Source organism: Argiope bruennichi, chromosome 5 (genome assembly GCF_947563725.1).
Source record: "Argiope bruennichi chromosome 5, qqArgBrue1.1, whole genome shotgun sequence".
NCBI classification, from domain to species: domain Eukaryota; kingdom Metazoa; phylum Arthropoda; class Arachnida; order Araneae; family Araneidae; genus Argiope; species Argiope bruennichi.
The window spans coordinates 33,159,379-33,447,736 of NC_079155.1; the positions used below are offsets into that span (position 1 = coordinate 33,159,379).

Sequence of the window (288,358 nt, forward strand, 5' to 3'; positions counted from 1 at the left end):
TCGAAATAATAAAATACTTTCGACTATTCATCTTTTTCGTTTGATGTAGAAACTCATTTTAAAACTAAGATATAATATAAACTTTTTTAAATACTAAATTCTTAATGCTAAAATTATAATTATAGCTAAAGTCAACATAACCGCTATACGATTGCCTTCTGGCCAGGATTGCCTGGTTGGCAGGGCGTTGGATTCGCATGCCTTGGGTTGTGAGTTTGAACCTGCCTGCCGAAGACTCACCATGTGTGGAGGTGGTGGTGGCTGGCTCACGTATAAGTCTGTCGTGATCACAAAGTCCTCAATGTCGAGAGTAATACCACTGGATGTACTGGATCAGAGGTGATCGTTCTCTGGTTCAGGTCTAAATTAAGATCTGTTGTTGAATGAAAGAAATGCATGCATGAAATCCGCCCCGTAAAAAGGGTTGTGACGCGTGAGTAGCTAAATCGTACTCTTGGCCCTAGATGGCGCTACTGAAAAACAAGAGACGTAAAAATTTCGGCTTAATTTCACTAACTTTGTCAGTAGGCTTGTCTTTGAAAATTGCCATCAGAAACAACAATAACGGATTGACTTCAATAATATGAATATTTTTCTCCTATTACTCACAAAGGTAGGGAGGAGGTGGGAACGACTCGTATATTCTTTAGTAGTAAAGATAGTAGTCTCAAGAACTCATTTTTTCTCATTTGAATCCAAGAACAATTTTCTTACAGATTTTTAATGAACACTATGCGCCTTCTTTTTTGGTTAGTTTCCATTCTTCTTTAATCAAAAATCCATTCTTGGTAATTCTGTAAAAAAAGTCTTCCTATGAAATTTTAGTTAATAATGGTATCTGATAAGATGACTAGTTATTATGTCCTTGTCGCCTCATCCGACCAGCTCGCTCGCCAAGAATATTAACAATATTTAATTACAGTTAAATCATTTGGACGTAATTTCATGTTCATGCTTTCGTCAAATTCTCAGATATTGCTTCAATTGTTCAGATGTTTAGAAGATGTTTCCGTCATCCTGTTTTAATAACCTTACTTATTTTTTGTTCATTGTGTATATGAACTTTCCCAATAGTAACCAAAAACTAAATTTATTACCGATAGATGGCACCCTGTCAAGATACTAGCTCATCGAGAAATTAATTTAAAATCAACTGTAATTTCACACATGCAAGACTAAATAGTAAAAAACAATTATTAAAATAAAATTTTACTAATTATTTTCTAAAATATCAAAATTTAGCAAATCATTTACTTTACTTTCACTTTTTTAGTAAATTTACAATAAATTATTTTTTACTTTTTAAAAATTTATTTTAGTCCAAGTTTTTAAAAAGGACTAAAAAGTATAAAATAATTTATCCTATGCCCATACAGATTTATAACCCAATATAGATTGTTCTGAAAATTTGTGATTGTGAATTTTTAACATAGTATTAATTAACATGGCATATATTAATTTTTTTTATTTATGATGTTACTGGCTGAAAACATATTTTTATGATGACCCTTCATCATAACAATTCAAAATAAATTCCTTACTATTATTTTTAAGAAAAAGCAAAATCTATCTTTAAAATATTATTTCATTAGATTTGCAATAGATAAGAACACGCATTTATAGACAATAGAATAAAAGGGAAAAATTTGTTAAATATGTGCTTTGAAGAATATGTTTTTTGAAAATGTGGGAAAGTATATCGACATTTTACTTGTGTCGAAAATAGTATTCTTTCAAAAACTGTTTAAATATCGAATAGATAAGAAAGCTATGAGAAGTCTAATCATTGCATATCTTCGATCTCCTGTAAAAGGAATAACATTTCAGATAAGCATGTTAAAATACCAATTATCAGTAAAATCAATATGTTTCTTAGAAATTTTAGAAAATAAGTAACAGTAATCCAACAAAACCCATCTTTTCTTGGTTTCCAACGTTTCACTCTTAATAGACAATTCCGATTGGTGAATGAATTCAAACTGTTAATATGACAGTTCCAACTGAAGTAAATTCATCAACTTTCTATGGGATATAAGGCTTTTAACTTGAAAATCGATGCTGGTAAATACTTTAATATAAATTAATTTGAGCAAAAATAACCATTTTTATGTACTGCTAATTAATAGGCGCAGGTGAAAAACTATACCCAATATTGAAATTTGAAAACCACTTGATAAAAGACAGAAAAAAAATAATGTAAATAATAATGATAAAAATTAAATACGACTCAGAAACAGTATAAAAGAAAAATATTTAATGAGTTTTATAAATGTCTCTTATTCCTATTTCCACATGTGATAATAATTTGCAAGTGAAAAATATGAATTATGAGATTGACAAAATTATCCATCTTTGAATGAAAATTCAATTAAAATGCATAATTACAAACAAGATGTAAGTCATTATAATGTGAAACTAATTAGAAGATGTTTAATTAATTGTGTTTAGCAATTAATGTACTTTACTCAAATTATGTTCTCATTATGATCAGAATTCTAAGATTAATCTTAATAGAATCACAATGAAGAAAAAAATTATTATACTAAGCTTATTTTACAAAACTGTGAAAATAGTGTTGCAAACCTGTAGTTTTGACTTCCCAGCACGAATAGTGCCATCGTAAGAAAGACCGTAATACGATCTGTCCTGTACATGCTGAGCGAGGGCCGCGTCTATGACCACAGAGCTTAGCGACAAACTTGGCGACGATTTTAAAGAAATTTCGTCGAGGAAAGAGTTGAGCCATTGAAGAGACGATAGAGCGAAGCTCCCAGGATCACCTCTCCTGCTGGATTCTGTCTATCCGCTTCGTGTGCTGTGGACGATAACTACTTGTGTGCTGTCCTGTGTTCGTCTCTGCTGTAAATATTTGTCGTCTGTGTATTCGTCTTCTTTGTGTTTGTCTCTTCGTGTAAATAAACGTCGTTATTTTTCTGCTGTCGCCTGCTGATTGTGTTCCCCACACCATATCACTACCACAATTAAAAGAACCCGACGGCAGAAGAGAAATCCGTAACAATTTCTACACAACACATGCAACGCTGTCTCCTTGCTTCCCTCTTCAAACACTGGCGTCTCGGCAATCCCACTTCTAAATTGTTACGGATTTCTCTTCTGCCACCGGGTTCTTTTAATTGTGGTAGTGATATGGTGTGGGGAACACAATCAGCAGGCGACAGCAGAAAAATAACGACGTTTATTTACACGAAGAGACAAACACAAAGAAGACGAATATACAGACGACAAATATTTACAGCAGAGACGAACACAGGACAGCACACAGAAGCCAAAACTACAGATTTGCAACAATAGTCATCACAAATTTCTCAAGCATGATATACTACATAAATGAAAAAAAGATTTAAATGCATTTCAAGCAATTCTTTCTCCTGATAAAGCTGAAGGTTTTTGCATCTTTTTACTAAATGCTGCATTTAGCAACTGATAAAATAACTTCTTCATATAATATCTAGGGATAGAATATTTTTAAAACTATTTAATGATCATTGTCAGCTTCCCATGCTAGAAACACGTAATCTCTGATTAATAGCTATTTTAAGAATATGAAAATCGTGAAATGATATGTTTTATTTGATGTCTGTTAATACAAGCAATACATGGCAATTACCAAGCCATTTTTAACTGACCATGGTGACCAGGTGGTAAGATCTCGGCTTCGGAAACGGTAGGTTTCAGGTTCGAGAACCGATTGCACCGAAGAACCGTCGTGCAAGCGGATCTGGTGCTTGTTAAATTCGTCGTGGTCAAGCGTCCTTCAGCTGGTGTGGAAGTTTGGAGAAGGAGTGCCAGCTCAGGTGTCATCCTCGTCATCTGACCGTGGTTTAAAATTACGAGATCTATCCCAAAATAACTCTAGTATTTCTTTAAAACGGGATGTTAAAATAAACCTAGCGATTTTAAAAGCCAGATAATAGCAGCTTGTGTAAATTATTATAAATCAATCGTTTAAATAATGGAAAATAACTGTTTTATTAAAAACTATTTTTAATTTTATCTCTTATAGAAGTCTATTAAATTATGAATGGCATTTCTGGAAACTTTTAGAATACTGTTGCTGAATATTTTACAATTTGAGTGCTATTAGACGACTGTAATATATTTTATTTCCTTAAAAATAAAAGAAAAAATTATAAACAATTTACTAGGTTCTTTTTCGTCTAAATCTCACAAACAAGGAACACTTTTACTTTCCAGATAAATTTACTTGAAAGTAAAAAAAAAAATGTGCTTTATTGAACTGAATGTAGAATCAGTATATATTAAATATAAGCCGGAATATGTTATAATTTCATAATAATCAGCATGCTGGTCTGGTTTTAAATCTTGCCCATATTATTTTCAGAATATATATATATAATTTTAAGGCAACATTTGTTTTTCCCTCTAAAATGGTAAAGTTGCATGTTAAAGTTGAATGTCAGGGCAATTTTATTTTTTCAACCATAGCTGGAATCCCAATAAAAAAAGAAATGATTTTTTTAATTTTTAATAATTTTAGTAAAATGATCCGTTCCATTATTATTTCCTCCCTTCAATGTTTGATTTATTGGTTGCTTTTCAATTTCGAACTAAGTTGGCTTTTTTTTTTTTTGAGTAATGAACTTTTACGCTTAATTTAGACCCCATCTTTAGATAAGAATCTTAGATCTTAAAACTCATCTGTAAATAACATAAAAGTTACAACAAGCAATCAAATTTCCTTCTCTTCAGTTCATATATTTATTTTTACTAAATAGCCACTGAGTTCAACTGCAGTGAAATGGCAATTTCCAAGGTGATTGGATCAGAATAGCCTTGTGGGAGAGGGTGAGTTCAAAAGAAGAGAAAAAATAAATGAATATACAATACGAAAACAGCTTATGGCCAAAATTAATCATCTAGTTGGTACATAATAATGCCATAAGTCAGCACTGCGTTTGCCATTGTCAGAAATATCGTTCTTTTGATCACAAACAAGCCTCCTCCAGTTACTCTTAGGGATACATTTCTTGTATTTCCCAGCAGCATAAAAAGTTCCATCAATGATCTGCTCTTATGGTCTGAAAAAAGAAGCGATTGCTGAGAGATTTCATTGCAGCATTCTGTACCAACCTTTTTCAGTTGTTCACCTTCTTCATAAACAGTAGACCCTGCCACGGTAATCATATAAAACAAACCAAGTGCCAGAACAAAATTCCAGCTAATGAAGACAGTCATCCAAGTTGTGCGAAATTGTACTTGATGAGTAACGGCTATGCTGATGGTTATAAAAATAAAAGAGCTGAATTCACAATATTGTAATAAAGCACATGAACTGAAAGCATTATCCACTGTATCGACCAATGAAGCGATGGCTTTTAAGGAGCCAATGTCATTATATATAAAAATCGATAGTTTTTGGATTCTCAGCTTTTTCTTCAATTCAGTACGGTAGAACCTAATAAGATCTCCAATCATCATATAAACCTGTTTGCACAATATTGCACTTATACCACATGTTGCACCGCCAATCGATACAGAGAATACAATGGATGTCATGATAAAAACTAGGCATATTTCACGTAGCTTAGGAGGTACATAGATTAGAAAATCTGTGTCGTTTTTGTAGGATACCCATTCTTGGCAAAAGAAAAAATAACTCATTCCAGATGCAATTATAATTTCTGATCCTGAAAAGATTAATAACATCAAGTTCACATACTTGCTGTCTGCAACTTTTTCTGCATTGAAAGTATGATATAGATTGCACAACTGGTTAAGTGCGTCGTTAATTTCATATCGCTTAAAATACAAAACAACTTGCATTGTCAATCCACATATATCTATGAGATATAAAATCATTGCTGTTGAAATCAAAGGTATCATTCGATATATAAAGAACATGCTGATTATAAATGTTATTAAAATCACCATGCGAGCACATGTTTTCATAACTTTAAAAATACCCTTTTTCTTCGCTCTTTGAATTTCTGATGTAGCAATAATAGGAACCGTTGTAACCAGAGATAGTGCCAAACAAAATTTATACAAACCATTATGTTTCATTAGCTTAAATTTTAATTCTGATAAGTTTTCTTCATTTTTTATATCAGCTTTTGGTAGAATTTCTATCATAATTGCAGCTAAATTCGCTTACGTACAAAATATATCCATGTCTTCGAGATTCATATTGAGGATTGAACCGAAATCAAATACAAAATGAAACTTGAATATTATCCGAGAATCCAATATCTATTTACAGTAAAAGAGCTTGATTTTATAGCTAACAAAGGAAGTGAAAAAGCTTTTGATTTTTCTATGCAAATTGTATAATAATTGTTTATCAGGATCTTTTTATATACATTGTACTAATGGTTTATTTTTCCTTGCTTAATGATAAAGCCTTAAAAAATATTGACGAAGTCATCTGTCTTTTTATAAGCTCCATTTAAATTCGACATGTTTTGAAAGAAACTCTCTGTATAAAATGAAGATCTTTTTATAAGCTGTTAAGAAAAGAAGTAATGCACAAACACAAGAGGGAACTTAAATAATAATTTTGAGGAAATAATGAAAAGCTATCAAGTCAGAATATTTTTTAATGGAATCGATAAATTTTATTTGTATAAGGATTGTAAGGTAATTTATTTCAGGTTAACAAAAATAAATATGATGGTTTTTTTTTTTTAATTTTTTTCTTCCTAATAAATAATAATGAAAAAATAAAGCAGCTTTTTTCAGATTGATATTTAGGGAAATTAAATCTTTATTATGCGTGTGATTCTTTTCTAATTGGAGGGGAAATAATTTTAGAATTTGGACGCTATAACAGTTCATCGTCTTACTGCTTGTACAAGTCTAAACTGATTTTTGTAAATGTATTCTTGTAAATTTCTTTAAATGTAGTATAGAGGAAATATAATAATCATCAAGAAATTCGAACTCGAGAGTTTGACGAATCTCCACATTGTAGACCTTCCAGAGTTTGAAAAACATTATTTTGGGAAAATGGCCGTCTGTCTGGGACAAAGATAACTAAAAATTGCTTTGAGTTAGACGGTGGAAATTTGGTATACAGTCTTTACACCAAATTTGGAAATTTCTATCAAATTTTGTGCAAAATGTATTCATAGGGAGTCCAGCTGTTCCAATATAGGTTAACACGATAATTACAAAACGAAGAGAGCTAGATAGATAAAATTCGGTACACAGATTTGAGATCTATAGTGTAGACACTTGTCAAACTTTGAGCTAAATCCAACTACGGGTTGACTATCTGTCTGTCTGTACTTTCAGAAACATGTTCTCAATAATTCAAAAATGCAATGACAAATATATAAAATTTGCTATGGGATTTTGGGACAACAAGTGCAGTTTTGTGTCAAATTTTTGCTTCAAACGGTTGAGAAAAATGTGTCTAAAACCCAAATTCGAATTTTCGATATGTGAAGTTTGAGATTCGAACTCGCAACGTTAGGGTTCATAGCCGAGTAACAAAGCCACTAGACAAAAGTGTGCACGCTTTTCCGGAAGTTGTTATCTGGCTTATGATGTTACCACCACAATAGTCCCCCACCAGTGAGTCGGTAGAATTTATCGCGCCAGTTATGGCGAGCGACGAACGTGATTATCGCGCCAAGCGTTATGGCGAGCGACGGCGAGCGTGTGTGAGTGGTTGCTGCCGGTAGATGAAGCCACGACAGCTGAATGAAGGATGCGGTTGTTCAGAACCATGGTCACCAATGTGCAAGTTTGAGATTCGAACTCGCAACGTTAGGGTTCATAGCCGAGTAACAAAGCCACTAGACAAAAGTGTACATTCTTCTCCGGAAGTTGTTATCTGGCTTATGATGTTACCACCACAGATACAATTAAAAACATGCTAAGGATTAATCACCAAGGATGACACGGATATTTAGTAAAATTGCTGAATTCACTTCAAAGGTTAATATTTTGTAACTATTGTACGCCACTACCATGTAAGGAGTTCTCTGGTATGACAAGTTTTTTAGAGCGTATGCCAGAAAGTTCTGGGGTGAACACTTTGTTTTTCAATTTGGATATTTGCTTTGGAATGCCTGCGATAATGATTCAATTGCAGCCGATGAAACATCAAATTTACTTTGAAATATTCAAATCTTATTTTTTAAAAATATTATTGCATTAATAAATATATTGACAATTAAATTATTAGTTTTTTTCGAGAAGATTCCAGTTATTTTAAATAAACAGTATGTACAAGTCTAGCCTATGGAGGTGCGGGGCCCTATTGGGAACAATGTTTGATAAAGTCTGGTTCCTACGCAACTGGAGTATTTAATAAATTTAATAAAAAATATTTTAAAAAGCACGTTTATAAGTAAATTAAGAAACATAAAATTTTTATTTTAAACATTTTAACATTTTAATCATTAAACATTATGACATATTATAAAATCTTAAAAAGGATTTTTTTAAAAAAATTTACCATTATAAAATTTACATGCAATAAACATTGCTCAGAACATTATAGATTTTCTCCGCTCACTGACATCATCTTTGCTTTAGCAATGTGAAGCCCCCCCCCCAATGCATAACATAATTTTTTTTGTTTAACGTGGTATTTAACTTCAACGCTCTAATATTTTATCACCGAGGCGACTTCTGAGGCTGGTGCCTTAGGAGCCAACTTCCTCTCCTGTCGTTACGCCGCTGTTTAATTATAATTAAAATTAAAATTTTTTGATAGATAAATTCTGAAAAAATAAAATTGGTAATTCTGTGTAGTCATAAGAAATGCACACGTACACGTCAAATCTCGAAGGCATGATTTATAAAAAATAAATAATTTCTAAATTTAAATAAAAAAATTATTATCATTATAAAAATGACTGTAGAGAAGAGTTAAATCATCTTATTTCTGATTATTGAAATTGCTTAAAAGGACAAAAAATAATTATCGTGATGTTTAAGAAAAACTGCTCTGAAATTCAACTCAAATTTTTGTGTATCATTATTATCTCTATGGTATACAAACAAATAAAAAAAAATATATTATTTCACTTTCAAATACTTAAAACTTTTTCTCTCCTTATTTCTGCTCAGTTAATTTTATCAAGAGTATCCAATAGTAGTTTATATCGGCATACATTTGCAGAACTATCTTAGATCTACTAAAATAAATCATATTCTATATGTAAATAATGCAAAAAAAACAGTGCAAAATAATTAAAATTAAGGAACTTGACTAATTTGGAGCTGTTACGAAAATTCAGTTCATTCAAAAACTTTTAGAAAAATTTCTAAAGATGCTGTTGAAGAAGACGAGGCATTTTAAACTAAAATTGGAAAAGACAAAATCATTTATAATATTTAACAATTTTAGTAAACAGTACATAATGAAGAAATAAACTATGAAATTTAAAAATATAATAAAATAATACTTATTGATAAAAATGTTAATACTTTTAAAAAGACTCATAAAAAATTTGTATTAGAATTAAAACATTCTTATTATTTAAGGTGCAAAATAAAAGTAATGGTTTAACGCACATTTTTTAAAAGTCTGATTGCAGAAGTCGCTGTATACGTATGTCGAAGAACTCTTTTTCAGCTTCAAAGCACTTACTATATTGAAACTTAAATGCTTTTTTTTTAAATCGGCTGTCCTAATATTAATAACAGTTCGAAATATTTGTCCAATAAGGAATTAGATGTTTCTTAATTGCATTCCTTAGGTGAAAAATCTGTTAGGGTCTGTCGACTTCAAACCTTTTTTCACAAATGTTGCAAATTGAAGGCATCCCCAAATTAACCGGCGTCATGGCCTAGGGGTAGTGCGTCTTCACCGTGATCTGGTTGTCCCGGGTTCGAGCATGGTTGTTCCTTACCGTGTGCTCTACCTGTGAGGTGTGTGAAAGCGCCCCCCTCTTCTTATACAAAGGGGTCGTGCAAGCGACTGTGTGAGTGTCATCTTCATCTGAGTTTGAAGTCAGCCCTCTGCCTTCGGGTGGGGCAGAGGGGGCTTTTACCCTCACAAGCTACTGCGCTACCTCGGCATAAAATCGCTGACTTAGCGGGCTTGTCAGTGACACATGCCATAAGAAACATCGGCATCGACCACAGAACCAAAATTCTCTGTCGACACTTACTAAAATTGTATGTACCAATGTATGTACCAATTCAAAATTTAATACTTTCTCACCATTTCTTTTTGTCTCCTTCTACCTTAATAATCGGTATGTCGTAATGTGTTCGTCGTGACTTTTAACAAAGAAATCTTAATAAAAACTTCTTATTATTTAAATCATGAGAAATAAAAATTGATAAAGAATTCCAAACCTGTTTCGTCAAACAATGTTTTACATATATATAATTTTGAAGCATATATGTAACATAAAAGCATATAGTACATACCATATTCCCAGAATGACCAAAATATTTGAATATCTCAAATATTGATTCGTCTCTACTACACATGCATTTTCATTACAAACCAAATTCAATGTTCAAATCTGTTCAATCAGCCAGACCAATGGAAAACTCCCTCATGTATCATTTTTGGGTTGACATCTTAAATATAAGGCGTCTTCGGCGATCAGCTAATTTCTCAGGGATATTATTTATGCTTATTTTCTATAAAATCTCTCATGTAATTCATCTGTACATAGTAGGAGGAAGGGGAGGCATTTGAATGGCATGTCATGCTGGTGTCTCCATGGATTAGAGAGGAAAGATGAGAGGATTAGGTGTTAATAGGGTGAACTAAGATTATTCTTGAGATTAGAAGGTTTAAAGGCGTTCATATTTCTACGTATCATCCCTTAGAAAAATACATTCGGAAAGTGCTAGTCCTGATCTTGAAACGAAGAATAACAGCTCATTAATGTCTCACGGTATCATGGATATTTCACATAATTTCACGGTATCATAGATATGAAATTATATCTAAGTGATTTAATTGAAATTAAAGATAACCAATATCTCCTGCAAACTGGCGACTAGTTTTTTAATTAAAATATTTAAGGTGACCGTCTACATTCGGAACAAAATGTTTGAAAAATTTAATTTTTAAAAATTATTTTTAGATGGATTGTCAATTACAAACACAAGTATGCTGAAAATGTTCTTTTTATTTAATGTAATATTTTTTGAGGTACAGGATAATTTGTAATAAATTTTAATAAAATTTGATCAAGACGGCTACCACTCTGGCTAAATTGTTATGTCCGTATTGTCACTCAATGAATTAAAGATTCACGATACGATATTTTTGTAGAATGTCTGATCTATAGGACGATATTTTAATAATAATGTCAAGCAGCTAAAGAAAATTTCGCTCTAAAAGTGCTCGAATAGCCTAATTCCACAAATGTATGCAGAATTCCAGAAACTATTTCCTATAATTATTGGATGGTTACGATTTTCTATCTTAAATCAGCGTGAAATAGTAAGATTTTCAAAAGTTTTGTAGCAAGATTTTATATTTTAATCAAGGAGTTTTTTTTTCATGATTTGAAGTCACAGAATCAGTTTAAGGAATATTTCTATATTCAATAATAAGTATTCAAAAGAAGTTTTCGATTCGAAAATTTATCTACTCAAATCTGTGCTAAAAATAGTGAAATATTGGAAAAATATGTTGGAAAAAATTTTGTTTTTCACAAAGAACAGGTGAAATTCGGCTAGTTTAGAATTTCTTGATAGAAAATTGTCGATAATTTTAAATTTGCCTAGCGTTTTTTATTTATTTATTTATTTTGAATATGAAGTTAAAAGATTTCCTATAGTTTGAATCAATTTACGCTGGTTCTCAGTTCAAAAAAATAAAAATGGTAATCTTTTATTTTTTATTGTTTTTGCTAGGCGTTAGGTTTTATTTTAAGTAACAATGTGTTTAGGAAAAAAAAAAAAAATTAATGTTTCGAATTTTTATGCTTTAAAAAAGAACTTTAAATTCGTTAAACGAAACTTGCTTTGTTTATTGTGAAATTTTATTTTACGAATGCTATATTCATAAAATTATATACCTCGATTGCTTAATTATGATAATTATTTGCTTATCTATTAAAAAAGCTATTTTTAAATTATTAAAATTTTAATCATAACTATCATCTTTTTGCCTTTTTATATTTATTTAATGTTTTTTTTTCAGATTGTTAAATATTAAAAATAAAATTTTAAAGGTATTTTCAACTTCTAATTTTTTTCTAATTCCTGTTTAGGCATATTTTTTCTTAACTTGAGTCTTAATTGAGATGCCGGAATAGGTTTCGATTTCATCAAGTTCAACTGCATCATACAGACACATATCCACACTCCATACTTTTAATTAATTTTATTTCCTTATAAATTACTACTTTCAAAAATCAGTATGGTACACAAGTGTTTTTTTCCCAACGAAATTATTGAATGAATATATCTGTAAATTTTTTCATATGGTAATCTGTTTTTGTTTTAGAATGCCTGTCGGTTTTTTTTTATTGATATGTCTAAATTATCTACTTAATTATTTTAATGCCTTATCAATTTTTTTATAATAAGGCCTAAAAATTCAGTATATCTGTAAGCTTTTAAATTCTATAATCAATTTTTTTTGTAGGTGAGCTTTATTTATTTTTCGGATGTACCTTTTTCAAGTAAGAGAATGTAATCAAATTAGGTATTGAATGGTTTTTATCTGTTCTGTTATTAGCTATGAATAATCAAAGTAATAAAATGATAATAATAAATGACGTTATTTACCTGATAGATTCTTAATAAATTCTGTATTACGATAAATTATTTCCTCTCATTCCCAACAAATAAAAATTATGTCTCAAAAATTGGTGCTAATTTGTAGAAATTATACATTTTTATGAATTTCTTAGTGACGTTAAATAGAAAATAACGTATCAAATCAGTATTTATATTTCATTTTCACCAAGTTATGAATTTTTGAAATTTTTCTCAATGTTTCCTGGCAAATTTCGAAGATTCGAATTGGAACTACAGATAGGATTTGACAATCATGCAAGTAGGACGTCACGCCTCCAGCGCATGCGCTCTTCCGTTGTTTGGAGGTCGAGAACTTTCTCTCGTGTCAATGTTTATGTTGTTGTAATCATCATTACTGTAATGCTAGCGAGTGTGTGAATTGTACAGGTCAACGTGCTAAACAGTTTGTTTTTAAATTTTAAATATTTTAAAGAGGATTTTTTGTGTACAATCATGGTAAATAATTCGGTTGACGAACAGGTTTCACATTTGATTGCTTTATTAAACCAGAATGATACTTCACTGAATGCCTTCGTAAGCAATTTACAGAAACTAACAGCCTTAATGCGATCTCCTGAAACAAGGTTTGAATTATTTATTTTTATTACCTGTTCTATAATTTTTGCTCTCAAGGCTCGTCTAAAATTTCTAGCTTTCAGTATTATTTTTCTAATTTCCTGTATTATAATTATTCGAAGAGGATAAATATGTATTACAACAACTTAAAATTCAAAAATTTATTTGCAACTTTTTTGCTGTTTTCAATTAATTTTCCACAATTTGCATTATTAATCATTAAAATTTCTGTATAATGGCCAAAATATGCAAAGTAAATTAATATAGCTATCGAATGTTAACAAATATGCAATTATTAGTACGCATGTCTGTAATTAAAACTTCTCAATACCATCTTGTTTACGCGTAATAAAAGTTTATAAAGAAACTTTGGAAAATAAAATTTTCTACTTTCTATTTGTTGAAAATAGAAAGAAATAATTCGTTGAAATAATGTGAAAGTATTAAAATATTGCATGATACAGTGGTTTTAACTTATTAAATTGTAACGTTAAAAATACTTATTTTCTCAATTTACAATGATCAGAATCAGAACAAAAGTAGATCCTCATGCCAAATTGTATTACAGGACCTTAAGAATTTAAAGAAACAGGATTTATTTCTTACAGGATTAAAGAAATTTTGTATTAGAAAGTAATAATTTATTGTATTTTCTATTTACTTCATTACACAAATTTGTGTCATAAAATATGCCTTAATAATTATTTTAATAAAATTAACATTACAGTCACACAATCTATACTAATAATAAAGATCAATATGTGTGTGTTGAAGCTCTGTAGATCAGATCGTTTGCCTATAACTACCAAATTTTGCACATATGAAGTTGAAATTTTGCAATTATTGTTATCTACAGATGTTGCAAACAAATGGATTTTATGTCATTTTAAAACTTACAGCATAGTCTTTCGAATGAAAGCAATTTAATGACATGAATTTTTACTGATTTTTGGTAGTTTTTAAAAATGTTTTTTAACTTGATTTCCTTTAGTAGATTACTTTGTTTTTCTGAAATTCAAGCTGTTTTCGTTGTTTCATCATCTTTCTGATCACTTGATTTTCTTCCATTTTTAAAATTTAAGAAAGATTTTGTTTTATATCTGTTGTTTTCAAGAGAGAGAGAGAGAAAATGAAGTTACAATTTTACAAAATTTTAAAGATTGATGAACTGGATATTCGCTTTTAATGGTACTATGATATTATCGAACTGTCTCCATTAGGAAAGTTAATGTACATAATAAACAGAACTTAACCAAGACAATTAAAATAACACAGCTTTAATGTTCAGACAATTTGACACAGTTATAAAAAACAATTTATCTTAAATCAATAACCAATATTCTCGATGAACCAACTAGTCACCTGAAATAATGAGTCATAAATAGCATAACCAAAATTGTTTCATACACTTATCAATTAAATTAGTTATGTAATTTACTATTAGTTATTAAATTACAAATTAGTCATGAAATACAGTCTTCACTAATAATAAAAAATATGTGTGTTGTCATTCTACATGACGAACTGTGTAATCTACAGCTACTGAATTTGGTACATATGCAGCTTGGAAGTCAAAAATGTACACCTCAGAATACAGTTTTTAAAAAAATTGTAATTAGAATTTTTTATTAAAAACTATGCAGAATTTCTGAAATAGCTTCATAAAATATTATTGCATAAAAATTAATTTTATACCATTTCAAAATTTAAAAGAAGCTGTCTTTTTAATGATACCAATTTAACAATTTTAAGAAATTTTCCTGAATTTTGACAATTTTATTAAAAAATATTTAATTTTTAACAGTAGATTAAATTGTTGCCCTGAAACTCGAACCATTTTTATTTTTTCATCAAATATTTAATCAAATTATCTTTTTCAGGTGATAAGTTAAAGTAAAAAGATTCTATTTAATATCTGTGTAGTTTACTGGAGAAAAAAAAAAAAAGTTATAATATTGCGAAATTTAGAAGATAGTTGAACCATATATTTGTTTTTAACATCACTGTGTTGTTACAGGATGGTGGTCTCCATTAGAAAAAGTTATATACAGAATAAATAGTACTTAAATAAGACAATTAAAGTAACAATGTTGGACAATATGACAGAATCATGGATGTGAAGTTATATCTAAATGATTTATTTGAAATCAAATATTACCAATATTCTATCCAAACTAGCCGATTGCCTGAGCCAAGTCATAAATTAAATAGCCTAAATTGATTCAAACATTTATAAAATAAATAAATTTTACATCTTAATCTAATAAAATTTTAATATGTGTTTTTTGTTTCATTTTGTTGTACATTTTATAGCAAATATGTTGATAATATAAATATTGGTGAATTGTTTTTATCTCATGCTAAATTTGCCTATTGCAAATTAGTTTTTTTTTTTTTTTTTTTACTTAGAGAAAGATTTTTTTCCTCATATGCTGTGGTTATATAATTTTCAAAACTATAGAAAAATAAGAAAGAATTGAAATATCATTTATTGTTTTGATCATGGGAGACAAAATTCGATTGTAAATTTTGATTTTGATAAATAAATCAGTGCAATGAATCTTGTAAAATTGCATTTAAATTTTCATTTTTGTGAGAAATAATTTTGATAATTCTTAAAAAAACTTGAACAGTCTGAAGATTATGCACCTACAATTTATTTAGATTTTCTTTAAATCTTCTCTGTCTTATTTAGGTGAATTTTGAGTAAGAATGTATGAAAACTGAATTCAAATTTCTCAAAAAATTTGAGAAATATTAAAATTTTTTTCCATATTATTATTTTGTTACTAACATTTCATAATTTTTTGTAGTATTTTTTACTAGAAATGTTATAATATTTAACTATTTTAAATATTAACAAATGAGCAAAAATTAGATCAGGTAAAGTTGGAATAACAGTTTATTATCTAAAATGTACGTCTTTCTTTAATTCGCTGATTTAAAATTTTATTTTCTGAATTATAAAGGGAAAAGAAGCATTGTTTTCTTTTTAAAAGTATATACAAACGTTTTCTGAATGAGGTTTTCTTTTTATAACATTTAAAAAAAAATTTTGAACATTTTTTCTTGTCCTATTATTTGAAAAATTATGTGTTACATTTTTTTTTTTTTAATATGTTGATAGTACATAGATTATTTGGTAAATTAGTTATATCTTATTCAAATTGTAGATCTGATCTAAGAACTGAATATTGGAGTCCCATTGAAATTCTCGCAAAAGAAGGGAGACAGATTTTAGTCAAGACTGATATATCTGAAGATGAATTAGATTTTATAACAGAGCTTTTGCGATTTCTTAGAAATAGTTGTGGAGGATTATGTGAAAATCTGAATTTTGTGCTCAAGTAAGTACTTACATTTCTATATATAAATTATTCATCTGTTAAATAAACTTCATTTGTAGGTAGGGAGGGATATTATTTACTTTAAGTTTTTTTTTAATTGATAACTCATCTTTAAATTATTATTATTATTTTTGTTTGTCATGCATTTATTTGTTTGAAAAAGTTATCTATTCTAAAATTGAAAAGAAATTCAAAATTAAGTACTTATTAATCACAAATATGAATAAATTCAATTAAAAATCATTATTTAACACAAATATTTTAAATCTACACAATTTCTTGACATTTTATATTACAAAAATTCAAAAGTCTGAAAAAGAGCACTATGAAATTGCTTTATGTATGACCCTACTGTGGCAAAACAATGCAAATTATTGTTGTGTATCAAAACAGTCTTTACCAATTGTTAGTTTATTTACATTATTTTTTGAAGTTAAATATAATCAAAGGTGCAAAGGAATTATACCATGCACTTGATGCTATTTAACTTTGTTAAATCGTTGAATGATGCTTAAATTACATGCATTTATTATTCAAGATTTATCTATTTATAATAGATTTAGATTTATGATTGGCAATATCCAAAAAAATGGAGTTTGCTATTAAGAAATTATTTGTAAGCTTTCAAAAGCTTAGAGTAGAAAACTTGGCCTTTTAATTTGCGTCTAAAGTAACTTAACTATATTTATAATTTTTTTTTTATTGTTTCCTTTAGAATTTCCTTTGAAGAAATTTTGAAATTCTTTCAATAATATACTTCTATTTGTCGGTTATGTTAATAAAAAACAGCTTATGTGTGAAAGATATGAAGACATTATAACGCATTAAGAACGATACAAAAATATAGAAGATAATTAGATCTATCAAATATGGTGATATTAGAATTTTTGTGTTAAATTTTTTTTATTTGATTTTAAAAACTTCTTGTGCTTCTTTAATAAGAGGAATGCTTAATTTATTTGAATGAGAAATAATCAATGAGAGAAATAATAAATTTAAATATTTTGTAATTTTGGATCAGTTCTAAATGCTGTATGATTGATGATAAAGTAGATAGTATAAAAATGGTTATTTTTATAGAATGATATAAAAATAACCATTCTATAAAAATGGTTATTTTTATAGAATGGTATAGAATAGGGAAATAAAATTTTAATACAACAAGTGTGTGATCAAGATAAATTGTTGTTTAAAAATACTTTTTAGGCAGATTATAATTTTTATTCTTATGTTTATTTCAGCAACAATGAATTAATTAGCTTTTCTAAGGAATCATTGAAATGTTTTATACCAAAAGAACAACAGAAAGGTTTGTATTGAGTAATTTCTTTGTGAATTATTTTATATTTTGAATGCCTCAATTTCTTTTATTGCCTTAAACTTAAGCAATACTCTACAAAAATTATTTTTGTGGTTGACATTAAGATTCTTTCACTTAACATAATTATCAAGCAGTTCAACTAATCTTCCTTTTAATTATAAATTAGCGCTATATCAGAAGTAGCTTTCAATCATTTAATGTTATAACACTCTTTGTTTTCAAGTATATTTAATGCATTTTTCACTTTTTTTGTGTATATAATACTATGTGACATTAAGATCCTGTTATAGTAATAGCCAAAACTGTGAAATGGAAAAAATAAACAAACCAAAACTGCATTTTGAAAAGTTGAAGACTCATAACTGCATTTACCGTAATAATATAAAGTAATGCATCATTTTAAAGATAATTGAACCAAGAATATTATGCATCAAATTATGTAGTTATTATTTAAAAAAAGTTTTTTTAACTAACTAAAAGTTTTAATTTTTAAAACTAATTAACCAGTGGAAAGGAGCACTCCATGATTTCATTAATAAAACATAGTTTTTCTTCATTTGAATTTAGCCAGTTTGCATGAGTGCTTAGATTGCCTATGAAGTGATATCTTGTTATCAGTAGAATACAGCAAATGTGTGATTTGGAGCTGAAAGAAGGTCGTGTTTCCATAATTTTTATAATTGTATCATGTTGGTAACTTTTTTAATTCTTCTAGTTTGTGAATTGTCAAAATGTAAAAAATGAAATTCACAAAAAGTTGGCTGATCACACAAAAGGTTTTGTAAAATTAGACAAAGCTTTCATCATAATGAAATTATCTTTAAAAAAGAAGTGAAAATCTACTCAGGTTGGCATTTCTAAATTTTTGAAGAATTTTAAAGAAACTTGGTCGCTAGAAAATTGAATTGGTGAAGGTAAAAAAAAGGTGTATAACACTAAATGATGACAGAATAATTAAAAGACTGTGTTTGTGTGATCGATCAAAATCATATAGCAGCATACAAAGTAAAATGAAGCATTGCAGTGTGAAACTGACTGAGAGGATCATAATCCAGATTTATGGAATCTTATCTAAATGTAAGGGGAAAAAAGCCATTTTAATCCAAAATGAATTTTGAAAAAATGAAACAGGGCAAAACCCAATTTAACAAACAGCAGTACAATAAGATATTGTGGAATGATGAGATCACAATCTCAGTATTTTGTAGTAAGGCATTAAATACTTAAGGAGAAGTATAAGAAAAGGACCCCCCCTCTTAATTTTATTATACCTTCTGTTAAATACCAGTTAAGGATATGATCAAATTTAATAACAGTAAAAAATATAGACTGAAATTTTGCAATTAATGGTAATTTAAATACTCAAAAATACATGAATGAAATATATATTCTTAAACTGTTGTTTCCTGCTTGTAATGTTTTCGCTGATAATGGAAGAATTTATTAAAACATATTTTATTATTGGAGTGGCTTGAGAATAATCAAGATCTTAATTTAATTGAAAATCTATAAAACCATTTAAAGGAACTTGCTACATAGAAAAATCCTGATTAATTAAGGCAATAATTCATTCATGATGGAATATATCACAAAACAGTTGAGGAATTAAAGGATTGGTGAACTCCATTGGATTTTGTTGCAAGACTAACCAATACTAAATCTAGCTGCTAATTGCTATAAACAAAGCCTGACTAAGGCAGGGGCATATGGGGCACTTGCCCTGGCCTCCAACTCAGAGCCTACCTCCAAAAAAATGAAATAGAAAGTTTATTTTATGTTTCCTTCTTTAATGAACTTTCGTAAAACAAAATATCAATACAGTGGAAAATCCGTCAGTTTTATGTTAGCTTCTTCATTAATTAAGTAAAATGAAATATGCAATATAATATAAAGTGAAAATTAAGTATTTACACAACTGACACTTCTTAGTCTCATTTTTCATACAGTCTTTTGTAAAAGTAAAGAATATTTTATTCCGATGTATCTATGAAGTAAGATGCAAAAATGTTTCAGGTGTTTTTAAAAAAATAATTTTTATTGTACTTTACTGAAGGCTCCGATATTAGCATTATTTTTTTAAATATTAAAAGAAAATTATTTTCTTACCCATTGTTGACCACTTTATGCATCTATGCTATATCCTTTTAATGATGGACATAGATTGTCAGAAAATCAATAAAATGGACAGAATATTTCATCTGACCATTGCAGGGAGAGGGGACTTTATAACTATTTTACGTTCTAGTTGATTTTCTTGTTATATATCTGTAATGAGGTGAAAAATTTAAATACCTCCATAAAGTTCGGTTCTTCATTACTAAAGTAGTGAAATAGAGGGGAGCCCCCGAAGAAGTTTTTTGCCCTGGGCCACAATTAGGCTAAGTCGGAGTCTGGCCATAAGACTTTTTCTTATGTCATTATTTCATGTTTCTTTTTCTTTTTTATAATTACTGTTCCAATACAATTATCTATCATAAAGATTATTTAATAAAACTATTAAATTATCTTGCAAGTGATATAAAACTTTAAGGGTTTTTTTTTTCTTTTTTCCCCACAGCTTTTCTTACTACTCTGTATACAGTATTGTGTTTAAGGCAAAAATAAGAATTTAATGTATTATAAATTCAGATGACTGTTAATGAATAGTTAAGATCCATCTACTCTATCTTTGATTCTAGCACTTTTTAAAGAATTTTGTTTAACATGTTAACTATTGTTCTGTATGTGGTGATTTCTGAACTTAGTTTGCTGTAGCTACAAGGACTAACATACTGAATGAATAATGCTAAAGTTCTGTCTTCATAAATGGATACCACACATTTTTTAGGTTTAAAAGAAAGAAGAAAGCATTATACATACAATGTACAATTTTGAATTATTCTCAAAATGTACATAATTTCTAATATTTTGTTGCAGAAATAATTTCTCTGAAGATTAGTATTCAGTTGTTTGGAAATGCTCTTCTTAGCAGTGAACACTCTAAGCCTTTAGTATGGAGTTATTTCTTCAGAGAAAATATTTTTGGGTGAGATTTTTAATTTATTTAGCAATTTTGATGCTTTCAATGAGAAATAAACTTTTTATGCAGTGAACAAATATTTTGCATACTATTTCATTACAAACCAGCATTTTCTTTATGAATTCTACAATTTCCTGAATCTAAAATTAATTCCTTTTTAAATTTTTTCAACACCTTAGTAATGCTACCTCATGTCACTTTTTTTATAACTTACTTTATTTATAGGAGTTATTTCTTAAAAGTTTTAGCTATATAGATACTTCATACTTTTTTCACTCATAGATTCATAATATAAAAATCAAAGAAATTGAGAACAACATTTTTTTTTTATTCACACTTTATTAATTCTTTTTATTTCTTTAATATACATTGTCCTGTGTTTATATATATATATATATAATACATACATTATGCCAATGCCATTAATAAATAATAACTTTGAAAATCTTGTCATTTTTTTTATCCTTTAATTGAGTTGTAAATCATATTATTCTCATATAGTCGTATTGTTTCCATTTTAGCCATTTGCTGCAGCATAAAGATATGACAATCAGAGAGTGTACTTTAATGGTTTTATTCAACAGCTTGACAGATGAAAATATTGAATGCATTTTTAGCACTGTAGAAGGCCATAAAATACTTCTTTCTGTTACTGATACATTGCTTAGCAGTCCAATAGATTGGGGGTAAGAATAAATAAATTATAAATTTAATTATCATCTCTTTTAAATGAAAAAGTTAATTTAATTGGATGAAATTGTTTAACACATTTTTTCCTTTCCTGTTTGTTGCATTCTTGTGGTAAATTAATTTATTATCAAGAACTTCATTTAGGGATTGCAATATTGGACCGAAAGTTCAATACCGGTATTCGGTATTTTTTAGATCTTGATACCGGTTTTAATACCAGTATTAGAAATTTTAGAAAAGAAAGAAAACAGAGGAGTTTTTTTGTTTTATTTGCCAGTTTTATTAGATAGTGTAAATATCACAAAAAATAATTTGTAAGTTATAAATTATAACAGTATACTGTTATAATTTAGAAAGAATCACAAAAAAGTAAGGGAACATCTTAATTATTTAAATCACAAAAAAGTGTAAATATCACTATTCAATCTGTGGTACTATTACAAATTTTTGAAATGTGATCTTAAAAAACATAATGCATCAATTATACTGTCATTAAGCCTACAATGTAATTTTGTGTAAAAATTACCAGCTGTCGAAAACGCTCTTTCGGCATCTACGCTAGTTGGTGGTACTGTTAGCAATGCACGATATACTTATTCCAAGTATTTACCACTAAATCCCTCATCTTCAAATAAATCGATTTCTCGTTGAATGGTTTTGGATATAGCTGATTTCTATATTGTATTTTGGTTTGTTGAATTTTTTTTAGTTATCACTAATTATAATTTTTGTTCAAGAGACAATTCTTTTTCACTATCGACATTAGTATCATCATAAACTTTGATAACTGTACCGAATTTTTCTGAATGTGGATAGTATTGTGGGTAAAAAATTTTAAGAAAATTTACTATGAACTTGATCAGATTTGAATTGGTTAGTCTCTTTTCGTCTTTTTCATTTTCATTTTTAAAATAATTATAATTATGTGAATACTGTAAAACATTTTCTATTTCGGTATGGATTCTTCTGTTCTATTTTTCAATGTAATATATAATTCTTTAGATAGTGATGTGTGCTGTTCTTTCACTGACTGCAACATGAAATGTATTGTTGCATTAGCTGTTAATAAATTAGAATCTCTCCAACATAATGAGTCAATAGTCAGTATTATTGGAAGTAGAGCTGATATAGTTCTGGATATTAAGTAGAATTCACTATCTGAAAAATTAATTTACATGTTTAAGTTGATTATTGCTTTTTGGATTGGATTTCTCAGTTTCAAAAATCGTTCCATCATTAGGAGTAAACTCCTCCAACGTGTTTTAGAATCTAATATTAACATATATTCTGTTTTATTTTCATTTAGTATATATTTTAGTAATATATCCTTTTTATAGGGGAACGTTTCAATATCTTAACAATTTTTCGAACTATATAAATTATAGGAAGCATTTCTTGATAGGTTAATATTTCATCCTCATTAGCAATATCTTCTTCAACAATTACATTGTCATTATCTTCATTGTCAATATCACTCTCACTCTTACTCTTTTCGAAGTTGGAATCCAAAGTTTCTATATCCACAGTATTTGGATTCTTCTGTTCTTTATTTTTTTGGTATAATACATCGATTACTTCGATTACTTATCCTCCTTACTTACTATTTTTTTGTATTAAAAGTCCATTACTTATTATTATTCAGGAATGGTACGAAAATTTTTTTACATAATATCATTAAATATTGTGACCAAGAAGCAGAAAACGAGGAATTAAAATATTCCAGAAAAAATTTAATAGCATATAGAAAAGAAACATTTTAATATAAAAAAGATCATTATTATTTTGTAAAAAAATAATTACCAAATTTTAAGAACAGAAATTTTTTATTTATTCTTCATAATTTAATGTTTATGTTCCTTATATTAAATAAAAATTGCTCTGAAATATTTTATTGTGCATTAGCACCTTTTTCCTTCTGTATTACTAATGATCTGTAATGCTTACGTCTCATAAAACCGCGAGTCCTCGTTAAATGTAAATATCTCCTCCTTTTATCTTTCCTCTCACCCCTATTTTGTTGAATTAAACACATCCTAATGCAAGCGCAAAAGCGCGAAGGGCTTTACAATCCGTTGTCAAACAATATTTTATCACTTCTCTTAATTGTACGATGCAACTTTGTATTCAGTCTAATTAATTTTGCCCATTTGGTAGACATAAAAAAAATAACGTGTACTATTTTGCTATGTTGGCAATCCCTGAACATATAATGGAGACAATTTTAAAAATTTCTAGTAAATACCAAAAAAATCGGTATTTAAACTTGTGAATACCGGTATTACAAAATTGTACAAATGGCTCAAAATACCGGTATTGCAATCCCTAACTTCATTGCATGAAAAATGGATATGATGAAATTCATCTGAAAAATAATTTTGAAACACATTTTTGATAAATATGGTAATTATATTCTACTTCTTTGTGCATGTATTATTTTATAGTTTTAAGTAATAAAATTTGAATATTTTATTATCTATTGAATATCATTTCAAGGCTTTAACTCTTTTGATTACTGTTTTTTTTATAGTGTACTTTTTATTGAACACTTATTGAATCGAGAGGACTTCATAGATCGCTGTTATGCTACTTTGCCTTTAAAAAATCGGTAAGAATCATCACTAAAATGATATTTTTGTCTGTATTTTGTAAAATACTGGCTACAGTATGAAATTTCAGATGTTTAAAATCTCTGGCTTTCTTTAAAATTAAGTCATTTAGTTTATTTTTATTGATTATGATTGATTATTTTATTCTGAATTTAGTTTATTTTAAATCAATGAAAATTTTTGAAACTACAGTTTCAAAAAACTCTATCACTTTTTTTCAACTACAAGATATTTAACAAAGTATTAAGAAACATATTTCAGTTTTTATATTAATAATGATATGAATTTGTAAAAATAAAATTTTTGAGTATTTTATTCAAGGCTGTTGTTTTCTTAACTTTAAAGGAATTTAAAAACATAATCTTGATGAGAGTACAAGTAAGTTTTAAGGACTAGTTTAATATCTTTAAAAATAAACTAATATAAAGGGTATGTTTTTATTTTTTTATAGTCTACTTATGCATTGCTGGTTAGATAAAAAGGATTTTTTTTATGGAATATATTGAATTCATTTTGCAAATTAGCTTGCATAGATAAACTTAATTATTTTTACTCTGCAAATTGCAAATCTGTCTAATAAAAAAATTCAATCAAAATTTACTAATCAAGAAAATACTTTAAAACAAATGTCATGTTAAAACTAAATGTAAATATTCCTGATTTTAAGTGATTTTTCTTTTAAATTTGTCCTTTTGTCATATTTTTGCATCCAGAGAGTGAATGTTCTGTAGCTTCTTGATTCAATGATAATAATTAACATTTTTTTTCTTTCTATATTAGGCTTCTTATTTTAGACATAATGGAAGAAAGACTGAAAAATATACAAGATGACCATTCTTTTTCTATTCCTGGTGGATTAATAGGGTCGCTGAAAAATCTTTTCTTGCAAAATATCACTCAGATATGTAATATGAAAGATTCTGATATAGTAAGTTGATACTCAATATTTATTTAATTTGTTACAAATAGGCTAATATATACATTATTTTTATATACATATTTTGTTTTACTGCAAGATTTATGTTAAAAAGTATAAGATTTTATATAATTTTGTTGAGAAATGGAGACTGATTTAAATGTGGTATATCTTTTATTAAATGATTGTAATACTTTTTTCATAATCAGTGCAACATTATCTGTCATTAATTATAGGTAAAAAGAATGGAAATTCTGTTTTACTGTTTGTATGTTTTTATATTAACATTTTGCAGGTGGAAGCTTTTGGTCATTAAAATTTTTCCACTAATAATTCTGTGCTGATTTTAAAATTTGATTATATGTGTTACATCAATATTTTCATAAAATTTCAGGGCTAAAATTTTCTTAAGATTTCAAATTTTTAAATACAAAAAAAAAAAAAATCATTTTATAAGTAAATTTTTTAGATAAAATAAAAATAATTGAGTGCTTAACACATTGACTGCCGCAAACGCGCCTGTGCGTTACAGATAATATACAATTGTACCAAACCATCTATGTTATTAGATGGCACTTTCTCTACTACAGTTAAAAGATAACAAAGAAGGGGTCATCTAATTAGATAGATGGTCCGATTATCAATCGTGAGTAGAGGCAGTGAATATGTTAAAGGTTAAAAACTAATCGTGATCTCGGTCCAGAAGTTGCAGTCATGTTCAATATATGGAATTATCTGTTATACATTAAAAAATGTTGAAAAACACACCCACCTGCAAAGTGGTAAATATCTTTTAAAGAATATTTTATTTATAGTGTGTTATTAGAGTATGAAATGCAAAGTATCTCTTTATTTACAGATATGTATGGTTTTTGAAATTCTTAATGTTGTGCAATAGATTTATCTTAGAGGACCTTCATTACAAATACTACTTTTTGGGTTTAATTTTTCTTCATTGTCTATTGGGCTTTTGCAATACTGATAAAAATAATGCCATGAAATGTTACTAACCTTGTGAGTTGGCCATTAGCTCATGTGTCATGGCTGTTTGAGCTAATGTTATAAGTTGTGAATGGTAAGTAGTTGGTTAGTTCTATGTGACTTAATTTAATTGTGTGATTTTGCAGAAGCTTATAAAAATAATTTAATAATTTTTATTTTGGAAGGATGTTGAAATAGTTTAAATGTGGATTTGATTTTACTTCTTAATATTGAATGGCTGAGAGGAAAAACTATAAAATATTTGTGACACTATATGTCAAAATGCAGAATTTAGAAAATTTAATATATTATTAAGTAATTGTAAATAAAAATAAAGTAAAATTTTGATTTAAATATGAAATAATGTTGCTCATTATGATAAAATTGAAAAATTCATGAAATATTTTCATTCAGTTAATTGCACCCTAAAAATTAAATCTAGAGTGACTGAAATAAAATGAATAATTAATATTACCTTTTAGGATTCAGTTTTAGCAAAAATTGTGTTTATAGCTCACATTAATGATTTAAATTTTTCCTACTTTATCCCTGAATGATGCTTTACTACTTTTAGCATTTGTAACAAGTAATTTCTCTTATTTTATATCATAATAAAATTTTAAATATTATATATTTTAGATGTGTTTAAAAATTTCATGTTCACAGTTTTCATGTAGAAGCCTGCATGGGGTTGTTAAATTTAGTTTTTTTTTTTTTTATAGTTACATTTTGATATGACTAATAGTAAATGAATGTAAATTTTTAAAATGTGGAATTTAATATTTGAAAAGTTTTATTCTAATGCATGCATGTGTGTTTTATTATGCAATTATAAATTTAGAAAAAAAAAATCTTGAATTCTTGATTATATGTAACAGGCCTAGTTCACAATTTGAGTATACTGCCTAGCTCTAAAAATGATTGCCAAAAAAAAAAAAAGTAGGCTAATTTTTTTTGCCTGTTATACTTATTATTTAATCGTATTTATCATACATTGATGCCAGGTACTTTGTTTTAATACCACAATATTTAGTAAAATATCTCATGAATATCTCACCTTTTTAACTGATAGTTACTTTATTATTTTCATATCCAAAATGTTCAATTGTAGTCTACATTCAATCAATTTATTCTTTATATTTTATGTCTTGAATAACTATTAATACAGTTGATTTGTTTGAATATTTGTTAATCCATCATCAAAGGAACTTTTGCATTTTTTTGCTCTCAATAGATTCAGCAGTTTACTTTGGCATTTCTTATTATTACATTGACTAATTAGAATAATATTTAACTAATTCTCATTTTTTTAAAAAGTTTTGTGACAATAGATAGTTCCTTCCTTCCTATCTCAAAAATAATGGGAAATACCCCAGACTTTTTTTCTTATTAATCTTTTAATAAGAATTTACTATTTTATAAGAATTGCTATATATATATAATTTTGTATTAAGTGGACTACAATATATATCAGTGAAATGTTATAATGAAGAAGTATTTCATTTTCACTTATTCTTTTAATTCAGAAAATTTGTTTAATTTCTTATTTTAATTTGATATTGAAAAAAGATTCATATATTTTATATTGTTTCAAAGACAATTGATGAATAATGTTATTTTTATAGTCTTATTTTCGTTATGTTGATTAATAATTCTCGGGATAAAAATAAAATTAAGAAGTGACAGAAGCACAAATTATAATTAAAAGGTATTTTATATTGAAGCTTTTTTTAGAAAGGTTTAATATAAAGTTTTCAGCATTTAGAATATCCCTCATTATGTAGTTTTAGTTCAACATCATAAATGATGCACTAGTTCATGCTAATAATGTAAGGTTCATAAATTTTTCTGTTTTCTTCTAATTATTTTTTGAAGCAAATAATATAGTTAGCAAGGAAGGTTGTATTTGTACCTGAGATTATACTCAACTACAGGAAATGGAGTACTTATTTCCTTATTAAATAAATTTCTAAAATATTTCTTTAAATTTCATAATCTGCATATCTTTTAATACATTGTTGGAAAAAGAAAAAGAAATTGTATATATAGCAGTTGTTTTTTTCTTAAAGCTGGTAATATCTACTGTAACAATAAATATATTTTAGAAAGAAATAAATGTAAATAATATATTTTTTCATTATCATTGAAGAATTGACTTTCATTTTTACAAATCATAATAGAAACCACTGAAAATTTTATGCTGAAGTTTTATGATTCTATGTTAACATTTTGGAAGCGGAGTACAGTGTAGCTATTTTTGTTGAAGGAAAATTTTGGCATTTTCCCATGATGAAAGGAGATATTTATGATAAGGAATTCAATTAATTATACCTCATTATAGGTAGAAAGTTATTGAAATTAATTTGTTAATGTTCTCTGTGTTATTTCATGCAACATGCCCCCCCCCCCCATATTAAGAGAAGCATTTATTTCCGATTAGGAGGAAGCATTAATTTCCATTTACTTGTTTAACATTTTTGAGGATTTTTATTGTTTAATATCACATGGAATTAAATAATCGAGTAAAATTAAAGACATAATAAATTTGTATTCATTGTCTAAATTCCATTTTGTTAAGGATGGAACTGAGAATGTTTTGTTTAAATTGAATCAATTTGGTTTGTGATGTATTTCTTAAAAAAAGAAATTCAAATACCCTAGATGAAGAAATAGGAGAGGATGGCTATAATCTTTAGTGGGATTTAAGTAAAATTTTCTTTAGATTTTCTTCAATGATCTAATATTAATTCAAGATTAAATTTTGACTTAAAAATATTATTATTAATAAACTGCACATTATTTTATTCATGAAATATAATGCTAAAAAACTTCTTCTGGACTTCTTGCAGTGGTTTTGGAAAAATGCCAATGAAGAATAAATCTTTGCATGTTGCAAAATCATACTATAATTTTCTTTCGTGAAATATATTTAAGAAAAAAGATAATGTAACATTATACATGATTGTTTAGCATGTTTTAGAGAACACAATGCAGCATACTCTATGACTGGCCATGTTTAGAGAATTTTTTCTGATTTGGATAAATTTTCTTGAGACTGTTTTAAAAAGTTAATGATAAAGCTATGAGTGAAAATGGCATTCATTTTGACATTTTTCAAATATCAAATATTTATTGTGGATTTGAGAATCAATTTAAAAATATTTTGTATTAGTAATTTTTGTGTAGTTCTTGAAATTTAATGACTGATTTCTTCATACATATGAATCAGCCTCATTGAAATTATGGGTTCAGCTATGTTCTGTAATGATTTTTACAAAAAACGAGCATTTATGATTGTTATTGGCATAAATGCATTTTATAATTTTTATAAAAGAAAGATCTTTATGAAGAATATATTGAATTACTCTCTTCATTTCAAGCAATTAAAACATTTTTATAGGATTTTATTTTAGAAGTTCCATTTATAATATCTGCTAGAGAATAATATTTTATATTCCAAGAAGAATTATGATACTTTGGATAATTGCTTATATAATGTAAAAGTTTGTGCGTTGGTTATTGGAAAATAAATTAAATATGGATTGAGTTGTTTTTTCCTACAGAGAAAATTTTGAATAATTTATGCATATTGAATTTTTATGTTATCAAGGAGGCAAATGAAATGATCTCAAAATTCGTTTGCATAAAGACTTTTTGGAATTTGAATTTGTTACCATGTTTTATTAAGGATTGATAGAAGTGCTGATTTGCTTTTCTGGGATTATATTTCTTGTGAGCCACCTTTGAAGATATTTACATTTTAAATGTGTTATGAAATTTACTATATAATTTGTAAAGTTTACAATGAAGCACTCTCTAGCTTCACATCACATTGAAAAGAATTATCTCTTTGAAATAATTTTTCATCAGCATTGATTGGCTTTACTAATTCAAGCTTTGATTTTAACAAATTTTATTCAAGTATTTTATCAGCTGTGTCATGATTCTGCAAAATATGCCTAACATTTGGGGCCAAGTGGATTCTGGGGAAACATTCTCAGTGTGGTTTATTCATCAGCATTTTTTTTTTTTTTTTTTGCTGATATATTGTTTTTGGGGGAAACAACTGGATGCCTCTTATTATGAAGCTTTATTTGGGTTAAGTATATTGTTATTTTTGTTTTATAATTTTAAACATTTTTTTTTGAATATATATGCTAAGGAATATCATTTGAAATAACACTTCTGTATTTTCAAGATTTTTTTTTTTTTTTTTTTTTTTTCATTCAAGCCTTTGAATGTGAAACATTGTAAAAGAATTAAAATTGTTTGAATAATAAATAAGACAGAACAGAATAATTAATAAAACAGAACTTTATCATTTCTGATGTAGTGATAACCGTATAATGTTGATTATCTTTTATAATTCATTGATGATGAATTATAAAAGATTGATGATTTGTGAGGGATTTTAATTATTTAAAGGGTTTGATATAAACATGAATTAAAATTGTGTTATATGCTTTAACAGTTTCTTATTCACAATAGATATATTCATGTTGTAATATATTATTTATTAATTGTGAATTAATGACAATTATAAGTTCAAGTAATCATATATATATATATATATATATATATATTTCTTTTATCATTTTATATTTTAATTAATCCTATTATTTGAAAATAATAGATGCTTTTATAATAATTCACACTATTTAAAAACTTAATAATGTGGCATAACATCTATTTTGCTGACTATGGATTATTTTTGTAATTTATATGAAGTATATATGGTCAGTGAACATTAGATTTGTATTCTTTAGTTCCCTTTCAAATTATTCAGAGTGTATATTATTCTCTTGTAACATATGCTTTATTGAGATGTTATTATCAATGTTATATTAAGAAAGCTCCCAAACTTGCTTTTTACTGCATTGAAAAAAAAAATCCTGTTGATATTAAAAATATTTCAGGACTAGGCTATGGTCCTTTTTCAAATTTTTAATATTTCCCCAGGCCTGTGCAGGTCTCTACATGCATTAAAATTTTATGACAATTTTCTAGATTTGGAATAATAAAAATGCAGTCTCATTATAAAGGCATCTTTAACTGATATTTAAAGACTTAAATATCATATTATATATTAATAACGTAGTGATATATCAACGATCAGACATGACACATTTTTTCAGTAATGCGGAATTCAGTGCTTTAGTGATCAAATTTTAATTTTCCGATGTGAAATAATTCTATTATATTTTCAATATTTCTAGCACCTTTTGCATACATTTATTCATTGTGTTATTCAATTAATCGTATTTATTTTACTTCTTAGAGTTTATGTTTGGAACAATTATATATTTTGAGAGGTGCATCTTTTTTTATTATTTTTTTTTCAATTATGTGTCGTGTCTGCACTGATGCATGAATAATTTTGTTTTGTATCATGCATTTACTTTCTACCTTGCACATTTTTCTGGTTTAGAACTTGGTTTTTTAAAAAAATGTTTCAGCTATTTTTTTTTTCCTGTATAGAGTTTGTTATCTTCTTTTCCTGTTTAGTTGTTAAATCTTCAAGTTCCAAAATTTTCAAATGATTTAAATACATTTTTAAATCAGCATATTTTTATTTGTTGGGTATCATTAAAAATAGAGTATTCTTATTAGAAGAAATAAACTTTTTTTCAAATAACTTCACTTATTAATTTTATTAAATACATTTTTAATATGTTTCAAATAGCCTGTTTGTTTACTTCAGGAACCAGCAGAAACAGTAAGCATGCTTGCCATCTTGTGTTCGGCTTCTATTTGTGATGCCTATGTGTCAATATTGCAAAACAGCAAGGATTTATTACAAACAACTGTAGGTAAGTTAAAGCAACTTTAAATGTCTTCAATCAATATGATGAATTCAAAATGTTTTATTGATTGAAGAAAGGAAACTGAATTGTACATTTTTATTAGCTGTTTTCTAATTTGCTAAATATATGCCAACATATATGTTTTATTAGCTAATTATTTTATCTCTATTTTAAATTTAAGAAGTAAATTGTAAATTGTTTTGCATTTTGAATTTTTAATTTAATTAAAATTTTAATTTGATTATAAGTTTTAAAATTTGCTTATAATTCGAAATTTTTATATATTTTGTTAAGAAAGTTTTCAATTACCTTCTGTCATAAATTAACAAGCTAATTTATTTTATTGTGATGTATTTCTTATTAACTTTGTATTCAAAGTTTTATAAACAATTTGATTCACATATTTATATCAGTACACTATTATATATCTGTAAAAATTCTAATTTCTGAGAATTATTTCAATTTGAAGAAGCATTTTGACTTTTCAAATTCCAGTAAACCAGATCGCTTTTCTGTGTGTATTTGTGTGAAGAAACATGGAATTAAATTTATTGCAAATAAAAAGCAATGCTTGTAAAACTGATATATTCAAGCAGCAATATTTTAATAATAATATAAATGTATAACATATAAGCAATATAGTTTTTATTATTGAACTTGTGCATTACAAAGAAATTATGTTTTTTCTTGTACAGAAATAAGTTTTTTACATTCATCCTGATATTCAGTTAATTTGATGACATATCCCAATTAATATGTATATATGTAAAACACTGATGTACATGCACAGAAAGTGTCCTTATGTACACTTCAGATAGCAGCAATCAAATAGAAACAAACCCATCATACAAATTTCAGGCTGCTTCATTGAATGTATGTATAATTGTATCGATTCTAATGCTTTGCTTAGCTAATCAATGGAACTGTAAAATATTTTTTAAATGTTCCGACGATGATTTGCCATATCATCAGAAAGTATATTCAGTCAGAGGAAATAAGACATAGGACATCAAGAAATGGGCTATAAAAAAAAGTTAAATCTAGTGCAAAAATAGGATTAATTATCACCATATAAGTAATTACTATGATTTGCCTACAGAAATTGATGTTCATAGCTTAGGAAAAATTATCTTTGTGTTATTCTTCGACTGAAAAATGATCTTTTTAATGATATCAATTTCATTTCTTTACAAAATTTTCCTTAATAATATTTTTAATTTAATTTGATAGACTATTTAAAAATATTTATAAATGCTGTAATGGAATTCAAACTTATCCATCAAAACATTAATTAGTGTTTTTACCTATCATTAGCTATATTGTAGGGTTTTCATTTCTGTTTTTTTATTCATAAAATATATATTTTTTAATTAGTAATAAACTGATTCTGTTAAATTCATGTCTTTCAGTTTTTTCAAATAATAACGCAAAATATTTTTTAAACCCATTTCATAGCAATAATTTAGCAGTCTAAAAAGTCAACAATCTGGATGAATAAACAAGTCGCAAAAGGCGACTAGTATATAATTGAAATTCCACTGTGTAATATTTATATATGTTGTGTTACTTTAATATACATATATTTATAGACTTCTATATTTTAATTACTTGAGTTTAGTATATTTTAGAAGAAAGAGAATAAACTGATTTTCCAAATTCTGATATTTGTTAATTTCTTTTTTAGAAACTCTAAAATGTATTCACCTATTGGGCAAAGAAGGTGTGAATGTTTTCTCATCTATGCAAGAGCTGAAGCACCAGGTTGATCCTCAATTGAGTAAAGACATTGCTTGCCATCCTTTGTATGGATTCAAGAAAAACTTAATCAGATTGATAGGAAATGTCTGCTGTGGTTGCAAAGAAAATCAGGATTTGGTGAGCAATAAAACTAAAAAAAAATTTTTTTACTGAGAAATAGAATCTATATTTTTAGCATATATACTTCAAAATCCTTGGAGTATATCTTCAATTTATTTTTTTCTCTATGCAAGATGAATAAAATTACAAAAGAATTATAATGAAATTTGACATTTTTCCATTGACTACAATTAAAATATCCTCCAAATATATCATTTTTTTATTAGCAGAATTTCCCTTTGTGCAACAAGTATAGCACTTTCTTGAGCAAAATGTACAATCAAGATTATTGTTAACTTAATCATATTTTGACAAATATTTTACTTGTGGCAGGGAGACATTTTTTTTTTTTTTTGTAGCAATACTTGCTGTTAAGATAGAGATGAAAAGCCAGAAATTTTTTTGAATCCGCTTTTTAATCATTTGTAACTTTATATTGCTCTCTCAGTCAAAGCTTAATTTTCAGGAAATTCTTTAGGTAATAAACAAAGAACATTTTAAAATTTATGTATGCATTTTCTAGCACATTTCCTTTTTCACTCACAATGATCTTTTATGTCTTCAGTGTGCAAATTGTGAAAAATAAGTCTAAGTGCTAAATATTGGGTTCAGGAAATATATTCATTTACATTTACTTTCTATTTAGGTGAGAAGGTTAGATGGCATTCCATTGATTCTCGATTGCTGCAAATTTGATGCGAAAAATCCATGTATCCTTTTTTCAATTCTTTTTTATGTAAGTAAATTGGTGTGTGTAAAGAAATTTTTTGTTTTACAAAGATATAGAGAATCTTATCGAATCTGCACCCTGTCATTGAGTTATTTTGAATTTTCTGTAGATTTATCTGATTTATTAATTTTTTTTGTTTCATTAATATTTCTTTTTTTGGTATTCAAAAAGTACAGTTAATAGTTTTAGAAAATTCTTTAGAATTGGAAAGTTGTTGTTTGAGATTGAATTCTACCACAGATCTGCTGTATGTTATAAATGTAATATCAATTAAGTTCATATGTTCTACTGCTAATCTTCTGGAAAAGTTTGGAGAGGAATTGTTGGTTGTGATACCATCCTTGTCATCTGACTCAAATTCAAATAATTTGAGTCAGATGACAAGGATGTCATATAATGTCATATAATTCAAAATTATAGCTTGCCCATCGGTTCTAAATTAGTCCATATGAATTTTTTAAATGGGATCACTTAACTAAATTGAATATTTCTAATCCTCCCCTTCTCCTACAATAATTTGAAAAAATTTTGTATTTTGTTCTTTATAATCTTTAGGTTCAATATTCTTAAGATGCTTGAAGTTTTAAATTTCAATTTGCCTGATATTCGATCATAAAGTACTTAATTAATTGCTTTCATAAATCATTTGTATGGATGTTTGTTTATTTGTATACAATTTACTAATTGGAATTTTTTTATTTACTATTTATTTAAGTTTCCTTAATAACTTTAAGATATTACACAATGGTGTATACTTGCTATCAGAAATCTTTTAGAGAATAACCTAGAAAATCAAGCAGTTATCGCTGGCATATCAGCAACTGGCGAAATTGCTGACACTAAACTTTTGAATGAAATGGGTATTCAAATCCATAGTGAAAATGGGAAGATCCACTTGAATTCATGGCCTTTTGCTTCCAGAAATTGAATGTTATTTCTGCTCATGTAGTCTTTCCTTTTCATGACTGTTATAAATTTGAAAATATGGATGTGGATATGTTTCTAGTGGAATATCATTTTTTAAAACAATAAGAGAATAATGCAATTTTTATGGTTCCATTTCTCATTTTTTCATTTTAAAACCAATAAAAGTGTAAATATATTAAAAATAGTGAGATTGTAAATTTTTGTATACTTTTAAAGTTTTGTAATAGTAATGTCTATATAGTTTTGTATAGTAATGCTTTTGTAATGATATTTATCTTGTGAGAAATTCTATTAATTTAAAGATCAATATGAGATAAATAGGCTGAGTCATGTATCTGTTTTTTATGGAAAAATCTAAATACTGTTTTCTAAATATATTTAACTGAGGTGTTTATTTAAAAAAAAATGGGCAATATAGAGTAGACATGACATATTTCTACAGAAACATGGATTTCAGAATTTTTGGACTGGAATTTCATTTTTCACGAAATCAATGAATTTTCTTTTATGTAATAATTCTACATTGTTTTTAATATCCAGGCTTTTTATATACTTTATTTATTTTATTGTTCAAATAATCATACCTATTTTATTTCTCTTTATTAATGCTCGACATGATTCATTATTTAAAATGTTCAACATTTTTTTTTTCTTTTCAAACCTGCGTCATGACTGATTGAAGCAATCATATTCTTTTAGAAAATTAAATTTTTCATTTCATTGACTTTCTGGAAGAGTAATTCTCATTTCTGCATTGTTGAGTTTTATTTCAGTTTTTAAAAAAAGGTTTGGCAATTGTTTTCAATAGCTTTTTGAAATTAAACTTTATAAAGATACACTTCTTAAAAAATTGCAGCTGTTTTTGTAGTAAGATTTTAACAATCTTACACCATGCTTTTTTCCCCCCGTCACTTACTTTTTTATAAAACATATTTCTATGGGGTAAATATTCAAACAAAAAAAATTTAAAAAATTAATCTTTAAATTTTCAAAATTATTTGTTTTTTTTAATCCATTTTAGTTTATTTCCATGCTGTTTTCTGGAGACTGGTGCTTGAACTTGAATTGTACCTGCTTCTAGACTAGTTTTTTGAAAGATCAAATACTGATTACTAGAAAGTGGCATGGCAAAATATTATTGATTTTTAATATTTATCGTATATGTATCAATAGTTTGAGTAAAGATTTATATTGATTGAATTTATGTATTTATTGAATATTTTCAAAATTCATAATCAGAGAAAATACTTTGTATACCTATATTATTTAAATCATACTATACAAAGATCTGTGTAAATATTCATTTATCATAACACCTCAGGATTATGGCCTTGAAGTTTAGAGTAAATAAATAAGAATAGAATATTTGAGTCCATATTTAAATGAGATTTAATGCTGTAGTTAAATTGTAGTTCAAAATCTATTTAAATGATTATTTATGGAGATAATGTCCATATTTTGTAATATGCCAAAAAATATTTTTATTTGTAATCTAATTTCATCTTTTTGTTTTGCAATTTTTTTCAGTTAGTATATGGATATTTTAAAAAATATTTCTAAATATACTTTGACAGTTTAAGCTTCTAAGGTCTTTTAATTTAATGCAGCATTGAGTTGTTTGTATTTTTTCCTTTTTTTTTATTTCGATGAATGATGAGTTTTTATCTGCAATGAAAATAGAAGTATTTCATATGCATTTTATTTAACTTTAATTAAGTTGTGAATGAATTCTTTATTTGAAGTCATTGTATGGTCTCCTTATCTGTTGAAGAAAAAAAGGGTGTTTATATGTATATATTAAGTTTTAAAATGTGTATGGATGTTATTTGTATAAATAAAATGTTTGAAATTTGATTTTCTTTTTTATTTCTTATTATTTATTCAAAAATGTTTCAATGTATTATTTATTCTTGGAGTAATTGCTTCTTGTATTTTCATTAACAAAACATAGGGTATTAATTTATTGGTAATGATGATGATGCCATAAATCTTAATTATTACCAAAGTTAATTCAAATTACTTATTGATGACATAACTAAAATTTCTAGATATTAAATGATCTAAATCTAAGAAATGTTAGTGTTGTTTAAATGAATTTGCATAACTAAATGTATTTTTAGCAAAATTAGATATATTAATAACTTTAACGTTAATTTGATTTTTTTTAATAATTATTGCTTATCGAAAACACATTTCGCTGGTTGTCGTGAAGCTATATTAAAAAAAAACCCAATTGCATAACTATATGAAGATTGCTAATAATTATAAAATCAAGAACATTATTTACTGTAGATAATAAGTTTGTGAAAGAATTGCTGATTATTGCAGTAGAAATTATTTATTTAAGCCATTTTTGGCATCCTGTTAATATTTAACCTATTTTAGTAGTATGTTATCCTATACTTATATATTTGATTCATTTATTTGAAATTTTTAATTTTTTTACTGTATTACGAAGTATTGCGTATTTTCGTTTAGTATGACGAAGAAAATGCATTTTGTTTTTTTCTATACTGTTATATTATCATTTTGTTCTCGGCATCAGATATTGGAACATATTTGAAAAGATTTATTTCAGTGAATTTCTTTAAAAATAAATAAATTATTGTAACCTGCAATATCTATAGTCATTAATTTTTGCTTTCTAATGAACAAATTAATGTTTTCTGGCAATTGTGGTGTTCTAGTGGCAGAATCAATTATCGTGACATATTTTGACGGGATACTGGGAGCAGTAAGGTAAAAAGTGCTCGGGGAATGATATATTTTTTCACCTCTAAATACCACCACAGCCTTATTAAATTTAAATGTTGCTTAGGGCATGGTTATTTGGTCCACGGTACATTATTGCCCTCACCCCCCCCTTTTTTTTTTGCCTTCTCATTACATTTTGTTTTAAAAAAGTATAAACACCTGTGTTTTGCTTGTATGGTGTCTCTTGGAAAGGTTCTCAGGGTATCTATACTGTTCTTGTCTCCTATTTCTGAAGCCACTGATGAAGATATTTCCAATGTATCATTTTGAACACAAGTAACTTTTTCTAATTACCAATTGTGACATATATTACTTTCATTATGTAAATTATAAACTATCATTAAAGATAAAAAATTTAATAACCTTAGCAAATTAAAATACTTTAAATATTATTGAATCCATTGTTGATATTACCTTCATCAGAGAAAATCTTTTTTTAACTTAATTAAAGATACGTATGGTGATAAAAAGTCGAATGATACTGATGATAAATTATGTGATGCAAGGTGAAGCTTTCTTTTGATCTAAAGTTATACTTCTATTAAAATACTGAAAGTTTGCAGATATTTTTACATAATATAAGTTCACATTTTTTAAAAATCAGCTGTTAAATTTTAAAGTGAGGAAAGAATATAAATCATACTTGTGCAAATATTTAATGATTTAGAATCTATTTGTTCAAAGTTCAATGTCGTTCACTAGATGGCAGCATAAGCGCAAAATCTAAAAGTTGTGATTTCTCAACACAAATGTTAGTAAAAATGTTTTTTTAAATTTAATTTTAAATGAGCAGTTTCATCTTGCAATCTCATGATAGTACAGAAATAGGTACATCATACCACCATGCAATCCATAATGAAATTTAAAGAAAACGTATAGTTCATGTGTAGATTTCATTTTAGTTCACTAGATGGCAGCATGAAAGCTACATTTTTTTAAAAATGACTTTTTCTTATGTGTAAATGGCTAATCATTGTGTTCCATTATATATTTATAAAATTAATTTTCTTCATTGAAAAAAAGAAATTAGTTCTTACTAATAACTGTGTGTGTGTGTAAATGAATGGGACAAGTTTTGAAAATGATTTTCATTAATAATGTGATAAAAGTGTGGAGAATTTTTAAAATTTCTTTGTAAAGAATATTTTGCTGACCTACAAGATCGGTGATAGTATAAAAATTAAGACTAAGTTTTTCAGCAGTACATTATTGAACCAAACAATATATATTATAATTATTTACATTTAGAATATTTTCCAATTGGAAGTATAGATCTATCTCTAATGGATTAAAAGTTAATGAGAAGAGTGAACACTTTTATAATGCATGCAACTTCAAAAAGGACATGCCTTCTTAAAGTAAATACAAATTATAACAAAAGAAAACTGTACATATTTTTATTAAAATCTATTCAGTTTTTGTCGTTTTATCAAACTACAATATTTTTATGAAGTAGTTGAAATATAATATGACATTATACATTTTCTTCTTACTTAAGAATTATATGAATACATGGAATCTATGAGCTTAGTATGGCATTAAACACAAAAGAAAAAAAAATCGACATATTTAATGTTTTTGTTCGTCTTTTTTATGTGTTTAACATTTGCGAAATGTTTCTTTCAATGTTTACAAAATATCTGATATAGCACCGTTAGGGACTTAATCAAATTTTGTTTTCATAAATGCTAATGTTGAAGAATATATGTAAAATGTATTAATTTGAGAATTCGATTTTTTTCCCCAGTTATTCACTTATTCGCCGAGACATCCATTTCTACCGAATTTTCTGCAATTCAAGTATTGCAATAATGAATTTTTTTATTATAAAAATATTAAAATTTTTGTAGGATTGCTTATAACTAAAAAAATTGGAAAAAGAAAGATGCAACCCTTTTCCTTCTCATTCTCGTATTCCTTCTCTCATTCACGGTGTTGTGGTAACCATTACCACAAAGTAAACTATCGTATCGTGTTGTTATATACTTGCTAAAAAATGTCTGGAACTACGTAAGTAAATATGTATTTCCAGACATTTGCTAAGATATATTTTATGAAAGTTATTGAACACTTATTGAAAATTTTAGACTGATTATTGTTTTATCCGTCGTGTATTCTGCAAACTTTAGATCATATCTGGGTAGAAAGAAATTACCAGATCTATATCAAAAGGGGATTAAATATCTCCTCGTATAGAGCTTATATAAGCTTCTTAATAAAATGCTTATTATGCATTTACAGAATGCATTCTTGTTTCATTAAATGTACTGAAGTTTTTAATTTTCATTCATGGTTATTTCTTGTATAAAACTAGTGATTTATTCAATATTATGATTTAGTCAGTTGACTATTTCTAGCTCAATACATACGTATTATGTGTAGCTTCTCATACATTATTTTGTTGCATTGATGTCTCATAAGTTATTGAAATGCATCGAGATTAATTAGCATTTTGCAACTCTTTAAAAAACATTAGCACAGATTTGAAAAATTTAATGTTAAAGTTTTTAAATATTTTGGTACATTTTAGCTAACCTACGATATTTGTTATAAGTCATATCACTGACTCTCCGACCCGCCCAAACACATGGATAAAAAAAAAAAAAAAAAAAAAAAAAATGAATGACCGAACCGCCGCAACAGAACATTGACGGGAACTGTGGTTGAGTCCTAAGGGCCATCACCGGCCACGGTACAACCCTTCCAGAAGGAAGTACGTCCCGTCATCGATGGGAGGAGCCAGATCCCGCACCTTTTTGTGTACCCACCAGGGTGGCCGATATTTGTTATAAAATTAATTTATTGTGAATATTATTATAAAAAAAAGAATAATAAATTGCATTCCCAGATTATAAACGATTATAATTACAACTTCTACAATCAGTATAAGTATTTATTTCCTTGAAAATAAAGAGAATACTGTATTCATCAAAGAATTTGTTCTCAAAATTTGCATGAGTTTCCACAATTTAGATCATATTGAAAAATAAAGTTTTGGAATTATATTTATATGTCTGGAAAATTATATGTTTTATTTGGAATTATATTTATAACACGATAACTAAAAAATAATAAGATTTACAAAAATGAAATTTTACATACGGTATTTACATCAAAATCGTTGATCCCTATCAATTTGGGATGAAATCTATCAAAGACAAATCTGATCTCTATAGCTCAAAAAACGCAAAAGATTGGCAGTTGAAATCTGTCATATGATCCTCTCAAAAGAATCGTTGATCCAAACAAATTTGCGAAATTTTTAGTGTCCACTGTCTTTTGATTCGTGAGAAAGTGAATTGCTGTTATTTAAGAACGCAGTTAGCAAGAAAAGTGAAATCTGATATGTAGACTTGAACCAAATTCGCAATTCTCTATCAAATTTTGAACTCAATCAGTCAATAGGGAGACGTTCAAAATGTATCTATTCGATTTTCTTCGCTGAAGTGAAACTATTCATTACGCGTAAGTATATCAAACAAATTGAAGGGGAAACACTTCCACTGATTTGTAATTTTTTGTAATTTATTTTCAGATATATTTTTAAGAATTGAATCTGAATCAAACATAATTTTTGAATCAATTCTGTATGATGGTGTATGACTACAAAGTTGCAAAGTCAGAAGACAAGCATTTCATTAAATTATTCACACATTAACAGTAATTACTTTTCAAATATACACATGAACAGCCTTAAGGCTTTTTACACTTCCGGCTTCTTTCTGTTCCAAGCCTGATGACTCCCACATTTTTATGTCCATTTCTCTCCTAACTCAGGAAGCACCACAAGAAATGTCCGCAAATCACTTGCAGGAGTATATCTCTGTCCTTTCTGTACACAGTTGGCAATCGACGTAACAACACCAGTGGAATTTGCAGTTGCACTGAGCAGTCCTCTCGTACTGGTGTGTGTTATAACCTCTGCCGCAGCACATAAGATCACAACCGTCCGTGCCTTTGGAAGTTCTGTTGCAGTGCCTGCCCGCGGTGCCGGGCGATCCTTTCAGAGGATCCGCCTCGCAGTAATTGGGAGACTTATCCAGGTACACCAGGTCCCTCGGCCTGGGCTTCCTGTGCGGCCTCTTTGTGTTTCGAGTCCTTAAGTACAAGGGCCTGTTCCGCCGCAGTTGGGCGAGGGTGTATTTGGTGTTTGTTCCCCAGCGGGCGAACACTCTTTTGGCTTCGTGGTACCTGCGCATTAAATAGTCTCCGGTTTTGCCGAAAGGGGGCAGTGTGTTCCAACATGTCTTCATGGTGCAAGAGCCTGAAACTCCGTGGCACTTGCACTCTGTCTGCACTGTATTGAGGACTGCCTGCAAGAAGGAGGGAGAAGAAATGTAATTTTATACAAATTATTCAGTTTATTGAAATAAATATTATATACACTCCCGAGTATCCGATTCGCGACCACCCGGTTTCCGTATCCTCCGGCCAATTTTTTTTTCTCTCGTAATTAAATGTGGAAAGCAAGGCGCTGCATTGGCAATATTGTAAAGGCATTGGAAGCGGGCGTCTGCGACGATCCTCCTACGTGTCGTGTGCAAAACACAAGTTGTGAGAAGAAAAGAGCAGCGTTCTGTGTGTTGTTCGTTGTTTTGTCAGTGTTAGCGTTATATAGAGACTAGACTCTTGTGTAACAGCAAAAAATATAACTTCGGAGTTAGGAGTTGGGAAAAGAAATAAGAGGGACTGGAAAAAAATAATCGAACAGAAATTGAAAAGTATAAAACTTTTCACAAGTACACCACTTTTCAAGTGTAACCTCACACTGCAATTGGAATAAAAACAAGAAAAACCATGCTGAAAGGTAAGCATAAAGAAGTTGATGCTTTATTTTTGTGGTATGAACACTTAAGAGGATAATAAAATTAAAAAGAGAAATTAATTTCTTGAAACGTGCAGTGCAGTATATAAACGTATTAACTACCAGTACAGAGAATTCTATTTTAACTCAGCACGTTACCGACAACTGCTTCTATGATTCATCGGGACGCGGACGTGTTTCACATTCTAAGGGACTTGAGATAAATGGAAGGCTTAGTACTCAATAAGAAGTGAGATAGTACTTATTATATCATTGAGTTTTGGTTTAAAAACTTCGTCTTCTGGTATTAGGGAGCAAAGAAATGAGTTTATAGAACTTTGGCCTATCCGGCTTTTTCATTATCCGACCTGCCCTTCCGCCACATTAGGTCGTGTACTCGGGAGGGGGGGGGGTGTATTGTAGTTAATTTAGATGAGAATATTTATCACGAAATCCAGCAGAATTAAAAAAAAAAAATACCCCATCTGAATTTTAAGCAGATGTTCAGAGGTATCTGAACTGAAACTGAAGTGAAGGTAAGTATAACATGAACTTTTCTTAAGTATTAGACCCATTTTTCAGAGTTAAATTTTTTAGATTTACCCTTATATGAAGGTTATTTTGAGGTGGACCTCGTAGATATGAATCGTGGTCAAATGATGAGGATGCCATCTGGGCATAAATACTCTTTACCGAATTTCCTTATTGTATCAGCTGGAGAAAATTTGACAAATGGAATTTTTGATACAAGATGGAGTTTAGATACGGACGGACTTGGAATATGCGATTTTTCTTATCTAAACAGAGATTTTACCACCTGTTACAGATTTCTGCTTTACCAGCTGGTGCTGTTGAGCGTTTCCTGAACGGATGTAAACGCGGTGTTAATTGCATTGTATGACAGGTTATGAAAACGAAGGATAGAAGGCCCTGAGTTCTCATAAATTACACCTATAAAAATTCTCTTACTGTAGATAATATATATTCGTTTATTGTAGATAAACTTACTTTAATTGGAATAAATAGTTCAAAATGAGATTTATGCACCATTGAGTGACATTTGCAACATTACTAAGCCACCGTGGCTCGCTCTCAACTCATCAACAATCACTGAATTAATTTAGATGTGCATTTGTTGCCAATTAAAAGTCAATATACTTTGTTTATTATTTTTATATGCTAAAACGATTGAAACTTATTACAGATTGTATGAATCTATCCATTCGACAAATAAAAAAAAATGAAAATATTTTTGAAATCTGGTACAGAATTTGCATCGAATTCATTGAAAATTTTCTCCTTTAAATGACTTTTTATAAAAATATTATATTTTATTCATACGCGATCTCTAATACAAATTTTACTGATTCAAAACTCTTTATATATTTAGAACTTATCGATTCTTTCAATTTTTCTACCATTTCATTGCATTGTTCTTAGGAAAGAAGATGATAAGAGTTGATTCATTTTATGAAGTAATTAAATTACTGTCTTGATATTTGATTTCATATGTATATATTTCAAAGCTGTTATAATCAGCTTTGTTTAGAATTTAAACATTTTCATGTATAATATTTTTAACGTAAAAAATATTTTTGAATAAAATATCATAATATGCAATATTCTTTCATTGTCTAATATTTTTATCGTCTGCATTTAACTAAAATTACAATATCAACAAGACGATTTTTGAAAATCCCAGACAGCTGATTTTTAAAAATCGTCGTTTGTTGTATAACTATGCAAATTTTATTTACGAATGTTATAGTATAAGAAAGACTGACTTCATTTGAGGAATTGGCTTATATTAAGCATTATTGAATTATAAAATGCATTATATTAAGAAAAATAAAAGCATCATTAAAAATGTATTAAAGTAAAAAAAATAAATAAAAAAAAAAAAAATAAAAAAATAGTGGTTGAGTAGTTTAAAGTTTAAAGAAGATAACATTTCCGTTGGTTTCTAATTAATTGAATATTTAGTCAATTTTTGAGCTTTGAAAAGTTGAAAATATTCGAATTGAACCAAATTTTGCACACTTATTATATAAAACACACACAAAAAATGTACAAAATTTGATTAAATTCAACTCAGTTGATTAGGAAAGGAGGGGACATACATACACAGCCAAAATGGTTTTTTTAAATATTAAGATAAGTTTGTCTCTATGCATAGAATGGTTTATACCTTGTTTTTTTTCTCTTGAGTGTCTTTTTTTTTCTTCATTTTCCTACTAATTTATTTAACTGTGCGTAACTTCCCGTTATTAACATGTAAAGAACGTCCCTCGCCCGTGTTTTTGTATTTCTTCCTTTTTTTGTAACTAGTTAATCCCAATACTAAATTCTGAGAGCGTAGCTCTTGGACAACTTAACGACATTTTTAATGATTTAATCAAGACTCGAAATATATTATCTTATGCTATTTTTCTTCCTAACACTGTTGGTGTTAACACACAGTTTTCCTCAGTTTATATTAGTAAACGCTTGGGTATGAAAACTATTATTATGTAAGGAATATAGTTTGATTAATGTATTTTACTTAGTTTTATTTGTTTTGGCATCATATTTAAAATATATTTTGCGATAGGGTTAAAATGAAGCCTTGGGAATTTTTTTATTCTCTTTTCAAGGAATCGATCGCAACTCGTTTCAAGGATAGCTTTGCCACATTTTTTTTTTTTTTTTCAAATTAGAAAATTTTTGATCTTTAAGAAATGAAAATCCCAATTAGTACCAACATTTTTCAGAAACAAATTCCAGAAAGATGTTAGGGATCTTTTTAATTAGGTATCAGAATTTGACGAATCGCGAACAATTTCATGCTTAATAATCGTACTGACATCTTTATATATATATATATTCCTTTGCACAACAGGGAAGTTATTGTTTTAAATAAAAAGACTTTATAAAACATTTTATATAGGTAGTAGATTTTTTGAGCTAAATTTATAACTTCATCTCTATTTATAATAAAGATAAATATGTTTTCTACTTTGTATTTGCGTGTGCTTTGGCGGTCTACAGGACAAACATTTGATCTACAGCTATCAAATTTGGCACATGTATATCTTGAATAATGAAAATGCGTACTTCGGAGCGATTTTTTTAAAAGTTTTAATAATTTTAATTAATTAAATGTTAATAGATTTTTGGCATTTTTGAGCAATAACCTCCAAAAATATTATTTCACAAAAACGAATTTTACACCGTTGCTAAATTTTAAATTGTTGTCGTTTTAATGATATCAATTTAATTATCGTGTGAGCTTTTACTGAATTTTGGCAATTAAATTTTTTTTTGTTTAATTTCCGACAATATCTTACATTGTTGCCCTATTCAGACTGTTTTCGTTATTTTATCATATATTGAATCGTGTGATTCTTGTTTCGTCACAGTATCATAAAAGTTATAACATAAATAAAAAGGGCATTTACATTTTTAATATCGTTATGTTACTATCTCAATTACGAAGTTTCATGTATACGATGAACAGAAGTAAAACAGTTAAAATAACTCAGCTTTAATGCCTGACAATTTGGAGAAACCATAGGCATGTAGTTATTTCTGAAGAATTTGATAGAAATGAAATACAACCATGAATTCCGGTGAACCAGTTGATCGCCAAAGCCTACTGGTATTGAGTGCCTGGTTTTTAGGTGAAACTTCCCGAATAAAGACGGCAGGTGGTAAATAAGAAACATGATATTTGGTTATTTATTTTCTAATGTCGTTTATATTATTTATATCATTTAACTGAGAGTGTTTAGTTAATTACGGTTTGTTTCACTTGCTGTCATTTAAATTTTAAAATCGCAAATTTGTAAATTGGGTTACATTTTTAAAACATTTTTTTTCGACGTTTTGAATCGAAATTTGAAATGAATTCGAATTTGAGTTTTCACAAAACTTAAATATATGGACAGTAATTGAAATAGTTCATTTGCACGAGCATAAAAAAATGTTGTTGGCCAGTAGCATGTGATTAAAAATACGAAAGTACGTTTACTAGAGAGAACGCGAGCAACTGTTGGGGAGATATTTTTCTCTAAATTAATAGCTGCAGTCAAATAAAAAAAAATCTGTGTTTATGAAAAAAAAAAAAATGCCATTGAATACAGATTTATTTATTATTACACTTTTTTTAAAACTTGTTTCGATGATTTACTACATCAATGTATGTTCGGTGATGGCACAAAAACGAAACGTTAATACATTTATATCAGTTTTTAAAGTCCAATAATATGATTATGGTGGAAAAAAAATATTATAATGGCTTGGTTGCCATCTACATTTGTCAAGCCACTGATGACCGCTTGAGGTGAAAGAATCCAATTATATCCTTACCCTAGTTTTGCTATGAGTCGGTATGAATCTAAATTTGAAATTTCTTTCGGCTATTTGCTAAAAGTTAAAATAGAAAAAGAGAGATGTATCAGAAGAATATTAAAAATCTACAAGTTTCGGTTTATACATAAAAAGTAACAAGTATATATCAAGTATACATCATGAAGTAACAAGTTATAGTTTTTATAGAAATGTCACTTAGATTAGATTGATATGAATCACCATATACAGGAGCAATAATTTAGTTATACACAGAATATAAAATTATACACGTTGTTATATTTGCATTTGCAAAAAAAAAAAAAAAATGTATGTAAAAGTCAATATGCATGTTGTATCAATCAACCTATTACCTGAAAAAGAAAATTTATCGGGAATTAAACTCAGTGAACTGCTGATTTCTTTGATTTAAATATTGTTAGTTCATCGATTTTTAAATTTTTGATTTTTGATTTATTGTAGCTCATGGCATGAAAGAATGCGTAACGACATACACACATAATTCAGAAACGAACAGCGACACAAGTCATAACAGATTGCCGAAACTGGTACAAAATAGAGCCAATAATACAATTTCGATTAAACTTTAAGCACATGTGACAGCTAACGTTCCGCTGAACTCCCTATTTATTCTTCAGGCAGGGATTATTGAAGACGAACAAATCCGTCTTTTCAATGGACAACCTTCTAAACCGAAGTTGTCAGAGCTTGTCAGTCAACTGCGTCTTTATGTTTGACCGAATACGAAAACAGACCTACACAATTTCCACGAGTCGAATTTCGGTAGGTTCTTTTGCGGATGTAAGTCAATTCAAAAGACTTAATCCCCGACTCAATAAAAATATGAAGGAAAACCTTGTTCCCCCCGGAGTTTTCAAAGACGCTAAGTAGGGACAATGTATCAACTGGCATATATTTTCCTTTGCTATGAAATAGTTTGGTGAAGGGAAGGGCGATGTTACTACAAAGGATGGAGTTTGCACAAAAAGGGGCCTTGGGGGGGGAGGGAGGGGGTTGAAAGGTCAAAAGGTTGTCCATCATTACCTTCCTCGTTTCAGGTAATAGCGGGACGCCATAGGGGTTAAGAGGAGCTATTCTGCAGCAATCTAATTTAGTTTCGTTCCCTTTTTTTTAATGCTTTTTGTGAAGAAAAATGGAATTCTCTCATGTCAAAATCTGTCGAAAATGCAAGAAAAATTGATTTTTGGTGGCTTATGTAAAATGAATGAAATATTTTTGAGGAAAAAGTCTTAATATATTGGATTTCAACTTGTGGAATGCACTCTCTAAGATGTCAAGAAATGACAAGAAGGAAGATGTGAGGAAATGGAGAAAATGTCCAAAAAACTAATTATTGAAAAACCGGAATGCAGGAAAAGTATATTCTGTGAATACAAAAAATAAATAGTTGTCCTTTAATCCTCGTTAATGCAACGCAGTAACATAAAAGGTTATTTGATATTGTTTTAAAATGCAGTAAACGCTTAATGCACTGCAGTTGTTAGTTCGTAAACACGCACGCACGCACGCACGCACGCACACACACACACACACACACACACACACACACACACACACACACACACACACACACACACACACACACACACACACACACACACACACACACACACACACACAAAGATAAACGAATAAATATGTGCACAAATTAATACAAAAATCTGTTATTTCTCAAGTCATTATAGTATTTTAAGTTCCAAAATTTAAATAGGGTCCGTTTATTAAATAAGCAAAATCAGCAATTGTCAAGAGCCCTCATAAATTTAGGGAGCGCATTGCCCTCGAGATTTTTTTGCGGTATTTTGAAAGCTGTTGAATTCAGTGTTTTTATTTAAATATAAGAATCGAAATCATTCAAACAGTACTGTTTAAATCTGCTTTGGAACGTTGTTTTAATAATGTTCTTATTTAATTACTAATTACAAGTTTTATTTGTTATTTTATATTTCTAAAACGTGTTTGTTCTTATTATTTAGATAGTATTAAGAAAATTTTTGGCATTTTAAAAAAAGTATTTCATTAAAATTACTTTTAAATTTCAATAATGTATTTTTTATACGCGATATGTTGAAACGAGCGTTTTAGAAAGTGATTTGTAATTTTGCTTTTTATTATTTCAGCTTGCTAAAAATGACTACTTAAAACTGCTTTTATGAAAATTAAATTAAGATCGATAAACAAAATATTCAAATTTGAAATTTGCATATTTGCTGGATAAAAGGAACCCCAAGGTTTGAATTGCCTAATGGCCCCTAGAAGGCTTAATTTTGTTTAGACAGCAAATAACAATTGTTCAAAAACCTTTTCGTGTTGTTTTGCGTCCTTGTTTGGCCATTTTAAAAATGACCTAAACTGTTTCCGTGTCACCCAATTCTGCGAATAATCGGGAATTCACAACACCAAAATTCACTTGAAGAGAGGTTGCCTATAAATATTTAATATGAATGACAAAAAGTTAGAAATCATTCTAAAATTTCAAAAGACAAATTCAGTATAAGTTCACAAAAAATGTTTTAGAACCCAAATCTTAATTTATTATTATTTATTTTACACAACGTTTGGTTAATTATTTGACGATAAATTAAAATGTATTTACCTTACTTTGATTCGTATTTGAATAAAGATTGTTTTAAATGGTATACTCTTTTTTGAATTGCAATTTGTCGCTAACTTTTCCATGATTTCCTCATTCTGTACTGGAGGTTTGATTATTTTCTTAAACAAAGAAACTGATTTCACTTCATTATTAATATTTTATATGTTATCTATAGAAAAATTTAAAATTGTGAATTTATTGTATTTTATTTTATTTTTCTGAAATAAATTCTAAATTATTAAAATTAAAATTGTTATTTTAGTTTTTTTCGCAACTGATTTGCGTTGAGTTCTAGGACTATTTCTTAAATGTCGATTTAAAAGTTAGAATATATAGAATTAATAAAAACAAAAAGCCGTAAGTTAGAATACAAAATGAATAAAAGAATGTGAAATTTATTCACATTATTATTTTTCTAATTTTTAATTCATGTAAATAAGTTAGTTACAATTTTCAAACTGAAAAAAAAAATTATTTTATTCAATTCACACACCAGATTCATTGTATACAAGTGAAAGTAGATTAGGCATGATTCAAACTGCAAAATTTCATAATATGAATGTTAAAATCGTAAAATATATTTCCGTCATAAAATTTAAACCATAAAAGATTTCACTTTCAGTCATAAAATGTTCTTTCAGATATTAAAAGTTTTAAATCAAAAGAAAAGAAAAAAAATTGCTAATACAGATGTCATTAAAAAAAAAAAAAAAAGAAGCTAAATGAGAGATAAAATAAATCTAGATGAGAGAAAAAGAGATAATATTTTTAGTGAAGTCTCGTTCTCATCTAATAACTACTGTTCTTATTTTTTTCTATATTGACGATATTAATTAATACATTCTGACTGTTGCATAAAATTTACGAATATCATTGTGTTTTAAAATTTTTTTTATAAAAAAAATGAAAACGATTTTGATAAAAAACAAAAACAGTTTCAGTATTTTATTTCTATTAATCTACAAGTTCCTAAATATTATTATAAAAATGAGGATTTTTATATTTAAAAAAATAACATTTCATTTACGATTTTTTATTCTAGATCACGTATCATTTTATCCATTTAAATGATTCTGTAGGGAATGTAATACAATAGGTTGGTTACGGAATTACAATACGGAAGGTTTTAAGTTGGGTTACTGTAGTGTCAACCATTTTCAATAAAGCTTCTGCAATATGATGTATGTTTTGAAAGTAACAAATGATTTGGTAATTTTTAAGGAATGGGATTCTATAATGATTTAAGATAATAGGTCACAAACTTTGGAATTAGTATTCTGATGCACTGCTAGCAATAGACGTTTGATATAATCGATTGATTTAGCTGCATTCATCTGATAATATCATGTATATTACATAAAACACAAACATTAACTTCTTTAGATGTATATTTTTAGAGCATTCATTCAGATGACTATTTTTTTGCAGAAGACTATAATGTGCTTTTCTATACTTTCTCGTTTTATGCAGTACTGAGAAAGTATAGAAATCGTCAAAAAAATTCGAACTCGAGATTTTGAGGAATTTTCATATTTTAAACCTCCCTGAGATCGAAAAATACATTTTTGGAAAATGTCCCTCTGTCTGTCTGTCAGTGAAAAACATAACTCAAAAACATTTTGAGCTAGACGGATTAAATTTAGTATATGGTCTTTACACCTAATTTGCAGATTTCTAACACATTTTATGTAAAATCTGTTCAGAGAAAGTGCATTTATCCGCCTGTTCAAATATACGTTAACATGATAATTGCAAAACGAAGAGAGTTAGATAGAAAAAATTCGGTGCACAGATTTAAAATCTAAAGTTTAGACTCCTATTAAATTTTGAATCAAATCTGACAACGGATGGATTGTCTGTCGGTCTGTACTTTCTGAAATAAGGAAACGCTACAATTCAAAAACGCAATGACTTAAATATATGAAATTTGGTAGGAGAATTCGCGATTAAAAGTACAGTTGTATGTCAAATCTTTATTCCAATTGAGTGAGAAAAAATGTATCTAAAACACAAATTCGATTTTCGGGTGTTATTAACACGGTGCCAGGGTTTAATCACCAAATGACTAGCCAAGGATGATATGATAGATTCAGTAAAAATGGTAATTTCATGTTAAAGGTTAATATTTTGTAACTATTGTACGCCAATGCCAGATAAGGCGTTCACTGGCATGACACGTTTATTATGGAGTTCGCGAAAAAAGCTTTGGATTGACTACTCCCCTGGTTATCTGGATCACACATTATCATGTAATAATAATAATAATAATAAACAGAGAGTGGTCATGCAATTTCGAAAACGCTAGTTTAGATATGGATTCTATCAATTATTTTTTAGTTGTGAGGACATAATTTATGAAGTATCCAGGTTTAATCATCATTTCAAAACTTATCTCCAGCCGCAGTCGATGCTACATATTTCGAATTTCTAGGCAATGCTCTCTTTCTGCCAATGCATAAATATGCTATATATTAAATCTAAAATATGTTATATATTTTTTAACTTGCCATATCCATTTTTTTTCATACGTAGATCGTTTCAATATTGTCTGCACATCACTCTGTACTTGAAGTTTCAACATCACCACAGTTTTAATTGAGTTTGGAGAATACCATTTAAGTAGACCTACAAACTCAAGCAAAATCACCTGGCTTAAAATTTTAATTAATAATGAGAGTAATCGGAAAGAAAGTTTTAGGATTTTCAATAATATCTACGAAGAGATCTCTGAGTGAGAGAGGTTTCTCGAAGGATTGTAGCTTTAATATCTTTGATATTTATGGGATTTTTGTTTTCTTTTTAACACTTTAAAATTAGACATTTTGATTCATAATCTATGCTTTAATGTATTGGATTTTTTTTTAATGATTTTTAGTATTTTCTTATTTTAATCTGATAATGTTGCAAACTTGATCATCTGTTCTTTGACACTGGATTTGTTTTCTAAATTTGTTCTAAGATCTTTGCCCCTTATCTTTGTTCATTTTGTGGAATTTAGTACAGTTATAACGTTTCTTTCTTTCTTTTTTTGCATTGTAATTTTGTTTCCGCATCCATATTCTCCACAGCTCGTTTCAGGGAGGCCTTACAATCTTGCTGTATCAGTGTAAGTATTTCAGTTATATTAACATACCATTTTAAAGTAACACTAAGCCTATTTAGGGACGTAACCGCGGTCAGATGATGAGGTAGACATGAACTAATACCTTCTTTTTCAAATTTCTGCACCACACCTGCGGAAGGGCGCTTAGCCCAAACAAATTTAACGTGCACCACACCTGCTCAAACCATGGTTCTTCGGTGGAATTGGCTCTCGAACCTTAAGCCCTTCGGTTCCGAAACCAAGACCTCACCCCCAGGCCACCACGGCCCCAGTGCGAGATCGGAATGGATTTTTTTAAAAAATAATCTCCCGGTATGTTGCTTCAATGAGAATTAGCAGAAAAGAGGAACACAAGCAAAATACCTCTAAACGATTCATTTAATCCTAACTAATAGACTTTTGAGCTTTGAGCAGGGGAGCAGTGATCCAGCATTTAAACAGTTAAACATGGAAGTTATTGCTATCATAAAACATCAATACTACCTTTACCTGGAAAACTAATATAGCATATCCTTGCCTGCTGCATTCACTTCTTTTCAAAGATATACAAAATGTTACAGCTTAAATCAGAAAGAACTTATGCAGCAATCCATTAAGAATTAAGAAAAGCAGCAATTTATTCCTAATTGTAAAACATGAAAACAGAAAATTATTCACAGATATTTGGAATCATTTATCTCATCAACGATTTTAAATATTTTTTACTGTAGTGTATCTAATTACTTTTGACTCAAATCTTTTACTATCAAACCATGATGATAAGTTTGTGCTATTTGTGTATCCGAGAAACATCATTAAAGGAATCGTAAAATTTTAAGCAGGAATTTATTCACATCAATGTTTACGGAGAAGATTAATAACCATAATCATGTCAGAATTCATCAGTGGAAAATTGAAGCCTAACTGGCAATAAATATTTATGAAAAAATATATCAATGCTTTTAAATGTAAATGACTACATACTGATTAAGTAAAATCCATTATATGCAAAATACAGTAATATTTAATGGAGTAACTGTTGAAAAGAAGTTATTTTTTTTCACTTAATATAAAAAAACGGAAAGTATTCAAGAGAAGTGCAGTTTTTTTTCTATTAAAACCATCAATTATAACTTTATTGCAAAAATGCCCCTCGTTAGTAAAGAACGCAAATAACTTTTGTAAGTGGGAAAAAAACTAACTTTTGGCATAATTATTATTCTTATGGCAACGGCAGCTCATCAATTTCTTTCATAATCAATTGTATTTATTAGTTTGATTAATAGCTTATATAAAACATTGTATGAATATTTCTCTGTGTATATCAGAGATAATAGTTCCGTAACCACGATAATAGCAATGGAATTATGTCACAGAACTATAATTGATCACTTTGGGAGCCCTGAGTAAGACATTTTGGTTTCCAGCCAGTGGAATTTATACATTTCACATGAGGCTTTTTTTTATATAGGAAGAAATTCGATTGGCAAAATATTATTGAGCTATGTTTCTATTTTTTAATACTTACTATTTCAGTTTTGTTTATAATAAATTAAATTAAAGTAAATATATAAGAATATGAATACAATTAGTGTCCAATAAATATTTAGGGATTTTATGCACCTCTGAGAAAAAAAAATTGTTATCTTTATGTAGATATTATATCATTCAAATTATTAAATGTATTATTATTAAATTATTAATTAATTAAATTATTATTAATTATTAAGTTATTAATTTTTAAATTATTAATTAGTTAAATTATTATTAATTATTAAATTATTAATTAATTAAATTATTATTAATTATTAAAATGTACATTAATTTTTCCAATTTTTCAGTATTACCTTTCATACATACTATTTCAGTTTTAGTCAATTTATAATAAATTATACTGAAGAAAATATGTAAGGATCTAAATATAATTGTGCTTGCATTGTAAAAGATTAATGGAAAAAATGGGTGATAATTTATAAATAAGCGGACATAATTTTTTTTTTTTTTTTTTTTTTTTTTTGCTAACGAAAACATAAGTTTAATCGAATTTGAGGACATTTTTTGATTATTTATGACTTTCCAACAATTTTTTTAAACTTAAAGCAAAAATAGAAAGATTAATAAAAGCTTAGAATTAAACAACAAAAAAAAAATAATAATAAAAAAAAACCGTATCAACTTAAATATTTCTGAAATTTGTAATTTAAAGTATTGGAATTTAAATTCCTGAAAAATTTAATCTTCTTTTTTTAAACTTTTAAAATTAAAATTTTATAAAATAAATTATTTATAAGAAGCTTTTTTTTCCTTTATAGGATGTCTAGAAAGTCTCTTCATAATTTTAAAGAATTACTATAACATGAATTAATGATGTTCGTAAATCAAATTACTCAATTGTTTATAAAAATTTATAGTTTATACTCAATCATTAATCAAAATTTGTTATCACAGTGTTTTATGTATTCTGTTGAGAAAAGAAAGACTATTGTCTAAATCCATATAAAATAATTACTCTCGAACTTCCCATCTCAGCAAATTATTAATTTTATCAACATGTTAGTGATTTATTTTAGGTTAATTCTTTGTTTTACTTTTCGTGATATTTGTGTATGTTATTATTTATTTAGTATCCACAACTGCATTTGTGCACAAAGATGAAAGCGTTTGGCGTTCTACTGTTCAAAATGTGCAACACGGCGCAATGTTTTAAAAAATTTTAATTAATTAAAAACTAAGTCGCAAAATAATTTAGATCTGCTAACCAAAAACTAACGTCGCCGAAAAAAAATAAAATTGCAGCGCTAGATTTATATGCAAGTTGGCACAAGTCTTGGTGGTGATTTTTTGACGCAGGTCTAAATTATATGACTACCTTTCGCTTGCGCCCGGAATGCCGAAAATTACTTGAATTAATGCATGGGTACTTTTATTTTTTTGACCAATTAAAACCAAAATTAGGCACAATATCATATTGGACAAATATAGAAATTTTCTTTTAAGTTATTAGCATTTTATGTAAAGAAATTGTTTTTTAAATGAAAATTGCGTGACTGTTTGGAATAGTTTCTATAATTACGAAACGCTTAGAAGTACATTCATTTATAAATTTTAAGTTTAATTCCACTATAATACTCAATAAATATAAATAACAGTTTACTGTCTCGAATATTGCCAAATTATGTCATTAACGTTGATGAAATAAAGCTTTGAATAAAAAGCATTTCACGTTATTGTTAATTTTTAATAAATCTAACTTAACCCCTAACCTAGACACCCCAATCACTTTCTTACAGAAACACCACCAACTGAATAAAAATCTTTACGAACCCACAGAGGTATTTTATTCCACCTTTTGTGGAGATCGGGCGGCTCAGTGAAAGCCTCAGTTGTGTTTGAAAAGAGGAAAAGTCTCCGGGTTCTTTTTCACGTCTCACCTTTGAGCTTTAAAACGTCATAAATTCAACCAGAGCACGAATGCTCCTTTCGAGCTTAATGAAGGGTGTCGAATGTCATTTTGACTTGAGAAAGTTTAAAGGGAATTGATGATAGAGATTACGAATCCGGGACTGCATAGCTTCGATGTTATTAATTTTATTTATGATACGTTACAAAAAGGCCAGAGCAACGTTTAAAGATTTCTTTGAGAGGTGGTTTTCGGCCCTGGCATATTTTAAAGCTTTGCCTGAAATGCCTTTTCTTCTATTTGAGATATTTATTTTTGGATGCTTAGTGGTTGAAGTTGTAGTTTATGGAAAAGGTGAGCATTTTTCTGAGACTTTATGTAGACAAGCAGATTTTAGAATTGTGTAAGGATCTAAGGTTTGCGCTATAAAGCAAGCTTTATAGCGCAAACCTTAGTGAGAAAAAAAAATAAATCACCTTCTTTCGTTATATGTTCAATTTTTAGAAAATATAGTTTTTTTCTTTGAAATTTAAGATAAAATGATATTTATGAAGTGCTACTTATACTAATAATAAAAATAAATGTGTATGTCTATGTGTTGGCGTTCAACAGGCCAGACCGTTCGACCAACAGTTACTAAATTTTGCACATATATATTTTGTAGAATGGAAATATGCACCTAGGAGCGATTTTTTAAAAATTTTAAATGAAATCTTAATTAATTAAAATTAAATGAGTTTTTAGCGTTTTCTGCTAGAATTTCCGAAAATATTATTGCACAAAATTGAATTTTATACCGTTTTAAAATTAAAAATATTGTATTTTAAATGATACTAATTTAATAATTTTTTTTCCATTTTGGAAATTAAAAAAATATATATTTATTTATGTTTTATTTCCAATAATAGACTATTGTTACCCTGATATCCAAACGGTTTTCCTTATCTCATCAAATATTTAATTGCTTCCTTTTAAAGAAAAAGTTAAAGAAGTTATTGTACATTGTTAAAGAAGGATTCTGTTTAAACTTATGCAGTTTTCAAGATGGAAAAAAAAAGTTAAATTATAATATCGCAAAATTTAGATGTATGAACTGCACATTTACTTTTTTAATAGAGCTATAATGTCACGGAACTGGTGAACGAGGTGGATGCCTTTATTTCCATTTCATTTTATACACATAGTAGACTAATCCACTCATTCTTACAGTCCGATCTAACGCCGTTCTATAAGAGAGCTTGAAGGGAGAAAAGTGAAATGGAGGAAAGAAATGTCGCAAAATGCAGATTTCAGTGTCTTTTACGCGTCGTAAAAGTTTGAATCCTGAATTTTTATTTTGTACTATTTTTTTATAGTTTATCATTTTTTGAAAAATTTGGTATCATAATATTTTGTGTCATTAACATAGGATTCATTGCAAAAATGACTTTTTTAAAAGTTAGCTTCTATTAAACATTCACGTTTTTCAACCCAACTGTCCTTTGATATAATGTTTGCCAGATTACTAAGCGTTTTGTTTTATTTGATTTTCATTATATTTGTTCTAGTTTTTCTATATTTTACTTTCCAATTTTGTTTAACATTATGAGTATAGTCCTAAAATATGCAAAATACAGTATGTTTTAATGCTAATTGATTACTTGAAGTTCTTTGATAGATATTTTCATTTGCAGTGCATAAAAAGTGTTGACTGAAATGACGGACGATATTAAAATTTTTCTTATAAATGGGTTTATTATATCTCGGCTATAATATAAGCAAAATTCAGAGGTAACTTATTTTTGTTATTGCCTTATCTGTTACGCTACTATGTTATTACTAAAATGCAAATCTGCTAACTAATAAGAAAATCCATTAATCAATCGGTATAACTAGTTACACAAAATAAATATAATCATGTACATAGCTAAAAAGATTACAATGCTCAAAGTAGCATTCCATTTTTCTTTCTTTAAAACTTTAAATTCTTAAAGCAAGGCAAGATAGATTATTTCTTAAATTTTTACTTCGTGTTACATATTTATAATCCACTTGTCACGCTATTTTATTCTTAACCTTGCCATGTCTGGAGGTTAAGAACTGTCGAGTTCAAAAAATCCATCCATTCTCGGGCAATCTAGCTTGTTCAAAGATTATAAAGCGGACATGATAATTTTTATTTGTAAAATTTGAAAACTAATTATTTTAGATTTGATTTATGAAGCCATCTCAAATTAATGTCACTTTAATATGACAAATCCAATTGCACTTGTCTTCTTATGTTTAACTTCTTGTTGTTTCTGTACTGTGATATCAAATCTCTCTCCTCCCCCTCCCCCCACTTGAAGATGTGCAGTGGATTTCAAAATAAAAGTGGTGTGGCCCGTCTGATGTGCGTCTCAAGGGAATGAAATGACTCTTTTGTAATTAGTGACAAATAAAATAAGAAGTGTGCAAATATGTTGAAGTGGGCATTCCATATTCGACAGATTGCGTTTAAGTAAATTTCACCTAATAGGATTTTTTTTTCTTTTTATTGTGATTCGGTTATTTATTTTGATCCTGTTTGTTTCAGAATGTTTCCGTTGTAATATGGTAGATGCATGTTAGCTCGGAATATTTTCCTTACTGATCATTTAATCAGAATCAGTCAATAATAAAAATTCAAGAGTACTTCTAGCGTCTGTATAATTGAATGAGGTAATGGAATACAGAATAAGAGATATGGATAGTTAAAAATAAATGCTGTATTAAAGTTTCAATTTTAATCACAATACGATTGTGTATGCGATTAAAGGCAATAATGTGTCATGTCTAGTAAAATTCAAATATTCAGGTTTTACGCCAATTTGGGCCCTTGTAGAATCCTGTATTTTTTTCAAGAGAGTTAGTGGAGAACATAAAAGGATAAACAAGTCATTGACATGGCGTGATGCAAACATTGGAATTTTGAAATACTATATATATATAATTTTTTGTGTAATTCGATATATTTTATGCAGTAAACATAGAATTTACATGAAAATTCTTTTTAAAAAAATGAAGCTATATTAATCAGTGATTTTTGTTAATCTTCTTTTATACTCTAATCCAATATCTGCTGGATTACTGCTATCGTTATGTGGTTTCCACTGTGCTGTTAAAATGACTTCTCTAACAAAATACAGACACATACATTTTTTCTGCATTATGTAGTTCATTTAAAATCTGACATACAGATAAATATTTTCTTCATTATGTAGTTCCTTTAACATCTGGCATACAGATAATTTTTTTTTCCTGTTTTATATAGTTCATTTAGCATCTGACATAAGATAAGGGAAAACTTGAAATCTGTGAATTTCTTGTGTACTGCGTTTAATCATTTTCACCCTGAGAGGAAATATAACTGTTTTAATCTCACCTTCCGGCCTGCCCTGTTGTTGTGCAGGTTCATGAGGGACCTCTCGTCCCCTTCGATCTCACGGGCGTCCATGAACTGCCTGCTCATCTTCATGCCGTGGCGGACGTCGGCACTGCATCCGCCCCACTTCCAGCCGCCCTTGGGGTCCACCAGGCCGTCTCGGCTCGTGTCGCACCCGCACTGCCACAGGCTGCCCCGGCTGCACGACTGCGTGATGGCGTATGTCACGCCCGCAGACGTCACGGCGTACGTGTACGACGCCTCCCGGCTACCTGGGGGAAAAGGAGTTGAGTAACGGGGATGAAGCAGGGTGCAAATTAAATATTAATTAATTTAATTAAGTGCGCTTACATGCGCGCTGGAATGATTTTAGAATTGTTATCAGAAATATAAATTTTATCAACGAGGCAGAAAACTAACGAAAGTAAAAATAATTTCTGTTTATTATAGGAAAAATCGCGAACTCAAATCAACCATACATAAAAAAAGAATTAAATTATGTATAATAAATAATTATTTATAATTACTTAAGTAATATTATTACTATATAAGCATTATGCAATGTTATTATTATACAGGTATTATGAATGTTATTATTATATAATGTAATTGTTATTATTATACAAATAAACATTATAAATATTAAACGAAAAATATCTAGTTGTTATCTAGATAATGAACTGAAGAAGTTTTTGGTATTTTCTATCAAGCATATTTTTATTTAATCGCTGCTTTTTTTTCTTTTAGTGTAGCTATAGTTTCAAATTTATATTTTCACATTGTAAATCCAGATGAAAAGCACAGAAAACCTTTAGTATAAGATGAAAAAAATTCATTCGACAGTTTATGTCTGTTACGACGTACGATAGTTACGTCACATTCAATATCTATTTAGGCATTGCATGTGACGTAATTGTCAAAGGGTTTGTAAAAAGTCGACTTCACTATGAATATACGTCCGTTGCATATCATTCCATGGTACTATGATTTTATCTTATCTAAAAATTATTGCTAGAGTAAGAATTTTTAATAATTAGGCAAATGCCTTTCCCAACTAGATTTAGAAATCATTTCCTTTTTCTTCGTTTTCCTATAGCTTGCTGTATTTTTAGGTTTCAGAATTCTCATATTGTGCCTGGAAAACTCTGTAAGATCGGTTTTATTACAAAAAATTCTTTCATTACAATAAGAAAGATCACTTAATTATCAAGTGAGTTCATTAACAAAAACGTTTTCATTAGATCACTTACTAATACAAAAAATTACAGAAATGTTCACAGATCGAAATTCTTGGAATCGTCAAATAATTAGAAATTTGTCTAAATAGATACTTATATCACTAATTCGATTTGACAGAGGTTATTCGGCCAGTTAAGAATGTATGTATAGAATAATAGAACAAGCTGAATATTAAAGTAGTCAAAATATTAATAATATTTTAATAATGAGAATAAAAGTCGAAAAGAATTTATATTTTACAGCTGTTCAATAAATAATAAAATATATATATTTTTATCTTACTGGCAACCTAAAATTTGAGCTTTCATCGGAACCACTGGGGAAAACCCCTCCCCCAGTGAGGGTGGTGTCCTTAAAACTTTTTCGCATATTCTCTAATAATGGTGTTATTTATCTCACTCGACATAACCGAAGAGTCGCTATTACCTTGCATTACATTGGTAAAAAATAGTTACGGAATATAGATCTTTGACATAAAATTAGCATTTTTTACTGAATCTATCGATTAATCTTTAACATTTAGCATCAGTACCCGGTTATTTGTGTGAATACCTCTCGCGGACCAACAGGCAGAAGTCCAACTTTTTCGGAGGCAATGGCACCCCTCTTCTGTGAATAGTGCAATGAATTGTGACCCAATCGAAATCCTCCATAGCCATCGGGCTCCAGAATTTGCAGATCTTGTCACCAAGGCTTTTGGAGGACTCTAATCTTTTGCACTGGCACTGTATGCATAGACACGACAACAACAACACAACAACAATCAAATTTGTGTGTTAGATGCGTTTTTTTCCAGCCGATTGAAATCAAAATTTTACAGAGAGCTTCAATTGCAGTTACAAAATCGCATACTAAATTTCATATGTCTAAATCACTCTGTTTTTAAATTATCACGTTATAAAAATAACAGCATTATGAAATTACATACCGACTGACGATTAACCTCTTCATTCATCTGATCTCAATTTAATTAGATATCTTTACCTTAGATATTGAAAGTGGGTACCAAATTTTATCTTTATAGATTTTTTTTTTCAGTTTGAAGTGATCTTGTAAACTTATATTCGTTCAGACTTCCTTTGAATGTATTTCGTTCAAAATTTGATAAAAATCTACAAAATTGGTGTAAAAACCATATCTTAAATTTTATCCGTTTAGCTCAAAGCGTTCGTAAGCATTCAAACAGATGTAATGTCATAAATGTGCTTTTCGAACTCAGGAAGACCTGGAACGTGGAGATCCGTCGATATCTCGTTTGAATCTCTTGACGATTACAATATTTTCGCTATATTTCATATACGAGAAAATAATAACACTTTACTGGAAATATGCGGAGTTATGAATTAGAGATATGATTTATCTTGCAATAATTTTCTCAATAATGCACGTCCCGTATATTCATTATCAAAAGAATTTGTATGACCCCCCCCCCACTTTACGAGAAGTACCACCCATACTGTAAGAGAATGTGCACTGCATAAGAAGTTTGAAAAATACTCTTGATAGCACTTCTGCATTATTAAAATTGAATTCGATAAAAGAAATAACAGCTATCGAAGAACTTTTTAAATAGAACAGCTTTTAAATTATGTTGAATGCTAAAGATAACAAAGACGCTGAATAATTCCGCATATTTAAACAGAACATGAACACTTATCTATAGATGCTTGCACATTTTACTAAGAACCATGGGAATATAAAAAAAAACTATCATGTCTAGCTATGAAAACAGGATAAAAATATGAATACCGACATAATGTTTTAGATAATTCCACACTTCAAAGTTTGGTTAGACATTTAGATGAATGTTTAAATTCAGCAATGCTCATTCGTATCGCTAATTCAATTTCACTTGAATCACTTATGCATTCGATTGTTAACAAGATAAAGCGGGAAAATGATTTGTGAAGTGTTTTTCTTCGCACATTTGTTTTTAATGTGCACTCCCCCCCCCCCCCCCAGAGATTCAAGGCTAGATAATTTGATATTTGTATGTGACTTGAAATCGTAAAAAATGATTTATGAAAATAAGCGAGTCATTTTAAGTTATTATGTAAAAATAATTTTTTTAAACCTATACATCTATAAAATTGCTTTTATTATGATTACTGATATATGACTAATCGAGAGAATTGAAAATTAACTACATTTTGTTTATAAAATAGAAAAAAAAAGACTTCAGTAGTGAACTATTTCGTCGAATGGAAGCTGTTATGTATAATAATAAGATAATTGCCTTTGCTTGTTCTGAACATGGTAGCTAGTTTTTTTTATTTATAATGAATAAAAGTAGTTGTTTAGTATAACCGTTCAAATGTGGCAATCAAAGAAGCATGGACAAAGACAATAAATGCACTTAAATATGTTAAATAATGGCCATTAGCATTTCTTTCTCCAATTTAAAGGTGTTAAACGTATTAAATATGATTTTAATACGTTTATTACTACTATGGGATTCAATTGAACATTACTACTATGTTACATTACTACTATGGGATTCAATTGAATAAGAGCAAATATTCGGAAAATTCGCTGAAATGAAAGAGTCAAAAATATAAACTTATTTCGAGAAGGTACTTTAAAATGGATTTAAATGAATGCATTTGAAATTTGTCTCTCATTTGTTTTGTATATATTAAATTTTTTGACTGCTACTTTAAACGGGACATTGTTTTTGAGAATTAAACCGAGTGTTTGAATTCAAGTAGCCTGTTTAGAAAGTCATTTAAATTAATTTATAAAAGTACTTTAAACAGAGACGACGGACATATTCAATTTAATAAGTTAAATAAATCTCAAAAATTTTTCTTATATTTTATTATTATTTATTCTTAACTGTGATTGTATCTTTAAAAAGAAGAATAATTATATTTTAAACACGCCTCATTAAATTTGTTGCTCACGTTTTCTGTGCTAAACTTATTAGCTGTCATTTTAATCAGCGAATCGTTGCTGTAGAGTTGAAAACTGTCCGCTTGTGTTCAAGTGTGAAATGCAGACTTATCATTGAGCCACGACACGCCGATCTACTACCGTATGATTTGGTATAATTTTGATGTAATCTTTTAATTTAAATGACACTGAAAGCTCGTGCTCCCGAATTATTATCGTGCTGCTAGTATACTAGTCCGTGACGAGGTGATAAACAGCATCGAATACTGATTGAATAATACTGATAAAAATAATGATTAGATTAGTTTTAAAACATGAAGCAATCTTTCGGTCTTCTTTAACCCCACATTTTATAGCTTTAAACGAGCAATTCTTGTATATCTATATATAAATTTATTTATTTTGTGCATCTCGGAAACGGTTTTAACGATTTGGATCAAATTTTATATTTAGATAAGGTTTTGCTTTTTATCTATATAGGTGACTTTCCTGAAAAAACGAGATTTTACACACGCACACACAAACAACCCCCCCGCCCCCAATTTTTTATAACTACCTCTAATAGTTAGTTATAAAACTGCTGCTTATTTCTATTTGCTTTCATGCTGACAATATCATATAGCGTCATTTCCTAAATTTTTGTGGCATTTGTATTGTTACCATAGGATGATAATCTACTGGTACCTCAAAATTTCGTGAGATAGCGCGATGGATGAAAGATGAGATAAGATTGAAAAATAATCATTTGTAAAAGGTGTGTAATTTGTATCTAAATATTTTCTGTTAAAAACACGATTTTTTCGAAATAATAATAATAAATAATTATAAATAATAAATAAATAAAATCCTACCAAACAAAGCTCGATGTTCCAGATATTATTGAGATTATATGAATAATCAATAGCTAGATCGATTTGATAGTTTCTTTTTTATTTAAAAAAGGAGCAAATGTACTGCATGAATTTTTGCAACAATTTCATTTGATTTCAGTGCATTCTTTATAGACCATGCATTTGTTTTAAATAATTCCATTTTCTCTTAAATTTTTATGACTCAGATCTTCGCATTTTTACAGTTTCTTCTTAAAGATGCACTCTTATTTCTGTATCATTAAGAGATTTCTGATAGAAACTTTCCATCTGAACATACAATGTGAAAATAATTCATTTTTTAATAGCAGCATTCATTATAAAACTAAATTATCATCCTGAACAAGACAAATGAAAACTTGTAAAGATATGGAGACAGTTTACCAACCTGGTTGCAAATATATATATATATATATATATATATTAATAAAGATGAATGAGTCTGTACGTGTTGACACTCTCTACAAGTTTATTATCTATCTTTTTAGTAAACTGATGTTATATATGACAAAGTTTCTTTTATATAATTACTGACCAAGACAGTAAAACTATTCTCGACAAATGGACTTAAATTTCAAAACCCTTCGGGTATGACTCAGATCTATAATCATTGATTTAACTTAAGATGTTTTTGTTGATTTCCTATCTTAGTACAACAGACGCATTACCTTATTTGGTATCTTTGCATCTGTAAATAATTGAATTGAATTAGTCATGTTAAGATATATAGTATGTCAACTCGTTAACTACTTTCGTCGCATTTATAATTTTGGCATCCTTCCAAAGACAAGTAATTTAGAGAAAGCTGAAGCTCATTTCATAATATTTACTTTATTCTGCCCCATGGAAGTCCATTTTAAATGCTAATTCTTATGCAAATAAGGTCAGCCTTCGCCAAAATTCTTAATTAACGATTGCATAATTTAGATTGCATGAAATTCATGTATAACTTCATATTCGTTAGTCTGTGGTATGATAAATTATTGTCAAATATTTTCAACAATTTATATATTTATGTTTCTTTTATTTTTTTTCTGTATTAAGAATAAAATCTTAGAAAATAAAAAAAAGTATTATTTCCAAATGAACCCAGTTTCTAATACGTGTTAATCTACAATTTTCAATATAGTTGAAAAAAGATATTTGGCACAGAAAAATATCTTTTGAGCATATAAAATAATATATATTCGTTTTATATATATATAGTTAAAATTTGCACATTTTGGTAAAATTGTATGAAAAGAAATTGAAAAAATAGTTTTTTTTTTGTCAATCAGTTTTATGCTTAAAAGCACGGTTTTAATTCTTTCATTCTGCTCTATTTTTCTGCAGTGACGTTTTGCAAGCTGAACCGTTTGATTTACAGCTGCTGAATTTGGCGCATATATATCTTGGAGCATGGAAATATGCTTCTTGAAGTGATTTTGTTGGCATTTAATTAATTAAAATTAAGCTGAGCTGAATGTCAGTATTTTTCCTAGGTAATTTTCCAAAATATTATTACAGAAAAATGAATTTTATACTAATAAAATTATTTATAAAAAATTGTCTTTTCAATTCACATTTAATAGTCAAGTGAATCTTGCTTTGAATTTTGGAAATTTTTAAAAATATTCTGTTTGCTTAGTTTCCAATAACAAATTACATTGCTTCTCTGCAATTCAAACCACCATTTCCATTGTTTCATCAAATATTTAATCGTTTGGTTTCTTTCCATTATTAAAAGCAAAAAAAAAAAGATTCTGTGTAATTTATAAGACGAATAAAAAAGTGAAGTAAGAATATCGTGAAATTTAGAAGATGGATGAGCCACAAATTTACGTTTTTAATTGAGCTGTGATGTCATGGGACTGGTCTCCATATCGAAGATCCATCCACACAATGGACAGAAATATGAAAAACAATTAAAAAACGCGATTTTCATTTCTAATAATTTGAGGGAATCAGGGACATAAAGTTATAATTAAATGATTTTAAATATAACCAATAACCCCGGCGGAACAAGTAGTCTTCAAAGGTAATTAATTGAACAATATGTTTACAAACAGAATTCACTTCAAAATAAGAATGTGAGTCAGAAACTTAGAAGATTTTTATTGTGATCAATATTGCTAATTCAAAAGTAGTAAAAATGTGTAAACACACACACACACACACACACACACACACACACACACACACACACACACACACACACACACACACACACACACACACACACACACACACACACATACACACACACACACACACACACACACACACACACACACACACGCACACACACACGCACGCACGCACACACACACGCACACACTTTTATTATTAGTCGAGATAGCGATGTTCAAGATGTTTAGTGCAATATGAATGGTAACTTGTTTCCTTCCTCGAGGGATAAAAAATTTTTCATTCATTTATCTCTATTTGATCATTTAAATCCCATAAATATTTAAACTTACACGTCTCTCTTCCCCTAAAAAATATTTTCATTCATCTACTAGCTTTAATGATAATTTTCTCTCTACTCTTACTTGTTCCATTAATTTTAATCGTTTTTTTTAATCTCTACATGAGTGTAATTTAACCCTTTAGACTTCCAAAACTACATCAGCCATCCTTGCTTTTTTTCTTTTCTTTTTAAAAACATTTTTTTATATTTAAATATCTAAAGAAATATTATTTTTTTCCGTGCACAATTGAAGATGGATGATCTGACATCAAGTATTATCTCTAAATCCACACGTTAGACATCCTTAAAGGGGAGATAAAGAAAAGAAAAGAGGAAAATCTTCACACTCTTCAGAGAACATGTCAAAAGATCAAGATCTTACACCTCCTCAATCCCAGATCGTCGACGACAAGCCTAACGAGCGTGTGTGCTCTATGCAATACCAGCACAACTTGCCCCCAAAAGACTTGATAAACCAACACGCCCTTACTCAATGAATGGAACTGCCTTCAGTATCTATCAATTGACAGATCGCTGACGATCCATTAATCATTGGGAGGGTTATCAGCATCCATCATCTGAACAAACCGTCTTTTGGTTTTGATATTTCTCTTAGCACGTTTCCTGATGCAGAGAAGAAGACATTATCATCAAGTGAACATCATTATCTTCTATTATGTGATATATATGAGGCCATTATGTGATAGTAATGAAATTAGGATCGTACGTCTTCAAGGGGAAAAAGACACCGGATGGACTGCCAAATGATATTTGGAAGAAAGAAATTAGATCCTAAATCAATGCCATTCGGAGAAATTAAAAAAATAATCGCAGCGATACGTTAGTTAGGGTTATCTGACGAAAAGCGTGAATGGATATGAGATGCAGATCCATTTAATAAATTTTACTTTGTTGAAATATTAATATTCGAAATTGCAAATACGGCAGTCCATGATTTACTATAATGACTTTCGAACTTTTTTTTCCGTGCATGTCATTAATATCAGGAAGCAACGGCTAAAAAAAGGTACATAATTTATAAATCGGCAAGGCTTTGTCTTATGACAGCAATGGTTACAATAATTTTTTTCGGAATAATAGTTTTATTAATTTTTTTTCTATTAGTTGAATGATTTAAAGACCAGATCGAACATATCTTAATTATTATATAGTCATAAATTGCCATTATGTATGGTAATAATGAAACTGAAATCCATTACCTTTTGCTAGGAGAACTTTTTATTTCTTTCTTGATTTAATGTTAATTTGCCTTCATAAATCAATTTGATTCATAAATAAATTAATTCATAATTAATAATAAATTAAATCATAATTAATTTGTCTTCATAGAAAAGATATAGAAAACCAAAGAAACAATTGTAAAATTTCTTGAAAGAATGGACTTTACCAGAATCAAGATCCTTAATGATTTACAGTTTCATCTTTTTATTTACTCTTACAAAGTTTAACATTATTTAAACTTTAAAAAGGCTAATTAGAAAAAATTAGAAAAAAAGAGTGAAATGAGATAAATATGATCTTATTAATGATTTCAAACATTAAAATGGTTCATAAACTTCTTTCTGATTCATAGTTAGATTTTCAAAACTTGGAATAAAAGAAATCGAGTTTTATGAAACCAAAATCATTTACATTAAAAGGACTTGATGAAACTATCACTTTATTAAGCAATTATTTAATTATCGAAAAAAAAATTAAAAAATAGATGTATATATTTGCTAAGATTTCATTAATCAAATAGTTTATTTCAATATATAAAGTACTTCATTAATTATTCAGCAATAAAATATTAATGAATAGAAAAAAAACCCACAATAAACTTCAAAAATTCTCAAGCAACTAAATTGGAATTCACAACCGTAGATTTATGCCATTAAATTCCTTCTAATGAAAGAAGGTTTCTTCCACCATTTTCCGACAAAAAAGAAAGATACAAAATAGTAAAAAGGATTTAGTTAACCAATTGCTGCCATAAAATTTCCAGAATCAGATTGTTAACATTTTAAAAATCCCTTTTCATTAATGGGTTGTATTTTCTATTTTAATTGTATTATAATTCACAGACTTGAATACTTTATCAAGTTTAAGTAACTGGCCGAGGTCCAATATTTAAATTTTTAAATTTTATCTAGATAGAAGGCTTTGGGATGAAATAAATACTTTTGAAATAAAATTAATTTATGAATAAAGATATAACAATATTTTATGATACAATGCTATAATAATATAATGCAATGAGAATTTGTAAAAAACAAAACTTAGAACTTATATCATTTTATTTCATGATAGAATAAATAAAGACAGAGATTGTATAAAACGGATATAGAGTAGTATTAAGATGATAATACGTGAACCTAACTTTGGAATAACAATTAACAGATAAAATTTTCTTATCATGTTAGACGCTTAGTATGCAAAAGGAACACTAGGTGGAAATCATAATCGACACATAAAGTTTAGGAACAGCAAATCCCATTCTTAAATACTTGTAAACTCATAGATAGAATAATAATAGTCTTATTTGATTTTAGCTGTTGATAAAAGTATCAGCGTAAATTCAGACGCCAAAATCATAACGCACAAGAACTAGAAATTTATTTTAAATCATAAAATAATTAAAGATAATGAAATTTTTATAGATGGAAATTTTTTTAGGTAATCTTCATACACAAGCATTATAGATAGACTAAATAGATAAAAAAAACAACGCATGAAATCTTTAACATATTTATTGTGTTGTTAAAGAATGATATTAGTCGAACTCTCAAATTTTAGATAGAGTAATATAAAAAATATTTTATAACTTTCCATTTGTGATATAAATTTTCTTCAGATAATGGTTAGAGGTTAGAACAGTATCTGAGAGTGTGAAGGATTTTTTCTTTAGCTCATAGGGTTGTTTAAATCGTAAACATGTTTTTACTCATCTTATTCAGCTTTTTTGGCCTATTCAATATCTTTCATCTACTCGAATAAAAGCACAAAATTTAATGATAAAAAAATACCCGTGTAATGGATGTAATTTACTCTAAAAATAACTTAGTACTTTTAGTGTACAAACTTTATTGTTCAAAAAAGAAATATAAGAGGATCATGATGTTGTGGTCTGCATGCTGTGGATGTGTGTTATAGATGCATTTTATGATCTATTATATTTTTTTACTGAATGACATCATTTAACTTGCCCAATTCTTGATGGTGTACAGCCACAATAATAGTTTGATTTCTCGAATAACATACAATATAAGCAAAGTTTTTGATATTTTACTGATAGCTAACACAACTTTCCGTTGAGGAATATCTACTTTTCAAATGCAGTAAATTCCCGATTATCAACGGTTTAATCTTTTCAAAAAAATTTCGACGTCAGATAAAATATTATGGAAGAAGCAAAGGTTATTATCATAAAAAAACCTTTGTTTATAAATCTTTTTCTATGAAAAACAAAGGCTATATCATAGGATTTAATAAAAAAAAAAACGTGTCTTTAATTCAAGTAATTAATTTTAATTTTAATTTTTAGAATAGAAAATTAAGAAGAATAAAAGAGCCGTGGACAAAATATTCTTATGCTGTAATTTTAGTTCAATTCCAATTAATTTATAATCTCAAAAAGAATAATAATAAGAAAAATAAGATTGAAAATAGAGGTAGCTTCATAATAAAGTTAACAGGCTGTATTTATAATTTCACATGAATTTTTGCAAAGAAATGGCTTATAATTGTTTTGTATTTGTATTTCGATGTATGGCTAAAAATTCTTCAAAATATCTGAATATTTAAAATAATTAGATCAGTGATACAAGAAAGTTTCAGAAGAAAGTAATTGGAAATAGTTTTTTTGAATTATGTGAAAATAATTTTTTCCCCTTAGATTAAAATTTTTTTAAAATTTAGAAATACTTGAAAATTTGAAGTATATATTAAAAAAATAATATAATACTATTTGATCAATAGAAACAATTAAAACTATACCCCACTCAATCTGAAATAAATAAAAATTATAATAATTATGTCACATTAGAAGGATGCCATCTAATTCTTACTAATTTTATTTGCATCAAATTATGACCTTCTAGAATATAGAATTCTACACCAGAACTCATGCACCGGTTCATGATTGGAGAGAATCGGGTCTCGAATGTATCAAAGTTCCACAAATGTTTGGTGGATCTGCCATTAAGCCATTGTTCCTATTCAATGAGGATGAAAGAGCTCGCCTGTTGAGAAATTTGTGGACTTGAGTATCAGAATGAAATAAAGATAGATTTATTTGCTTTTTTTTTGTAGGAATAATGTACAGTAGGGGGGAACGAAAATGGCCTTAATTTTTCTTAGATTTTACTTTGGTAATAGTATGGAAAAGTTGCCTTTTAGGTTCAAAAACAATATTTAAAAATTTGATTACAATATTACATTATCTGTAGGTGCCGCAAAGAGCTTGGAATTTGTAAAGAAATTGAAAAAATGGAAATTTTTAAAAGACTTAAAAAGTTTTCTTAGATTTTAGTTTTGGAATAGTGGTGGAAAATTAGCTTTTAGTTTCAAAAACAATTAAAAAAAAATATTGGTTACAATGCAGCAATATTTCAAGTTGCCGAAAAAGAGCTTAAAGTTTGTGAAAAAATTATAAACTTTGATAAAATATTTGTATGAATTTTTCGTTCATATAAGGTTACAAAAGATGATCTTAAATACATATATAGGCATTACAATTGGGAAAAATTATTAATTACAAAGTACAATAATAATAATAAAAAATATTTTTATGTCCAATTTTGCGTTTCTTATTTCTGTATCTTTAATAATGATTATAAATGTTACAGCTGCAAAATGTTTGTTTTTACTTCATTGATACATTAAACAGTTTTTTTAAATTAAGTTTTGGCATATTCACTCGTGAATCAATTTTTGCTCTTATGTATCCTTCTCTTGCGATTGAACCACCGACATTTTGAGCCGACTCGTCCACCAGTCTCGCAGCTCTTTCCACTACTTGTATGTGACAAGGAAGCCAGGGAAAGTCGATAACCAAGTCCTCTATACTATTTGGTTCAGCTTCAGATGCCTCATGTATAAAGTTTTAACTTAATATTAAACCGCACAGACACTTGGTAGTTTTATTGCTTCTTGTCTATTTGATGGATCTGGTTGGCTTGCCTCTTTTTGTAAAGAACACTGTTATTCTTCAGCTTTGTCATTGTCGCCAGTAATCGTTTCTAATGCACTAGTATTTTATGCCCGTTCTTGATTAAACTTAACTATTCTCTGTTGTTCTTTACTCTTTCTTGCTTCTTTCTTCCTCAAACCGCTTGTGGTAGCAATAGCAATATTACATATAACCATTTTCCTGTTAGAGCATTGATCGTTTAGAAACTTTTATTCCATAACTGTCACTTCTTTTATATAAGTCAGCAGTATCAAATAAACGTCTAGTTTTTTCTCTAAATTCTGTGAGGTTGAAATTAAACTTATACGAACATTTTCTGTTTTTAGACTTTAATAAATTCTTGTATTTAGCATGATAAGCTTTTATCATTTGTAAAATTCTTTTGCTAGAAGCAATGGGAATAGAAGCTTTTGACCATATTTGTTCTATTATGGGAACTAAAGTGTCATATATTTCACTTACAGAAGGATCCTTCTCTGAAGCAATTTTGAGGTTATGTCTAATACAACAGTAGCACTAGATTCGTCAGTAGTGTATTCAACTTCAAGCAAATCACTATATTTCCCAAAAATAAAACATTTCCGATATTTGTCTTGTCTTCACTAATTTAGACCGAGCCCTTTTTACTCATAGCAAAGCACACAAGCACAAACTAACAAATAAGTTACACAATAAACGGAGGGGAGATGCCAATTCAATTGAACTCGGTAAAGCTACTGATTTAAAACTTGCTCTGTCCTTGTCACCGGAAGCAGACAAATCTCCGCCTTACCTCAATAAGAACCGCTCCGGTGAAGACTCAGTGCCATGCCAGTGCAATAGTAAAACTGTTTTTATACTTTTATTCATATGGCAATGCTTAATGAAAGCTTTTTATTTCATAATTGAGGCACACAAAAATCCTTGAAGAGATAGAAAAAGTGCGTTTTTATGAAACTTTAACGTCCTTGCGGCACCTCACGATATACTCTAATATTTTTTATAATTTTTATTTATCTTATCTGCACCAAAAGGCAACTTTTCCGCGCTATTACAAATTAAAAATCGAAAGTTGATTATTTCGTAAAATAACTTTAAAATGTAGCAAAAATATCAATTTTATGAAACTTTAACGTCTTTACGGCAACTCAAGACCTACTCCAATATTTTTCATTTTTATAATTTATTTTATCTACACCAAAAGGTAACTTTTCCGCGCTATTACAAACTAAAAATCAAAAATCGATTTTTTCGTTCCACCCTAATGTATAGTACGCATCCAAATCAAATATATAACAATGGGTGGTTTCAAATTGGAAGGCTCCAAATTCGAAATCCAATTCAATCAGAAATGTAGAGGGTCAAAAAGTGATACAAACGATGGCAAGAGAATATATCGTCTCAGTTATTATAGTCGTAGTTACATACGTTTCAAGTTGTGTCGCGGTGGCCTGGTGGTAAGGTCTCGACTCGTCAGCCGTAGGGTTTCAGGTTCGGGGCCCGATTCCACCGAAGAATCGTCGTGTAAACGGGTCTTTTGCACGTTAAATCTATCGGGGCCAAACGTCCTCCTGCTGGTGTGGTGTGGTATGGAGAGAGGGTGCCTGCTGACGTGTCGTCCTCGTCATCTCACCGCGGTTCAAAATTACGAGGCATGTTCCAAAATAGCCCTAGTGTTGCTTTAAAACTAGCCATTAATACACCTGAACGAAACTAAACTAAACACGCTTCAAAGTTGCGAGATGCTTCCCAAATAACGTTTTTCAGATTCAAAATGGAAGTTAATCCCTTAACTATGCTTGAAATAATCATATTTTTGAAGTAATAAACTAGAATTAAATCGCTCATAGACATTACTTTTCGATACATAATTTGCGTGTAATACGTATGGTTCGTAAATTATGTGTTCATATATATATATACATTTAATTAAAATAGCAGAGTAAAGCTATACAATTTAGTATTTAATATAACTAAACTGAATTCAATATATGCAATAAAAGCAATAATTTTATTTTGCATAACATGTTCTAAATTTAGTGAGTATATATTCCCAGAGTTTTTCTGAGCTCTCAAATATATGCCTGGGCTTTAATATCACAAGGAATGCTAGTCTTTTCTTTAGCATAAATGCCGCAGCAACATATTGCAGACATAATTTCTTTGTGGTCGCCAATAAGAGTTCAAACCAATTTCGGAGTCAATTATTTAAGTATGAGGCGATGAAAATGTCACATTGATCATTATAAAAAAATAAAAAAATAAATAAGAATGCAACAGGTAGGTACAATTCGGAACAGTATTAATGCATATCTTCTTTTATTTAGTTGCTGTACCTGCTAGTTGAGAAGGCTATTTACATATGATAACTGATACGCATTCTGCATTTAATAGGGCAGCATTATTTGCTGGCTCCGGTCGCCATTTCTTTATCAGCACACCAAAGCAATATCAGTTGATGGGGAATAAGATTACATGCAGGTACAGAGATTAAAATTACCCACTAATTCGATGCAAATAGTAATATTAATGATGAAATCACGTGTACGGAGACAACCACAGGAATATGTAATCAGAACCGTCGCCCAAGTGGTTCTCTTTTCAATTTCTTACTAGCGAAACCTGTGTTTATGTGAAAGATGCGTAAACAATATGGTGCTTTAAAACCAAAAGCAATGAATTAAAAATAAATATATCTATTATTACGGATATGTTTTCGGCATTATAGTTTTAAGACAAATGTCTGGTCTTCCGATAATTACAGTGTCGAATGTCACTAAAGAGAAAGAAAGGCTCTCATTATTTTCAGCGTAATGACACTTTTATGGGAGTGACACGTGGTTTTTTCCTCTGTTTTCATACGAAATTAATGGTTATTTAAATGTGTGAGACAATGACATGGACATTTGTATCTTGTAGGAAACATAGAAAGCTAGGAGATGCATTTCATTTGCACAGGCTTAACAATGAAAAGTGTTTTAATTGTTTTTTCCATTCTTAAATATCTGTAAAGGATTAGAAAGTTCGTTTTCTATAATATAGAGAGTCCCCTGAATATGCATGTTTAAGCATTCGAAATGACGATTGCAAATAATAATATACTTCTACCGAAATAAGGAATCAAGATGAAATGTGGCGTTGCTTCTAGCATTTTTGAATTCTAAATATTTATTTGCTTAGCTATATAGATACAAAATGAATTTTGTAGCATGAAATATTTTATAAAACTAGCCGCCGCTGCCGCTTGTTCGTCGAGATGATTGACTTTTTAAACGGTTAATGTGGCATAATTAAACCAAAGCGAATACTCATCTGTTGACGGTTAATCATATTTTAGGGCTTGTTAAAGTTTATGTTTGGCAGTTGTTTATTTCCCCTTTCTTCTTGTTTTCTATAACTTAATGGAATTCCAGCTCTCTTCAAAATATTTCTAATAATATTTCGAAGCTCTTTTAATTAACCAACATTGAATCAAGTGCAACTATAAAAGCATTCAATGAAGCAGCCCGAAACGTTCGTATAGTTATTTGTCTACATTTTACTGTTGCCATTTAGCAATAAGATAGATTTGAGTTCTAAGAGTTAAGAGCGGTTTCTTATAAGAGCGATTTCTGTGTCACATACGTTAAAGTTTTATATTTACAAATATTTTACTTATTTTGCTGCAGATTTCGTTTTTGATTCTTTTTGCCTTTGTAATTTAGTAAGTCAAAATTATCTACTCTTTCGCTATAACTCTTCTGACATTGTGTACACTAACTTTTATCTTCTCTTATCTTTTTATTATACTGTTGTTATAACGCTATGAAAGTTTGGTCGGAATTCCTTCATTTTCGTCTCTCTGTTCCATATAAATCATCGCCGCTCCATTAGAAGTTTGCATCAAAGAAAAGCAACCAGCTGGAATTCGATTTCTCTAATTGGAAGGTATCGAAGGTGCAGAAATTCATAGTAGATTAACATTGCAATATGAAGAAAATACATTACCACGTAAAATTTTATTTTACGTGGTAACAGTAAGAAGAAAAATGGGAGGGGGATTGGGATCAAATTTATAGTATTATCACAACAGAATAACAATTAAAACAAGCAAAGACAAAAATCAGTGTGTGCAATCTGAAAAGAATTATATCAAAAGTGTAGATAAGTTTTGACTTTCTCTTGTATAAATAACAGAAAAGATGCAGAAATACAATTAATAGTAGGAATATTATATGTTATTTGTTACTTACTAATCTTACTTGATTTAATATATAAAGTCCAAATGTCGAGGACTGATTGCAAACAGGAAATGTAGCACATTCTGTTCGTTAAAGCGACTCATTAGGTTCTTAAGATGCAGAAAATCTGAGTTAATTATAGCATATGGTAAGAATATCTTGTCTTTCTGTGGATTTTTAAAAGGAAATCGATCTATATTTGTGCTATTTTATTTTGGGAGGAAACATTATTAACAAAGGAAACTTCCAATAATTAAAAAAAAATTATTGCTGACTATTATGCACCACTGGTGGCTAGCAAGGACGAATAGAATATTGATTGTGTTTAATTTCAATGAAGTGAAACTCAACTAGATTATCGTGGCTTTCTCAACATAGTACTTTTAAAAGACAAATTGTGGTACACACCTCAGTAGCGTTATTTTGTTGACCTTACATCTGTTTATTGTGAACATGAACTTACATAATGAAATTATATTAACTTAAAGGACATTTCCATGTAAAAACTGACTGTGTTAACTTCGCTTATTTCTCATAAAAAAGGGCAATTTATTACAACATTCAAATTAAATGATACATTTGATTCAAATAAAATGCATACATTTTATTTGTATTATATAAGCACTTACAAAAGCATGTTAGATGTAATGAAACATTGTAATAAGGAAATTGAAGAAATAAGGAATTTTTTTCGATATATATTAAATATATAAATATCTTAGATGGCTTTAATATTATTTCTACAAAATAGTCAATAAAATGAAATAACATATTAAAAATCGTTACAGCAAGAGGAACACTTTTAAAAAATTAATTCTTTATATTTAACAACAACAACGACTCCCTCCCACCACACACAATTAAATATTTTTTAGAAACGATCAAAGTTGTTTATATTTCTTTACAGCTATAAAAAGTATTGTTACAAATATTACATAAAAGTATATTAAAAATGATCATGATTCAGAAAAAAATATGTGCAACAACTAAACAGATAACGTTAAAAAAATCTTTTCTTTTTCATTTTAGGAGGATGTGAAAGTTATTTAATGTAATAATATTTTTAAAAGCTTTTACCGGAAAAAACCCCCCTAAAAATGTTATAAAATTCTTATTTAAAAATTTTTTCAAAAAATCCTATTAACAGTAACTTTTGTCCTCCCATTTATATTTCTCGAAATTCGATTTACGCTGCAGAGCGTTGACACTAAAACGAGAAGCATAAAAAGATTTTCACTTGCTTTTACTATTAATAAAGAAGCGTACTTCGAAAAATTCATCGACCAAAATTATTCTATATTATTATTCTATATTCCAAAATTATTCTATATTATTATTCTATATTCCAAAATTATTCTATATTATTATTCTATATTCCAAAATTATTCTATATTATTATTCTATATTCCAAAATTATTCTATATTATTATTCTATATAAAAAAAGTCTATATAATTATGGTTACTACAGAAGACAGACAGAGACCCATTTTCTCAACTTATAATATAATATTTTCCTTCGGATTCCAGCTGATCAGCTTAACCTAATAAAACCGTAGGTGGGTAATTTATGCATGTTATAGTTTATTATTCCATCCCTTCTAAAGAAAACGAAATTTTAAAAAAATTAGTTCTCCATGTAGTGTTTGTAGCATTCCAGAAATATTTTATGATGATTGTAATCGGCTGAAGACCTGCGAGTTTGATATTTTTAGTGCATACAAGCAATAATATTGAAGGAACCAGAAGTCAGAAATGAGTTAGATTTTAACCCTTAAATCATTAATTTTTGTTTTGCAAGCCATTTCTTAACCTTTTTTTCCAATAAAAATTTGTTAGATAAGTTCTATCGAAGTTAGTTATATTTGATCATAATCATATTATGGAAGAGGGTGAAGTTTAAAGCATTGGGGCATTTGCGTCCCATTAGTATTTTAGATAAAAGAAAAAACAACAATAAATATCTTACAATCATCTATTTTTTAATTATTTGTACTAAATACCTATAAATTTATATCGTGTATGCATGTATTAAGGTACAAAATATAGTTTTTAAAGTGCAATTTGACGCATGGTGTATAGTGAGTGCTATTTCTTTTTCCATAGCTGCTACTGAACTCCGAATCAGTGGGACAATATTCAGAGTTTTTTAGAATTGGTAAAATACCCTTGATATTCTATTTTGTGGAACTCGTTGGTAGTTTAAGGGTTAAGTGTCAGTGAAGACATGTGAAATAAGAGCTTGCAGAGAAGGAAGAAACTAATTTGCGGAAAGAGAGAAGAGCTGATCATTCATTTTCAAATAAGACTATGATCCACGAAATCAAAAAGTATCTAAAGAAGATCCACTGTAAATAGATTAAGAATCGCAAAGTAATAGTAATCAGTTTTGAATAAAATTTAATATAATGATACAAGGCTCGGAGACTTGAGTCTGAGTGTCAAATCAAAGAACAGTATGTTTTTGCTATTAAAATGTTTCCTAATAGGATCAATGGAGTTATTAAGAACGATAACTACAGTAAGCATAGTTTAAACCTTAGCGGGTTGAGAAATAGCTTCGATTTTTAAGGCACTCTAGAATAAGGCAATAAACACTTTCCCGCTTTTTTCAATGAAATTTTCTAAAGCTTGGTTACTTTAGTTGCAGTCACAGTATGAAAAAGTGAAACCAAAACTTTTCTAAATGACAATATTCATTGCCTACAGTAGTTATTTGCAAGAAAAGCTAGTGAGTTATGCAACTTTTGGATTTATAAAATATAATGGTTATGAAAAAGATTTAATTTTCCTTTTTAGATTATCTTCTGAGTAACAGAATAAGATTCTCAATGAATCCAGACAATTTTTATCGTGGGGTAATTAGGAACAAGCTTATAATGTAATAAAAATTATATTTGTCGTGCACTTTGAATAACTTTTTATTTGATAAAATTTATTATATAATTTGGCTACAAACTAACTTTCATGGCATCAAATGGAATGAAACGCATAATAAATTAACAGTCACACTTTATGGTTTTGCACACACACACACACACGCGCGCGCATAAATATGCATACTTTAAGGTTTTGCGGTTTTGCAGATATTTTGGTAAAAGATAATTAGAAAGTATAATTTTGATTTATATTAAACTCATGAATGAAATGATTTCAAACTTAGAAATGGCTATATTCAGATTAAATTAAATTGAATTAAAAAAAAGCTTAGTATTTCGTTGTTTAGCTGCTCATAGTTTTTTAGTTATATTCCTGAAATTTATTTTGCAGTTCACAACGAAATTTCTGTATTTTCTTTCCTTTATAATATATTACTTGTTAAAGAAAAATATGCGTGTAAAAACTGTACCTTCTTATAAAAAAAAATCTTTTCATTTTTCATAGGGCAGCTGAACAACTTTTTACAAAAATGATATGGAAATAAATAAACTAACTTGAAAAAAAAATGGAAATTCTTATAACGAACTTAATTAACCGTCCCTCACAGAGCTATCAATTAAACTTAATATAAGTTATTACACAACTGTCATTAATTTGGTTATACAGGAGAAACGGTGATTAAAAATTAGTAATTATTGACATAATCTTGTTACGTTGTAATTATCGGACGTTTTACCATTTTATGATGGTCCTATGAAGTATGATCTTACCATTTTATGATATGGCGAGCTCAATTAAATGGCATAATTGGTTGGGAAAGAAATTATTCATATTCAAAAAGCTGTCAAAATTGAATTCAAACACAATTACTTTATGAAGTTGAATTTATTTATAGTTCTAAATGGATCTGTGGGATTTTTTTCCCACCTGAGAAAAACGTCTAGCTTACCTGTTCCATGTTTGTATGTAAATTACCTTAACTCATGTGAAATGAGATTTATCTGTGGATTTAATAATATTTGTATGCAGGGCTCATTGTGTTGTTCTCGGCTCAGCCATATTCTGTCCTTTAAATCATTTATATTGATTAGATACTTAATTCTAAATGTTTTATCATAGATCATGAATTTTTTTTCCTTTTTCATTCTTAATTTTCCTAACTACCTACTCAATTTTACTAAAAAAAATAAATAATAAATAAAAAATTATCAGAAAAAAAATTGACTTCAATATTTTAGATCCTTTCTGCCATTACAGATGTTTGTTTTTAATTCCATCTCTGAATTAATAGAAGTGGCCTCCTCGAAAATTTCTCTTACGTTCTTTAATAAAGGTGTTAACCCTTTTCCCACTACCATATAAAATTATAGATATTCGGCAAGGCCGTGAAGATCACGAGTGCTCAGAATTTTATTTTCAAATTTCCATATATAAGAGTTGTGCGCTTCGACGTTTAGTAAATAAACTACTACTCGAGGTTTAGTAAGTACTTACTTGTTTGTTATTAAACATATACCACTGGAAACGTCAAGCTTTTTTCGAATCTGATTCAAATTCTAATAAAAACATATACTTTAGAGTATAAAACTCTGAGCCAAATTTCATTTGCTTAATTTGGTGCATCTTTGAGCCATCGTGTTTATACATAAGCAAAAATGCCGACCAATAGACGATAAAATCTATGACATATTTGGTACCAAATTGGATTACAGATGTTAATTTGTGTACCAAATGTTATCTATCTAGCTCATAATGTTTTATATCTATTAATTTGTACAAGGACAAAAAAACAGACAGAGTTTTAACGAACGAAATCAGCCCAAAAGTTTATAAAAATCTAAAAATCTGAAGTTAAGACCGCATACCACATTTCATTCATCTATCTAAAAGCGTTTTTCAGTTATCCTGTTCATAGACAGGCAGAACGACAAATAAATATAATTCCAAAAATGTGTTTTGCGAATTCAAGGAGGTCTGGAATTTGAAAATTCTTCAAAATTTGGAACTCGAATGTTTTTTTGTCTGCTTCGTATACGAGAAAATAAATAAAAACAGAAAGAGCTAGGAGATTACACGATGTGTGCGCCAAATTGAAAATTACAATTAAATTTTGGATGGAATTTATCGACGCCCATTTAGCTCATCTGTTCATTCATGTGAAATCAAAAGCACAACGAGCTATATTTATAAAATGCAGCATATTGTTTTTATCATGAAGACTGATTGCGGCTATGTATCAAATTTTGAACCAAATTCATCTTTAAGTTTACTTTCCTCGATTTATCAATACATGCATATGCGAAAGGGACAACTCAAATATGCATAGATATATGAATACCTAATAATATACAGACATCTTAACAATTTATTAGATGTCTGAGTTGTAATCTTTTTTAATAATAATAAAGAAGTATGTGAGTGTGTATTTTTCCGATTTATATGATAGACTGTTTTATTTAGAGCTACCGATTTGTCAGATCAATAATTTGGAAGGTAGAAACGTTCATTTTGATGCGATGTTTCCGAAATTTATTTTAAAATCTAAACAAAATTCCACAAAATTTAAAATTTAAACTTTTCCAATAAATAAACGTTTTCCGAAAAAATGTTCTAAAATAGAATTGTAGCAGAAACGTCATCTTATTATTTAAAAATTATTTTTGAAACGATATAAACTATTATACCATATATAAATATTTAAAATTTGTAATTCATTTTTAAAAATATTTTAAGCGTATGTTACAATAATATATTTCACAGTTGAAATGAAATTCAAATTTTTTCATTGTTGCTGTTAATATTTCATTCAGACTTTCTTTTCCATTCTTGATGATGAAGCTATGAAGATTCTGCTTTTTGTTTCCTTATTGAGTAAGTTTCAGCATTTTTGTTGTGTTAACAAATAAGTCTTAACGTGATACAACAGTGAAAAGTTTCAATGGTTTTTCATTTTTAAATATTGCTGCTGTTTCCTATGGCATAACTGGATGTATAGATAGAAAATGAAAGAAATGCATAGTGTAATGAACAAAATGGTCAAGGTTTTTAAAAAGTAAGAGTTAAATGTCTACCAAAATGTTAGGATTAAAAATATTTTGCTGAAGAATCTATTACGACCAAGATATACAAAATATTTATTAAAATTCTTGGCAACCATTAATTCTAGCATGACCAATTGACAAAAAGGCAATTGGAACATAATATCAAATAATAATAAAAACTAGAATATAATAATAATCAAAACTGAAGACCAATGTCAAATTTTGATCCCAATAAGTCGAAAGAAGGAAGTACTGTATATAGTACTGCATAGGTAAGCTTGCATCTAATTGTTACAGGGATAACTACAGTGGTTTACAAAATTTTTAATCAAGATTTTCGCTAAACAGGATTTTTATGTCCGGTCTTGTTACATCAGCAGAATCAGTGGCCAGCCGTAACAGGGAGTGAGAAGTTGTAAATACTTGTTCCGATTTAGCTAAGGATTGGATAAAAAATATTTCTTATATTTGAATTTAAAATGAATAAACTGCTTGAAAAATGTCTTTATATATTTACTCTGTTTATGTATTATATTTTTAAAAGATTCTTCAATATTTGTAACTATTACAATTTTTTTTTATAAATCAACAAAAAATATTCAAAACAATGCGATGAGGCAAGTTATAACACATTGCAACCTACGAGCCGGAGTCCTGGCATAGGGGTAGGGTTACTGGGTTCGAGTCCTGGTTCAGGCATTGATCTACTGTGTTCTATTTGTGAGGTGTGTGAATGTGCCCTCCCTATAAAAAGGGGTTGTGCAAGCGAATGTGATGCTTGAAGTAGTAAAGTTTTACTCTTGGCCCTAGTTAGTGCTACTGAAAAAACAAGAGACGCTCGCTCGATTTAAATCGCTGACAGATCTGTCAGCGGGCTTGTAAAGAGTCATAAGTAACAACAACAACCTGCGAGATTTATCTTCATTTGTGCTTGATTTATGTAGTTAAATTTTTTTTAAAGTATTAATATACGCAATCAGAGTCAGATCTCACCTTCTAAAAAATTTAACAGAAGCTCGCTTAATAAAAATAAATAAATAAAAATAAAAAATTCGTAACTCACCCACCTGATAAAGAAGAAATGGAAAAAAATGATAACATAATTAATGAGACATGAAGACAAGAAAAAAGAATAAAAGAAAAGGAAAGGGTTTTTAAAAAATGGGAGGAAAGCGAAGAAGAGGATTTCGAATTAACATACAAATTCTAAAAAAGGAAATTCTTAAAATTCTGAAAAAGTTTTCTGAATATTCTGAAAGAGAGTCAGCTTCCAAGACCATTTTTCAGTGACTTCGCATTTTAAACTAAAAACAGTCAGGCCCCGAAGCCAAGGCATCTCAAACAAGCCACTACAGTTCATAAAGCTAATGGAGAACGAGTTTGCTGTTTAACTTGCAAAATGTGAGTACAAAATGTGTGCGGCAGGAAATATTCTAAAATTCATATAATTTAACTACAATTATGATGTATTCTGATTTTTATGCTGTTTGATTAGGCATTTTCATCATTATTTTATTGTAAATGGCTTGATATTATTTATTACCATTATGCTATGATAATAATTAATAATTTCTTTATGTATTTTAATTGATAAAATAATGGTAAAGAGAACATCATTTTCAATATTTTTGTTTTTATTGTTTCTTATGGCACTTGCCATGGACAAGCCCGCTGTTACGAAGACAGCGATTTTAAGACGGTGGGGGAGCGTCTTTCGTTTTTATAGTAGCGCCATCTTGGGCTAAGAGTACGACTTAGCTACACACACGTTACAACCCTTTTGAAGGGGTGGACTTCATTCACTCATCCACAGACCGTAATTTAGACCTGAATCAGAGGACGATCACCCATGATCTAGTACCCCCAGTGGTATTACTCTCGACATGGAGGACTTTGTGACCACGACAGATTTATACGCACGTCAGCCACCAAGCACGCGGGGAATCTCCGGCCAGCGGGGTTCGAACTCGTAACCTAAGTGACGCGAATCCAACGCTCTATCAACCAGGTAATCCCGGCCCTTTTTATTGTTAAAATTTGTCTCATTCCGAGACAAGCTATATTTCGACAATTCTTAAAAATTGTATATGGTCCTGAAATCAACAAAATTGTCGAATATTATTTTGTTGCATATTGTGAATGTGAGCCATAAAAAGTAATTATAATCGAGGAATAGTAAATACATTAAAAATATAAAGCTTTTCCCGAAAATTGCTATAAATAGCCACAGTCTTTTCTACTCGATTCGTTTTACTATACAGCCATGTTAAACCCCTCATTATAGAATAAAACGAAATATTCTTGGAAAGAGGACACCCACTTATTTTGTTATGACAGATGCACTCACTGAACAAGAATTCCAGTAAAATGTTGGATAATAAATAAAAGGACGTAGTTAAAACTAATCCTCTAATTATCTGCTAATTAAAAACTGTATCTAAATCTAATACATCAATTTATTCGATTTTTTTATTCGTAATACAAAAGAGACAAAATATCGTTTTCTGTGATTATCTACCTTAAGGTGGACGAATAAAATAATGCACTGACTGCGAAATTATTTACTTTTTCATATATAGAGAGAAAGAGAAAGCATTGTAATGGTCGAAACATGTCAGTTCCAGATTTTGTAGCTCTGCGTTTCAGATCTCCCTGAATTTGAAAAACACACTTTTGACGTAATGCCCGTTTATCTGTGAACACAATAACTCAAAGACGCTATAACTCAAGATGAAATTTGATATTTCTTTTAGACCAAAACTGTCGATTGCTTCGAAATCTTGAATGAAATCCATTATGGGGAATTTTCTCAATCTGGCTGCCAGAGTGCAAATGAACTGGGTGACTACAAAATGTAAAGAGATAGATAGATAAAATTTGGTAAACAGTTTAACACTTAAAATGAAGACACTTATTCATTTTGAACCAAAAAGGTTAACCATCTGCTCCAGCTGGTTAACAACTGATTTTGCTCCTTAAGGTTGTTAAAAACATCCCATCAATTTATTATATATATAACCAATTCTATGGAAGATCACGTACTATTGAGGTCCTATGCAACTATGTTATTAATAATTCACAAATACGTTTATCATAGAGGATACAGTAAAGTTTTCGGGGGACCATTTGTGCTGGTTTAAAGTGATTTCAAGTCACTATGATTCCATTTTCTGTATACATAATGAATCGAACTGTGAGTTATCACATATTTGACAAACAAAATTTCAGTTGTTGGTTTCACTCTATGCTTAAAAAATATAAGATAAAGTTAAATATATGAATTATATTAAAGTGAAATATATGAGTATATATTAAATTTTTTGAAATATATTTTTCTGATTTTTTTTCGTTTTAAATACGTTGTAAAAGAAAGTTCAAACGTATTTTAAGATATACGATTAGATTCGGAGGTTTAAATAATAAGACGAATTTTTTTTCCATTTCGGATGACATTTGTGCAAAAACTTAATAAGTCAATTTTTTTTTAATTTAAACACTTTTTTTCAAATATTTGAGAAATAGTCGAGTTTTTTGCATTAAATTAGATTTTTTTACGAATATTGTCGATCAAAAACAAATGACCAGATTAGTATAACCTTCGGTATATATTCATGGATGTATTGGATACTGAAATATAAATTTAAAAATAATACAATTTTCTTGAAAATTGAGACTTAGTGTAAAATTTGAATTGAGAGTGTGAATTGAAAAGTTTGAGCCTGCCTTCAAAGCTTAAAAGCTATATAACATTACAACGCTACTTAATGGCTCTTATATTTGAGTTAAAATTTTTAAATAGTAACATAAATAAAATGTACGCTAAATGTGTTTGAAAAATGAAAATTTACGAGAAAACCCATTTTGAGGGGGAAAAAACCCAAGCTTAAAGTTACTTTTTAATTTTCAATGAGAGGAAAAATAATGTTTTCAAAATCTCTTAGATTTTTTAGGCTATTCTTTCTTTTAATGGAATATTTAGCATTTTTTTTAAAATTCAATAAAAAATTTCTTTACTGTTTTTTTTTTTACTCTGATAAATATTTATAGTGATCAATTATGCAACTGGTACCAGAAATTCCGATATTTCTTCTATTATTTAAATCATGCATATAAACTAAACTGATTTTTTTTATTATTATTATAAACTAACCTGAAGATACGGTTATAAATTAATATTTGTCGTAAGTATGATTCAAATGCTTTCTTTGCCAAAAATTACAATGAAAAATCATGATATTTCAGAAATTTTAGAATTGTTTGAATTTACATCACTTTGATCAAAAACAAAGTATGTTGAAAATATTTCAAATAATATTTAATATACGATAAAGGAAATGAAAGAGAAAAAATAATTTTTAAATAACTTAAATAAAAATAGTGAAAATGCTGATTTATAGTATAGCTTGTAGTTCCAATTTAGCTGTTAAGTACTACCAAAAATGTCTTTAATTTCATTTCTAATTATCATAAAAATAAAATAAAAGCGGTTTTGAGAAAATAAAGATGTAGGTTTCATATTAAATATTAAATATTTGTGATTATCGTTCAGAAAAGTGTTTTTAATGTAAGCGGATGGTTATTGCTTCTTATCATTAATAGAAGCAACGAATTGTCCAAAGAAGGAAGATTCAGACCAGTGCTTATCGATTGATCTGAGATGGGACATCGGAAGTAAAAAAAAAGTTGAAAACTACTTGTTGGATTCGAATTAAATGGCTTATGATGATACAGGAGGTTATTGCCAGTAAGATTAGGCATATCTATTAAGATCTGAAGAATTCAAATTTTTCGAGACAGAGAGATCTTCTATTTGATAATAATCCTAGACAAGCATTTCACAATCAGATTAATGAGAAATGCACTAATGGAGTTAAGGAGTTTCTGTATTTGATTCAAGAAATTAATAGAAAGAACAAATCAAAGAAACTCAAAGATATCAATCAATACCAACTCTTGATTTATAAGACATGCAGCTCTTTTTAGTTACATCATCTCAGCATAGACCACTCCTGTAGAATGTAATGCCTTAATTATCTGACATGTGATAAACTGTTACAGGAATGCTATATTACCAGTGCTAAGAAAAAATATCAAAATGTAAAAGAATCTAAAGCGTTTTATGTTCAGAGAATAATAATAATAAAATATGAAACGAAAAGACGTTAGACGAATAAATAAAACCAAGCGTCGTATTCTTAATTAAAAATGAATAAAAACAAGGCCAAAGCGTCATTAAATGCTACAAGAATATTATACAATCAAGTTGGGAAGATACATTGACAGATATATGTTTTAAAATTATTTATAATAGACATTATTTAAAACATAATAAATGTTTTAAAATTATTTGTGCTGGAATTATTAATTGGTAAGTACACAATAAAGCGAATTGTTATTAGATGAATAAGAAACATTCTTCGTATATCTAGATAAAAAAAATAAATGATGATAATATGAAATTCTTTTTTTCCTATATATTCATTTCATATACTAAAATTTCTTTTATTTTATATATGACAAAAATGGAATAATATTTTTTCATTTTATAATTCATTTTCATTATTCATTCATTTCATTCATTCATTTTATTTTTCATTTTCATTATTCATTCATTTCATTCATTCATTTTATTTTTCATTTTATAATTCATTTTCATTATTCATTCATTCATTTTATTTTTCATTTTATAATTCATTTTCATTATTCATTCATTCATTTTATTTTTCATTTTATAATTCATTTTATTTTTATTTTTCATTATAAGAATAAAATAATTAATGTAAAAAAGGAAAAAAGTTGAAGTTATCGGCAGCTTATTCCTTTTATTCCTAATATTTTTTGAGTTGGTTAATTTCAGAAGCAATTACTAAGGATCAGTGCGAATTGAAAGAAAAATGAAATGAAAGGGAGTTAAAATAAAGATTTCCCCTTTTATGAACTTAGAATTATGCTAAAACATAACATTTTAATTAAAAAATATTTTTCCACTATCCCTGTCAGATCTGACCATTAAGAAACTTAATATTTATAAAACTTGAAGCCTCATACTGCGGAAGTAATAAGATAAGTTTTTGAAACAAAGCAAAAACAAGCATTGTAAATAAATTACACCAACAGGTGTTTTTCATTGACTTATAGTTAAATTGCGTATCTTTGTCTCTCAAATCTACTCTTATGCTCAGTTTCCTTACATCACTTTAAGAAGTTATTTGTTTAGAATTAACCACCTGTTTATGGGCACGCCCATCCTGTTTGCTTACAGGGCCCGAGCTCAGGTGCCTTTAACCCTGTTGCTCGAACCTTCTCTTTGTTGGACAACGGAGGATTCAAAAGACCACCCATTGGCAGTCGGTAAGTTTCGCCAATTAGGCGAAAGATTGATAGAATGATATAGGTGCTTGCGCATCCCCTGCGATTACGATTCCGATAATCATCGTTAAGGGCTTTAATTAATCTCGCCCAATCAAAGGGGAGGCGATCGGCAGTGACAGAGTTTGAGTCGTGCATCAAATGTGTTGACGTATATGTAGAGCAGAAGAGTGCCATTAACGTCACCGCTCGTTGTATGAGTTATGGACTGGCCACTTCGGAGTGCTTGCCTCGCATTGCTGGGGGATTAAAGAATAACTTACATTACTGTCAAAAGTGCTTTCCATTACGCTTAAAGCTACAACCACGAATGCACGGATCATTTGGTTAGCAAGTATATGAAGACTCTACAAATCGTTTTTTTAAGAGATTCAATAGGATAAATACTGCAATTATAGACTATTAGCATATTGAAATGTATTGGGTTGCATGAACTGGCTTAAAAGATTAAAGACTTTATTGACATTTTATAGTTATAAAATGTTCATATATATGAAAATGATCTTGTTCATTTGCAGCCATTTTTGAAGTCAAAGACTTATAATGGATATTATTAAACATTTTTCTTGCATATTATACACATAGGCAATTTTGAAGTCAAGGACTGTATAATGGATGCCATTGAACATTTTTCTTGCACATTACTTAGACACATTACTTTTTTTTTATTTAAATGCCAAGTAATGTGTTTAACAATAAAAAATAACTTATACTGGCTTTCAATAGATAGACTGTCCAACCCATAATTATAAAATATGGCACATCTAAATTTTGTAGAATAGAACTGAGTACTTATAACTAATTTTTTTTTGAAATTTTAATTAATTAAAATTATGCGACATTTTAGCGTTTTTCTGTGACAGCATCCAAACATTTTACGGTATAAAATGGACCATAACCATTTTACACCATTTTGAAATTTAAAATAACTTTTTAATGATACCAATTTAATAGTCGTACAATTTTGTCCTCAAACTTTTGGCAATTTCTTTAAAAATGTGCTTTATTTTCAAAAATAAAATTCATTTTCGAATTGTAACTCAAATCGCTTTCGTTCTTATATCAAATATTTAAGCGAGCGAGTTTCATCCATTACTGAAAGCTAAGGAAGAAGGATTCTGTTTAATATCTGTGTGGTTTACATGAAGAAAGAGAAAGTAAAATTACAATATCGAAAAAGTAAGATGTAGATTAAGCAGACAGCTACATTTTAACAGCATTATGATGCCATGGGACTAGCCCTATTAGCAGTGTCCATATACGCAATGAATAGAACAAGTGTAAGATTTTTGAGGTAACACAGCTTTGTCAAAATTTCATTATTAAAATCATAATAATCCATAATTTGAATTTAATCATAAATACCAATTCTATGGAATTTTTTTTTAATTGACAGTTAACTACAACGAATATTCTCGGTGTGCCAGCTGATCGGTGAAAGATGGCTAATCACAAACACAACCAGAAGTAGGGAGCAACGCTTTCTCGTTTACTCTAAAATCGTGAATGCTCAGATTTTTATTTTCAGAGTCAAATACATGATAGTTATATCTTTGTAGTATAGTAAAGAAAAAAATATATATTAGTGTACTATTAATTGCATGCCATTGGTGGCAACGATTATCAGAGTGCTTATTAGCATACAATCTTTGTCGATTATAAAAATGTAAGATATTCAATTGACATTAAACATGACGAATAATATTGATTAACAAGCTGTCCCAAAAGGCTGCTAGTATAAAATAAGGCATTACATGTAGTGGAAGCAGAAACTGATTTAATTTTCAGAGTAACACAATTTAGTGAGAAAAAAAAATCAGTATAATCATTATTCTCGACAATATTTTCTAGTTCTCTTAAAAAAGTGAGATCATCATTTTATTTATTTATTTTTCTTTTCAGATTTCTTTAATATTTAAAAGAACGATAGAAAACATGCTAGTATTAAAACAATATATAAATTTCAATTCGTAATAATTTATTTTTACGTAAAATAATTTTTATAGTTTTTATAAAATTTTTATAATTTATTTTTATAATTTTTATAGTAAAAAGCTAAAAAAAAAAGTTTCTTTTACAATATGCTGATTTGAAAACCAATAAACCCACGTGCCAAAAATTTACCACAGTTCAAGGTTATATTTTTGAAATTTCTCTAGTTAGCAAAATAATTAATATCTGGCAACAGATGGATATAAACATAAATTATAAACTAATATTTTAATTAATTAATTAATATATTAATACGTAATGAAATTTTTATTTTAACCATCTATTAATTTTCCTGACATAATTTTCTCGTCAAAATTCCAAACCTTCGTTTAATTTGTAAACAAATTTATTTTCTGAATACAAACACCGCTTCTCTAATTACCTTTTAAACTTTTAATGGTGTACTAAGATATAATATTTTAACTTTAAACAATATTTTCTTCAACATCTTAAGGTATCCGAACACGTTGAAAAGGTCGATTTTCGCCAAAAATTCTATTTTTATTTTCTAGGGAATGAACTAAAAGAATTTACATTGAGTAAATATTTTATAATTTACAGCCTATTATTTGAACAATAACGTCATAAATTTACTAAAAATTTCATGATAAATTCTTCGACTGATTCTAAAATTTTTATTTATTATTATAACCATACGATTGTAGTTCATTCCCTAGAGAAATCTATGTAGTTTATTTTGGTATAAGTTTTGCTTGGAAGAGAGAAATAGTTTTTGGCGTAGCCATTTTGAAGTTTTTAAAGAATTTGCTTAAATTTATGCTATTAAATGCCAATTTTCAAAAAGTTTTAATGTTTATTTCAAATATTGACATCCTCTTACTAATTTTGAATAGTCTTAAACATAAAAATATGGTTAAAGTATGCCTACAGCACGTTTTTCTAAAAAAGTGCTCCGAACATGTTCGGATACCTTAATTAAAATAATGTCGCTTTTGAAAATATGTAAAGAATTTTGAAAATATTCTTTTAACCTAAGAGCAATCTTATCTGTATAAAATATATAGTCTCTTTATAACTAGAATTAAAAAGAGCATTTAAGTAATTTTTTTTTTTTACTTTCAGCAAAAATATTTGATTATCTAATTTATATGAATTCATTCTGTTATCTGTATGTTAAAATTTCCAGTTTTAAGTTGAGCACGTGTCTGAATCTAAAGACAAAAATTAAAAGGAAAAAATACAAAAAAAAAAAATAATCGTTTTTTTTAATTAATAATTTTTTTTGTCTATTCAAATATGCTGATAAAAGATGTGTTAAAAGTACTGGGTGGTATCTACAACCATTGAAACATCTATTTATAGATTTAAAAAAAAATCACATCTTGTTATCTAGATAAAACAAATGAAAAAACAAAAACAATTTATATTCATAACACGCTTACTTAAACATGATTTCTGCATTGGCCTATTTAAATTTCTTTATGTATGAATCTTATTAATATTAATAATAAAAATGATTACACTGGTTGATAAATCATTATTTTTTTGCTTGTTATGAAGTGTAATTTGAACATGAAGAGAATATGCTTAAAATTCTCTTTATTTTAATCGTTCGTGCAAAGACATCAGAATTTTGTCGAAAAATAATAAATACCAGAAAACAAAGTAATAAAAAATTTAAAAACCTTCAAACACTGCAAAATATTCTAGAATTAAATGAATTGAAAACTTCTGTGCGTTATCTGTATAAATAAAACTGAAATTTCTAAATTTTGGTGCACAATAAAAATTAAAAGAACGCAATAGATTTTCTTGAAATTTTGTACACAAATGTTATGTAGCATAATAAAATTTTTAATAAAGTTGTCGTGATAACGAATTAAATAATCAACTTTATATTAATTAAATTTATTTATAAGCCTCACATATGCAATGTTGTTCAATTAGCTAGATTTGCTTAGGGAAATGAATTTAAAATAATAGACAGAGCATGGGATAGAGAGATAATTAAAAAAAGTTTATTTCACCATATTAAAATTTAAAAAATGGGGCGTTTAAATTGAAAATTTCGAAATGTTTCTAATACTTAAAAATTCCTCCAAAACATGACAATTTATTTTTTAAATTTGAATAACGACTGAAATTCGCTGTTTGGCGATGGCTTTCTTCTTATTTCAAATTTTAAACATATATTTTATTTGCATCCAATGCTCAGTTAAATTTTTCATTATTTTTAAAGCACACGTATTAGTTAATTTAACTGATATACAAGTTTTCTTGGCGCTTTCAAAAGCGTTTGCCACAATCAGCAGTTCCTCGAGAAATTTTACATTATTTAAATTCTTTGTTGTTACAGATAACCTCATTTTAATAAAAAGAAAGGTGCAAACGATAGAAAAATTTGCGTTTCCTGCTATTTTATATGAAATAATATTTTACTTTAAAAATATCGTATATATATATAATAAGTCAAATTTAGTCGAATTCTTTAAACTAATTATTTTCTAATCACGTAAATTGAAACGTAAAAAAATATTAACTTTAAAGATGCGCGGATGTTTGATTTTTCCCATTTTTCTCCAAGCCTAATTTCGGTTACCATAACTGCTTAATATTAATCTGCAGTATGACGTGGAAATGATATAACTAATGAAAACGTTGGCTCCATTATTTATCGGAAAATTGCATTCTTGAACTATATATATTCTAAATTCTTTTCCATACTTCCATTACTGCCTTCTTCCTGTACTTCTTGTCTTACCTATATCCCGTCTGTACTTCCTTTATTTCCTCTATTTCCTTAAATTTTAAAATCCTATAAAAAAGATAATGAAAAAAAATAACACAATTAATTGAAATTTGATGCTATCCTGCTTATTTGGAAAAAAAAATCCCTTTTACATAGCAGTCCAGTCGAAAATATCAAAATGCGAAAAAATACCTTACAACTTTTTTTATTATTCTATGTTGTTGAGTTGACCATCCAAAACACTTCTCTTAAGTTTGCTCCCGGATATGTTACCGGATAAGAGGTGGATGGGTAGTGGTTAACCTCAGTTTTCAAGTTTTTTTTTAAAACCTATTACTCTGTGGGGAAAATGTTAAATTAAGGACTTGTAGGTAATATGATCTATAAAAAAAGCTGTAAAATGTTATAATAGCATAATTATGTTAGGAATAGATTTAAAAAAAGTGCATATTCGAAAAAATATTTTTTCTTCATTAAAAATTTTACCTGAATTCCGCCTAAGTACGTGTTGCATAGAAGGAAGTAATTGTTAAAAATGGCAGGTCGATATCTGAATTACTTTTTGAAAAATTAAATTTTTTTAAAATAAGTAGAGATTTTGAAATATGTCTAAAGTGATTTTCTATTAGTTTGAATTCGTCGATGGGGGAAAAAGTTCTATTTTCTAAGAACATCTAATCTAAGAACATTATGTTCTTGCTATTAAAATGTTTCCTAATATGATCAATGGAATTATTAAGAACGATAACTACAGTAAGCATAGTTGAATCCTTATGGGGTTGAGAAATATTTTCGATTTTTAAGGCATTCTAGAATAAGGCAATAGACACTTTCCCGCTTTTTTCAATGAAATTTTCTAACGCTTGTTTACTTTAGTTGCAGCCACAGTAAGAAAATTCATTGCCTACAGTAGTTATTTGCAAGAAAAGCTAGTGAGTTATGCATCTTTTGGATTTATAAAACATAATGGTTATGAAAAAGATTTCATTTTCATTTTTAGATTCTCTCCTGAGTAACAGAATAATATTCTCAATTAATCCAGACAATTTTCATCGTGGGGTAATTAGGAACAAGCTTGTAATGTAATAAAAATTATATTTGTCGTGCACTTTGAATAACTTATTATTTGATGAAATTTATTATATAATTTGGCTACAAATTGACTTCTATGGCATCAAATGGAATAAAACACATAATAAATGAACAGTCACACTTTATGGTTTTGAAGATATCTTACACACACACACACATACACACACACACACACACACACACACACACACACACACACACACACACACACACGCACGCACACACACTACAACAACAATGATTACCCTGAGACGTTCTCTTGTATTCCCTAATAAAAAGTGTTAACTCTCAACACCACAGGAAATTGTAGAGGTGCTGGGCAAGGCAGCTAACGCAACAAGTGCATACATTTAATTTTCATGCACTTATAAGTTGTGTGCTTCTTAGATATATTAAAGAAAACCTGTATATCAACTTCATGCCAAGCAATAGTTACTAAAGATCGATATTTGGTTTGAATCTAATGTTTTCACTCAATATAGGTTGCGATTTTTAGCGAGTTTTCTTTTATTAATCTCTCATATGTGGTTAATATGTAAGAGTCTGAATCTACTATGTAAAATCTTCTATGCATTTTCGACGCCTTTACTCTGATGGATTAAAGGTAAAATCCGACAGAAAATTATATCTATTGTCACACGATCTCGTAATAACTTTCACTGCTTTAAGTCCCTGCATTTTTGAATTATCGTATTTATATGCTGAGGAAGTACAGATATATTTGATTAAAAATTTGATTCGGATGGGCGTTAAAGATGCTAAGCATATATATCAATTTTAACTGTCTTGCTCTTTACATTTTAGCTACCGTATTCATTTGTACTTGGACAGCTGAAAAAATCAATTTTCTCTAAAAGGATTTCGTTTTAAATTTTCATAGAAATCTTTGAATTTGGTATTTAGTCCTTACAACAAATCTCATTCGAGTTGTTCATCTTCACAGACAAATAGACATAATCCCAGTAACAGTCCAAAGTCAATGTTTTGTATTCTTTTTAGTTCTTGATGTGTGAAATTTATAAGGAAGACACAATAAAAAAAGCAATTGCTTTATTATCAGTCTATTTCAGGAATATTTCTTATTTTTAATTTTTTTTGAAATAATTTCCTCTATTTAATTATGCGAATTCTTGAATAAAACTGGGAAATATTTCTTATAAATATCGAGTGCCAAATTTATTTTCTTAAAAGATGAAAAAAAATCTCTGTTAAAAATTATAAATCTAAAATTATATATATATTTCTGCTTTTTTTTTTTTGTTCTCCAAGATAGGGTTTTAGTTACAAGTTTATAGCAATGGCATAAAACTTCGAAATAGATATTGAATTTTGCGAGTTATTTTATTAATACACTAGCCGCCTTTGGCGACCAGCCGGTTCGCCAATCTTAATGTTCGTTAAAATTTTAATAATTAAATATTTTATGCAATTTCTACTTTAATAGCTTCTTCATCAAAATATTTTAAAGCTTCAAATTTTGATTATCATATAATTCATTAATAATATTATAAAGGCCTTCAGTCATAACGTAATATGTATCTCTCTCATTTTCTGTTAGCACCCGTAGAATTTATGCTTTAAATTAAAGTGGAAAGAATTTATCTTCAATTAATATAATAATATTTTTTACTGAAACAAAGCATTTTTTTTTTATAATCTGATTACTGAAAATAGAGTCACTGAGCGTTTAAATTTTATGGGCACTAAAGAATATCTTTTTTAATTTATGTAATATCTCAAGAGTTGGTCAACAAAATTTTCTTAGATTCATTATGAGCAGATCGATTAATTAACAATGTTTAAATTTAAATGCATCAAACACTAAGAAAATAAAACGAATCGTTTAAAATAAACGGTTGAAAACAGGTTTTAAAAAAACTACTTAAAAAACGATGTACTTAAAACTATAAGCATATACAAAAAATATATAACTAACATAAATACAATTTACTTACAAAAGCATGCAACTAACCCAAAAATAATTTAAATCATCCATTGATAACGTTGTCATGGCAACGATCAGAACAGAATGCGCATGCGTGAATTTTCTTCGCCGGTTACGTAACGCAAATACGTGATTTTTTCTACGCCAGTTGGGGTAACGCTATGCGGATTAGAAATTTTTAATTTCCTTTATTCTGTTTTATTTTAATTCAAAAGTACTTCAGAATGAATCTGAAAGATTGATTCATTAACAATGTTTAATTTTAAATGCATCAAACATTAAGAAAATAAACAGAACCGATTGAAAGAATCCGCCGAAAAATTTTAACCCTAGCCTCATTACTGTTGGGAGAAAAAAACAACAGAAGCCTTTCTGGTTTGGCGCTGGGGATAATGGAAGATTTTTTTGGCGGAAAAATTGGCGGTGGGGAAAATGGAAGATTTTTTTGGCGGAAAAATTGGCGGTGGGGAAAATGGAAGATTTTTTTGGCGGGAAAGTTAGTTTTTAATTAATAATTAAAATTCTAATTAAAAATTCGAAAAAAGAAACCCCAGGTGCACATTCCCAACCTCCAAGGTATACATGTACCAAATTTGGTAGCTGTATGTCAAACGGTCTGGCCTGTAGAGCGCCAACACACACACACACACACACACACATTGAGCTTTATTATAAGTATAGATATAGATGGTTATTAGGTGTTTAGCTCTTTCAATTAATCTTTTGCGCGTAAGATGCATGAATTTATTTCTAACCATATATATTAATATATGGTTAACCATAAGTATTAATCTAACCCAGATTAATACTTATAGATCTATTGGACAATTCCAAAACTCTTAAATTTTGCAATTTTAAATAGTCCAAAACCTTTAAATTGCTTTTACATTTGATTTGATATTAAATTTGACATCTCTGCTATCGATATCTGTTTTTTCTAATTTCTAACAATCCTTAAAAGTATTTGATGTATTCTAGCCACCTTTAATGACCAGCTTGTTTTCCCAGATTGATAACTGTTTACATGATTAATATGTAGTAGTTAAGTCATAACGATTACTGATCTAGAGTCAGTTAAGTCTTTTTGGTGCTTATATCTTAATTTCTTTTACAAATTGTTCCTTATGATTGAATGGAATGACAGCCTTCTCCAGAGAATTTCTAATATTGTTTTGAGCTCCAGTAATTAGCAAAACATTGAATTAAATGTAGCAGCAAAACAATTTAGTGAAGCAGCTGAAACGTTCAAAGAGTGATTCGTTTACATTTGACTGTTGCCATTCAGAAATAAGTAATTTCTGGGCATACACGTTAGTATTTTATAAATACAGATTTTAAGCAGAATTTTTCATTACATTAGTATTAGTTTTTATACTCTACAACTTTTGAATATTTTAAAGGCTGTTTTTTTTGTGTTTGCATTTTACCGCAGTCAGTTATTTAAGAGTGTATTTTAAAAATAAAATAGATGTAAACGAATAAAACCTGAAGTATTATCATGGTATGATGTTAAATCACCTTTAATGTTCCAAAAATTTTAAATAAATTTGGAGAAACAGACGGAAGCCTTTTTAAAAATCAGTTATTACAAATATCTTTGTAAGGGTTAAGCATTTCTCAGATTAATGAGGTAAAAGATAAAATTCATCTAAGGAATTAATGTTCAGGAATACATTAAATAATCCTATCTCGTATTCAAATTACTGAATGAATCTGTAATCATGTTGTCAAATATATTTAAGTAAAATTATAGTAACAAAACGCAAATTATATTTATTTTGATTTGATTAATATAATAAAAGTAATTCTCTTGATTTTTTTGTGAAGGGAAGATTGTATCTTGTTTGATTGAAGTTAATGAATTTTTTAACTTTTAAATTACATCCAGCAAGGGTGCCTTAGATTATAATTAAAGTGAAAGGACGATTCGAATTCCAGATTAAAACCACATGCATGGGGTTTTAATGGCGATAGCTCAAATCTTTTTTTTTTTAACAATCAGTACTAAAGGCTAACACGATTCATTAAAAAGTTGCAATTAAAAAGAGATTCATATTCATCATTGCGCTTCTTAAGATCATTAACTTCAGAATGAAGACAGATTGGATTATTGTTCAAACCGATGAAAAATAACCTCTGAAGGTACTTCTTCAAGTGGACCCACTAAATGAGGGATTTTAAAGTAAAAAAGCTTGCAAAAAGAGACACCGAAATATTAATGGATCGTTAATGCTATAGATTAGCGTCGAAAACAGGAGACGGAATCGATCATAATCGATTATACAAATGAATTAGAGGCCACTAAATGATTGAGTCTAAAACGCTACTGAATGCAGGGATGAAGCGAAATATGCTAAAAATTTATCTCTATTCTTTTTGCCCTATCTATTATCTATTTTTTTTTTGTTTATCTTGAAGAGAACAAAGACGATTTGTTAAATTGAAGAATAATTCTCATGTTTTTGGTAATAGAGAATTAATTTGAGCTTCATCGTAGGGTATATAATTGAGAATAATGGCGCAATACATGAGACTGAGATTCATGCATTTCACTCTTGAAGGTCAGGGTGATTATAAATGAATATCCCAGTTTTGTAGGTGTGTTAAAAGAAAACAAAACCAAGTATTGCCTTGTTGTTTATCGGAAATAAAAAATAACAGTTGAAGGTTAAAATACGAGATAGTTATGAGTATTCACTATGATTAGTTCAGTTATTTTAACGTTCCTTTGTAAAGCAACACTAGGGCTATTTTGGGACGGACCTCGTAATTTTGAACCACGGTCAGATGATGAGGACGACATCTGTGCTGGCACCTCCCTCTCCACGTCACGCCACACCAGCGGGAGGACTTTCGGCATGACGGATTTAACGTGCAACAGACCCATTTACACGACGGTTCTTCGGCGAAATCGGGTCTCGAACCTGAAACCTTACGCCTCACAAGCCGGGACCTTACCACAAGGCTACCGCGGCCCCGTATTTGCTATGATAGTTATGAGTATTCACTATGAGCCAGAAATACGAAGAATATCGAAGCAGTACGGTAACTCATCCTATACTCTTTTAGCATCTCTGATGTGATACTTTGAAATCTTGCGGATACTTATTTTTAAGTTTTTCTTCGTTATTGATAGTGGGAGAACAAACATTTGCTGATTGATATGGCCCAAGAAGAAAAAAAATCAAGTATCGCCATATACACATATCTGCATCTTTTCAAAGTTTCATATTAGACATGCAGAAAAAATTGTGGGATAAATTATAATACTGGCTTGATATCCTTTGCATGACTTTAGTCTTTTTCGTAATTATTATTCATCGATGCCATGCAGTTAATAAATACACAAGTGCATTTATATGAGAGTTAGTGATAGTTACCGATTTAGTTTATTCCTTAATGAATGAATATTAAATTTGAAACTTTAAATCTACAACTACTTCGTTTAACATATAGTATCAGTAATAAATTAAAACATTTATAAAACGAATTTTTTCGAAGTATTTTATTGCCTAACCATCAACTATGCTGACTATTTGACCGAAGGTAAGACACAAGTCTGTGCAATCCTACGAAGGTCATTGTGAGATTTTCTTGAGTGACCTTTGTACAGTCCATAAGTCATCTGTGAAAGATATTTCTCCTAACAACCTTTGGCAGGAATGTGTCTACAAATATTAGCTACGTGGGAGTTCTTGTTGCGGGATTGGGACTGGGTAAAAGGTTAATTGATTGCAAGTCTAAACCAATTTTTTAGATTCTTTTTTTTTGAGGATGATAATTAACCTTAAAACAACAGTCCCGTTCTTTTGTTTGTATTTTTCTTCTGACAATTCGACGTATAATATATAGAGATGACAACATCATTGAATGTACGGAAAAATATATTTATATTCAGTTACAAGAAAAATTAGAATTGAGTTATAAATTACCTAGTTAATAGAAGAAAATGTTTTTTGAAACAATTTCATGGGCTTATTAAAATTCAAGTTATCCTTATTAAAAAATAGAGAATAAAGAAGCAGTCATGAAAGCTCCAGAAATTGAAAGCCGACATTTTAGAATATGGGCAAATGAATGATTGAAACAAATTCCAAAAAAGCCCGATAGGGGAAAATATACTTTTATAATATTCGCTAATAACACTTAAAATCAAATATAGATGAATTTTATGTCTTTCAATATACATTGGATGTTTTTATAGAATTGAGAGCGCGGAAAATAAGAATGTGTTTATAAACATTTTCTAAAGCCTTCCACTTTTGAGGGATTTTATTTACACGTTTTAAATTATATAGATTGTCTTGTAGCAGGTATGTGCTGCATATGTCTTTTACATGCATTTGATCCATAGATATATTTGCTTCCTCATTACTTGAAAAATCATTTTTAATTACTGCGGAAGAAATAAATGATCTCGTAAGAGATTTAAATTTATCAAAAACAACGACATTCAGAATAATTTGGATTAAGATTGCTTGGTTGGAATACTTTCTAAAAAAAACTCTAGTATATCTATTTTCCGAAAACGACATAAGAAATATTTAGATTTTTCTTTTCATAAAAAGCGATTGATGCTATTGTATTGATAAAATCGGTTTAATGTCGATTTTAAATCATCACTGAAAAAGGACGATTGTCCATCACAGGAACCAGCTTAAAGACTATTCTATTTCACAATGGAAATGACCTACCTTTTGTTTCAATAGCCTATTTTTGGACAAAGAAAAAAAAACTAATGAAAATACAAATATGTTTTATGAAATCGATTGATCATTCACGTCAAATTTGTAATACATGCTCAGATTTTAAAATAATTTCTATTCTCACTAGGTTATACAAATACTGCTGTTTCCTGTAAGAGTGGGATAGTACTTCGAAACATCAATATTATTAAAAAAAATTAAGAGCCCAGAGCGCAAACAATATATGTAGATAAAAAAATCCTCCAAAAGAGCCTCTAATAATAGGCAAAAATGAAGTTATTATCCTAAGCAATCATACCTTTAAGTTTATAATATATTTTGCTATTTAAAATCCTCTGAAATTTTATATAATAGCAACAATTGATGCATTTTGGAGTTCTTTTTTACCTGATTTGATTATCATAATAATGATGTTATAAAATTCTTTTCAATTTTTCGTATACGAAGTACAGACAATATAGTAATCGTCAAAAAATCCGAGCTCAAGATTTTTACAAATCTTCACCCGGTGTCCTGGCATAGGGGTAGCGCGTCTTACTTATGACCTAGGCGTCCTGAGTTCGTGTCCCGGTTCGGGCATGGTTGTTCTTCATCTGTTCTATCTGTGAGATGTGTGAATGGGGTCTCCTGTAAAAAGTTGTTGTGCAAGCGAATGTGATGTGTGAGTAGCTAAGACATGCTCTTGGCCCTAGGTGGCGCTACTAAAACAAGAGACGCTCACTTTGCTTAAAATCGTTGACTTCGTCAGCGAGCTTGTCCAGGGCACATGCCATTATAAATAAGAACAACAAATCTCCATTTTTTAGACCTTCCGAAAAACACATTTTTTGGAAATGGTATGTCTCTGACAAAAATAACACAAAAAGGTTTTGAGCTAGACGGACGAAATTTGGTATGCAGTCTTTACAGCAAATTTATAGATTTCTATCAAATTTTAGGTTATTTGGAGAAAACTGTTTGGAGCAAATCAGTTTGTCCGGTTGTTTGAATATAAGTTAACACAATAACTATAAAATGAGGAGAACTAGATAGAATCAATTGGATACACAGAATCAACATCTATACTGTAAGACCTATCAACTTTTGAGGGAAATCCAACAAGAGGTTCACCATCTGTACTTCAAGAAGTTTGCAAATGTGATAACTAAAAAAAATCAATAGCTTAGGTGCAGGAAATTTGGAATGGCATTTTATGACTACAAGGGTGGCTGTGTATCAAATTTTTGTTTCAATCGGTTCGGGAAAACTTGTCCAAAACACAAATTCGATTTTCGATTACTGTTTACCGCATGCCAGAGAATAATCTCAAAAAAAAAAAAAAAAAAAAAAAAAAACTCGTCAAGGATCATACGATAGATTCTGAAAAAATGCTAAATTTATATCGAAGATAAATATTTCATAATTATTGTACGTCAATGCCATGCAAGGCGTTCTCTAGGATAGAATTTTTATTAGAATATATGCGAGAAAGTTTTAGGAAGGTAATTTCCGTTGGTTTTCAAAAGCGTTTTATACTGTACTTTCATTTTGGAACATTAATCTTCATATACATCTAACCTTCAATATGCTGTAAAATAAAATTAGATGCTGTCAGCACCAGTTAAAATATCAATTAATTTTTGTTTAAGAAAATTATATTTTAATTATCAATCGACTGCACAAACAGTTAATATTTCCATCCACATTTGATTATTCAGATATTAGTTACCTAGATAAATGGAAATAGCATAGTTGTTGAAAGGAGTTGAAAGAAAAACGAATTTCCAAATTAACTGAACCACACACGCCACTCACTAACCAAATAAACATGCCTTCACTGTTTTTCTTTCGAATGCTAATTAGATATCCCCGCTCTCGAAACCAGCCGGCATAGAGTTACAATTTGTTCTCAGTTGTCAACGTCCCTTCCTATCGATGGGTTGGTTAGGAGCAATCAGAGCTACTATGGTGCAAACAACTCTCCATTTTGCCTTTTTTAGTTGTGATCGGCCTTTCAATCACGGGAGCAGTCAGTCGACTAGAATTGAGATCGGCAGGGCGCCTGGTGTTTGGTTAATCACAGGCTCTTTAAGCTCTCATTATCTGTGACGGACGATGCTCGGAGTTTCGGAGAATAAATCACCTGTCTATCGACCCACAGGTGATCAGCGCGATCTTTTCTTTGGGTATCAGAACGTGCTGCGTATGCTGTTGGGATTAAGAGAGTGGGAGTAAAAAATTGTTACGTCTTTGCTTCTTTTATCAGAGGTTAAATGTTTATTATATAATTATATACATTATTTTTCTTAATTAATGCGAAGTGCACTGTGGTGAAGGGGTGCCACTGGATGGGATATTTTTTTAAAACTATGATAGAGTTTCTGCTCTTTGTTAAATACATTATCCGTTAAAAAAAATGAAACATTGTAGCCATAATAGCGAATTGTCAATATAGCGATAAACAAGACTAATGATATTAGCGTATGTCGTTAAGGTATGCATTCTTAATGCTGTTTAGTCTCGCGTTTTCAGATCAATAACAGCTAACATGTTCGTGAGATAAACTTGACATTTATACATTTTGAAAGAGAATATTGGTAATAAAATTTGTGAAGCTCAATGAAAAGAATTCACCATGTCATTTTTGTAAATACACACTTATTTCCCATTTTTTTTTAACATTCACAAAGCTAGCCTATATGAATTACATAAGTTAGGTAGCTGTTTCAAAAGTCACTAAATATAACAATATTTATTTATTAATTCTAAAATATGACAAACAAAAATTTCAAATTAATTGAACTTTGATATTAAATATTGTATACAGAAAAGCATTGAAAATTGTAAATAAGTTCATATCTATAAACTGTTTTTGCTATTCTACGTATATACTAAACTGAGTATTTGAATACAACATCTAACAAAACATTGAATAATTTTTTAGAATAAGAAGAAAGATTCATAAGAGGTTATTGTCTTTAAATATTTTTCTCAATATAAAGTTAAACAAAAATTGTTTCCCCGAAACTTAAAAAAATTACGATGCGAAATTATGATTTCATTTACCATTTTTCTTTATTCAACAGAAACTACTTAAATTTTTTATCCTTTAGTCTTTTAAAAGTCCATCACCTGTTGGTGCATCATTAGCAATTAGATGTTAATCAACAAAATGATATTCAATTTAAAGATATTTAAATGGTAAAGGATGAAATGTCTTAAAATTTATTCCTTTATCATCTAAATTAATTGTGGGTACATTAATAATTAACTTAATCAGAAATTCAAATTAAATTGAACGCAATTTTCTAGTGGTAACATAGAAGCTGACTTAAAGGAGCAAAACATAATCCCGCACAAAATAAAGAAAAATTATATGCATTTTTTTAAATAATGCTTACAAAATATTAGTTAGCAGATTAAAAACACGTGAAGAAACATAGTAGCAGTAATAAAAATATTTTGACTATCACACTTAATTAGCTTTCATTATCAAATGCCAGTAAAAAAATACTAACAAAATGTTTGCCTTTTTTTCAGGATATCGTCAGTTGTGGAAGTCGTAATACTTACAAAAAGAAATTTGAAAGAAAAATCGAAAAAAATTGTTATATTTCCTTTGTAAAACACCATGATATTGAAATTTCAAGACCTTTGAGGAACTGCGGACTATCAAATTTTTCCACATTCATCATCAAGCAATCGCCAATTCGCCTTCTTTTGTTCTTAGCATTATGCCATGCATATTAAAGTATCTTTAAAGATATACACTTAAATATCGTTAAAGAGAGTGGGAAAACGAGGAACTGGAAAGCGAGATAATCGAATAAAAACGGTGATAATCTGGAAGAAATAAAAATGCAAGTTGAGAGAAAAAAGAAAAAAAAAAAAAAAAGAAGAGAAAAATGTAATCTTTGGTTAGATAGTAATATTGGGTCTAATTTGTTAATTGATTTTGCTAATTGCTTTTTTAGAGAGTTCGAGATGGAGACTGATCGGGTCGCAAGTATGAAAGGAATTTGCAGCGAAAAGCCTATTTTTTAGCCTCTCTTAAAATTTGGTTTGAAAACAGAAATGAAAGCAAAAATATCTTGCCTCTGAACGTAAAATAACTTGCCTCCCGCCCACATATATGCAACTGGTGCTCATGACATTTGCAGTCCCGTTGCCTTCTAGTCATTTTCATTTAGCTATGTAACGCACATAAAACAATAACAATGAAATAAACCGAATGAAATTCAATTTAAAAGCTTATGAATTTGGCGAGAGAAAAAAAAGTCTTCTTACATATTATGCACATCAAAACAATGATTACTAATTTTACGAGTTCAAATTGGTGAGAAAAACAAGCAGCCAACCAAGGATATTACATTTTAACCTTCCGCAAATATTTAGTGGAGGAAACCAAGAGAGTTAAAAGCTCTTCTCTTTAAATCAAACATCAGTAAAAGGGTTACCACTTGACAGTCCTTAAAAACAGGTGCTTCAAGTAACTTTCTCCAGGAGTACCTACTATTTGCTCTACAAGTAACATGTTTAAATACAATGAGTCAATATTTCAAGCATCTACGCACTTGTTGTGATGTTCTATTCTTAAACATTGTATCATGAAGGGTAAGGTTAATTTAAAATAATAAGGTAATAAAATGCTGCAATTTTTATAGAACTAGGCGTTATGTTTTTTTACATAATAAATAATTTATAAAGACAATTAATTCTATTTTTAATTGTTTAAAAATAAAATCTAGAGTTGAAATCTGTATAAATTGTACAAAAGAGAATTAAAAATTGTTATTAAGTATTATTTCGTGATTTATAAACAATTAAGTAAATAAGACATATCAGCTCTCTAGAAAATATTTTTCGAAAAATTGTTGTAGAACTTCACACCTATTTCTTCTTAAGATCAAAATATTACTTCACACGCGCACAGAAACGCGCACGCATTTACACATACACACATACACGCGCGCGCGCGCACACACACAGACACACACGTTACATATGCCATATGATATATGACTCACTTTGCTTAGGCCGAACTGATTTTTTTAAGCAGGTATATACAGAAATCTAATATATAAAATTCTCGTGTCACAGTTTTCGTTGCCATACTCCTCCGTAACGGCTTGACCGATTTTGATGAAATTTTTTGTGCTTATCCGGTATCTATGAGAATCGGCCAACATCTATTTTTCATCCCCCTAAATGTTAGGGGTAGTCCATTATTAATTAAAAACTAACTTTCCCGCCAAAAAAATCTTTCATTTTTCCCAACGCCAACTTTTCCGCCAAAAAAATCTTCCATTTTCCCCATCGCCAAATAAGTAAGGAATCAGTTGTTTTTTTCTCCCAACAGTAATTAGGCTAGGGTTAACATTTTTCGACGGATTATTTCAAACGATTCTGTTTATTTTCTTAATGTTTTATGCATTTAAAATTAAACATTGTTAATTAATCCATGTTTCACATTCATTCTGAAGTACTTTTGAATTAAAATAACACAGAATAAAGGAAATTAAAAATGTCTAATCTGCATAGCGTTACCCCAACTGGCGTAGAAAAATTTACGCATTTGCGTTGACGTAACTGGCGAAGAAAATCCACGCATGCGCATTGTTCTGATTGTTGGCATGACAACCAACGGACGATTTAAATTATTTTTAGGTTAGTTGCATGCTTTTGTAAGTAAAATGTATTTATGTTAGTTATATATTTTTGTATATGCTTATAGTTTTAAGTACATCGTTTTTTAAGTAGATTTTTTTAAACCTGTTTTCGACCGATTATTTTAAACGATTCATTTTATTTTCTTAGTGTTTGATGCATTTAAAATTAAACATTGTTAATGAATCGATCTGTTCATGATGAATCTGAGAAATTTTTGTTGACAAATTCTTGAGATATTACATAAATTAAGAAAGATATTCTTTAGTGACCATAAAGTTTAAACGCGCAGTGACTCTATTATCAGTAATCATATTATTAAAAAAAATGCTTTGTTTCAGTAAAAAATATTATATTAATTGCAGATTAATCATTTACACTGTAATTTAAAGCATAATTTCTACGAGGGGTAACAGAAAATTAGAGAGATATATATCACGCAATAACTGAAGGCCTTTATAATATTATGAGTGAATTATATGACTATCAAAATTTGAAGTTTTAAAATATTTTGCTGAAGAATCTATTAAAGTTGGAATTGCGTAAAATGTTTAATGGTACGACCGAAGTTTTATCCCCTGCTTGGCGAAATTTTTAAAAATCGCAAACAACGGCCTTGCGAAATGTTCAAAAGCAAAGAAGCAGATGTTCAATTATAGTGCATAATAAAGATTGCCAGCTTTGGTGCGTTATCGCAACTTGGCGAAGAAGGGGGTTAAACTCCGGTTAAACCTATTTAATTATTAAAATTTAAACGAACATTAAGATTGGCGAACCGGCTGGTCGCCAAAGGCGGCTAGTATTTTTATAATATTAAGCATATTCGTTAAAAATATCTAATGTAAGAAAAAAAACAATGAAAGGAAATTCTCTGTTTGCTTTTCAAATGTTATTGTTTTGTACACTGTACAATAAAAACGCAATCGTTATTGTTTCTCAAGTTTTCAATGCGTTTCTAAATTTATGCCTGAAAATAAAAAGAATAACAGCTTGTTTCGGTATTTTTTTTCTTTACCATCTTTTTTCTTTCTCGTATATGTCAGAAAAACATGTTCAAGATAGAATCCTTTATAATTATTTGATACAAAATAAAAAGGTCTAAAACCTAAAACTTGGATATTCATCCGTATCTCAAGTTCAGATTTTTTTTACGAATACAATACTTTCTCCATACTTCGTATATGAGAAAATACTAATAAGAGCTTTAATTTTGACAATTGTTTAAAAACAAAAGAAGTTTAGAGTTCTATATTTTTTCCACTTCTAACTACTATTTTTATGATAGCGTATAGCATATTCAGGTTATTAAATATTTATATAGTTTTTTCTTCAAATTGTTATGCCAGAAAAGCTTTTTAATAAATTTTCAATTAATATGATAATAGCATAATTCACAATTACTAAAGAAAAACATATTATATCGAACATTCTTATTGAAATTTCACTCATTGCGCTTTGTTTTTGTTTCAATGGTATAAAAAGATGGAACATTATTAAATTTAATTCTATTTGCATCAATTTAATAATTTTATATAGTTAAAACTTTATTTAAATTTTATAATATATATGTTTTAAAGAGAAATATAAGATCTTTACTAACAAGCTCATATTAGCAAGAATAGTATCGTGATATTTTTTTATAACGGACATTATATTCGTTTCTTTAAATGGACATTTTTAAGATACAAAAATTATTGTTTGTTGTACTGTTAAGCGTAAATGACATTAATGTGCAGTGACCATGATGTACTGTTGCGCTCAGCAAAAGATATTCATACAAAACACTTTAAATTCACACTTCTATTATTGTGCTCCATTTTTAGTTACTGGAAACCAACTTCTACGATTTCAGCAACGAAGCCAATCCTCTTATTGCTGAATGGCCTCAAATTCTAAAATTCCTATTCTCATGATGAAGTTTTAATCGGCCGGGCCTCTGAATGGTATTGTAAGACCATCACTTTAACCGTAAAGTGAGACGTCCAGTTTGAAAACCAGTTATTAGCCTAAAGGATTCTCCCAAACAACACTTTCGAATGTCTTTGAATTGCCTAACTTTGTTAGGTTAAAAGCGTTGCTCCCATTCCTCGCTATTCATCATAGGTTTTGTCAGTCGCTTACCACTGGAGACAATACGGATGAGCTCAGCTAGTAATTTCTAAATTGTGAAATTAATGGCAGTTACGGAAATTACAAGGGGACTGTAATCAACTGATTTCGCTGTTTGAGAATTGAAAGGAAGAAAAGAGAGAGAGAAAGGGGAAAAAAATGTATACATGTTCCCTTGCCTTCACGGTTATTTTTAGAGAAGTAAGACATCATGCAGTTTTTTTCAGCTCTTAATTATCTAGGTGATCAATTAGGGACAAAATTGGACCCAGAGTGGTAGGGTGGGCAAAACAAAGCCACGATTCGCCAATTAAAGTAAAGAGTGATTTGATAATTATGATGCAGGTGAACTGCAGTGGCCTTCGTTTTCACCTTTGTGCCGTTGTGGAGGGGTTAGAGCATGTTATGCTTTGGTACTAGCTCACGAATTGCCTTGTGCTAACCGAGGATAAGGTGGAGTAATTGAGTTTAACTAACTCAATGTCAAACGTAAGATCGATATAAGTGAGACGTTAAACGTAGTAATTTAATGTTATGTGAGAAATGAAGGAGACCCGCTTAAAGATTAATATTATCAGCCATTAGTTTCACAGATTCTATAGTTTGCGATTTTGAAAGAGACTTATTGCCGTCTTAGAAACAACGAGCTTTATAAATGAGGAAACTGCAGCAATCCTATTTTGGAGGGGAGTGTCGTTATTTTTTTCTGATTGTTGCGTTTAATCTAGAAATAAATTGGCCAGATTTAAAGAATTTAAATTTCAGGCGCATACTCCTAGATGTTGAATAAAGATAGAAGTAGGAAATACAAGTAAATTAAAAAAATGTAAATAAATAAGAAGATTAAAATTAAAATTCAGACACTATGAGAAAATGAAGCATTTTAATTGGGAAAGAGGGAAGGTTAAATAAATACAAATAATATCTTTCTTACACGTTTAACCATACCAAAATGATGACGACATTCATTGTCTAATAAAGCAGGAAAGAAAATTCTCCAGAAGAAAACATTTCAACAATTAAATCGAATTTATGGTCTTAATATCAGTTTTTTATTAATAAATAAACTTTTGAACCATCAGGGACATTTAACTAAAATTCATGAAAGAAGCAGCACAGATAGTGATCATTTGAAACAGCCTTATCTAACACATGATTCTGACCAGACTACTAAAAGAAATGTCTACTGTTTTAATGGTTTTAAAAATATTTAGATGACCTCATAGTATTCCTTTCATGCTTATTTTTAACTAGTTATCAGGATGAGATTTTACTTATGCAAAACAACATCATTTTAGGCTTTTACCGCAAATTGCTTTTATTTCATTGAATAAAATTTTACTTCTGGAGTGTTTTTTTTATTCGTTTATATAACTGTTCTGCCTCTACAATTAAGCTTTATCCTTATAGATTCAAATTTCATTTTGCTTTCTTCACTACTTCAAAATAAGCTGAATTATCTAGTAATATTTCTTTACTGTTTTTCGATGTACTGAAATACCCTTAAACGAAATAATATTCTTTGTATCAAAATTCAGAAAAATTGTTCAGTTCATGGAGTTGTAAATACATCTTGCAAATTTTTGAATAAAAAAATAATATTTCTGAGAAATTAATAAAATCGTGCCATTGTTGAACATTTATTTTCTTTAAAAAAAAATAGATATTTGTTCTTAGTCTCTGGTGAGATATCAAAGCACAAAAATAGTCTACTGCCAAAAAGTGAAAAGTATCTATATTTAACAATCAACTTTAGTTTGTTTAAGCATTAAAGTATAAAAATATTTAAAGGGTCAAATTCAAAATAAATTTTCAGGTATAATATTGCATGATTTTACGTACTGGAAATTTTCAAACGTTAATAACCATTCCAGCGCCATAAAATAAAAGTATAACTTTCAGTATTTAATAACGTATTAAGTTCATTATCCATCTATATATTTACATGATCAGTGTCTCACTTTGTACAAAATAACCTTGTTAAAAAGAATGGCATGATATCATCATAATAGCTTTCATTTTAATAGAAGAGTAACTACGAAGATTTTGAAGAAATACTATATTTTAAAAATTCAGTCACTTTTTTGGAGTATTGATCGCAGAACGAGCACTCTTGTTGCCGGGTAGTTGAGCACTCCGTAAGGAATTTGACATTATCAAGCAAAGATTGTTTTTCTACTATTTAGTTCATAATTTAAAATAAATATTCTTTAAAGTAACTTTGATATAGTAAAGTGTCTGTGTGTAATACTGCTTCATAACTTGAGAGTTGGTTTAAATTTTTATCATACCAGTAAAGTCCCTCCCCTCCCCAAGCTTTGTAAAACTCTCTAATAAATGTGTTATTTTCTTCCCTACCCCCTTAAAATTTTGGATCTTGAATAAGGCCGAGAATACCTTGCATCGTATTGGCAAACAATAACTATGAAAAATAATTTAGCGTGAATCTAGCACTTTTTTACTGAATACAGTGTGCAATCTTCTGCGATTAATATGGCATGCAATTAATACACGAATGACTGAAACTCGATTATGTAAGTTGGAATCCTTTTTTACGATCACAAAAATCAAAATATTTGACATAGAATTTAATCACATACTAAATTTTATTTATTTAAATCATTGCTTTTTCAAGTTACTGTATTTACATGCATAAGACTTACAGACAGCCAATCCTTTGACACATATGACTCCAAATTTGATACGTATTTACAGTTTAGACGTTGAATCGCTACACCAAATTTTATATGTCGAGCTCTTTACATTTTGAAGCTTTCGTATTGAGGTGTTATCGGACAGATAGACTTCTTCTGAAAGGATTTCGTGAAAAATTTGACAAACACTTCCGAATTTGTTATTAAGTCTGCATGCCAAATTTCATCTGAAAATCTCAAAATGCTTTTGAGTTATCTTGACACACGTATGTATTTCTTAATTTTTTTTTTAACTTGGGGAATCGCAAATGTAGGGAATATTCAAAATCTCGAATTCGAATTTTTTGACAATTATAATATTTCCTCTTTGTATATTTCATATAAAAGGAAGTAAAAAGGATACTATTATCCCGAAAAAGAAAGCTAAGACTAGCCAAAGCACAGGCTAGGACTGAATTATTAATTATTCTTTCTTGTTGATGATAACATGTGTGTTTTCTTAATCTCCTGAGTTATCATTTTTACTTTCATCTCGAATATATATATTATCCTTAAATACATTATTACCATTTTTTTGAGGAGTTACTAATACGATGGAACATAATGTACCATTAAATCTGATAGGATTTTTAAACTTCTTCAATAATATTCGCTGATTGTTTCGAAAAGATTTATGATTCTTTTATGCATCACAAGAGATTTCATAAATCTTGCAGTGGAGTAATCTCTCAACAGAGGTAATATTGCTTGAATTTCATAATTTCTTCAAACCTGAACAATTTTTTTGTTTAAATCTATCTATATCGTGGTGCTTTTTCGAAAGGACTTTAACTCTTTATTTATTTGAAAATTTTAACAGAATTAGAAAAGTTTTCGGTTGTTTGAAATTATTTTTCTATAACTGAATTATTTTATTTAGAAATATATAAACTGTGGTTTTAAAAATAATGTTATGTTTTTTTCCTCTTTTTTTTATTTTATGGAAATAACTTTTTTTTTCAAAACGGATTTATTGAAAAATAATAGGAAAATAACCGGCATTGATCATAATACCTTAAAAAGAAGATACTCTTAGAAATTTTAAAGTTAATCAATCGGAAACTGAAATAAGAACATTTTCAGAAAATTAAAGGCTACAAATAACACTAATAACCATGCATTTTCATTATTTTGATTATTAAGGACCATCCCAATATTAATTTGAGATTAGAATGTCTTATTCCTCTCTGGTACTTAAATGTAATAAGAAGTAAAATACAAGCCAGAGTTAAAATATAAAGAATTGAATATAAAAGATAAATTAATAATATAATAATATAAAAGATTCGTTTAATTAAAAACAGGAGTTTTCGGGGAAGAAATTCTAGTAAAAATAAAATGAAACATTTATCAGAAATAACAGCATATTGAAAGAAAAATATTTGTTTTTATTATTGTCTTTGATTGAATGAGCAATTCAAATATAGTTGTATCTTCATGTACTCTATTCAGTTTCGGATGATAAATTTCGAAAACCCCAAATATTGTTTAATTTATTTGTAGAAAAAAATATATTATTATTGTTATGTTTAATTTCTTCTTATTTTATGATTATACGTATATTAAATTTACTGCAATTTATGTCAGTCATTATAATGATTCATTACATACATCTTCAATTCCATGCGTCCAAAAACTTCATTCATTTTCTAAAGTGAGATATGCTAACTTCTTCTAGAATTTCATAAGCATACAGCAGAAAAGGCGAGATCCGTTGGACTAAGTAGTCATAAAACATATATACTAATTAATTGAATTATTATTTAACTATAATAAAATAACATCGGTTAAATTGCTTTTACTTTTGTAAAGAAAAAAAGCTAGTTGATGTGAATATGCAAACACAATCGAGTCTAATACTGGCTTATTAACACTCCTAAATCTTTTAGATAGTTAGTTATTTTTGTGTCTTCAGGGACCAATAAAACTGATAGCATGTAATAAGTAGGCAACAGGGTAATAATAACCCTAAAACTCAGCCACTTCATCGTTGCTAAATCATATTCATAAAACGACGTAGGCCATTCTGATTCCTTTGGATGATTCTCCCTTGGAAGGTAATAAAAATTCAAGTGATATGATCTATATTCTAGTGCGTAAGCGGCACTAATATACTTCAATCGGTGCAATAAATCTGTGACCACAATGTAATTAGCCAATAGAATGATAACCGACCGCAGTTACCAACTGGCAGTGCGAATGACTGTAATTGCTTGGGCAACACACAGTTACGAATGGGATCAGTATCTGCCGCCAAAGATAAATTTCGCCAAGAGGGCTCGTGTATTTGTCAACTTTTGATGAACGATTCCTCGCAGAGTAAATATCCATAAATATGATTTACTGCAGATAATTCGTCTCTCGATGGGTAGCCCCATAATTCGATCAGGAGAAGTTTCAGGTCTGTCTTCTCGTCTTTTTTTACCAAAATCTTCCTGACTTGAGGGTCAAAAACATACCCGAAGGTCAGAAAAGGATGCTTTTCTCCATTTTTCCCACACTTCTTACCTTTCAGGACTGGTGGACAGAAAGAATTACGACTGTCGATTCTATTCTGGGAAACTGATGCAGTAAGGAAAAAAAAAAGGTATTCTCAATAATTTATGTGCGTGCTGTACTATGTTACGGTGCGGTAGATTTCTTAACGGGCTTGTGTCGACCCTATCTGTAAGATGCATTTAATGAGGCCCCATAAACACACTTTCAGATGTAATTAGCATTAAAAATTGCGTTAATTCCTTGTCTTTGACAGGTTGATATGTTGGTCCAGAAGTTGAACCATAAATCCTCTTTAAGGGGAAGATTAGTATGGTATTACAAGTTTTTCCTATGGCAAGGCCTTATGGATTTAGAAGAATACGGTTATGCATAGTCTGTGCAAGTTTTAATCCTATTATAATGAGTGGCATATAAAAAATCTTGGCGCTTTTATACATGTGTAAATGTATACATATTATATATATATATATATATATATATATATATATATATATATATATGCACTTGGTGTGTCATTATATGTGTTATCTTTTATGAAACAATTAAACTTTCCTGTTAGGAGGACCAAAAATAAGCATAATTGCTTGGTTTTGTTCAAGAATGCGGTGGATAATGCATAAGAATTAGCTACAACCTCGAGATAATCAGTTACATTTCATATGAATCACTAGGCCAATCAGATAATAAACATCAATGATGAAACTGATGTAACATATATAATATAAATAAATAAATATAAAAAATAATCCAGTACTCATTCTGATTAAAAGCGCATACCTGCATTGATATTCAATATAAATATAATATACCTTTCTGTCTAAGAAATCCGATGCATAAACGTGATTCACGTTGCATATCTTAATATAATACAATTAATTTTGGTGACTGTTCTAAAATTTTTTAACCCTTTTCTGTCATGAATTTAAAACCAGCAATTTAAACATGCCTCAGTTTTAAAAATTAAAAATAATTATGGAAAACTGCTGATAGTTTTACAGGAAATATTTTACTTAAAACTTGAAAATTTAAAATACAATTGAAGTTTTGAAATGAAAACATAGCTGAAGTTTTATCATTTAAAAATGAAAAAAATTTCTATTATATCTTGTTTATGAATTAATATCTGAAATTTATTAAATTTAATTATAACATTTTTCAGGGGACAGTATTTGGAGATTTCTTATGGCATAAGAAAGCTTGAACGCAGTTAAGAAAAAGAAAAGCCTAAATACAAATTTTGATAAATGTTCTTTATGCAAAACGTTACAGAAATGGCATTAATGTTTAATTTTTTTAAAACCTAAATTAGTACATTATTAGCAGTTTATTGGGCGACGGATTGCAGAGGGTTCAATTTTTCTTGGCAAATTTGCAGGGACAATTTTCAATAAAGAATTCGAAATTCTTAAAATTACGGCAGTCTTTTGATTACATTGATAGTCAAATGCAAAAATGTTTAACAACAGAAAAGCAGTACATTTTTTACATTATAAATTTTAAAAAAATTTAAAATTTCTTACGGCATGTAAGGTCGTTTGACGACAAATTTCCCATTTGCGGAGGTTTAGTCGAAATAAATAAATTTTAAATTTGGTTTCCTAAAACCATAGAGAAAAATATATATTAAATAATTTATTTAAACGCAAAATTCTTACAAGTGAGAGATTTTCTACAAAACTGATATTAAGAAACAATTCTTGAAATAAAAATAAGGCATGGCAGAAAAAGGAAAAATCAATCACAATAATTTGTTGGAATTTAATCAATTTTCGGAAGTAAAACAATTGGAAATGTGCTTTAATTTAATTACTTTGCAAATATTAAATAAAAAATGGTCGTAGTGCTTTTTATATAATAAATATATATAAATATACCAGATGGGATAAATTCTGATCAAGAATAGAATTTTCAAAACCATTAATATTTCTCGGATAAATGAAAAGAAAGTCTGATTGTGGTAATTCAAACCCATAACTTGAAAAAAAAAATTGAATATGCATGCATGTTTGGTAAGAAAAATGGAGAAAGATTATGAAATGGTTATTTCCTGAAACAGCAATTTAATGTGCATTATGAAATGGTACTAATTAACAAAAGTCGAAATTATGAACTATTGAAGATTTTAGCGAATGAATACTGATGAATACTGATTGTTACGGATGAAGTACTGTGTGACAGCCTAGTCATGCTTTACTTACCAATCACTACAACGTGTCCGAAGACGTAGGAACTTCCAATGGCTGTGCAATTCCAGCGCTTGTACCGGAACTGCTTTTGGCATTCAGCAATACCCATTCTTGCGCCATCGCCTATTGCAACTATGAGGTCAGGACGATCCTGGCACATTTTCTGTTGGGCTGGTGTCAGACCGGGGATCTTACTACAGATTATACTGGCCGTGAAAGCTGCGGCTGTCGTCATCACCCTGAAAAATAGACATCGCAATTCAGAGAGATTGAAATAGATGAATTGATCGTACTCAAGTAAATTATGAGCAGAAAGTACGTGATTATATTTTTGGATGTTAAAATTAGAAACTGTTATGAAAAACTAGAAATTCATCTCGTGGATTTTTAAAATAAAGTTAGTGACTGCATTAAATTTCTTAAATTTTTGAACGTAAAAGATTGTTTATTTGTATTAATTTGGAGTCCCAAACAATAGAAAGGCCACGTTAGAGCTGACCTCGTAATTTTGAATTGCAGATGAATGATGAGAGTGATACCTCCTGTTTAAGCTTTTCTGCCATACTAACAGGAGGACGTCTGTTTTTCGGCAGTATATTTAGCTACCATCATATTCAAATACATGGCATGTATTTATAGGAAGAGAGTTTCGAGTCCACGATCCTAGGTACACGAGGCCGAGACAGTGCCACGAGACCACAATATGGTCAGGAAATACTAATTGACATTTTGTGTGTTCTTCTTCATTATCTGTACCATGTATCCTAGGTGTTGATGAATTTTTTTAAGTAATTGAGGATAGTTGTTATCATCATCCCCATTATAAAAAGATGGTAATTTTGTAATAATTAAGCTAAAATGTTGCTTTCTGTGGATGTAAATTTTTATACAAATAATTGAATTCTCCATTTTAGCCTTTACTATTACGATCTATTGTAGTCATGCTCAAAAACTATTATAAAGGAGTATTTTTATAACAAAATGTTTATAAAAAAGCGAATAGAAGAATATTCTATCCAGATGAAATTGAATTGAATTTGGGTTTTAGTATATACAGCACTATAATGCTGTAGTCTGATTTTATTAATAAGACTTTATTTCGGATATAACTATCAAAATAATCTACGCATTAAACTCGCAATAATGCCTACATTTTGCTACTGATTCTACTGATGAATTATAATTTAATATGATTTTTGGTAAAAAAAGCTTATTTGTTTTTCTGAAAATCCTTTAATCATTTAAGGATGTATAATTATTATCAGCATATTGGAATGCAAATGGTGTTTATTGTTTATAAATTACCAGCAACTAAATTTTAAAACAAATTGAGCGTTCAATGTCATCTAAGGAACCAAAAATCTTGTTTACAAGCTGGACAAGCATTGATGTACGAGATTAAGAAATGACCTTCAAATTGAAAATAAATTATGGTTAATTCGTATCTAATGGGATAGAAATAAAAGGCCTCGTTGATTCAATATCATTTATTAGAATTCATGTTCGGATGCGATTGAAGTATCAAGACATTCTGTCATTACATGCTATTTGAAATCAGATTGAGCATTGCGAGACATTTTCTTTTTGAGGAGCCGCACTTGAAAGACACAGCGCCCTTTCTTGCCCCCCTCTCTGCTTCACACTTGGAATAAGATATTAAAATTCAAGGATGGTCGAAATGATAAATGGAATCAGACACTTACTTACACGTTTATTATTTGTTAATTGCTGTACTCATGCTACAATTCACCAGTCCCACAAAATGCCCTCCGTTTCGAAACCAAAAAATGCGTGACTCTCTAATGACAGGTATAAGTTTTTTTTTTAATCATTTTTTTTCGGTTTGAAGCACCCCATTTTTTTAGCAACAGCCTCATGGATTTATTCATAGCATATAGATATCAATCAGTCACGTACGCTTGAAAAATTATTTCCTCGCATTTCCAGCTTACTTTTTCCCTCGTGACACTTTTCCGAAGGCAACTTAAGGAAACATCAAAAAGAGCGCATGCTTGCAAAGAGAAAGATCATCTGTCGCGTAGAAACGATGTCTAAGCCTGTGTCGGGTGTTAAACATCTATCTGTACGGACCACCTGAGTGGATTGCGGCGAGGCTCACATAAACATCGGAGGGATTAATATTTTCCATTAAGGGCTGAGATCGATCTATCAAATCATGAAACGCTCATTATTAAAAACTGGAGGAAATTCTTTTGGCATGGATATTGCATGAATGCGATATGTATGTTTGCATATCATGTATTTCGCATAAACCGTGAAACGCATATCATGCAATTCTTTACGCATGATATGCATGATACCATGACGCAAAAATAATTCAAAACGTTCTATAGGATAGACCATTGGACCTAGAGCTATCAAATTTGACACGTTAACACCTCTTGATTAGTAGATATTAGATAACTATAAATGGCGACTCTACCCAGCCTTTAAGCATCTAGATAAAATGAATGATCGAAGCACTATAAAAGCAAAGTCGGGAGTTCTAGTTCAATTCTAAGGGCCATCATCGGCTATGGTATAACCCCTGCCATAGGAAGCTTGTTCATGTAAGAAGTAATTAAGTCTATACCAATTCTGCAACCACCAGAACCCCTCATTATCCCAAACAATTTTCATTTCCATATCTGAGATGCTCTCTGTTAATCAAGTGCTGGATAAGAAAAAGTTTTTCGAGATGTTATTAAATTTTTAATTAAAAATAACAATTCTCCAATGTATGCGTTAGATGTTATTCCACATAGTTCATATTTGCAGCCTTTAAAATAAAAATAATAACGTTTTAAAATGATATTGATTTTTTTTCCATACAACTTTTTATGCAGTTTGAGATATTTTTAAGTCTAGTTTGCTATTGTTTTAGCTTATACTTAATAAATACTGCGTTTACACTTAAACACGTTATGATGATATTGCATTTACTTTTCGTGTACACATTATTATTGCTATATAACTGGAAATTTAAAAAAAAATAAATAAAATGATAGATGAATCTAGCTTAAAACCTTATTGAGCTTTTTTTCGCCCTACTCTTAATTGACGTTTTATAATAGATATAAGAAAAAATTATGAAATTATGAATAACATAGTATAATGTTATTCGTAAATGTACCTGTAAAATATTAGTCTGTGATTTGAGATGTCCTGCAGACAATACATCTTGAGAAAGCTTTTGAAAATCATTTAGAGAACTCTCATAAAAGAAAACAAAATATTTTTTGAATGAAATAATTTCAAATGATCAAAGAAATCTATACTGAGGGGTTTCTAAGTGATCTCTCACAGTCTGATTAATTTTTCATGTTTACTTATTTTTGTTAAAAATTAAGATAATTTGAATCCCCACCCTGAAATTATTGTTTCAAACTTCTAATATATTTTTAAAATTTACTCTTAATTATATAGCAACATAACATACACAGCAAAAACTGTATTTAATATCGTCGCAACGCAAGCCAAATATAAACAAAGTAGCTAAAATTATAATTAAAACTGATTTAAATGATTTTATTAATTGATTTAAACGAATTTATGATTTTTACTTAAAAATATTTTTAAGAATTTATTAAAACTAAAGAAAGGAATTGTTTATAAATAAAATTGGTATAACTGAAAAGTGCATTATTTTAAATTTAAAGTAAAAAAAAAATGTATTTTATGTTATAATACGCTCCTAAATTATTGCAAAAGAATGTAAATATTTCTATAAATTTTTAATTTAAAATTTAGTTGAAAGTTTGGAAAAATTCTTTTTTATAGTAACCATATTTTATCCAAACTTTCTGAATTTGTTACCTTTAAGCATACAGTCTTTCCTGATGAGCATTTTGGAAAAATATTACATCACACTGGCAGGCTATAGCATTTCATATCTCACAAGAAAATTATTGATTAATTTTTGTAATGAAATAATCCTTTTCCAAGGAAAAAAATAAATAAACTTGTAGAATGAAATCCGCTAATTACAGATGAAAAGATATGAATAATAACTACGGTGAAAAGAAAATTCAGCCCAATATTTTGGATACCAAGGATACATGCAGAGATAAAATGAATAACATAATCAAAAAATAGGAAGTAATTAAAAAATGGTATAATTGATAATTTATTCCATGATTACTTTTTCATCCGTATATAATTTTCGTAATGAAACGCACTTTAAAAATTTCTAAAAAAATTATAGGAAAAGTATTTAGCGCTGCATTTTCACAAATTAAAATATAAAGAAATAACTGAGCAAACTGAGATGTGTTTCACACAATTTGAATGCTATTTATAATTAAGATTATATAAGTTTCAAAAAAAGTTTCATAAAAATTACACCAAAAATTTCTAAATATTAATTTAATTAATAAATTCCAAACACATTCTTATTTTTATTTAGTGCCGGTAGAAAATCCATACAAAACTTTTAGTAAGTTGTTTTACCAATAAATTCAATAAAATTTTTTTTGATTAAATGGATGTATCAAATCTCCTTTAATATTTCCGTCCATGTTGTAAATTGAAAAAGCTACGTCAAAAAAATATTAAAATAATTCTTTAATTAAAATTTTTGTAAATACTTTATGAAATGCCGGAGAAAATTGATGATAGTTCTAGCAATGGTCTTAGTGACCTCAAAAGACTTGCGATAAAGCAAGGTCAAGCCAAGAGTTTTAGTATTCTAGCCTCGAATTTTTCAGATACCGTTTCGCCAAATCTGATAGATAAAAACACACGAACCATTATTGCTAGATACGAACCACAATCGCATTTTACTTAGATTTTGAATCTTTTTTTCATCGCGAATGATATGAGAATTTATGGACTTAAAAAAATTTCATACGGAAGAAATGATAATTTATTTCTATTACAAAATTTACTTCTTTCGCTCCTTTTATAGGAACTTGATTTAGATGTCCTTGAATGAGATGCCCAATTCACTTAAATTCCTTTTCTGTTCATTCGAAGAATATAAATGTATTAGTCTTAGTTATCTAAATCTATTAATTATCTAACTATAATTTTTTAAATGCTAAAATGTTTTTTTTTTATAAATGCAGCTGTAATGTAATTGATAGAGACCTTTCCGAAAAATTATATTTTTAGATTACAGTGATTAATAGTATTACTGTTTTTCTAAATAATATCCTAATCTTAATATAAATTTTAATAATCTTAATATAAATATAATATAAATTCTATTTATGTACGTTTCAGACCTTTTTCTAAATGATTCCGCATGCTTCAACCAAACTTTGCATACAGCATCATCCATTTTTAAAGCTTCAAAAGTTATTGAAACATTCAGTTAATTAGAAATTAACTAAGACTTTCCGATAATTTTGGAACAAATCATCTTAATAGAAACAATTTAATGATAACTTAAAATACAAATTCTACATTTGTAATGACACCAGATACTTTTCTTTTGTGTTTATCTCCAATTTTTGTAAACTGATTTAAAATTACGATTTTTGGAATACTGTAACAGTAAAACTTTAATCTACACTGCCACAATTTTTTTAAAAAAATTTCTGTTTCATATTTAAAAAATTTTTTTAAAATTTTCTTTTTCATATTTTTTTTAATTTTTTAAAAAGCTATTAAATTTAAATGTTCACAAAAGAACTGTCAAAATGAATGGATAGACTCTTCATCTTTAAACAATTACAAGTGACCACCAAGGTGCTGTTAATTAAATGGCGTGGTGTAATAAAAGTATTGTGTTCATCATAAAACGTTATACAAAATTAATTTTGGCATTAAAAATATTCTACATGAAAGTATTTAAATTCCGAGTAACGCTGAACACATATACTGATACTACACATCTTTGAGAATATATTTGAATTAAAGACGCAGAGAAATATATCTCGTCTGAGGTTTCATTACAGCAGGTTATTAAGGAGAAATACGGAACACAGTAAACCAACAGAAATGGTCTCACCAAAACGTTCTCGCATACTCTCTAATAATCGATCCCAGAGGACGTCTTTCACTACTCTGGTGAACAATAGCAACGAAATACTATCTTTTGGCCTGAATTTCAAATTTTTACTGAAACTATCGTGTGATCCGTGGCGAGTTATTTGCCAAATAATTCTTGGCAGCTGTTAACAGCATCCGAAAATCGAATTTGTGTTTTAAACCCGTTTTTCTCAACTGATTGAAAAAAATTTGAAACAAAACTACACTTGTAGTCATAAAATCACATACCAGATTTGATAAATTTGTTTTTAAGTTATTTTGTTTATATTTCTCTAAAAGTAGAAACCGACAGATGGTCAATATCTTGTTGGATTCCACTCAAAATTTGATAGGTATTAACACTATAGATGTTCAATCTATCTAACGAATTTTATCTGCCTAGTTTTCTTCGTTCTGTAGTTGCCATGTTAACTTATTTTCGGATAGCCGAACAATACATCTTATGAACGGATTCTCCTCAAAATTGGATCTAAATCTACAAATCTGCTATTTCATCTCAAACCAAATTTCATCCTTCTAACTCAAACAGTTTTCGAATTATCTTTGTCACAGTCAAGCAGATATTTTTCAAAAATGCGTTTTTCGTACTCGGGGAGGGGGGGGGGGTCTAAAACATGGAGATTCGTCAAACTCTCGAGTTCAAATTTTTTGACTATTACAATACCTTCTCTTTATTACGTATACCAAAAATTGAAAACTGATATATTCATTTTCCTCAATGTGCCGTTTAACCTTAATTTAGGTACCATTTATTATGGAATTACATTATCTCCTTATGGATTGAAACATTTAAAAAAATATTTTTACAGCATTTAACAAAGGCAAAATCCAATTATGTTCTCTTTGTTACTGTAATCTAAACAGAAGCTTTTATGGTCGGCCTAGATTTCTTGAAGGGATTAGTTTAAAATGAGAGATGTGCTTATCCCGTTTCAACAAATTCAGATATTTGTTTAAAGTTGTTTTAATGTATTTAGTAATGAAGATATTTATATAATATTTTCGATAGCAAATAGTTACGCTATTATGCTAAGCAAATACTTATACTAAGAAACCTTAAATATTTTATCAAAGCAATGCGAACTGTATTTTCAATTTCGAAATAGAGAACGAAGTTCTTCCAAACATTTACAAAATTTAATGCTTACTTTACGGTGAAAATGCGTCTTAAATGTCTTAAATTTCCATAAATATGCATTTGTTATTTTCCATTATGTTTCTCGTTTCTAAAGTCAAATTGCGATTTTTTAGATATATATATTGGTCATCGTTTCACACTATATAAAAATATACACAAAGAATTTCGAAAAAAAAAAAAAGTTATCCAAGATAAACTGACGAAACAGCAAAATCAAATTATTTTCGCTTTCATGAAATTGAAGAAAAAACTTTCTTTTATTTATTCCAAAGATGCAAATTATAGATATAAGCCAATATCAATAAGTCCTATGGCAGTCTATGAATACAGCGTGAAATTTATCATAAATACGAAATAATCAGCAGTGCCCAAGAAGTGAATTGTACCTTTAATTCACCCAATACATATTTATCTTATCTTAAATTAGTATCTCAGTTACCGAGTGTACATAACAAAAGTAGAAGGTGGGGATGATACTGTCAACAAATCCAATCTGAAGCGAAGAATTCAGATTTTTTTGAGAAAGAAAATTATAAAACTGGTCTTTGTATATTCAATCATGAATTTATAATAGGTTTATAGGAGAAAAACGGTGGCAACCGCTTTTTTTCAATAAAATTTTTACTTGTGTTGTGTTTTGTTTAAATATGACTTATTTCGCCTCCGTTTTCAAAACATCGCTATTATAAAATGAGGATGTTAGAACAGTTTCTATCTCTTATCATTTTTCCATTATCCTTTGTATTTTCTGAAAAGAACGCAGGAAAATAGTTTTGAATGGACTACTCAATTTCCTTTCAAAACATCAAAGGGCCCTCTCTCGCCTTGATAAAATTTATTTCACTAAACAAGACAAAAAAAATGACCTAAAAATTTGAAAAATATCTTTTGTTTATTTGTTAAAACTAAAATATTTTTGATATCAAACGGTAAAAACAGTAATGAAAATAAGGAAAATTTCGCAAAAGTCTCGAATGTTTTGGAAAACTTGATTGCATTTTAATAGATTTTCGGCTTCCAATCTTCCGAATTTTAAACTGAATTTCTTAAAATTTTTTTAAAGTCGTAATTAATGTGCTTTGTAAACATTTCAGAAATATTATAATCTATTTTAAAATATAGATGTTCATATTTATTTTAAATTACACAAAATAACAGCTCATTTTCTTCTGTAATAACAGATTTCGACAATCACTCAGCTAAATTAAATCAATATCAATAAAAGGAGTTATAAAAAATAATTTATTTATCAAAATGATATTTCTCTTTCACAAAGAGAAAATTCAATAAGTATTTCAAAATAAATAAAAACATTCAATATTGAATTTTCATTTCAATGTTGAAATTCAAAAATATTGAAGCGAAATTAGCATTTAGACATTTCACACATGAGAAAGGATATTTTCCATATAATACTGGCTAAATTCGGAAATAATTAATTAAAAATATATTTCATTAATATTTTTTTAAATAAAATTTCGAAACCACGAAGGTTCATCTAATTATTTTCTTTGTAAATGTTGTTTCTTCAATAAATACAATATCTTTCTTTTGCTTTGTTTTACTATATTTTCTCGCACAGACTTTAATAAATCTGTCATGCCAGAAAATCCCTTGCATGGCAGTGCCTACAATAATTACGAAATATTAACTTTTGGCATGAATTTAGCATTTTTTAGAAAATTTAGCATCCTGTCATCCTTGGCGAATTATTTGGCGATTAATCTCTGACACGAGTGAATAGTATAAAAAAACGAATTTGTGTTTTAGATGCGTTTTTCTCAATCAATTGAAACTAAAATTTTGACACAAAACTGCATTTGTTATCACAAAATCCCAAATCAAATTTGACGCATTAAGTCATTGCAATATTAGTGAAAATATTACTCAAGAAGTAATTAAGTTCGAAATTAGATGAGACTAGACTCACTGTCTCACTCTATAGAGCATTTTGAAAATTTTTTGAATAATGCCACATTAAGCAATTTGCTAATAATAAATTAGCCTATTAATATTATTATGTAAATTATTTATGTGTGTTTGTCCACTTTATGTAATTTTTTTTTTTTTGCTTGAAAAGGGTCGCATTTTCTGAATTTAGTTGTTTAAATAAAAATTCTTTATATCGAAATGAAAATTGTTTCAAATGCTTCTTAAACCATAAAAAGTCAATCAGAAAAAAATTTAAATTTATGCGATTATATTTCAGAACTCTATCTGAAAATTGTATCTATATTTTTATTATTTGTCTAATATTTATTTAATACTATAAATATTACTTTTTTCCGATTTTTTTTATTTATACGAAAAAATGATATAATTAGTAATTTTATAAAGATTAAATATATAGAACTCTTAAACTTGAGAATATCAAATAATAAATGCTTTATAAAAATATTTAAAGCTTACAGATGGAAATTATTTATTAAAAACCTAAATGTAAGTACTGGCAAACAGTTTTAGTCCAAATTAAGAATTCATTAGAATATTTATCAATTATTGATCGAATGTTGCCTTCTTTCTTTTACAAAATATAAAAAATAAACGTCGCAAAAACTTTTATATTTCTTTTATGACTTTACTTCCGGCATTCGAAATCATTATAGACCCTATTCAGCTGCAAAACATAACAAAAATAATAATAAAAAAGAGTGTTCCTTGCAAAGGAAATTGATTTGTTGTGAAAATGGCGCATAATAATTTTTACTTATATTTTTGAACTTCCGGGTTATCTAAAATATTCGATAAAAGAAGCAATGTTCTTAGTTACCGAATGTTATTGAGATTTTTGTTCGAGTTTCTATGTTGCGAAAACAAACGGTGCTAAAATTGATTGAAAAATGTGGGCCCTTCTTTTAGTCGTAATAATTGTTTAAAATAAAACATATTCCATTATTAAAAAGTAACAAAGATGTCTTTTTTTAAACAAATGGGCGCGTATAAATATTGATGGATATAAACCTTAGGAATTACAATATAAAAAAAATTATGTATTCCATTTAATATTATGTTCGGTACCGATTATAGTAATCACTTAATAGCTTTTTAGTGGCACTATATAAAAGAGAAGGATATTTTATTAATGAAATTTACATCTAAAAATTTTATTTCTGTGCCCTATTATTGAATCTTTTTAGTTTAAAAAATTATTAAGAGGGGATTATTCATATTATCACGTAGGTTCTTTAGTGTGTAACTCAATGACACACACAAGAGTAGAGCTAAAGCAATTTATTGACTCAACTCTGAACTGAGAATACAGTAACTGACAAATCTTCTGCTTTTTTGCTAGCAGGGAAAGTTCCAGAATTCTTTTCTTGAGACAGTAAGAAAAGTCCAGAACACTTGTGTGGTAAACTAAAGAAAAGTCTAGAACACTTGTCTGGTAAACTAAAGAAATGCCCAGAATCTTCTGGAACATGAAATAAAGGAAAACATAAAATCAAGGAATTAAATATTTACACAAACAATGAATCGCATTGTCTCTAGCAGGATTCAAACATACAATCTCTTGATTATGAGACCAGTGCTATGACCATTCGGTCACGGAGATTCGACTGTCTCTTTTTCAATGCGGCAATATAAAAAAATACATGAAGTCTCTTAATTTATTTAATATAAAAGCATACAATGAGGAAAATACTTTATAAGTTCTAAAATGTTTCAAAATTCTTTTTTCTCATTAAATGCTTCTGTTACAAAAGAAAACTGGTAAAAGAAAACAGTTTCTGTATCCATTCGTAAATTATTTGACTCTTTTGAAGTGAAAACTTCCATTAAGCAACTGAACCAATTAATTTCGTAAGTATTCCATTAAGCATGCATAGATTAATATGTCTTCTTCCAATATTAATCGAAATTATTAGGGGAATAGAATCACAGTTCCATTAAAATCCGTCACGTTCTGCATTGGCTGCACGTTTAATGGGTCAAAGTGAATGAACGCAAATCATTAAGTAAATTGATTTTCCAACACTGCTGTAATTAGTAGCGATTTTTCAGGCAAAATGTTTTGTGAAAGCATGATATTATAATAATAATTATTTAGAAGGAAGGTTTTCAGGAATATATAAAATTATACTTCAGTGATGAAGTGATAATTTATTAGGGTGAAGGTTTGTTTAACAGGCTTATTCTGTCTGAAAACATGATTAAAGAACTATGTAAAAAGGACGGAGTCAAAGTTTACAATTTTCATAGTTTTTCCAATAGGTTTCTAGGTGAAGAAGCAATGAAGTAAATTTTATTGTTTCTGAAAAGTAGTTAATATTTTTTTTTTCAGAAACAATAGATATATCATCAGAGGTTCGAAAATGGATTGTATTTTGATTTAATAAATAATTTTAAAGTTTAAGCAATCAAAAATTTTTTTCAGGCGCATTTTGTTGAAAGAAAAAAAAGTAGTATGTTGCTGGGTTTCTTCTTCTTTTTACTAAAAGAAATCAGAGCTGTTAAGTTATAACGCATTTTGGTTAACTATGTGTGAATACAAAACAGGTTCAAAGAATTTTTTAAAATGTTTTAACTATCACTTAGATCCATCTGATAGTAGAACCGGTTAAACGGAAGATTTAAGTTTTAAGTAAAAAAATTTTAAAATGTTTTAACTATAAGTAATAAAATTCTCATTTAAAATAAATTCGAAGAGGAAAATTATAGAGTCGATGAACTGTAGGTTTTTAGCTTCTGCTGACGAGTGTCATAAGACTTATTCCCACGTTTCTTTGCAGTTATTTATAAAACGCTCATATGTGATCATAAATTAAAAATAAATAATATTAAAAAAAAGAAAGTTGTTATAAATAATAGCATTTTAGTTAATCATTACTTTTATGTGAAACAAGTACAGTGAAATAAGTTATTGTAATTATAATTTTTTGGAGTACTTAAGAAAAGAAAATGCAAGTACATTTTTCAGAAAAAGATTGTTGAGTCTAAACATTCTAAATTTTTAGAATTCAGGTATTATTTGTTGTACCAGAGATTTAATTAATGAGTTGGTTTTTAATGTTTCATCATGAAAGTACTATTATATCAATAATCCATTATATACGTTTTCAGGAGTTAAATTTCAAGTCATTATGATAAAAGGGCAGACATTTAAAAAGAAATGCAGAAAGACAGACTTTATTGGAATAATAGAGTCTACTATTATTTGGTTTCTATTATTTGAATTGCAAGTCAATGTTATTTTTGAACAAATATATGGCAGATCCTAGGATTGATATGGAAGGAAAAATATGAAGTATATAGAGATCATTTTGGGAGGAATAATTCACCGTCTGCATCTTCATGTTTATATAATTGATTTTCACTTTTAAAATAATTTATTACTATTTATAAATACATATTTTTAACAACTAAAAATTCTAGAAAGTTGTAATCTTGACTAAAAGCTAATAAGGAAATGTTAACAATGTATCTTAAAATTTAAATACCATTCCCATGAAAATTTATCTACTTATCTTCATTGTAGTATTGTAAAAGACAAACTAAAATAAAAATCATGATTTTCCATCTAAGCATGCTATCGAAAAGACTCGTCTCAGCGCAATTACCTTTGGACTATGCTAGCTAAAATAATAGATGAAGGAATTTCACATAATATAAGAAATAATATTTATTCTATAACTATCAATGGCAACATCAATATGACTTTACCATGACATGATTTCATCCCAAGTTCGTATACATATGGATATATTCTTTTCATTACAATGATTCTTAATGATCTTTTCTTAAGAAGTTGGTCATGTCAGGCAGGGATTGAAAAGCTGATGGACTTAATGATCACATTTGGATCTTCCTTTTACTTTCTACATTGTTACCATTGAAAGAAAGCGTGAATGATTACCATTCAATCATTGAAGAAGAATGCCTAAAATGATTTTTCAAAGCACATGAATGCAAATAATTGTTTTTCAACTTACCTGAATGTAAATAATTGCCACTGTAGGGTTATGAGTGATATAATGATAAAAGATGAAGGGATCTTATTTTTTTCCATATAATAAAATCATGCCAAGTAAAATTATGGATAAGAAAAATGATTTTTCTGAGACGTTATACTGCCCATTTTGCTCTTTTGATCAGTGTGATACATTTGGTATCTAAAGCTTCATAAAATAAATTTGTGTAGTTAAAATCGAATTCAATGAGCAAATATAATAGAAAAAAATTACGTTTATCAGACTCTCCCCAATTAAACATGATTGCTCAGAGTGTATTGTGTAAGTTGAATGAGATAAAATCAATAATAACTATATATATAAAAGAAATTCCATTGATGTCTAAATTATGGTCGTGAAATTCTCTTTGAAATACTGTTTGTTCATGTCTTTTGAAATTTTGAAGTACGATTTCAATATAAAAACGTAACAATTTATAAATATAAAGTATTAAAAGTAATCCGGCTAGTTTTTAGCATTTAAGCACTCGATTGTCGAAAGAGTAATTGAAAAACTATGAAAAGATGAGTAGAATACTTACAATACTCCAAGAGAATATCTTATCACGTATTAGTAAAAAACATATTCTAAATTACTTCTAGTATTTCTTCATAAGCATATGAATTAAAATAATATCGATGAAGAGCAACGAATTAAAACATGACAATAAGAAAGGAATTTAACAATCGAAATTAGAAAAGAATGTAATACATTCACATGACACCTTTATCCCATGGCAGACATAACTGTGCGAGTTATATAATATTAAATTGTACATTATTTTACGCTAAAATAGTTGTCACTTTTCCTTCCTCAACAAATGCAATTGGCTTCAAAATGGAATTTATACAGCTCACTTGACCTTTGTCACACGAGCAGAAGAGGGATACAGTTCATGACTAGTGATTAACAATTTCAGTTAAAAACAAACTGTGAATAATAACTGTCAAATGATGACATCAGATCGGTAATTTTATAGCTTATTGAGTTTTGTCAAAGGCCAATACGATACGAAACTCTCTTTCTAATGTGTAGCTCAAAAAGTCTAAGTAATACAACATTAAATATTAACAAACCAAAAAATAACGAACAATACTAATATACTGAAATTATGATGCCAAATGAATACACCTAGAAAATCAACATGAACAAATTAAAGATAATATTTAAAATATTACTATAAAAATAATTTTATTTTTGTTTTCATAAATGCTACTTTAGGAGATGGTAAAAATTCAAAATCTAAATTCGATCTTGTGAGAAAGACAATTTTAAACAGCTCTCTTCTCATAATATTTTTCCCTCAAACTTTTCGATTTTTGAAAGCAGAAACAGCTAAAAAAATCATAATGATCTGAAATATGTTATTAAAATTTATTAGATAACTACTTTAACTTTAAAGTCATTGTGTAGATCGATGATCAAGACATTCTTTTTTTGGTTAAAATATATCCTTTTATAAATAGCACTTAAAGGGAAGAACCAGGAATATTTCTCAAACTGATATATACTAACAGTTTGTTGCAACATAGCTATGGAACAACCTATCATTTACGATAATTCTCGGATATATTCCAATACAAAGATTGTTTAAAATGGAATTGACTTTGTTCGCTTAATACATGCAAAGAGTCTTGAAAGCTGTTGGAACTTTAAAGAAGGAACACATTTTCCTATGATGCTTCTTTGAAATAAGTATCAGGTGACATATAAATGGGGAATGAAATAGGTATGATCTGTCATGACCTCTTGAATAAATTCGGGTTAGAAATTTTTCCTGCATCATACACATAGCTTCTATAGATATTTGTACTTTGCTCCTTCTTTTGATAGGCCCGCTGGTGTGGAGAGGGGTGTGCCAGATCAGGTGTCTTCCTCGTCATCTGACGGCGGTTCAAAATTACAAAGTCCATCCCAAATTCGCCTTAGTGTCGCTTTAAGACGAGATGTTAATATAACTAAACTAAACGAACAAACTAATCTTTGAATAGTAATTTTTTGACATTTCCAAGGAGCCGCTTCATGATAGAATCTCAAAAAAAAAAAAAAAAAAAAAAAAAGTAAAATTTTATAAAAAGGGCATCATTGAATTAATAATCCCACAAATTTATAATAAACGGCATATTTAATAACAAATTTCTGCTCTTTTTTCGATTTTAAAGTGCCAATTACCCTTAACTTACCAATTACCATTACCAACAATCCTCGTGCAATTTTAAACTTAAAAATTAATAATAATCTAAAATCAATGAATATTCTGTCCAAGATTTCCTCAACAGGATCAGTGTAATCTGAATATCGCCCAAAATCCTTTCTATTTTATTTATAAATCATGCGAAAACATAGAGTCGGAAAATATAAGTAAAAAAATGAACTTATACCCAATTAAATCTTCAACGTTTGTTATTTTAAGCGATGACATTCACTTTATTGGTAAATCGGCTGCGTGTCAACTGTGTTTCTTTTCCCTTTCCAAACAATACTTAAAATATTTAATAGAATCGGTATGATGGCGCGCGAAATCCGCAATAGGTTAGCATCGTGAGGTCAACCAAAGCCCGCGGGCATGCTACCAAAACCCGCAAGTGTAAAGAGAAATAAAACAAAGAGAGAAGAAAGCAATCCAACAGGAATAAGAAAAAAACAACAGTCACTAACTGAAATTCCCTACGGCTAATTCAAACGTAGGGGAAACATTTATTTGGATCTTTTTTCTCTGAGTATAAATTCTTTTTTACATCCAGGTGTGCTTTCTGCCGACAATGAAAATGGTTAGAAAGGTTGAGCCTATTGTCGAACTGATGACTTTTATACCCCTTTTAGTTTGCACTTATCTCTTCCGTAATAAATACCTTCGGATCGACGGTAAAATGCTTGCAATTCTTACTTTAATCTAGTGCAAAACAAGGGAGGTAAATGTTCTCGTGCTGTGAGGTAAAGTGGACGTAATTCTATGCGAGTGGATAGGTATTATTTGTGAAATTATAAGTATATGTATTTCTATTTTATCTTTTACGCTTGCCTCCTTCCACGTTTAAAACATGGTTGCAACATTTATTTATTTATTTTTTCCAATGGCTGCACATGTGAACATATTATATATATATATATATGATAAAGAAAGATAAGATATTCCTGTTTTTAGTGTAACAGTTTTTCTATACATTGTATATAACAAAATTACTAACAGATGTGCTTTGTAGGGTGTTATATAATTGTTGGTGATGAAATATTATAAGAATTTACGATTTGTAGATGAGAATGGAACATTAATTATTATCTTAATCGTCTTGTTAAAAATCTTCGAAATAAGGCCTCAAATTTAATAAAAACAGTTTTTAAAAATATATCTGTAATAATGTATTAAGAAAAAAGAATCTATGAATATTTAAAAATATCTTATTTTTCAATCTCTAATTAATTATTTATTGTTATGAATGTTATGAACGCTTGAAATAAATTTTTCTCAGAATCATCACCGATGTCACTAATCGTACGGAGTCAAAGTGGGATTAAGCTAGTAGATTAAATATCAAGCCCTAACTTGATTAACTTACCATTAATTAATTAATAATCAAGTTCTGAAAATATTAAAATGATATATTATCATCGAAAACACATTAGTATATAAAATTTTAAAACTTTTTATATCAAGAAGTTAGAGAAAATTAATTATTAACTTATTGAGTTCATTGCTACAAACATGAAATATTAAATAAAAGAATATAAAATATGCATCATTTAACATTGTCATTGACATTAGATGCATTGACAATGAGCAATTCTTACTATGGAAGTTCCGTTTGTGAAACGTGTTGTTGCATCAGTTTTCTTAAGTAGGAATTTCTTCAAAACTTAAAGTATAAAATGTAAGCGTAATTGTACGAACATCTTTTTCGTTCTTACTGTAAAATTTTGAAATAATGATGAATTTAAGATTTAAAAAATCATGAATGCAATTCATTAAGATTAGGTTGATGAATGACATGAGGAAATCAAGTGAATTTTTCAAAACTCTGAAAACGGGAAGAAGTTTAGAATAAGATCAACAAGAATATGCTACTGCATATTGTTTGAAAAATAATGTAACAAGAAAAAAGTAATTTTTTCCAAAGATAAAGGGTTGGGTTAATTTTTTCTTAAATTAATCCAATTTCTTTTAAACTCAATTTTTCATTAAGAATTATTTATATAAATATAATTTATAGGTAAATATAAAATATTCTTCTGATAAAGATTTAAATCTAAAATAAGATATAAATATTAAAATGAGCGTAATGTTAGAGCTTGAAAACACATTCATTAACAATTCCCTTTATAAAAAAGGTTTTCATTATGAAATTCTTCCTTTTTCCTGATGCTATCACGCAGTTTGCTTTCATATTGTTACTTATAAATTGATGAAGCAAACTTGCATTAAAATTTGAACTCTATAGCATCTATTATGATAAAAAAAATACCCCTCAAGGTATCAATTTATTGTATCTCCTCCCAAGTAATCTACTGCAACTATAATGTATGTCTGCCAAGGATTTTTTTTTCAGTCACCAAGATATGCCTTAAAGTCGTTTTGTGAAACTTTTCCTGAGCAGCAAATTATTTTTTATTGAATAATTAATACACTCAAAATGAGGATATCTAAAGAAATTTAAACCGTGGAAATGAGGAAGTTCCCTATGCCCTATCAGGGGAATATGAAGCATGTAGAGCCCTATTTGACGAATTTTTTTTGTCAAATATTCATGAACTATAACGACATTGTAAAAAGACACATCATTGTGGTGCAAAGCCGATGAGAAATTCTCTGACTGATTGCGTTAGTTTCGACATTTCTCATAAAGGAACTAATTATTATCACTAATTATTAATTGATGATCACTAAGCTCCATTTTATGACCTGATCGACACGTTTGGATTGATTTCCAAACCATCCACCAACGGAGACAAAATGGATGGTATTTAAGAACGTGATTCATTGATAACGAATTCTTTAACTGTTTAAAGCATTTTATTTCACTCAAACGCTCTTGTTTTTGATAAGTAGTGTCTTCGAAGGCTTTTCGCAATATTTCAAATAATTTTGTTGCAATATTATTTTGCAAACGAACTTTGCTAATAAATTTCAATGCATATTTTTTACTCATTTGTTCTCGTTTTTGCTTTTGGAGAACAAATGAGATTTTGTTTTTGGAGAAGAAATGAATAATTACAAACAAATTTATTATCAGACTATAAAATTAATTAATTCTTGATTATTGTCATATGTTTATAGAAGTCTAAAAAATGTTTTATATATTTTGCGAGAAATATCTACTATAGATGTATTTTAAATGAGAATTAAGAATGCTTTTCGGTCTCAGTAGTATGTTTATGGTTTTGAAGCTATCTAAAGCCCAAAAGCCAGCTATCCGAAGTTCAAACCCAAATTTCAAAAATTCTTATACCATTAGCTGTTTTTTCAGGAACGGTACAATTGATCCATAAACAATTTTTCTCTGCATACTGATTTTGTTAGTATAATTTCTACAAATCCAAATGATTAGAATCATCCTCCTGCTCCCCCCACCCAATGGAATTTGCCTGTTTCTTTTCGAAAAAAAAACATTGATTAGACAGATTTTAAGACAAATAAAAATAAAAATCTAATAGGTATAAAAATAATAGAATAAAAGAATAAATTGAAATAATATTATCATGTGGTTGGCGGAGTAAGGATCCAACATGTAATTTTCAAAATTAAATTCTTCTGGTACTTTATAATTTATTTTGAGATAGTTTTATGTCTTATATTTTTAATTTTAATAATAAAAATAAAAATAAAGTTAAGAAATAATTTTCCTTTGAATATTTGTTTGGAAATCAGTTGCTATAATATTCTATTGCTACTCATACAAAAGAAAATAGTATTATTAGTAGAAGGAATTTATATCAGTCAATTTAAATTTAAAGAAAAAAGCCTGTTTCATTTGCTACATGCGAATACAGAAATGGGTCTTTATTATCTGCATCTGAGAATGATGCAAATAGAAAAGGTAAGACTATTTTTTAACCCCACCCAGCTTTACAGACTGCGGTGGATAACTTTATATTCTGGTTAATTGATAAAAGAGAGCATATTTACAGTTACATACAAATAAAGGTATCAATTTAGTTGGGAAAACATGCAAGACTAACTCTAAATAGCCCATCAACAAGTACTCGAAAGAGAGGAGGAATCGATTTCCAATTAAATTGAAGTGAGACGACATTTCTCACTTGCGACAGAGGCACTATTGCATGATTAATGACGATTATTTTTTTGGTCTCATAAATTTTACTTGATGCAGCTAGTTTGCTGAAATCAAAGAATACCAAGACCAACCGCAAGTCCATCCTTTCTGAAAAAATTCCAGTAATAACGTACACAATTTTCTGTCATTGGAAAGATTTATGGATCTCTCTGAACTTCAACACGTAGCATTGCCCCCGAAAGAAGTATTGATATTCAGACGTGGACAGCCTGTTAATTGGTGGCGTATTTCGATTGCTCGATCCAGAAATCTGTATAATAAGATATCCAAGTACTGATTGTGGTGATGGTGCCTTGCAACCAGGAGACAGGTGCGACCTTCAACTCTGTTTTAATTTCTACTTGGAATGCTTAGCTTTGGAGTGTTTCTTTCTCTTCTTTATTTTTTCTTGTTAAGTTCGTTGTTCGTGGCAGAATGGCGCAAAGCGTTTCTGCGGTTGGTTTTTGCTAAATCGGAAAAAAAGTTTCTATTCACGAATACGAATGGAAGTTTTATCTCGGCTACACGCGGTTATTTTCTTTCCAAATTGTTTAACTGGTTTTAGAGTAAGAGTGAACAGCGTATTAAAGTACTTTTGACCTCTTTTGAATCATTTCATTCACGAACTGTGATTAAGAGCAATGAGTCTGTATGACTTCTGAATTCAACACACACATAAAAATATCCATGCATGAAATGCTTGATTTGCTTTATTATTCTTGATTTAATACTCAAAATGAAAAAAAAAAAAAAATGTTGTCTTTATTTATCTAATACTTTAAAATAAAGATAGGCTAAATTTTAATGTAAGTAACTAATTTTTATAAGAAGAAAAGAACAAAATACATCGAGGTGATTAGAATAAATGCTTTAAATTTAATATTAATTCAAAGATGAATTTTTTTTACGATGTGTACATTTTGAAGAACTCGTTCAATTATTTATTTAAATATTTAGAAATTGACTAATTTGTTATAATTTTTAATATTGCGACAGAATTAAAAAATGAAATATGTAGTAATTAGTATATGGTAGATATTAAGAAAGTTAAAAACATTACTTCAATGAATACACTTCATTAAAATAAGAATTAGCATGTCTAATTTAGGCTTGTTTACTGTTAATCATTATAAACTTTATCATTAAATGAGTTTAATTTTGATAGATAATATGTCTAAATAACTGTTGAACAAATTAATAAATTAATGTATCAGATTTCCATTTACTCTTCATATTCAAAATTTTTGATTAATTTTTCTGAAAGAATTTCATTTATCGCTGTTTCAAATAATGGTGGTTGTCATGAAATGAACTGTCGGCAGAATAAAAAGGTAGCGTGCTTTTAAAAAGCTCAAATAATTTGATTTCCTATGATTAATTTAATTAGCTTATTTATATAAAAGTATCGCAGTATCGCTTAGAAGCGAGCAATAAGAGGACTATATATATCTTTTAATTTTGAATCACTGTCAGTTCATCCCATTTGCCTCCTTTCAATAAATAAGTGTCTCACCGCCACAGAACAAGCAGAATATTATCTGTGAATTTTCCTGGTTTTTCACCTTTTTGCGTTTATGGCTGTACCTTCATAACATTTGTAAAATTAACATCGTATGAGGAAAGGGTATACATCATTTTATAAAGGAATTTTGAGCGACTTAAGACTTAAAAATCGTTGTTTTAATATAACAGGTATAGAATACTTCAACATGCAAAGGACAGAGACATAGAGGGAAAAGAAGAATAGATAGTTTGGAAGCTAATTTTAAAATACCATAGAATACTATAGAGGCAAAATATAAATACATTTCTATCCTTTTTTATTTTCTCGTATACGAAATATACAAAAAGAAAATTTTGCAATTCGTCAAATCTCATATTTATAATTTTGTCTATATGCTCCGTATGCAAGAAAGTAAATATGCATATTTTAACAGTTAATTTGAGCTTTAATATATAAAATTTAACCGTTGCTATGAATATTTTTACTTTGTCGTATATGAATTTTAAAATATTGCAACCGTCAAAAAGTTCAAACTCGGGATTTTGACGAAGCTAAACATTTTAGATCTCTCTGAGTCAGAAACGCACATTTTTAGAATTATTTCTGTCTTTGAATTCGATAACTCAAAAAGGCTTTGAGCTAGACGGATGAAATTCCATATATGGTCTTGATACAAAATTTTGTAGATTTCTGTTAAATTTTGGGCTATATCCATTAGAGAAAGTCAGTCGCGCCCAGTTCTCAGAGCACAAGTGAACACAATATTTATATGAAGAGCTAAATAGATAAAATTTCATGCAAATATTTAACAACAAAAGAGTAGATTCGTGCCAAATTTGGAACCAAATCCGTCGTAGGTTTGATCATCGGTCAGTCTTTACTGAACATATAAGATCAAAATCCCAACGACTTATATAAATAAAATCTGCAATGTAATTTTGTGTCTTCAATTGTAATCCTCTGTCAAATTTTAGCTTCAGTTGGTTGGAAGAAAAGGATCAAAAATGTGTATTTGGTTTTACCTATTAACCGCATCCCAATGATTAATCGTCAAAGATCGCCTGTTAATATGCATTTTTGCAACTATTTTTGCATGAATTAGTATTACATAAGTATATAAATCAGAGAGTGCGTGAGTAAATTTCGTGTAGACTATTACTTCTTGTTTCAAAGTTAAAGATTAGGGCAGTAAAACTGCCACTAGAGAAAAATAATGCTGAACTGGAAAAAAACAAACAAACAAACAATGATACTCTCTTCTGCGCTATTTGCCCTTCCCATGATATTGGTAGCCACTGAAGTCTAAAATATTTTAGGCGCTAGATAATCCTGCCATGCCATTGGCAAAAAAAATCCTTTTTGTGAAAAATATGTCTTAGTATTACACTCTTATCAACCAATTCTTGCTTCAGGTTCTCAAATATGGAGTTGAACTACAATGTCACTCTTTCAAATGCGACAATTTTCTCTCTTCTTCTAAAGTCTTTTGTATTAGTTCTCTAATTCATTATACAACGGTTCTTTAAAAGCAGATAAAGTCGAACGCGCGTGGCCACCGACTCGTTTCCATATTAATGGGTGATCTAATGTTTTCATTTTATGTTTTGCTTGATGGCAGCTGGAGGTGGTTGCTTTATGGAGCTCGAAGTCAAAAACAATAAATGATCTGCAGAGGTCTATCTTCGAGGAAGTAAAGCGTGACGCTCTCGGATCGAAATTGGGCGTTTCGATGGGCAGAGGTGACGGAAGTGGCGGCGAGACCACCTTAAGCAAATATGACGCCTCTCTTGTGGGTCGCTCAGGGGAGTTGGGATCTCACCAAGATAATCCGGTGGGAGTTTTTAATGTGTCAAAAAAGACGGCACGCCCAGCAAACAGATCGTAAATTTGTGCCCATAACTAGATACAGATCTTTGAGATGAATCTCATTATATGAAATTAATATTTCTTTGGGAAGTTCGGAAGAGATTTGATAATCGATATCTTTTGATTGCGATCTCCGAAAAGGTACCGTATAATTGATGAAGTAGAGATTCGTATATCAAATCGTTTTTATCTATCTTCTGATACTTTTAAATGAGAAACACCGTTCATATCGTTTGAAGCGCTTTGGAAAGTTGAGTTACGAAAGGGAAATAAAACAAAAAAAACAACCCTACTTTGATTTGAAACATAATTATATTATCGTTTTTCAAAATAAATCATCAACATTAAGCTGATAATGGCCAAGTCGAAAGAAACAGGAATTAATGTGTTTCTGTTATCTTAAAATGGCATCTCTGCTGCAGGTAAATTCCCGCATATCACGCATATCATTGACGAAGCAGGTGTAGAGTTCTTTGAAGATATTTTATTCTTTATGTTCTAACGAAATAGTCCAGTTTTCAGATTTTTGTCATGATTTCTTTGTTCAAGCCATGGAGAATATAAAGCAACGTACTGAACAGAACAGAAAGCAGAAAAGAGAGCCTGAAAAATTATTTTGAGCTTATATAGTTTTAAGAAAGACTTTATTGACTCAGTATTTTGATATTTCAAGCCAGAAATAATAAAATGAGCAGCTTAGAATTTAAAAGTACAGTGGAGATGGAGTTCAAGTGATTAGGAAATTATTTTTAGAACGTAAACAGATTAAAAAATATCACACACACACACATGAAAAATAAGGACAGTTTTTACATTTCTGAGCAAAATATAATTAACAATAATAATTAGTTTCTCTAAATACTTTTACATATAAACATAAAGTTCGTAATTTTCTTAAAGGATAAGAAAACTGAGCATATATAATTCTTCACAATCCATGTGCTATACATATTAAAATGGTGAACTAATTAAAAAAATGAAGCAACATATTATTAAAACAATCTTAATATACTTTTGAATTATATGATGGAAATTTTCAGTGACTTAAAATATGCACGAAAATTAATTAAAACTTTAAATAATATTATGATTGTAATTGCTTTCAAAAATAAAATGCTATATCAAAATTGGATCAACAACAGGAAAAAATATAATAGAAAGGAGTTAAAAAAAGGACTATAAAAGCAAAAACAACAAAAATAAAACAAGAGGAAGATTTCGTGTCTAGTAACGTAAATAAAATTCTAAACGAGTAAAGGCGGATGAAAGACTTTTATCATAACACAAAATATATTAAGCTACAACGCACTGCAGATTAAATGTATTGATAGGGAAGATTCAACAATTATCATCGATCCTACGGACACTTTTATAAAAGAGAGAGCACAATTGGAAGCGACAACACGTTTTAGATTACATCTATGAAAAATGACGACAAAAAAAATCACAACAAATACAAAAAAGTTATTTAGAGCCACACCCTTTAGGTTACCTCCTGACAATTGTTCAAACATCAATTTTCTTCCAAAACTTTCGGCGCTACAGGTATACATTAGATTAATGGCTGTTGGAAAATTTGCTGCACCTAGGATTGTCAATAGCTCTTATTTATGCCCTTAGATTCCATGCACAACATATTTCATCCCTCGAACGAGGCCAGGGAGAGAAATTAAATAGAATTTTCCTGAAACTCGAGTTATACGGACATATAAAAAATCAATGGAGGAAGTGCTTTGATTAGTTTCCTTTTTATTAAATGATCTATGTTTGAAGGTACGAAAATAAGTAAATGCATTGATGTTATTTCAAACAAGGTGTCCGCTCTAATAGTGATCCCAGTAGTTGAATACTCAATCGTTAGCGTTAGGCCTAATTTCTAGACGCAAAAATGCTTAAGTAGCATAAATACTTATATCTTTTTTGTTATTTGAATCAGTATTATGTGCTTTTACAAAAATTATGACATTTAAAAGTTTTAAATGCTTCCATTCTATTAATCATACCTTGTAAAATGGTCCTGACATTCTATCCTTTTAAATCGAAACATTTCCGCTTTTCTGCGACCCAACTAAACGAATTATGAAGCGTTGTATGTCACTGTTTCAAACCGTTCCCCGGCCATTTCGAGGAAGATATCAAGATCAACGTAGGGCGTTTCTTCGAAAGAACCACTGATTGGTCTAAAATAATAAAATTCAAACCTTCGTATCTCGTTCAGATTTAGTCGCAGAAAAGCTGATTTTTTTTTTTTTTTTTTTTTTTTGTTGTGTCTCAAGAATGTTAAGTAAATATTACACAAAAATTATGACGTATTTTTTTCAATAATAAATTTATTTATTAGAACAACTTAAACTATGATTCTTTAGTTTATTTTTTTAATTCTTCTTTATTTTTATTATGATATTATTTTTCCAACTGGAAATATATACTTATCTCCAAAAGTTAGAAATCAGTTATTGAGCTACGATTAGGGAGAATAATCAATATATTGAGAAAGTAAGAGCATTTTATTCAGAATGTTACAATAATAAATTTTATTCCTAATATAAAATTCAATTAAAGGCACTAATCCTCAAAAATTCATAAATGAATAATTCGAATGTAAAGATAATAAAAAATTAGATTTATTTAAAATGACTTTCATCCAATTTTGTTTCCTCAAATACGAAGTACAGAGAAACTCCTTCAATCGTCAAAAGGCTCGGACTTGAAATTTTGACGAATCCCCGTGATATCACCGAATTTGAAAGACATTTTTAACTTCTAAAATGTAGATAATAAACATTCTCAAATTTTAAACGAAATCAGTTGGTTTAACCATCTGTTGATTTAAACTTTCGCATACATATATACTTAAAGCTTATAAAGGGAATGTCTTAAATCAATGAAGTTCGGAATGTGATCTTGTGAATACAATCATACTTCAGTTTCAAATTTTGATTTCATTCTTTAGGAAAAAAAAGAATATGCATTCGCACTATAGATTCGATAAAAATGACAGATTCACATGAAACATCTATATTTCGTAACTATTGTTCGCCAATGCTTTGCAAGACATTCGAGGCCTTAACAATGGACCACAATTTTTTGCAGGCGAAAAGGGACAAGGCTTTCATTGGAGAGTATGCGAGAAAGTTTCGAAAATACTATTCCCGCTGGTTTTATATGTAAAATGGTAAGGAATTTTGAGTAAGATAATTTTTCTCTTTCATTTTTTTTTCCTGAGCAAATATAAAAAAGCAAATTTCCAAAGAAAATCATATTTTTGTCGTCGGAAACATTATGAATGATAGAATGGGGCATGAAGAGTAATATACAGCCTTGCCATAGAGATAACATTTATTTTTATACTATTATTGACTATAAGCAATTAATAAAAAAATAATGATTCACAATATGTGATTATTATCCCAAAGATCTGCAAACTTCGATGATTTATTCGATGATAAATTAAACATAATAATGATAATTAAACATAACATTAATGCAATTCTTATTTCCTTACGGACATCATCACATTTGTTAATCTTGTTGTACCCGGAGCCTAATAAAACAAACTGAAATAATTTTTATTTCCTGAAGTCATCTGTCTGTGCACTGCTTCAATAATCAACATCAACTCAACTTAGCAGGCAAACAATTTGTTTTATATTAAAACTGCCTGCGGTCTTATGAATTGCTTAATGACATCTCTCTCAAGTGACACGATAAAATTCCTTTATTTATGAAGGGTGAACAAAACTTTTTTATAAGCAAATACAGTTTAAATCTTTTTCTTTCAATTTAATTGGAACAGTAATCATATTTACCAAGTTAATGTCTCAGGAATTGAAAGCGATTTAAGCAGTTTTATTGCATTTATTATTGTACTTATTTTTGTTGTCAAGAAAGAAAATGTGCAGTAATAAAATGACAAACATAATTTTATGGTTGTCAACATCTAACATCCGTTTAAAAAAATGAATTGCTGGCAGTTGAACAAGCAAAAGCTTGTAAGATAGAGGTAGTTGGCTCGTAATGTTATACATACATATAGTTTAGTAATATATAGCAATTTCGAATTAAAAAAAGATATGAGCACACACACACACACACACACACACACACACACACACACACACACACACACACACACACACACACACACACACACACACACACACACACACACACACACACACACACACACACACACACACCAGCAAACCGAGTATATAGTTTTAGAAGGAATTTGCAGTCCTCAGCGTTTTGATTCTGTGGGAAAATTAATACCCTGGGAAACTCCGAAGTAAAAGGTATAGTGAAGATGGAATTCGAGTGGTTGGAAAAATATTTTTAAAGCTTAGCTAATTTGAAATTATTAGCTATGTATCCATTTTACTAGTAAATACACACTCTGAACTTTTAAAATTTTGAGGAGATATTAAAATTCCTCACAATATGTACATACCTTTTTAAATGTTGAGTGAAAAATAAACAGAATACTCAATCTACCATATAATTTAGACTCAAACTGCAATAACATTTGCATTCGTTTAATCCCCAGTTATATATATAAAACTTTTTCACACCTTATGGTAGTTTAATTTTATGCCAAACATTTTTAAATATTATACAGTACATTTGATGTATAGATATATTTTGACTTTATAAAATAATGGAACATATTAAGCCAGCGGTAAAAGAATTTTTTACAATTTTACTTCCACGCAGCATTCCATCATTCCTGAAATGTCTTCAAATTCAAAAGAAAGTGACAGTCTGATAATTCGGGATTTATCTTCTACCATTTCCTCTAACAGTTTTTTAAATTGAAAAAAAAAATAATAATTGGTGATAATTTTTCTATAATTTCGTGTTTTTCATAATTCTTTAAGTAAAAATAGAATGCAAATTCAGGATTTTTATAACTTCTTTGTAATTTAATTTATTAAGTAAGTTTATTATGTAATAATTAATGGATAATTTTGGTAATTATTTGAATATAATTGGACTATAACAGAATTCTTATGGGTCTATAGTAATTTTAATGTATTGAATGAAGTAATTTCCGCATTGTTCAACATGTACTATTGTTATAGTGTGAAATCCTTGCATAGACTATTAGTAGTTATTTCATGAAATAATGAGATATTCTAAGAAATAACTGATAAATTATGATAAAATATTTCATGAAATAACTAGGAATTTTATGGAATGACTGAATCTACAAATATAAAATTTAATTCAAAATCGCGTTAGTATAAAATTAATACATATGCTTCCAAGTGCTAATAATGCATATATTTTTCATTATTTCATTTCGGCCATAACAAAAATGACCCATTACCATGGCAACCGGTCTACGAGTTATATACATAATGTAACGGGATACGCTTTGGGCGGTACCATGCCGGTTGTCAAGCTTCTGTCCACGTGACAGTTTGATCAATTGGTGAAAGGATTTTCTGGGGCGCATCAAAACGGAACTGATTCGTGTTGGTTCTTCATTTAATTGCTCGGCCGTTGGAGGAAGAAAGGCGTGTCACACTTCGCTTAGTAGGTGGCAGGAACGACATAACAGACTTCACTCAGGCTCGTTGAGAAAGAGTTATGGGCGGCGGTTTTTCTTTTTTCTCACGCTTCTTATTTCTCTTCTTTATTTTTAATCTTTTCTTTTTTATAAAGATCTCTGCCAGCAGGTGCTCCCTGTGTTTAACATATGTCCCACGTAGAGTGAGATGTGAGAAATGGAAAGAGGCAGAAACTAAAATTGAAATGCTAATTGGGAGGCATCAGTTCGATCAATCAGCCTGCTGTTGCCTGTTCAAATTTTGATTGCACCGTCTTCTCACTTTTTTTTGATACTCCCATAGCTTAGTGATAGATACATTTTGTTCAATAAATTCGACTTAATTTAATTTGCAAGACTGTCAAAGGCGCAGTTCGATTTTTCTTTAAGTGTACTCTCCGGTTTGCTCAAAGTATGCTTACTGATTTTTCACTTTTGGTTTTCAAAACTTTAGTTCAGGACTTTCTGACTGGATTGAGATTTCGTTTCGGGTTTAATAAAATAGTATTGAGAGTATAGTAATATTTATTACACTTTTTAAAGTCCAAACAGACAGGATTTAAAATAATCTCAAGAGATGAGGAAAATAAATATAATTAATATTAGCATGAAATCCCCTTCTGTCCTATATAGTTTTTTATTTTCTTTAACTCAATAAATTATATTATATACTTTACATTGGCCATTCTTATATATTATAATTAGTAATATTTAAATATTAGCATTTTATATTTCGTAAAAATGACAATGACTTCCCTATGCGGCCGCAGCATAGGGAATCATTGTTGTTGCCGGTAACGTATCGAGTTAAGATTGTGGTAGTTAGGATACTACTATACTGGTAGTTTATATATGTTTATATACTGCACTGCACGTTGCAAGAATTTATAAGATAAAAGATGGTTAAAGGTATTAACTGTTAACATTTTAATATAAATTCTGTAATGCCTAACTTAAATGCAGAAAACTTAAACAAAGCATTAACGTAAATCGTACGTCTGATTCTTAAAAAAATAGACTCGAACTGATTTTATTTTTCAGTGATAAATGATTACACAGAATACTGTAGACGATGTGCAATTATGATCCGGAACAGTGTCAACAATTTAGGTCTGCTATACACTGGATAAAGAATAAATAACGTGCAGAAAGTTGCTTTTTTCCTGTCACAATTTGTATTTTGCATACGGCACGTAGGAGGATCCTAGCAGATGCACGTTTCCGATAGAATGTCTTACACTGGAATAGATTGCAATATGAGGTCGGATAATACGGAAGCTGGATATTTGCGAACCGGATACTCGGGAGTGTACTGAATATATTTCGCATTAGAAAAATACTCAAAACGATGTAAAAAAACAATATTTATGCTGAAGCAATCATTAAATGTAGTATCGAAAAAGTAATTCAATCCAATTTTTTTTTTGTGTGTGTCATTACCGATAATATTATCTTATTCAATATAATATGAGTTCACTAGAATTTCAAATTGAAAAATTCCCAGTCTTCAACGTGATAATTTGATACCTAGTTATGAAGCTCTGAATTAATTTTTTGAAACCAATCAACGGATGGTTGTTTCAATGTAATAGAAGCCATCGGTTAGATGAGCTTCCTTGACGAAATCATAGAAATGATCTAAAATCGTCAAAAATAGTGTTGTTGAAGGATCAGTCTTGATCGCATATGAGTAGAACTTTTTTTTAAATTTTGATGTGTCAAGAAATTTTTATTTAAATATCTAAGAGGATAAGTTGAGGTATTAGAATTTAATTTTTCTATCTTTTTATCAGCATATTTATTGATCAAAACTTCATTAATATAATTTTTCAAGTCATATAAAGAATTTTTCCAGTTTGAAGTATATGACTTTTTGAAATCACTTTTTGGAACACAAAGAAAGTAGACATATTTTATGATTAAGCTCTTTGCGAAACAGGACAAGTCTTTTCCATCATAAATTTTTAACTCTATTTTGGTTATTTTTTTTAAATATTATTTAAATGCTATATTATTATAATATAAAAATAACCACCAGGCCATGGGCAGCGTAACTATAACGTGGAATAAAAGTCACGAATACTGAGTGGGAGGAGGCTCAGCGTTTCAGTTACAAAATCCGGTTTCACCGAAGAAATTTGCTATGTAAATGGACTTGGCACACGCTAAATTTGAATAAGGAAATATCGGCATAGCAATGACGGATTTCCAACTAGGCAGATTAAACAGGAACCTATAGCAACTGACCAGGAAAGGGCAGGTCGATTAAAAATTGTTAGTAATCGTTAACCAACTAAGTATAAAAAATAGATATTTTTTTAAATATTGAATATTAAAACCACATCTTATATTCATCTTAAATTATCAAAATGATAAATTTCAGTATAATTAATTTTTTACAATTCATTGAAAATTAATTACTAATTAATTGATTACATTACATTCCACTAGACAAGTGTAGTAAAATAATGATTTTTAACGTTATATTTTTTGAAAGCTATTATATTTTTTATAATTAATTATTTATTTTATATTAAAATTAATTATATAATAATATAATTAATATTTTTTTATAATTAATTTTTTAATTAATAAATTTAATTTTGTAAATAAGGAAGGCATTAACTAATTGTTATAATTACTTCTTTAATTAATAAATCTGATTTTGTAAATAAGGAAGGTATAACTAATTGTTATAATTTATTTTTGATAAATTCTATAATTTTATTTTTATCATAATATAATAAAAATGAATAAAACCATATATATTTTTTATAAAATTACAAAAATAAATTAAATCATTAACTTACTTAATGTGCATTACCTGTGGCCGTAAAATATCTGAATCCGCCATTACGGCTCAGTAATATCCTTTTCAATTAAAAGTTACGATGTTCATGCCAAAATAGCTCTCATTTTTCATTAAAACTTACGTAAATGTAATTAAATTGATCTAGGGGAATTGGGGATTTCGATTTCTAGAATTCTTTTAAGGTGAAGCCATTGAATAGTTAAAACTTATTTCAATACTAGCAGATCTAAATTTTATTTCTTAAATCATTCTTATGGAGGCTTTTGTTCCAGAATATAATAATTACATAAATTTTTTCCTTTTTGTAGATGTTATTTTTCAATTTACTTTATTAAATCATAATGTCATTTTTTTAAAAAAAAAATCGATTTCTCCGAAACTAACAGTTTGATGAAGGCATAATTTTTATTAGATATCTAATAAAATTATCCTGAAATTATTCATTAATTTAAATAATTTCCCACTTCGACAGCGTATAATCAGTAAAAGAAGAACGATTAAAAAAGTCTTTATCCATTCACTATCGCACTAAACATCATCTCCAATCCACAAAATTATCTGGAGTCCTGATGATAAAATACTACTGCAGCAGGTATCATTAATATATAGGTCCACTCAACAGTAGTTATTAATTAATTTGTTTAGTAATTTGATCCTTTTTAATTGATTGGCATCATTTAATTGCTTGTAATTCTCCCTGCAGAATGCAGAACAGAAGCTATTGGCATATCGCTTAAAGATGATAATGAAATCAAAACCAGATAAGCCGGATGAGTTATTACCTAATTTCCCTTTAAACAAATGGGACGAGTAAACTTGCCTAACTATAAAGCGATCGATACATCGATAACACAGAAATCCAGTACCACAGGAAGGATAGATTATTACCGACCATGCGTTAAATAACGTATTAAACTATAATGCGATTTTCTTATTATGTCTCCTCTAGACAACCCTCTAGTTTGACCCCATCTAGAAAAAGGAAAGAACAATCATTTGAATGAAGATACATTCGGGTGGAAAAATCTTGAAGATATTGTTCACCGTCCACTGAATAAATAAATCTGATGACCTGTGCCGCTATCGGACGTCCAGTAGCAATAAAGATTGCATGCAGCTCACGTGCCAAACCCATATTTCATTAGTTTGGGCCCCACCAATCCACTCTCGTGCCTCCCCCTTTTGGCTCTCCTTCCCCTTAAGTGCTCTGGTTTGAGCTTTGCTAAAAAGATGACGTCCTTATTATTTATTTGTTATTATTTTTTTCCCCTCTCCGCTGCTCTGCCCTGTCATTGAGGAAGAAAAGAAAAAGACGAGGGCTTGTCTGTGGTGGAATAAATTGAAGCAAAGGTTGCAGGAGAATTGTCCTCTGCAATCAAAGGGGCAGATGCCAGTCGATGTGAATAAATTGTCTCTAAAAAGTATACACAGACCCTACAGGCGAGAATTCCGAAAGGTTATTAGCAGCTTTGCATTAGAATATACAAGATTTGTCCAGGGGAGTAGTGAGGTTTGCGGGAATATCCGGGATTTGGCACGCGATATTTTATTTTTAATTTTTATTTTTCAATGATGGATTCAACAATTTGATTTCAATTTTGGCGTGTTTTTGAAAAGATATTGTATGTAAAAAAATTGTGTCTTTCGAAATACTTTATCATTTTTTAATTCTTAAACATTTAAATTCCAACTGAATTTCCATGATTTTATTTCCATATGAGATATTGCGATAAACCAATATCATTGAACTTCACGGAATGCTCTCCAACTACCATTTATTGTAAGCTGATTGCCTTTCATTCCCTGGGGATATTGTTTGAATTTAATTTTCATTAAATACTTTATATATCATGTACATGACTCCTTCGAATTTCAGACATTAAAGCCATGTTGTTTCAATTATGTTTCATATGCTCTGTTATATTGTGCACTTATAGCTATTATAGTAGATACCCGATATCATAGCGCTATTAACAGGTAAATTTGCGGTTCAACTATTTCTTAAATTCGCGGTATTATTCATCTGTACGGTAATTTTTGCATTCATTCATTTTGTTAACTACACAGATATTAAGAAATCCTTCTTCTTTAGCTTAAAATAATGAAAGAAAATCGCACGATAAAGTATTTAATGAAAAAATGAAAGCATTTTAAACTTCAGGACAGCAATATAATCTATTGGTAAAAATTAGGCAAAAGATATTTTTAAAAAATTACCAAAATACAGAAAAACTTCTCACGATTATTAAATTGGTTCATTAAAAATAATTTTTTGAATTAAATTTTAAAAATGGTGTAAAATTATTTTGTGTGCAATAATATTTTCTAATGTTGTTGCAAAAAAAAAAAAAAACCCTCACTAAAATTTAGCTTAATTTTTAATTAATTAAATTCTAATTAAAATTTCTGAAAAAATGTTCCCTCCACCCTCCAAATATGTATGCTTAAGTTGACGCGGGCACGCACACACACACACACACACACACACACACACACACACAATTCATAATCCACACCAAGTGCAAATTAAAAAAAAAAATCATTAATTTCATAAACTATTTAGTAAAAATGATGATATTATGATAAGCTTCCCATCAGTGGTTAAATATTTTTATGATCAACTCATGATCTAATTAATGATTCTATCTAATTTATAACGTCCAGTTTTAAATTAGATAGAAAATTGGACTGTTTATGTATTTGATTCGAATTCTAATATATTCATTTATATTTCCCGTTAGATCTAAATCATTTATGTTTGAAGCGAGGGTAATTAAAAAAATAAATCAACCACTTTTTCTATTTTGCTTATATAAATTTTCCAATGAAAAAAAAATCCAATAAATAAATTAATATCTAATTCAGAAAAATTTTTATCTTCTATTTTTTAAGTAATTCATTGTGCCCATATAAAAGTGCAGATAATATTTTTTTCGGACTATGATTTTCTAAAGGTAAACTCTTATTTATTGGCAAAAATTTCCCTTCGAAAAGTCAAACTGAAAAGTAAATTTAATTTACTGAGCAAAAAATTGAACACCATTTTATAAAATACAGGATAGGTCTTTATAGCTACGGAATCCCACTGGCGATGAATTTGACCGGTATCAGATTTTCAGTCAATTTGTGTTAAGATTTTCAGAGTAATAAATATATTAAGACCTCTATGATTTATCTCAAGTCTTCATAATAGAATAAATTAAAATGTGTAATTGGGAAAAGGAACCAGTAATTAATGAAAACATTGAGCTCTATAAGACCCAAGCAAATAAATTTGCACTTGAAAGAAAGGAAAATGACATCATGAAATAGAAACGCGAGTGCACTTTGATATTACCTGCACATTTGAGGCAATATACTAGTTACTTTTAATGATTAGTGAAGTTGCTATGAAGCAAGATATGAAGGTCGAAATTCATTGTTCTCTTCCTTTCATAAAACCAAGCCTATCACTTTTGGATGATATTGCTTACAGGGGTATTGCGTAGCGAAGAAGGAAAGTACTTCTTAGATATCCAAATGTAACTCTTCAGAAAAAAAAAAGAATTTTTAATATTTTTAAGATGCTTCAAGTTCACATCAAATGGATAAATGAAAATGAAATATTTCTGTATTTTGTTTAGTGGAAAATAAATATTTCTTCATTGATTTTCATCGCATCATATTTTATGTGAAATGAAAGTCGACAGGCACATGCACTAAAGCGCGGAGAATTTCCGTTTTTGAAAATGGATTATACCTTACGTTTAAGATATCGATATCATAAATATTTAATACGACAGGTTATACTTTGAATTTGCGTTTGCCTATAATTTCAATGTTAGCAATAGCAATAAAAATTATTAAACATACGATTTACTTCACGAAATAAACACTAATTTTGCTTCCAAAACACAATACTTTGCCTAATTTCATATGAAAGAATTCATAATATTTTCAACTTATTTTACCATTAAAAAAAAGGAATTGCGTTATAATGTTGAATTACGATAATTATAGCTATTCTCTGATGCATAAGATGTGGTATTGCATATATAATGGAATTTTTCTGTTTGACAAGCAGAGGATGGATTAAACTTTAATTCAGAAGCCGTAATTTGGTCTGCTGACTGCCCTTTTTTACCTAACTGCCCAGTAGGTAAAAAAAAGCATCTTAGCTAATTGATACGATATGAAGTTCTATTTACAATGAAAGAAGATACGTAATGATGCTAATTACTAAATTTAAAAAGATTCTTTTTATATCTTCTATCATCTATCACGAACTAAAATTCAAAAATATGCTGAAAAAGTCAGTGCTATAATATTTTTTTCATGGAAAAATTTGAATTGAAATTTTTTAATTAGCCTTATCGTATTGTAAGTAATATCTTGAATAAGTAATTATTTGAATCGGAGTTATTTTGAGACAAAGAATAGTTTTTTTTTTTTTTTTGAAATAGATCTTTTTTTTTTTTTTTTTTTTTTGTAAAAAATTTATTGATTTTGTAATTATCTTGTTAAAACTGGATAATTAATTTTTAAAACGAATTATAATTAGCATAAATTCTCTATTAAAATGATTAAAATTTCAAGTATGTAAAATATATTAATTAAACTAGAATTCTAAATAAGACAGTGATTAATCAATGGTTTTAAACTTTAAAAGTAATTTATCAAGACATAATTCATCATAAGAAAATTAATCAAACAGAATCGACAGTAATTAGTAAAATGATTTATCTAATTCAAATACATACTTGACTTTTAATGAATTTTAACTCATTGTCAAATGTTTCATGCACCTGATCATGTCAGAAATTGTTTTTATAATTAATAAGGTTAAGAAATATTAAATTATTACTGCAATAGATAATTAATTTCCCTATTTATATTTTTAACTTCTCGTAATTTTGTTAAATCGATGTTTTTTTAATGTAAAATTTAAATCTGTTTGAATAAAAATTAATAATCTGTTCATGAGAGTATTTGCCAATAAGGAGAAAAACAACTGGTCCGACATAATTTTTAAAAAAAATTTTAAGGAAGGAATTTGGTTTTGCAACAGTCCTTTTAGTTAATACAGGCTACTGAAATTTATTAGCTTTATTTTAATTTTTGTGCCCTCGATGAATAAGATTAATGGCTTTCCGATGGTCGATTATTTGTTCTACTCTAAAAATGAAAACGGAATTCGAATTCTTACCTCTTCTTGGTACGACAGTTTCTTGATAGAAGGACAGTCAAACCACAAATAACAAAAAACTTAATTAAAATTTCAGCACTTTTCAAATTATGATACAAAATAATCTTCTTTTACACAAAGAACATGAAGATACATTTCAGAATAAACTCATTCAAAGTTAACAAACTGATTCTCATTCAACAAAAGATTATTCAAAATCATTCTACCCTCCGCCCATAAAACCCATCTTAATCCGTGCTATGATGAATCGGCCATCATTTTTTATTTGATGGATGGATTTTTATACCCCGATTAAAATAATTCTTAACATGTTCATATATGAATTTTTGGATGGGTTCCTTTCAATGTAGTTTTGGTTGCGATTTTGTTACATCATTTCTAATCCTAAATTTGTACTCGAATACCCATTAATTCTCAAACGTCTATCTGAGATATTAAATTCATGAAGAAGATATAAAAAAATTATATAAAAATAATTTCGATATTGAATACTGCATTGAAAAAAAAATTGAGTGTAAAAATTGAGTGAAAGTGATTGAGGGGCTCACAATTTTTGGGATCTCGAGGTATAGAGACTTATTTTTGCGATATTTTCAAATCAATTTAGTTTTATATTTTAAATTTATTTGCAAAAGCTGTGCACTCTAACTATTCAAGTTAAATTCTAATATTTTTTTTAAAATCATCTATTATTTGAAAATTCCTAATTAATACCTCTTGTATATTTTATGTTATGTCGTTTAAAAAAAATGATGTTTTGTCGCTTAAAGAAATGCTCGTTTCCACGATTATATAAAATTTAGATTTAAGGTTTTATTTAAATTTAAAAGATTTTGAAATTGTATTATTGTTTCACTTGTAATAACTTTTCGATTTGAACCTTGATTTTTTGGAGATATAGATAAAATTTAAACGGATAAAAACAATCTGGTTTTGAAAATTATGGAAGGGGCCCTAGATATGAACTTTTTATCCTTAAATACCCTTAAAGAAATTAATCCACTTGATGCATAAGTCAGGTTATGAACATGCAAATGCTAACACTGAAAAACAAAACTAAGTTCGAAGAAGTTAGTAAGACGAAATTTTACATACAAATAACCAATTCCTCATTATAAAAATACTAACATTTTTTTTTCAAATTAGGTGATTAGAACTATCGTTTAAGGTGGTACCATTGAAAAACTGTAATAAAGAAAAAGAACTTAGTCAAAAATTCAGACAGAATATGTGCTCCAATTAATATGGGAATCAAATTTTTTTTATTGAATGTATATTTAATTTAATCAATAAAATTCTCTTTTTTTCAAAATAATACTGATTATTTTGACTTAATTTCTGAAATATTTGAATTTATTTTTGTTAGTTTTATGGCTAGAACCATTTAGGATTTTATTGTATGGTATTCTAAATACTTATTCCTTACAATACAACAAATAAGAGCAATATTTTTCTCTGATGCTATAGAAATGTGATAGTGGACTTGAATTTAAAATATTCACATTCAACATTTCACTTCCTTATAAATGATAATAATTATATTGGTTTCATCTCATTATATATTTTCCTTGTAAGTTATTTATTTAAAATGTTAAGACTTTCATTAAGCATAGTCGGATATTTGTGAAGTTTTCTATGTCATACGACATATTACTTTCAACAGAGACAACGTTTTACAGCTTTAAAAGTTTCACCAAAATATTTTTATATCTAGATGCTTTCAATTGAAAGATATGAAAATATAAATATAAAAAGTTTTCTTTCGCTTGGTTTCTAAAATTTCAGGCATCTTTTTACTCTTTTAGATGGTATCAAAATGCATCCAGAAGACGCTTTCGAAATCTCTTTGCTTCTAACGGCCCAAAAAATTATTTTATAATATAACAGATATTCTGTCCAATCAATATGTTGATACTTGCTTATTTACTAAAAAGTTATTTACGAAATTCATTAGCAGAAAAATTTTGGAAGGATTTTCATTTTCTTACATTTAAAAAAATTTCCACTTAAGATAAGATATGGATTTCATAGGGATGAAAATAAGGAGAAATAAAATCTTCTCAAAGACTTTACTTTATTTTAACCTTAAATAATTTATTCATCAATTATGAACAAGTTATTAAAAGGTTTTTAGGTTTTGTCAAATGCGTTACAAAAATTATTTACTGTGAAAATATTTACACTGTTTAACATTTAGCTTTTCGCACCTAATTTTCTGTGCTAATTTTCAGTGAAATCCTTTAAATAATGTATCCTTTGAAAGCAAAATATTTAGACCTGTTGCAATCTGTAACCGTAGTGGTAATGTGAAAAATCTCTCTCTTGAAAAGCAGAATTTTATTTGTAATTAGGTTATTAATTATTGAGCTAAGCTTTCTTGTTTTCGTGATATGTACTCTCTCACGTGTACACGTATCGATTAAGAAAAACACGCTATCGGAAAAGTAATTTGTGAACTGTCATTTATAAATGGAGTCACGTTCAGCCTCATAAATTAGAGATTTTATTTGTTGGGATCCTTTTTTCGGTGTACTCCATATTAAGAACATTTTTACAAATGGAAAAAAAGAGGGACCTTTTCTAGTAGTTAATGTTCTGGCGAAAATCGAAATTAGCAATATGATACATGAACTTTTCTCATTAGAATAAGGATTGCGTGCACAGAAGTACAGATTATACTAGTGGAAAATATGGGGAACATTTTTGGATAGGTATTAAGGTCATTTTTTTAGAGGAAAGAAAAAATACTGACTTAATTCTGCCTAGTCTGTGTTTTAATAAATTTATTAGAATGGTCTTATGAATATATCAATTTGTTCTTCTGATTTATAAGTTTGTGCTTAAATTTATTGATATATTTTGAAAATATACAGACATAGTAATTGGTTTTGCATGTAGTGGTTTGAGGTTCTTTGTTTGTAAGTAATCTCGACTTATAAATAAAGTAAGGAGAGATTTATTTCATAGAAAATTATTACGAGCTAAAGGGTTAAACCCCTTGTTCGCTCCGCTCATTAACCTCCAAGAATCACGTAGAACTTTTTTTGGTATGACTACGTCATACCTTAGATGATCTGGGCATCCCGTGTTCGAGTCCTGGCTCGGGCATGGCTGTTCTTTACTCTGTGTTCTATCTGTGAGGTGTGTGAAAGAGTCTCCCTTTAAAAAGGGGTTGTGCAAGCGAGTGTGTGAGTCTCATCTCCATATGAGCTAGAAGTTAGACTTCTGCCCTCGGGTGCTCAAGGTCCTTTACTCTTAGTAGCTACTGCACAAACTCGGCTTAAATCGCTGACTTCGTCAGCGGGCTTGTCTATGTCAAGTGCCATAGTAACAACAACAACAGAAGGCATGCACCTCAATTTTTTCACATTCCGACAGGATCTGCTTAAGAATGATTCTTTAACATTTTCATCTATTCCGAATTTATGCTTTCAATCGAAATTGCACAATTTTTGCTTACTTTTCCAAACTATCAAATTAAAACAAAAACTTTACCTCATAAATGTTTGCCTTCACAAGCATCTAAACAATCCAACGTGTGATTGAATCTGTTAATTAACAAGTTTGACCTAATTTTAGGTCTATATATGTGTGTGTGTGCGTGCGTGTCTCCTGATTAGAGAATATATATATATATATATATATATTATTTGGGCTGTCAATTTGGTTTCCATCTTCAATACTATAGACATTTGATTCATTTAGCAAAACTGGAGGTTAGGAAAATTATAAAGTTTCACATTCTTGTTGTGTAATTTGATAAATTTTTCAGGAAGATACTAGCCAGTTGTTGATTATTTTTCTTTCAGTTAAAATTAAAAATCTGAGCCAAAGGTTTTCCTTTTGATTTACTCTCTTGGTCGATAATTAAAAGTAAAGTAATGGAATTATAAAATCTGGGAAAGTAAATATATTTTATAATAAAATCAATATTACTTTTGAATAAAAGAAATTATTTTAAGTTATCAACATTATTAATATAAATTTCTGAAAATTCCCTTAAAAATGAAGCTTAAGTCTTTATTTTAAAGGATATTCTCGAAAGATTTTTTTCACTTATTACAGAAGAAATGAGAAAAATTGGAAATATACTAAGATTCTTGTAATTAAAATCATTTTGAGAAAAAGCTGTATTGTAAGCACTAAGATTTTATTAAATGGTGGATGACTTAAAATAACAAAAAGATGAGATATATACCATAATTTGGTTGAACCAGCAATATATTTGAGCTATATAAGAGAGTGATAATTTAGATTAAATTTGTTTCGCATCTGTCTGAGAATCCAAAGTAAGTTCTCACTAATGAAATAATGAAAACAAAGAAATTAGAGGCACAACTTCAGTGATAATAGACATTTTAGAACTAGTATATAAATATTAATAAGCAAAAAATTTTGTCTTCTAATCATAAAAACAAAGGAATTTGATTAAATAAAAAAAATTTAAAGGCATATTTAAAGATGATGTTTAGAGGTAAGGAGGATGCATTTCAATCTCTGAGAAATATTTCCTGCAACACTCTTCATTCTTAAGTTGACTCATTGCTACTTTTCATAGGAATGTATTTCAAATATGGAAGTTAAAATATCGTTTTTAATGCTTTACAACTTTTAAATAAAACGGTGAGGGTCTTTGATGACAGAGAGGGAGAAAGAATATAAAATACAGAGGAATACATTCCATTCAGTGTTTTTAATAATTTTCTCTTTAGTAATTTATGATCAAAGTAAGTATACAATATTTATTTTCGAATGAAAAGCATTCCAAAATTATATAGATGCAGAAAACTAAATTTTGGAAAATGTTTTTTTGAAAATTTTTAAAGGAATGTTCGAAATTAATCTAGTTTTCTGGCCGACATAAAAAAAAATTGTAGACCTGTCAAATTTCTTGGCATTCTAGATAACAGCCTATATTTTAAGAACATTCAGTTTGTAAAATAAATTCCTTCCACACCTTCCCTCCGGGGCATACAAAATTTTCCACCTTTGATTATGAAAAATAGTTATAGTACAAATCACCTTTGTTCAAAGGCTGTTTCGATATAGATAATTTATGTAACTATCAGAGATTACCTCAACTCCTATTCCTACTTATATAAGACTAAAAATCAAATCACAATGCATATCTTTTTAGTAGAAGAAAACAACTAGTTTGAGTGACATTCGCATTAAAAAAAAGAATTTTAATTAGGTCTTAAGATCCTCGAACTATCACTAAGCAGGGAACTATTCATTAATCAATCATCTTAGTTTTTATCAGAGTATCTAACGAGTACGTGGGCTCTTGAAGAGTGATAAAAATTATGAATATGTTGATGAAATTAGTTCTATCTGTTCATAAAATATTGATCGTCACTGTAAATGAAATCGGAAGAATCCGACCATATAGCTGTAAAAGTGACTTGCCCTTTTATTAGAGAGGTTATATTACATACACCATTTGCTCATATTTAAAAAATACATCAACACAATACAGTGAGTAAGTGTAAGAGATAGATAGATGACTTAATGAAGATAAGTGGCTTCAAGGATATAATGTATTTTCTTCAGTTCCCAGTTGTCATCCGTGTCTAGGCAATGGTAAATGATGCTCAGAGTATAGTATTAGTTTTTCACTCATTCATATTTTTGCCTTCAAAAATTGACATTAACAAACTTATATTTTCCTTCCATAAGTTACCTTAAGACTGACTCCGTTGACATCTATAATCTTTTACCATACAGGATTGAAAAAAAAGATTGGATTTAGCAATTACATTGAACTAAAGATCATTTCTTTTATTTCCGTTTTTTTTGTTTATTCAAAATTGTAATGTTAAGTATTAAAAGAAAACTTTGACAGCCTCTTTTTTTTTCAAATATTCGAAATATAATTCAAAATTGCAACTCACAAGCATACATCTCTCTCTCTCTCTATCTCTCTAAATATAATTTAATGCTTCGTTGAGCTAATTAATTGGAATAGCAAATCATTATTAAGAAAATTAGGAGAAGGATTCACCGTATTTCGGAAAGATAATTCAATGGATATTTCACATGAATATACTATTGGTCATTCAATGTATCAGGCTTTAATCACAAAATAATAGAATTAAGTAGTAAATATTAATAGTTAATCTAAAATAACTTCAGATATCGATGTGAGAAATTGGGGTATTTTCGTAGACATCCATAAATAGACGTAAAAAATAGTATTAAATATCCGTTTCGAAATTCGAAATGATGAAATTACTTGATTGCATTCATTGGTTAAGACAAAAATTCATTTATAGAAGTTTTTTTTTAAAATGTGAAATGTTAAGTGTAGAGACTGACATAAATGTACATGATTAATTTGTTGAAGCATTTTTGTTGTTTGTATAATTTGTTGGTCGAGATTTAATTGTGACACAATTTCACAAATTGTTTTAATTGTTTATTTAAATTTATTCCACATTTTGTGACAGTTTTTCAGCTTTATACATATTTGTTTTTTCGATAGTTGTTGAAGTACATTAATTTGAAATTGCGCGGAACTTGACTAGAGGATATAAGGCATTCTATTAGAAAATGTTCATAAAGAAATTCCTTCTAATTCTTGAGTATTAATTTGTACAGTTACCAACAAGCTACTAGAGTATTTTTACTTTCTCGTATAAGAAGTACAGAAAAAGTATTGTAATCATTAAAAAATTTGAACTCGAGATTTTGACGAATCTCCAAGTTTTAGAACTCCGTAAGTTAGAAAAACACATCTTTTGGAAAATGAACAAAAATCGCTAAAAATCGCTTTTAGATAGATGCATGAAATTTGGTATGCCAAATTTGTAGATTTCTATCACATTTTGAGCAAACTCTAGTCAGAGGAAGTCTGTCTTTTCGGCTGTTTAAATATTTGTTAATACGATAACTATCAAACGAAGAGAGCTATATAAATAAAATTTGGTACAGAGATTTAATATCTATATAGTACGCACCTATCAAATTTTGAGCTAAATTCAAAGAGGGAGTTAAATTTCTGTCTATGGCTTCAAAAACATGTAACCACGATAATTCAAAAATGCAATGAATTAAATGTATCACACTTTATATGCGATTTTGTTATTGCATTTGTAATTCTGTGTCAAATTTGGGATTCAAATGGTTGGGAAGAAGGCTATTAAATTATATTTTATTTTTGGATATTATTAACTGCATGCTAAGGATTAATTGCCAAGAAACTCGTCAAGAATCTCACGATACATTTAGTGTAAAAGCTAGATATAAGCGATCGATTTATATTTGCTATTGTACGCCATTGCCATGTAAAGCGTTTTCTGCCTTATTCAAGGTTTACAATTTTTTGCCAGGGGGCTGGGAATAACACATTTATTAGAGAGTATGCTAGAAAGTTTTGGTTAAACCATTCAAGCTGGTTAAAATATTGCTAATATATGAAAGCAATTATTGTAATTTAATTTCTCATTCTTTTCTCTTTTTTTGTAGTTATTAAAGCTGAGTCATCGCCGTAAAAATATCCAAAATTGAAATACGAGGTATTCATCTCAATTGAGATATTGTTCGAATTCAAGTTATTACGGTTCTTGACTGCTACCAAGTTGCAAGATACTCCCTGAATGTGTGTCTTAATTTTTCCATTATTCTTTTATTGCATAGTAATCTGACAGTAGTTTCGCAATGGAATTAAGATTGTTACAAATACAAACGAACAATAAATTTCTCAGATCAGCTTTTTATTCTAAGTATATCGATCATTGTTTTCGTAATGGTACCTTTTCTTTTTGTCTATTATCGCTATTCTTATTAGAAAAGAAGAAAGACAAGAATCAAATGGTTTAGCTTTCTTAATGTTTCTTTAATACTGTTTCATTGTTCTATAAAGATAGTTATCCTTTCCTATAAGAAATTTTATTACTTCTATTGCGTTGATGAAATTTTTTTTTTAAATACACTTATTACTGTCCTTCTGAATCTCGAATTACAACAGAGTGAATTGAATTCTAGATTTTTTCCACTGATCTGACCATCTGATTTGAATTTTGCGTTATGTATACTAATTTTTCAGGATGATAGAAGCCTCGAGCGACAAGTACTAACTACTTAATTTCGGATCTGAATCTCTGTGGTCTCTTATAGTACATAATTAGTCATTAATTCAGACTTGTCGCCTCACCGATTCTATTCATGCTGTGCAACTCAGTAGCCGAAGGTATTACTAATGGCTATCAACCCCAGCAATTATCAATGATTCTAGGTTTGATGGGATCTGGATTCATAAAGAATGCCGTGGAAGATGCCATTCAGAGCATACAAAAGAAGTTCGAGGATGTGAAATTTAGAGGGATGTTTTTCTGAAGGGATAATAAATGACAGCTCCTCCTCCTTTCGGTTTACTAAGCTCACAGCTAATTGGTCAGAATGATCTGAAAGATCTATCAAAATGAATATATTTGGTGGTAGTGTTATTAGTTCCAAAAATAGAAGCTGGCAGCATTTTTAGTTTTATAAAATATAATCTATGTGCTTATTATATGCATATGAATATATATAAGACATACGCACACTAAACTCATAGCTAATTAGTTAGAATGTTCTGAAAGATCCATCAAAATGAACATATTTGGTGGGAGTATTTTTATTTCTAAAAATAAAAGCAGGTTGCCTATATATATATATAAATTTTACTTTATACAAAATACACAAAAACAAAATACTGCTAGCTTCAGAGAAATTAAACTTCTACATTTTTTTTTATCTTTCTCAATCAGAAAAACACATTTCTGAGATCGTTTACTTGTTTGTAAACCAGAAAACTCAAAAAAGGTTTTTAACTTCACATCTAAAATTTGTTATGCTATCTTTACACCAATTTTCTAGATTTTTATAGGATTTTAAACAAAATCCATTAACAGGAATTATGTCTATCAAACCGCAAGTGAATATGAGAACTACAAAATTTAATAAGTTATAAAGCTAAAATTTACTACGTAATTTTATTAATTAAAATGTAGACATATAAAATTTTGGATCAAATCTGTCAAAGGTGTTACCATCAATTCCTCTGAATATTTGTACGCATTTATTACTCAAAAAAAGCGTTACTCAATTAGCGGTGAGTAATAAGTGGTAGCTTTATTACTCAAAAGCATATTGATTTAGATAAATCAAAATTTTTACGAGATCTTGTACTTAAAATAATATCTATTTGTTAAATTTGTTTACAATCCGGCTTTAAAAAATGAGTGTAAAATGTAACCTCGTTTCTTTAACTATACTACGAAAAACAAATCGCTAGTGTGTAGGATACCGAAAAATTAAAATCTCAGTACTCCTGACGTTCACTGCCTTGCCACAGTGTTTATGCGGCATTAAAATGGTAAGAGGGGTAATACCTTTAATAGAGATTATGCAAGAACCTATGTCACTCCCGCTGGTTTGAAGTTTCGAACAACATGAGCATATTTGAGATACAATTGAATTTTGAATATTTAGTTTTTTTTTTTTATGGCGGAAAAGGTTCTTGTTGTCATTGTGATTTACTATTCAAGCAGGATATTCCATCAAAAATCTCTACATGTTTTCACCTGAGTATTCGCTGAATACTTGCTGAACAATTTTTTAATATTCATCACTGTCGATACTGGGATTGCATAATAAACGAGAATAGTTTCATGATTTTTGTCTTTAAGTATTTCATACATCCTGTTCGCCATAATTAATCATTAATCTTGACTTTTTTTAGCATGCAACAAATTTTATCTGCTTAATAACTTAAAGAAACTTTTAGTTTTAAATTTTTATGTGTCATAATTTAAGAATTTTACCATTTATAATCTTCCCAATGATAACAGTTGGCATTAAAAAAAAGAGAAAAAAAATTACTTTACTTATTTTAAAGTTCCATTTGGGAAAGAAAGGGTTAAACCAAAAAAGAAATAACCGTGGTTAAATCTGAAATTTTTTACATATTTTTTCCGCTTATTCATAATTCCATGACATTAATATTTTTTGCGTTTTTGAAAATGTCTGTAGTGTAAGTACTAAAGTATGTATGCTGAAAATCGTGAATGCACCATTATCAAAGAATTTCATAAATATCCTTCTTGAGAGACAGTAACTACACCATTGAATATGAAAAATAAACTTCCTTGGATTTGTTTTGGAAAAATTCTCACGTTTCATCTCACACTCGGGAGAAACTAAAAGAAATATGACTTTCGGTTTGTCATTATTCAAGTGTAAACTTTCTCCCTATAAAGTTAAAAAGTACAAAGACTAACATTAGTACAGTATGACAAAAACGCCCGATGCATGAGTCTTCCATCATTTCGAAAAGTTGCGTGTTATCAAACGGAATCACGTTTAGGATGATTAATTTGCATACTACGAGATGCGAATTTGAGATTGGAGGTTTGATTACACTGATTTAGATAAGGAGATAAATTGCAGGCCCTGATAGTGCTCCTGGCATCAACCTGGACTGGTCAAAAATTGGAAGCACCTGTTCTATCAACAAACTGGGAATATGATAAAGTGGATAAGAGACAAATGCTCAAAATGTTTCGAAACATTTGTAAGTAATGAACATTGTATGTGAGCAACACATACATATGTTCTTAGATATATAAATAAATAAATAATCTTGCTATAAAATAGGAAAACGTGTTCATCCTTTTTAACATTAAAAAAAATCTTCAAGATTATAGCACTTGCAGTGAAATATTGCTTAGTCGCGTGCATAGATTGAAGAAAATTTTCAAATGTTTTATTTTTGATTTACATTTTTTAGTTGAAATTGAAAATGTCAATATAGAATTGATATATTAACCTGTCCCAAAAACGCTATTTTTCAAATATATAAATTTAAATATTGTATATAGTCTTTTATGATTTCTTTGAGTTTATTTCTATCATAATTAATATTTCATTTTACTCTTTTATTTATTTTTTTTGTATTTATTTCATTCTACATGCCAATTTATATTATAAAATCATTTAAAAAGACATTTAAATTAACAAAATTCTTTGAAAACTAGGTTATTTTTTTGCATTTGTATCAAAGATTTTGAGACTCAAAAATTCATATTGTATTTTGACGTGCAGCTTATATATTATTTCAATGTTTATACTAATATTCTATGTACTTGATATCAAAAGAGTCACCATGGCGTTTTTTAAGCTGGGTGCGATTTCATTTATTAGAATATTTTATTTACTTTTTGCGCATTCTTATATCAAAAGCATATATTATCTAATATATAAAAATGAGTTTCTGTTTGTGCTTTCCTTATGCACTGCCGTATCGGTTTCGACCTATTGCGATGAAATTTGGTTAATTTATTTCTTGTACCTGCGCAGAGGCTACAGGCATTGTACAGTTATCATATCTAATATATAAAAAGGAATTTTTGTTTGTTTGTATCTTATTAGGTACCGTATCGTTCAACCGATTCCGATAAAACTTTGCCAACTTATTGCTTGCACTTGCGCGAAGTTTATATTTTAAAATTGATAATCGTTTAAGGACAAACGGCACATGTCATTCGGAGTGAATCACACATATATCACACAAAATAAAATGATTATGACTGATGCCAATCAATGTGAGTGAAATAAAATCGAAAATATTTAGTGAAAGTGCTCATTTTTTTCTTCTCGTTAATGAAATGGATGTCACAGGTTGTTGGCATTCAGCGTGCACAATATTTTGTCTGCGGCAAACCGAATTTATTATTCAGAGCATACAAAAAGTAATTATTATTATGCATACAAAAAAGAATCATTATTATCGATGTCGATCAAGTTAATTTATATAAGGAAAATTTTCCAGTGCAAACAGTAATTTGTCTACTTATTCAGTGAATGGATAAACGATATTTCTATTCAAGTGTATATCGTGTTGATTGTTTCGACAAAAAATATGTCCTCAAACGTTCGTCACATAATAGTTCTACTAGCGCAGCACATAGAAATAAGGTAATTCGAGCTTCTCAAACAAATGAGGAACGACAAGAGAGAAATAAGGCAGATCGTTTACGCAAATTCATGTGCTTCAGAATCTCAAGATCAACATCGACAAGAATCGAAAGACAACGTTTATATGCTACCTTATTACGTGCATCAAAATCAAACGACAAATATGCGACAAGAATCGTGGTAACTATTCTAAATGGAAAGTCGATAGGAGAAGATGTGCTCATTACACGCATTCCTATTATTCCCACCGACATGCCGTTTGATTTCAAACGACTGAAGTTCCCCTTCGACTTGCAATCTCACTGACCATTAACAAGAAACAAGGTCAATCACTTCAAATGTGCGGATTGAATCTAGAAAATCCATGATTTTCACATGGCCATTTGTATGCTGGATGCTTAGGAAAGCCAGAAATTTATTTGTTTTTGCTGAAGACGGAAAAAAAAATATTGTCTACCCTAAAGCACTTGAATAATAAAGTGAAAAAAAAATATTATTTGTACATCTTTATATATCATAAAATTTAAATGAATGTATTCATTGCCGATAAGAAAATAAATATTATTCTTTCTATCATTCCTAATTAAACAAGACAACTATTTTAAATTTCAAACGATATTTCCAAAATTATTTCTTCTGCGGCAGCAACGTATATATATATGTATACACACACACATACATGTATGTATGTATGTTCCATACCTCCTTCTACATAGTGGGATTGAATTCGATCAAATATTATACGCATATAATTTAAGACAAGAGAAAAAATTCCGTCAATTTTTCAAAATTAAAAAAATAATTAAAAATTTAATTAATTAGGAGCTAACTCAAATTTCTTTCTACATTAAACATCGTGAAATTATCTAGAAGAAATATAGTTATCACTAAATAAAATTCAAAATCTCACCATTTCAATTCTACTAATTTTATTTTTGTATACTATTTTTTCTACTCTTCAACTATTTTTAAAAAAATTCTCCTTTTATTTCAAAACATATACCTTGAAAAGAGATTTGTATGTTATAATACTATACAAAAATTTAATTTCTACCTAAAAAATATATAGGAATGAATTTTGATCCCAAGCAATATCAGATATATTAGCTAACATTTACATAAAAATTGATAGCATTATGAAATTAATATGCAATGGTAGGTTGGGTACATTTTTTTCATACATTTATTACATTATTTCATACATTATTTTTTCATTTATTTATTAGTGATAATCCAGTTTAATTCAATTTAATAATTTAAAGCTGATTTGAAGGCATGAAGAACATTAGAAACCTTTGAAGTCTCAGAATTGACAAACAATCTGAAGGAAATATTATGACAGAAATGCGAATATTTTGGAGATAAAGAAGGAATGTGTACATGCAAGACTTATGATTAAATAAATGTCAATGAAGACGATTATCAGTCTAATTTTTGTCCACATCGTTAAAATTATATTAGAGCAGGGATATGACGAATGTGGTAACCTGTAGCTACAATTTTATGGCTGTAATGCAAGCAGTAAATAATTAGAGTAAAGATAATAACCTGAAAAAGAAAATGTTTTGAAGCATGCTGTTATTAATATTGAGGCTTGTTGTCGTAAGTAATAAAGAGCGATGGTTTAGAGTTGGAGAAAGCAATAAAAATTCTTTAAAACATGCCTGAAGGGAAATTTTCATTGAAATGCGCAACACGCAGTTTGTATCTGAGCTGAATGGAATAAAGATTTCTTTCAATCATCTTTATGAAACTTTCTTCAATAACTGTTATAGTTTTTAAGCCAATGTCAAAGTAATAAGTGAATTTCACAATAGTTATTGATATATTTATGTGCGTATTTTCTGAGGCATTATTCTAATGAATATATTATTTGAACATCTATGTAAATAGGTACACGAAAAAAATTTAAAATAGGTATTTCGCTATTTAAAAATGCATACCTTTGTATATTTAAAAAACATAATAAAATTTAATTATTTTAAATGCAAATATTAAATTGGTTTTAATGCTAGTGTTTTGTGAACGTTTTTAATCTAAGAATTGGTTCCTTTAAGAAGTTCGGATGGTATAAAATTAAAGAATTTCTTAATAAATGTTAGCACTAATGAATAAATACAAAAGGAAAGTGTGAAAAAAATCGAAAATTCTTCTATTTTTTATTTAAAATATATTCTAATAATCTTTCAACACTAGTAGTTAGTAAGTTATTAAACACTGTATTATTTCCTTTGAATGAATCGCTAACCATTATATATTATGTCTTTTATTCTTATTTAAAGCTAAGGTTAAGCGTTGTATAGCAAAAGAAATAGTTTCTTAAAGACAAGGCAATGTTTCTAAAACTGTAACAACTTAATTTACACCCTGAGCCCTAATAAATATGCAACGAATCATTCACAATAGCGCATTTACTTAATTCACAATCGCCATGAAACCGCACCTGAAATTCCAACGGTAACTAAATGATTGAAAAAAAAGTTTTGCAACATGGAATGGATTCTCATAATTGAGATGTGAGTCGAGATTAAAGTCCGACATTAGGAACGGAAAGGGAGGTACTGGGCATTAATCTCTCCCTCTCAGTTTTATCACTTGAGATAATTACTTGATAAATCGCATGCAATATTTCAGCTGCCGCTGACCCACCACGACGCACTTAAAATTTGTCGCAGAAGGGCAATTCTCGACTACCATCCGACATTATTGAATACTTTTTGTCTCGCCCGGGGCCTTCAGTTATCTTGGGTGCACTTAAATTTAATGAAAATCTCCCATTCCCACCATTATGGGAGGTGAAGCCTGAATGACACCTTCATGCCGCACTTGTTAATCATCTCATTTTCTTCAGCCAGTTTGGCGTTTTTTTACTTGAGAAACCTACAATTTCTGTAGGATTGCAATGCCGTTCGCTCTGACAATCCTTTGCCTTGGAGACAATGATTGAGAGCCGTTTCTTTGATAGGTCCTCATTAGGTGTTAGGCAAATGGAGCCTAGCCGCCAATTACACCATTTAACCGAAAGCTCCTTTTATAGAAACACTCCTGGGGCCATTTAAGTTTACCGCGCGTGAAGCCAACTATTATTTTCAAGAACAGAAAGCTTTCTCCCAGGCGGTGGCTATTTATTATCTGAGATGTTGAAAACAAACAGAAAACTGTTTTATCCATTGATTAAAGAGAAGCTGTTGTCTGCGGTTTTCTTACCATATATGTAGTTTACCATTTTTCATCCGCAAAATACATTCTTTAACACAAAAATTATTAAGTTTTCCAGATTGTATACGAAATCACAGTTATGGTGTATAAAATGCTTAGGATTGCGTTGAATGAAGATTATTAATGATAAGTATTTTCAGGTAATTCTTTGAATTTGATAATTTAACACATAAAAACAATATCATCGTATAATTTGAAAATAATTGAAGTTACGTTTAGTGGAGTGCCCCAATTTTTTTAATAGTAGTAATCGAGATAAAAGGAAAGATTTCCATTTAAAGGATTTCTTTGCACCATTACAAATTAAACTATCAAAGTATATAATTTAATACATGAAATGTATATCATTTTCTAAATATTGTAGCTATCAGATGCTGCAATTAACACGAACTCCTTTCCTGAACAACAATTACTTTCATTAAAATCGAGTTCACATTTAAAAGATAAGCATAAATTTAACTTTAAAAAATACACATGGTTCTGATATTGAAAATACTCAAAAGAACATTTTGCTGAAATAGAACAGGCGCTATTGTTAGAAAAAAAATACAACAAGTACTTTATGCTGGTTAGTAAATACATAATTTCACTCTCTCTTAATATACAATTCATACTGTAGCACAGATGCTGGAAAGTCGGCATTATAGTTGGTGAGAATCATCACAATATTCAATAATCTTCACAACGAATCATAACATTGCATATTTATTATTGTTTTATATAAATTCATAATCATTGAATATGATAGTGAAGATTTTCATGGCTTATTAATTTTATCTATCATTTTAAATATTATAACTTAAAATTTAATGTAGAATAATAAAAATAACTTAATAATCCCAAGTCAACGTAGGGACGAAACTAAAATTATGCACAGAATGTTTTATTAGACTTTATTATTCAATTAAGTATTTTGAAAAAGCATTGAAAATATTGCTTATAGAAATAAAAAGCTACACTTTGTAATAATCTCTTTCAAAAATTATGCTTTTTTAATACTTAATCTGTTTTTTATATTTTGAATCTTTGCATTATAAATTTGTATCCTAATAATTGTAAATAACAATTTTGGAATAAAACGGTTATTTAAAAGATATAGAGCTGTTTTCAATCATAGGGAAAATATTAATTATTTCAAAAATATAAGACTAATTTATAATAACTGCAATATCTGTTCGATATCTAGCATTTCGAAGTAAAATAAAAAAAAATTATTTGTTATCTTTTTACATATTCTGTTATAGTGCTCATTAAATGCTTAACTTATAAGTAGTTCTCATATAACCATGTTTTTTTTTACATCTGCATGTTTATGCAAAAAGGTTGGGGTATTTTAAAGGTGTTTTTGACAGATGAACGTAGAATATTAACAAGATTGTAATGAGTTGAACCCTTTTACAAAGCCGCCAAAAAAGAATTTTCTTGAATAAATGAAATAGATACAAAGATTGCGTGAAACACGAGTTTAATTAATTCTCTATCGCCTCGGTGCTTGAATCTATGATATTCGAGATATGGCATCTCTTCTGAAGGATTTGAAGGAAAGAAACGGAATTTTAAGAGCCCCTCTGTTGAATGTTGATAAGATAAGTAGATTAGACAAGTTTTAAAAAGTTCATTTATATTTCTTATTTCTTTGGGGTTTCGATGGCTTAATAATCGAAAATATTTCTTCACATTATTTCTGAATTCATAGGTTTCTCTGAAAAAGGCCAATGATTCTCTTTATTATTCCAAATTAGATATTAAAAAAATACTGTTTCATAACTTCCAGTCTATGCCAGTTGCATAAATTCTATGAGAGCACATGCAATTAACGTAATTTGATTTCGAGGAATGTAGTAATTTAAGCCACTTGGGTTCATCTTTTGCTGTTGAGAAATAATAAATATTACTCACAACTACAAAAAAGTATTTCTCACATATCCCCCCCCACTTATATTTGTTACTGAAAAATAAAAAAAAATAAAAAAAGTGCATCTCACAAATAGATATTGGAAGTTAAAAAGCAGATGGTTTCTAGAATTCATAAATAAGGTTCCATTTTAATTCATATCTTGGAATGCGGCAAAAATGAAATCAAATAATAAATATCTGGTATCATATTTGTTTGAAATAAGAGACTACAATAACTGATGAACTATGACGTACGTTTAAAATTCAATTTCATGTATGTAACTGACAACACATGTCTTGTTTGTGTTATATTTTTCTTTTCATTTTTTACAAATATGAAATAATTTAAATATGTTTTTCTGAACTGATAATTGTGATGGTTAAGGAAATTCCGCTTTTGCTTACCCTTGAGAATCTAATTCAATGCAGTCAAGTTCAGTAGTTGTATCTCAATTGTCATTTACTAAATTTAGAAAAATAGAAAATAAAATCAATAATGGACCTTTTTAATTTTACTACCTTAAAGTTCAATAAAAATTTCAATTCTCAATGACATTACTTTAAAGTTTGATGAATTCTGAAAATATTTATACCAGGTACATTTATACATATGATTTAACATAAGCCAGGAAAAAAATGTGACAGGTTTCAATTTATCTTTTTACATATAAAGAGAAAGTTTTTTTCATTTTCTAGTACATTGTTAAAATATTTTAAATTAAAAAAAATGTGACGTTGCAAAAATACCATTATTACATTTGCATTCAAGAATCGTAAGTCGTTTGTTAATTAAAAGAAGTGTTTTAAAGAGAATGATTTTTTTTCTTCATAAAACAGAGAAACAAGAAGATATAAAATAAAGAGTGCGGACCTTTCAGATTATGGGATAATAATTAGTATCATAGGTGTTCATGTTTATTTTCCTTTTTTGTAATTTTAATTTTCAAATGAACTTTAAAAGGTACAAAAAGGCGAAATGATTAAAAAGATTTATGAGTATAATAAAAATATTAATTTATCACAATGAAAGGCGATGATATTTTATTGCTTCAAACCACAATGAATTCAAGTGGTTCAATGATATAGTAACCCTCAAAACGTTAATAAATGAATTAATTCATCACTAATACCATAATTTTGCATCTTGAATATTTAAGCTCAAATGCATCAAAATTAGATTTTAAAAAGTATAATGAATCATCAACGGATGCTTCAGCTTTAAAACACGTCCAATGTTGATGATTCTAAAGTTATTACCATACATGTCGAAGGAAAATTATATGGTTTCGACTATATCCTATTAACCTTTAAATAAGCCTTGTAATGATGATAACTCAAGAAAGCAGCAAGTCAGAAAGAAATTGAATATTCAAACCTTGACTATCCCGCAAATGAATAAAAATGACTGAAATATTCCTATCATTTAACACTTAAGAGCAATCAAGGAACCTCGGCACAAGGAGTCATTTGGACTAGCAGCAACTACCAATCAGATTGAAAAATGGATTAACAGAAGTGATGGTGTTCTGGGTGTGTTCTTACATTACGGCTCCGCGCTTCGTGAAAGTGATGTCTTCAACATTAACGTTCCAATGCCATGTGTTTATGAACTATTTCTGATACAGTAGAACAATTGCTATATCTCTGAAAACAACATCCCCCCCCCCCGTTATGTCCGGGTTGAGAGTAAAATTGCATAAATGGAAAGAATAGGAAAATTAACACATAACGGCCAGTATTGCATATTTAAATTGTTTTTAAATAGGTATGGATACTTGGAATAATTAACTTTTTCAAATACGATCTTTCTTTTAATATAAGAAAGCAATTCAACTTTTTTGTTTAATTACTTTTTATTCACTTAATAGTGCACACTATTCGGTAAGCTATAAAGGATTCATTCTGAACTTTTATTTGAAAGATTTTAATTTATTTTCGATAGAATAATTTTAATATTAAGAACAATCTAAGAGCTCCAATATATATCAATGTTCTTAAAGAGGTCAGCTACATTTTCATAAGCATTGCAATTTCGTGCATGGAAAACGTATTAAATGCAATTTATTAATTAACAGAAACTTTATGAAGAATGTAAAAGGAAAAATAAAAGCAGAAAACTCCGTTCTTATGAATTTTAAAAATAAATTATAGTATCAATATGCAAATAGATAAAGAATTTTTAAAATCTTTCTCTGCATTTATATTTTATTGATTTTATTGTATTTACATAAAATGTAAAGTGATTTATTCACAAATGTTTCTTTCTATGTTCGTAAAAATTCAAGCAAGCATTAAAGAACAAAAGACAAACACAAGGGAAAGTAAAATGGTATGGCAAAAGTTTATTTTTAAGGAGTTAAATAAAATTACAAGTTTATAATTTATGGCTGGTTGTGGGGTTTCAGCGGCACAAAAAATTATTGTTTGTAAAACTGCATCTTAAAATTTATAATGATGCATATATATTCGTTTCAGAACTATAGAAATTATAGAAATGGAATTTCAAAATCTCACCATTTATGTAATTTTTCTTTTTCCGTATCGATATTTGTTAGAAGTGGAATAAAACTATAAAAAATATTTTATTAAGAATTTTCACAATATTTTTAATTATACGGGGAAAACTTATGTGAAATCTATTCAACTTATGTGAAACTAAAAGGAGATCAGAAATTTATGCATTAACAATCTGATAGTGAAACCCAATGTGACATTTAGCAACGAATATTTATTATGATCAGGCTGGCTGCTGGAAGCTTTTCTCCAAGGGAGTCGGACTCACTTACCCCTGAAAGTTCTTCTGGAAGACAATTTATACAATATGTCAGTAGAAAATAAATCTGTTATTCATATTAATTTCATATCATTCCGTTTTTTTTAGCAGATCTATTTAGGCCAGTCATTCACGATTTTTCCATGCCAGTTTGGTCTCAACCCTTTCAATGAACGACTAATTAGAACACCCCGCAAGCCACATTCCATTGGCTTGACTTGGAATGATTTCGAATATCTGGGTATAAACTTCAAATGTTATTTGAATGCATCAAGATCAAATTTTTCAACAGATGTTCTATGGCGTAGTAAACGAGAGCCAAAAGAAGATAGGTGAGCCTAATATCAATTTCAGGGGGTGTCTTGGAGATAAAACATTAGAGCCTTCATACCATTTTTTGATGTCAACTGTTAGGCTGGAACGAAAAAATAATAATAACCATTTTACTTGAGAGGGCAACTGACGACGGCTGTGAATACGTTTCAGGCTCCACTTTTGCGACGCCACTGATTTTTTTCGATTCAGCATGATTCCTTATTTCAAGGTCTTGGCAAGATATCCTATACCAAGTGGGATTAGATCAACCAGCAATTTATTTATTTCCTTTTAATGTTACGCCTTATACTTCTATTACCCGAGTGACAAAATTGAAAGCGAACACAACGATAATAAAAGTATGATTAATTTAAATAAATTTTTATAATCAATCATTGAATTTTTACCTCGGCATACTGACAGCAGATTAATTCTTAAATTCCAAAAATTCTTTACTGTTATAAAAAACAACTCCTCTTTGTAACTTTATTTTAAACAACAATAATAAAAAAAAACACGGATAACTGAAAATTCTTCTTGTAATCTTATTATGTCTTCTTGCCTCAATTAAATTGACTAAAATAGTCAATCCGCTGTTTATCAGTGATTTATGAAAGAAGAATCGAAGTGGATCGATAAATCATCATTAATGCCTGGGAAAAGGGACAGACGCACTCTCAATAAGCCTTTTTATTGCCCCCTGCAGCAGCGAAACCGATTGGAAATAGACGGTGTTCTCCACATGTTGATAAGTAAAGTGCTATTTGAAAGCTTTCTAGGGTTAGGCAATGAACAATGAGATGGGATCAGTTGATGTGTTAGGTCATCAAGTGAGAACCCCACCGTGGCGAATCAACATCGTTTTTCATTCTGATATAGCTAGGTTTATTTACGAAGTCTGGTTAGCTGGTAAGAAACAAAAGTAAACCTAAAAGAGCGAATATTCATTTGTTTTCTTCAAGGATTATAGGTGCTTATTAGAATTTTTTTAGCTGGTTATTGAGTTTTTGGATGATTAAAAAAAGGATTAATTATATATCAAAATATAATTTTGATATATAAGTTGATTGAAAGATAAGATGATTTAATGATCAATAAAAAAATCATATATATTTTTCTGTAAATTTATTTATAGGTATTAAGACAGAAAACAGAAGTCTAATGCTTTTGTTATCATATGCTGCTAGTGATTAATAAAATCACAGTCTATTTAAGAGATGCACAAAATCTTGAAATTTATTCTTCTGGAAGTTTTATAAACCTGAAATTCATTATTATTATTTTTTTTTACTCACTACAAGGCTAAAAGTTTTTTTAAGGCTACAGAGTAAGAAAGAAAATGAGGTATTAATTAGTAATTAAAGGAATCAGATTTTTACGGTTCTTAGAAAACATTCTTAAAAAATATTTCTAGAAGAAATGAAGATTAGGGAAGATGTCATGCTAAAAATTTACTTGACTCAGTTTTCTTTAACTTGATCGTATATGGGCTTGCTGCCAAGGTAAGCAGTTCGGACGAATATGTTTCAGCGAAGCCATCGAAAACGGAATGTTCGTCTAATAATTTAACAGTTATGATAATTCAATAATAGTTCTGAATTTTCTAAACTGTGAGATATTTTTGCAAAATGAAGCAATAATCTTTAAATTGAATATTTGGTAAAAACGAAACATTTTTTTTTTTACAATATTCTCTTCTACAGATTAAACGCACTATTGTAAGTTTACATCTGAAGGAAAAGAAGCAATCTTTTGATCCTTTTTGATACACCAAAATGAAATAAAATTTATACTATATGCCCATGAAATACTATTACCTAAATGCTGGTATGAAAATCTCTTGCAGCATTGGTTTTGAAAAATAATTTTCGAGTGCTCTAAGCAACACAGATTTTTTTAGGGGAGTTAAAGTATTACTATGGTGCATCATAATATTTTAAAGTCGGATTTAAATTCCTTCAGATCTTTCTTATTCTAAAGGTTCCTTTGTAAAAAGAATGTAGTCATTTCAAAAAAAGTTTCTCATAGCAATATTTTTTAAAAAGAAATATTGATAGCTAGATTAATGCTTCATTTTGAATCTCTACAAATGTAACTTTGGGATGAACTTCACAATTTTGAACAAAAGTAAAATGGTGAAGGTAATGCCAGAACAGGTTAGATCTCCTTCATATTTTCTTGTCATATAAATGGTAGAATATCTAACAAAAGCCACATATGATATGCATCCAGACACCCATTAAAACAGGAATTTTGGTATAAGATATCGAAATCGAGATTTTATCATCCGGTGGCAGCCTACCATTATCGTTTAAAGGATATGCGAGGATACATTAATAAATAAAAAATTAAACTTCAACAATATCATATAAATTCATAAAATTGAAAGCAGCATTTTATTTCATCTGATCACAGATTGCCGTGGATTCTGTTCACGTTGGCATGGTACAAGTAAAATACATCAGTTTAATTCACTAACCGAATCCATGGAGCTTTTTGCGGGAAAAAAAAAGCAAAAGATTATTTGCGAATAGTTGGTTTAGGATAATGAGCAATCACTTTAGATGTATGATTGAAACGTCAAGTGTCTGAATGTTATTGAATTGACATATATATATAGAAATATACTTTTTAAAAATACTTTCTTTTATATAATTTATGCAACATCTAATTGCTATTTCTTCTCCGGCATATTTCTTTCGTTTTGCAAAAGTAAGACATATTTAAAAACTTTTACTATACAAACTAAAAAAGTACAAAGGATTTTATCAAAAGGATATAACGAAAGTCGAAATATATAATATAGCGTCTTCCATTCAATTTGGTTATATTTAATCTGTTGATTGCATATTATGACTAGGACCAGAGGCTTATTAAGTATTGACTTTAAGTCTATATACTATTTTTTTAAAGTTACATGGCATTTTAACTAATCCAAAATTGCAGCTAATGAGCAGCAAATTTGAGGATAATAAGTCACAAGAATGTAAGCTAATGCCTTGGACCGATGTATTCATTTGCTCTTTACATATCTTCACTAAAATTGTCAAACTCAAATGCTATCTCGAACCCAGTAAACAAGAATTAAATCTATGCCAGCCACAAATATATATATATATATATATATATATATATATATATATATATATCCATAATTTTTTTTTTTTTTAAATGACAACATAACTTTATGCTGAAAATACGAGTTAAAAAATATTGTCACGGTCTGTCAACGGTTTGCCCATTGGTAAATATTAAGCAATTTATTCAGAGTAGCGAGTTTTTACTGCTTCTTCTAAATATAACTGCATAATATTAAAATAAAACTTTCATTTGATTATCAGAAAGTTTTAATATTAAAGATCAAAAGCGACTGATTTTACAGCAACTGCAAATTACATAAAAAGCTATTTTAAAAGTCCTTTCTAAATGACAGTTTTAATTAATGATAATTTTTAATGATTTAAACTATTTGGAAAGGAAAAGACACTGTCGAAATCGTTTTTTTCATCTGATAAACGAGGCTTTGATTAATTGCATATGTCAAAATCTAGAGTAATTTTAAAATTTAATATACAGAATTATACATTTCAAACATCTTCTTCAATAAATTTTACATAAATACATGTTAAATAAATTACACAGCAATATCAAGGGCAAATTTTTCAAGCATGATAAGCAAGTGCTAGACGTGCTTTCTGATTGCACGTGATGCATTTGCCATATAACTAATGCGTAACGCGTCGCCATGAGGAACAGTAATTAAACTGACAGACTGTTGAAAAATTACTTTGCATGTGTGTGTTCTATTCAACGTTATATATTAATCAGCTGCTAACTATTGTTAATATCTTGCTTTTCATAAAAATGACTATGTCTGTATAATCTTTTTGAAGTCGCTTCTTTGTGCGATAGAATTAAGATGGTTCTAAGTGCGATATTTTGAAGTAGTTTCTGGATGTTTGCTAGAAGAAATTAGATTAAATAAAGATTTTTTTTATTATGTTTTTTTTTTCAATATGTTTTTTTTTTCTTTTCCCGAGTTTGATTTTAAAGATAAAATTTATGAAATTATTTTCACGTTTGGAAGTTAAAGCATATTATATGGATTGAGTTAGATATTTCGAACTGTTTAGATAATAAAAAAAATTATTATTAATATATTTCAGAAAATAAGAATTAAAAAAAATCTGCTTAACTGCTTAATGTAAAGAAAATATTGATTGCAAACTTAATACAGTCAGAAAAATTTTCATAAAACAGTCATTATTGTGTGTTTCGAAGGAAAAATTTCGTTATATATAGACACTAATTCGTATATTAAACTTGAAACTATTAAATATCGCTTTGATGATTAATACTGTCACAAAAATCTAAAGACCTTAATTTATTTTATTAAATGCTCATACGATAAATTTTAACAACGAATTAGAATAAAAGGTTTATTATGATTAGAAGCCAATATATGAAATGAATAATTTAAAAAGTAATCCATTTGTTTTTGGATGTGAGAGCATTCTTTTCATTTTAATACTCTTTTTTTGGTATTAATATGGTAGCAATATTAAAAGATGTTATATGACGGAATAATTGAAAACTGCATTGCACATATCATATTATATTCGAAATTACTTCCTAATTTGAAACTTCTCATTTATGTTTAATTTTTGTATAAATTTCGTTTTAATGATTATGGACTCATTTTAAATTCCTAAGGGATTTAAATTTCAGTTTCGTGATCATTCAAATGAAATTATAATATCTGTTTTCTCAAATTAAAAAGATGAGGTCATTATTCCTTTGGACCAAAAAAGAATAACTGTTCAAATACATTAACTAAAAACTTTAAATTTTAAAATTTATTGGATAATGAAGTTTTTTTTTCAAAAGTTTGCATTAAGCAGTGGCAGTTCAGTTTGTAATTTGTTGGTAACGCAATTATAAGGTGCCATTTTTTTTAATAGTCTGAATTGTTTAATTTCACATTTCAACATAATTTGAATATCGTAATTCCTTATTATATGCAAATATTTTTATTTTTATTTATCTTTTATGACTTTAGACTATCGCGCATCCACATTTATTCACAATATTATTGAAGCAACATTTTGGTTCATGAAATATTCTAATATCTAAAAGAATATAATAGAACGTGCAGGAAGCTGACCAATTAAACTTGAAAATGTGTTAATATTCTCTACATATTTTATAATTGAGTTTGTATTTTTTTACGAATTTATTTATTTGGAAACCAGAAAAATTATATTTTTTAACAGACCCACTTGTGACTCCCTATCGACAAAGCTGCCCTATGCAGCTGCCTAATAGGAAATCCGCCATTGACATTAAGCATGAAAAAAAATCAGCACGTTTCATTTGATCTCATTATCTGATTCATTTGATTGCAACTACTGCAGAAAATAATGAGGATAATAATAAAAATCACATTTTCACCGATGTAAGCTATCACGCGAATCAAATCAGTCTACAATGCCAGTCGCTATTGCTAAACGGTCACGTAGTTTTGATTAAAGAAACCTATAACTCTTCTATTTAGGAGGGAGATAATCTTCTTTCTTTCCTTTTCGAGAACACGTCTCCTCTTCTTTTTCGGAATAGATTTTTCAGAAATACTTTCAAGTTCTTATTATGGACCATAAGGTAAAGTCAATAAAAATATTTAATAATCACTTTGGGAACTTTTTTGAGAAAAAAATTTGTGACATTTAAAAGTCATTCTTCATTAGCAAACTTTTTATTTAAAAAAAATCTGAATTTAATTAGAATAATGAATGTTTATATTAAGGGGTTTTTAGATTATGATCAGCTAAGACAAAAGTTTTGGAAAGTTTCAATAGTGAAAAAGTTTTTTTTTTTTTTCATTTATATTTTGAAGAAATCTTCATTGTTTTCATAATTTTTCACTAAATTTTGATTTTATTTCATTTCACAAAAAATACATTGCAAATTTTTAACATATCAGTTGCTGCTTTTTTTTAAATTTATTTTCAACCATATTAATACATAGGGGTCGGAATAGGGAAATTTTACTGGGCCTCAATTGAAATATATATTTTCTTACTTTAACTATTATTTGAACAATTATTTACTTAAAAAATATTATGCACTTGTTGAATTTAAATAAAACAAAAGAATTCGAACTCGAGGTCTCTACTTTTACACAATCACGAGTCGAAAAACTTATTACCGGAATTATGCCTGTTTCTCTATCTGTGAATATGATAACTTAAAATGGAGGAAATTTGTTATATAGTCTCTGCACTCTGCAGATTTTTTACCAAATTTTGAATGAAATCCATTCAGAAGAAATCCGTATATCTGATTATAAGAATAAGGTAATTATAAAATGAATAAAGCAAGATGAAAACCGTAGTATAAAACCGTAATAAGTAGTGTATACAGGTTTAGCATCTAAAAGTGGATCCATAAAAAATTGTCAATCAAATGTGACAAGAAGTTGAAGGTTTGTCAGCTTAATTTACCAGGTATGTAAACACATTAACTAAGCAAATGAATGACCTAAGTTAATGAAATTGGCATGCGTTTTTGTGACTGCATTTATAGTTGTATATAAAATTTTGTTTTTAATCGGTCCGAACAAAGGGGGTTCAAAATATGTAATTTCTAGAATCTATGTACTGTATGTTAACGATTAATATCCCTTCCACCTCCATCCCACATAAATAGAAAAAAAATATCATCAAGTTAGATTTAGTTAAAATACTAGATTCTAGCAGTTATATATTCTAGTTTAGTTAAAATACTAGATTTATGCAGCAGAAGGAAGGGGGGTGGGTAACGCATTTGTTAGAGTATTCAAGAAGGTTTTGGGAAGAACCGCTCCGTTAGTTTTAGATTCCAACTTCAAAGCAGGATTTTTATTTCGACTTTTATTAATATGACAATGTTTTTAGACTATTATTCTTTCTGTAAATTGCGATGCTAAATAAATAAATAAATAAAATGAAATAAAAAAGAATGCAAACAGTTGATGCAATAAAGACAGACAGGCGAATCCAACTAAAAGCATATCATGCAATGAGAATAGAGGCTTAAAATTTAGGAAAATTTTTCGAAATTTAATGAATGTTTTTTTAATGATGTTTAATCTTTAAAAACCATTTGAAAATACTGAATAATACTTTTAGATGAAAGTTTTTATGATTATGAAGCTCTAAAATGTTTTGAACGGTAATAAACTGACTTAAGACTTTGAGTAATTGTAAAGATGAATCAATGTAATATATTGATGCCCCAATTGTGTCTGATATTTTTTCTTGTATTTTTTGTTTTGGTATGCTTAATACACACACACACACACATACACGTGCAAAAAAAAACTGATTTCATGTGCATTTTTCTATTATATTTAATTATAAAGAAACTAAATTATCAGTCGTGAAGATTAATCGACTTTTTAATATATAGATTTCTTCTTTCTTAAATTAACGCTGCCCCCCCCCAATTAACCCCTTATAATGTTGAGGCAATGGCAGTTGGTTTCGAAAATTTGTGAATTATGTCTATGTGTTCACTTATCTTATTTGCATTCTTTTGATAATAACTCGCTGTATGATGATTAGAAAGCATCAAAGTTACGAAATCAAGGAAGAATGATGGCAAATCGTCAGCTAATATCGGTTATTTCATGAAACAGTCTCACTGGATCAATGCTTTTTTGGAGATACTTATAGAAGTCAGCTTATAACATACGAGAAAAATAGTTTTCAAATCAAACCAGATCATAAGCAGAATCAATTTTTACTACATGTTAATAGTGAAAATATAATAGAAGGTCAAGTAAATAACTCTTTTTAGATGTGTATGAGTGAAGACAGTAAAAGCCAACAACAAAAAGTTTCATACGATGTAAGCTTTTGTTTATCAGCAAAGGCATTCTAAGTATCCGAGATGCAAGTAAGAAATCGAACGAAAGTAAACAGTGCTATCTCCTTGCTGTACGTCAAAAGTTACGCAATCTTATCTGCCTCGAGTGACCATGTGAGTTAAGTCTAACCCTTAGGCAAAGAAATGCTTTCCTCAAAGCTTTGGATAAAATAGCGTGCGATTGGGCTATAAAATAGTCTGACTCGTGGACAGAATAGGTTTCAACAGTCACTTTTAAAGGGCAAACTGTAGAGCCTTAATGGCACTGGTGTGTTCCAAAGTCAGAATTACTATCTAAATTGACATTTCTCTTAGGGCAAGGTGGAGGAAGTTTGAAGAGAGACTATCGATTTATATATTTTACTTTTTCCCCCCGATTCCTTTTTCTATTGCAATGCCGTGTATGAGATACAATTACAATAGTTTGAAATTACAGCTTGTGGCGATCTTAATTGTTTATGTGCGTTCAATTATGGTAATTTGGTTTGCATTAAATTGAAACAATTGCTCGTTTTTTTCTTGTAGCGACGGATTTCATTGCAATTTATCAGAAAGAAAGAATTACTTTCCCTTCAGACTTGCAATGGAAGTAAATGTGTTTCAGTTTGAATATTGATATAAAATTTTATTTTAAATGAAATTAAAATTTGAGTTAGAAAAATCTCTTAATTTCTGGTGAAATATGTTAATTTTGATTAACATTTTTTTCTTGTTTGAAATTTTTAATATTAAAATAAGGTTACTGGAAGGCTATAAAAGTCGCAAAAGTCAATACTGGAAACCATGCTTCTAAGAAATAAAACAATATTTCCATTACTAAAATAAAATTCTCGTTAAAATACATGACTTAATGATTTGCTCTTTCATGATAAATAGCTTCATTTTTTCTAGTTCTGTAGCAAAACTATTATGCTTCAGTTTTTTTCTAAAAGGGAAGGGAAGCAATATTTTGTAATAGATCAGAAAATGAGCTAAATATTACTATCTAAAAATTCTTTTTCTAATATTCATTTGATTTTTAATTCTCATAAAGTTGTTTTTAACATGACAAAAAAAAAAAAAAAAAAAAAAGGAAAAAACACAAGCAAATTAAAAAAAAAAAAACTTGAAGAAACAAATTATTTCATAAGCTCAAGTTCCTCACTTATACATGGGTCTGCAAGGAAGATAAAATATTCTGAGAGGAAATAATACCATTATTTGTTTGGGTAGTATGATTCAAATGATACGTTATACTTTTGAATCAGGAATAATATTACAATAATTTTTCTATGAAACTTGTCGTTTTTTAGCCTTCAAAATACGAACTTGAATTTAAAAATGGAATATTTAGTCAGGCCCTTTTTTTCTGAACATTGAATGATATTTAGATTTATTGCAATGTTGGAAATCAAGATTCTAACAATAAGTAATAGTATATAAATAAGTAGTGTGTCTGCTCATCATGCTTATATTGTAAGAAAAAGCAAAAAAAAAAAAAAAAAAAAAAAAAAAAAAAAAAAAAAAAAAAAAAGATTATCAAAAAAAAAAAAAAAAAAACTTCTGATAAAATTGCTTTGATAGAACAGCAGAATTTGGTTGCAACTATCAAAAACTGTATATTATGAAGTGGATGCGAATAGATGGATTGTCTTCATGTGTCCTACATAATATGATATAGAAATTTGAAACAGCTAGGCAACTTGACATTCTTCCAGGTGGAAAGGACATAAGCAAATCCCTTCTTCTAACGTTGGAAATATGGATATTGCGGTCGCTTAAGCCAGCAGTCAGTCGTCTCATGGTAAAGTGAGAGTGACAGTTATTTCCTGTGCATTGAATATGCTATATTCACTTGCAAGAAAATTTTTTCCTTTTTATTCCTACAAAAACAAGCCTCAGGGATTCGTAAAATTTTTTGGTTTCAGTTTCTTGTTGCATTAGTAGTTGACATCACTTGACCATCGAATATTCTGTGGGTGATGAAGCCCATTTTTGTCTCAAAAGCAAATTAACACTACAGTTGTCCAATTTCTGCAGCAGAAAACCCTCACGTTATTCAGAAAAAAACCTACATCTTGAAAAAATGACATTATAGTGAGGGTTTAGGTTTTTCTTTATCAATGGATCGTAATTTTTTGAAGAGATAACTGCAAATGGAATCCAAATCTGTTCCTTCACAGGATAATGGTACAGTAATATGTTAAGGGATTTTGTAATCCTACAGTTTCAACAGTCTTCTAGACATTATTTTCAAGCAGAATGCTCACCTATTCACATTGATTGTTGTATAAACCAATTGCTAAGTTGCATTTCACAGATGCGCAGGTGATCAGCTGTCATTTTTCAATAGCACGGCTTTCTTGTTCTCCGGATATTAGCCCCTGCGACTTTTGGCTGAGGAGTTTCTTAAAGAACAATATTTACTGTCAAAGGTCAGCACCTATGTCAGATCTGGAGGACATCAATCGGCACCACGTTCTTGATATGCTGGCAGATTTATTCCGGTAAACTGGGGAAAATCCGATTAGTACATTGTTTAACATGAAGGGGGTATATTGAGTATTTTTAATGTTACCTTTTGATACTATTTAACATTTACAAAACATATTAAATGTTTTGATGTGTATTATAATGCCACTTTTCGGCGGAGTTTTGTACTAAAATAATTTATTTAATTAATTTCAAGCGCATCATTTAAATTATCTGTACAAATTTCGTCACATTGGGTCAATAGAACGCATTCTAACGCCCTCTGAATTCAGAAACTTATTTTTTACTAACCCTGCATTTTACTTTAAAATTGTTGATATTTTGACCTGCTTGTTTTAAGAAGTTTTAAATTTCATTCTGATACAGACTGAAATAACTTATTTTAAATTTTATTTCATTATAGATTTAGATAATTTAATTATTATTTTAGATATTCCGTCTAGCGTTTGTTTTTCCAAATAAGAACTGAAATTTCTTGTCTTCATCTTTCATTTACAGTTATATTGTGACTAATGTCATAATGAATCAACCCAATTTCTATTTTTAATTTATGAATGCAAATAATTAAGAAAGTACAAAAGCAAATTTAAGAAAGTACTAAGGAATAAAAAGGAATGAGGGAGAGGAAATTGTCTGAAAGTGGCTAGTCGCTCCTAATAATTAAAAATGTCTAATTCTTTCGATAAAGACAAGAAGAGACGGGAAAGTGACTCAAAGTGGCACATATTAATCAATTTTTTTTCTTTGTGCATCAGAATGAAGTCATACAGAGACGTGCGACAGTGTGGCGCACATCCGCATTAATGCATTTCACATTACCACCTAGGTTATTAGAATAATTTCCTGGTTATTTTTATTTTTATTTAAAAATTCATCGCGGGAGACCTAACTTAAGGATGAATTATTGACGGTAATTTGCAGTTGCGTTGCGTGAAAACATCTTTGCACTATTTAATATTGAAAGAGATTTATTTGCCTAATGATAACTTGATATGCACGTGCAGAGCCTCTACCGCATTCACCTCTAATGGCATCAAGCAACTAATAAATAAATCTGATGAGAATGCACAGAAGATGCAGAATACTATTGTATTCCGAGATTAATGGGAACGAGTGATGGAAACGATTTTAAATATATGCCGTGATGATGGCCTGTGACCTAAGCAAATGTCAAGCACGTTTAAGTTCTCCGGAGGGCTAGTCTTGCAAGAATGTAATGTATTAATTGGAAGAAGAGATATAATGTGACAGATATATCAAAACATTCTGACTGTCATTTCTTAGCTTCAAATTCATGTTGAATTTTCTAGAAAGATATTCTGTTATTCTAAAACTAAATGACATAATCAACTTTAAAAAAAAGACAGTTTTTGATTTTCATTTATAAACTAGAAAAAAATTTGAATTCCTCTGAAAAATTTAAAATACCATCTATGTAATTGTTGCCAATTAATTATTTTTTTTATCTTCATTTACACTAATAGTATTTCAAAGGAAGAACACAAATGAAAAATTGTTTATGTGATTCCTTGCTGAAAAAAATTATGAGTTTCAAACTCGTCTATGAATAAAGAATAAAACTAACAAAAACATTTAAATGCACTAAAAATGTGTGAAAACACTAAAGGAATACGCTAAAGTCCAACAAAAAAAAATGCTATTAAAATTTTTAAATACATTTGTTTCGAATATGATTCCGGAATATTTACAATGTACTATAAGAAAAGTAAAAGCACTCAGGAGGAACAAACGTTATTTAAGAAAACGAATACATTGTTCTCTAATTTATTATAAGAGTATTACTGAGTAAGTCGCTAGTCTACGAAATTAAGTCTGAGATTTTAAAATATTTTCAAGTATTTAAGTGATTGGAAGTTTCTGCGAATTTAATTTTTTTCCTCACTGACTGTGAAAAAAATCATCAAAATGTGGGGATGAAAACTCAGACATTCATTATTTTGTATGTCTGAATTTTAGTAAATTCTATTCCAGTAAAATACAGCGATTTCGATAAAAGCACATATTCCAGGTTTTATTTTAATAGAAAGCTTGATGAGTTATCTATTTTAGTTACCAAAACTATTGGGGTAAAATTTACTTTTAATAGCAGAATTTTTGTAACCCATTTCAATCGATATCTCTTTTGTCGAGTTTTTTTCTTTTTTTTAAAAAATCAATCAAGTCTTGATAAATATTAATTTAAGAAGCTTAAAATTACGATATAACCCAAAACAAGGATTTCTTTTTCTTCTTTTTTTTAATATCTTATTTGAAATGTCTACCTCATTAGGATGTTTAAAAATTGTACTAATTTTTAGGAAGAAGTATATAATTTTTGAATACGATATCCTATTGCATTATATCATATAGTATTCTCCATGTTAAAATGAACTTTAAAATATTTTCGGGGATTTATTGGGTAATTTTTTTATATCTTAACAAAAGTAGATATTTATAGAAAAACTTTTCGTGTAACGATATGGAAGAACTTATGGAATTTAAAACTTATGGAAGAACAATTGCAACAAATAAATAAAGATGAACTGAAATGTATAGATGAAATACAATTACTATCTTAAGTGCTATTCCTTATAAGAGGTTGTAATTTTTTTAGCTGCCTTTAGAAACGAAAATACGCCGAATTGCTACTTTTTATTATTTTGATCACGGAACAAGTTACATGAATTCATTTTTATATATTTTTTTCAACTTAGAGAGTTCTAGAAGAGTTCCATATTGATAAGAAACAGTTCTATCTAAAAAAAAGTAATACTTAATTTTTATGAGTCTCAATAAGATTGCAATTCGAATAGAAATAAAGTGCTAAAATATTTAAAGAAAACTGTAAAGAAAAGAAAATAGATTAGATAACGATTTTATGAGTTACAAATTGAAATTGAAATCTGAATATCAATCTTTCTGCAAAATTAAGTGTTTCATGTATTAAAATATCTTTTTTTCCCCGATTTTTTTTTACATGGGCTGTTATATTTTTGCAATAAGAGGTATTTTAACTAGCTTTTCATCAGTGTTTTAAAAATTATACGCAGTGAGATTTAAATATTAAGTTCCAAGATTTTTCCATAGAAAAGATAATAATGATAAGTTTTCTGAAAATGTTTGAAACAGATGACAATATCAAGAAACATGGAAATAAATCTAATTACGATAAAACAAACAACTGGCAAAGAACTGCCAAAAATTAATATGAATGAAATCAACAACTGAAAGCATAAATTTCAAGCAAAATTTCTTGAATTACTTCATGTATGAGTTCTGTTTTCAGTCTTATGTGATGAAAACTTAACTCATATATTTAGTAAACAAAATGGTTCTGCAATAGTCCATAGATAAAAGGGCCTAATTTACAATTAAGTCAAATATGATTAATTTCGCCTCTTGATAAAACAAATATAGATTTCATTTACGATTAAATTCTTTCAAAATTAACGGGAAAACCTTTCCTAATAAATAAATAAATAAAAATCTGCAACCAGAAAGAAGACGGAAAGTTTAATATTTCAATCGATTTTTTTTAAATCGAACAATACAAAAAGGATAATCGTAACTAATTTTCATCTATCTTAATACCTCGCATAATTTGAACATGTAGACAACTCTACAAAAATTTTCCCTTCATAGACGAAACTTAAATTTTTTTCATTGATATATAGAAATTTATGAGCTAAGCATTTTGTGAGCCTATTTAATTTTCCCCAACCCAAACCACAGTGATAACCTGTTCACACTTTTGAAAGGTTTCATATTCGTAATACCTATCTGAAAATGATGTAATACTCTCTAATAATTGATATCTACTGTGAATAAAACATGAGGCACTAGGGACCTTTAAATAAGTAAATACGACTGACATTGATATTTTTTTTTATCTGAACGCTGTCAAGTTGAACCTACGCGCCTTTTAATGATGCTATGTATCATTTGAGTCTCGTTAGTTGTAACGACTAATTGAGGTGAGTAATCTATGCATCTATCGTCTCATACATTCTCATTGGCGAAGTTAACGACCACTATTTAAAGTTATTACAGTCAAAATCAGTAATGGATCGTTAAAAAAAAGAAGAACGAGCTGATTTATTTTTTGTAAAACCATCCAAATGAATGCAAAATGCGTTTAGAATGCCATACCAATCACTCTAGAGTCGTTTCCGTGCATTTATTCTGTCAATCCCATTGGTACATCTCTATTAACCTAATGTCTTATTTGTGAGTCAAAGTGATGTAATTGTTGGCTTGATTTTGCTCAGGACGTTAATCAAAGGAAAATAACCACTCAATTACAACAGGATTTCTTTAAAGAATCTGTATCTTTTTTTCATCTGTTTAAAACCATTATATTTAACTAGAAATTTATAGCTCTATTAACCTTCATTAACAAAGAAAATAATCTGAAAAAAGAAGTATCATGTTAATGCAATTTCTTATGATAGTTAAAATTATTTTAAAAGATTAGTAGCTTCTTTTGTATGCAATTATTAATTTTGAATGCGCTTATTTTTTATTTTTTTTCGACATAGAAATATCATTTTATGGCAAATAGGGGATCATTTCATTTGATTAATGGCAACTAATTATACATTCAAAGAGGTATCTTATTTAGACTTATTTAATAGAAATATATTAATTATGTTGTTTTTTGATGAACGAAAATATGATAAAAAGAGAAAAACGGTCGAATGCAGAAGTTCTAAAGTTTATACAATTTGTTTTGTTTCTGAAAGCAGATATCAGATTAATATGATTCATTGAAAAAGTGAAAAATGATTAAAATTGATTAAAAATAAATATAAAAATGAACTTTTCGTGGAAGTATTTTAGGCACAACCTAGAGAAAATTAATGGAATAGTAAAAATAATCAATTCATAATAATTAAAATTGGCTAACATTTTAATGAATAATTTACGAAAAATATTGAATGTACTTTTTATTTGTTTTTTGAAGCCATTAATTAATGACTATTACACTTTATTATGTTTTATTGCAAAACAACTTTTTAATGAGACCAAGTTTTGCAATAAACAGCAATATGCAATGATTTAAACGAATTTTGAAAACATAGTTTTAGTTTAAAACAAGGAAAACTCTGTGAAGTGATATAAAATAAAAAAAAATGTAAATATAAAAAAGAAATTAAAATTTTCCTTTTATGATTAATTCGAAATGTATCATATTGAAAACTTCAGTTAGATAAGTAAATACAGAAAAATAACATTTAATTTTGTATACGTGTGCTACTTTTATGTTTACTTAAGCATCAACAATCTTACTATCTAGTTTATGATTAAACAAACATTTGGTATCTTTTCTATAGACTGAACACAAAAAAATTTAGAAAGTTAGAGAAACTATTTAAAATTACTGACTTCTTTTGCGAAACATTCTGCATTATATGAACTCCCTTTATTATTTTCTCGTATATGAAATATAAAGAAAATAGTGTAATCGCTCGAAAATTCGAACTTCCGATTTTGACGAATCACCGCATTTCCCTGAGTCTTAAAAACACATTTTTGACATTATGCTTGCCGGTCTGTGAATACGGTAACTCAAAAATGTTTTGATATAGACAGATGAAATTTCGTATATGGAATTTTTAGAAAGATTTAGTCTATTAGATTTGTTAAATTTTTAATAAAATTCATTCAGAGGAAATCTGTCTGTTAGATTACAAGTGAACTCGGTAACTACAAAATGTAAAGGGCTAAACAGATAAAATTTAGTACACATGTTTAGTATCTAAAATATAGATCTTGATCAAATTTTGAAACAAAACTGTGAAAGGTTTGGTTATCTGTAAATTTGTGCTTTCGCATGCATTTAAACATAATAATAATTCATAAACGGAATGACTTAAATATATGTAATATGATCTTGCGATTACAGCTGTAGTTTCTTTCAAATTTTTATTTGAATTGGTAGGAGTAAAAATCTTTCAAAATACATTTTCAAACGATAGATTCGAGAAAAATTGCTAGATTGACTCCAAGAATCTGGAATTTACAGCTGATTTTCACTGAGAAAGGTTTTTGCGGCCTTATTCAAGGTCCGCGATTTTATTTGAAGAGAGAGAGAAAGTAATATGACCTTTATCAGAGATTATGAAAGGAAGTTTTGCTGAGACTACAGATATTGGTACTTTTAAGTCAATGGCATGGTATTTTATAACGGAAGATAACCAAAATTAATTGCTAAGATCTCTAAAGGGAAATTAAACAAAAATGCAAATTATGAAATCGAATAATCGTTAATCAAAGTAATCAAAATTTAGAGTGATATAATAATCCGATGTGCAAGGCACTAACTGCCATAGAACACATCGGAGTATCAAATTAAAATGAATCTTCCTCTGTTACTAATAAAGAAACTTATTAATTACGGAAAGTGGCATTAAAAGCAAAAATTTTTTATAAAATATTTTTAAAGGTGAACCACATGTTATTTTAGTACTGTGATTACGGAAGGAGGTAGGCAGGTTGTTCTATGAATACAGGTGGTCGGTTTAGTGTCATCGGTAAGATATGAATTAACAATGCGGAAACGAATCAAAATCCTGTTAAACTACCCTTGGAATGATTAATAACTATGAAACTTGCTGTCCACGGCTAGGTTTTATTCATTCTGTTTATTTCAGCGGTTCATTTACGATAGATTTATGATAGAGCTGGGACTGGTAAGTATCACCAGATATTACAGCTGTGTTTACTTATTAGGAAACGGGCTTACGTTCATAGGATGACAGCTACAAGAATAAAGTTTTAAATTTCCTCCGGTGAAAACTTTATGATTTGGACAGATGAATTTAAATAATACTTGTTAGTCACATTTGTAGCAAGCATAAAAAGTGATGAAAAAAAGTTTCTAATCATCATTTTTTGAAATATTTTTTGTCACGTCAATCAAATTGAATTAATTTTAACTGCAAATTCTGATGAAACGAAACTTGAAAATAAATTTAAATTTCAAAAGTACCTTGTCAAATAAGTCATTTGTAAATATAATTTTGCTTTTTTTTTCTATAAAATGTTCGCATTTGGTTTCTTTCGTTTGTAGTATATTTTAATTTCAATTATATAGATTGCTTAATCCATTTAAGCTAATAGTTTTCTATGCATACAGTTCAATTTAATTTGTGTTTATATTAAAGGACTGCTGGCTCACCTTACTCTTTCAACGAGTATTGTTTTAATAAAAAATCGTATATCCATTGCAAAAAGAAGTTTTTATTTTTTATGACGGGAAAATGTCAAATAATCTTGTTTAGCACAAGTAGAGTCCCATATTTGATACCTAGGCTACTAAATGCTACAATAAGTTTCTATTACATGGCTCAGAAAATGTGAAAAACTTTGCAATTTAATAATAAGCTTCTTTTAAAAAGAAAATTTTGCCTCATAACAGGAATTATATTTATCATTTAATTTGGTAAGTAATTAAATTCCTACTCAATCTTATATAATTTTAATAAAATTTACAAAATTTTGTGAAACGAAATTATTAATAATTAAGAAAATAAAATGTGTAGGTATATCAAACTACTATCCACCATTCGTCCAGTAACCTAATTATAGGTCCATTTACACACGTTTTTGGCTTTTGCGAAATTCTCAACTTCAAAAAGAGTCATGGTTTTGAAGTAATAGTTTAACTCTACTGGCAATATTCTGAACTGAGTTTGAGGCACATTTTGCAACCAAGTGCAATTAGAATTTTTATGAAAGTAAAATCTAATCACATAAGATTTTAATCCAAATGTGCAATGTCACTTTACCACATGTAAAAACAAATAGCTGAATTGCGTAAAAAGAAAAGGAGAAAAAGTATCGCGAATGTTGTGTAAAATAGTCATTAGCACGTCGTGATGGCTATTTAAAATGTCGCACAGTTCTTGCTTCGTGCAATTTTCCTTCCTTATTTCTCACTGAAGATTTGAAATTGCTCCTTCCCTAATACACTTGTGATCGAATTGACAGAAGTGCGTGTCAGATAGATGAAATGTCTGATTTCCTGTTAATTGACGTACATTTTTAACGGACCTCAAAAACCGAAACAAATCAATAAAGAAGGTCGATTTTTTTCATTCATCGAGGAATGTAGTCAGCTGCGCTCCTATTTAACTGATGACATCGTAGATTTCGAGACAGTTCCACCCATCAGCAACACATTTACTGAGGGAAATTGAAAGATAGTTCAATGGCTCTTATTTTACGTCTTCAGTTAATATATATGTATATACAGAATGCACGAAAATGAATATCAAAAATTTACAAGGCTGTTAATAGAAAACAAAAAGATGTATAATCTTGTTGTTCATCGGAAATCAAAAATAACAGTTGAAAATTTAAATTCAACATAGTTATAAAAATTCAATGTGAGCAAGTGTTTGTTCTAATAATAACAACTGACGTTGACAAGATAAGTATATTTGCACCCTTTCAAAGCATCACACCAGACATTGTTAAGAAATTCTGAGAAGTTGTATCAATATCCTTCGTATTTTACAAAGTTCAAATTAAACACTTATAAATGTGTTTAATTTTAACTTTTAAATCTTATTTTTTTTATTTCCAATCAATAGCAAGGCGTAGTTTGTGATCTCTTGTTTAAATGGTCCTGCAAATTTGGCATGCTCTGTTGAATTCTAGATGGCTTTACAGAGATGTCTGTTGCGGAAGGAAAAAAAAGGCATATACTGTAGAGTTTTTTTAGATATTCAAAAAATTAATTGAAATGGTTTTATTTTTTTACAAGGTTTTTTTTCTCCTATTTATAATACTTTTTGAAATACAATGAATTAAACCAGATTATTTTTTTGTAGTTGCTCTTAGTTTTTTAGATATTAAAATGCTTGCTGGCAAAAGACATGTTTTCGTATTTTGTTTGTTTATAACTTTGAAATTCCAATATTAAACGCAATATAGAACAATTCTGAAAAGAAAGATGTTTAACATATAAGAGTAATATATAAATAGAAATTCGTGCGAAAAGTTCAGCCAGGTATTACAGATTTAGGCGATCATCGTACGTGTTTTAGATGGAGAACATATTAAATAAATAATATTAAAAAAAACTATTGGTTTATTTTAGTTTCTATTGGTTTATTAAATTTCGCATTCTATTTGATTATTTTTAATTTTATATGTGGGAAATACAAACTGTTAAGTTGCTAGGTTTTAAAAGAAATAAGATGAGACAAAATTGTTAATTTGGGAAAAGAGAATTTGGCATGTGGTCATCAAATAAAATATCAAAACCCAGCCAAATATCAGAATAAAATTATCAGCTAGTTCCAATAGTTTCCCGAAATAACATATTGAATTACCTAACTATATTATAAAACAAATCAGGATAATTTTTATAGAATTATATTTAATATTTGTATTGTTATTCGTGTCGAAGAAAACAACATTAACATTATAATAGATTGTTTTATATGGCAAATATTTACCAACTGGGACCATTAAAATATTAATCAAACATTTCATGTCCATGATATCATGGACAAAATTAAAAAAGGAATTAAAAATGTATGGAAGTAATATTAACATAATGTTAAACTAATTTCTTAATTACTTCTTAAATTAAATAATTAATTACTTCTTAATTTTAAGATGATACAGAACTGTCGACTTCTGCTAATATTTTTTGGTCCTCAGTCAAAGTCAAGAATACTAAATGAAAAATAACAGCAAAGAAATATAGCGAAATGTAATTTTAATGCCTTTCGTGTAGAGTTTGATGGTTTTTAAAACCCGGTTTTAAAAATCCGATTTTTTAAAGTAAATTTGTCCTATTTAAAAACCGGTTTTTAAATTAAGAAAACCAGTATTTGGACCGATTCGTCTAGCAGCTGAAAGGTTAGGACGATGAGATGCCAATTTATTAACAAATGAAGGTATATTTAAATTTCTGTTAAATGAATTAAAAAATTTATACACTGAAATTAGTTTGAAATTATTATATGCTTTAGAAGAACGAATTCAAGGAAGAAGACAAGTAGAATTAGCAACTCTTTTGTTGTATTTGCAAAATCCACAAAACATTTCTAGTTCAGCGAAGAAATCTAATGTACTTTCTTGAGCTTTCAAAATCGAAATTATTAAGTTATCTGCAAAGATATTGTCTAGAATATTTCCAATTTCTTATGTGGAAACCGATTCTGAAGAAGAGCGAATCGAAGAAACTACTCATCAGAGTAATGCTTTTTTTTAAATAATGGCATGGAAAAGTCAATTCATAAATTTCTTGAAGGCCCTGAAGAAAAACTTACAAATCCAAAGACAATGAAAGCTTAATTTTCATTATTTGAGGCAACGAATAAAAAAAACAAAAGACTTAGATTTGTTATTTGCTGCCATGAAAACTATAAAACCGAGCTCAGTAGCTAGTGAACGAATATTTTCAATTGCTGGCAATATTGTGTCCAAAATAAGAACAAGACTTAGCCATCGTTCAAGGAATATTTTATGTTTTTTAAAATCCTGTTTTCTTAGGGGAAATTAAAATTAATGAAAATAATATAAGTATTATTTGAAATTTTTGTTTGAGTTTTTGTTATTTTGTGTAAGTAATATGTATATGTAATCCTTAATTTTTTTATATATATTTTGACTTTGACTTTAATATTGATTTCATTTTTTTTGTAATTTTATATAAATTAAATTAAATAATGTTCCCTATTAAAATTTTTTGGACAAAAATTCAAAAACCGGCTTTTTTTTTTTGGAAATAGGGAATTTGAAAACCGGTTTTTCAAAAAGTCGTTTTTTATATAAACCCTACTTTCGTGGAATTTTGAAATTCCAGTCGAAACATGTAAAACTATGATGAACCGTTATCTTGAAGATAACCTTTTTTTTCTTTGTTTAATGAGAAATGTTTTTCAGAAACCACTGACTATCAGCTCCAAAAAAAATATATATGAGAAAAAATAAATATATGATAATAATATATGATAAAACATAAATTTCAAGAAAAATACATTTTATTTTTAATTTATGAAATTATATACTAAGCTGCAAAAATTAGAAAGAATTTAAAACAATAATTTAATTTTGAAATAAGTTAAAAGGAAATATTTTTTTGTTAATGTTTAATTATTGCACTTTTATTTTAATCACTTTAATATAAATCTGCAGTTTTTAAATTTTACTCAGTAACTGAAATATTTTATCGAGTATATGTTTTAAATTTTCAATTAGTTTCACTCTTGAGTACAACATACGATTATTTATAAGTCTCAGAAAATTCCGAAATTTAAATTCCGAAAAATTAACAAAAAGAAAAATTAATCCATGTCCATATTCTGAAAACAGAAGTCTATACATAGAAGTTCCTTCAGTAAAATATTAATAAAAAAAAGTGAAACAATAACAACAACAATAACAAAAAAAACCCTTCCTACTTCATTTCAAATAAAATAATAATTCAGAAACGTTTTTTAAAAATTTGAATTAGTCCAAACTAAGCTGTTTATTTCTCTGAACTGAAACATAAATATGAAGCATTTACAAATTTAAAAATATCGATCTTTACGCTAATGAAAATGCACACATTATTTTCAAAGCGATTTATCGGTTATTATTAATACAAAATGTGTTTATCAATAATTATAACTGATTTGAAAGTTTGGTTATGTTTAAATTATTATTATTCATAGTAATTGCAATACAGATACGCTAATCTTGTTTATTATTTAATTTTCGGCTAAAATAATCTTTATCTAAATTTCTTAACTTCAATACATAAATTAAAGTTATTTTTTCTCGAAGAGAAAATCTTTCCCCATCCCTTAAAAAAGAATGATGAAATACTGATAATACATCAGTAACAAAACAAAGCAAAAAAATATCTGATTGAGCTAAAATAATTTGACAAGGGGGAAAAATAAAAGAAAGCTCTTGTATTTATTTTCTGTTTCTGCATCTTATATTTTTCGAAAATAAACATTTGTCATCTATATAGTAGGGGAAAAAACATGTTTGGTTTCATTACGTTATTTATTAAGGTAAACATGTTTATTGAGTCTCAATTTAAGCTTCTATTTTATTTAAATCGATCGAGCGTCGAGTTGACTGCTTTAAGACATAACAAATAAAATGTTAGCACTTGTTTACACCAGGTTTTTAAGATCGGTGAAATAAATTGAATCTTCAAAATGTGAATTTATCTGAACCATTTATCCTCACTAAAAAATAAACAAATGCATAAAATAATAAAAATGGTTTTGAAAACAATTTTTATTTTTTTTAAAATCTTGTTGCATTGACGAAACCCGTCTTTGATCTGTTGTTTGGAATTATATTTTTTACTGAAAAAACTTTTTAATAAAATAAAACGAAAACAAAATTTTGATTTTAAGTTTTTGAAAAAAAAAATGTATTCTTTAAAAATGTTTCTGAAAGTTCTTAATGCTTAGATTTAAAAAAAATTCTTTAAAAATGATACCATATATGGAGCTCTTGATAAAATCGAGCTTAAATTGTGCTCAGAAATCAATATCAATGATTTTGAATTTCAAAGAGTAAAATTAAGTCATAATATTGAGAGGATATAATTTAATAATTACACATTAAATGTTCTTCATTAGTGCAACTAATTAATATTAAATATTTGCAATAGGTTTTATCGTTTACCGATTATTGAGATTGGAATCCTTCATAGTCGTACATGATCGAACCAATTACAGCTTAATTCATTCACAGAGAGTATATTTATATACAAAAATTAGAGGAATCTATAATTATCTCTAATCTTTTATAAATTATTAGATTGATGCAAAACACCTTAAAAAACGTCAAAATACCATTCAATTATTGCAGAAAATAAAACGATAAATTTACTGAAAATCACGGGCATGTAAGATTTCAATAAACTTAATTGTTAACTTTTGAACTTTTTTTTTTGATTTAAAGATTATTTCTGATTATATTACTGATACAAGTGAGATAGCTATTTACCGTTATTTAAAATTATATCATTGAAAGGTAGCGGAGTTTAATTAATGCTACTTCGTTCTATATTAATTGATATTTTTCTTAATGCAGAAGATACGAATCAAAATTATAACATCGAGTCTTAGAATTTTTGGAATCTTGTCGAACAAATTTTTTGTCATCACACAAAATGTTTAAGAAATGAGGACTTCTAAACTAACTCTAAAGTTGAAGATGATAAATTTTTAAAACAGTAAAAAAAGCATAGAATACTAAATTTACTTCACTTCATTTAGTGATCCCTCTACACATACCTAATAAAAAATTATTCGAAATTAAAAAAAAAAAATCTTTCATAATTCCTTTTGATTAAATTTTCTCGTGCGGCATTTTGCTACTTTAAAGAAAGTATTGTAAATAAAATATCAAATGAAAGTAAAGCCTTTTAAAAAATGTCGTTTTCAAAAAAAAAAAAAAAAAAAAACGGTGGATAGATTGGACGAAAAAATAATTTTTTCTAGATATTCTCCTTTATCAGCCCTCTCCTTAATGGTTATAGAATTATATTTATTGCATAAAATACTCGAACTTAGCTGTGAAAAAATTAAAATTATCGAATGGACAAATGAAATTGCTTGGTGTTGTGCACGAAATGCAAAGCAACATTTGCGCACTTTTGATAATAGACGCATGCTATAAAAATAATATTTCTAAACAAACAAAAAAAAAAGATTGATCAATATAAGAAGCAGGCAATCTCTACCATTTAATTTACGGTCTGACTTTAATGAAATTTATTCGTTTTATTTCATAATATTTAGTTAATCTTCACGAAATAAATTATAACTTATTTTTGAAACATGAATGTGAAGTTTACATGAGTAATATCGGATGTTCCTCTGGAAACTTATCTAATATGTACACATGTGCTAAAGTGATCAGAATTAAATATAATTTTTTATCTCATTAGGAAGCACAGAAATGGATCACTTTCGTAGATTATAATTGTATTTATTACATTTTTACTATCTTTATAAGCATTACATAACAATCTTCCTCCACTCTCGTCTGCTTGTCACATTCAGAGATGGTTTGATTAATACAATCATTTAAAAGAAACCTGGAAACATTCTCCAGATGTCTGCAAAAGATACCCCAGGTAGAAAGTGTCAAATAGTATCCTTATCAATATTTGAATAATTTTTCATATGATCACTTAATTTCAAATGCTTCGTGGTGAGAAATATATTTAAGCACCAAGAGAGTTCGATTCTTTTCTTCTTTTTTTTTTCATGAAGGTCATTGTCACAGAGATATTTTCAGGAACAATTTGGCCTTGATGGTGATAACGTATAGATTAAAGTCTTAAATAATTGTGTTTCTGGTGCATTTTTTGTAGTATGATTTAGCTTCAGGGCAGATTTTTATCAATTCCATGTTAAAGGGAAAAATAAAACGGTATCAAAACCGGTTTAATGACACGTCAATCACATTGCACGCTATTAAAAATGAGAAGAAATGTTTCTGTGAAAAAATAAAGAAAGATGAGTTGTATAACCATCCGAACTACGTTAGAAGAATATTTAATGTGTTTCACAAAATGGTAGTAACTAACATGATGCGAAATTAAGACTACGATAAAAGAAAATTTACTAATTTCTATTGTCGGTGAATGAAATATTTTTTTGATTAATAATTGAATAATAATTTAAGAAGCTTGTAAATTAACCTTTTATAGAAATAATAATGGCAGTTTGGCTGCGAAAAAGTCCTGGAATCGAACGCAAGGGAATTTTTCAGAGAAACAAAAGAGGAGTACAATAATAATGATTCAAAAAATATTTTATTATTAAAAAAAAAGACTTATTTCATGTTAGAAAATAACAAATAATTTTCTTCTGTATTTAAAATATAACATATTAAATAATTATAGAAAATAATAAAAAGAACATTGTATATACAATTACCGCCGTATTTTAAATCTAATTAAAATAAGGTTTTCGGTTTATGAATTTAAAATATTTTTGATTTTTATAATAAATGCTCTATTTCTGTCATATTATGTATATAAGTCAATAACAATTCTCATATATTAATTATTTTTTTTGCAATGCATGAAAGGCGGTTGTCAAAGTACTAATTGAAACGTCTCAAAAATTTATAATTGAAAAATTGCCAAAAATAAAACATAAGGGTATTTAGGACTATCAAAAAATAATAAATTTATGATCAATATGACTAAGAATCATTTTAATCTGTCACAAAACTCACTTATTCTCATTTGATATTAAGTGACTGTTCGCTTTGAATTCTTTTGCCCTTATTTTTAAAGTGTCTTGTATTATAGAATCTTATATTTTAAATGTGACGTAAATAATATGAGAAATTGTATGATTTAGTTTTTAAATTACTCCACTGAGTAAATGCAAATTTATATTTATATAAACATGGCAATATTTCTACAAAAGAATCTCGTAGTTCTAATTCATAATTAATTTTTTCTTTTTCAAAAATTATTGCAACCGATCTAAGGCAACAACCCACTTTAACCTGGTATTGTATTAGTAGATATTTTTTAATTAATTATATATTACCATATGAAGTAGGTTATGCCTTCTTGAATTTGACACAAGTCATGTTTCCTTTGTACAAGTCATTGAATTTGATACAAGTTGTTTCGTTTATACAAGTCATTTAAAATTTGTAAAGAGAATAGATAACATTTTCAGATTTTTATGAGACATAGTGCTTTGAATTTAATTGAGATAACGCTTTACGGAATCAGGTTTCCAAGTAACCATAGCTGACATTTGTTTTATGCTTTGAATAAAAACACATAGCGTTAATTCTTAGTTTTGCCTATCATTTAATTGCTTGATGTGTGCTGTTTATATATCAACAAGGGGGTTACAACCTCTGTCCTCTAGCTTCATTATCCCAAGTTGTAAAATATTTTAGATTATTATGCACTCACTGCTGCTTCTTTCGCTCGCCATGTCGTTATGCATTGTTACTAGTAATAATAAATTATAAATATATTTATCACTAAAAGTAGTTTTCAATTATTTATTGTTAAATAAACTACTAAAATTAATTTATCATCAATTACTAAAAACTAAATAATCAATTTCTAAATTAAAATTTTTTTGGTTTTAGAGAAGTATATTTAAATGTTAAATTGCGAGAATATATAATTCGGAGATGTAATAAATCAAGACTGAATTTACTTCATTTTCCCGAAATTGGTCAGCAAAATGTTAATAATCGCTGAATTTGCGAGTATTAACATAAATAAGTTAGTAAGTCAATCTAATTTGATGAACTACATCTCATAAAAAAGCTACGATACTAATTTTAACACCATATTAGTTTAAATTATACCTCAGCAATAATGATAGAGCATTCTGAGCTGTTAGCTGTATTTCAAAAGGATTAAATTTTTGACATCGAAAAAAGGCGATTTCCTGCTTATCTTCGTTTCGTATGCATAAATGCTTTACACCTCTACTTAGTTCATTCGTTTTGGATAATCCTATGGTTGACTCGGCAACGCTTTCATTTGTCCAAACTTCTGGTTTTCGACGATTTCGATTTATAATCAAAACTGTTAGACTTTCCATTTTTTTCGTATTATCCAAGTCCAAAAAATAGCGCATGCATCAGATTTTCCGCCCGTAAACTTGTAATTAATCTGAGCGTTTGAACTGCTATCAAATGACGCTTGTTGTGCCTGACTTATCTTTTCTTTCACTTCCTTTGAATGTAGAAGTTTTAATTTGCACTTACTTTGAATTTTATTACTTTATTATTATTTAATTTTGTATCTCAATTTTATGTAGCTTTTCTCTCTCTATAGCTTTGATCTGTTATAGCATTCAGGGTGAAGATAGTATCATTTCATTTAATATGTTCGATTCTGCGTTCAGAAAATGCTACAAATCCGATCTTTATATTTATAATATATATTAAGATCAGAATTATTAATATACAGGGTGTTTATAAAGTCCCGGACCCATTTTGATGTTTAATAACTCGTAAAATAATAAAGATATAAACAAACTTATGGCATTTATTGATGGAATAACTCATATATTTTCCTTTTCAGGTTTGAATATTTTTACTTTTGTAAATATCGTCTGCACATGTGGTTAATTTCAGATAATTTCATTTTCCAGTCTAAATATCTGTACTTTTCTAAATATTGTCTGCTTATTAATTGCATTTTCTCTCTTTTGTTTTTGGCAACTATTGCAATATTATGTTTACTTTTGATGTGTTTGTTCTATGTAGTACTTTTGTATGTGATGTTTTATTCGAGCGGATATTAAGGAGAATGCATACACCACAAGAGAAAGCACAGATTTTATGGTGGTTCATAGAAATGAAATCGATAGTGCAAGCACAGAGACATTTCAGAAGAATCTACCAAAATGATCCTCCATCCAAAAACAGCATCTTGCGGTGGAAAAAGAATTTTCTAGAAATTGGAAGTATCGAAGATAAGAAACGTTCCAGACGTCCTTGCACAAGTGATTTTGATGTTGAGCGTGTCAGAGAGACATTTTTACACAATCCTAGAATATCTGTGAGATCAGCGGCAACAGAATTGGATATGCCAATTTCGACGGTGTACAAGGTTATTAAGAAAAAATTAAGACTGCATGCATACAAAGTTCAAATTGTTCAAGTTTTGGAACCGAACGATAGGCCTAGGAGGATGGCCTTTGCAACAGATATGCTAAGGAGGATAGAAGATGCTGCTGATTTTCTGAAGAGCATAATGTTCTCCGATGAAGCATCATTTCATGTTTCTGGCATTGTTAATCGCCATAATGTGTGCAAATGGCTCTGTGGATGCCGACATGCTTGTCGCTACCTGGCGTGAAATTGACTATCGACTTGATATTCTCCGTGCGACGAAGTGGGCACACGTGGAAGTTCATTGACAAGGGTCATGAAACTTTTTGAGTCTATTTAACCATTTATGTTATTAATTTAAATCTATCTTTATTATTTTATGAGTTATTAAACATCAAAATGGGTCCGGGACTTTATAAACACCCTGTATATAAAAACAATTACACACACACACACAGAGAGAGAGAGAAAGAGAGAGATAAAGCAAACTTCTATGCTAAGTATTCATGTTTTTACATTCGTAATTCTTATTTACATCCATACTAATATATAATCTAAGATAAGTAATGAATTAAGACATTTTCTTGAAAAATAATCGTTGGTCAATGTCAGTGAAGACGAATGAAAGAAATATTACATAAAATAAATCTTTCACGAAGAGATAATCACAGAGCCCTCTTCTAAGAATGAAGATCCAATTATCCGTGAAAATAATATGATGAGTTTTATTATGAATTAAAATAGATATTTATCACCAGAGCACGCCGGAATTCTTTTAATTGAGATTTATGAGAGTTCCCACAGTTAGTTATACTAGATGTTATTTTGAATAGTTCTGAATAAATTTTTTTTTCCTAATTTGATATAAAGCTCATTGGCGAAAAAATTAAAAAAGCAGAAAACGTTCATTCCTCTGCAGACGAATTAAGTAATGATAAAAGAATTAATGCTTTTTTTCCATCAAGGATAAAGATTGCTAACACATACACGATATTAAAATATATGGAAAAGATAATTAATCATTCTGATTTGTAAAGGCATTAGTGAGGACTTCATAGTAGCGTGTGAAGATGTAATTTTTGTTCTGGAATTTAACGCGCATGTCAGGTTCATTAAAAACATATTCAAATTAGAAGGGTTGTTAATGGTATATGACAAATTGCTGGGTTGGAACTACTCATACATTTACTTTGTTTCATCTTGACACTTCTATGATCGTTTTGAATTTTTTTTTCAGTAATTCATGTGCAGCCTTGGAAATTTTTATCATTAACTCAACAAAGTCGGAAAGAATGCTGCATTTTATATTTTTTTGGAATAATATTTATTAGCTACTATTTGGAATATAATATTTCATCCAGATGGCTTTAAGATAACGCTCAATATTGATTAGTTAATTATTCGGGACAGTTATCTGATAATCAGAATTTTTTTAAATTAATAATCGTCATTTGAAACCTTTGTATACTTTGGGAAATTAATAGCAGAATATAATTTTTGGATATCAGCTAGATATTTCTAATTTCATTTCTCGAATTGCACTATATATATATTGCCATAATAAAAAAAAAATCAGATTAAGTAATTATCTCATATTATATTTTAATTTAGATGTAGAAAATTTCTATGTTTAGTTAAATAATTATTTCTAGCACTTTTTTTCCCTACTACATAAATTCTGCATGCTAACTTGCATGAATTTTTTACATGATTGTGATAGAAAAGCTTGGATTAAAAAGGATAACTGAAAGATTACAGAGCGGCTGTAAAAGTTGCTGCCATTCATATGATAACTTTATTTATAAAATAAATTCTCTATATATTATGTATCGTGGAACTCAAGTTTACACTATTTATTAGAGTTCAGTGAAATGGAAAACATTGCAGAAATAAAACATATAAGAAATATGTGAAGCATATAAGAAATACATTTTCTATATTAAGTCCCATTTTTAATCAAATTAAATTATTTATGATGAAAAATAATAATAGAGTAAATTAATTTGGATAAAATTAAATAGTATTAAACTTTTAAATAAAAATCACGGAAAATGTTTTCCTATAAAAAGAGATACTGCATTCATGTAAATTCATGCAAAGATCTTTGATAAAATGTTTTAGGACAACGCTTATTTTGTATAACACAATATAGAATTTGATAGGCAAGGCAGAATTATTGGAAAAACAATATTTAACAAGAAATAATATATTTAGAAAGATACTTTAGAAATAAAAAAATGGTTTTATTTATTTATTTTTGATTGCTTTTACATATGTGCACAAATAAGTATAAGATAAATATATTTACAACTAATAGATTCTCGTTCAGAGAAAAATGCAATTTAAGTTAGTCTTTTTTAAATTCGGTGTGTATAATACATTGCTTTAATCATTACTGTATTCTATGAAAAAATAGTCCATTTGCTATCACATTCCTTATTTTCATTAAACTCAGTAGATATAATAAATATAACAGCTACGATTTTGATATCTATTCAATATCTTTCTTTCTGTATAAATTTTGCAAATGAATGCAATGCCAACTCTCTCCTGTTAGATAAACACTGTTAAAGAAACACATCAGAATTGTACGATATTTCATAATTTATTTTCCATTAAAAACCCACTTTGTTTATATCCAATCGTATTCCAGTATAAAATCTTTCCACTGCCTCGGATGCATAAATCTGTCTTCATATTTATTCGAGATTTTATTTCATGTCTCTATATCTCTGCTGTTTATTGATCATTAATTAGAAATTTTTAATATTAGTAATAAATTTGAAAAAATGCTTCTTATGCCATTCAGTGTTATGTTTTTGCTAATATTCCAGATTTGAATCGATTAATATGATGCAAAACACCTAAACCAAGAAGAGAATCCATCAGCTGAATGAAAATCATGCTGATTGTGTTACCCAGGTTCAGATATTATCTCATTAGTACTATATAAAAGTTCTAAAAGTAATGTACCTGCTCAGATGTCACCAGTTTAAAGCAGCGATTTAAAATTACCTAATGAGTAATCCACAAATTTTCAAAAGCTAAGAAAAGACGTTTATCTACCAGAGGAATCTGGTCTTCCCACTATCTTTTCGAAAAGAGAAAAGGCAGCGTATTTCTCGTTCTAAGGACATTATCTTATGAAATGTGTAAGCCTTATAACAGATTGTATCTGTCCGGTTATAACTGCGAGATCTTAAAATGAAACAATATCACATGTAGATATTAAAGGACCACCAACCGCGTATATAAGCATATACTACATTAGAATTAATCAATTTAAGTTAATTTTCATGAATAAAATAAAGGCTGATTTTGATGGTATGCAGGTGAAAAAATTGTTAGAAGAGGAAGCATTGGCTTCTTATTTTAGTGTATTCAATGCATTCTACTTCGGAAATTTCTTTTTCTGGGAACATAAAATAACTTAATATTTAAAGCTGAAAACTCCCTATAATCGACAAGATGAAAATGATAGTTGAAACGGAATCAATTGAAATGCTTAGAGAATTTCGATAATTTATAATAATTGGTTAAGTGAAGTAATGATATTGAAATTCTTAATTTATCTACTTATTAAAATTATAATAGATGTTTCAGAAACATTGTATATGCATTTAGAATTCACACTTAATGTGTAAAATAGTTCTCACAGAATTTTCGGTGATTAATTTTTCACACTCGTATCATAGCAAAAGGAACTACATGGTAGCGCTCACAAGAAGGTCCCAGTATTTTAGCAACTTCTTCTGTTACCACACTATAGTGGTTATGGCCGCTAATTAAAGAAGCCATCATTAAATTATAGAAAACAGTGAGTCTTTCTATTTCCTATCGTACATTCCGATTATTTGTGTACATGTACTTTGTGATTTCTTTCCATGTTTTTCACACCTTCTTAGTGATATTAAAAAGGATTCATTCTTCTCACGACCAAATTAATTAGGACTTAGGATATAATGTAATTGGCAAAAGAAAAGCAATGTGTTAGAATTCTTCTTTTGATCTCTCCGAAACCTCTAAATTCGATACACCTAATTCGGTTTTGTCAATGGCCCCAACACTCTCTCCGAGGGAAACATTCCTGTTATTAAATTCTCATCACCTCCTTCACCAATCACCTTCCAATCCGGCAATTAAAGGTACAGGAAAATAGTCAATGACAGTAAGTTGAAGCGGCCATCGGTATTTGTCACGAAATTTTCCGATTCCGTTGCGAATGCGAATCGGACGCACCACTTACTTGACAAGCACCCCGAGGTTAGCGATCAATCTAAAGGTCCGCCCTACTTGACACATTGATTAAGTACAGGTACAGTTTACTGTCCATTAATGTTTCTTCACCATCGAGCTCCTCTTCTTATTACAATAAAAATAATATACATTGTTAGCTTTAACCTGAGGGGATGATTAGAAGGTATGTGTATCAGGAGAGAGCGACAGTGAGAAAATTTTTAGTTTTTCTCCCCAAGTCGCCTGGGCTATGCATAGATTTAGTTACTTAACTATGCAAATCAATTATTTTTTTGTATAGCTAAGTGCAAATTTTGAAACATTTTGTGTTACTAGAAGGAAAGTTGTCTAGACTTGGACTTTCAAGGCTATCTATTCATAATTGTAAATTTCTGTCAGTGCGATTTTAGATTAATCATTGAAGAAGAGACTGATAGGAGAGGTGTTTTACACTGTTTCATTTTCTGATTCGCCATGTGTCCTATATAATCGATGATGGAAATGACTAAAAGCTAATCACTATTATTGATTCCGTAAGTTTATTTTTCAAGCGAGCATATTAAGTATTTTCTATTGCTTGCGAATTATAATAAAAAAATTGTAAGTAAAATAATATTTTGAAACATTCTTAACTACGGATGCACTATATTTTATAAATAAAAGTTTACTTTTATAACTACAAATACGTGAATGTTTTGAATCATGAAATATTCGCATTTTTCACAGTTGAAAGTTAATTTCAAATATTAAAATTTTTTTTAAAACTTTTGATATTCAGTTTGAAATGATAAATTCCATTTATAGATTTGTTTCCTATAAAATCACGGTAAATTTATAATCAACTCCGCAAGTGACAATTTAGCTTCTAACTATTCTATCCGAAAATCAAAAGATAACTTTCTTAGAATAAGGAATATGATTTTGATGTTAAAAATGGAAATATAGAAAAATTCATAATTTGAAGAACTTTATTTTAAAAGACTAACAAACTTTTTAATAAAATCCAAGAAAGTTGCTTAAAGTTATACTTTATAAATTCTTTATTTGTAAGGGAATTAAATATAAGAGATGAATACATAATATTATAAATGCATATCTGAAGACATACACGTACAGCCTTTCATAAGATAACCAAAAACAACCTTACTAGATAACCTTTAGTCATCGCGCAGCTGCGTATCTAGCTATTTCTTTTGTCTTTTGGCATATTTTAGTTTGCCTGTAGAATAATAACTACATGTCAATGGTAAGTAACAATTTTGATATTTTTCAGGAGAATTAAAAGAAGTTCCAGAACCCAATAGATGCCCCAGCACCTGCATGCTGTATATTTTTTCTTAAAAGTAGTTATAATTATTTATTTTTCGACTGACAACTATTATATTACTTATCTGAAAATACTGACAGGATAATGTGAATTCGACTGATACGTTAAACTACTCAAAGTTGTTAAAGTTAACTTCTGTGGTACGGATATATTTTATAGTTTGAAAATGACTGGAAATATAAAACAGAACATTATATAATTTAAAATATTCTCATACGTTTTTTTCTTCGGCTTTAATATGTTTTTTGTCCAATTTTGATTTTCTAAAAAACTTTAATATTTTTTAGACAAGCGCGATTGTTTATTAGAATATTTTACTTAAACAATTCAATGATATAGTGAGCATTAACTCTATCTATTTTAAAGTGCTGCATTCTTTAAAACATTGATGCATATATTGCATATTTTATTTAATAATTTGTTAAAGCAAAATGCAGCACTTCAATAAAAAAAAAATCTACATATTTTTCTATGAAAACCTTTCTATTGCAACTATATTTTGAGTTAGTGATGTTTCTGAAAGTTCTTTTAATTGTTTTTAAATAACATATTTAGTCGATGTTTTTATTATTCTCTGCCTGAGTAGCATAAGAAAAAGAAAGGGCACCAAAACAGCAAGATTCTAAAAATAAAAAAAATCAATTTTCTTATCTAATTTCATTTTTATTTAATTACTTATCTATTAAATCTTCTTATGTCAAACTGATTGGTTGTAATTACAATGTCGATACTCAGGTATATTTATTTAAGGAAATACACCTTGTGACGTTTAATTGTATCAGTGTAAAACATAATTTTTACTCAAATGAAAGACTCATCATGATGCCATTCTCAAGGCCCTTTAACAAAAAATAAACCGTGCTGACAGTCGCTATCTTAAGACAATAATTAATTTTTTTTAAGATGTAAAATCCTCTCTGTACAACTAGTTGAGATTCACCGATGGAAATGTGATAAAAGAATGTTAATAGTAATTGCAGAGGTAATTATAATAGCAATAAAACCGGTCTAGCATATTTAGATATTTTCACTTACTGATATGGTTATTTCTTTGATAAAATTCACACAACGAAATAGCACTAAGGAGAATATTTTTTGCTTGTTATGCATTTCTTGCCCAAAATTTTATATTTTTTTTAAAAAGGATTTTTAAAAATTTCCTTTTTTTAAACAAATTAATGTTCTAAATAAAAACGATTTTTGTATATTACTTGACACAATTTTTTTCCATTGGCAATATTTATGCATAAAATTACATGCATACATGGAAAATGTTTTTATTCTGAATGCAATCCTGCAATCCTAACATGTTTTTAAAGTTTGTGCTTAAAGCCGAAACAACGAATATATATATATATATATATATATATATATATATATATATATATATATATATATATATATATATATATATATATATATATATATATATATATATATATGCCTTATATTGAGACAAAATTCGTGGAATAAAAAATCCGTGAACAATGTAAAACACGGTAATGAATAGCAGATTAATTAACAAGTAAAATCTAATAACGAACTTAACAGCTTTTTTATAATGTTTCAACACTTTGAAAGTCTTTTGAGAATTTGGTTTATAAATTGCTTGAAAAATTGTAAATGATGCAACATATATTATAGACATCCACATAATGGTTACGAAAAGAAAAGAAGAAATTTGTAGATTTATGCTTTTTGTATTTTATTTTGATTTATGTTGTCACCCCAACATCACGGAAAATGCACTTTGAAGAAGACGATAGAGAATCATCTGAATTTAAAAAAAGTTAATATTTAGAATTACATTATGACTGTATTTTATATACTCAAATAACTATCACCTACGAAGTAATTTAGATATATTTTAAAGTATTTCTAAAATATGAATTAAACATTTTTTCCGAGTGCCCTATAATGAACAACATAAAACTGTATATGGGTTTCTTCCTGTTGCTGTTTATTTTTTCATTAATTTTTTTTATTGTTAAACGCACAAAAAATTTTAAAAATGAATTAATTTTGATTTTGAATTTTAAAATAAGTCTACCTATCTTAGAACAAATTCCATATCGAGTTATGCAAAAGATTTATGTGAGAATCTCATAAAAAATTTCTTCCTGTTTCAATTGCTAAATAAATCTTAGGATTTAAAAAATAGTATATTAGTCAAAATGTAACATGGAGAAATGTCAGTTTAAAGTTTTCATCCCTCCAATAGTATAATATAAAATATATAAAACTAATAATAACTTTTGCAAAATGGTGGTAAACTCATTTTAAATTGCTTACCCTAAAAAATGCCAATAATTTGAGGAAATAAAATATTAAACTTGTATAATGTATGTATAAGAAATATGAAAGAAAAGATCAAAATTTCCTAAATCTTAATTTTAACAGTTTTAGAAAATTAATTACATAAATGCTGATTTCATGCACAGCTCCATAACATAAATTCGCATCATACACAGAGATATTTATACTTTTATATTCATTAATTTAAAGGCCTTATATTGTACATGATGAAAGTGTATAGAACGCTAAATTAAAACTTATATTCTTATAAAGAAGAAATTTAAAATTTACCTTTTTATACATTCGACGCATTATTCATACGTATAACGTGTCTGAAGTGAAAACTCCAATCATAAATTTGCTTAAATAAATATCTAAGGATTTTAACAATAATGGAGTCTGGAACTTTTTACCATTCTTTATTCTCCTATTAGGAATTGATAAAAATTAAATAATTAAATAAAAAATACAGCAAAAGTTGTGCATTTTTGCAAGTACATTTCGAATGATTCAAGCTTTCATATGAGACAATTAAAAATGCCGGTATTTTTTTGTTTTATGTTACTAAGTCGCCTTAATCGAATAACAGGAATTCACGTTTTACTTTTTACTATGTTTAGAGCCGATTATCTCACGCATAAAGTATATTCTTTGAGAAAAAAATATAGGTGGTAAAGGAGACACTGAACTTTTCCAGCGTTCTTTCTGTTTACAAACAGAATTAATCAGAAAGAACTTTCTAGAAAAGGTTACATTAATTAAGGTTGTCGGCTCAAATTCCACGAATATTTTTTTCTTTTATTTTTTACTTACTAAACCATAGCTTAGTTTCCAAATGAATAAGATTGTAAAGGTTCTTATCTGAAAAATTTGCTCTTTCTTCTAGCAACAGCCTTCAGCGCAGAACGTGTTTCTTGCTTAACACACTGACGACTTCTCTAATTCTATCTACGATTTATTCAGAAATTGAAAACCTAAAAAAAAATCTCAAACACACTGTTTCAATTTCTTTTTATTATTTTTTATTTCTCGCTTTTCGTAAGCTTTTAATTATTGTGGCTTTTTTGACCATTTGGTTTCATTTCATTGATAAGAAGTGACATAGTTGTCAAGTTGAATGAGTCTCAATATTTCATCGATAGCATCTGACATTTGAGATACAACAATCACGCAGTGCAGTTGTTTTATAAGTCGTTTCTACGTTTTCGGTAATCATCCGTGACGTGTCAAGCTTCTCAAACGGTTGTTAAGTTATTTGGGTCTATCTGTTTTAGCTTTTACTGACTTGCATTTCCGAGAGTTGTTAATCGTTTTTTTCGATTAGAAAGCTAAACTTAGTCGAGGAACCACACACGAATTTTATTAGCTTATTAAACAATAACAACTGTTTACATTAATGACAGTTTATAATTGAAAGAATTTTCGATTAATTGATTTAAGTGTATGTTTATCTGATTTTCCCCAATAATTTTGAAATTCGGCGAAATTAGTTATCTTTGCGCTCTCGTGAAGTATTATTTTTTTGGTTTTAAACATATAGTTCATCTTTATTAAAAATACCATATAGGATTTGCCATGAATCCTGTCATTAAGCAACTTTTTATATCTTTTCATTTATTCAACCATGCTATCGTAATTCCTTTCTTTTCCTTCATTTCCTTTGCTGTAAAATAATGTTATGCATTCTTAGTTTATAAATAATCAGGATTGCAACTGAAATCTGGTAAAAAGAAATTCCCTGAGGGTTCTTGTGTATGAGCAGTAAGTATAAGAGGAAACGCACGAATAGCACTTACGAATTACAATGGAGTAAAAATGCACTCATAGCTTTAATCAGTGGTAAAAGGCAAAGCAAAGTAAGCAACAATTCATCATTACTTGAAATAATATTATACTAAATGAATGTTTATATTTACAAAGAGAAAAAAAAATCATTTTTTTTTATTATTCCCTAAAGTTCTGCAAGACAAATTCACATATTAAGAAAAAAAAAAAGACATTGATCATGCTCTCAAATTTAAAATCACTCAGTATTAACGACTCGAATGAAACAAACAGATAATAACATTCACACTAACAAACCATTTAAAGATTACTTAAAGCAAAGCATCACACGTTTTTTTTGAAACTCATACAAAGAAACCCCGTCTCTCTCGATACCGTGGTAACCCCGATAATGATTAAAAAATAATTTAAACTAGTCTTATGTCAAAAACTATTATTTGGTTTGAAAAGTCCCAATTTTTTCCCTCTTTATTTTTTTAAAGTTTGAAACCCTATTTTTGTCATTTCTAATCAATGGCAATGAACATTGTTGTTCAGACTATTTTAGTAGATATTTTCTTTATACTAATGTATTTAAAATTTTCGGAAGTAATAATTAGGCTGAAATTTTCTTCTATTATTTTGATATTTTATAATAAAATGCTAGATTTTCGGAGAGAGTCTGCGCATATTTGCATATTAACTTATTTCTTAACTTAAAATGAAAAAAGTAAAAGTACTAATTCATGTATTTTGAAGAATGAGATTTAATGATAAAAAAAATTGAATGATAAAAATATTCGGTACTGATCTATACAAATTTAGTCTAAAAAGAGACTTCAGAATGCTTTTGATTGCTTATTGCCTCACAACAATCCTTATATATAGGTAAAAAAACCTTCACTAAAATAAATAATTATCTGTTATAATTTATTTCCGTTCAAATGCGTTTACAACAAATCTTATTTTTTCGGCAGAAAACTATGTTTAAAAAATTAATTTTGCTTTTATATTAAAACTGAGATTAATTCCATAAGAATTCTTTTTGCAATTAAATGTACTAAAAATATTAAAATTTCTGTAATGGAGGCTTATTAGATAAGAACACTCTTTTAAGTGATTTTGTTTAAATGTCTGTATTTAATGGAGTATTATGACAAGAAAGCAATAGAAAGGGAATTACGCTTAAGTTCTTATTTTTGTTTACAAACGTCACATTTCTTTTTTATTTATACAAGGTTTTTCATTTTAAGTTTGAAAAAAATTATTTAGCTATACTGGTAATATAAATATATCAATTTATAGCTGGAACAATATAATTATTACATTTAAATGCATTGGTTTGCTGCAATAAATATGTTTCTGTATTTTTTAAACAGTGGAAATTAATAATTTTAATTGCAAGTAAAAACATTCTGTGTATATATATATAAAAAAAATATTTTAAGAGAAGGTCTAAAATGTAATGCAATATTTGAGCAATGCCCAAAAAATGCGATATCATTGCGTTTAAGAATGCTATTAATAGTAAACGAAAAATACGCAATGAAAAATTCTTTGAATTTTTATCTGATATATTCAAAACTGGATTATTCTTTCTTTTCTTTCATTCAAGGTAAAACGAAATGAATCTTATAATGTTTTAACAAAACAAATTTTCAATTAATTTTTGAAAATTATGCATGACATTACAAAGGCCATTTTTGTAAGTTTATTAAAAGTATGCAAGTGATTAATTAGGAAACAACGCATTTGTTTTAATCACAAATTATGTCACTTAAATAAAAGAAAATCGAATTTTAATCACCTTAAACGCATATTTAATAGCTTTGGAGCGGTCTAATAATGAAGGTTTTTGAAATAAGATAACGATAAAATGTAATAATAATAATAATTTTGCTATTCAAAATTCTTTAAAACTTTTCTTGAAATATTTCAAAATATTCATTTTCATTTTCCCACCTCTTTAATTTTCTTATTTAAGCTATTATATACAGATTTAAAGCTGTTCGTAATTCATTTTCAAAATAATAAAACTATCATTAACCAACTTTTACTATTAATTAGAACTTTTGATGTCATTGACCTTAATCTACTTAAAAACCTATTGCGGAAATATCTGAACTTAATTAGTAAATTAATTTTGTTATAAATAATTTGAATTAGACCTATAGAAAGCAAAAAAATATTCTTAATTTCCACATTTTTTTTATCAAATCTGTTTTGGGATCTTTTTAGTACATTTTATGATTTACAAGAAAAATTTAATAAGAAATTCTAAGATGATTAAAAATAATTCAAAAAATTAGAAGCGCCATGCTAAACAGTATTTTATGAGATTTGTTATATTTATTATTCCCAACGTAACAAAAAAAAATTAGAAGAGAGAAGAAAATTGCAACACATTTCCAACAAATTTTTTAAACTCAAGATCCTCTACACAAATTTTCCATATTGCAGATAATTTATAATAGATTGATTTAATAGCTTAAAAATAACTATTGCTTAAAGAATTAATTTTAGTTTACCAAACTTATTTTATTTATGTATTTCAGAAACTTAAGCTACAAGACCTCATTTATACTGCATGAAATTTCTACTTCTGTAAGTTGTTTTGCTGAGAGGTTTCTGGATGCATGAATGAGAACTTTGAAAGAATGATTTTATAACAATAATAGAAGAGGATTTCACATCCTCCCATTGTCACCTGAACTCACTAAACATCTCCAAAGATACAAATTATAATGAAAATATAATTTGTTATAGTGCTTTCTGGGTTAGAAGAATTTTAATATTAATAGGGCCGAAATTTCAAATAAAGTCTTACATTTTCTCCCACTTAAAATGTTTACTACGATTATGTGATATAACCCTCTTTTCCACGTTGTTATATGTTTCAAACTATATATTATCTATTTAAAATCATAATCATGGAACTGCACTAAACTACCAAGGTAGATGCGAAAACACTTATTACATTTTGAAAAATTTGTTTTCTCAATTCTTAGATAGTAAATTCGATAATTCTTTGCCAGAAAAAATACATGAAGTCAAGTAAGGCTGTTAAATATCCTTATAAAATTCTAAATGTTAAACCTTTAATCAAATGTCATAAATTACATTCCTATAGAGATATTAAATGCGTTTAGAAGAATTCCAATGTTTCGGAAAAATAACCAAAACCAACTCTGATAATTTTATAATCATATAAGCAATACTTATGAAATTGTCATTAAATGTGGAACTGATGAAAATATGAGGAATCTATTAGTTCATTAGTTAATGGCGATAAGAAAAGAACGATATACAAAATGGAAATATTGTAGACGTGGAATCAGAATGATGTGTGTTACAAAAATAAGATAAATTTATTATTTTATATTAATGAATATAGTATTCCACCAGTTAAAGTAAAATGATGTACGACATTGCATATGATAATGATCCATTGTATATTACTTATTAATTAAAATATTAGAATAGATCTCATTATATTCTTTTTGTTCAAAAGCACTGTTGCTTCACACTTAAATTTAAGATAAAACAAAGATGGTTAAAAAAAATTATGTCAAAAGTAAATATAAGGGATACAATCCGTTATATACATTTTATATATTTCGAATTATGCTATTTTAAATTCATGAATTTGTTTTGAAATAAATTCTTACATTTAAAACAAGAAATCTTATTTTATTTGCTTTGTTAGGGAGTTTTGATTAATTATTATTATAAACATTTTTGTAATGAAAATTATTCGCTTACTGTCTCAACTTAAATTATTTCCTAGCATTAAAGATTTGTTTGAAATATCTGAGAAAAATCTTATAATTTAAACATGGAAAATAAATACAATAATAAGAAATGTTCTCTCAATTGAAAAGTTTTACAAACTAATAATTTTCAGCTACATTTATCCTGCTACATTGTAAAGACAGACAAATTAAAAAATGTCAATTCAACGAAGTTCAAAATACGTCGATAATTTTCATTTGTTTATTTTTTTTAATAAATTCATCTCGGTAAAGAATTAAGCGAGCAAAGCATTTTTTAATTATATATACAGTTTCAAAACAGGAAAAGTAAAAACAGCTACACCTCAAAAGACTTTGTTTCGTGGAGTTAATTATTATTTTATTATTCATTACGATTCTGACCAGGAACGTCGTTCGGTTATTTCTATTTCCTTTTTTTATATTAATAACGTTTCAGAAGCTATCTGTTATCAGTTTATTGACAGAATTCAGCGACCAGTCGGGCCATTTATTCATTTAAATTCCTCCTTAGTCTTGTAAGAAAGACTCCGAGCGATCAGCAAGATAAGTCGCTGCAAAAAAAGTGTCGTCAGAAATGTTATAACACATTATTATACGTTTCTTTTTTTTTCCAGAAATAAAATATGGTTTCTACAAATGGTTTGTGAATTTAGAAAAGATTTGGTTGATTATGTATGTAAATGACTTGTATATAACTGGTGGTGTGATAATGCTCAATTAAGCATAAAAAAATACTGAACTGACTGTCACAGAAAAGCAAATGGGAAACCATAATTTTTGAAACACACGCATAAAAAAATGTGATGTTAATCACGAAGTATATAAACTTTCTCGAGATCGACGTGACTGCTGCCATCTCATAATTTTGATCTTAGATTTGTCTTTATTTCATTTCATACAGTAGCTAAGTCATTCAAACAATCTTTAGGGATTATTGAGATTATTAAGCAACATAATTTTATTTCTTACTACTAATACTACTCATGGGTGCAATTATGTATAAAAAAATTCTCATTTTTGTATCGAATTATATTTGATTATTAGATTTTGCTTGTTATATTAATGTCACGTTTTGAAGCAGCAAGAGAACAGCTTTGGAACAAACCTTTTCGATGGCATACAAATAATGAAAAATTTAAATTTAATATTATTAGTTTATGAACCAGTTTTTAAAAAAACTCTAAGATTTGGAAAAATATTTTTTTACCCTGTTTTCTTCTTACATTTATATAGTACGGTTTAGAAAATTTTGAATAAATTTTTATAGTTTACTATTATTATGAGAAATAAAGATTAAATTTTTTTTCGATACACAGAAAAAAATTATTTTTTCAATGTTTACCAAAATATATTTTGAATTTATCAAAGAAAATGAATACATTCAATTTGCTTATAATCACAGAAATTTACATTAATACACAAAATGCAGTTTAGAGTCCATTCCAAATTGCATATTTTTAATATAGCTGTTTTTGCAAATCATTATAAAATGGTTTTAAAGTGTCATTTTTTCTAATATTAATTGTTACATTACAAATAATTTGTAATCGGATGGATTGGAGACGACAGGAACTGTTTCAAATATGCATGAGAAATTTATAAAACAGTAGAGAGTTTCCAATTAGTTAATAGTGTACATCTGATCTATTTTGAAGCAGCAAACAGTAACTTATAAAATTTAATGTCTTTCAATTTTATTAAAAAATTTTATTAATTTAATAAAACTTTAAATGCATCACGTTACGTCTGCAGTTAATAGTTGATTTTTAATTTATTTAACTTTCTATGATAATTTGTCTTAAATAATTTAATAGACTAGAGCTTAAAGCAGAATAATTCTGTCCGAACTAATCTTGACTGTTATAAATTGCAAAAATATTTTTAACATTGCGTTAAATTTATCACACCTTTTCCACGGGATATGAATACAAATTAAAATTTTAATCTCTACTATAGAAAATTTACATTCGAGTCTAAGCTAAGTCAGAAACAAATTAAGAATTTTTTGGTCTTAAATTATACCATCCTGCTGAGAAGTATATCTCCCCTGAATAAATACAGAACTCATTAGAGAGATTCACACGAGGAATAAAATACCTACTTTTTTCATTAAATCTGAGCTACGAATAACGATCTACTGCGAGTAAAAATGTGAAGCGCCGAATTCTGAGTAGAAAATGTGAAACGTTTTGTTACTTTTACGATTTTAAGTATATCTCTTAATTACAATATTTTTGTTACAAATTATGTAAAAAGTATAATCTGCAAACTTTAAAATTATTTCCGGTTTAAAAAAATAAAAGGTTTAAAATTTCTATTCTGAAATATCACAGTGAATTTTAAATCAGATAGTTAATGAAAAAATATCAATCGGTGCGTCTTTTCGTTCATCTAGTTGTCTATCTTAATGCAGTTCTTTATTGTACCAGCTTCTTTTTATGTATTTTTTTTCTATTTTCCGATCATGCGATTTAGAGATAATCATGTTAATGTGAACGTGTGTTACATTTAGAAAAAAAATTATGTGACTGACCTGAAATTTAAATTGAAACGGTGTTATCTCAAGTTAGACTTTCGCAGTTTTAAGATACCAGGTGATAACTTATTTGATGCATAACTTCCTACGAGTATACGGAACGGAATAAAGGTTTGAATGCATTATACTGCATGTGTTTAAAAACAATATGAAAAGTAATAATCTGGTTCACATTTTTGGTTAGTATTGCATTTGAAAAAATTTCAAAATTTTTTTAATACAAAAAGTTTCCCAACTTTAAAAATTAATCCATTCTCTCGAGTAATATATTAGCTGGGATTATACATCGGTAGTGTCTTTTCATAATTATCCTTTATTTTTTATTGTATAATTAAATAAAATTAAATATTTTTGTCTTACTAGCATAATTAAATAATCTGATTTAAATTTTACTTTAAATGAATCTATTTAATCTTAACAACATTTTTACATTTCATTACTGTCTGTTCCATTGAAACTCATCGGATTTTTATTGAAATTTGAAAGACATATAATTTTTCTTATGTAATTATTTGATGGTTGTAAAAAGTGCATTTAACTAATGAGACTTAGCAAAGATTACTCGTATGAGTGAATGGGCTTGTGTTAATGAAATTACAGTATTGCGAGAAAACGCTTGTGCGCGAGTATCTTCAATTGAATTACACAAAACTGATTATGATCCCAAAGGTTAATTTTTTAGAAATATTTCTTGAGAAAAATGCAGCTTGAAAGTTATATAAGTGCAAATTGATAAATTTGCTTTATTTTCTAAAAATGAAAAAAAAAAAAAATATGCCTAGGATTTTTTCGAAACTTAAAATTACTATGCAAAAGTTCAATGTCTATGTTTATGATTTAAATAAAGTATTTAATTTCAATTTTGCAAATATTGTAGGATAAAATATGACAATATTTTACAGCGGAAGTGTGTAGTATACAGATTTTGAAGCAAAATACATGTTTGTTAATTTATTAGCTTTAATGAAATGGTTTTATATTTATACTTTATGATATCCCATTTGGAGATATCCTTTTTATAACCATAATCACACTCTGTCTATCCCGCTTCGTTCTTAGACATAGGAAGAAAAAAAATTGAATAAACTATCTGTTCAGCCGCACCTGGATAATAGTGGTTGAGTCTTAAGGGCCTTTATCGACCACTGTGGTATCGGTTTTGTAGGAGGAGCGTCCCATCATCGGTAAATGGTAGTTATCTTATTATATTCACCAAGGTGATCAAAACTAACCTCCATACTTCAAACCTTCATTAACAAAAATCATTACAAAGCAAAATTAGTATTTTTAGTCATTTATTTTTGCCATTTCATATCATCAATTCCTGCCACTTCTGCAGATTTTTCAGTCGTCAGATTCATTTTTTTTCTTTTGAAGCAATTTCATTTGTCTTTTTTTAGCTTCATTATTACCGTTGATATTGGAATAGTGGCTACAGCTACTTGAAGTAACATTCAAGTAGCTGTAGCCACTATTCCAATCCTTCCAATCATCAATCATCCATCTACTATTCCAATACCAGTATTTTTTCTCAGTCATAATAAGCTGTCTAATATTTTTTGTTTCCACAATTATGCTTCTTTTGAAAATATATCTATTAACCGTTTAAATAGGATACAACAATACAAGAAATCATCTATAAGGATACAAGGAATTTCTTATATTAAAATATTTCCATATAAGAAAGGCACAATTGGTTCAGATATCTGAAACTTTTAAAGAAATGGCTGAAGAATATTAGCAATAAGAAAGAGCTGATTTTAGTTGGAATCAATTTATCCTGACAAGCATTTATAATATTATGGCTCGTGATAGAGTTTTTTTTATTGAAATCTATATATTTCTTTATGTTGTCATGTAACTTTTAGAACATATTTGCAAACATTGATATTTTCTACCCAGAGACAGAACAAACCGTTTATGGAAATTCAGAAGAACTTGTAGCTACCAGTAAATCGGAAATGTCCGCACCGAAACGCTCCATGGATTATGTGTAGTTCAGAACTACGTAACCTAATATTTTACCCTCAGTTTCGCATGAAAGCTAATCTTTGATGTATTTTAAAAATTTTATCTATCAATACTAATTTGTAAAGTCACTGCATGTTCAAACTTTATATAACTTTTTTAAATTTCTCAAACAGTTCTTAATCTGTAGTTTGCCTTAAAAATACTGAATTCCAATATCTTGTGGAGATTCTATTGGTTGATTCTCCCATATTTCACAATAAGATGCATTTGGAATTTTATGGAATGCGCTTCAAAGCTTCATTAAAGCATATTACAAATTTTTTATTGTTTAAAGACTTTTTAAGATATTGTTGGAAAAAAATAGAACTAATTCGTAACAAATAACGCATGATATTGTTGTACTACCTAACGTACATTTTTTTGGCTATTTCGCTATTAGTGAACATAAGTGAAAATATTTCCGATATATCATTGAAGGCATTAAACGACGAAAGTGGCGTTACAAGTTTAATGCTCATAAAAGTTCAGCTTTAAATGATTATTCCTGAACTAAAAAGTTCGATATTGGTTTATTTTCGGACATCAAATTTAATACGTTGTCGAACTTGACGTGTCATCTACTCCTGTATTCCTTTTAGATACTAAGTCTAATATCAATGATGACTTATCTTTGAAATGGCATGTATATTTTTCTCTTTTTGGGATGACTAATAAATACCTGTTATTCCATATAACTTAACTTTATTATTTTCTTACAAAGCCAGCAATACGCAGCAAAGGGAATTTGCTGGATTTCTCTACCCTATTCAGAAAAGTCAGGATTTACATTTTAATCCGCCCAATACGGATTTTGAATAACACATTGTTTAAAAAAAAATTCTTTAAGGTACTCTTCATAAGCTCACAATTTCTCAAATAACAAACAAACCATTCAATAAACTCACGTGTGAATGACTAGCCACCACCGCGATGCTACCACAGACTGAATATTGCTATTCCCACCTGAGAAATTTATTCTTTTCTCTCGTATAATTTCTGCAATCTCGCGCATGCTCATTAGCTGAAATTCGGAGATTTTATGGAAAGAGAACCACTGCCTTTTAAAACGAAATTAAACAGATTTGTAATAAAAAAAAGGGGGGGAACGAGTAGAAAAGGATTGAGTTTCTGCGATTGCACAATCGCAATTGGTGTTGTTTCGTTTTAGGAATTTTTGGCTATGATATTTTATTCTTTCAATGTTTAGAGATCTACATTTTTAGATAGAAAAAAAAAAGAATTAAACTTAAAATTATCTGTACTTTCCTGGTTTTTATAGATATTTTCAAATTTCCCTGCATTTTCTCTGTTTTTTTAGAGGGTTTTTAAATTCCCTGTATTTTCAGTTCTTTCGGTGCCGTGGAAATTCTGATATTGCTTTTCATCGTAATTGCAATTTGCTATTTCCTTTATACTTTGTTTGAATGCTTTTGATTCCTTTGCAATATACTATAATTCAATTTAATTTTTCAAAAGAATTCTCTTTGGTAACTCACTGCCGAACTTTTGTTTTAAATTTATTTTTTGCACTTTTAACGATGATATTATTTATCCTATTATTACATTGCTCGAAAGGTTGACTGCTTCCTGCGCATTATTAAATTAATAAATTCTTGTTATATACAAATCTTATTATAGAACAGTTTCAACGTTGGAAGACAAATAATATCAATTCAAATTTTAAAGCCCAAATTGCCTCTTTTCAGATAAATTGTCATATAAAATTTATTTAATCCTTTAAAATCGTATTTTGTTAATTTAAAGATACAGACACCCATTATTATTATGTTATTAACATAATATACTTAAGGGATTTCACAGTATAAATAAAATCATAATGTAAACAGGTTATTAACTCTTAAGGCATTTATATGATATTTAAGATAGTAACATTTGTATTTTTTTCAATTCACATTTTCTTTCCTATATTAAATTTTACTATAAAAGATTTCAAGTTTCAAAGTTATTTTGCACAAATAATGAAATGAACTAAAAGATTAATTCCTAGATAATGGCGAATTTATTATGTATTAAAAATTAAAAAAAGACTAATGAATTCTGTACTTTTGGTTTATGGGACTATAATTTGAGTTTCAATTTTGAAATTGAGATGTGAATATCATTTTAGAATGATTGTATTTTTCCTTACCATATTAAGCAGAAAGTTACAAATGGCGATGTGACGGCATGAATTGACGATGAATGGAACATAATTTTTTGGCCTGATGTGTAATAAAAGTTAAAAATCAATAAACATGGCCTGAAAGGAAAAAAAATCTATTTTGGTCTATTTGAATTTGAAGATTACACACGCTATCATTCTTTTGTTTTAATTAAATGAAAATTTACAATGGGTTGAAATATGCTGACAGGCAAAAATATGGCTAAATAGTCATTCAATAAATCATTTGATTATGGCACGACTTTCTTAAAACTGCATTTTACTTTAAATGTTGCCAGCTTCCCCCTTCCAAAAAAGAATAAATGATGAAAAATGAGAGAATTTTACTTCTACAAATGTATTAATTGAATTGTAATATCTCTGGATCTTACTTTCTAAAACACAAGTTAGTGTAATTATATCCTTTTGAAACTAAAAAAGCAACATTTTATCAACCTTTCAACTTTTCCAGAATAAAATTTGGTTTTGTGTCTTCTTTTAATCTTAAATGAATTAGAGAGAAATTAATGATTCGCCATTGACTTTCCCCAGACCTTTAATATACAGCAAACAAAAATAATCAAGTTTCGAAAAAGTGTTTCAACTATGCTTTAAAGTTGAGATACTGTAATAAAATTCGCAATTATTAATGCTCGCGGAAAGTATTTAAAATGAATAAAATATATGAAGTAAAAAAAAAATTAGCTACTAAATATGAAAATGTATGGTCTAATTACATTATTATCTCCTTCTAATTCAGATGCATTAATGTAGCTTTGGCCACACCGAATATGGAAATAAGTTCATATTGTTTTTTTACTGCCCTAATCATGTATTATACGGGTTTCTTCAAATGCGAGGGTAAAAAAGATAGATAAAATATGATTATGCTAAAATTTATCCTTGGTTTTTTCAGTCATTCATATTTGTCAGGTATATTTTCTTCCTTACTATTACGTAAAGATGGCAGTGACAAGAAGAGTTGATAAGGATGATAGTTAATAAAACACTTCAGAAAGAATGTTATCTTGAGCTACGCAAATTATTAAAATAATTATTCCCAAGTCAAACGTTATCTATGAACTAAATTCATCCACAGTTTTTTCGTGCTTATTATTTCAAAACAGTTTTATCAGTTTTACTAGACACATTCGTTATTCTTGAAAATATTTTTGCTATCTTTCTTAATGTTTTTTTTTATTCCAATAAGATTCCAATATTATAACTTTTAAATTAATACATAATAAGTATGTAGATCTATGTTGCGAACCTGATTTGCAATCTGAGATATTTTATTTTCATTTCATTTTGCTAATATCTTGCTTCATTTTATAATTAATTACTAAACAGACGCAGCCATTTTATAATTAAGTATAAGATATTTCGTAGGATAATAAAATATGTTTTAAAAATGTCAAAATTATCAATTTTACGGAAATTGTTATTTTCACATTCTATACGAAGACTTACATCTTCATTTCTCTCATAGCATGATTATCAGATTTAAAGTTCTGATTTCTTGAAATGCTATTTTGCAAACCAATTGAATTTTAAATATATTTATAAATATTCTGCTTTAAAATAAAAAGTGTCGCAGAATAACTAAATATGGTTTTTGCGTCATTAGACATTAATAATACAAAATATAAAAGCATCTACAGGAAGAAATGCAGTATTAAACATTTCGAATTTAATGGCCACTATATAACAGCTCAGATTAAATTTAGGAGATATTTAGGGTCATAGTTAACAAAAATAAGTGAACTTCCTGTGTTGAAATGATTCTATTGTGTTATTAATTAAATTCTCCGAATGGAAATCGTAATCTATTTTAATAAAAAATATTCTTATATAGATAAAGATTATATGTATATTCCTTAGCAAATTCATACTTGTTATTTATCCAATTTGAAATATCTGCTACAAGCAAAATTACTATAATTTTTAGATGAAACAAGTTATAATACAATCGATTGTGGCTAAATGACAGTAAAAATTGATCGAATGTTTTAGCATCTAGAATTGAACTTAGTTCAAATTATATTTTGTCAACTACATGCCCCACGTATTATGAATTCTACATTGTATAACGGTGATTAATCGGGAATACAAGTATCCCCCATCTTGACTTTCTATTTTCGAGCTCAAGAATTTCTTTGCGCGTTTATTTTAAGATATCATTTTTATTGTTGGATATAATCCTCATGATATCTGCCACTTTATTTCTTTAATGATATAACTTTTCATTTCGGCAAATTATCCAAATCTAGTATGGAAAACCTATTGCAACATTTAATGATTTTTAATTTTTAAAACTCTCTACCTTTAGAATTTTCACGTCGTAGAGATTATAAAGGCCATCATCTACTGAAAATCAAAAGCTTTTCTGTAATTTCACTACTTTAGGAAATATTGATGTAAAGTTTTAAAGAAAATATTAATAATTTATTATAATTCTAATTCTTATTGAAAGCCCTTGTCATAAAAAAGACATGAATTAGATCTTTTCAAAGCGATTACGATTTTCTCATAAATGATGTTTGAGGACCCATGATAAATAAATTATAAAGTCTTGACTTTAGGACTGCAGGATTTCAAGTCCGAAACCAAATTCTACCGAAAGACTGATGTTTAAGTATATATGGTGCACATTAAATTCGGTGTCAAATACCTATTGTTCTGGAGCAAAAATTTGAAGAGGAAAATGTGCGCTTAGGTCTCATCTTCTTCATTCAACCATAGTTCAGAATTATAAGTATGGTTCCCAAAATAATGTCCGCGATGCTTTAAGATGCGATGCATATATAACAAAATGAAATTTAAAAACAGTTATACTTTTAATTATTATTTTATCATACTTTTAATTTTTATCTTTCGTCACACATGACGATTATTTTTACTTTCACAAGTGATTTTATAAGTTTAATTTAGAATATTTGCTTCAGTATCTTAATTACGATTAATATTTATTAGTCATTACTTAATTTGATCTTGAATTCTTACAATAGAGCATAGCAGTATGATACCAAATAAAAGTGAATGAAAATAACATACGCTTCTAAAAGAATCCATGTAAATAAACAGTATTACAAATTTTCAATGATTACTATTAACTATAGTGATGCAAGAATTTTAAATATTTATAAAATGAAATTTCATTTATATTTCCAATTTACTTAAAAATTAACAAACTGTAAAAAACTTGTCTTAAACAAACAAATAAAAAATGCTATTATGGAAGCGAAATGAATTATTTGTTTTCGATTATTTCCTTTTTTATAAAAGACTGATTGTGAGGACATAATTTAACAATAAAAACCCTATAAATAATTAAGGCTAAAACTCAATCTTCATGGCAAAGTGAAAAAAAATGGATCGTTACCTAAAAGAATAAACAATCGTTTTTTCCCCCAGATATGACTTGATTATAAATGAATGGTGGACCGAATAATTACTCATAATACGATGACTTCGTGCAAGGCCATAATTAGTTTGCAATGACAAATAAATCATTATTGAACAAAAGTAAAAGCTAATGAACTCAAAAGGACTTCCCATGATAGACATAAATTTAATAAAACTCATAAATGTGCAACCACTTTGATAAAATGTATGTAGGTCTAAAGTTTAAAATGTGGGCTTTATATGATGACATAGCATCCAGTGACATAAATTTCTTTCAGAAGAAGATGAAACATCGTTAAGGAGCGGTTTCGTATGACTAAGCATGTTCAGTGATAGAAGTATCTACTTAACGTATTCTTTGTTGAAGAAGAGCATGCATACATCTAACTGGAATAATTACGCTTCTTATGTAAACAAATTTATGCGTGTCTTTCATGTAATGAATGCAGAATATGAAAGTTGAAAATTTATTAGTGTATTCACTTATTGAAGGAGAGCAATTGATTAATGGAGTTTAATAAATTACATGGACGTGAGAAAGGGCGCGTTAGACTCGGTAACCTGCTAGCCAAGCTTAATGCCTGCTGCTTTCATTGTAGACAAATGCCACAGTTTATCATATCATAGTATCAAAATAAGGGTTGCTCTTTTACTCGAGACTTACTACAGTGAGGAAATTTCGCTCACAAAGGTCAAAGAAAAAGAGTAAATATTAATAAATTAAATGTGACACCTTTTTTGTGGCTTTTGATGAATTTGATCAAAGACAAAAGACTTGAAATCGAAAACAAACAAAATTGCGATTTAATTCATTATACTGTAATAAATCAATAGTTTCCGGAGGCTGAGTTATGACATGTTTAATATATATCTGGCAATTATATTTTTTTATTTATTGTCGAAAGTTCTACCACAGTTGGTCGGAACCTACTTTTTTATAAATAAATCGATATATTTTTGCCTTAGAGTATTTGCTGTTTGAAGCAATTTTTAAAGTTCAAACCGGAATTTTTCAAGAAAAATTAATAATATTCCTTTTATTTGCTAACGTAACTGCCTATACTACAGATTGCCTTTGTATATAAGGCATTTGATACTGCAAGGTTTAAATTTATCGTTTAGGTCAATCTGCTGAAGTTTCTTGAATGACGTGATTGTAAATAGTTTGAAGAATTTTTCAGAAAATTAATAGCCCAAAAGATTGTTATTGAATATTTTTTTTTCTCTTGCATTGGTTTAAAAAATATGGTTTCAAGCAAGACACATTTATTTTCTTTTTATTTATCACTAGCAATAAACTGCTCATAAATGTTCCAAAAGTGTAATAATCAGAAAAAAACTATTAAGCAAAGTATACTAAAATTATAAAAGTTGATTTGATGTTAATAAGCATGTAAATACGGTCATCAACAATTCATTTTTGTGGTTGAATTTTTTAGTAACCTTTTATATCCTGCTGAATAACAATAATTTAAAATTTGTGCAATGAAAAGGTATGCTTTATGTCTTTGTCAACGGATTTTCTAGTCATTTTTATTTTGATAGAAATCATTTTTAAAATTTTACTCAAACGCATTGATTGATTTAAAGCATAGTGAGAGAACAAGAAGTATATGTAATTTTCTATAAAACTCCTTCGACACTTACAGCATTTATAAGACTTAAAATGTCGAGTTCAATCAAATAAATTATCAATATAAAATATGCGCTAAAAATGCATGTTTAAACGCATGGCATTTTGATTTTAATCTACAAAAGAATTATTAACTCATTCATTCTATGGTAACAATCTTAAAAGAAAATACTTTGTTAGTGTCAGACCTTTGGATTTAAAACGTCAAAGAAGCTAGCTTTAGATGTATGAGGTGAAAAAATAACCAAGCCTCTTTTTTTTTCGTAGCTAGCACAATGCCCCACCTATTCGTTATTAGAGCTTCAATTGATGTCCGTGTTGATAAATCTTAGTTGATACAAGCAAAACTTGTTGTTCCTACGTCTAACAAAATCGTAAGACGCCTACTCGAAAGACCTGCACATGTCCGGGTAACGTCAAAAAAACCTTTGTCAGTCTTTTATACTTATCTAAGGTGCAGTTCTATTGAAGCTTGCAGAACAAGCAAGAGAGTTTCGTATAGAAAACTGAATATTTAAATATGACCGCCAATCATCTGGAATTCAGAGAGATAAAAACTCGTTTACAATTTTTGTTACGTTAGAAAACACGTTATGATTTAATTTATTTAAATTATTATTATATATATCTCATCATGTTCAAACGTAATATTTAAATTCATTTGCAAATAGTATTATTTGATATAAAAATGTAGAAGACTTAAAATGTATAAAAAATACTGATTATTTAGGATTTGATTAGGCGCAAATTTAAAATTCATTCCCTTCATCTAAAAAGATGAATATAAAATGTAATGATGGTTATTATGATGATATTAAATAGACATTTACTTATATTTAAAAATAAAAATCTTGATTTAAAAAAAAACGTGTTTCTTCGGTTATTAGCTATACAGTTTTATAAAAAGACTTGCGCTTTGTTAAAATACAAAAAAGAAAAAAAAATATTAAGATGTATTAAAGAGTGTTTTCGCTTTCATATAATTCACAATATATTTAATAATTTACATAACGTTACAAATGATTATATTTTAAGATTAATTAAAATGATAATATGTATATAATATATATATACTATAATATATATATATATATATATATATATATATATATATATATATATATATAAATAATATATATATATATAACATGTTGTTATACAATTTTAGAATAAAGCAGATAATCACTTTTGGGAATATATCTATAGTTTCAATTTAAACAGGTTTTTTTAGCTATTTCCATCAAATAATTTTGTATAAACCCTACTTTAAAAACAATTATTTAAAATCACTTATATAATAAAATATTGCATAAATATTAAGTATTCCAAATAAGAAATATAGCTAATTAATTGATGTTTTGCTTCCTTAATTTTTTTAAATGAGGCTTAACACATCGATATTGAATGTAAAGATTCCTTTTAGAAGCCAATTTCATTTTTCTTTTTCTAGATATTGCGATAAAACATTTCTTACTTACAACTTTTAATCGATTATATGAATAAATTTTAGGAAAATGCAATATAAGTGGAGATAAAACGGAATTCAAAATTTAATCTTTGTATCGCTATTATAAAGTTTCTCTTGTATTTACCACTACACAGTACAAAAAGCATCTGACAATCTCTATCTAGAACAAGAAAACTTCATTTCATAATTGATTTATTTCTAATCGCATAGTTATTTTTCTTATATATAACGATAAGCTGTCTAGAACATTTATATTTTCTATGAATTATGGTCTATTTTATTGTTTTATTTCGCTATGAACTTTTAGGATTATTATTTTATCCATTAAGCTGTTATTAAAAGCAAGCGATCGCAAAGTATGGCTATTAACTTAACCTTAATGCCGCAAAGTATTGTGAATAAAGAAAAATGTTAATTACGGGAAGAAAGACCTTCCAGTAAAATTAAATTTCTTTATTAAGTTCCAAAATTTAAATTATAAATCATGTTATTCCATTACCAGTGTACAGGGACAGTTTTTAAAGTGCATTGCAATTCGAATACATAACTAATATGTATGTCGCTGGAATCAGCAATGGTTTTCAAAATGGCTTGCTGAATGAATATTTAAATCGTCTCTTTCACAGCAATGATAAGCATGGTTTTGTTTTTTACATAAAAATTTCTCCAAAGTGTTCCGATAATAGATTGCATGAGATAAAAGGAATTACGCTAATATCGCTTTAATCATATATCTGGGTTATAAATCAAGGCCCACCTAATTTGTATGCAAAATTGATTTCTTCTATGTATTATCTTTTTTTCCCCAAGCAGTCTGATATTTGTTTTAAATTGGCTTCTGAGGATATCTGCAGCTACAAAAATCATGCTTTTACCTAAAGTTTTTGATTTATTTTGTTATATTATTCGAAAAGCTGTAAAATGCATTTAAAAAATTAATAAAGGAAATAATGTATGTAACATATAAATCAAGAGGAATATTTTATTTTTCAACTGATAAGATGAAATTAGTAAAATTTATATAAGCTATTAGCTGATGCTTCTTTGTAAAGAAATTACATAATATTTTAATTACATAAATTCTGAAATAATTACAATAAATAAAAGATTTTTAATCAATGTCTTTTTGTAATATCGTCATGTTAATAATAAAGTTCTGAGTTAAATATATCTATCATTATTAGATACAGGTATATCTTATTGCCACACTGTGATTATTCCACGATATGTTAATAAGTAGGATCTAACATAAAATAATTTCACAAAGTAAAATTTCAAAAATTTGTCTCAAAATTATCAATATAAATACAAATACTTCAAATGAATACAATTCTCTTCATAATTTAGAATTGCATTTTGAAATCAAAATCTTAAAAATACCCATCTTATTAATATCTATTAATAACAAAGATGATTATCTCTTCTTGTGTATGTTGCTATACATTGGCACTTTATAGGTCAGATTGTTTGACTTAAGCTGCAAAATTTGGCAAATATATACCTTGATAGATGGAAATGGACATGGCATGGAGAATTCTTTTTGAAATTTTAATTATAATCTTCAAATGTTAAAGTAAATTTTCCCTTTTTTCCAATAAAACCATTATCAGCTATTACTAGACAAAAATAAGATTTACACAGTTTCAAAATTTAAAAGATCATCTTTTTAATGATATCTGTTTAATAAGTGGGAAAAATTTTGGAGAATTTTGACTACTTCACTTTATTTTTTTCCTTAATTGCCAATAATAGAATCATTGTTGATATGAAGTTCAAATCATTTTCATTGTTTTATAAAATATATAATCGCGGAATTTTCTTACATTGTTTAATGTTAAAGAAGAAGGAATTCGTTTAATTTCTGTGCAGTCTACAAAACAATTTAAAAAAATGAAGTCACAATGTTGCAAAATTTAGAAGATAGATTAACCAGATATTTACGTTTTTAATAATGCTAAGATGTTTTTTCATTTGAAAGGTTTATGCACACAATAAACCGAATTAAATAAGACAATTAAAATAACACGACTTTAATGTTCTACAATTTGGTGGAATCATGGACATCAAATTATATGTAAACGATTTATCTTAAATGAAACTGTAACGAATATTTTCGGCAACTCATTCTAGCCTGATGCGATTAGTATTAAATAAAAGGTAAAATGAGTTTTTCTTTGGCAATAAGATGTTTACGAAAATGTCAAATTATGCCTGGGAATTGAACTGTAAAAAAGTAATTTATAACGGTGCATTTTGAAAAGCACTTGCAAAAGAAATTAAACGAGATTAATTAAAATTTTTGCTCTTAATAGCGGTCAGTGTTCTGGAATTTTAATCAGCACATGTATTTGAGAAAGAATAAAACTGATAGTTACAGATTAAAATTGATGTAAGACGTTTGTTCTTGAACGTAGGGAAAGATCAGAAAGGTCAATTCATATCAGAACTGACTTAGTTTCGTTTAATCTGCTAAATATTCAACACATGAAATTATATTTAATTTAATAAGTTCAATCACTGGAACAGTTATTATTAGTTACAAGAAACAAAATCTGCACAGATGATTGATTCTTATTGATATTCTGTCTAAAGTTCTTTGTTTGTTTATCTGGAATATTATAATTAAAAAATATGTAAATTAAAAGATGAACTGTGATCTCATCATAAGTTTATGCCTCATTTTCCCCCGATCTGTTATCTTGTCTTGTTTATTCAAGCAATAAAAAGAGCAAGGGATTTTTTTTTATTTAAGTTCGTAACAAGATAAATACATTTTAGCTTTTAAATTTGCAATAAACTATGCCATTTTATAATTTAAAATATTTTTAAAATTCTCAGTACGCAGTCCGTGCTATCCGTTAGTTCATGAAATTAACAAAATTACTAGAAAGTTTTAATATAAGAGATATTCAAAATACAGTTATACAGATTCTCTCATGTATTCACCTCTTGATCAAGATTTTGGAATTGATTAATTACTCGTACTTGACTAAAATTGTCTTTTAGACTAGTTTTAGAATGGTTTCTTGAATTTAAATTTAAATTTAATTCGAATACCTGTCAATGCCGAACATTTTACCATTGAAACTAATAAAACGGTTTAATTTATATTTTGTATTACAATTTTGTTCAAGAAATGCATTTGAAATAAAAGGGAATATTTCTTTTTTTGGTTATATTTTTATTAATAATATATAATTTCATTAATATATTTTCCTTATTATGGTTTTAGTTAAATACAATAGATGAGATTTAATTACAATCCCAATTTTTATTTAAAAATATAATTTACCTTACCAAATGTTTACAGCTTACATTTATCGAATTCAAATGTTTTACATCGATAAATCATTTTTTTAAAATTTATAATGCATACATTTCGTCGGAGAAAGTCTTGATACTGAACTAATTGAACTAATGTTAAAAACTCTATTGAAAATAGTAGTTAAAATTTTCTTTACCTGTTGCTTTGAAAGTAATTTATTCACTTTATCAAAATAAAACAAAAATATTTGCCATTATTTTAAAATAAAAGAACACCGATGATGAGATTTTCTCTTTAATAGATATTTGTATTAAAATTTGAGAATTCCATGGTACTGAAATGGCTGTATTTTAAGATTTAGTTTTTACTTAAATAGGTTTTTTTAGTAATTACCATTATTTGATAAAAAAAGATATCTTTCGTTTTTTATAACATTTCCGCATAAAATCTTTAGGATAACTGGCATTTCACATTAAATAGCAATTAAATATATTTTTTAATCATTTAACGTTTTCCAAGCGGAAATAAATATCTTCATTACTTCCATGTAAATTGACATACATCATTTCATAATCAATATCTTACTTGAACATCGTTTGTTAATAAAATAAGAATTAGTTAGAAATTGTCGTCATTTTTGACATTTGTTGCCATTTTTTGTGGTTATTTTTAAATAAAAAATAATTTATAATGACTTTTTCGCTTTTGGATGAAAATATTTAGTTTTAATTACAAAGATACTTCATATTTTGTTACCTCTCCATGTTTAATATCTTTAAGGGAAGTTTATCAATTTTTATCGTCTAAATTAATTTTTTTAAAAATAAAATTTAAATCATCATTTCAAAGAAATAATAAGTCTTTAAATATTCAATCAAAAAATTCAGTGCTATATCCTTACTTTTATTTTTAAAGAAAATCATTCACAAATAAAATAAAATTATGGATGAATTGCAGTGAAATCTATTATAATTTCTACGTCAATTGTTGGATAGAAAGAGTTTTAATCTGAGTAATTATTCCATCAATAGTACGTGATGTTTACAATATTTTCTATAAACAGGCCTTGAAAGTTTTTAGTCAGCAAATCGCTTTTTCATTTAAGAATACTATTATTAAATGTCATAATGTAAATGCCAATTCATTTGATTAGTTAATAATTTATCTAGTTGATAAAAACATTGAAGAATAAGAAGCACGAATAAAAAAATGATAACAATCTAAAGTCCGTTATTAGCTTTCATATAGCATTCAATTAACTAACTTCCCCTCAAACAAAATCTCTGTGTATATAAGCTGTAATTACGATATATTTCTCTGATTCTTGAGTACCAAGATTAATAAAAAGACAGTTGCAGTAATTCTTGTTGATAGTAATCAAACTAAATAAAGATATTAAGGTTTGCTATTTTATTTAAAAAATTGAAAGCATTTTTTTTTAATTCTTAAACTAATAATTAAAGTTGCAAGCATTGCATTCCAAAAATACCTTTTTTTTCTTTAGACCCATCTAAAACATCAACTGGTCACACCCTATGACAATAGAACGAAATCTTTTTCACACAATACTAATGCGATAATAATTGCTGCGGATGCGCTATCGCAAAGGGAAGTAGCATATATTTAACGAATTAGAGCGACGTCTGCTTGCTGAGCTTTCTATTAATTTATTGCGTTGACCTTTTATCTGTTGGATCGCATAAATCAAACGCTTTTCAAATGTTATATTTTTCTAAAAAAAATTTAAAAGATAAAAATGTTTAGTTTATTGATTCGAAATAATGATATGAAAATGAATATTTGGCTATATTAACACTTTTATGAAAATAGAATAAGAAAGGTATTTCTGAAAATTCATAAAAATGCCTGCATTTCAATTAATTATCTTGGCTACACTTTTCAGTTAATTTTCTAAGAAGCAAAATATCTGCTCATTAACAATAGATTAACAATAGTTAACAATATAGTTTTAATAATCATATTCAAAATATGTAGGAATCATTAAAACTATACTGATACTTCGTGACACAGTAAGTGCGCTGGGTAAAGGACGCAAATATGTTACAATAATTTAGAGAAATTATTTTAAACTCCATGTAAAAAATTAATTTCATTTTTCAATCAGTTCTATTCCTTTTATTTCAATTTCAGTTAGAAAGTACTTATGATTATTATCATTACTCTATCACGTTTGAGCAGAATTTTTTTTTGAATAGAATTTCTTTATATATAAATGTTTAAAATTTCATTCAAAAGTTTTCAATATTATATATATTTTTTAAAAATTTGTAATCCACATTTTATTCGGTTAAATGATTTTGAAAACTCTTTGAAATCCTTTTTACATTCCGAATACAAATAAATTGCTTTAAAACCCTTTTTTTCTACTAATGCAACATCTGAACAATATAACAAGAACTTTTAAAAATTCTTTCTAAGAATTTAAATATATTTTAAGGGCAGCGGAAAAAAAATCCCTGCAATCATCATAAAAAAATATACTGAAAAAGAATAACCAAGTAATTTATTGATTCTTTTTCTTAATTATCCGAATGTCTTAAAATAAAATAAAGCGACAATCTCCAATTTCGATAAACTAATAACAGATAGCGTCAAGTGAAGCCAATCGTAGATGTCAAAATGCAATCTTAGAAATTAAAAATCAAAAATGCATGAAAAATGAAAAAAAAAATGTGCCTAGTATTTTAAGAAACATGTATGAGCAATTAAAGATACTAAAAAAAAAAGAAGTTTAAAAATTCTTATAAAAAAAAGTAAAAATTAAGAGAGGTATTTAAATACACAAATTAAAAAAAAAGCAATCTGAATGAGAAAAACATTCCGATTCCAATACCAATCTAATGAGAGAATATTAAAATCGCACTACTAATAATGAAATCACAGATAATACTGTTCTTAAATGAAAAGGATAAAAAAAAAAAAAAAAAGACCTGGTTCTATCCCACATTATTTGCGAATTCTCAAACATCACTCTTCCCGTAGAAACAGCGCTCTTTCTCTCTTATCTTATCATCTTGACAGCGCACGCATAATTTCAATCCATCCAGCCTCAACAAGAAAAGAAAAAGAGAGTTGAAACATTCACTCACCTGAGGTGATCGGTGGCGTTGAGAATCAGGAACAGCAAGAGCACGCTGTACAAATGCGACAGAAGACCGGTGGTCAGCGATCGGCGATGCATGGTCATCGCCGACGTTGCCGCATCCTCCCGATTCGCCGTCGCTCGGCGGCCGCTTCGTAGGATATCCGACCCGATGATGAAAGACCAAGAGGTTGAGAGGGCTGATAAGGAAAGGACAACCTCAGGTAACCTCAAAGGTGCACGCGCGACTCGTCTCGACCACCCTTTGGATGCAGACGACGGACGATACAGCAGTCCCACAGCCACAGCAGAGAGCTCATTGGTCGACCGGACCTCTGTCGGCAGGTACAGAACGATTGGAGGGGGTGAGTGGAAAACCCCCCATTCGCATGAGAGTGCTCAGGTGGCGTATGTCTGGAGCTAATGAAAGCTCAAATGGTTCTGGGATATCCCATTGGACTATTTCGATTTGAAAAGATGATGTTTCTATTCATTAGCATGAAAAAAGAGCCAGTGGCTTGAATTTTAATCTGTGATTTTCATTTCACTTTAAGAAAAAGGTATATGATCCTTGCTTTTACCAATTTTTTAAAAAAATAAATTCAGTACTTTAAAAAATGACGCTAAAATATATCGTTTAATTCGAAAAGAATTATAAATATAGTTAAACTACTGATAATATTCCTGATGATATGCTTTTCACATTACTGCGATTTTATTTTTATTTCTAAAAGTATATTTCAAAAGTAATAACAGAATATGAATTAAATATTTCTGTTTTAAAGTTCCCATAATCCACGTTAATCAGATTTGATATACCATCCTTCACTATGATATAATCATCTTAGAATAGGTAAGATTAGCATCTTATCGTGGTCAAATTGCATTAAAGTCGGCTAGAAGATACGTTATTCATCGAGTTCAATCTCTACTCATAATTTAAAATTGCAAAGGTTTTATAAAGCCCTCTTTGTAACGAAAATTCCATATATTTGAATCGTAGGAATGTAGTCTAATTTTTAATCAATAAGAATTTGAAATATAATCTGTAATTTTAAAATTTGCAAATAATGTTTCCATCGGAGTGATCAAATTTGGCAGAATCATTGGTGGAAACATATAATCATATAATTTAAAGATCTAATTTCAGAAAAAGGAATCTTAAATATGTGAAAAATGGTGAAAATAGACAATGTTTTTCCGCTTCAAAACAAAATAATTACTGGAGTTAAATAAAAATTATTTACATTAGGAGGAAGACATTAACGATACAATTTCTTTATTCAAGAGCCAAAAAAAAAAAATGTCACTTTTTTTCTAATCCCTTTAATAAAGACAATTAAAATTCGTGCCGCTTTTCAACGTGAACGTAATTTAATGCTGGAAATGCATCTCTTCCTTTTTGACATAAGATGTCCGCCAGATGAAAATGACAAATCTACTTTTGGAGTTACATTTCATTGTGTATGTGAGTGTTATAGCATCTCAAGCTTCTCTAAGTTAGACATCGTGTGAAACTGATACAAGCAACAAAACTGGTTTCGCAAACGAAACTCTGAAATCAGGCCACAGTTACACGGCGTATCAAATGTATCTTAATACGAACTGCTTTCGAAATGATTTATTATCTTTCAAGGTTTCTTCTTCACTTACAAAGCAAATTAAAAAAAGAATCAAAATCAAGCACTTCATCTTAGGTTTAAAAGGATTATTTTCAGCCGTGTATATCTAGCCAAAAACGATCTAACAATTACAAAAATGTTTTAGGCATATTATTTTATAATTATATTAATGTGAGTATGAAAATTATTTCTACTTTCCCAATCTAGTTTCTAAAATTTTCTAATAAAGAAATATTTATTACGCAGCAAATTTTTTTTTTGAATATTTAGCTTAAGTATAAAAAAAAAAAACCCAAAAAAACCCTGAATATTTTGTTTTTTTGACTACAGTAGTAATATTCTCATTAATGGGTACGTTGCTAATTATTAGATAATAATAGCATTCATTTAACTTCTTATAAAATATTTCAGAAGAATTTGTCTGCTGATTTCGTTCAAGTTTGAAAAATAAAAGTTTATAGTTGCATTAAGTTAAAATTTTACCAAATTCAAACATTTAACAATAATTGCTGATACCAGAAAAATCCAGTACTTAAAATTATTGTGCCATTAGAATTCCATACTTCTCTATTCGTCTTATGAATCAGTTTATATGAGGTGCATGCTCATTTAGATATTTCTAGAACATATATATCATCAATTTTCAATCCAATAAATTAACCCAATAAAATCCAATAAATGCAAGATAACTATATAATTACTCATAACCTCATGTACTGAAATGACGAGCCATATTCGTAATTATTGAATTCTCGATATATTTCTATATTTAAGTTAAAGTAGTAATAATTTGAAAGACAAATATTATTAGAGCATGCTTAAATATCTCATGTGCCTTTCGCCTTCTTTAATCGAAGAATATAATTTTGCACGTCTAAATTAGAATATAGAATCTAATTAAGGATTCAAAAAACATTTAAAGGATTTATTTCATTTGTAATGTAAATATTAATTAAAAGAAATCTATATATTAAAAATAATAAAGAAAATGAAAGAACCAATTCCCCATCCCTAAGCAATCTCCGAATTTCGTACGCTTTTATTGCATACTGAAGTTCATTACGTTTAGATATGTCACTAATGGTTGCTTGCAGCCCCCATTCTTCATTCTAGAGAAACACCTCAAAATGAAACTTTTATAGTCTCCATTCAACAATTGAATCAATTTCGACAATGCATTTAAAATGATTAGGGAAAAGCAAAGAACCAATCCACCATCTCCAGCCATTGATTTAATTTTGCTGATTTTATAGAAAGGACGATTACATTTTCATTTCGTACAAGGAAAATTAAGGAAGGTTTTGAGGCATTGATACTCTCCCACTATCTGTATTCACAGAGTTTCAAAACTTCTCTGAAAATATATTTCTGATACAGATTTTATTGGTAAAAAATTATTTCACTTATTTATCAAGTTCAGTTTGTCCTGCTTTTACATTACGATCTCTAAAGTTTTCTCCTCGTTAACAATATTTTTTGTTGGCCCTTTCACATTTCCTAAGGTCACAATATATTAAAGTTCCTCCTATGATAATTTATTTATTTAAAACAATTTTGGATATGTATATTGAATGATATCTCTTGGTTAAATTAAATCCTAGTTGATTTTCTAATTTTTTTTCTTAACATAATCTATATTGACTTCATTCTAGGGTGTTCTCTTGTTTCCTGATCCCATTCCGCTTTTTTGTTTAGTTAACGCTCCAAGCGCTCTCTGTAGGGATGCTTAAATCAGCGGATCACACGCTCCGGGTGGGTGGGGGGAAAATTGTCAATCTAAACAAATTCTTTTAAAAGATACCTAGATTTCCCTATACTAAATCTACACATGTACAGAGATCCCTATCGGAATCTCATGGTATATAATGACCGATGATAAATATTTCTGCCCCCCCTTTTTTTTGTGATGTAGACGTACCTTGTCGCAAGAAGCGACAAGGTGTAAAGCGAGATTTAAAACTACAAAGGTGTCTTCTCTCTTCGACTATGAAATTTCTCAAAATTTATGTGTTTACACACACATACACACATATTATCTCTCTATCTCTCTCTCTCTCTCTCTCTCTCTCTATATATATATATATATATATATATATATATATATAGATATATATCATAAAATTTAAAAAATCTAATTTCAGAAAAAGGCAACCCTAAGTCAATAATCATTGAATAATGGTGAAAATAAATAATACTTCCCCCATTAATGCGAAATAATTAAGATGAACATGGTAATAATAAAATTTCTTTATTTAAGAGAAAAAAAATTATCTTTCTTTTTTTCTAATTTCTTTAATAAACACATTTTAAACTCGCGCTGCTGTTAAGTAGAGAGAAAATTGTTATTTTGAATCTTAGTACATTTGTAATAGTACTATAAAATATAGTGAAATCAAAACATATCTTATACAATATTTTAAGTATCCTTCTCCTTGATGGTGAATAAATAGTATTATAAAAGCATACTGATATCAGGAATAAATTGCATTGGAGTTTTATTTAGGCTATAAATACTAGAAAAAAATGAGGAAATAATGTGTAATATTTTTTTATCTCATCAAAAGTGCTAAAAGATAGAGTAATATTAGATTTCTATTTATTAAATGTAAAAAAATAGCATACCATAGCTAATAGCTTTTCGAAAGGAACTGATTAGGAAAATAAACTATGATTCATAAATGACCACTTATGAATCATAGCTTATTCAAATAGAAGTAGGATAAAGACTACTTTCTTTGACTGATGTTTTTAAATTATGTACTTAGAAAAAATTTATCTAGACAAGCTTAATGAGAAAAAAAAATTATTGAAAAAAGAACTTGCTGTTTTTCATCAAGAAAACAGTCGTTAAGAAAAATAAATCAAGAACAAAGTCGTCAAGACAAATAAAAATGACATTTCGTACATGAATGTTAGAAAGAAGTTCAAATCTGTTTCCACCTCGGAGGTCCCAATCTGCCACTTAGTGCGATTACCTACCTAATCATCAATTCGGTAGCAAGCGAACAACACGAAATAAGGTTTGACGACCTTTCCTTGTATGTAAAAGAACATGCAGATTGCAAGGCATGGAATAAAGGGCAGATTAACATGAGTGTCTTGAAGGACTGTCTTTGGTCAACAGTGGCATTTTACTTCCGGTAAAGAAAGAAACAAAATCCAGCTACTTTAAGAATAGCGTGTTCTGCCAAAGCAATCTAAGCCCGTCATTATGATAGAGCTCAGAGGGATGTGTATTTAAATCTCTCTTTCTGTCTCTTCCTTTTTTTTTTCTTTTTCTCTGCTAAATTTTGCCATTAGCTAAAAAAAAAAAAAAATACAGAAGAATCATCTTCAGAATAGGAGGGAAAAGCCGTTTGTATAACAAGTAGTATGGGGACATCGAAATCTGAGACTGTCCCCGGAGATAACTATCGGGTATTCTTTTATGGCAGATCTGAGTTTAAAAATGTTCCCCTCATTCACCGCGATGAAGCATTCTTATAAATAATTCATATTCCTGTCGTAAATCCATATGATGACTTTATCATGATGACAGAGATTACCATCAACTAAATACACATCTTCATTGAAATCTTTGGAAGAGCTTTTTATATATATAAAAAAAATATGGAAATAAATGGCATTTGACAAACGAAGAAAAACTCGATTATAGAACCATCTGTACAATCTAACATCTGACTACGATAATGCATTATGCTACCTAGAATTTTGCTACTTGAAAGAGCTGGTTAGAACTGGTATTCAAGTTAAGAACTGGTATTCAAATGATATAAGAAGAAAGGACTAAAAGGGCTATTCATATGGATTTTAAAATTCAACTAAAGATTTAAAAAACCCGGAAAGTAATTATGTTAATGAAAAATTCATGTTTATTTATAAAATAACTATCAGTACAAAAATTTTAAAATGTTTTCATATTTCTTTTAAATTATATTTATTCATTTCTTTTATAATTCTCTTCACTTCTGACAAATTTGTTCAAAATAATTAAGAATTTTACAGAATATATGTGATAAACTATTTCAATAGCACATATTTGGAATTTTTATTTCTGTTCATTTTTATTCCTAATTCTTTATAATATATATCAGTTTCACCATTTTTTTTTGGTATTTTTCCTCAAATAAAGATTAGCAACTTTTTATCAATTTAATATCAATCAGTTTGAGGTACACATTGACAAAAACATACGATACATGCATTTGTGTCTTAATAAATGAAACTTCGAAAATTCATTTAAAAAATAAAAATTAATATTAGTTAACAAAATTTTAATTTTTTTTCTGATTTAGTAATAATATTCATATTGCCAATATCAAATTATTTCAGAAGAGGAAATACCCTGATTGCAAATTTGTCATGATATAAATTAGTATTTTGATTCTATGTGAATTATAATCCTCATGCATTTTTCATATTTATTTTCTCATAAATTTTTCAATTTGTAATTATTATAGATGAAATGCATATAGTTTAGGAAAAAATGCATGTAAATAATCTAATAAATAAAAATTTTGTGTCACGGTGTATGTGTTCGACCGATTTTTATGAAATGTTTTTATGTGTATTTGGTATGTATGAGAATAGGTCGTAAGGTACATTTAATAACGCTAGGTAATTAGGGTGTCCCTATCCCGTCATTCCACGTTCAACGTACGCTGATGAGATCACCGCTTGCTTGAAATCATCGCCACTGTGACGTAATGTTGAAAAAGTCCAGCTAAAAATACGCATGCACGTCCAAATGCTACAAGATCCCTCTGCTGACACATTCTCGCGACTTGGTATCATACAAATCAATCGATACAGTTTGCGATGCCAACGAAGCTGTAAATTATCCAACAGAGCTTTTGAATTCACTGGATTTGCCAGGCATGTCACCACACCTTCTACGACTGAAAGTTGGATCTCAGGTTATTTTACTTCGGAATTTGAACCCACCATGGCTGTGCAATGGTACGCGATTGGTCATTAAAAAATTGATGAAAAACGTTATCGAAGCCACCATTTTGAATGTCAAATTCCGAGCTGAAAATGTTTTGCTGCCACGAATTCCAATGATTCTCACAGACGTGCCAATTGAATTTAAACGCGTACAATTTCCTATTAGATTGGCAATCGCAATGACAATCAATAAGTCGCAAGGCTAAATGATGTCTGTTTGCGGCTTAGATTTCGGCACACCATGTTCACACGGACAATTATATGTGACATGTTCTCTCGTCGAGCTTGTTTGTATCGGCTAAAGACGGACTGAGAAAAAATATCGTACACTCAATTTCTCTTCGAAATGAATATTGATTTTCTTTGTTTCATTTTTATACTTTAGGATAAAAAAATATATTACCTTTTTCACTTTACGTTTAACTTTTAAGAGATCAAACATTATATATTTTTGTTACGTTAATGAAATACATCGTATTGAGAAAATGAATGCTTGGTGTTTTTTTCTTTTTATCGGCGATCATCGTCTACAGCTCTCCATTCCTCTTTCTGTCATAGATCCCATCCCCACATACTTACAATACATTCGTTATTTTTTAATTAACAACCAAAATATTCACTAGAAATAATTAATATGGCGGAACAACGTTTGCCGGGTCAGCTAGTATAAATTATGAAAAGTAATTTTAGTTTGTTTGTTTAGATGTGCAGATTTTATATTAGTTTAAAAGACTGTGGCATGAAAAGAACCCTATTACATTATAAAGAAATGCAACTTCATCTTAATTACAGCGATAAAATAAGTTTTGAATGTTTTCGATAAATATTAAATTATTAATTTATAGAATAGATAATAAGAAATACACTTTATCATCTTTTCTTTGTATTTGTATGCACTGTATGCCATATTAATGAAAGAGTATTTTGCATACAAAATATATCAGCAGAAAAAAAGTTTTCTTCTTATAGATAATCACGTGGTAGTGACTAGTCTTTGGTGACTAGTTGGTTCACCTAGGAATAAATATTGGTTTTGTTTACTTTCAATAAATTCTCTTATGTATAACTTTATCCTAATGATTCCCCTAAGCAGATACTTTTAAGCATCAAATGTGATAGACATTAGAGCCGTGTTATTTTAACAGCATTACACTAATTCCATTCATTGTACATATAAACTATCTTAAAGTATTCAAGTTTTTTAACTTCATAGAGTTATTAATAAGAAAACTTTTCGTCTTATCTATTTTCTAATAATTGTGTACATTGATATTAACTACATAGATATTAAACAAAATCCTTTTTCTTTAATTTTAAGGTATAGAAGAAAATCAGGAGATTAAATATTTCACCAAACAATGAAAATGATTTGAATTTCAATTCAGTAACAAAATCTGTTACGTCTGTTATATATATATATATATATATATATATATATATTGTTACAAAATTTTCCATGTGGGTGTCATTGGAGAAAATCTAATAACCAGGATCTTACAAAATAAAGCTCTTTATTTTCAAAAAGTCTAACAAGAAAACTCTAAAGTAGCACTAAGCAACAGAAATATCAATACCAACACATAACGCCAATCAAAAGCAATAACACAGCGCATTTAATAGCTAGTTCTGCAGCTTGCTTGCTGTCCAATACTCCAATTCCCCCGGTCTTGAGTGTTTGCTTTTTTATATTCTCTCCACAGGAAGTGGTGTAATCTTGGGAAAGTTCCAGAACTTTCTCCAAGCTTCAAGGAAAAACTGGTCTCAGATGATATAATATTCAGACCATCTGGATTCTTCCAAAAAATTCCTTTTGTCGCCAAATTGGCCAACTTTCATCGCCAAAATTGCCAAGTTTCTCGCCAAGTCGCTAATTTTTGTCGCCAAGATTGGCATGTGAGGGATACGTTTTACCACTTCGTAATACTGCTCCGCCCTTCAAAGACTGCACGACCCGGGCAGTCTCATTACATAGAATTATGATCAGTGGCGCGGTACGGAGCCAGCGGATTAATGTGGATGACTTTTGGCTTGGCATTCGACGATCTCCGTACTTTGTAGACGACATCGTTTATTCTCTTGACAATATTATAAGGTCCTTCCCAGTTCTGTTGTAACTTCGGACTGAGACCTTTCCGTCGCTTCGGGTTATACATCCAAACTAGACCACTCTCCTTAAATTGGTGGTCGGTCGCTCTGGAGTCGTAACGAGTTTTCAATTGTTCACTGGTGAGTTTAATTCGCTCTCTGGCAAAAGCATGTATGCTCTCCAAACGCGCTTCCAAATTTTTTATGTATTCATTCTGCGAGGAATGTGTTTCACTCGATCGTCCAAAGATAATATCACAGGGCAATCGCAGCGTTCGACCAAAAAGAATTTCTGCTGGAGTCAGTCTGGTCGCCTCATGTTCTGCGCTCCTATAGGCCAAGAGAAAGAGTGGCAGATGTACATCCCTACCAGTCTGATTTTTCGAAACAAATAAAGACAGATTATTTAAAATTGTTCTATTTAACCTTTCGACCTTTCCATTGGACTCGGGATGCAATGCTGTCGTTCGAGTCTTCTCAATCCCCAAAAGGTTACAAAGTTCAGTAAAGAGCGCGGAATTAAAATTTTTTCCTTGATCAGAATGCAAAATCACAGGCACGCCATAACATGAGATCCAGTTTCGAGCTAATTCTCCAGCTATAGTCGAGGCTATAGTCCAGCTAAAGTTCGTCCTACTACTATGATGTCATCTAAATATACTAAATAGGCATCAGACGATAGTCCAAGTAATACTGTCTCCATTAGTCTTTCGAATGTTGCAGGAGCATTACAATGTCCGAAAGGCATTACCTTGAATTGCCAAAGGGCTTGCCCGGTGGTTGAAGGTTGTCTTTCCTCTAACTTCAGCTCGGATCTCTACCTACCAGTATTCACTTTTTAAATCCAGCGTTTCAAACCATTGGCTTCCGTTAAAAGCATCCAGGGTATCATCCATTCGCGGTAGAGGATAACTGTCTTTTTTAGTAATTTCGTTCAACTTCCTGCAGTCTACACAGAATCTTGTCGATCCGTCTTTCTTTTTGACAAGAACAATAGGCGAAGCCCAAGGGCTAGAAGTTTCCTCAATTATTTCGTTGTCAACCATTTCTTTAATTAGTTTCTCTTAAGGTCTACAATAAAGTTAAATTTTTGAAGGAAATCCAGACCGAGAATATAGGGATTGGTGATGTCAGCTATGCAGATCTTATGATGAAATTTTCTTGATCCCAATTCAATGGATGCATCTAATTTGCCATGTATTTTCGCATTTTCACCAGTAGCAGTCTTTAAAGAAATATTAGGAGCAGTGTAATAAAATTGTTCTTTTAGTTTCTGGGCCAAGTCTGTTCTTAAAAGTGTGACATTTGCTCCCTTATCTACCAACATCATACACTGGATGCCGCAAATAAGTCCTTCTAAGTAGAGCCCATTTTTATTTCCACTAAGAGCGAAAACTCTCAGTCCTTCTTCAGAGGCTTCATTCAGAAAAGGCAGTCTTCGACCCGCAAGACGGCCATAAGTTAGTTTCCCTGTTTTGGAAACAACCACTGAGCACTCTCTCTGAAAGTACCCCTTTTTGTTGCACCTCCAGCAAGTCACATTCGGGTTTCGGTGAGGGATATTCTTTTCACCATCACGGCTATTCAATAATTTTTCCAGCATATTGCAGAGTGATTCAAATTTGTCATCACTTTTTCCGCCGGTATCATTTTGAATCTCAATCAGTCTGATATGTCTGGGATTCCGGGAAGCAGTTTTTGCAGCCTCATACTTCATGCTATAAGTTAAAGCTGAGTTTAGATCTTTTTTATCTATTAGACTTGTTGCAAGCTGCTTGCCTTCGTCTCTGATGTCATCGATGAAATACTGTGCTGCTAGGCTTTCCCAAACATCTAGAGGGCATTCAGCGTAAGCCAGGCTCATTAATCGCTCCACATCCGCGGCTAACACTTGAAAGTTTTCTCCTGCCTTCTGTCGTCTTGTCTTCAGCTCTGTTCTGTAAAATTGGGTTAGATGTCTGTCTCCAAATCTGGATTCCAGTGCCTTTTCAATTCGCATTAGTTCCGTCAGCTTTTCAGATGGAATTCCTTTAAGTACCTCCGCTGGTGATCCTACAAAAGCCAGCCAATTTGTAGAGACGCTACAAATTGGCTGGCTTTTACAATATCTATCTATCCGTTTTTAGAACTGACAACTTCAAATTGTGTTTTAAAAACAGTCCATGATGTCTGTCCATTAAATGTCAATGGTTTGACTGTCGGTCTGGTATACGAGAATTATGGACTTGGTAGGAAGTTGTTTGGTCTGTCCTCGAGTTCACTAAGTCTCTTCTCGAGATTGCCGATCCTCTCCTGAACAGTTTCAATATTGGTTCGAGCCTCGCCCCTCACTTCTCCAATCTCTCTCTCGACACTCTGTACGTCTTCTTCTATCTCATCTATGCAACTGTTAACGTGATCTTTAATTCCCTTGACTTGACTCTTGACATGCACCTGAATCTGATTCTTCAATTCCTTTTGGCCTTTCCTCATTTCGTCCTATCCAGCTTTCAATTTCTTTTCTAATTCTACTTTCATCTCCTCTTGTCATTTCTTCGTTTCTGCCATCATGGCAAGTAGCTCTGCGAATTTTTCATCCCTTCCTCTGGTCCAAGGAATGCACAGGAAAATCCAACTAACCCCATTTCTGACACCAAATGTTACAAAATTTTCCTTGTTGGTGTTTTTGAAGATAATCTAATAAGCAGGATCTTACAAAAATAAAGCTCTTTATTTTCACGAAGTCTAACAAGAAAACTCTAAAATAGCACTAAGCAACAGAAATTTCAACATCAACAAATAACGCCAATCAAACGCAATAACACAGCGCATTTAATCACTAGTTCTGCAGCTTGCTTGCTGTCTAATACTCCAATTTCCACGGTCTTGAATGCTGCTTTTTTATAGTCTCTCCACAGGAAGTGATGTCACTGGCAAGAAGTGGTGGAAACTTGGGAAAGTTCCAGAACTTTCTCCAAACTTCAAGGAATAACTGGTCTCGGTTGATATAAAGTTCAGACCATCTGGAATCTTCTAGAAGATTCCTTTTGTAGCCAAGATAGCCAACTTTCACGCCGTCCGTAGTTAATTTTTGTCGCCAAGATTGGCATGTGAGGGATACGTTTTACCATTTCGTAATTATATATATATATAACTTTAATTTATATAAAATTTTGAATTTTTATTGAATTTGGATAATTTCCATATATATATATCTAACATTATTTGTTGTGAAGTATGATGCAGTTTGAAGACAGTGAAGATACTTTTAATTTCGTGACGTCGTTTTATTTCATTTTGAAGAAGCAGGCATATGTACAAGCGATGAGCACACAGAACGACACAGAAAGGAATGAGGAAAAAGCTCTTGGACATTTTATCCCTGCTCTTATATAACCTATGATTTTTATAGGGAAAATATTTCTTTACAGTGCTAATGTATTACGAGATTTCGATAGGGATTTTCGTTACACGAGTGGACAAGGTAGGGGAAACACAGGGAGATTTTAAAAAAGAATTTGCCTGATCAGCGGTATTTTATCTCTTCACGCGCAGGGTGGGAAAGTTAGATTTTAGCTGATTCAACAATTTAACAAAGCTTCTCTTGAATTAATTAAGTAGCGAGAGTGGAATTGGATCACGAAATAAGAGAATATTTTAGAATGAAGTTACTATGGGCTAAATTAAGATAAAATCTTGAAAATTAATTAAATTGAAATTAGAGTTAAAATATAATTACAATTTTCCCCCCACTGCAAGACGCTGAAGTATGTCGGGGCCCTCGACATACAGCCTTACCTTTAAATGGTGGTCAAGTAAGAAACTAAAATTTAAAAGTCAAAATCAAAAATTGGTCAAGTAAGAAACTAAAATTTAAAAGCATATTAAAAGTGATACCCGAGTTTCCCTTACTTTTACAATAATATAAAAATGATTTTTAACAAGATTATATAAAGCACAAAAAATAATATGATATCTGTGAATATATTGGATAAATATTCAACACCACCGAAAATCATAATATTAAAATATGCAATGTACAAATGATTTTCTGTAGAAACTCAGTCTATTATCTCTCAATCTGTAAGATTTTCTCTATTTGATGAGGAATGTCTCTAAAGAATGTTTGCATACAGTGTCCTTTAAATAGTAGAAGGGACACCAAAATTATCAAATTGAATGTAAAATATTGGAATAACAAATTGAATTTATATAATAGTTATATATCAACACTGTTCTAACTTTTGTATAAAGCACTTGAATCTGAAAATAATAATATGAGATTCAAAATACTCTTATAATATAAATATTCAAAAACAAATGACATAAAAATGTATAATTGTAAAAGAAAAATTTCAACCCACTAGTTAGCCAATTACTGGTGAATAGTAAAACCTTGTCTACCAATTTCTAGTAGTGGGTGAAACTTAATGTCCCAAAATTAGGACATCAAGAAGGGGGACATAATTCTTATTCTCTCTCTACTCTCATCCAGGAATATTTATTTCCAAAGTGGAGAACAACATATCCAGTATAAAAATAGAAAGAGATAGAAATTAATTGTAAGGTTGACCCTATACTCACTTCTCAATAAGACAGAGGTATTTGAGAATATGTTGTGATGGCGCCTATCACATCATCATCATGAAGAAAAGAAAAACTAACTCTTACGAGTGGAGACAAAGGGCCAACCAAAGTGGGGGTTTTATGTGGAAGAAACATGGGAAATAAAAGGGGTATTTTTTTTTAAATTTAAATTATTATTCATGACTTAATTTTAATTTTTCTGGTGGATAATATGTTCTTAATTTTGATACATGGACAATATCAGTAGCTTTGTTTGTTAATGCATTTGGTTTAGTTATTTCATAATTTACATCTGAAATTTAAGTTACTATTTCATATGGACCTGAAAATACTGGAGATGATTTTCTACGATTTGGATAATTAAATTCCTCATACATTACAATGTCACCAGGTTTGAATGGAGAATCTATAAATCTAGCATCATATCTTATTTTATTTTTATCATGATATGTTGTTGTATTATCTTTAGCTAATTTCCTGGCTTCTTCTATTGGAGGATAAAATTGGTTTTGAGTTAAGGGAGGAGGATAAGGTAAAGTGCCAAATAACAAATATGCAGGAGGAAATTTTGTAACTGACTGGGGTGTTAAATTATATATGGATTCAAAATCCATTGAGGTTTCCCTGCACAGGTTCGTATCCTGTCGACTTTTTAATATGTAACATTATTTGTTGTGAAGCAGAGCGCAGTTTGAAGACAGTGAAGATACTTTTATTTTCGTGACATCGTTTTATTTCATTTTGAAGAAGCAGGCATATGTACAAGCGATGAGCACACAGAACGACACAGAAAGGAATGAGGAAAAAGCTCTTGGACATTTTATCCCTGCTCTTATATAACCTATGATTTTTATAGGGAAAATATTTCTTTACAGTGCTAATGTATTACGAGATTTCGATAGGGATTTTCGTTACACGAGTGGACAAGGTAGGGGAAACACAGGGAGATTTTAAAAAAGAATTTGCCTGATCAGCGGTATTTTATCTCTTCACGCGCAGGGTGGGAAAGTTAGATTTTAGCTGATTCAACAATTTAACAAAGCTTCTCTTGAATTAATTAAGTAGCGAGAGTGGAATTGGATCACGAAATAAGAGAATATTTTAGAATGAAGTTACTATGGGCTAAATTAAGATAAGTTAATTTTTAATTAAATAAAATTCTAATTTAAGCTTCTAAAGAATCTCTTTAAGATGTACAATCCTGCTTCTCTAAATATATCTGTGCCAGTTGGTAATTCTAGATTAAAATTTCCATCCTTTCCTTAATAAGAGAAAAATTTCGTCATCCTTTTTTCCCACAGTCGTTAATTATAATAATTATTAAAATATTGTTACATATTAATTTTAACAATTTTTTCTGAGTATTATCTATTACATAAGAATTATAAAGTATAAATAATGGCAAACATCAAATGTAGTAAAAAATTATTTATAGAAACTTAAATAATAAACTCAAAATCAATCAAAAATTTTAAAATAAAGGCAAGAAGATGGTTGAAAATTATTATCATTTGAAAATTTATTGATGTCGGTTTCTAATTTCGATCACGACACTCGGAAATTGCCTCTGTTCATTGATATGAAGGTTCTTCTCTTTCTTAGACAGTGAATAGTCTTTTAAACTTGAATCTACTTTCAATTTAACGCAATGAACGAAAACAATTGAAAATTTCTGTACTATTGGTTATAATCCAGGGTAGAGAGCTGGTATTAACTTAGGAAGACAGAAAACTTGATATTCATTTTCAAATTTTGTTTTTAGTTCTTCGTTGTTTATGATATCAACAATTTTCTTTTCAAAATTTGGCGATCTTTCTGAATCTGTATTTATGAAAAGTTCTAAAATCTAACTTGGAAAATACATACAACCACAAATGACTGGTAAATCTACTATTTAAGGAACGTTATAATATTGATTTGATAAATAAGTATGTACGTATGCTATGATTATCTTAATGTCCCATTCATTACTCATGGACTAACCCCTATGAAAGGCTCCAGCATCCATTGAAGAACCTGGGGATAATTACCTCGTTTGGAATCTGTGTTCTAGATTTATTGGACTATCTTGCAAAGCGCCAAAAAACACACGAGCGCATTTAGAGAAAAGAAGATTTTTGACAAATGAAAGTTTCTTCCAAATTATATTTATTATCTTTGTATGCTTCCTTTTTTAAGTTCTTATTTTTATAATTATTCGAAATAAAATTTCGGAGTTTTTTCTTAATTTATCCTAAAAATTTCTGTTTCCTTTATTGCACAGAATAAAAGCATTACTTCTTTGAAATAGAAAAGGCGTCTTATCTTAGTTGAAATCAATCATCACAAAAACTTTTTGATCTGAAAATAATGATGTTCAGTTGCTAGCATTTTTCTCTCTCAATTTCTTGCCAGCATTTCTTTAATACGTAATTGAAATTATTCGTTAGTCAATCACATTTTTTACTTTTTCATCTAGACAGTAATAAAGAGAGCCATTTACTAATATAGATCCAAAATAATAATAGATGCAAATAAATGTTTAAGTACAAATCAAAGAAGTTTGCCTAAAATCAGTTTATCGCTTTTACGCATCTGAAAGGGGTAAAGGCACTTCATAAACTTAAATAAACATCTTAATTTTATTTGAATAACTTTTAATACTTAATTAAGTATAGATCAAACATGGACAAAATTTAAATCTTTGGTCTATCTATTCTTTGGATCAAAGATTATCAAGATAACCCATCCCATCCCCAAATAGTTTTCGTATTGCTTCAAAACGCGATATTAATATTAATAAAAATAAACCTGGGTCAAAGAACTCCCAATGTTTCTTTTTGATTACAGGAGTCTTCCGGAGAATAATTAAGGATCTGAATACTTTCACACAGGGAGTTTTCAAAGAGCTTACTACGTTTCTACTGGCTAGCTTTCATAAAAGAGACCTGACTTTTAAAACTGCTCATTTTAAAAAAATCCTATAAATAATATTTGACCGTCAAGGAATGAACCTTTAAAGAGCCTTGAAAAAGAGAAATTTGCATAATATTACTTTACATATTGTAATTGAAAGAAATTCTCATAATGTTTTAAAAGTAGAAAAATAACACATGGTTAAAAATGCACAAAGGTTCTTAAATATGCTTAGTTTATGAAAAAGTACGATTAAATTCTCAAAAAGGAAAACAATTATATTGCAATATGTATTTGAACTGTTAATGGGACAAAATATTTGAAATATGAATGATGTCTATAGTATAAAAAAAGAAATACAAATATCCTGTATTATATTGAAAAGCGAAAAAGAAATGCCCATTTTAAAAGAAATGATTTTAAAGATGACTGGAAAAAATATATCACGATGCAAAAAAAAAAAAAAAAAAAAATAAATAAATAAATAAATAAATAAAATGACCTAAATTTTTACTTAATAGCCCCAAGTAAGAAAACAGGAATTAAAGATTCATATTATATCAACTGAATCCATTAAAAATTTGAAATTCTGAAATATGAATTAAAATAAAATAATCCAAATAAATTCGAAATACTAATATAAAACCATTTAATATATACAATAAAAAAATTGAAAAAAAATTAAAAAACCATTATGTGTTTGTATATTAAATGGCGCATATACAGATCAAACAAATGAACAAAAGTAAATCTTTCTCAAATTTTTTTCAGTCTTTTGTATGTTTTCTTTTCGTTATCTACTATATATTTTTTATTGTCATTCCGGGAAAATTACATTTTACTTTAAGAAAGATAAAAATGCATAATACAACTTTATTAAAACCATCAACGATTGATGCTAAAGCCAATTGAACTAAAAACAAAACAAATAAAAATGTTTTACAGAGTAGTCTGCTAATGTACACACACACACACACACACACACACACACACACACACACACACACACACACACACACACACACACACACACACACACACACACACAATAAGCGTAAGCAGCTTTTAATTCGCTCGATTGAATAAGCATTAGCAATTTTCTATTCGACAGAGTTAAAATTATAAAAAAAAATAAAAAAAAATTCAGATGTACAAAGTGATAATATTTTTTCAAAAACATTTTTGTGCAATAATTCTAAATCGTTATTTACTTTGTGGGCAATACTAACTTAATGTATACAGTTGCCATTTTTTCAACTTTTTTTTAAATAACTCTATTAAAATGAATATTTTTATAGGAATGCCAGTCGAATTTGGTGGCTAGTTGGTTCAATAGAAATATTGTATGTGCTATTTCCAATTAAAATCTCTTATATATAAATTAATGATCGAAAATTGCCCAAGGAAATATTTTTAAGTTCAAACTGTAAAAAATATCAAATCCTTATAATTTCAATAGCTAATGAGGAACATTTGCTCTATTCCCTATGAACAGGACAGATAAAACATCCAAAGAAGCCATGCTATAAATTTTATTAAAAATATAACTTTCATGACAATAGATCCCCTTATTTTCACGGTAGTGTTACTTGACTTTCTTATGCGTGAAATTATATGCATATTAGACAGAAACCTTCTAACAAAGGATGAATATCGAGCACTTAAATATTTGATGAAACAATGAAAATGGTTTGAATTTAAATTCAACAATAAAATCTACTTTCGAAAATTATTCAAAAAATATTTTTTTTTTAAATTTCCGATCGTTTGAAAGAAATTACAAAATAATTAAACTGATATCATTGAAAAGATATTTTTTGCATTTTATGGAAGTGCAAAACTGAATTTATTTTACAATATTTTTAGAAATTATCACTGAAAAATCTAATGTTATGTAATAAATGGAAAACAATTTCAAAATTCTTTAGCATTACATTGGACATATATTATTGCACTAACAAATATAGATTCTTAATTTTCATTAAAACAATGAATTAAATCTTAATAAACTATATTTCTATGAAATAATGTTTATTATATTAAATCCTATTTTTATAAGTTTTCTGTAAATATTAAGTACTTTTATGACCTATTGGAATATCAAATAAAAACTGCCCACTAAACAGGATAAAGTAAGAATCTGGTATTTTAATGATGGATTTATAAAGAAAAGAATTAATTACTTTAGAAAAAAATTAAAACTTCTTGATAATTTAAAAGCAAATATAATACAATAGATAAAAAGGAAAATATTTCTCTTAAGCAAAACCCATTCTAGTAGTATAACTTTACATTTGATTATATTTAACTTTATTTTATATACAACTGACATAAATATTTACATAAATCTGACATATATTTTAACTTAACTGATTTCAATATCATTAAAATTTATTGTTAAACATTTATGAATGAAACTAGAGGTATAATACTCTTATTTCTAATAGTCGTGAGTAATTGAAACTAAAGATTTGATTATCTGCTGTATAATTTTGAAGATCTAATTATAGCATATGGCTTTACTGAGAATTAAAATATTTTGTACACATAATTTGTAATCACAAAACTAAATGAATATTTCATCAAAAATTTATTCTCTAAAATTTAATAGAGCAGTTTTCATTTCATAAAATCAATAATAATAATAAAACAAATCAGAGAAAATTACCTTTTGCAGTCTTCTAAAAAGATCCATTGCATAATTTATGCAGAGTAATCTTCGATGTATCAATATTTATAAAGCGATTTCAAAATTTAATTAATATAAAAATGTCCTAAAGTACACATTTTTTTCTAAAATGATAGATTCTTTAAGTCTGTACAAAGACTTCGAAATTAATTTTTCTTTCACATATGTCAAAAATCATCAACAATAAAGAATCGCTTTGCTATTTTCACTATTAATATCTGAAAACAAATTCTAAATTCCTAAAAGAGAAAAGATGAGATGTTGTTAATAAGCTTGCAAAAAGCTTTTTATAGAGAAGCAGACGATTTTTTTTAACAAACGACAGATTTTTTATTTATTAAATAATTCAGAATTTATTCGGCAAGATATTTTATTTTGTTTAAAGATTTTTAAAAGAACCAGAAATGATATTAATTGACTTCCGGTGTCATGCTATTGGCTGATGAAAATGTTTAAATTTTCAGCGAATTAGATGAAAGTTTTAATCACATGATTCTCTTTTTATGGCATTAACAGCGCCAGAATTATTATTATTTTTATTTTTTATTCCAGTGGTTTATTGAGTCCTTTTAAAACGATAAATTCTTCATTTTTGGTTTTTGAAAAGAGTATTTATCGAAAATAATGTATAATCGCTAGATGTGTTTTAGAGAATCGTTGCCTTCATTACTTTGTTAACATATTTTTCGATATTCAAATTCAAATGAGGTACCCAATTATTTTAATTACAAATTAAATTACTTTCTCTCTTTAATTTTGATTCTCTCTCTAACTAACAAAAATTATAATATTTAAAAAAAGGTAAAATATTTATTTTATCTTTTTAAAAAGTGGCATGAACTTTGATAATAATATAGTTAATTAATTAATTAAAATAAATTGTAAATGAAAGGAACAAAAAGACATAAAAGAATAAACATCATAAACTAATAGTAATTGCAACCTCAAATATGTTAAAAGTTTTCTTAATTTGTGATATACAGTGGCTCAAAAAATTGAGAGTACACCTTACTTTTACTTCATAACTCCGACTTTCAATATAAATAACACATTACCAGGAAGTGCAAACATGATTTTATTTTTACACATAACAAATGGTTTAATTTAGAGTAAAAATAAAGAAAAATCAACAAAAAATTTCTAAATTGAAAATTTTCAGAAGCATTTTAAATAAACATACGCAGATTTTTGCCTCAAAAAATTGAGAATACACCAATGAAATTTTTGCAATATCACGCATAGAAATAAAGTATCACTATTAAATTGCATGTCTTTTGGCTCTTAGAATGGCCTCTAAACGTCATGGTACCGATTTGAGCAATATTTGGGGGTATTTGAAGATATTTTACCCCATTCTTCTTGCACCACTTGTTTTAAATGGGCTTTGTTTCTAATTTTGTGTTTTTGAACCACTTTTTCGAGTATGGCCCACGAATATTCAATGGCATTGATGTCGGGGTACTGTGGTGGTGGGTGTAACTGCTATTTACAATAAAAAAGACACCAAATTTTGGTGTCTAGTTACGTGTATTCTGCTTGGGATCGTTGTCTTACTGGAAAATGAAATTTCCATCTAAACCCAAATTTTTAGCACTTTTCTTTAGATTGCTGCTTAGTATATAAAAGTAAACCGTATCATTTATAATGCCATCTATAAAAATTAAATTTCCTATCCCGGATGAATCCACGTAACCTCAAATCATCACGGAGTCACTATCATGTTTAACTGTAGGATGTAAATTTTTTGGATACAAAGCAGTATTAGGTTTTCTCCATACAGTAAGATGGTTGTCACTGCCAAAAATGTTGAGGTTTCTTTCATTACTAAATATAGATTTCTTCCAAAGGTTATTGGTCTTCAATTGATGAGTTTTTGCAAACTTCAAACGCTTTTTCTGAATTTGCAAGCTGATGAACGGTTTCTCTCTAACAATGCTACTTTTATATCCAGCTTGTCTAAGGGCATTTCGCACAGTTTCAGCACTTACACTTTTGCCTATGATTTGAAAAGTTTCTGCAACAAGTTGGATGAACCATATGGTAGCAGCAATCTAAAGGAAAGTGGTAAAAATTTGGGTTTAGATGGAAATTTCATTTTCCAGTAAGACAACGATCCCAAGCAGAATACACGTAACTAGACACCAAAATTTGGTGTCTTTTTTATTGTAAATAGCAGTTACACCCACCACCACAGTACCCTGACATCAATGCCATTGAATATTTGTGGGCCATACTCGAAAAAGTGGTTCAAAAATACAAAATTAGAAACAAAAGCCATTTAAAACAAATGGTGCAAGAAGAATGGGGTAAAATATCTTCAGATACCACCAAAAATGGGTAGAATCGGTACCAAGACGTTTAGACACCATTCTAAGAGCCAAAAGACATGCAATTTAATAGTGACATTTTGTTTCTATGCGTGATATTGCAAAAATTTCTTTGGTGTATTCTCAATTTTTTGAGGCAAAAATCTGCATATGTTTATTTAAAATGCTTCTGAAAATTTTCAATTTAGAAATTTTTTGTTGATTTTTCTTTATTTTTACTCTAAATTAAACCATTTGTTATGTGTAAAAATAAAAACAAGTTTGCACTTCCCGGTAATGTGTTATTTATATTGAAAGTCGCATTTATCAAGTAAACGTAAGGTGTACTCTCAATTTTTTGAGCCACTGTATTTGGTTATTGGGTTTTCCTTAAAGTATTTATTAGATTACTTTGCATAAATTATTTAATGAATTAATATTCTAATTTTTCGGTTAACATTATTCAAAGAACACAGTAAGTTGGTGTATAAATATTCATTTTGGATATTTTTTGTCCATATTTTTAACAACCAAATATTATTAAATGCTGATTTAAAAAACGTTTCTGAGTAATTTTCTAATTTTTTACAAACTTTAACAGCTAATAGTTGATCGATCAAAGTTTTTTTCTACATTATCTGCATTCTGAAAGTTACACGATAATTACAAAACTCAAACAGCTAAGCAGAAAAATTTGAAACATAGAATTAGAATCTAAAATATTGAGTTTTTTAAAAAATTTGACCAAATTCATTGAAGGATTGAAATTCTGGCTGTCTAAAATTCAGTACGTAATCTTGTTAGTACAGCTGTGGTTCTACCTCAAATTTTGGCTTTAATCGATCGGAAAACGGTATCTAAAATACATATTTGCAAGATTCTTTAAAAGTGCCTGATTCACACCATAGATCTATATTTGGTAATGAGTGTTTGCCAATGCGATATAAGGCATTCACCTATTCAAAGCTCACAGTTTTATGTGGGAGAGAAGGCTAAAACCTTTTTTGTGAGTATGGAAAAAAGTTTCGGAGAGACCACTTTCACTGATTTAATCAAGTAAGCCATTTTTAAATTTTGCAATTTATTTTCAAATTTCTCCCAAGATTGGCGCCAGTTTCTTGATTTTTACGTAATGGGTTTTGTATTGGATATTTTTCACATATTAAGCCTAAATTCCAACAAGTTATTGTATTCATTGTTTTTCTAATTGATCTTTATAAATATTCTAGGAGATATAAATCCATATAGTGTAATTAATCAATTCACATTTTGAACTTAATATGTGATTCGAGGGAGGTGGAAGTTTATAACAGAATTTAAGAAAATAAGCATTTAGACATTAAAAATTAGATTTTTCTTTTTTGGTAGAAGAGCCATTCTCGACAAAGCTGTGAACTTCGGTACTCAGTTATTTTTGTCATATAATAATGACTTTAAGTGAACTGTTTCAGGAAAAACTTTTTGTTGTATGGAAATGTATGAAACGTATGTAAAGTACGAATCAAATTGTTAACAATATAACGAAGAAATCATAATTATATAGAAAACAAAATTGAATACTCTTGACACAATTGACTTCAAAAAAACATTCTGCATTACAATTTTCAAGAATATATTTATATTTAATATCTTAGATTAATTTTAGTACTTTGTTTCTGGAAATATTCCTTAATTTCTATGCTAGTACTACTTGAAAGTTTTATATGATTATCTAGTTTGTCTTTCCATCTGTGTCAAATAAGTAAAATTTTGATCACTTTTTATCACTTTTATCTTAAGGGAAAATAGAAATTTTTCAACGATTTCTTTTTTTTTTGTAATCAAATTCGTTACCAATTGAATTCTTTTGTACTTTCTTTAGGTGAAATTTTTATAACATTGTGGCGATTAAAATTTATTGAAAAGCTGACTCCAGTTTCATAACATTTCTGCAAACTTTTGATCTGAAGAAATTGTTACCATTTACTTGAACAATTAACTTACTTCTTTTTTATGATATTACATTTTATTTTTCTAAAAATCCATCATTCAAGGTCGTATGAAATCTTTTTTCAATTTGAATAAACGTAAAAAAGACTACAGTTTTTCTGGAATTTTGGATTTTTTTTTACGATCTTGAAGTGTGATCTGATTTTATGGCGACTCATGAATTTTATGCAAAAATTAACACGGCGATGCATAAAAATAAAGAAAAGTTAAGATAAATATGTGTTGTCATTTAAAATTCATCGTGCCATAAAATTTAACAGTGAGAAGAAGCAATTTTCTAAAAATTATTGGGAATATATTAAGAAATTAAGTTTATTATAGGAACATATTTTTATATGTTCGAATTTAAAAGAGTTTTCGATCATTACATTTATTGGGATTAATTAGACAAAAGTTTTAGTATTGTAATTTAATTTTAGATACATTACTGTCTCGTCTTGAAGCAATTGGAGGAGTATTCTGGGAAAACTTCTAAATCCTGGTCAGATGACTATTGCATATATTCGAAATAAACGCAATCAAGTTTTAAAAATTACTTCTTCATGTGTTGAAGTTGAAAAATGGAAGGAAAAATGTTTAAGTTTATCATTTTTCTCAAGTCTGACGGGGGGGGGAGCACGTAATTGAGGATGAGAAGCTTCCGGCATGGTAGTTGGTTCTCGCTTCCCTTTTGAACACACGAAAAATGGTATCTGGTTCCTCTCTTCGATGATGGGACTTACTTCCATAGAGACGGTTATACCGTGGTCGGTGATTGCCCGTAGGACTCCACCACAGTTGTCGCCAGTATTGCTGTTGCGGCGGTCCGATCATTCAAGTTTTTACCTGTGTCTTCGGGCGGATTGGAGTAGTCAGTTTAAGATTAGTATTTTTCTCAATTTAAAATAAATACAGTCTGCGATAGGAATCGAATTCTAAAATATACAATATAAGGAAACTGCTTTTTTGAAACATTACTAAAAATTTTTAATTCTACTTATCACTAAATTTATTTATTATACAAAGTATTCAAAAAAAATCTTTCAAATTTTTAAAAGATCTGAGAAATGACAAAAAATAAACATTTTTTTTTCAAAGAATGTATATTTGAAAATCATAAATTTAGTCACAAGTAGAAGATTCGATGGCATTTGGCACTAAAATAAAGTCTTTAACCAACATGCATCAGTTTACTAATTTTACAGGGTATTAGACAATTGCCAAATTTGCAAGCATTTGAGCTGTCAGAACTGCTGAAATGAAAAGAAACTGATATGCTTAGAGTTGGGTTTCGATGAACAATAACTGTTCACAACGATTTGTATCTAAAGTATCGTTATCGTGTAATATCATCCTGAGATGATATTACACGAAGAAGTATGAACTCAATTAATTTAAAAGGAGAGCAGGTATACAGATCAGGTAGTGCTTGTAACAGGTTGTACTATGGTCGGATTACCCCGTATCTGTGTGTTTCTCAGAGGCAGCTATATTTACAGGAGAAGGATTGGTTAATTGACAGGAATCTCAAGTTTGAATATACGTAAATGGAAAGAAGATACATATTCTGTGAAAGATTTTAGATCACTGTAGGATGGTTCGATATATGATTATCTGATCTTGCCGTAAATCCTATATATTTGGCATTTTGACTGTCTCGCATATTCCATCATTTTGTCAGATGCATTGCTGAAATAACTAGCCGATATTTCTTTGCATATTCAAAGTAGAATGTGATTCTAGGTGATGCTACTCAGCGTACTTTATAATTCACATTGGAGCAACATAAACTCTATGCATTCAAATTGCAGCATGACTTATGGTGCACTCATTTTTTAGTCACCATGATTATCAGATTTTTTATACTTGAAATGCTTTATTGGGTATAATAAGCCATCTGCTGTATTTAGCTCAATATTATATAACGAAATACTTATTTCCAAATATATTTTATTCTAGTGAATCTGAAATTCATGAAATTACTGTTAAACAGCGACTACATCCAATTATTCTTGATAAATCTCATACCACATCTCAGTGGTGTATTGCAATAAATTTCTAATATTTATTAGAAGACAATGAAATCAATGACGATACACTGTAAGCCAATAATTTTAGAGGGAAAAAAATGTCGAACCCTCTGTATTCCTTCAGGATTCGTGAGAATCCCAAGCCTAAATGTTTAAACGATAGTAACAATCTCACTATGGATTTTGTACACGAAAATAAAACTTGTTCTCTGTACTATATTACCTACGATAATAAAAGTTTTATAAAAAATCGCCAATTAGGAAAGCTGAATGCTTTTATATCATTGTGCCAATGAAGCTACATAAAAATAATATTACTGATTCAATTTACAGATTTTAAAGAAAAGTTCATTTTTTTTTCATTTATTAAAATCTATTTTTTGGTATTTTAGTTGAGACGAGAGAAGGCAACATCCAACATATATTTTTCGAGTTTCATTCCTCTCATTTTACCTATTAATACTTGTTAGCAAAAATAGGATGCTCGTTTCATATTGGGTTTTTCTTTCCATCCGAATGCGTGTACACAAACTTTTGATGATTCGAACCCCGCTCGCAACGATTTATCACATGAAGTGAAATGATGCTTCCAATTATTTATGCAAGATGTTATTTGACGGTTTTATGCAAATGTTTTTTTCACTCTATATAAGAGCGGAAGCACTCGTGCGCGAATACTTAGACGTAGATTCAGAATCTTTTTTTTTTCTTTCTTCACTTCTGTTCGTAGTCTGTGTCGGTGTAATATGTCATATTTTATAATGCATTAAATGTTTGTTTGTCGCAAGAAATAAAAGTCTGTGTTTTTAAGAAGTCTTCTCGACCTGCAACATTTTATAAGCACCAGTCACATGCATTTTTCACTGCTATTATTAGAACATTTTTACTCTGCGGGTCCTTACAGACAATTGATCTTGACAATTACAGGGTTTGAACCCAATTATCGTCTGACAATACTGAATTTTATTGTTTTTGATATGACATTTTTATTTCAAATGGTAATGATAGTTTTGTTTTGAAATTTAATCATGATTTTAAAATTGGCAGCAGAAATTGTATAATATAATTTATCAACATTTTAAATGCTAACATTTATTTGAAACAATTTAATCAAATGTATCCATTCACATTAAAATCATGATTCTGAACTATACACAATCTAAAGTACATATAGCTAGCTACAAGGCATTTTTTTGGCTTATGTAAGTATCCAATAACAGGCTGAATATTGAAAAAGAAGTAAAATATTTGAGCAAATTGCTCACAATTCTTGTGATTAACATAAAATGTTAAAAATAATGGGATTGGGAAATATCCTTTCTTAAAAAATTAACTTATTCAATTTTGAACATTCAACCTGTTAATTATTGTACAGAGATCTACTCAAAAATTCGGAAATAAACCTTTTGGATTATTAATTTCCCTAAAGAATTCCACCATGTAATGAAGGGAAGGTAGCTCTGACTTTTGAATTTGTGATTTAATTACATAATTTACAATAGATAGTAAAAAAATACGAATTTCAAAAGATGCATTACTTTAACGGGAAAATATTTTTAGTTGAATGAGATTTATATTTTGGAATAGGAATATGAAGAAACTTTTATAATATAAATATGTAATGTTATAATTCTCTAATACGTCTACAGTACTCATTATTATTGAAATGCATAAATTGGGATTTTTAGCAGGAAAGTGTGCCATCTTCTAATGTCAGAGAATTGCAATTAATAAGTATCAAAAAAACTTCAGTGAACGAAGAAAAATTTTGCAGACAGCTATTATAAAAAACAGTTCTTTGAAGAGATGTAATTTCTTCATGGTTGAAAGTGAGATTGCTCCAAATATATGTTTACATTTTTTTAAATGATCGTTTGCATTCTAACAGGAAAAACGTTGCCTGTAACGTTGCCAAATCTAATAGATAAATAATGCTTTTTTGGGGGGTATTTGTATGAGAAAATTGTTTATATATATTTGCATAAATTTTCTATGCATTAAATGCGAGAATTTCGAGTGACTAATATAATTTTAAAAGTACCGAAAGCAAATAAACACAAGACTATAATTAGAATAGTACCAAATATGGACTTCAAACGATACTATTCTAAATATAAGTTTTTAAATAACTATAAAAGCATTTAATAACATTTCCAATGGCTATGATTTAAAAGTAAAATAAAACATTATTTAAGCCTTATTAAAGTGGAGAGCATCCGTAGAAACTCAACAGTTTACAATCTATCAAAAGCAATTCGATCTTCAGCTATTTATGCTACATTTTTCATCATTAACCTTCGTGGTCCTGCAGAGTAATCAATCCTGGATGGTAAATAGTAATCCATCAAGTTTTAGGTTTAATGATCAAAAGGCGACACGTAAGATAATTGGTAACTTTGAATGGTCTAATTACATTTAACGATTCTGTCACATCATCAAAGGGCACATATTGATGTAAATGGCGGAGTTCAATTTAAATTACATGTAAAAGACCATTCTAGGTAGAGAGATTGCTTTCTAATGGTCTATTAACGTAATTAAGAAATACGGAAGTCAAAAAAAAACTGAACACCATCGATGAATTTTGTATAAATTTTGTCAGAAATATCATGAATGTATTCAGATATAAAGACATCTTGATAAATGCTTCATCATTTCTGCTACCAAAATGATGTGTCAGTAAAAGGCATTAATTACTACAAACTTATCAGCATAAAAAAATTGTCCATGAAACCGCAGGGCAAATTCCGTTTTACTTTCTTGAGTAAAATATTTAATGGCGGTATGGGGAGCATAATCTTTTAAGATACCGACACAAAATGAAAATTTCCAATTGAATAACTTGATATTAATTCCCAAATGGAAACCAAAGCCTTAAATAAATTATATAGATCCTGATATATAAGTTTATATTTTTTCCTTAAATAGCAATAAAATATTATCTGTTATTAGCTTTTGATCATTTATTTGGCGTTGCTGCGCCAAATATTGCTCTTGTGCATTAAACCACAATCTACTACATTTGGCGCTGTTTTGCCAAATATTGCTCTTGTGCCTTAAACCATAATCTATTACTTTTGGCGCTGCTTTGCCAAATATTGCTCTTGTGCCATTAAACCACAGTTTACTTCCTAACATTAACGCCAATGTAATATTTACTTAGATTTCACTAATTATTTAAAGTTGAAGTTGCTAAAAGGCTGTGTTGTTTTTGCTGCAGTAATATAATCATTGCTCAAAAGCAACCTTTACGAAAATTGTAAATTCTTCGATTCTTCAAGCAATAAGTTGAATGATATACATTTTAAAAATGGTATCTGTGGCAAGTATAAAAGTCATCGAAAATATTTTTTATGAAATGTGTTAACTTTTTTAAGAAGATAAGAAAGATATCTAAATGTCTGTAATTTTGACCTAATTTAATTTCAGTTTTGGAATTCGGAAAAAATTAAAAGTCTTGATCAGAAAACTTCTTGCTAGAATCTGTAAGCCCACAAGTAAAGGAATACTTAATCTTGAGATGAGTTTACACTCAGCCAGTAATAAGTTTCCAATAAATTCCGCAGAAGGAAGATTGCGCATACGCTGTGGGAGCGGGCAATAGCAAATTCTTGTCTATTTCGATGGGACAAGTGCTTGCTACTGTACAGTTTTTGCGCATGCTTGATCTTACTGAAGGATTTATTGCAGGCTGAATGTAAACCCTACTTTACTTTGACTCATGAGAAATGTTAAGTTAACTGAAGTTGTTTGGAACATTGTTATAATTGTTTGGCCAATTTTTGATCATAAACAGACGAATGCATTTCCCGAGAGTGGAAAAAGATTGAAACAAAGAACTAGTCACAGAAAAATTATAGGATTTCAATAAATATAATTGCGTTTCTCACAGGATCTTTGATATCGGCATATATTTAACTTCTTACTTCTCATTTTTTTAAAAAAAATACATCCTCAATCGCGTGTTGGGAAGGAATGAAATGCAGCCAAACTTTGAAAAATTTTGATTCCCTTCAGTCTCGAAATTTATTGAAATAAACTCGTCCTCAATTACTCAGTTCTTATGTCTTGCCCATCAACTTATCAGAGTAAGGTGTTTGGGATTTCTCATCTTTGATTCATGTGTTTTCAGTGTTTCTGATGTTTATGCAATTTCAAAAAAGTTTTCTTGCTTCTTAATATATTAGTCTTCAATTGCATTAAGGAATTAGAGAACAATACTAATATATATATCCAAAGTTAAGGCTCAGTTAAAATTTTTGAATTTTACGTTTCATTTCCAGTAAAAATCATTTATGATTGTTTTGAATACTATGTCTTCAATGACACTTTTATTATACATTTGCAAATATCCTAAATTTATTCATATATTTGCAAATAAAATATTAAATTATATTCTATTTATTTTAATACCTTTAAATTATACAAAAGGGATTTCTTACTGAAAAGACTTTGTAAATGAGGAGTTTCTTTAGAAAAAGCATGCAAACTTTGAATAGCTATTAAATGTAATAAAATATATAAAAGTTGCACAATTAATATTTATTTAAACTGATGTAGAATTTTGCCAGTTATTGAATATTCTAATTATTGAACATTGATTTTAGGGTATTGTAGATAAAATAGGCAAATGGAAATTTAATAACTCTGAACAAGTCGGTTGTCTTTAATGGATGTACAGTCTGTAGGTATTCAGACATTCATCGTTATTCCGAAACTAATTACTCTACAATAAAACTGTAAATATCTATCGTAGTAGAAATAAATATATAATCTTTAAATGTATGAAATATTGAAGAATTGAATGCATTGAAACAGCCGGAAAATCTATTTTCTCGTGTATCTTCAATTATTTTAGACTGGTTTGTCAAAAATTTTATATTTGGAAATTTTTTTTAATGCAAAATCATTTAAAATTCGAAAATTAGAGCTTTCCATTGAAAAAATTAAAGACAATGCAAAACTAAATATATAAATAACCCCTCATGCAAATGCGATTTATATATTTTTGATAGGTCATTCCTCCCTCTTAATGCAAATATAAATTAGATATTTTTAAACTGAATATTCTTCTGAATTGTATGATATTTTTATTTTGAATATCATTTTTATAGATTACAAGCAATAAAAAGTATTCGGTACTTTTTTGATTGACTGTACAATGTACTTTTCTTAAATTGGATGCATTCAACTCATTGATTGCAATTCATTTTCAGTTAGAAATGATATGTCTTCTTGAAAAGAAATGAATTGGAATTGATATCTAGTGAGTATGATGAGGAGGGGAGAATTCCATCTTTTATCCTAGCCATATATTTCCGAAAATTTCTTCATGCTAATATTTTCCTCACGCCTTGGCAACGATTCTTCGGCCTTGTAATCCGTTGGAAGTAATAAATTTCACTCTCACAAACCTATCGAATGTAAGACATAGTACAGTTTGTTTCATTTCTGGTAATTACAGTGCAATTTAGTAATTACAGTACAGTACAGTTTTGTTTCGATTCTGGTAATTAGTCACATTATTTTCAAAAGAAGGTTTAATTATTTTATATGCTGACAATGTATTGCATTAGATATTATCATGCCGGCGTCCTGGGTTCGAGTCTCACTTCGGGCATGGTTGTTCTTCATCTGTTCTATCTGTGAGATGTGTGAATGTGGCCCCCTGTGAAAAGGGGCTGTGCAAGCGAATGTGATGCATGAGTAGTTAAGGCGTACTCTTGGCTCTAGTTGGCGCTATTAAAAAACAAAAGACGCACCCTCGGCTTAAAATCGCTGATTTCTTCGGCGAGCTTGTCCATGGCAAGTGACATTGGAAACAACAACAGATATTATCATGCTATTAGATCACACGTTATTTTTAAGCCAAATGAGAATTATCTGTTCCCAATTAGCAGTGAATTTGACTTATCTGTATATTATTATTGAAATTTACAATTACTGTGTTTTTTTAAATTCATACCTAACTTTTCATTTAATTATATGGAAAATGATGCTAAAGGATTTATTGCATATGACATAAAAATTAAACAAATTCTCTTGGAAAAATATAGTAACAGTAACTCTGTTTTTTATAATATGATAAAACAGCATAGTTTTTTTGTAATGAACATGAAAAAAGCATCTTTGTTTGCTCTTAAGAATGATAATTTTAAGTGGATGTTTATTAATCTAACAAATTTTTCATTAATATGTAGCCAATTTTATTATTCATTATAAAAAATTATTTAATGACCCTTTTAATATTAACTTGAAAGTTATTTTCGATGATTTAAATAAATATATATTGAAATTTATTATTTATTTTGTAAGCTGTTTCTAATTCTGATTTTTATTGAGTCAAATTTTACTGATACGGATTCTGTTCCATTCGACACATAGATCTTATAAAATGGTTATGTTTGTAAAACTCACATTTATCTATAAATGTGAATGAGCTATCAAAGAGTGACAAGCATAAAGAAAAATAGCATGTAAAATTCTCCACAAAAAATTATATCCAATCTATGAAATTTTTTATGCAGTTACTTCTTGGGTAGAAATGCTTAATAAGATCGGATTCTTTTAAAACTCTTTATTAGATATATAATTTAATATTAGCAAAAGTTTTAACAAATTTACTGAATAGCATATTAATGCGCAAAAATTACCGAATTTGAAAAATTCCGAAATTGAATAATTGTTTTAGTACATTTTACAGCAATACTTTACATTGTTTTAATTATTGCATTTGTATACACAAAGTTGCCAGAACATTAAATATATTTTCTTTGTACCTTATCACGACAATATAACTAAAAACAAATTTTAAAAATAAAATAAAAACTACCAGATTTAACCTAAAACATTATCATGCTATGGTGTTTCGGACTAAAGTTTCCACCCCTAATTTTTCTCTACATTTTTTGCTCTTCGCACTCTCTATGGTGAAAAAAAGGATTCAAAGAAATCAGAACTACATTTTAAGACATAATTATACTTTACCATTATTTTTTGAAAAGAGTTTTTAAAAATTTAATAGACATACACGTATTTCTGCTGGTCCTATTTTTAAAAGATTTCCAAGTAACCAAAGTCAAGAACAAAATTAGAAACGAGTTTTCCAAAAGAGCTATTCAACTTCAATCCCATTTATTACAATAAGGAACTTAGTTTTTAAATAAAAACTTGATACTTATTATTAAACTTGGATGTCATGTTAAAAAATTACAGTTCACGAATTAAAGACTCTCTTAAGTTTTTTCTCGTCACAAAAACAAGAACGGTTCCTTCCAATCAGCAGCATATAAAAGAAGTAATGTTGAAGATGAATCCTGTTTTGAAAATGACATACTTTCGACGCTCTGAAAACGAGTTTTAAATAGTCAGTAGCCCATAATTACTAGAATCAAAGGCTGTTATGTGCTAGACTGCTAATAGCAATCTTTAGTTCAATGAAAAGCTTCTTTTGCCGAAACTCTTCCGATTTAAACATCCTTAGAGAAGTTTCAATACGTATTATTATTGGATGAAAAAATGAAGCATTTAGTATCTTGAATTCAGTTATTAGAATATTAGTAATTCAAAAATTCTGTAAGTAGTAGAAGTGGCAAGGGAGTAATCGAATGTCAATTTTATAGATACATTCTTTAACATTGAAAAATAAGTTTTTACTGATTTTTGAATTCGATAATGATTAGTTAAGAATCGAGACTAGTATGAGCATATAATATACTTAAAGAAAGGATTATATAAGTGTGCTGTCAAGTTTCTGAGAAAAGTAATTATTCGTGAACAAAAGATGCAACAAAACGTAAAACGTCTGCACTTCATTTATAGGAGGAAATGATACTCTTTCGGTAAAAAGCTTTGAAGTTTTGATTTTACTGTCCCTTCTCTTTCAGTTTTGCTTTTTCAGGAAATCTGTTATTATAACTAAGTACGTGTTGTCAGAAGCTAAACTAGCACGGTTCTGATAATTTGTAGAGCAATCTAACAACTAGAGTAACATCACATTTAGTTAGGAAATGACGATTAAAAAAGAGCAAATAAGAATTTTTTTTTTATTTCTTCAAACGAGAAAGCCATGAAGTCCCCCTCCTTCCTATGCTGTTTTAGAAGCTCTTTCTTCCTTAGAAGCTATTTTCTTTCTTGAGAAATGTCTATTGAAAACTTGACATCAAGTAGATGACATAATGTGAAAAGGAGAAGGCGTGTGGAATTTTATTTACATTAAAAGAGTTAGGTTAGATTTGAAGATTACTGTGGATAAACTGCTATTCCATGTCGATCAATCTCAGACCAGAAAACTTTCAGTTTTGAGTACTTTGGATTTTGTGTTCGATTTTGATGGAAATTGGATTACATGGCGTTTATATAAATTGAGTAGCATATTTTTGGATCTGCCAAATTTGGAGTCTAGCAAGAATTTTTTTATTGATTTAGCTATTCATTTTCGTTTTCATGTAGTCTTTGATAAAAAGTTACCACAATATCCTTAATACAAGAAGATTACGAGAGAAAAAATGGTGGAGTCTTGGAATCAAGAATATCTCCTTTCAAATAAAAGGAGTTTAACAAAGAAATTTTTTCCATCCATTAATAAGAGACTATCATGCCATCATTTTTATACTAATTACAAAATAACCCAATTTCTAACTGGTCATGGTAACTTTAAAAGTTATTTGTACAAATTTAATTTGTTTCCGTCATCTTCCTGCGATTTTAATATTGGTGGGGAGGAAAATGTTGAACATGTGCTCCTTCTATGTTCCAAGTTTGTCAAAGAAAGACAGATCCTAAGACTGGCTCTCAAGGACATGAATTTAAATTGGCCTACAGAGTTTCACCAACTTATTTCCACTAGAAGTGCTTTTCAAAACTTCTGTAAATTTATTGTTGACATCTGTAATCCTTCATAACTGTTAAGTTTTCTTCTTTTTCTTTTTGTTATGTGTTTTATACTTACTTCTGTAGCCCCGTGTGATACTTTGTGGTGCACGGGGTTTTTATAAATGTTCAATAAAAAAAATATTCTTAATATTTTCTTGGGTACATGAAAATTTTGCAGGTATCAGTGTTTTTAATATGTATCATGATGCGTTACATGTTTTCCTTGTAGCGATATAATATTATCTTTACATTGATGTTGGCTTTTGCTATACACTCCCATATTTTTACAGATGTAAGTCAGTGCTGGACGCCGATAGGCAATAATGTACGAGCAGATAGGCATTTATTTATCCCTATTCCTTATCGAATTCCGTGAAAATAAGAGGGAAATTTTACAGGAATTTATCTTTTATATAAGTAAAAGGAGGTTTCCAAATTCTTTTCTGTCGAGAATACCTCCTAAATATTTCGATTCCTGAAACCATGGAATATATATTTTTATTTTTATTAGGAATATTTTTTTAACTTTTGAAACTTTTGCAAACATTGCAACAGTTTTGTTAAGGTTAATTTAGAATTTTTCAATTTTTTAGAACCATTCTGAGAGTTTTTATAAATATTGGCTGAGTAAAATCTTCGTTCGTTGAGGCCGGGATAGCCTGGTTGGTAGAGCGTCGGATTCGCGTCCCTTAGGCTGCGAGTTCGAACCCCGCCGGCCGAAGATTCCCCGCGTGCTTGGTGGCTGACGCGCATTAAATCTGTCGTGGTCACAAAGTCCTCCATGTCGAGAGTAATACCACTGGAAGTACTGGATCAGGGGTGATCATTCTCTGATTCAGGTCTAAATTACGATCTGTGGTTGAGTGAATGAAATCCGCCCCGTAGGAAGGGTTGTGACATGTGTGTAGCTAAAGTCGTTCTCTTGGCCCTAGATGGCGTTACTATAGAAACAAGAGGCGCTCCCCCTCAGGCTTAAATCGACTGTCTTCGAACAGCGGGCTTGTCCATGGCAAGTGCCATAAGAAACAACAACAAAATCTTCGGTTATGATTTTTGTCAAAATTTGCTGTGTCATCAGCATATAAACGTAACTTGAAATTGACTTGGCTTGTTATTTATGTGACATAGAAAAAGGCATATTGTGCTACTCTTGATTTGACGTTTTTAATGTCTAAAATCTAATGTACTTTTTTGTCGCGGATAAGTATTAATACACTGCTTGCACACACGACAGATCTACTTATGAATCGATTCTTGAACTAAAGACTTTCTAGTTTTTAAGATTTATCTTTTCACGAGGTACCACAAAGTAATAAAATTTAATCTTATGTTTGGGCAGAGTCATAGACCAGCAACTTCTAAGAGCTGAATTCTATCAGAAAAACATATAGCAAAATTTTAATTCTCTAGCAGCTAATATTAATCGTGTTATTTTTTATTAAATATCTGATTCAAATTTTATTGCTCATGATTCCTCCAAGCCAAAATTTTTTGAAATGTCTGTGACAAGCATAAAAACTGTCTTATTTTAATCACACTTAAAGGATATAAACGGGTATAAATCTGTTCTGTTTATTATGTATACGAACCAACCAAACAGAATAAATTTCCGTTAGGCCATTAAATTCAAGATAATCTTACTCAATAAATTCAGGATAATCTTAATTTTACAATATTGTAAAATTGTGTATTTCAAGTAAACTACAGAGATATTAAATAGAATCCCTTTTTCTTTAGCTTAAAAATCACTAATTTTTAATAAAATTTTCTGCTTATAACAGGAAAAGTTTTCACCCAAATAACAAAAATAACAACAAAAAAATGCCAGAGAAGTATTTCATAAATATTAAATACTCTTGATATTCAAGGAAATATGAGTATATGTATTAAATAATCTTAAAATGCGCAAGTACGGAACAATAATTTTTTTTCATAATTCTAAAGTCATATATATAAGACAGCTTATACCAACATTCCAATAGAATACAGCTAAAATGCAGAAGTACATCAGCAGTAGTGAGGACTGAATTTCATTTGGTCTTTTGAGAAATTAAATAGCAAAGGATTTTCTACGAGTTAGTTTTGTTGAAACTAGAATCTTTGAATAGTTATACTGAGATACAAGGATGAAATATAGGTTATATATAACTGCATGATTGTTAATTAATTATACAATTTAAATAATTTAAAGTAAATATCATATATATCAATAAATATTATCTTATTATTCATATTTCTAGTACAAAGTATATTTTAGTTAGTATATTATTCTTACTATAAAATTCCTATTTTATGAAAGAAATACTTCTTTCAATCAAATTAATTGTAATCATTATGTAAATTAATGCAGTTATACTGAATCTAAAAAATTATGAAGTTCATAAAGAATTAGAACAGGAGGAAATTTAAAAACATAGGGATTAGATTTAGATTTTTGACATAGGGTATTCTCTCAGTGCCGTGAGAGTAAAGAATAATTAAATAACAGACGTTTGATTTCAGGCGCAGCAAGGACAATAAATTTTTCACGTGTGTCTATAATTTTGAAAAGCGTGTTCGAATGAAGAGTCGCTATTCCATAGGTACTACCTAATCTTTTTATGTTGCTTTTTTCAGTTATAATAGAGAATTATGGTGAAATTTTTCAGAGTTAGTAATCAATCATTTTGTTATTTTTTATTTAATTTTATCTCATAATACAGATAAATTTTTGAAAGGACATAAAAATTCGATCATTTACGAAACATATATTAGAGTATTTTTGCATTTTATGACAAAAAAAATGCTTTAGAAATTGTATAATGTGCATTAATATTTAATTATTTTTTGTCGCATGTATATTGTTACAGTTGCATGGAAAAAAAATATCCCGTTATGGATATTATTTTTTTTTTACCTTTACGAAAATTTGTTAACAGAGAAGAAATGGTTCATTCCAGTATACTTTAAAACTTAATTTTTTCTCAACAGCTGAAGTAATGGAATGTTTTTTAAATTACAGAATAAAGGATCTTAAATTAGATCCTTAATATTTACAATAACTTACTTCATCGCTTATGAAGCATTGACCAAACCATTAATAAATACTGTATGATACCTTTTTGCTCTTTAAATTGTGGCTGAATAGCTAGATACTTTAAACTTCTGCCTTGAATTTCTTTTTGAAACTTTATACGATATCGTCTTAAGTGCGTTTGTCTCTAATTAAATTACACAGCCTGTGTCCTAATTTTCAGAACCATATAGCGCCTTTCCCGCTTCAATGGACGAATCTGAATTTTACTTTCTTAATGAAGGAAGTTTAATGAGGACGAAGAACAATTATGAAAAGAAACTTACACAAATAAATTGCAAAATTATATATAAAAGGCGATAACACAACTACAGAAATATTAAAAAATAAATAAAATAAAAATTAAATAGGAAGAGTTTGAGATACTTGCTGGCCAGAAGAAAAGGATTCATTCATGTTCAGTGATATTTCTCTACAGAAATATTGTTCTGATGACGCATAAAAATCATGAAGTTGGGTACTTGACAAGTTATTCGTATGGAGGATTTTAATCACTGTAATTAATTTTTTTTTATTGCAGTAATTTGGAAATGTTCATAGATTGTCAGCAAATATTTTTAGAACTGCATGCGTTTTTATGCTTTCCTCCTCTGGCCTAGCTACCATATGCTAAAAGTCTGAAGCAATAAAAGTATAACGGTGACTCTTGTGAAGATATTACGAAACTGTAGCTCCTACACCAACATTTTCCAGAGAATATATAGGGGACATAGGAGAATGTTGCAATAATTTTTGGAAAACGTTTACATTTTTTAAAAGTTTCATGACTCTAAGATTATAAATACTTTTTAAATAGCTTAAATCTTCTTCTTTATAAGTGGATAAAAGAAATATACAATTTTGTTGACTTTAGCACCAAAAATATTTTTTCAAAGCTAAATGACCGTTACAGCTTGCAACGAATATGGGCAAGTTGTAGCAATAAGAATGAAAATATTTAAAATTATTTTCCTTTACCATTCTTTTAGCAATTAAAGTAAATAAGACATTTTGTATTTACTATTTTAGTATAATGATAATAAAAGATATCAAATAGTTTACTGTAAAATAAAGATAAAATTTTTTAAGAAATCAATATAGCAATCGGTTTGCATCAGTATTGCAATTAATGCAAGAAAATACAGTACACTCCCGATTATCCGCGGAATTGGGTGGCGCGGCCGCCGCGGATAGTAAAAATCGCGGATAATTCGAAAAAAGCTAAAAGCGGGTATAGCAAAAAAGAAAAGTTATTCCAACTTTAAAAAATCGTTTTATGTACAATAAAACGTAAAATAAACAGCAGGAAATGTTTAACTAACGCTTAATATTTTAGTATATCACTCAAAACTAACCTAAAATGCATTCTGTTAATGAAAACAGAAAAGTGCTTTGAATTTACGAGAGGCGTCAAGGATACACAGAAAAATGAATACATATGTACAGTTTTAATTCTGTAATGTATTATGTAATTACAAAAGTATAACTGTAAAACTGCGCCTTTTTGAAAAAATCAGTCAAAAAAAAAAAAAACTTTGTGCGGCAGGCGCGGATAATCCGCACCGCGGATAACCCGCCCGCGGATAATCGGGAGTCTACTGTAATACACTGCTACCTATCATAAACATTTTATTCCCATATTTTGCAAATTAAGTATTGAATCCATTCCCCTTCATCAGAATGGTAGGTCATAATAGTGTATTTGTAACAATTGGAAAACGGTGTCGGAGATTCCTGGTTTGAAATCCGATTTCGTTGTAGAATTACAATTAATGGATTTGGTGTACGCTAAATCTCCCGTAAGTGAACCCGCGGTGTGGTGAAGACGCGAGACAGAGTGTGCCAGCTGAGGCGCTATCCCTGTCTTTTGAGCGCTGCTAAACATTCCTTGGTCTATCCCCAAATAGTTCTAACATTGCTTCAAAAGAGTTGCTAATGAGTTATACTATAAGGTAATATATTGTCAATATTGCTATTCGCATCTTAGCAACTTAAAGAAAATCTTTCCTCTTATTTAAAATCCATGTGTTAGTTGAAAATTCTCTTTTTCGCTTTTTATTCCCCCTTTTTTTTTCTCTCTCTCTTTTGGATTTTTTTTCTTAAACCTTTCCCTTTCTCTTATCCTTTCTACTTGCCTCATTTCTTATTAATTTTTTCGTTATTTTTTTCCGTTGCTTCTTTATAAGAAAGATGAGCTATAAATTTTTAGGGCTTCTTTTAGAGGCGCATCTTTATGGAGAAATATGATCGCTTCATGTTACTATTTAAAGTAAAAAATCTAACCTATGTGAATCAAACATAACTTAGGAGATATCTTGCAACTTATTATCTGTTACAACTTGTCCCTAAGCTTCGTTGCAGCTTGTTCCATCGCATAATTTCAATCATTTTTGTTGGTTTATAAAAAAAAATTCCGATTAGGAAAACAAATTAAAAGTTTTTTAAAAAAAAATTTAATGTATAGACAAGTAAATAAACAAAAACAGTTTTTAAACAATCAATTATCTCAAATCACAATTAATGTAATATTTTTTTTTTCCATTTAGTAACTAAAAGTATGCATTAACAATTTCTCACTATCCGTTTCAAACAGGTACTGACTGTGTTGACATAATAGGACCCGTCATAAAAATCTCTCTCTCTCTCTCTCTCTCTATATATATATATATATATATATATATATATATAAATTAATTTTTATGTGTAAAAAAATTAATTTAAATTGAAAAAAACCAATATTCTTGCTGGGTGATTGGCTGCTAAAATTAGTTTGTTCTCAAAATAAAAATAATTTACTTTTAAAAACAACAAAATGAAAGAAAAACTGAAATAATTGTTATTAATTTATTTAAAAATATAATATTTAAATATACAAAAACGGTAATACTTAAGTATTAAAGGAATTAATTTCCATTCTTTCATTCTTTTTTAACAACACACAACGAAGTGCTAAGACGGTAATTTAGTATCTCCTAAGCACTAAACAAGGATCAACGTCAAAAAATGTTGCGCTGCAAATTAAAGCATATCAGCAACAATTATGGCGATGATCATCCCGACTCATCTTCTTAGAAACTTTCAATTTATTTGCTGTAAATAGATGAATGCTTTGAGGACTCATTTTACGATCCGTCTACCAATTTCTATTAATTACCTTTCTAACAAGCGAGCAATTTTTGTAATATCATTACTTAGTTAAGAACAGTCATTCTAAATCTACGACATTTTTCTCCTAAGACTCTCAAAACAACTTCATCGGACTAAAGTTTATTCTCTTTGGGTGGTCACCTGGATAATTAGAGCCACTTTTTATGGTATCGCAAAACTCACCACAGATGTAATTTGAAGTAATACGAGAAAAAAAAATCAAAGAAAAAAAAATAAAGTAAATAGTTTATAGGAACATGACCTTTTGGTTTGACCTGAGCCTAAGGTCTTCAAATAGAAGGACAGTAAACACTATATTGCTTTTAAGTTGGTCAGAAAATCCTCCTGGTTGATTGCTTTAATACCTAATTTTATATCTTTATATGTTACTGTTAAAATAATATAATAAAAATGTTTTGATGTAATAAGACTTTAGTCAAAAAGGTCGTAAAATTTTATATGTACCTTAAGGAATTTTAGTTGTTAATCACCTAGCAATAAAAGTATACAAAATTAATTTGGACGTGTATATATATATATAAATAATTATTTGTTCGGTTTATAATTTTGGAATTACTTTTGTTTCTTCATAAGATTTGAAAGACGTCTGGATATTTTTTGAACAAGAATTTCTGTAATTAAAATTTTTCTCACTTTTGCATGTCTCATAAGACGAATTCTTGAAGTTTATGTTGCATTCGAGGTATTTAAACCATAGTGCTATAAAGAGCTTCATTGAAAAAAGTTTACATACCAGTTTTGAAAAAATAAAATTGGGGAGTAAAATCGTAATGATGTATGCAGTAACAATATTTTTTCTACTATAGTTTTCGATTTAATCAATTACAGCAGTTTTTTCAAATCTGTTGGTAATTTTTCGCTTTAATCGTTTAGTCATATAAGCAATATAATGAAAAAGAACTAGATAACTAAAAGTCCGAATGACGACTTTTTTTTCCAGTTTTACATGCAAAATCTGATTTCCCAAGAAGTTATAAACATCAGTGAAAAGTATATATATATATATATATATATATATCTTCATGAAAACATTTTTTGATTAAGATCAATAATCCTATATTAAATGTTTGTAGTTAAATAACAAAATGTTCAAATATGTATGTTTGTATGTATATATGTTCATATTATTGAATTGAATTCATACATGAAAATTTTTGTTATTACAAATTATAAATATATTATATATTATAGTAAATTGTGTTCAGCAATCTTAACAGTAAATATTGAAATTTATTTTTAAATAGGATTAATACAAAAAAGTGAATTATTTTATAATAACCAACTTCCAGATATAAAGTTTTTTTTTCTTTATTAGGCATAAGCTGGGATTTATTTTGAAAGCAAGTCCTATATTTATTTTCATTAAATATTATGAGTGAAAATATAATTTTTAAAAGACATATTTTGTTGAAAGGCAATAAAAACTTTATCTCTTTGTTGAATATGTGCTTATACTCATTTCTTTTATGAAAAAAGGCATGAGCTGTCCCTTTTGAACACACTTGGGAGGTTGCTATCTCATGAAATATCCAAAAGATGAAAATTTTCTTGACGTGAAACATTTTTTGTTCTAGTGTCTGTTATTGAAATTCATCAATTATTCCAAATTCCATTAAAAAATTCTTTTGTGCAACAATTTTCTAACAAAAAATAATGTAAATACATAGTTTGAAAAATCCTAAATTGAGGTTGAAATGTGAAAATTTCTATAGTTAATGAGGAAATTATTCCCAAAATTATGTTTTTTCCATAACGTGAGATTCGTTTGTTTATTTCTAAGGTATTTACTTATGGATGTATTATATATTTGTGAAAACCTTTACCCCTTGAATAGAATTTTTTTATTTTTTTTTAATTCTTACTCTAATGGAAATTCATATTGTTACGGATCACCGGGTTCGCTTATGGTGTATGGTGTGAAAACACAAGCAGCAGGCCTCAGTAGAAAACAACAACGACGTTTATTTACACTAAGAATACGAGTACACAGACGAGACAAATACAAAGACGACAACTAAATACAGCCGAGACGAACACACGGCAGCCCACAAGTAGTATTCGACCAAAGCAAACAAAGCGGCCAGGCAGAATCCAGCAGGAGAGGGGATCCTCGGAGCTCCGCTCTACGGTCTCTCCAGACGGCTGAAATTCTCCACTGTCTTCTCGCTTTAGCTGTATCCCACTGCCTACTCACTACCAAACGACTCGCTTCTCCACATACAACTTGATGCTGCTTCAACAATAGACAACAGGATTCGGCACACTGCTCAGTTCAGCTATAGATTGAGCTAGACACAACGCTGAAATTTCACGGTTGCTTCGCTATTCTCTCGAAGACTCGATACCTGACTACGACTCCAACTGCTCTTCAAATCACGAATGATTGCAGCTTGAGACTACAGTCCTTTAATAGTTCCCAGGAGGCGGGCCTAGAACGTTCTGGGCCAGTCAGGTGTATCTCAGTTCCTATTGGATGGATCGCTAAAATTCTCGAAGTTTCCAGCATTATCCATTTTGTCGCCAAAGTCGCCAAATTCGTTTCCAAGTAGCCAAATGGTTGCCAAGCTCTGGGGTTACTGGATCGGCATCTGAGCAGCATCCAACACAGACAATTGAAAATCAGTCTTTCCGATGATAGAACTAACCATGCTGGGATACGACATTACTGGTTTGTAACAATATTGTATGTCGGGTCAGTTTCTATATTTATATGGTATGAATCCTGTAATAAACATTTTTCAACTGGTTTTCCATTTATAGAATATTAATTTTTTTCAAGTTAAGAAAAACATGTCAATTCTGATATGAAGATTCTTAAAGATTATAGAAAATAGAAGGATTCTCGTATTTTATGAACGCAAAGGCGCAATGTTCTAAAGTATACCAATTGTTAAAATGCTAGATAGATACAATTATCTTATTTGCAAAATAAATTATTACAGAGAAGAAAAAATATGCCTAAAAAATGTATGAATTTCTCTTGTGTTTTTGGAAAGTAAGTATTAATAAAATTGTAAATCCTAATAATTGAACTGAAAATTAATTCATGTAAATATCACGTTTTAAAAATATGGAAGTATTGGAAGTGTATTTATTATATTATATTTTTAATGCAGAAAAACACTAAAAAATTCTTAAATCATATCCTTGAAAATTAAAAAAATATAAGTAGATAATTAGAAAATGTTTCAAAAAAATCTAACAGTATATAGAAACATTATAAAAATTTTAAAAAAACACGCCATCGATTGGTTTTCAAAAGAAAATTTACATATGCAAACTGTATAATCAAAAGAACGTAAAAAATATAATTATTGTCTATGCGAAAAGTTCAAATCTAAAAAAATACTGTTTGATTACTGACTTGAGAACTAATATTAAGCGATGTCATAATTTAAACTAAATGTCTTCTTCAGTACTAACCCGGAATTTATCTAGATAATTATAAGCGAATTTCAGATTCTCTGCATGAAGATACGTGCTCATAGGCTAAATATATTTCTGTGTTCTTAATTACGGGATTCACGGCGTCCATAAGTATAGAAAGCAGAAAATATGTTGATGGTCTTTTTTTTGTTGTTTTTTTTTAACATCCAAGAACGAAGAATTTTAGACTTCATTTTTTTTTTTTTTCATTTTCTACAAATTCCTTCAGCTTTCAGTTGACAAATTCGCATTGACTGCTATCTCTCAAAATGCTTATTGTCTTTTTCAAGTATTAAACCCAATCGTTTATAGGTGCAGGCAGTGTTAGATGCTATGGATATCTTTATACTATGCGATGATTATCGTTTTAAGGCCTTCGTATCTCTTTATTATACAATAATATTTCTGGCTTTTCTGCATCGTTTCGAAAGTTATTTGAGGCCATAATTTAAAATACAGTGTAATTGATATGATTTAAATAATAAATTTAAGTAAAATAACTCTGACTCAACTTTAATTTTTTTTTAAAAAAGAAAAGAATCAAATTCCAATTTGCTTTTCTATCTGTGTGCATTAAAGCTCTACAGAGCAGACGATCTGCCTAGTTATTAAATTGCCTATGATGAGAATGTGTCACTTGGAGATAATTTTGCTAAATTTTAAATAGGATTTGAATTAATTAAATGTTTAAAAAAACGCTATTACCTTTTTCGCAATAACTTCCGATAATCTTGTATTAAAAATAATTTTTGCATTATTGCAATTTTTTTTAAATTTCTTTTTCAACGACATAAATTTAGTTATTTTTCAACTCCACTGCTAATTTAAAAAATTTTTAAAAAATTATGCAATATTTTCATAAATGCTTTTTATTGTTTGTTACTATGGAATTTGTTATTGTTTATTTTTTACTATGGAATTCAAACCATTTTTATTATTTCAATAAATATTTGGCACCATGTGTTCTACACATATAATAAATATTCTTTTTCTTTGGCGCCTGTAGGACTGGCTCAGATAATTTTAGTTATCGTTATATCAGATCAGGGAACATTAGCTTGACGTAGCTGGATGGCATAGTGTTAATCCGTGTTTTCACTATTATTGTTTAAGGAAAAATAAAACTAGCAAATGAAAATTATGTTTAGTTTTTTTAATATTTTCTTGCAATCCCATTATGAATTATTACTCTCTTATTTCATCAATTTTTTTATGAGTGCTGTCTTCTGACATATGAAGAAAATATCCAATATACTGAAAATTATACTGCATCATTCTTTATTTTTCTTATTAGCATATTATAAACAACTTAATATACTGTTAGACGATATCATATAATACACAGAAACTGTACCTTCATCTGTGCATTTTATATATGAAATGAAATATGAAGTTCTTAATTTAGACACTATATAATTATATATAATATACTATATAATTATTAGCTATATAATTTTATGTTAGATGACACAAACAATTTTGTTTACATACAAATGTGACGTCATTGCAATTTGATAGTTAAAATGCTTTGTTAAAGTTAAATTTAAAAAACATCCATGAAAGAATGTTACCTGTCTAGCTATTGAGATTTGGTAGTTCTCGAGTTCTTTTGTACTCGAGTAGTTCGATAGCCAGACTTCCTCTAAATGGTTTCTGTTCAAATTTCGTAGAAACCTAAAAATTTTGTCTTAAATCTATTTATCCAATTTGATCTGTCTCCCTCCAAGTGCTTTTGAATTATCGAATTAACAGACAGACTTCTTCGAATTGTCTTTTTAACTTGAGAAGATCTGACATATTGAAATTCATAAAACTCTCAAGTACTAATTTTTTGATGATTAATAGACATTCTCAATGCTTTGTGTAAAGAGAAAATAAAAATGTAACTTTTTTTTTGGATTCATGAGATTTGAAAACTGGAATTCCATCGTAAGCCTGATTTATTTTTTATAGATCCTGATTTATTTTATTGATTAATCCTGATTTATTTTATAGATTTATTTATTTTTTATATACTTGCTCTTTGTATACTTTGTACATTAGAAATTTTTAAAAAATTAATGTCAAAAATCATTGATAGGAAAAGCAAATCCAGAGTAAAATAATATGTATTACAGGAGAAGCAGGGCATTTCTGAAATTTTGCTAAAATTGTTTCAAACATTTTACATCAATTAATATTACTTTTCTAAAGATAGCATTAAATAAGAAAATATTTTTTTGCAGAACATTATGTTTCTCAATTACTTTATTTTATTATGACAAAAATTCTATGGATGTTAAAAGTATATGCTTTCAACTGTTAACCGCCATCGATGTGTTGATAACTGCATTGATTTCAAAATAAGAAGACAAAAAGAATAAATGAAATTTATTTTGAGAAATCAATAAAATTCAGAAAGCTTTACTTTCTACAAGAAAAATGAATAAATAAAATAGAAATAGGGAGTACGAATACAAAATTAAAAAAAAATGATTACACATGTAGCATTTCAACAAATGTAATGTTGTAATGTAAAAATTGAAATGCCATCGGAATGCTTATTATTTCTTAAACATTTCAGTATCTTTGTCATTTAAATCTGTTGGAACTTCACTGGTGCACTGCAAAGAAAGAAAAGTTTATTAGTTATTTTAATGAATATAAAATCGACTCAATAATTAAACATTTAAATAAAAATTTTGCCCTGGATTACGTCAGAAATATGAGTAAGCCATTTTATATTTAAAATCAATGATTCTCATTTAGAGGAATTTCCTGACGTTATAAAAATTAGTATTATTTTAATTCAACCAAAATCTTTGTTTCAGCTGTAATAATAAATAATTAGGAATAAGAATAAATAAATAAATAATTAGAATAAATAATTGCGACAATTTAATAGTTTTTAAAATACTATACACGGACGTCTTAAGAAATTGGCTATCATTATTGCTATTTGATTCAGGCTTATGATTTACGTGTATTACTTAATTTAATTAGTAGTTCTCTACGAATGTTTAAGCATGTATTATGATATTTTTCGATGACACGCACACACACACACACACACACACACACACACACACACACACACACACACACACACACACACACACACACACACACACACACACACACACACACACACACACAATAGAATTATTTAAACATAATACACTTTAGAACTTGGTAGAATTAATTTTTAAATTTGTTATTTTCATTTTTTTTTGAAAAAAAATTATGACATTTATTTTGTTAAAAATTTGATATATCTGATTATATTAATTTTCACTTCTTTAGAACATATTTTTAAAAAACAATACTTATCACAAGTATGTATTATATACTCATTTTATAGAATTGTTCAATTAAATTTTCTTATTTTCATTTTTTATTTGAAATTTTAGCCAATTATGCTTTTGAAACCAAAAAAAAATAATTACAACGCTGCAGTTATATAAATATATTTATTAGCTCACCTTACTGTTAGCACAAAATAATCCCTTTTTGCAGAAGCAAGATTTCGTGTTGTAACCAAGAGCGTCGTGTGTACATTCCTCTCCTGGAACACAAAAACAAAGCATCACAAAATACATTAATTTTGTGTTGTAATGAACATCATTATGGACGCATTCATATCTCAGAATACAGAAAACAAGTTATCGAGAAATGCAAATTCTGTGTTGTAATAAAAATCATACTCTGCGTCTTTCTTTCCTGTAATGCATAAAAGCATGAAAAGAATAAATAAAATTTTGTACTGCAATGAATAATCTTAAAACGTGCATTTCTCTCTTGTCATATATAAAAGTAGGCATCAAAAAATGTAGAAATCTTTTTTTAAGTAATAAAAACATTTTTTGTCATACTACTTCAGTAATGTTGAAAAATGGAGCATTAAGAAATATATGAATAAATTTCAAATATATCAGTTGTGCAATCAAAAGCTATTTTACAATTGTTTATTCGAAGAACCAGCTGATACACATGGCTTTCATAAGTTGTGACCTCAAGCTTAAATGGCAGCAAATATTTTATATATGACACTTATGTATTAATGAATTTAATGGAAACAATTTTTAAAAGCAGATGCTTATTAGTGTAATAGAAAATAGTTCTTTTTAAGATTTAATTATTTTCCACTTTTTAAGATTTAATTATTTTCCACTTTTTAAGATTTAATTTTTCCCCCTTTTTAAGATTTAATTATTTTCCACTTTTTAAGATTTAAATTTATAATACTTTATTACAAATATTTTGTAATTTTGACATTCATTTGTTTTCACATCCATCTCCAGATGACGTTAATGGTATGGAATAAGAATTTGATAATATGAATGAATTAGATTAGGATTAAATTCTAAAAATAACTAAATAGTGTATTCTCATCGAGGAGACGAAACTATGCAAAACATCATAATTCTGACTCACCAGGAAATGTGTGAAAATTTACAAGACTCTATTTTTACAAACCTAAAAAAATCTATCAATTGGAATAAAAAGGTGTGAAAGTAATTATAATTAAAAGCTGCAAAGATACTTCGGTGCATTGTTTTTTACTTCTTTGGGAACAATTCTGGAAACTGATAGCACACTATCAATGCTACGATTATAATTTTATATTTGTTGAGTTTCAATATTTTAAATATTCAATTTTCATTTGGTCATATATTCTTAACCAACAAAGATTTTTTCAAGAAGTAAATTTCCAGCTTACTAGAACAGAAAGTATTAGTTTTATTTAGTTTTGTTTTCAAACTAATTAGTTTTTATAATTGATGTAAGATTTCATATTCGCTTTTATAAAATTTATTTAAAGATAGAAGTAATGACTTTCCAGATTCCTTTAAACTTATGAGTGTTCTCACGATTTTTAATCTCAACTAATGATTAAGAAGGAAATATTACTATAAATATTAAGGAATCTTGAAATCGTCTTCTAAAATTCACAACCAGATGGCATCACTTACTTGGAATCGAAATCTAATTAAAATAATAAAATGATCACTTAATATTTTTTGATAATATCAAGATAGAATATTGTTAAGGATTTCACCTCCAAGTCCGCTTTGTTAGTGGGAGTATGGTGTGAAAACACAATCAGCAGGCCTCACTTGTAAACAACGGTGACGTTTATTTACACGAAGACAAAGACGACAAATATTTACAGCCGAGACGAACACAGGACAGCACACAGAAGCACTCTACAGCAAACAGTAGGCCACAAATAGTAATCGACCACAGCGCACAAAGCGGCAGACAGAATCCAGCATGAGAGAGAGGATCCTCGGAGCTTCGCTCTACGGTCTCTCCAACGGCTGAAATTCTCACTGTCTCTTCACTTTAACTGCGACTCACTACTTTTCACAATTGGCTACTACACACGCGGCACAACGCTACTTCCACAGTAGATAACAGGACTGGACACACATCAATTTAGCACTCGCTCCACACAACGCTGACACTCCGCTGTTGCTCCGTTATCCTCTCGAAGACTCGTTACTTGTCTATGACCCCGCTTCCGATCACGATTCAATTCACTACTACTCAATTCAAGACGACCTACAGCTGGTGAGTGCCGGCCTTTTATAGTTCCCGGGAGGCGGACCGGAAATCTTCTGAGCCAATCAGGGCGTATCTTTGTGTACCTCGGTACCTACTGGATGGATCGTGAAAATTCTCGTTTAAAGTTTCCAGCATTATTCATTTTGTCGCTAAATTTGTCACCAAGTAGCCAAATGGTCGTCAAGTTTGTCGCCAAGCTCTTAGGTCACTGACGCAGCGCCCGATCAGCACCTATAAGGCTGATCGTTAAAACGGTCTTTCTTACGATGATACTATTCGTGAAAGGAAGCAAAATTACAGGTTTGTAACAATATTATCTCTGATAACTGACTGAATATAAAATTTCAAAGCTAAGAATGCGTACTTTCAAAGGTAAAGTAATGTAAAATCCAGTACAAAATTCTATTTTACTCACCTGAAATAAGTGTTGAAAGTGAAGTATACTGACATAAAAAAGAAACAGACATTTCAAGGAAATCCTTGTAGTCTGAAAGGCTGCATAGAATACATACTTAAAGTCTTATTATTACCTAATTATCAGACTTTCTGACTTGGATCGTGTACAAGTGCCATACATTTAATACCATGGTGAAGTTAAATAATAAACTAGGTATGATAATGTTTCGACTCCCACCTCGTTGCATATGAATTTTAATCCATGAATTATACGAGTAATTATTTTTTCTTTCGAACACCCGCCCAAAGATATTTGTACGGGACATGTAAATGCCTTTAGACTCTTTATTCCAATATATTGCAAGTATCTTCCAATCTCAAAAACGAACTATTCAAATTCGGAAGTCTAATCTCCTCTTTGACCTTGGATTGTTTCAAATTTGAAATTAAATTCCACTAAAACTCTGCCGTATGGGTGAGACTGATATATTCTAAATCTAATATTGATCTGGATGGATAAATCTAATACTGAAACTTTTCACTAGATGGCGTTGAAGTCTGAAGAGAATATGTCTGCTCAGGTATCGTTTTCTTCATCTGAGCAAAGCTCAAATTTTCAGAATTAATGCCAAAATAGTCTTCGTTTTGCCTCGTAAAGGATTCGGATTCATAACTAAACAAAGCTAATTTTAATCATAGAGTTGGCACTTTTCTTTATTGTATATTGTATCAGAGTCACAAATATGCCAGAAATAGAAATTCTAGTAACAGAAATTCAGCAAATAGAAATGAAAATTTGTTTTCTTTTATTACGAAGATCACTCTCGTTTTTTTTTATATATCTATACCTTCTTCTATAGCTGCTTTACAGGTGCGATTTTTTCCATCCCAAAAACAGCAAGGCATATCTTCTGGACAATATTCTTTGAAATAGGGTCCATTACAAGTAATTTCGGCATTTTCTTTACTATTTGTAGATTCATTGCCCTCGCCATTTTCGGCTTCACCACGAGCTGTGCAGTTCCTCCAATTCCAGAAAAACATCTGTAATGAATATTAAGAATTTTTATCACGATTATAAGAAATAAAAAGAATTAAACCATTCAATAGCAATAGTTAGAAAGGAGACTCATCCATTTTCTGATAACTAATCGCACTAACCTTGGAAATGACTGCTTTTAATATTCGACTGTGACATTAACTATTAACTATACATTCTAACATTGGCTTTCTTTATCATCATAAATAAAACTAAATAATACAGTCAGTAAGCTGGAAGATGGACGATTTTCCGTTTCAAGGAAAAAAATTCCTTCACCAGATTACATAATCTATGCAAATAAAGAGATATGCAGATGAAACAAAGTTTAAAATATTAGAACTCGTTAGAACTTTTCAATGACTTTCTTCATGCAGATAAAAAATTTTTTTAAAAGAGTTTAGGACATGCATTCGGAAACTTAAAATGTAAAAAATTTCGTCTATCTTTATATTATAATTAAAAATGTATTGTAAATCATAGCAACGAAAACGGGAATACAAAAAAAAATGTATTTTATGTTGTCACAATGCGTGAAAACGCAACAAAAAAAATCAATAAAAATACAAAATATATTTAAAATACAAAATATACATGTATATTTACAAATACAAAATATATTTAAAAATATTTTCAAAAATTTACTTAAATTAGAGAAAATTGCTCAATAATGGAAATGATATCATTGAAAAATTAAATTTTTGAATTTTAAAATGATACCAGTGTAATTAACATATAATAATATGTTTCAATAATTTCGAAAAACATCAGCAATGTCATAAATAAAAAATATCAGCATTTCACGAAATTTTTAATTGACATGTTGGAAACACCTTTCTTAATCAGAACCAATTACCTCAGTATCTAACTACTTGCCGAATTTTAATAGCTGAAGCTTATAGACAGTCTTGAATTATTTTATTATACTGTCGTATGTAGTACTCAATTTTTGTAGACTATACTCATTATATCTATCGTCTCATAATCCCTACAACTATAGCTTCCAACGGACGATAAAAGACCATCGAACCAAAGTCCATATCTCCTCTGTTGCCATCCCTAAACCACCTTCCCTCCAAAGGCAAGCCAAGTCTACCCCTCTTTCACTGGCGATAGTGCTTAGTTAATATACACAAAGACATATACGCACATGCACGCATGCACACACAAAGTTCATTTCATACAAACTTCAATCGATTTATGGCCTGTTTTACATATGCGAGAGATTGATGTAAAACCGACTCATCTTCTTATAAGACATACCATAAGTATTTGATGTTTGGAGAGGTTTCATTGTTGCATCCGACATGTCGTATATGCTTTGCTGATCTGCATAGTTTAATTCAATGTCCTGCTTTTAATAATTATCGAAATAATTTATTTCCATCATCATAATTAACGTTTCAAGAATCAGTGATTCAATATCCCTTCAAAAATCTCTTTCGTTAAGAGAAAATCATTGGTTTTTTTATGCAAATATTCAGATTTTATTACCTTCTAAATATTTATATGCTTCGTCTTCTTATTTATCAATACAAAAACTATCAAATTAAAATAAACATTAGGAAAAATCGATATAATACTTTTTATTCGGCCTCTTTTTAAACTGTTATTAAATTGATTTTAACCATTTGTCTGGTGTAGCTTAGTCAAAACAAACAGTTGCTCAACTACAATCTAACCAATTAACTAGACATACACAGAGAGAGAGAGAGAGCGAGAGAGAGATTTTGTGTTCTAGGGGATATGATTGCAGAAAATCCGCAGAAATTTTCCCCGAGTTGCAACAAAAGAACTATTGCAATATACAGATTACTATAAAAAACTGATTAATTTGACATCATTTTTATATTTCTGTATATCACAATTATTAAGAGTTGTCATGTTAATAGCGCAAAATGAAAAAAAAAAAAAAAAAAAAAAAAAAAACGTGTGTACACTATATAGAGTTTTTAGATATATTTACCTAAAAAAGATGAATTGGTTTGTTTATTAAAACTATTGTTTAAATGCTTATTACTTTTTTGTAATATGAAATGTAGAGAAAATATTGGAATTTATCAAAAAATTCGAACTTGTAATTTTGACGAATCTCTCTTTTTAAAACTCCCCGCTTTCAAGTAACATCTTTGGGAATGCATCTGCTTCTAAACACAGTCACTCAAAAACGCTTAGAACTGGATAGATGAAATTTGGTATATGGTTTAATTGGTATATGGCTATTAAATTTTGAACGAATCATTTTTGAGAAAGATTGTTTGTGAGGCTGTTCGAGTACAAATAAGTACGATAATACAAAACAGAGAAAGCTAATAATATAAAATTTAGTGCACAGATTTAACATCTAGTATGTAGATATCTATCAAATTTGAAATGAATTCCTTCAAGCTGTTGACTGTCTGTCGGGCTATAATTTTATAAGTATGCAAATGCGATAATTCAAAAATGTAATGAATTAAATAATGGAAAATGATTTTGTGACTACAGTTGTAGTTTTGCGTCAAATTTTGATTGCAATCAATTCGGAAAATCACGTCTAAAATATTATTTTGTTTTCGGGTATTGTTAATCATTTGCCAAGAATTAATCACCTAAAAATCGCTAGGGATCATGCGATTTTTAGGTGATTTAGATTCAGTAACAATACTAAATTCACGCCAAAGGTTAATATTTCGTAACTATTGTATGCCAATGCTATGCAAGGTGTTCTTAGGATCTGTTGTTGTTGTTGCTTCTTATGACACTTGCCATAGACAAGACTGCTGTTACGGAGACAGCGATTTTAAGCCGGTTGGGGAGCGTCTCTTGTTTTATAGTAGCGCCAACTACGGCCAAGAGTACGACTTAGCTACTCACGCATCACTCATTCGCTTGCACAACCTCTTTTCACCGGAGGGCACATTCACACATCTCACAGATAGAACAACGTAAGAACAACCATACCCAAACCGGGACTCGAACCCAGGACTCCCACATCACAAGGAAGACGCGCTACTCCTATGCCAGGACGCCGGCATTCTTAGGGTCTAACACCTTTTGTTCGTTCAACGTTTCATTTCAATCACTGGAATTCATCAAATTTTCTAACACCTTGATTCCATTGTTTTAAATTAATAAGTTATAGCTATATCTTCTTCTCTGGGACTTCTTCTAAATAGGACTTTAAAAATAATATATTATATGAGAATTCTTAAATCGTCCACGTGAAGTCATTTGTAAGTAAATTTCATTCGAAACACCAATTCAAATGAAAAAAGAATATCTACACTAGTGTTAAAGTAAATTTTCATTAATCACAAGATTATTTTGTATTACTTTCCTTTGCAGTTAGTTCAGCACAGATAAATTCATTGAGACAGGTTCTCTTTTGCTGAAAGCTACTTCGCTGGCAATACTTTTTTCCCCGTTAAATGCATTACTGAAAAGAAAAAAAGTGCATGCTTGAGGAAAAGGAAATTGGGCAAAAAAGGGAAATATCTGTAGTCTAAATGGAATAAAGCTGTTTTTTGAAAGGCCAGAAAGAGGGTAGATATTCTTAAGTGATTGGGTTTCCTCATTCTCTTTTCGTTTAAAGCTGAAAGCATCAAAGGGGCTTATTTTTAAAGGCCTCTGGGTTTATTTGGCAATTTTCGGATTACAACAAGACATCCAAGATAATAGGTTTAGTTAACGATTATCAAAGTATACCTAAAACGATAAGATTGACGATTTTCTGATAAAACCAAGATCACCAAGCTCCATTACACATATGTAGCCAATAGTTTTCGCAAGATTCTCATTTCTGGGTTTGTTTGGC

At 28.7% G+C, this 288,358-nt stretch overlaps 3 protein-coding genes across 3 annotated transcripts in view; 1 reads left to right on the forward strand and 2 right to left on the reverse strand.

Annotated features, from left to right (window-relative positions):
* The first annotated feature begins 13,027 nt into the window (after positions 1-13,027).
* Positions 13,028-37,261, forward strand: LOC129969663 (ataxin-10-like). Its single transcript, XM_056084318.1, has 11 exons — positions 13,028-13,298; positions 16,464-16,637; positions 17,879-17,946; positions 20,875-20,983; positions 21,499-21,663; positions 24,195-24,272; positions 25,054-25,201; positions 31,872-31,980; positions 33,659-33,849; positions 34,478-34,541; positions 35,296-37,261. Exons 1-11 carry the CDS (start codon positions 13,168-13,170, stop codon positions 35,487-35,489), a joined length of 1,431 nt encoding a protein of 476 aa, XP_055940293.1. The 5' UTR covers positions 13,028-13,167; the 3' UTR covers positions 35,490-37,261.
* Positions 37,262-40,881: 3,620 nt separating this feature from the next.
* On the reverse strand, positions 40,882-234,244 carry LOC129968641 (protein Wnt-7b-like). Its single transcript, XM_056082736.1, has 4 exons — positions 233,960-234,244; positions 116,592-116,818; positions 59,875-60,146; positions 40,882-42,555 (listed from the first exon to the last, which is right to left on the reverse strand). Exons 1-4 carry the CDS (start codon positions 234,055-234,057, stop codon positions 42,046-42,048), a joined length of 1,107 nt encoding a protein of 368 aa, XP_055938711.1. The 5' UTR covers positions 234,058-234,244; the 3' UTR covers positions 40,882-42,045.
* Positions 234,245-280,036: 45,792 nt separating this feature from the next.
* Positions 280,037-288,358, reverse strand: part of LOC129968642 (uncharacterized) — a 19,427-nt gene continuing 11,105 nt past the window's right edge. Inside the window, exons 2-4 of the mRNA XM_056082737.1 lie at positions 284,372-284,567; positions 281,042-281,124; positions 280,037-280,183 (exon numbers count right to left, since the gene is read on the reverse strand). Coding sequence (XP_055938712.1) covers positions 280,124-280,183; positions 281,042-281,124; positions 284,372-284,567 — 339 coding nt within the window. The 3' untranslated portion in view covers positions 280,037-280,123. The remainder of the gene's footprint in view (positions 280,184-281,041; positions 281,125-284,371; positions 284,568-288,358) is intronic.

Coding starts and splice junctions, on each gene's coding strand:
- LOC129969663 (XM_056084318.1), top strand. CDS start 13,168: ATGGTAAATAATTCGGTTGACGAACAGGTTTCACATTTGATTGCTTTA. Junction 17,947..20,874: donor ACCAAAAGAACAACAGAAAG/GTTTGTATTGAG, acceptor ATTTTGTTGCAG/AAATAATTTCTCTGAAGATT. Junction 34,542..35,295: donor ATTTGATGCGAAAAATCCAT/GTATCCTTTTTT, acceptor AATAACTTTAAG/ATATTACACAATGGTGTATA.
- LOC129968641 (XM_056082736.1), bottom strand. CDS start 234,057: ATGACCATGCATCGCCGATCGCTGACCACCGGTCTTCTGTCGCATTTG. Junction 116,819..233,959: donor AACGCCACCGATCACCTCAG/GTGAGTGAATGT, acceptor TCTATTTTTCAG/GGTGATGACGACAGCCGCAG. Junction 60,147..116,591: donor CGGACACGTTGTAGTGATTG/GTAAGTAAAGCA, acceptor CTTTTCCCCCAG/GTAGCCGGGAGGCGTCGTAC.